Source organism: Aedes albopictus, chromosome 2 (genome assembly GCF_035046485.1).
Source record: "Aedes albopictus strain Foshan chromosome 2, AalbF5, whole genome shotgun sequence".
In the NCBI taxonomy this organism is placed as follows: domain Eukaryota; kingdom Metazoa; phylum Arthropoda; class Insecta; order Diptera; family Culicidae; genus Aedes; species Aedes albopictus.
Window position 1 is genome coordinate 284,858,162 of NC_085137.1, and position 213,853 is coordinate 285,072,014.

Genomic DNA, 213,853 nt, shown 5'->3' on the forward strand with positions numbered 1-213,853 from the left:
TGTTCCGGATTTATGGTCAAGAGCCTTCATAATAGATAGAACTACTACCTATTATATCCCTTCCGAAACTAGCTTGCGATATTCCAAATTCCAAGATTCCCAGACAGTGATCGTATAAGATGTTGCATAAGATGTTAAAGTGCAGGCGATGATCTTATGCAATAGCTTATACGATTACTGGTTGTCTGGGTTTGTAGTGGAACATGTTTCTCGGAATTTTGGATACGTTTGTTACCGTCTTAGGTAACAATGAGCCCGACGCACTTGTATGGACTCAACTAATTGCAAATATAATGTGAGACTTTGCATGAAGTACGTTGAGCGTGTATTTACTAACACTATTTTGGGCCCTTTGGGCCACGATCCTCGGGCAACAGAATAGGCAACTCCATATCCGGGGCGAAAACGAGAAGGAGAGGGAAGGAAAAGAGCGAAAAAGGAGATACTCGAGAAGGGACGAGCTGGTTTGGGAGATGAGTCAGTTAGTAACAGAACGTCGTTAAGGATAGTCGCACACTGTAAACACCACTAACGAATTCCACGTGGTCGTTGCTCAAACCACCCGTCGTTCCCGGGAGCTTCCCGGAAGAAACACCCACGAAACCACCGGGACGAACTCCCTTTCCGGCGCACCCGGCCCCGATTGGATCGTGGTCGCCCATCCAGCCATCCCCCGAAGCTTTGCGGACGAGATCTCGAGAAACCGCCAGGGCGAACTCCTCTGCTGGCGCACCCGGCCTCGATCAACGTGGTTGTGTCGTCCTCTGCATGCCCGAGATCATCCTGGCCGAAACAACGAAAACTGGCAGCCGCCTGTCTGGTTTGTATCCCAAAGTCCGGTCACAGGAACAAGGTATGTCGTCAGGAGCCATGGCTCCTTTTTGTATGTCCACCATGGGCGCCACCGTCAGCGATCAGCGGCAACACATGTATTAACCCTAACCCACTAACCTTAAGTTCATTGGAATGATCAAATAAAAAAAGTATTAAAATGTATCGCATTGCTAATTTCCTTAATTCTGGACAAGTTCCCTCTGCATGTGCGTCTTCCCAATAGTGTTCGTCTATTTCAGCTGCGTTATCGTTCGTGTGGCCTTTGAGCAGGTAGAAAGCCGACCCTGAGATATTGGAGATTGAGGTGAGCTAGTTAGGGACGTGCGGACGTCCACTGTATAGACGTGTTGACGTCACCGGCAGTTACATGTTACCATTTTTTACCAGTTCTGCAACATATCAAACTTCAGGATTTTGCAAAACAAACTATCTAAACTCGTTTCCAGACATTTCCGACTCTGGTTTCTTGTCCGGATGTTCCGGATAGCTGGTGCCAAAGGGAAGCAGCTACTTTAAGAGCCTAGCTTGCGAGATATCAAACTTCATGATTTTTCAAAGTACATAATAGTTTTGAACCGGTCCGAAAACTTGGTGCCCCAGGGAACTGACTAATTTATGAGCAGTTCTGGAACCTAGTTTGCAACATATCGAACTTTATGATTTGCAAAATAAGAAATTTTGAATAAAATGACCGCTTTTCCGGATATTCCGGGTTCCGCTTGGGGAATGGCTACTTTTTGAATGTTTGTGAAACCTAGCTTGCGACACATCAGAATTTTCTTGAAAGTAACCGTAAAAACGTAGTTTGATACGTGCAAACCGTTTTTATCTGATTTTCAAACATCACTGAGAAAAACAATCAAAATCAAAAAACAAAACTCACTCAGGCACCACCCGAGCAGAGGAGAATAGCAAATTAATAACCGTGAAATAACATAACCTGTTTTTATATCTTGTTTTGTTATTATTATATTATCAAGACATTGCTTCTCCATAACATCTTTTGTTGGACAATCTTATTTTGTTATGATCATGGTATTGGTATGCATTCATCGAATAGCATATGAATAATATGATTTGTTGTAAAACAAGTTTAGTTATTATTGAACCATTGAAAGTGTTCGAATAATTGATAATCAATAGCACAACAATAACATGTTTTGATATCAAAACTACATCATTCGAGATTTACATTGTTTGAAGCAATCTGTGATGGGGAGCTTGTGCATATTCTCTCATCAGTTACACTTTCTTTTTTTTTGTGGCATTACACCCTAACTATAACAGAGCCGACTTCTAAGCTTGTTATAAGAACTTTGACAATTATGATCTGTTTTTATTTGTTCCATTTTTGTTTGAATTACGATACAGATACAGAGTAAACATATATCAGCGGAGATAAATCCAAGCGAACTTTTTCCAAAAGAATATAATGCCACGATTCCAATAACGCCAATGAGCCATTTTTGGAGATATTTGATCAATTGGGAGAATTCCAGAAGGAACTTATTAAAAGTTTTCGTGGAAAAAATTCACAAATCGCAGAGTAATCTTCTGAAGGAACTTCAAAAATATTTTGACGCGAATTTTTCAAAAATAGCATCCACGAGCTCTGAAATAAAGCTTTCTGGGAATCGGGTTCTTTAAACCGCATAATCTGGATTTGCACCCAAAAATAAGACGAAATCTTATTTTGTTTTGGGATTATTATCAATAACGTTTTAAGTTCAAAATTTGTTATTAAAATATTTTCCATATTCATTATTATTGACTTGTTATTGAACCAACAAAACATGTTATTGAATTGGTCTTCCAGGAAGATTTTTTTGTTATGATATTTGTTATTTTGTCGCTTATGACAGACAAGTTTATAACATAATATTTTATGGCAATAACATAAAAACAACTGATTATATTATTCAGTTATTTTGCAAAAATAACGCATTTTATTATGCTGTTGTTATTTCCTTCTGCTCGGGCACGGTGAAACATTCAAACGTAACCTATAATACATGCACAAGAAACGTCGACAAATCGGTACATGCGTGCTTGATGGTAATTGACCTACCAGTACAACATGCATATAGTTCAACACCCTCGGTACTGATTTATGACGTCATGAATGTGAATAGAAATAAGTTTGTGCATTTCGCAATTACGATGCCTAGGAAAAGAAACTTCAAGTTCCTATAATAAGAGTCAGTATGGCCGTTCTATGAATAATCCAATTCGTTTATGATTATTGTGAAAGTGCTTTATAGAGTAGTGGGAAAGAAAAATATGCGTAGGGTAACTCGCCAATTGTTGCACACCTTAAAAACTCGCCAATTGTTGCACATCTCATAAGAAAAGCATGGAGTGTGCAACAATTGGCGGTTTACCCTACCTAATACTGAAAAAAGCCAAAGTGAATAATGCGAATGGAAAACTATCAGTTTACTTTATGAGATTTTTTTTATTTGTTATAGGAACAACACTTTTATGTGTTTGTTTATTCAAATATACAGATTTATTATGACTGAATGCAGGATAAATGAAAATTTAAGAGTTCATCGATATTTGATTTGTGCACTATAATGAGGCAGAATTATAATTAACAAGTAATTCATTTATTTCGTTTGTAAATAATCAGCTTCTAATAAGAATCACTGTCGCTGTTTCTACCCTAATAAAATTGTCGTGGTAACTTTATATATCATTCTATGCCATACAAGCTTTCAATATTTAGCTTTTTATATCAAGTGAAAGAATTGTTTAATAATATAAGTTATTTTGCTAAATTTATTTGGGCGCCTGTTTGTAAATGATATTTTGTTTCACACCTGCCTCACTTTGATGGATTTATATATTGGACAGTTATGTAAATTAGAACGGTAGCATCGCTTATAACTTTAAATAAGGTTAATGACTTTCGCTCTAAAAATTAACAATCTAATCAGATTTGATACAAATTAAATCATTAAAAATCTAACTTCAATTTCAGTTTTTGTCTCGTTTGATGGCTGCTGATAGCCAACATGCAAAGATGACGCCCAACAGCTGGAAGGCCGCAATAACGAAGCCCACTGCAATCAGCACTACTGCATTCTTATCGAAATGCTCTTTTAACTTCATCAAGCACCCTTCCTGCGAATGAAAAGAAAACATAATAACGTTATGACCTTGCTCATGCATTTAGACGAACAAATCATCGCTTACCTGATAGTAACGATCCATGAAGAGCGGTGGAGCATTCTTGCAGTCGTTCGTATCGGGGTCAATTAAATCAGGCTTGCAACAACTAGCCGGCATGGTTCTGTTATTATTGTCGTACCAGTCCTTGGGTCCGTCGATTCCGCAGCACATCATCTTCTTGTGGACACTATTCCACGCTACCATGTCTGCTTTGTTGCGCCTGGAAATAGATTTCTCCAGCTGAGACTGCAGGGCATTTTGCAGGTCGGATTTGAAAGCCACTGCTGCGATGGCGACGGCAACTTCTATGAGCAGCACAATCAGAAGGAAAACGGCAAAAGCATTCAGCAGCTTAGGTGACTCTTTTATGGCACCGTAGCACCCGAGAGAGGCCACCAGGAAGACAAAGGTTCCAACCACGATCAATACGACGGGTGGCGCCATCAATTTGTCCTCGACGAAATGTTGGTAGTCATTCACATCGAGCAGCACTATTATACCGGCAATTAGAAGCACCAGCCCCGATACCTGAAACAGAGAAGAGATTTACAACATAAAGTGTTGACGTCAAATAAATCATTCTACACCCGATTCTTGGGGCAGCAGGGACGGATGTCCTGGGGCCTGACGCACCCCCCCGCTTGCGAGTCAGCCGCGTAGTTGCCGGCTAAGAATAGGACTACTAACCCCAATTCAAGGTGTCAAGCGACCCGTGCCGAGGAATGAGTGATCGAGGGGGCGAAAAAGATGCTCGATCTTTAACGGAGCCTGTGGGGCACCTGGGCACCCCCCACAGTAAGCTGTCCCTTACCGCGTTAATGCAGAGCTCTGGCGTGGTGGACATTCTTTCTCGTGCGACTCGTGGGAATCAAATATGAGTAAACAAATTTCGAAATCAAGTGCAACAGGTAGTAGTGGTGCGATCAACCCCTTCGCAAGAAGCGGGTTGATGCGGTCTCCAACAAGGAGAAGCGAGGAGTCAGGTGCTGGAAGCTGCTTACGCAGCTCAAGCGTGGGAGCTCCTGTCCATTCCACGGCAAGCCAGCCGGCGGAGGTTATGGACGGAGCATGGTTGCTGAGGGCCATCAGCCAAGTAGCAGGAAAAGGACGGCCCGCATTGGAGGTAGCTGAGCGGCAGCTTGGCAAAATTATTGACTTCGCGACAACTAAGTCGAATATAAGTAAGGACCTGAAAACGGCCTTGCTTCGGCTTAGAGCGTCAGTTCATGAGGCCAAGCAGGAGCACGCGGTCGCGTTGCTGGCTGCGGCAGCGGCGGAACCCGCAAAGGAGAAAGCGTCTAAGCTTACGCAAACGGAGGCCTTCTCCTTCGCGGGTAGTCCGAAGAGTGTGGAAGCGAATGCTCGTGACAAACGTGACAAGCATTCGCAGAAACGGGCGAGGCAGCCGTCAGGTGAGGAGCTGTCTGGCGGTGCCCGCAAGGCCAGGCGTATAATAACCCCGAAAGCCGGTGGTTATGCCGGAAAGTCGGACCCCAGCCAGGGTTCCCGGAAAGCTGGGAAGGGTGGGCCTGAAAAGGCCGGCCCGTCCCGGTATGATGGGAACAAGGGGTTGCGACCAATGGTGGGCCCTCAGCAGCCACAGAGCAGGGCGATCCAAGGAGAGGACCCTCCTTGGACAAAGGTAGAGCGGAAGAGGAAGAAGAAGGGGAATCCGCAGGCAGAAGTGCAGGTCGCCAAACCAAGGCGTAGGAAGGCAGGTGCCAGGCGCGAAAAAGGTGACGCTATCGTCATCAAGACCGAACAGTCGAAATACTCGGACGTCTTGAAGGCGATGAGGTGCGACGCCAAGCTTGAGGGTCTTGGAGCCGACGTACGCAGTATCAGACGTACTCGTACGGGCGAAATGATCCTGGAGCTTAAGCGCGAGAAGGATCACAAGGGCGCCGCCTACAAGAGGCTGGCAGAAGAGGTCCTTGGTGATGGAGTGGAGGTGAGGGCTCTTACGCATGAGGCGACTCTGAAGGTCAAAGACCTAGACGAGATCACCGAAGCGGAAGAGCTCGTCACGGCACTGCGGCAACAGTGCGATGTTCAGGTGGCCGCCACAGCCGTCAGGCTGCGGAAAGGGCCAGCAGGGACACAGATAGCTCTGGTTCAGCTACCTGTGGCGGACGTTAAAAAGTCCGTTAAAGTAGGGCGGATAAAGGTGGGCTGGTGTGTATGTCACCTGACATTCCACGAGCCACCAGAGGTTTGCTTCAGGTGTCTGGAACCAGGACACAAGTCGTGGGACTGCAAAGGCCCCGACAGGCGCAAACTGTGTAGGCGATGCGGCGCTGAAGGTCATAAGGCCCAAAGCTGCACGAGTCCGCCCATCTGCATGATCTGTACCGGGAAAACCTCGAAAAACAGACATGCGATGGGTGGTCCAGGGTGCCCGGCCTTTAAGAAAGCCGCAGTGAACAACAAATCACAGTGCAGGTAACGCAGCTGAACCTGAACCACTGTGATGCGGCTCAGCAACTGCTTTGTCAGGCAGTTTCTGAGTGGGAGACGGATATCGCCATCATATCGGACCCATACCGAGTACCCGCCGGCAACGGCAACTGGGTCGCGGATGGGACCAGAAAAATGGCGGCGATATGGACGACGGGTAAATACCCCGTTCAGGAGTTGGTGTCTACTACCTATGAGGGCTTCGTGGTCGCCAAAGTAAACGGGGTCTTCTTCTTCTGTAGCTGTTATGCGCCTCCGCGGTGGCCGATCGAGCAGTTCACGCAAATGCTGGACCGCTTAACGACCGTGCTAACAGGGCGAAGGCCGGTGGTAATAGCGGGCGACTTTAATGCCTGGGCCGTGGAATGGGGAAGCCGTTTCACGAACCAGCGGGGTCAGATCCTGCTAGAAACACTGGCCATCTTAGATGTCGACTTGGCTAATGTCGGTACCAAGAGTACCTTTAGTCGAAACGGAGCGGAGTCAATTATTGACGTGACCTTTTGTAGTCCTGGCCTAACAAGTAGTTCGAACTGGAGAGTAGATGATGGCTACACTCACAGCGACCACCTGGCGGTTCGTTACAGTATCGACTACAATAACAGCAGACAGCGGATAGAAGAAGAGGCGGCTAGGCCAAGGCCAAGCCCTCGCAGGTGGAAGACATCATACTTCGACGAAGGGGTATTTAGGGAGGCGCTCCGCCGTGAGCGAAACTTAATCGGTTTAGACGGCGACGAGCTGGTAGCGGTGCTCTCACGTGCGTGTGATGCGACCATGCCTAGGCGAGTCCACCCTAGAAATGGGAGGCCACCGGCTTACTGGTGGACCGACGCGATTGCGGACCTGCGCCACGCCTGCCTACGGGCTAGGCGGCGGATGCAGCGAGCACGATCAGAGGAAGAGCGAAACGAACGGCGGGTGGTGTTCGCCGCTGCAAAAGCCGCGCTTAAGACCGAGATAAGAGCAAGCAAAAAGGCCTGCTTTGAGGGTCTCTGTCAAAGTGCCAATACGAACCCGTGGGGTGACGCCTACAGGATCGTTATGGCCAAGACGAGAGGTGTGATGGCTCCTACAGAGCAATCTCCAGAGATGTTGGAGGGGATCATTGGAGGACTTTTTCCGCGTCATGATCCTAGTCCTTGGCCTCCTTTCGTAGGACAGCCGGGGACTGGGGCTGGCGATGAGGAAAGGGTCACCGATGTGGAACTTGCGGGGATAGCTAAGTCCCTTAGCGTAGGTAAGGCCCCAGGTCCGGACGGAGTTCCGAACCTGGCCTTAAAAGTAGCTATTGCAGAAGCTCCCGAGTTGTTCAGGTCTGCTATGCAGAAATGCCTGGACGAGGGAGTTTTCCCAGAAGCTTGGAAGAGGCAGAGCCTGGTACTATTGCCAAAGGCGGGGAAACCACCCGGAGACCCGTCGGCATATAGACCAATATGCTTGATTGACACGGCGGGGAAGGTGCTCGAAAAGATCATCCTCAATAGAATGTTGCGGTTCACCGAGGGCGAAAATGGTCTTTCGAGTAACCAGTACGGCTTCCGGAAGGGGAGGTCCACCGTAGACGCTATCTTGTCGGTTACAAAAACCGCCGAGAAAGCACTTGAGCCTAAGAGGAGGGGAATTCGCTTTTGCGCGGTAGTGACTCTGGATGTAAGGAATGCGTTTAATAGCGCTAGCTGGTCTGCTATTGCCGATGCGCTCTTGCGTCTGGGGATACCGGAGTACCTGTACAAGATTCTCGGAAGTTACTTTCAGAATCGTGTACTAGTCTACGACACGGAGGTGGGTCGGAAGTGCTTTCACATAACCTCAGGAGTCCCGCAAGGTTCCATCCTGGGTCCGGTGTTATGGAATGTCATGTACGACGAGGTGTTGAGGTTAGAGTATCCAGTGGGAGTGGTGATTGTCGGATTTGCCGACGACATTACGCTCGAAGTCTACGGTGAAACGATCGAGGAGGTAAAGTTGACTACCAACCACTCGATCAAGGTTGTGGAGGCGTGGATGCGGTCCAGGAAACTGGAGCTGGCTCACCACAAGACAGAGGTGACGGTTGTTAACAACCTGAAGTCGGAGCAGCAGACGGAGATCAGTGTAGGAGACTGTACTATCCTGTCAAAGCGCTCCGTCAAACACTTGGGCGTGATGATCGACGATAAGCTTACCTTCGGTAGCCACGTCGATTATGCCTGTAAAAGAGCCTCCACAGCTATTGCGGCACTGTCCCGGATGATGTCCAATAGCTCTGCGGTGTACGCCAGTAAGCGCAAGCTTCTGGCTAGTGTTGCTACATCCATACTTAGGTATGGCGGCCCGGCGTGGGGCACCGCGCTAAGTACTAAATGCTACCGACGGAAGCTGGAAAGTACTTACAGGCTTATGTGCCTGAGGGTTGCGAGCGCGTACCGTACCGTGTCACACGACGCTCTCTGCGTCATTACTGGTATGGTGCCTATCAGCATTCTTATCAGTGAGGACATGGAGTGCTTCGAAATGCGCGGCACAAGAGGCATACGCAGGACTGTCAGGATGGCCTCTATGGTCAAATGGCAGCGCGCGTGGGACAGTTCCACCAAAGGAAGGTGGACCTATAGGTTGATACCGAGGGTAGATAGTTGGATTAATAGGCGCCATGGGGAAGTTACATTCCACCTGACACAGGTCCTTACAGGTCATGGTTGCTTCCGACAGTATCTACACCGTTTCGGGCATGCGGATTCTCCCGAATGCCCAGTGTGCAATGGTTTAGAGGAAACGGCGGAACACGTTTTGTTCGTGTGCCCGCGTTTTCGCACAATGCGTGACCGCATGCTTGCCACATGCGGGGAGGACACAACTCCGGACAACTTGGTCCAGAGGATGTGTAGGGATGAGTTTGGCTGGAACGCCGTTTCAACGGCTATTACCCACATCGTCTGGGAGCTACAGAGGAGGTGGCGCGTGGACTCGGAGAATGGCTAGTCCAGATGCAGTACAAGAGGTGGTCCAGGGGTTCGGAGTCGGCTTCGTAGGTCATACCGGTGCCCTGCGGTCGAGATCGACCCTTACAACGATTAAGTGGCCGCGGAGAGGAAGTCCCGGTAGCGGTGCTGTCGTGGCGTCGGTCTACTGGGTTGGATCCAAGCCCGCGGTTGGAAAGGGGTCCCCGGCAAGGGTCGGGGCAGGTGGAGACCCTGCCGTCAGCAACCTACGGATGCATCTGATAGGGCCTGAAGGGTAGTGATACCCTTCCTTTGCGGGCAGGTCAGATCGGGTTGCATGTGGGCATCAGTTCTTGATGTCCGCTCAGCAGTAGGGCGCGGGCGGGGTTGACTCTGCCCGCCTTCCGAGGACAAAGGGAGTGGCGAGGACCACTCGGGAAACTGGCTAAGCGCCAGCATGCTACCGTGATGGACTCTCCAAAGCGAGTCATCGATGTTCGTTGCTGCAGGCTACGCAGCTAACCTTGTGGGTGCGATGTGCACTAGCCCCTCTCTGAAGCAATACCTTCTTGGTGGTTCCGGAGAGACGTAGGGTTTGGCGACCATAGGAATGGTTTAGTGGGTACGAGGAGAGAGTAGTCCTGGATTTTACTTTTGTTGTAGAAGACGGCCTGTCAGACCTACACTACCCTAACCTTCTGTTAGGGTGTCTGTTGAGCAGATTATCCCCCTATGGTTTAGAAGGAAAAAAAAAAAAAAAAACACCCGATTCTTTTTATTTATTTTTTCTCGATTACTGATCATGTCTTCTTGTGTAAGGTACACCGGGGCAAACAGCGGGTTAACATGATGTTTTCCAATGATGATAAACAGTTCGATCACCGTAACACATAGTTTTTGATACAAACAATCTTGTAGCGAAGGATAAACTTCCAAATTATATTGAAAACTATTTCAAAACTTCGTGTTTCATCTTGCTTCACCCGTTTCAACTTTCCCCGGTGTACCTTACAAATTTTAACGTGAATTTGCTCAAAATCAATCAAGTTATAGCAAAATAAAAATACTCGTACAATAAAAGAATCAAGTGAAATCGCGGAGCGGACCTAGTGTGATGGTTAGAACACTTGACTATCACGCCGAGGACCTGGGATCGAATCCCTTTCCCGACAAACTCACAAAATGTGGGTTCTTCCCAGAGCGTTAATGATTAATCATAAATTTAATCATGATTAATGATTAATGATTAAGATTAATCAAAATCATTAATCATAATCACCAAAAAATCTCATTTAATCATTAATCATTAATCTTAATCACACTGTTTTTGCAATCTAATCATTAATCAGTAATCATAATCATAAGAAAAAACATTAATCAATCATTAATCATTCATCACCAAAAATGATTCATCATATAAAATTTATTATCCAATTTAAATTGGTTCAAATGCTGTTCTAAATAATAGAATTAATGATGACTTTTTTCAAAAAGTCATCATGTTAAACAATAAAAATATTTGAATCATTCCAGTTTTTTGTGATTAATAAATCATGATTAATCATGATTTTTAATCAATGAGCCATTTTTAATCATTAATCATAATCAATAATCACAGATAAAACCAATTTTAATCATTAATCATAATCTTTAATCATCCTGAAAATCAAATTAATCATTAATCATAATCAATAATCACCAAAATTGGAATTTTAATCATCAATGATTAATCATGATTAAAATTTTTGTTAATCATGAACGCTCTGTCTTCTCTTCCTTCGGAAGGGAAGTAAAGCGTGGGTCCCGAGATGAACTAGCCTAGGGCTAAAAATCTCGTTAATATAGATAAAAAAAAAATCAAGTAAAATTGAGTGAGTTTAAAGAATCGAGTAAAAGTAAAGACACACTTCTAAAAAATGTAGCATTTTTTACCGAACGCTCAGAAGTTGAGCTTTCGGTTAAAATTACCGAACGCGACTAGTTGTGCAGAGTTGTTAGAGAAATTTCTAAAGGATTATTGAAAAAATACTTCTGTATTTTTATTTAAATTGAAGTTTATTACTCTTCCTGTTGTTACTGCTAACTAGTTCAGTTGTAAGTAGGGTGTTATAAACGGAAGTTTAAAGTATTTTCGGAATGGATTATTTCTAAAATCTGTTGAACTTAAAGTATGCCTAAAAACTTTTCCAACTAAACATAATGATATGATAAAGTTCCAGGCACAGCAAAAAGGACAAATAGCCAACAACGTCCTGAGCCATCCATTTTTTGTAGGATGTTCTAATGATATAATTGGAGATACTAAGGGATCATATAGACAAAGCTAGCATGTATTAAGCAAGACCATGCTGTAGATGAAGGGTTCGATTCCCCCATTCAGGAAATTTTCGCAAAAGGAAACTTCCTTGACTTCTTTGGGCGTAGATTGTCTTCGTGTATGTCACACGATATACACTTCCAAAATTACCATTGGTAGAGAAAGTTCTAAAACTCATAACTGTAATAGAACACTTAGCTGAGAAGCAGGCTTTATCCCAGTTGGAAAGCTACGCCAAATACCGGAGGACATAAGAGATGAATCATCTGTTGGACTAATCGATGGAAAATCTTACAGTTGTAAACAACCTACAAACGGTTACTGTCCTATTCTACATATCGCTGAAATACACCATCAACTGGTGCCCAATACCAGTAAGCAACTAATGTCCCATCATACAATCATTAGTTTTCTTCTGTGAAGGACATTGCCACCTTTAGAAATAGGAGCACGATGCTTATCTTGACATGTAATTATTGCTCGAACCGTGCGGTGGAGCCGGGTGACCAAAGAAAGGTAATCATACAAATGCGGCAAAAGCCATTGAACTAGTTGTCGTGAAAGTTATCAATAGCTACACGCCAGAAGCTCAGTATACACATAGGTAGCTGCCTGCCGGAGAAAGTGACCGCCGCCGTCATTAGGCCTGTGGATGGGGGTGGTTGTAATAAAGGATTCAAACATTACATGGTTTGTGAATGGTGTCACCCAAGGTGTGCGATTGTTCCTAATGGATGTGAAGTGCGTATGAACTCTGTTGGTCAACAAGCGGATGTAATGCAGGACCAATATATGTCATAGACATGGTTCATTTATAATTGATAGTATCAGTTCAAACATACAAAACTTTGAGCGGCGGCAAACTAGGACATTTATTGATTGCACTCAATTACATACCAAAACAAATGAATCACAATATTATTTTACTATGTATCCAGGGTATACTATGCCGGAATACAAAACAAAGGCCGAGCGTATATTAGGCTGATTGGTATTAAGATGATTTGATATTAGGCAGAATCATTGGGTAAATCGATGTTAGAAAGAACGGGCACTACCTAATAGCTAACCCTAGGGTTAGCGTCAATTCAACCGCAAACTCGAAAGAAAAAACTATTTTTGAAAGAAGACAAAATCTCAAATGAAGTATGCAGTTTGGTCGCTATCCACATTTTAAACTGTGTAATTTGAAAGAACAGGAGGATAACAAAAGGACAAATCCTCTACAGGGTAAACATTTTGATCGTCACATGCTACACGGACAGAAGTTCCGCTAAAAAGATCTACCTTCAATATAAGAAAGAAAACTGTCTGACGAAGCAGATCGAGAGCCAAATAACATTGTGGGTAATTGAGAAGACCAACCTTTTCTAAAAGAGAAAAACATTTCAGAAGCTAGCAGTTGAAGCAACATAACAAGTACAACATTACTTAGTAGGTAATAATTATGGGTTAGTGACCATATTGCCTAATGTCCATTTGGCCTAGTTCTCTTGGTACTAACGACCTTACCCAAATGCACCGTTGATCGCTGTAGAACAAAAACCAGTCACAACTTCTAACTCAAAAGCTTCGCATCAAACAAAATATGAAAATTTCGAAATTTATCCTAAATTTTCGCAAAATATATCCAACACCATCAAAAGCATTTATCTCAGGCTACTAAAATAATACATTCGCAACCATAGCGCGGGAAAAACATGAAATGTTTAAAAATATCGAAGCATTTCAAAGCAGTTTTTTCACAACTTCAAACCAATACAGATGTCCTTCCCACATCTACGAACAAAATCTCCACACCAGCTATTACAGGTCAAGAGATTATTGAAGCAAAGAACACTGAATTAGCTGCGAATGAACAATCCTATACTTTTTCTTGGCTAACGTCATTACTTGGGCAAAGCCTGCTTCTCAGATTAGTGTTTCAGGAGCGAGATTGTAACATAAGGCTGAATTTCAAAAGGCTGAATGTTCAAAAGACTGAATACGAAAGGATGAAATCAAGAAAGTGTAACATAAGGCTGAAAATACAGGAGGCTGAAAATTGAAAAGGCTGAAAATACGAAAATGCATATATTAGTTGTAGCACTTCTTCCTTTTCTTGGAGTAACGCCCAAACTGAGATCGGACTTTGGCATATCGTGTAACATGCACAAAGATACTCAATGCCAAAGGGAGTCAAGAAAAATTTCACAATAAAAAGTTCTTGATCCGAACGCGAATCGTTCGCGTAACCCTCAGCATGGGCCCTAATTTCGAAACTGAGCTTATAGTGAAAAGGCTGATGGTGTATACCAACGAACACAAAAGGGAGCTGATAATATTCATATAGTTAATTTATCTTTCTTTAAACACAAGCTATTCTTTCGAGTCACGTTGTTTTGGGTATTGTTGTAATTACGGCTACTAAAACAATATAATTAGAGATTTTTCCTTTTTGAAATATATGCTATTTTTTTTGAAAACATACTGTCTTAGTAATGTATGCGTTCAAAAATGCATAGCATCATGGTCAGACGCAAAACTTTCCGATTCAGAACATAATTATTGAAGCATGTTCCCCCAAAATGGCTTAGAACTAGGGACGGTAGCACCATAGACTTGCTTCAAGACCTGAAAGTACCGAAGAAAACCATTGAGTTTTGTGTGTCCAAGGGGGTACCGAGGTTCGTTCACAGTCTGTGGACTTGATTGCCGAAAAAATCGCAACCTTGAGGCCGCTGGTAGGACGATCAATCGTCAAGCTCAAGCTAAACTAATGCGAGTACCACGGCCGGGTAATCGACCAACAAGCAATAGCAAAAGCAAATAGATCATAAAATCAATGAATGTATGTTATTATTCCCAATTTGAGTGATCTGTTTGTCTGAGTTGTTAGTGTTGAGGTTGGCTTTTAGGCTGGTGAGTTTGAAAACTAGTCGAATCACTATTTCAGCCTTATGTTATTTCAGCCTTTTGATGCATTCAGCCTTCTGTAATTTCAACCTTTCATGTTTCAGCATTTTGTTTTTACAGCCTTCCGTAATTCAGCCTTTTGTACGTAATCCCAGGAGCACTTCCACAAGTTTCCTCTACCAAGTACCATTTTGCATGAGTGTATCGTGTGGCAGGCATGAAGTTAGACTTTCCTTTCAATTTTCATTATGCAACCTTCTTTTCATTGAAGAGAACACACACCAAGAAAATTTTCTACTCAGTGACTGAGTTGGTCTTACTATTATTATTATTATTATTTATTTTTTAACTAAAAATTTTCGCAGGTTGGTCTTACTCAGAAATCGAAAAATCCTTTGTTTCTTACTCAGTTTCCGTTAAAAGTGGGACAACCCATTGGTAATTGGTTGTCCCACTTTTAGCTGAAACTGAGTAAGAATACAAAGGATTTTTCGATTTCTGAGTGAGACCAACTCAGTCACTGAGTAGAAATTTTTCTCTGTGCATTGAATTAGGCACCGATACTTCAAAAGGGCTCAACTGCATTTCCTTAATTACTACTCCTTCATTGTTTTGTAAGGAAGTGAAATTTCAAATGACAGTCATGCTTTTTTTAAATGTCGGTGCACAATTATTTAGAATTCTTTATCGAATATAATTCTGGAAAACCATAACATAAGTCAAGCTATTTATTGATCACTTATTATATTTTATATACTGAAGCATGCTTACTATGACTGCGTTTCATTTTTTTTTCGTGCCAAACAATATACGCTATATCTTACAAAACAGGTCGCACTCAGAAAACTGCAAAAACAAAAACTCCCAGGACAAAAGAAATCTTGAAGAATTCTTCGTAAAATTCTTTGTTGGATGTTTATAGGATCTTCTGATGTAATCACTTTTGGTAAACTCCCGGAATTACTTTTGAGGACACACCCAGACGCATTTCTATTTAATCCCAGCGATTACGGTTTTTCAGTTACAGTAAACATATCTTACTCTCCATAACAATCACGTTAGATAGTGTATCAACAGTATGTGTTTTGCGTAGAAGAACTGAAATACATGAAGAGCCTTAACAGATACCATCTGTTTATCCATGACGGTCTAACAGTTACTATTCAATATTGTTCCATACAAATAATGTGATTACGTATTATGTAGTCATTTCAGGTCAATTTTATAGAACTGTGAATAAAACACCAGCTTCTGATAACAGCTATAAGAACGCCTTCCAACCAAGTGGGCCACACTAATAGAGGTTTTCAAAGCAAGAAAAAGATCAACAATTAGCCACAATGTTAATTTTTGCTAGAAAAACACAATATTCATACGCCAGTGCGGGAAAAGCAAAACATACCAATGTATTTCATCACCATCACGAAAATAGTACATATTCTTGATAAAATATGAGTCTGTGGTGGTTACTAAGTGAATATTTTATGTGCAAAAAGTTTTACCACAAAAAACGAAATTATAGGAGCAGAAAACTAATGTGTCTCCGAAAATGTGAAGTTAATGAGGAAAATTCAAGCATAAAAAAAAGGAATTGCACACGGGGCTGCTACGCTGATCTGATTTTGTTGCCGCTTATCGTGCACAACCAGAGCTCACCAATACTAATATTCACTCAATAAAGCTGCGGGAGCAAATGAAGAAAAACGCACCTTGTCAAAGACAATTTGTGAAAAGAAGTGGTGTGTGTCTTTTTACAAAGAATTAGTACTCTATAGAAACTTGATTTAAATTCTGACACCCTCAAATTCAAAATTATTAATTTATTCCTATTTTTCATACTCAACAAATTTATGAGATCTGATCTGAAATAAGCGTTTTGACCCGATATCCCTCGTAAAAAGGTAAACATTCCACTTTCACAATTGTGTTGGTGAACATTTTGGCTGGAGTATAAATTTATGCTCCACGTAAGGAGGCACAATCCAACCTGTCAAACTCCATAGAGAAAAAAAAGGATGCCGTCCCCTTGGAATTGCAGATTTCTTCTGCCATTTGCTCAAAAAAAAATCTTCCAAATGTGGGTAGGGTCAAGTGGGGCAAAATGCCATTTTTCAAACTTTCATCGTTTTCAATGATTCATTTCATTTATTTAGTATTACATCAAATTCAAGATAAAACTGAATCAACAATATTTCTCCATAATACACGGTTCGTGGCTGCCGCTCTCCATCCTCGGTCGCGCCCAATGCTCGCCAAGTCGCGTTCCACCTGGTCCGCCCATCGTGCTCTCTGCGCACCACGCCTTCTTGTGCCAACCGGATCAGTTGCAAACACCAGTTTTGCAGGGTTGTTGTCCGGCATTCTTGCAACATGCCCTGCCCACCGTATCCTTCCGGCTTTGGCCACCTTCTGGATGCTGGGTTCGCCGTTAAGTGCAGCGAGCTCGTGGTTCATTCTTCTCCGCCACACACCGTTCTCCTGCACACCGCCGAAGATCGTCCTTAGCACGCGTCGCTCTAAAACTCCGAGTGCTTGCAGGTCCTCCTCGAGCATGGTCCATGTCTCGTGCCCGTAGAGGATTACCGGTCTTATTAGCGTTTTGTACATGGTGCATTTGGTGCGTGGGTGAATCTTTTTCGACCGCAGTTTCTTCTGGAGCCCGTAGTAGGCCCGACTTCCGCTGATGATGCGCCTCCGAATTTCACGGCTCACGTTGTTGTCAGCCGTCAGTAAGGATCCGAGGTAGAATAATTCCTCCACCACCTCGAAAGTATCCCCGTCTATCGTAACATTACTACCCAGACGGATCCGGTCGTTTTCGGTTCCGCCTACCAGCATGTACTTTGTTTTTGAGGCATTCACCACCAGTCCGACCTTTGCTGCTTCGCGTTTCAGGCGGGTGTACAGCTCTGCCACCGTTCCAAATGTTCTTGCAATAATGTCCATGTCGTCCGCAAAGCACACAAATTGACCGGATTTTGTGAAAATCGTTCCTCGGCTGTTGAGCCCGGCTCGTCGCATCACACCTTCCAGAGCGATGTTGAAGAGTAGGCATGAGAGTCCATCACCTTGTCTCAGTCCCCGGCGAGATTCAAATGAACTGGATAGTTCACCCGAAACCCTTACGCAGTTTTGCACACCGTCCATCGTTGCTTTAATCAGTCTAGTCAGCTTCCCAGGAAAGCCGTTTTCGTCCATGATTCTCCTTAGCTCTGCGCGGTCGATACTGTCGTATGCCGCTTTGAAGTCGATGAACAGGTGATGCGTTGGGACCTGGTATTCACGGCATTTCTGGAGGATTTGCCGTACGGTAAAGATCTGGTCCGTTGTCGACCGGCCGTCGATGAAGCCGGCTTGATAACTTCCCACGAACTCATTTGTTTTAGGTGACAGGCGACGGAAGATGATCTGGGATAGCACTTTGTAGGCAGCATTCAAAATAGTGATCGCCCTGAAGTTCTCACATTCCAAATGGTCGCCTTTCTTGTGAATGGGGCAGATTACCCCTTCCTTCCACTCCTCCGGTAGCTGTTCGGTTTCCCAGATCCTGACTATCAGCCGATGCAAACAGGTGGCCAACTTTTCTGGGCCCATCTTGATGAGTTCAGCTGCGATACCATCCTTACCAGCTGCTTTGTTGGTTTTGAGCTGGTGAATGGCATCCTTAACTTCCCTCAGCGTGGGAGTTGGTTCGTTTCCGTCCTCCGCTGTACTGGCGTCGTCGTTTCTTCCGTTGCCGTGGGCTCCCGCGCCTACGTTCTCCACGCCGTTCAGGTGCTGATCGAAGTGCTGCTTCCACCTTTCGATCACCTCACGTCCGTCCGTCAAGAGGCCTCCGTCTTTATCCCTGCAGATTTCGGCTCGCGGCACGAAGCCGTTGCGGGATGCGTTGAGCTTCTGATAGAACTTCCGTGTTTCTTGGGAACGGCACAGCAGTTCCATTTCTTCACACTCCGCTTCTTCCAGGCGGCGCTTTTTCTCCCGAAAGAGGCGGGTCTGCTGTTTCCGCTTTCAATGATAATTAGCCTCATTTGTTAGGCTTCCAAAGTAGTAACAGAAACTAGACAATATTTGCTCGATACTTCAGCAAAAATATTCACAAAACTATTGCATTTTCATCGATTTTCAGCGATTTTAAAAACTGATTCGTAAAACGGAAGTGGCGCAAAACGACCATCTGCCATGGGGTAAGATGCCACTTCATGAAAACATTCAAAAATTACGTCCATCAGTTTCGGGCATTTCCGACTCCTTTTCCCCCCTCTGTCCCGCTTTTTTCGTATACTCAATAAATGGAGTGTTACCCCCCTCCCCGCAAAACGATGATCGTAATATTTGAATAACCCCTAACATGGAAAGCTTAGACATCAACAACCATGCGTCTCCATGTGTGCCTCAATCTCGTTGGAAACACTTGGCTGGTAATAAAATCACCAGAAAACCTTAATTGCAAGCACGAAAAACCGGAAGTTGCCAATTTTCATTGGGAAATCAAAGGATTTTTCGTGGGTTTGGTGGCCTAGCTTCTAGAAGAATGTTTGATGCAAACATATCTTGACACTATTCACCTATAGCAATGATCTAGTCCCATTCAGGAATGATTTTATGAGTTGGGCCATTTTACCCCATCTTGGCATTTTGGGCTTTGTTCCCCTACACGTAAGCTTTCCGTCATGAGCACCAAATTTGCAAGGTATACTTTATTTACTGTCTATGTTCGCATAGTTGACGTAAGCGCCACTGTAGTTTTCAACACACTTTTGAAATTTCAACAATGAACAATGGAAAGTTTAGGATTTTTTCACGTTGACATCTAGCTTGTGGGTCTCCAGTTAGCCAAGTGGTTAAGGCTATGGATCGCCAATCCGGAGACGGCGGGTTTGATTCCCCTTCCGGTCGAGAAAATTTTCTCGACTCCTTGGGCATAGTGTAACTGTGGAAGTGACTAAGTGTGTATATAATATACAAATTCATGCAATGGCAGGCAAAGAAAGCCCTTCAATTAATAACTGTGGAAGTGACTAAGTTGAAGCGAGGCAGACCAAGTCCCAGTGGGGACGTAGAGCCACAAAGAAGAAGAAGAATCTAGTTAGTGGTTAGATTTTGTGCTCCATTGCATAAAACTGGTCACAATTATATGCATGTGATAGATATTAGCTTATGAATGCTACGTCGACTATGCGATCAAGGGCAGTTTTTGTGGAGTTACAAGTCTTCTTTATTACCGCAAAAAGTATTCTTTTCAATGATTATTTCAAAGTAATCAGTATAGGGATGGAAATATTAGACCAATTTTGAAAGTGAATCGCTTTCGTAGCTCATTTTCGGAATTACAGGGGGTTGCCAAAATGTTTGGGATAGGACATTTTTTCTCTCTAACTATGCATCAAAAATTCTCAAATTTTGACTGTTTGTCAACCTAATATATGTGCAATGCATCATTGGTACACATTTGAGCTAGATTGGTTAATCTTTCGCGAAGCTAGAACCGTTCTTGTAAAACACTATTTTTTAGACAACTATTTTTTGAGCTGTCATATCTCGGAGACCAGTGAACCAAATTGAATGAAATTTTGATCAAATGGTTCGAAAACTAAACATTTATTGATATTAATGAGTAGTTTCGTAATTTTGTTGTTATAGTAATACGATGTACGGATTTGTAATAATAACTTTTGCATGTATCTGCCAGTTTGCAGGACATAGTTGCAAGAGCTAGTAATTTATGTATGTATGTAGACTGTTGGAGAAGTTCTTTCATTAAAACAATCAGAATAATAAGGGATGTGCACTAATTACTGACTATAGGTATAAAACTTCGATTAGTTACAGTAATTGTTTTGACTGTAATGTTGTTGATATTGCATTTTTTATTTTTACTTTGGTCGATACACGCAATGAGCTTTGAATGGTTTGTGTTCAAAATTTCATCCATTTATTTTATCGTTTTCAAAAGTTATAGTACTGGCATGCTGTATAAGTTGCTGTACAAAATTCATTTACGCACGTTTAACTGATGAAATTTTGCAAGAAAGAACCTTTGTAGGGTAAGAAATCAAACTTTGAATTAAATAGTCAAATTATAATCTTAATTTGAACCATTTCGAAATTCATTAAAACGACGTACTTTTTAGGCAAATATTGTCCCAAAAAGATGTTAACAGCTTTCCGTAATATAACCTGATAACATGGGCTTTAAAAGCATTGAAAAAAACGTTTTTGTCATGGAAAACAGGCAATTGAAAAATCACTGTGATTTCACCCCATTTCTCCCCAGAGAAAGCACATTTTCGGTGCACTCGTACAGCTCATGCATTGTATCACACGCAATATGTGAACACGTCAAATGAAAGCTTATTTATCGTAGAATTGACCAACCGAATAATATTCCGCATTATTTGTCATAAAATTATCAAATTTAAGGAATTCTTACTTGGAGAATGTTATCTTAAGGACAGACTTGTTAGAATCCCGATATGGCCGCTACAATAGCCGACTTTAGCACCTACTCAAGATTTTGAGGGCACAAATCTCTTTGTAAACAAAACCAGCGCACCTGAGATTCTTATTTTAAGCTTATTACAAGTGAGCAAGAACAGAATAATAAAATGCATTGTTGTTTGAAGCTTGCTTCTTGAGATTTGTGCGTCTGAAGTTTTGATGCACTGTTGAACCGGGATTTAAAGACGTTTGTCCTTAAGTTGAACCATTTGTAATCTTAATTTGAACTAGTAAACGGGGGCGAGCTTCCAGTGTAGGCCGACAGACTGCGCTGGTGGTTGTTTTGTTTACGCTTGGGGGATGAAAAATTCTAAATTTTGTTTCCATGTTCCTGAAGAATTTAGAACGTTCTTAGTTGAAACTCCACTGCCTAATGAAAAATAGTTATGGGAATAAGCAGATCCATGTGTTTTCTATTGTTCAGTACGAGATTGGCTGTTGTGGGAGATGCTCGAGCTGCTGTCGCCAGTAGCCCAGACAGACCGAAAGTGGAGACAGAAAATCCAAACGCTAATTGGCTTCTTTAACGGTGTTGAGATAATTCCATATTATGAATCTGCATGCCAAACTGAGCCGAAATCCAAATTTTCATGAATTTTGGTGCCCGGGAACCTATTTAAAAATCAATTTGAAGTTTGTATGGGAGCGATTTGTCGAATCACCCCTCGTCCCAGTTTGTACTGGGCGAAGCTGTCAAACAGTTGCCCAGCTGTCAAAAGGTGATTTCAAAAATTCTCTTTGAAATTGATTTTAGGTACCAAAATAAAGTCCTAAAAATCTGAAAAAAATTAAAGTGGCTCAGAAAAAGGTGTTCTTTCGTATAAAATAAAAAAATCTATACATTTTTCAAAATTAAAAAACCCAATTGGGTTCGGATATGGAAGAACGTTTTCATCCGTGACCTACCTTCGTCCCATCGGAGCACACTGTACATGTGGATAAACCAAAAAACTCCACATCGCCGACTGCTGTTCAGGATGAGACGTTCAGATGGAGAAGATTGTACGCATTGTGGAACACACGTAGAAACAACGCAGCATAAATTTTTTGCATGTCGACGAGTGAACAATGCGTTCGAACTACTACAGCGAAAACTGATGCAGACCTGTGGGCGGAGGATCGAAGCGATCGAAGCTGATGAGCTACTGCGACCATCGTTAGAACGAATTGGAACAAGAACGAGAACCAAGTTATTGAAGATTTTAGTGAATTATATTTCCTTCATTAATGATTGTAATGGACGGATAGATATCGATGAACTAAATATTACTATTTATGTCGACGTTTAAGTAATTATGTGAATAACTAGAACAAGTCCTGCTTTTCAGCTTGGTGTTCAATTGACTGGGAGTTACCAATTGGGTTCTTTAGGGGTATCCGGATTATTTCATAATCGGATTATCCGCCCAAATATTAGTCGAAATCAAAAATTTAATAATTTTTGAAGTCCGGGAACTATTTTTAAAATGCATTTAAAGTTTGTATGGGGATTTTTTTTTTGATCGGGTCGAACTGTCACTTTATCGATTGAACTATCATTCTATCCACGAAAATTAAAACTGTTTAGTTAATTAAATCATCAAAACAAAGGTATTGGAATCCAATGAAATCACGTTATGCTCAGAAAAATGAGCTCTTTCGATTAGGCTATATAAAATAGCAATATTTTATTCACTAAACAACCTAATTGGGCATTTTTGCATTTGTGTAGCTTGTAGCAAACACAAATATACTCTTGGGCATAGCAAATCAGGGATTTTTTCACTAAAAGCTTCCAGCCTGTTCAGTAACTCAAACTTTCACCATGGCCTTGCTGAAAATCTGCGTGTTTACCGTTCAGCTATATGGGCTACTATTCTTTTACTTACCGAACATTCCAAACTGGCATATTCAATTCAAATATAAGCTTTAGAATTTACATAGGCATCAGTTTAGCATACAGTTAATTGCATTCTTACACAGTCAAGGTTTTAAATTTCTTTTAATTTTAATACAATATCATGATGACATGCAAAGGCCAATGAATAACTGTTCCGATTTAAATTCAAGTGTACATTCTCACGCATTGTGCTCTTACCGCAAATATAAGATTGAAGACAAACAACAAATATTTGATCGTCGTTGTTCCGCAAGAGCCCATCCTGGCTCTGATGTTATCCAAAAATTTTGATTTCATTTTTCAGCTGGATTCAGCACTTGATTCTGAACAGAACTATCCTCAGCTAGCAATCACTTTCACTGATATTTCACAAATCTTTTCTTCCACAGAAATCACTTTTCTTCTCGGGGACCACTTTTCGACAAATCCTTTCAGCTGCCCGGAGCGGACTGAATCAATGTTGGCTGGCGTGCGGTCATTTGAATACACCACCTTTCCATTATATACATATCAGAGGGTTTTCCAGTACATTTATGCTGCCCAGCCAGCACCTAGAATGTCCTGAATAGAAAATACCACCCATCCTCCCGCCTTGTTTTCAGCCATCAACGGCGGGTCAAACACGCTGACCGGTCACTTGATGTGCCACTTTTCCATGTGTTTGCGTGGAGGGTACCATGCGCACGATAACTTCGGAAAAGCTAGAAACCACGCAACCATCGCGGTTTGTGCTTTCATCGAGGAAACTTCCATGGTCCGATAGGGCGCGTTTTGTTTGGGAGCATGCTTGTGGTTGAAACGCTATTTACTTTTGATCTACATTTACGGCCACTTTGGGAGTCCTGCAGCGTAGTGGTAGCTAGTCTAGCTGATGACGAAAGCTTTGTGGTGGATACTTTTACTGAAGTGACTCAAAATGTAGAAATCAGAGGATATTTGTGTACATAAAGAGGCGACAAAACTCACATTATTCAAAAGGTCTAGCTTTGCGACACATAAATCTGGCGGATGAACTTTTTATTTGAACTTGTTAGAAATGGTGGAACGCTGTTTAGCTTAGCCCTTATTACGCAGTATGTGAAGAGGAGGTAATGGTTAAAAAATGTCATAATAAAATGAAAAAAAAAATCTTCAAAAACGGTGTATACAAATCTCGTTATTCATTTTGACCAGCTTTTCTGTAATTTAGAATTTTATCGGTGTTGGTAGGCCTAGATTTGAAGTTCATTTAATGAGGTTGACTATCGTACCATAGATAAACAGAGCAACACAGGCAATATCTCCACCGATCATGCTTTTAACGATCATTTAAATCTTCTGAATTCTATCTGAAACACCAGGTGGTGATAGTGTAAACTGGGCGATAAATTTTTATGAAAATTGTTCCAAGTGTTACGTCTGTTTGTCTGTGGTCCCTCGTCCACGGGTTTTGATGTAAGTCATTTGGTTTTGTTGTTTTGTCTTCTGTCTTTTTTTCGTTTTCCATCTGTTTGTCCTTTCCTTAACGTTGACTTCAGATAATGTCCTTTATGTAACAGCTCACAACCAATTTAGTTCAGTATTGGTATGTGACAAGTCTATAATAGACACTAACCACACTCAAAAATCAGTTGGGTTGGATGCAAAATAGCTGAGATATTGGGGTGACGTAAAGTGGGTGTTAAGGACAGACGTGTTAGAATCCCAAAATGGCCGCCACAATGGTCGACTTTGGCACCTACTCACGATTTCGAGCGCACAAATCTCTTCGTAAACAAAACCAGCGCACCTGATCTTCTTATTTGAAGCTTATTACAAGTGAGCAACAACAGAATAACAAAACGCACTGTTGTTTGAAGCTTGATTCTTGAGATTTATGCGTCTGAAGTTCTAAGGCACTGTTGAAGCGGGATTTGAAGACGTTTGTCCTTAATGTTTTAATGTTTTATAGATCTCAACTCGCTTTCTAGATGAGGGTGTATGGGAGGGGTCTATATTTTATGATGGGATTTCTTTTTTCTCTAGAAAATAAAAACAAGCGTTTGCATGTATGTGTGTTTTTAACAAGTGAAACTGGATAAGGGGCTGTCCATTAACCACGTGGTCATGAGGGGGGGGGGGGGGGGGTGGTTCGGCCAATGACCATTTTGTATGGACGAAAAAAAAAATTGTATGGTCTAATGACCACGCGGGGGGGAGGGGGGGATGGGGGGTTGAGAAGTACCAAAAAAATGACCACGTTGTTTATGGACAGCCCCTAACATGTTTTATTTAAATGGTTAATTATTTCAGTTTAGGCTGCACTATATCTTACCAAGTTCTGAACCTTAAAGCAACTGCTGTCCTTGAAATTTGATCACGGAAAGCATTTACCCAGCGTCATTTGAAGTCCTTACTTAATTTACATTTTCATTCGACTTAGCAGGATGTGAATCTTCTTATAATAATATATTGCTTTCAGACGAGACGACTGCTATTAAGATTACAAACTTACCACGCTATGTGATTCAGAAGTGGGAAAGAAAGAGAACGTTCTTTATAAATTAAATTAAATATCTACATTGGAAATAAATAAGGCCACGAGCATCAGGTATAATGAAATATATAAACATAAGTATCACGCCACAGTAAACAAAGGAATGCTTTCTTCACGCGAAAAACCACTTATAATGCTTTCATTTCATCGACCGAATTTGTGTCCTAAGGCGAATGTTGTATCCAACCGGCTCTGCTAAGATGCGTTCCTCGGTGGGTGGTAACTTTTTCGGAAATTATACAGTTCAACGAACCACCTGTCATTCTGCTTAATGGTTGCAAAAGCAGCTGGACAGTGTCAATGTGACGGAAGATTGATTGGACATTTTCCAGTAATAAACATTAGTATCCAAGGGCGCGAACAACTAAAGTGCTCATCATCAGTCCTAGCACAATTTGAAGTGGCCTCATGGAGTGGCCACTGCTGCAAGGCTGTTCGGGTTCATCGAATGGTGAGCTAAAATTGAATAAGTAAAAAAAAGTTATTAGTTTGCTTATTTTGGAAAGGATTACATATTTTTGTATAAATTGTAGGTATTGTTCTAAACTTCCTGAACTACGACACCAGCAGCATTTTTCGTTGTAGGAAAAAATCTCATCTTCCGCGATATCTCTCAGTTCTCGTGCTTAGTATTTATCATACGGGCGTATCTACAATGATGGATTTCTCTTCATCGATTTTCTCTTCGGATTATTCCGGGAAATATGAGCAGTATACAGATGATTTCTCGGTGTAGTCCTGTGGAGGGCGACTAGTGCTAGCATATAGAACAATGAAAACAACCAAATTCGATTCCGGCCAAGTTATTAATGGAAAAGATAGTCGATGAAGAGAAATCGATCATTTTAGATACGCCCGTATAATACTAAACGCGAGAATTTCTAAATTGAACGCAGACCGTGTTGTCGAATCTTGAATTTGTTAGACCGTCTTTGATTGAAATGTTCATTTTTTGGTTACTAGTGTTTTTAACATTTCATACAAAAGAGCCCATATTTTTAGCAACGTGGATATGTTTATTAGATTTTCAAATTTTATTTTGTCACAAAGCTAAAATCAATTTCTTATCAGCACCGCTCAGTACAAAACTCCAATTTACGTTCACTCAAACTTTAAAAAAATGTTAAAATTAGTTGCTGGACATCAATAATAAGGAAAATTTGAATTTTTACCCAGTTTGGCATGACGAGTTTGAATATGCAACTGCCTTGGTACCGCTATGGTAATCCTAATAAAATAACATAACCATTGTCTCAATTTCAAACAAGTTTTAAACATTTTGAATGTTTCTAAAAATGATACTGGGAAACTGTTGTAGGGAAGTAGGACCATCTCGGCAGGGGTCCTATTTTGGGCACTTTTCTGCTATAACTCAGCCAATTCTGAACCAATTGACACAATTTTTGGAACGCAATTAGATACGTATAGTATCTAGCCGTGTACAAAACTTCAAGTCAATTGGTTGGAATTGACTGAGTTATAACGATGAGTGCCAAAAATACCGGCCGCTGCCCAAGTGGTTCGCTACCCTACTTAACTTCTGGAAACAATGGAATGAACCGCTTTTTCTATATATCCTTATTTTTATTTAAATTCAATCCGGTAACGTAACTATTTGTTTTCAAATATAATGAAAAGTGCACGGAGAAGGCTGGACCTTATAGACTCCATCTAGATCATTAGCCTCATCACAGAAACTTTTATATCTACCCAGGGAAGGAGGATGGGATTATTTCTTCAAACCTGTGCGTCGGATCCCCACCCCAGGTTAGAGATGACTGATCAACGAAGTCGACGGTTCCAATGAGGAGTACAAAGCGATTTTGGAAGAGAAAAACGCAGTGTGGGCTGTAATGCTGTAGCACGGAGCCCGGAAGAACGTGGAACGATATAAACAGAAGCGGGAACAGCAAACCTGCCTCTTTTGGGGAAAAACCCCGCCGGGAAGAAGCGGAAAGCGAGGAAACAAAACTGCTATGCCGTTGTCAAGAAACACAGAAGTTCAGAGACAAAGATGATATAGTCTCCTGATAGATAGATGGGAGATGATTGGAAGGTGGAAGCTGCACTTTGATGCGCACCTGAGTGGTTTGAAGAATGTAGACACGGGAAATCTACCTCAGTACAACAGTGGATGGAAATGAACCAACTCCCACGCTCAGGCAACTTAAAAATGCCATTCACCGGCTTCAAACCAACCAAGCAGCTAATAAGGATGCTATCAAAGAATAAAAATAGAAAGAATGCCCTCTCTTGTCTTTTTCTATGTAAACGTCAAGCGACAAGACAAGTGGCGCTCTCTAAGCGGATGAGTGACAAGCCCCATTTGCAAGAAAGGCGACCAATTCGATTGTGGGAAGTTTAGAGCGATCACTATTTAGAATTCCATCTTCAAAGTGTTATCTCAGAAAAAATCATGGACGAAAACGGCTTTCATGGGAAGCTGATCAGACTGATCAAAGCAACGATTGATGGATGGATGCACAGCTGTGTAACGGTTTTGAATGAACTATCCAGTTCATTCGTATCTCGTCAGACAACAACAAGCTCACAAAACTCTCATGCTTCTCAGGAAGGTGAAATCCAACGAGACGGATTCAACAGCATAATACGATGTTCACGAAATTCGGTCAATTTGTGAAATTTACTGCCAAGATGGACATTATCGCCAGAACATATGGAACGGTGACAGAGCTGTATAACCAAATGAAGTGTGAAGCAGAAATCTGGTGGTTTATGCGTAAAAAGTAAAATATATGCTGGTACGTGGAACCGAACACGACATAATTTATCTAGGAAGTAGTGTTATAATCATCAGCGGAGCCAGCATTTTCTTTTTTCTTACTCACTCTCCTAAACATACACGAGAAAGAAACAGATGGAAGAGGGGGCAGCTTGCCTCCTCTTTTATCTCGCTCATTTTCCTGCATGTTTAGGAGAGTGAGTAAGAAAAATGAAAATACTGGCTCCGCTAATGGTTATAATAGGCGGAGAGACCTTCAGGAGATGGAGGAATTCATTTATCTTGGATCCTTACTGACGGCTGACAACAATGTGAATCATGAAATACGAAGATGCATATCAATGGAAGTCGAACCTACTAAAGGTTCCACAACAAAAAAACTGCGTCCAAAAAAGATTCATTATGCACCAAATGTACCATGTACAAAACCTTTATACGACCAGTTGTCTTCTACGGAAAGAGACCGGGACCATGTTTGAGGAGGACCTGTCAGCACTCGGAGTTTCCGAGCGATGCGTGCTAAGGGGCTGTCCATAAACCACGTGGTCATTTTTTTGGGACTTCTCAACCCCCCCCCCCTCCCCCGCGTGGTCATTAGTCCACACAATTTTTTTTTCTTCCATACAAAATGGTCATTGGCCGAACCCCCCCTCATGACCACGTGGTTTATGGACAGCCCCTAAGGATGATCTTCGGCGGAGGAGTCCATGCGAACGGTGTGTGGTGGATAACAATAAACCGCGAGCTCGCTGCACGCAATCCACAATATGGCCAAAGTCGGAAGGATACGGTGAGTAGGGTATGTTGCAGAAATGTCGGACAACAACCTTGCAGTGTTGGTGGTTGTGGTAGGCTACAAGTTATGTATCCTTGAATAAACGTCACTTGTAATTTGTACACCACTGAAAACACACCTGTTTTGGAGTCTCTACATTGGCGACATTGGATGGGATCACTTTGAAGAGAATTGTTACTGCTGTTAGCTGAAAATCGTTGGACACACAAATGCAGAACCTTTAGTGACCGGAGGAGTTTTTCTCTGCAAATAAACCACTGGCGATATTGGATTCAACGCTGAAGGAAGGACCGAGGGAAGGATTGAGTGCTGAATGAAGGAATATGCAAGTTAACTGGCAAATAGAACACAGAGGTCATCAAGTGATAGATCGATATGGTCTCTTCAGTGGTCGCCATTAGTCCGATTAGAACGAAAAGGCATAGAACGCAGAGATAATGAGAGACGGACAAGCAGGAGCGTGGCGCCGTGAGTATTGGGCGTTAGTGAGGATAGAGAGTGGGAGCCACAAACCGAGAAATTATGGGGGCCCTGGACCCCCATATTTCAGGGGCCCCCACAAAATCTCACTTCATGAATAAAAATGCGAACTAGTGATATAAGAAAGAAGAAGTAGCGCAAGACACATCTCTTGAATTTGTTTTGAAATCATAAGAACATGATGACTGTAATTTGGCAAGGAATATATGATATGTATGTTATTATTCATATTGGAAATACTTCTGATATTTTTTCAGTCAGGTTGACTTATTACATTGAAAAAATATCCCTAAAACTTATTTTGAAATTGCTTTAGAGATTTCATGATGAATCCTGTAGAAAATTGCTGCATAATTTTTGAGAAACTCCATAAATCTGAAGAATGAAGTATCAAAAAAAATTGCTGCTGAATAAATCTGTGAATTCTTTAAGATATTAAAAAAAATCCATGATGTTCTTAAAAAAATATATCCAAAAAAAGCCTCAATTTTTTCAAGATATTGATAAGAATTTTCCACAGGGCTTTCGGAAGAATAGCACGAATTTCTTTTAGTATTCAGGAGATTTTTGAGAATTCCAGGGTTTAATTTTTCAAAACAACATACGCGCCAACTTGTGATGTCGTTAGGAGGCAATTGGGGCATTTAAAAATCGATGACATTGGAATAAAATCGATGGAGTTCGTCCAAACCAGACACATTTACTTAAAAAACTCACCCACTCGCTACGTCACAAATTGGCACATATGCTTAGCAAACAAACTTTGTAAATCAAACTTCAGAATTGCTGAAACAATATTTAAACTTGAATTGTTTCGGTCCGATTTATTTGGAGAAGAAAGTTCTTAGTAATTTTTTTTCTGAATGAAGGGTGTAAATTATGGCGAGCTCCTGACAATATTCCATTGATTAGATTCCTTGAGAAAATTGTAAATTAAGCTTTCACATTTTTTTTTTGTAAAATTCGAAAACGATCTCCATCAAAAAATTTCTGCAAATATGACAGGAAAGGTATTAGAAGTGAAGTCATAAATTATACCAGGAATCTTTAAATATTTCCAAAAAGAAAAACTTCAATAGTTTGTGTTAAAGTTTTCACTGCTCAATAAAGTGTTGGCAGATGAATGTTATCGAAAATTGTTTTGGAAGTCAGCAGGAATTCCATTAACAGTCGCGTTAGAATTAGTAATGCTCCGAACTCCAACGAAAAAGGCATGGTAGTCTACCAGCAACTTCTTCGCCATCTGCTCCAAGGATTTCACTAGAAATTTTCTTTGGAGCTTGCACTACAATTTATTAAATAAATTTCCGCTTGAAAGTTAACTGAAGACTCCCGACTAAATTGATAAAGTATCCCGACTAAATTGATATTGATGTCACGAGCACACTCACGAAAAGTACGTTTTATATTTTTTTTTAAATTTCGAAAACGATGTGCAGTGGAAATTCAAAACTAAATCTTTTTTATAAATGAAATGAAGTGGGCACCCAAACGAATTCTAGTTATGCTAATTGTCCGAGATTCAAATTCTTCTTCAACGAATTTTGTACTTTTTAGTAAGAACTATTAATACTTTTTCTCGATTTGTGAGCAAACATTTTAGATTAATTTGTTATTAGGACCCCCACTTGTTAATCCGGTCCTGGATATCGACCACTCTTTAAGATAGTTTAAAATTCACGTAGTTGAAAATATAACTATCAGAGGTACGTGCAACAACACGGCTGTTTATCTGTGGTTTTAAATTTAACATTCAATAGGCAGTCATCATATTGCATTTCGGGACGCCGATTACTCCCAGGTCCACCGTAATTTATGACAGCATTCATCTTGTTTTTCCTTAACCCTAGTCATGCATTGGGGTCATTATGACTCCAAAACGCGCCCAACGGCAGGTAAATTAACGACTCATGCAAAATATTTCATTTTACCAAACCAAATTTGATAGTTCTAAGCGATTTATATTTCCCTTACAAGTCACCCCCCAAAAGCTGAAGTTTACTTACTAACATAAAATGCTTAAATCTATCAAATTTGATTTAGTAAACCGAAATATTTTGCATGAATCGTTAATTTAGATGTGAATTTGTAGGCTTCAGCGGCGTCAGTCGTTTAAGCGTTTCGTAAGCCTCGGAGTGTGGGTTCGATTCCCGCTCCAGTCGGGGAAAACTTTTCGACAAACGGAAAATTCTCCATTTGGCCACTGGGTGTTATGTGTGCTGTCCGTTGTCTCGTGTTAGTAATGTTCAGTCTGTGCAGCCTCTGGCTGAAGACGGTGTAGTGTCTTTTTTTAAATTGACCAATTTACCATTTGATTGTTTAAAAAAATATTTCCTAGCCTAATGGCTTACCATCAAAAAGGCCGAAAATCGCATATTTTGCCCAATAAATTAAGGTATAGCTCAAAATTGTGACGTGCTGGTGCAAATCTGAGCCTGGATTCGGATTCAGCAGCGCAAAATCTGTCAGAGACACATAAGTTTGCTCTTGAGACAAAAAAAATGTAGCGCTGTAATAATAATCAAAAATCAATGAAATACTATCAAAATCGATGCAGTTTCTCCAAATTAGGCATATTCCCGTGGAAACTAGCGCATTCAGTCGAAAAAAGTTGCATTTTGTTCAATTTTGAATACCTTTGAAATTAACTAAAATTTCATAAAAACTTCATAAAAATGGTTTCTTTTAATACGACTTGTTGCGTATGTTGTTCCTTACATAATTATCCGATGTAATCGACGGAGCATATCGCACAAATGTCGGTAATAACTTTGACAAATCAACGTTTTATAAAAACATGTGTTCAACATATCTACTGTGAATTGTGATATATCCCGAGCCTTTTATAATTCAATTTTCATCAATGTGTGTTGTTCCAATTAATGTAAGCAATATCACAATCAATTTATCATAATATTTTTTGGGGTTGATTAATCATGAATGTTAATAACAGAAATGAAAAAAAAAAAATCAACCATTTATCATTCTGATAGTTAATCGCTACTCACAATGATTAACCTTCCTAAGATGTTACGCTAGTCGCACCACGATTTTGTAGCCTATCTAGGTCACATTGACCCCAACATCCTAGTAGGGTTGATATAAAAAATCAACATCTTAATCAATTATTCATGTTGGTTTTCTTGTTTGCTAATAACTAACGCTCAAAAGCAGACAATTTGTAAAAAAAAATCCGTAATGCTGCACATACATTACGGACTGTATATTAATTTGTAAACTTTTAAGCACAATTGATTGATATGTTTGTGTAATGGAACTCAAAACTTGAAATAATGCGTATGTTTCGCTTTTAGATACCTGTTTTGCTACATAAGAATGATACGGAATGTCATTAATTATACAACTTTTCAGAATTTGTTCATATTAGCACAGTACATTAACACTAGACAATGACAATCGGAATTATCTGTTGCGACGCAATATTATTCTCATTATTCAATATTCACAGCGTGCCGATCGTTTTTATTTTTTTCTGAAGTGCACCACTATCGAGATCGCAACCTTGAAAGCGGCGTTGAAAGCGAAAGAAAAAAAAAAACGATCGGTCGGTTAATACAAAACAATAATAAAAGAACAGCGACAACCACCTACAAAAGCAACACACAGCTTTACCACAGACGATAGCGAATGACAGTGATGATAGCTTAGTAGAACGATGATGAATTGTACGCCACAAAAGCCGGTTCTACGGGTGATGTGATGAAGTAATCAAAGATAATTATTGAAGAATTAAAAGGCACGATTTTAATGTTACGTTTTGAAAAACAATCACTTGCTACACAAAGCGTTAAACAAGAAAATACTGAGCATCATCATGGAACGAACGAAAACAGTCAATAAACAATCAACTAATATTTACAGGATTCCGATGATTCCGCATGCGAGTCGTCCTCCGGCATTTCCAGTCTTGAGCGAGTCTGGGTGGTTGGTCTTTCCGAAATCATCAACTCCGGCATGGACGACGATGGCACGACCAAGAACGCTATAGGATCCGAACAGTGAAACGACTGTGTCCGAGAATGAGGTCTTTACCACTCCATTTTCATCAGCAACAACGTTTCCTAGATCGCCAACGTGACGAACTTGATCAGCAGGACCACCGTGCGTGACCTAAAATGTAAAATCGTTAAGCACTTGACCGATCATTTTTGCTCATTAGCGGAAAGTCAACCTTATCCGGATTGTAGTGGCCTCCGGTGCTGGTACATCCATCGCTCAAATCTCCCTTCTCGTGAATGTGGAATCCATGCTTACCGGGACTCAGCCCGATGATGTTCACCTCAATGAAAACTGGCTCGGTACATGATGGCTGCGATAGTGTCACGTTACCGGATACATTGGAAGTACCTTGCAGGAAAACGACTGCTTTCTTGGATTGTTCCTGAGGGCAAGAGAATACAATTCATTTAGCTACAGGGTTAATTGGCAGTAAATATTACTAACATGCGTTTGATGTTTTTGCTTCAATCCCCATTGGAATTATAAAACGCGTTTTAAAAATATTTTGCAATAGATCTGTACTGAATACTTTTCCCGATATGATTAGTTCAAAAAAGGAAAGGATCACTCTTTACATCAATAACCTGTTTTGAACAATCCTGAGAACCGCTGCAAGTCCGTTATAGTGTAGGCCAGTAGGTTTTGGTCAACAGCTGTGTTTTTTTAGATAAAACTAGAATAATTTCTGTATGAGAAGATCCAATCAATGTAACATTGTTATGTATACCATTCAAAACTATCCCATACATTTCTAGGAGGGTGGTTTGGGTAAAATACTGATTTTATTTTATTTACACAACATAATGCCGTCACGTTTGTGATTGTTAATTGTTCTATATATGTTTGAGTTTGTAATATTTATATTTTTATCGAAACCCATTGATCAAATATGCCTGTTTTAAGGTTGGTGCAAAATTACCACACGCACCCTGTAGAAATATATAAACTTTTTGTAATCCCGGTAACTCGTTTTTGGAAGCCCGGGTAAAATGGCTGATAAAATTGGAGGTAAAATTGGCTGATCAACGAACGAACCTTTGTTCATTGTGGAGTAAGGTTGGATAAAACAAAATTCTCGAGATTTCGCCAATCCAGTTACCTAGTTCTAACACTAAGGGGACGATAAAATAAGCGGTGATTGAATTGAATTTACTCCAGAAATTTATTTCTTTCATTGTTAAGACATATAACAATCATCATTTTCTATTGTAAAAGTGTCATTTGCAATAAATATTGTGGTGAAAAATCATACGGCCTGTTGTTGCTTCATCGTTTTCACCATTTGAATAAAGCTACCATTAATTTAAACGTATTGTTACAATACATATCATTGTATTTAAAGACCTTTTTTATCAGGGTATGCATGTATATCTGATGACTTATGCTCAAGAAAGATACTAGTGAGCCCAAGGCTTCTCTCTTCATCTCTCATTCATAAATAGTTCACTGGAGTAAGGTACGGTTTAAGTAACAAAAATTACCTTAATGCAAAAGGAGGGTTACGGGTAGCGAGTAGAGTTGCCTTTCCGTAAACTAAACTTATCCCTTATATCAACCTTCACGACCCGAACCCCGACAACTCATTTTCAAAATGCTAGCATATCCTCAATTTTCATCTGATTTTTTTGAAGTCGCCCTTAATCGGCCATAAACTGGTGCAAGTTTATTACACTCAAGTGGACATGTGATATCCAAAGCCATTCCGGAGATAATCCGGATTGTACTGGGGTCAGGAGGTGAGGGAGGGGTGTGTTTTGCCAAATGACTTAAAGTAATTATTTCGTGTGTTATTGTGTTTGAAAGGCCCCTGTAGAACCTGATCCAGGTGTAACGGAGTGGCCACATCAGTTGATACATACTTCAGCCAATTTTTCCTGTCCCATTCTTTAGAAGTCATGATAATTGATACGTCGCACGGCATGTTTTGGTTGCAAACCAGAAATGTCCCCGATGATACCCCCGTGGAACCTATGCTAGATATTCCGGGGTGGCCATATTAGTTGATAAAGATTTAAATCTATCATTTCTGACTCAGCCATTCGAAATCATGAAGATTGATATGTCGCACAGCATGTTTAGGTTGAAAACCAGAAGTGTCCCCAATGAGGCCCCGCGGAACCTGTCACGGGAATCCGGATGGGTCAACTTATTCAAATCTGGTAATCTCAGTTGTGTTTCACTGTTCGCTACAAAAAAATTACTAAAAATCCATGGTTCAAACAGAAAAACAAACGAAATGATCACTTTTAGCCATTTTGGCTACACCCTGACCCCAGCACAATCCGGAATATCTCCGGAATGGTTCTGGATAGTGCATACTACTTGAGTATAATAAACTTGCACCAATTTATGATCGATTGAGGGCGACTTCAAAAAAATCGGATGAAAATTTACGAAATGCCAGCATTTTGAAAATGAGTTGTCGGGGGTCGGGTACATGAAGGTTAAGTACTCCAACTGTCCTGTACACAATCATATTCTGTTTAGGTAATGTTCCTTAATGGAGGTACACAATAGATTTTGCCTAAGAATCAATTACCTAAATGTGTATCGAAACTCACGAACTGAACGTTTCAGCTATTTTAAGCAAAGTTTGTCGGACTTTGGCCCGCTATTGACTGTGAGACAATCGGAAAGTTCAGCTTTTGGCGCTTACCAGCCGAAGAATGGAAACGGCATACGATTCATACATACATTTTACTGCCTCCAAGAACATTGTCATTCGTAGCACTTTATTCCAACACAGCCTCCCTTATCCCTTATTACATTTGTAGATGACCACAACAGACCTACAAAATGAAACGATAAGAGAAGCTGTAACTATTCAAATCGATGACGTTATCGACATCAGGACCTATCGTGGCGCTGACCTATCGACTCTGACCACTATACACCAAAACCTCCGCTTAGGTAACGAGTCGGGACTGCCTAAATAGAATTTTTACCTTAATGAATTCAGTTCATTACCAAAATGGATTTGAAGATTGCAAAGAAGTTTTTTTTTTCCATAAGTTTATTTGAGGCTCATTCGTTTAATCAAAAACTTTACGGAGCCGATTCCCATATGAATAATTTGATAAGTATTCTAGAACTTCAATTAATTATCTAATAAAACATTTTTCGCGCGCACTTTTTCCTCGGACGAGAATTTGATCCGGAACTGGATTGCGAAGCCGCAAACTGAGCTCGTCTCTGGTCAGCCGTCGAGTTTCCAATCACGTCCTTGATTACTTGAACCGCCCGTTCAACTTTGTCTGCCGTAAGCGTCCAAGTCGTGCTTCCTTCACTACCACCTTGTTTTGGTCCTGGTTGTTCCTGTTCCGGCTCTGTTTCGTTCGTATCCTGATCATCGATTTCCTCCTCAATAACTTCAATAATGTCGTCCTCAATTAGGTCCGAGGGTATCTGCATAGCGGGTGCAATGGGTTTTCCTGCCACAATATTTGCATAAGAACGTTCTCCGGGTTTTTCCTGCTGTACCTTCTTCTTGCTCCTCTTTGCTTGACGCTGAGGACAAGAATCCTTTCGGTGGCCTTCCGCATAACACCAAAAACATGTGTCCTTGAGCCCGTCATAGAACACTCTACCTCTCAGGCCAGCAACGTCAATTGCCGGCGGAATACTTCTTTTAACCTCCATATACACACCGCGTATACCATTGTGCAAATGGTCGAGGCCTAGGTCCGCTGGGAATTTCTCACGGATCACACGGTCGATCTTCCCATATTCTCCAAGCACCAGTGAGAGCTGGTCATCCCCCAGCTCTGGTGGCAGGTCGAAAACTCGAACATACTGCATATTTGCACCAGCGATCGACATGCGTACGTTTACTAGTTTCCCACTGTTATAAACAAACTTTCTTTGTTCCATGTTTTTCTGCAGGGATTCCTTCATGGCATCACTGGACACAAATTTAATATACAGCGATCGATCCTGCGCCGTTTTATACGATGATTCCATCGTTAATAAATCCGTGTCCAATTCCTTCAGAAATCTTGCGATTTCTTCCCATGTGGGATTTGGACTGCCCGCCGGGAAACGGAATTGCACCGTGTTAATAAACATCCCATCCATGATGTGGTAATTGAATGAGATTCAGCACCAACAAGCGAACGTAAACGACCGGTGAACAAAGCCGCGCGCGACAAAGCAAATCGATAGCAAAAAAAAAACTACCTGCAGATCGAACACATTTGTTCGTCTATACTCGACGGCTTCTGCGACAGAACTCTGCAAAGAAGTTTAAGAAGGTTGAGTGAACAGAAGATTTAAAGGGGGCCATGCGGGGGCTTCAGAGGGATTTCATGGGAGTTTCATGGGGGGGGGGGGGTTGTTGTCAGAGGCGTTGCACCGGAAGAGGGGGGTGGTCTTCAGGGGTATTTTCGGGGAGTTTCGAAGGGTCTTAGTTGTATGGGATCCGATAGGGTTTTAAGGTGATTTCGAGTGCATTTCAGAAAGCTTCAGAGGATTTTTTATCAGTTTCAGAGGCGTTATGAAGGCGTTTTGGGGGGTTTCTAAGGGTCTCAGGTGCGTTACATGGGGTCCGAGGGGGCTTTAGGGTGATTTCGAAGGCATTTCAGACAGCTTCAGATGATTTTTGGCGAGTTTCAGAGGCGTTACTCAGGCGCTATGTAGACGTTTTTGGGGGTTTCAAGGGGAACCCCCCGTGCGTAACATGGTGTCCGGGGGGTTTTAGGGGGATTTCGAAGGCGGTTCAGGAAGCTTTTTGACGTGTATAAGAAGCGTTACGTAGGCGTTTTCGGGGGTTTTGGAGGGTCTCTGGGGAGTTACAGGGGATTTTGAGGGGGTTGAGAGGGCCTCCAGTTTCTAAAAATACATTTTGGATCACAGCTCTTAAGTAAGATTCAGAGAGATTTCAGCGGTTCTTCAAAGTGTTTCTCAAACGTTTCAGGTGGTTTCAGAAGAGATTCGAAACGTTCTAGACAGTTTACGATTGTACATCCGATGGCCTATACCCAAGGGAGCTCTTAGAGATTCTTAAACAAACATTGAACTTATCACTTGTCACTCAGCACAGAGTTGCATGAGGCTGTGTAAGCATGACGTTTATTCAATAATTTAGGCACACAAGTTATGCATGTACATTGTACATAGGTTCGATGACTTATGCTCAAGAATGTTATTAGGAAACCGTTAACAGTCTCAAACCAACCCCATCTCCCCTAATTGCTCCCCCTGAGAACGCCCTGAACTCCCCTTAACTCCACTTGCAACTTAATTCCCTTGAACCATTATTATCTCTAATCTAAAACACTCCAATTGCTCTGAAAAGGTAACGTTACCTAAATGGATTCGACCTAAATGGAGGTTTGAGTGTACGATATTGCCCAAAAATTTACGCGGCCTTTCCTCGAGGAAAGGAACAGCCGGGTTATTTGCATCCCGTTTACTTCATTCTTATGGGAGATAACATTGCGGCGTTTCCTCAAGTGCGGCCGTTCCTTTCCAGAAGGATTTGCCGCGTGGACTTTCGTGCAAATGCGCGTTTGGAAACATTTCAAAGGCCGCGCGGTGTATCATTTTCAGCGCACCACTCAATACCTGATCATGGTCAAACTGTGCCCAAAACTCTCCATAAACAACTATCTTTGGTACCAATGGCCGCCTCGGTACTTCCAAGACCTACTGAAGCAACCATATGTCTTCTCTATTGACAAGCTTTGTACTGCCTATTGATTTTTTAAAGATATTCTCCACAAAATGTTAAATATATTTTTGCGTTTATCTTACTTTCCTGTCGATATTCTCAATTATTATTCCACACGAAGACGTATGAGTCCCGGACCAGTGAAACAGCCCAGGAAACAGTGGCAAAGTGAATAAAGGCGAATACGTTGATCCATGCCAAATTCCAATCGCGATTACGAACATCTTACGTAAGAATACCGATATGTATACCAATTCAAGACATTCTAAAAAACAGAGCATGTCTTTTTTGATATTTACTGATTTAAACTATCTTATCAACACCTAAAATAAGATACATCGAGGCAAATTGAAACGGGTGGGATGAGATGAACCAGTGAGTTAACGTAATGTTATCCATGGTTAGAACAATTTGATTACCATAACACATACACGGCATACAATAAGACAAGGTAGGCTATTATTGGTAAACATCAGTTTTGGACATAAACAAGTGACGTCATTTTTATCGTCCTATATGTTGATCAAAATGATAGGGACTACTAGAACGTTTTATTCATGTCTTTGAACGATTAGAACAACATCATTGAACAATAAAATCAGCATGTTTTGCGGAATGTATCCTTCTAAATGGTATAGAAAATGTGCCGTGCGTTTGATTGTGTATTATGCTCGTATAAACCATTGCCAGTACATAACCGTTAAAAATGCCATGGCCTACTGAGGCATCTCAAAATGGTACCTAATGATAAAGTTTCTCGCTAGTAGGTCCCTTTCTGTATCAAAGAAAATGGATTTGTCAACGGAAACGAAAATTCAATAAATGATGCCACCATAATTCCTAAACACAATCAAAACAAAAACTTGTTGAGCATACGTGATTTTTTACTTTGTATGTGTTTTTGGGCAGTTCTTTTGTGATTTTTTTTAGAAAAATACCTCAAAATCCCAATTTCACTAAATAGTAAATCGTGAATAACTCTGAAACGGATAGAAAAAACGCAATGCTATCTTCGGCAAAGTTTTTCCTCATAAAATTTGCGATCTTTTTATGGAAATTGTTTAAAATTAGCCATTAAGTTCAGATACGTTTTATGATGGGTAAAAGGCACAGTATATCAAACATTGACAAACTTTAGTAAATTCAAAAATTCAGTATGAAAAAGTTACCCGCAAAACATGTCGTTAATTATTTTTCTCAAGTAGTTTGGATCCATATCAAGCTGCAAAAAATATAAAAATAGTGGGTATTGCCAATTTTTGTACGGTAAAAAATATTTGTATAAAATTTATTATGAAAAATGGCCATTTTTCGAAAATCTCGCCGGGGCGACCTCTAAACGTCATTTCTGAAAGTTGCCGTCATACAAAAGTTTGTTTCTAACACCCTTAGCTATCATTTGCAGGGTGAGCCCCCAAGCATTTTGACCATGTGCAATTTTTGGGACAACCTAATGAGGTGTGTGAAGTGAGCGACGTTGCTTAATAATAGAACAAAAATCGATTTCAAATCATCAACCTTGTATGGAAAGTCGAAAAATTTTCCGCTCTACTGTATTTTTTTTCCTTCGCGTTTTCGAACTCAGGGCATGATTCTACACCAAAAATGATCATCAGCTTACCGAGTTCAAAAATGCTGTAAACTAGTGTATTTGAAGCAGTACTCTATCCACCAATTAAGATGAAGTGGACCTAAGCAAAAGGTGTCTTTGTTTTAAATGTGAAATAATCAGAAAATCGAAAAAATATAGTCCGGACAAAAGAAAAGATATTTTTTTTTGTCTGTACTGTACTGTTTTTCTTCAAGTTCCTCGGATTTGCTTTTATTCCACATAATAATACTTATTTAAGAATTACAATAAAAGCTAGATTCGTAATATTTCTCACATTTTAATTCACTTTTTTACTAGTCTTCCTGCTTTAATGGTTTCATTTACCTGGGTATTGAATTCTGTTTTTTATTTGTTTTAGAGTAGAGAAAATATATGAAAATTATATTATGGAAATTCTTTATCAATGATAAAAAATAATAAAACGTGTTATTATTTTGTTATTCTCATCTGGTAGTAACTTTTCATTACCAGGATGAGGTTATTGTACATATTAAGTCTTCAAAAAGCTTTATTGTATATTACAGGGTGCGGCAGGAAAAAAATGCGAAAAGTTCAAGGCACTATTACACGCCAAATATGCGATACATATGACTATTTTTTCACGACAGTGTATCAGTTAATATCTATGTTCTAGCACTGCAAAATAAAAATGAACATATTTGATGTTTAACATGTAATAATGTAAGCCCAATAACCCGAGCAAAGTACAATAACTGACCAGTAACAAAGTGATAACTAGGGTTCGCTCCATAACTTATCTTAATTTTTTTTGTTATCAATTTAATAAATCGCGTTACTACACCTGTCAAGCTGGAGGCATCATTGTCGACGACAATAATGGAAGTTAGTTATCCATGACCGTTGCAAATATCTTTTTGGTAACAAAATGAGCTTTCATCTGTATGAAATGGATTGATTTACAGAAATTGTTATCAGGGTGCCTTTGATGACAACATAATGAGATATTTGAATGATATCCCACGTATACTTGGTTGTTATCATGTTTGTTATGTTGCCTGCTTATTCAGCCAAAATGAGAACAAATTTAGTTAATTATTCTTGATATCAGATAACTCAGTATATTATCCAGTTAACTTTGCTCGGGAAGCGGGTACTGCGCGCCCAATGGTCATTAAATAAAATGACTATAACAGTAAACAAAGAGCTTTTATTCGATGAGCAGCCAGAGCACACTGATCCAGAGCCATGTAGTTTCACATACTAGATGAAATACGTCAATATATTTGATGATATTGTAGAGAAAATTAAAAATATGTTTTATCAGATACGAAATTTAGCGCCATGTGTACTTTTCTGCGGTTTGAAAATTCTTATTGTCTTCAGCTTCAGGCGCCACCCTGTAAAATGGGAAAATTTTTAATTAACTTTTAAGAAAACTAGCCTACAGTATGACCCATAAAAAATGCGACATTCTATTTTTTTGCGGTATTTGATGGTTTTTATTGAAATAATCCTAATGAATTAAACTTTTTTGGATTAGGATACAATAAAAAGGTCATTGTCATACAGGATCTTTAAAATTTTTGTCAAAATATTCATTGGTTACGTTTATGGGATACCTTACAATTGTTAACAATTTCTAAATAAAATCAAGTTGTGGAGCGGATCTGGTTGGATGGTTAGAACACTTGACTATCACGCCGAGGACCTGGGATCGAATCCCACTCCCGACAAACTCACAAAATGTGAGTTCTTCCTTCGGAAGGGAAGTAAAGCGTGGGTCCCGAGATGAACTAGCCCAGGGCTAAAAATCTCGTTAATACAGATAAAAAAAAAAAAAAATCAAGTTTTCCTCTAATTTTCAGCGCAAAATGAACTAAGATAAAAACTTTAAAACACATGGAAACCATGAAGAAATAAGTACTCTTTAATACGCCCATGTTTCAAAAATATTTTAAAAATAATTTAAAATGTTTAGGAAACAAATACTAAAAAAGGTGCAACATATTAAAAACCGTATTTAAGATAAATTAATAAAAAAGCTATAAAACGATCCGAGTGTCTGTTCACCAAGGAGGTGCGGCTCAAACAGCGTCTGTTCTGGCATCCAGCGGCTGAGTAAGAAACGCTGCACCACGCCCAGCTAGATCCAAGGTGGTAGCCCCATCAGCGTGGTCGTCCCAGTGTTGGTTGGGACGTTAAACAGAACTGGCACGATGGCCCTCCGGCGAGACAGGAGTGTTGGCGTAGGCCCAATAAGCCACCCGTAAAAATCCCCATTGCGAATAACATAGGAGAAAATACGACTCGATACAATCGGCAAAGACCCACGCGACGAAATAAGGACTACGATTGGAAACTTGGAACATGGAATTGCAAGTCACTAGGTTTCGCAGGATGTGACAGGATAATCTACGACGAACTACATCCCCGCAACTTTGACATCGTGGCGTTGCAGGAACTTTGTTGGACTGGACAGAAAGTGTGGAAAAGCGGGCATCGAGCGGCTACCTTCTACCAAAGCTGTGGCACCACCAATGAACTGGGAACAGGATTTATAGTGTTGGGCAAGATGCGACAACGTGTGATCGGGTGGCAGCCGATCAACGCAAGGATGTGCATGTTAAGAGTTAAGGGCCGTTTCTTCAACTACAGCATCATCAACGTCCACTGCCCACACGAAGGGAGACCCGATGACGAGAAAGAAGCGTTCTACGCGCAGTTAGAGCAAACATACGATGGTTGCTCGCCGCGTGACGTGAAAATCGTTGTCGGCGACATGAACGCGCAGGTAGGAAGGGAGGAAATGTACAGACCGGTAATCGGGCGAAACAGCCTGCACGCCGTATCGAATGATAACGGCCAGCGATGCGTAAACTTTGCAGCCTCCCGTGGTATGGTAGTCCGAAGCACCTTCTTCCCCCGCAAAGATATCCACAAAGCCACCTGGAGATCACCCGACCATCAAACAGAAAACCAAATCGACCACGTTCTAATCGACGGTAAATTCTTCTCAGATATAACCAACGTCCGCACATACCGCAGTGCGAATATAGATTCGGATCACTACTTAGTCGCTGTATGCATGCGCTCAAAACTTTCGACAGTTATCACCACGCGTCGAAGTCGAACGCCGCGGCTCAACATCGAGCAACTTCGTAACGTAGAAGTGGCTCAAGACTACGCGCAGCAGTTAGCAGTGGCCCTACCAACGGAAGAGCAGCTTGGCGCAGCTACACTTGAAGATGGCTGGAGGGACATCCGATCCGCCATAGGTAGTACCTCGGCTACAGCACTAGGCTTCGCGACTCCGAATCACAGAAACGACTGGTACGACGGCGAATGTGAACAGTTGAAAAACGAGAAGAATGCAGCATGGGCGAGAATGCTGCAACACCGTACGAGAGCGAATGAGGCACGTTACAAACAGGCGCGGAACAGGCAGAACTCAGTCTTCCGGATGAAGAAGCGCCAGCAGGAAGAACGAGATCGCGAAGCGATGGAAGAGCTGTACCGCGCTAAGGACACACGAAAGTTCTACGAGAAGCTGAACCGCTCGCGCAGAGGCTTTGTGCCACAAGCCGACATGTGCCGAGATAATCACGGGAATATTCTCACGAGCGAGCGTGAGGTGGTCGAGAGGTGGCGGCAGCATTACGATGAGCACCTCAATGGCGACGTTGCAAGTACCGAAGGTGGCGTGGTAACCGATCTAGGAGTATGTGCACAGGACGAAAGACTTCCAGCCCCTGACCTTCAAGAGATTGAGGAGGAGGTTGGCCGGTTGAAAAACAACAAAGCCGCTGGAGCAGATCAACTACCAAGCGAGCTTCTAAAATACGGTGGAGAAGCACTGGTGAGAGCACTACACTGGGTCATTACCAAGATTTGGGAGGAGGAAGTATTACCGGAGGAATGGATGGAAGGTATCGTGTGTCCCATCTACAAAAAGGGCGACAAGTTGGATTGCGGGAACTACCGCGCGATCACACTACTGAGCGCTGCCTACAAGATACTCTCTCAAATTTTATGCCGCCGTCTATCACCGATTGCAAGAGAGTTCGTGGGGCAATATCAGGCTGGATTTATGGGTGAACGCGCTACAACGGACCAGATGTTCGCCATCCGCCAGGTGTTGCAGAAATGCCGCGAATAGGGTAGGTAATCAAAATTTGAACCAAATTGCGGTTTTCTGAAGCAGTGTAAATTTTAAGTGATTTTTTCTCCCACATGGAAATAATTTACTACGGCAAAATCGTATGTACATGAAAGCCACGGGTATAAGCTATCTGTTAAATGGTAAAAAGTTGGTATTTGCACCGAATTTCATTGAAATATTTGGTTTTTCATCAACAATGATTTTAATCTTAATTTGAACCATCGTAATCATAATTTGAACCAATTTTAATCTTAATTTGAACTACTGGCGGCAGCAGCTCGAGCAACTCACAAAACAGCCAATTCCATGCTAAACAATGAAAAATCACATGAATCTGCTAATTCTCATATCTATTTTTCATTAGGCAGTGGAATCTCAACTCAGAATGTTCGAAATTCTTTAGGAATTTGGAAACAAAATTTGGATTTTTTCATCCCCCAAGAGTAAACAAAGCAACCACTAGCGCAATCTACAGGCCAACACTAGAAGCTCACCCCCGTTTACTAGTTCAAATTTAGATTACAAATGGTTCAACTTAAGATAACATTCTCCAAGTAAGAATCACTTAAATTTGATAATTTAATGACAAATAATGCGGAATATTATTCGGTTGGTCGATTCTACGATAAATAGGCTTTCATTTGACGTGTTCACATATTGCGTGTGATACAATGCATGAGCTGTACGAGTGCACCGAAAATGTGCTTTCTCTTGGGGGAAATGGGTGAAATCACAGTGATTTTTCAATTGCCTGTTTTCCATGACAAAAACGCTTTTTTCAATGCTTTTAAAGTCCATGTTATCATGTTATATTACGGAAAGCTGTTTAACATCTTTTTCGGGACAATATTTGCCTGAAAAGTACGCCGTTTTAATGAATTTTGAAATGGTTCAAATTAAGATTACAATTTGACTAGTTCAAAGTTTGATTTCTTACCCTACAACGTGCCCACACATCACTTGTTCATCGATTTCAAATCGGCGTATGATACAATCGATCGAGAACAGCTATGGCAGATTATGCACGAATACGGATTCCCGGATAAACTGATACGGTTGATCATGGCGACGATGGATCGAGTGATGTGCGTAGTTCGAGTATCAGGGACACTCTCGAGTCCCTTCGAATCTCGCAGAGGGTTACGGCAAGGTGATGGTCTTTCGTGCTTGCTGTTCAACATTGCTTTGGAGGGTGTAATAAGAAGAGCGGGGATAAACACGAGTGGGACGATTTTCACGAAGTCCGTTCAGCTGCTTGGTTTCGCCGATGATATTGATATTATTGCTCGTAAATTTGAGACGATGGCGGAAACGTACATCCGACTAAAGAGTGAAGCCAGGCGAATCGGATTAGTCATTAATGTGTCGAAGACAAAGTACATGATGGCAAAGAACTCTAGGGAGGAATCACCGCGCCCGCCACCCCGAATTCATATCGACGGTGATGAAATCGAGGCGGTTGAAGAATTCGTGTACTTGGGCTCACTGGTGACCGCCGACAACGACACCAGCAGAGAAATTCAGAGGCGCATTGTGGCAGGAAATCGTTCGTACTTTGGACTCCGCAGAACTCTACGATCGAATAAAGTTCGCCGTAACACGAAGTTAACCATCTACAAAACGCTGATTAGACCGGTCGTCCTCTATGGGCACGAAACATGGACCCTACGTGCAGAGGACCAACGCGCCCTTGGAGTTTTCGAACGGAAGGTGTTGCGTACCATCTACGGCGGAGTGCAGATGGAAGACGGGACTTGGAGAAGGCGAATGAACCACGAGCTGCATCAGCTGCTGAGAGAACCAACCATCGTCCATACCGCGAAAATCGGGAGGCTACGGTGGGCGGGTCACGTCATCAGGATGTCGGATAGCAACCCGACTAAAATGGTTCTCGAGAGTCATCCGACCGGTACAAGAAGACGTGGAGCGCAGCGAGCTAGGTGGATCGACCAAGTGGAGGACGATCTGCGGACCCTACGCAGAGTGCGGAACTGGCGACAAACAGCCATGGACCGAGTGGAGTGGAGGCGGCTACTATGTACAGCAGAGGCCACCCCGGCCTTAGCCTGACCGGTAAGTAAGTAATAAAAAAGCTTAACACTGTTTTTCAAAACAATTTTTTGTCGATGAAGGCATATAAACCTACCTTTATGATAGGTACAAATACTAAGTACTTTAAAACAAATTCATGCTTAAAACATAATATTTTCTAAAAATTATCATTTGTCAAATAATAAAATTTTCAGAAAATGTCTCTTAATTTATAAGGTAATATTTTTTTCGTTCTTGTCCGACGAACCAACGAACAAAAATTTACGCGGCCTTTCCTCGAGGAAAGGAACAGCCGGGTTATTTGCATCCCGTTTACTTCATTCTTATGGGAGATAACATTGCGGCGTTTCCTCAAGTGCGGCCGTTCCTTTCCAGAAGGATTTGCCGCGTGGACTTTCGTGCAAATGCGCGTTTGGAAACATTTCAAAGGCCGCGCGGTGTATCATTTTCAGCGCACCACTCAATACCTGATCATGGTCAAACTGTGCCCAAAACTCTCCATAAACAACTATCTTTGGTACCAATGGCCGCCTCGGTACTTCCAAGACCTACTGAAGCAACCATATGTCTTCTCTATTGACAAGCTTTGTACTGCCTATTGATTTTTTAAAGATATTCTCCACAAAATGTTAAATATATTTTTGCGTTTATCTTACTTTCCTGTCGATATTCTCAATTATTATTCCACACGAAGACGTATGAGTCCCGGACCAGTGAAACAGCCCAGGAAACAGTGGCAAAGTGAATAAAGGCGAATACGTTGATCCATGCCAAATTCCAATCGCGATTACGAACATCTTACGTAAGAATACCGATATGTATACCAATTCAAGACATTCTAAAAAACAGAGCATGTCTTTTTTGATATTTACTGATTTAAACTATCTTATCAACACCTAAAATAAGATACATCGAGGCAAATTGAAACGGGTGGGATGAGATGAACCAGTGAGTTAACGTAATGTTATCCATGGTTAGAACAATTTGATTACCATAACACATACACGGCATACAATAAGACAAGGTAGGCTATTATTGGTAAACATCAGTTTTGGACATAAACAAGTGACGTCATTTTTATCGTCCTATATGTTGATCAAAATGATAGGGACTACTAGAACGTTTTATTCATGTCTTTGAACGATTAGAACAACATCATTGAACAATAAAATCAGCATGTTTTGCGGAATGTATCCTTCTAAATGGTATAGAAAATGTGCCGTGCGTTTGATTGTGTATTATGCTCGTATAAACCATTGCCAGTACATAACCGTTAAAAATGCCATGGCCTACTGAGGCATCTCAAAATGGTACCTAATGATAAAGTTTCTCGCTAGTAGGTCCCTTTCTGTATCAAAGAAAATGGATTTGTCAACGGAAACGAAAATTCAATAAATGATGCCACCATAATTCCTAAACACAATCAAAACAAAAACTTGTTGAGCATACGTGATTTTTTACTTTGTATGTGTTTTTGGGCAGTTCTTTTGTGATTTTTTTTAGAAAAATACCTCAAAATCCCAATTTCACTAAATAGTAAATCGTGAATAACTCTGAAACGGATAGAAAAAACGCAATGCTATCTTCGGCAAAGTTTTTCCTCATAAAATTTGCGATCTTTTTATGGAAATTGTTTAAAATTAGCCATTAAGTTCAGATACGTTTTATGATGGGTAAAAGGCACAGTATATCAAACATTGACAAACTTTAGTAAATTCAAAAATTCAGTATGAAAAAGTTACCCGCAAAACATGTCGTTAATTATTTTTCTCAAGTAGTTTGGATCCATATCAAGCTGCAAAAAATATAAAAATAGTGGGTATTGCCAATTTTTGTACGGTAAAAAATATTTGTATAAAATTTATTATGAAAAATGGCCATTTTTCGAAAATCTCGCCGGGGCGACCTCTAAACGTCATTTCTGAAAGTTGCCGTCATACAAAAGTTTGTTTCTAACACCCTTAGCTATCATTTGCAGGGTGAGCCCCCAAGCATTTTGACCATGTGCAATTTTTGGGACAACCTAATGAGGTGTGTGAAGTGAGCGACGTTGCTTAATAATAGAACAAAAATCGATTTCAAATCATCAACCTTGTATGGAAAGTCGAAAAATTTTCCGCTCTACTGTATTTTTTTTCCTTCGCGTTTTCGAACTCAGGGCATGATTCTACACCAAAAATGATCATCAGCTTACCGAGTTCAAAAATGCTGTAAACTAGTGTATTTGAAGCAGTACTCTATCCACCAATTAAGATGAAGTGGACCTAAGCAAAAGGTGTCTTTGTTTTAAATGTGAAATAATCAGAAAATCGAAAAAATATAGTCCGGACAAAAGAAAAGATATTTTTTTTTGTCTGTACTGTACTGTTTTTCTTCAAGTTCCTCGGATTTGCTTTTATTCCACATAATAATACTTATTTAAGAATTACAATAAAAGCTAGATTCGTAATATTTCTCACATTTTAATTCACTTTTTTACTAGTCTTCCTGCTTTAATGGTTTCATTTACCTGGGTATTGAATTCTGTTTTTTATTTGTTTTAGAGTAGAGAAAATATATGAAAATTATATTATGGAAATTCTTTATCAATGATAAAAAATAATAAAACGTGTTATTATTTTGTTATTCTCATCTGGTAGTAACTTTTCATTACCAGGATGAGGTTATTGTACATATTAAGTCTTCAAAAAGCTTTATTGTATATTACAGGGTGCGGCAGGAAAAAAATGCGAAAAGTTCAAGGCACTATTACACGCCAAATATGCGATACATATGACTATTTTTTCACGACAGTGTATCAGTTAATATCTATGTTCTAGCACTGCAAAATAAAAATGAACATATTTGATGTTTAACATGTAATAATGTAAGCCCAATAACCCGAGCAAAGTACAATAACTGACCAGTAACAAAGTGATAACTAGGGTTCGCTCCATAACTTATCTTAATTTTTTTTGTTATCAATTTAATAAATCGCGTTACTACACCTGTCAAGCTGGAGGCATCATTGTCGACGACAATAATGGAAGTTAGTTATCCATGACCGTTGCAAATATCTTTTTGGTAACAAAATGAGCTTTCATCTGTATGAAATGGATTGATTTACAGAAATTGTTATCAGGGTGCCTTTGATGACAACATAATGAGATATTTGAATGATATCCCACGTATACTTGGTTGTTATCATGTTTGTTATGTTGCCTGCTTATTCAGCCAAAATGAGAACAAATTTAGTTAATTATTCTTGATATCAGATAACTCAGTATATTATCCAGTTAACTTTGCTCGGGAAGCGGGTACTGCGCGCCCAATGGTCATTAAATAAAATGACTATAACAGTAAACAAAGAGCTTTTATTCGATGAGCAGCCAGAGCACACTGATCCAGAGCCATGTAGTTTCACATACTAGATGAAATACGTCAATATATTTGATGATATTGTAGAGAAAATTAAAAATATGTTTTATCAGATACGAAATTTAGCGCCATGTGTACTTTTCTGCGGTTTGAAAATTCTTATTGTCTTCAGCTTCAGGCGCCACCCTGTAAAATGGGAAAATTTTTAATTAACTTTTAAGAAAACTAGCCTACAGTATGACCCATAAAAAATGCGACATTCTATTTTTTTGCGGTATTTGATGGTTTTTATTGAAATAATCCTAATGAATTAAACTTTTTTGGATTAGGATACAATAAAAAGGTCATTGTCATACAGGATCTTTAAAATTTTTGTCAAAATATTCATTGGTTACGTTTATGGGATACCTTACAATTGTTAACAATTTCTAAATAAAATCAAGTTGTGGAGCGGATCTGGTTGGATGGTTAGAACACTTGACTATCACGCCGAGGACCTGGGATCGAATCCCACTCCCGACAAACTCACAAAATGTGAGTTCTTCCTTCGGAAGGGAAGTAAAGCGTGGGTCCCGAGATGAACTAGCCCAGGGCTAAAAATCTCGTTAATACAGATAAAAAAAAAAAAAAATCAAGTTTTCCTCTAATTTTCAGCGCAAAATGAACTAAGATAAAAACTTTAAAACACATGGAAACCATGAAGAAATAAGTACTCTTTAATACGCCCATGTTTCAAAAATATTTTAAAAATAATTTAAAATGTTTAGGAAACAAATACTAAAAAAGGTGCAACATATTAAAAACCGTATTTAAGATAAATTAATAAAAAAGCTATAAAACGATCCGAGTGTCTGTTCACCAAGGAGGTGCGGCTCAAACAGCGTCTGTTCTGGCATCCAGCGGCTGAGTAAGAAACGCTGCACCACGCCCAGCTAGATCCAAGGTGGTAGCCCCATCAGCGTGGTCGTCCCAGTGTTGGTTGGGACGTTAAACAGAACTGGCACGATGGCCCTCCGGCGAGACAGGAGTGTTGGCGTAGGCCCAATAAGCCACCCGTAAAAATCCCCATTGCGAATAACATAGGAGAAAATACGACTCGATACAATCGGCAAAGACCCACGCGACGAAATAAGGACTACGATTGGAAACTTGGAACATGGAATTGCAAGTCACTAGGTTTCGCAGGATGTGACAGGATAATCTACGACGAACTACATCCCCGCAACTTTGACATCGTGGCGTTGCAGGAACTTTGTTGGACTGGACAGAAAGTGTGGAAAAGCGGGCATCGAGCGGCTACCTTCTACCAAAGCTGTGGCACCACCAATGAACTGGGAACAGGATTTATAGTGTTGGGCAAGATGCGACAACGTGTGATCGGGTGGCAGCCGATCAACGCAAGGATGTGCATGTTAAGAGTTAAGGGCCGTTTCTTCAACTACAGCATCATCAACGTCCACTGCCCACACGAAGGGAGACCCGATGACGAGAAAGAAGCGTTCTACGCGCAGTTAGAGCAAACATACGATGGTTGCTCGCCGCGTGACGTGAAAATCGTTGTCGGCGACATGAACGCGCAGGTAGGAAGGGAGGAAATGTACAGACCGGTAATCGGGCGAAACAGCCTGCACGCCGTATCGAATGATAACGGCCAGCGATGCGTAAACTTTGCAGCCTCCCGTGGTATGGTAGTCCGAAGCACCTTCTTCCCCCGCAAAGATATCCACAAAGCCACCTGGAGATCACCCGACCATCAAACAGAAAACCAAATCGACCACGTTCTAATCGACGGTAAATTCTTCTCAGATATAACCAACGTCCGCACATACCGCAGTGCGAATATAGATTCGGATCACTACTTAGTCGCTGTATGCATGCGCTCAAAACTTTCGACAGTTATCACCACGCGTCGAAGTCGAACGCCGCGGCTCAACATCGAGCAACTTCGTAACGTAGAAGTGGCTCAAGACTACGCGCAGCAGTTAGCAGTGGCCCTACCAACGGAAGAGCAGCTTGGCGCAGCTACACTTGAAGATGGCTGGAGGGACATCCGATCCGCCATAGGTAGTACCTCGGCTACAGCACTAGGCTTCGCGACTCCGAATCACAGAAACGACTGGTACGACGGCGAATGTGAACAGTTGAAAAACGAGAAGAATGCAGCATGGGCGAGAATGCTGCAACACCGTACGAGAGCGAATGAGGCACGTTACAAACAGGCGCGGAACAGGCAGAACTCAGTCTTCCGGATGAAGAAGCGCCAGCAGGAAGAACGAGATCGCGAAGCGATGGAAGAGCTGTACCGCGCTAAGGACACACGAAAGTTCTACGAGAAGCTGAACCGCTCGCGCAGAGGCTTTGTGCCACAAGCCGACATGTGCCGAGATAATCACGGGAATATTCTCACGAGCGAGCGTGAGGTGGTCGAGAGGTGGCGGCAGCATTACGATGAGCACCTCAATGGCGACGTTGCAAGTACCGAAGGTGGCGTGGTAACCGATCTAGGAGTATGTGCACAGGACGAAAGACTTCCAGCCCCTGACCTTCAAGAGATTGAGGAGGAGGTTGGCCGGTTGAAAAACAACAAAGCCGCTGGAGCAGATCAACTACCAAGCGAGCTTCTAAAATACGGTGGAGAAGCACTGGTGAGAGCACTACACTGGGTCATTACCAAGATTTGGGAGGAGGAAGTATTACCGGAGGAATGGATGGAAGGTATCGTGTGTCCCATCTACAAAAAGGGCGACAAGTTGGATTGCGGGAACTACCGCGCGATCACACTACTGAGCGCTGCCTACAAGATACTCTCTCAAATTTTATGCCGCCGTCTATCACCGATTGCAAGAGAGTTCGTGGGGCAATATCAGGCTGGATTTATGGGTGAACGCGCTACAACGGACCAGATGTTCGCCATCCGCCAGGTGTTGCAGAAATGCCGCGAATAGGGTAGGTAATCAAAATTTGAACCAAATTGCGGTTTTCTGAAGCAGTGTAAATTTTAAGTGATTTTTTCTCCCACATGGAAATAATTTACTACGGCAAAATCGTATGTACATGAAAGCCACGGGTATAAGCTATCTGTTAAATGGTAAAAAGTTGGTATTTGCACCGAATTTCATTGAAATATTTGGTTTTTCATCAACAATGATTTTAATCTTAATTTGAACCATCGTAATCATAATTTGAACCAATTTTAATCTTAATTTGAACTACTGGCGGCAGCAGCTCGAGCAACTCACAAAACAGCCAATTCCATGCTAAACAATGAAAAATCACATGAATCTGCTAATTCTCATATCTATTTTTCATTAGGCAGTGGAATCTCAACTCAGAATGTTCGAAATTCTTTAGGAATTTGGAAACAAAATTTGGATTTTTTCATCCCCCAAGAGTAAACAAAGCAACCACTAGCGCAATCTACAGGCCAACACTAGAAGCTCACCCTCGTTTACTAGTTCAAATTTAGATTACAAATGGTTCAACTTAAGATAACATTCTCCAAGTAAGAATCACTTAAATTTGATAATTTAATGACAAATAATGCGGAATATTATTCGGTTGGTCGATTCTACGATAAATAGGCTTTCATTTGACGTGTTCACATATTGCGTGTGATACAATGCATGAGCTGTACGAGTGCACCGAAAATGTGCTTTCTCTTGGGGGAAATGGGTGAAATCACAGTGATTTTTCAATTGCCTGTTTTCCATGACAAAAACGCTTTTTTCAATGCTTTTAAAGTCCATGTTATCATGTTATATTACGGAAAGCTGTTTAACATCTTTTTCGGGACAATATTTGCCTGAAAAGTACGCCGTTTTAATGAATTTTGAAATGGTTCAAATTAAGATTACAATTTGACTAGTTCAAAGTTTGATTTCTTACCCTACAACGTGCCCACACATCACTTGTTCATCGATTTCAAATCGGCGTATGATACAATCGATCGAGAACAGCTATGGCAGATTATGCACGAATACGGATTCCCGGATAAACTGATACGGTTGATCATGGCGACGATGGATCGAGTGATGTGCGTAGTTCGAGTATCAGGGACACTCTCGAGTCCCTTCGAATCTCGCAGAGGGTTACGGCAAGGTGATGGTCTTTCGTGCTTGCTGTTCAACATTGCTTTGGAGGGTGTAATAAGAAGAGCGGGGATAAACACGAGTGGGACGATTTTCACGAAGTCCGTTCAGCTGCTTGGTTTCGCCGATGATATTGATATTATTGCTCGTAAATTTGAGACGATGGCGGAAACGTACATCCGACTAAAGAGTGAAGCCAGGCGAATCGGATTAGTCATTAATGTGTCGAAGACAAAGTACATGATGGCAAAGAACTCTAGGGAGGAATCACCGCGCCCGCCACCCCGAATTCATATCGACGGTGATGAAATCGAGGCGGTTGAAGAATTCGTGTACTTGGGCTCACTGGTGACCGCCGACAACGACACCAGCAGAGAAATTCAGAGGCGCATTGTGGCAGGAAATCGTTCGTACTTTGGACTCCGCAGAACTCTACGATCGAATAAAGTTCGCCGTAACACGAAGTTAACCATCTACAAAACGCTGATTAGACCGGTCGTCCTCTATGGGCACGAAACATGGACCCTACGTGCAGAGGACCAACGCGCCCTTGGAGTTTTCGAACGGAAGGTGTTGCGTACCATCTACGGCGGAGTGCAGATGGAAGACGGGACTTGGAGAAGGCGAATGAACCACGAGCTGCATCAGCTGCTGAGAGAACCAACCATCGTCCATACCGCGAAAATCGGGAGGCTACGGTGGGCGGGTCACGTCATCAGGATGTCGGATAGCAACCCGACTAAAATGGTTCTCGAGAGTCATCCGACCGGTACAAGAAGACGTGGAGCGCAGCGAGCTAGGTGGATCGACCAAGTGGAGGACGATCTGCGGACCCTACGCAGAGTGCGGAACTGGCGACAAACAGCCATGGACCGAGTGGAGTGGAGGCGGCTACTATGTACAGCAGAGGCCACCCCGGCCTTAGCCTGACCGGTAAGTAAGTAATAAAAAAGCTTAACACTGTTTTTCAAAACAATTTTTTGTCGATGAAGGCATATAAACCTACCTTTATGATAGGTACAAATACTAAGTACTTTAAAACAAATTCATGCTTAAAACATAATATTTTCTAAAAATTATCATTTGTCAAATAATAAAATTTTCAGAAAATGTCTCTTAATTTATAAGGTAATATTTTTTTCGTTCTTGTCCGACGAACCAACGAACTCCTGAAGACCTTATCCAGCCATAAAAGTACTATTTTGAAAATAAAATTTAATTGAGTGTGATTGAAAGCAATTGAAAGAAAATAATATACCTAAAAAACGGCCTCTGGCGCGTGGACGATTTCGACATCCATATGTTCAACGTTATATTTCCAAAGGTATGTGCATGAACTCAGTCTATGTTCCTTTGCCATTATCGGATTAGTGGCTCTACTATACTATCCAATAGATATATGCAAGGTTAATCAGTTCAAAGTAGGGGAACGATGACTTTGAAAACTGTCGCATTTTTTTATGGGTCATACTGTATTAGAGATCATGGAACGTTGAAACATAGATTGGTTAACGTCAAATGGACGAAAATGAGGTTTGAAGTTGAAAAACACTCGCATTTTTCCCTGCCGCATACTGTACTTATACAACAATCAAATGTTAACGAAGAAAACACCACTAATAGAAATAGATTATGTGTTGAAGGTTTCAGGTATCAGTAGGTCAGCTCCAGAGGCACGTTCTTCTCCATTTGGGAAATTTGTACCATGTGTTGAAGGTTTAGTACAAAAACTTATCTTCAACGCACTGCATACAATAAATGTGGTAAAGCGGCTTCCGACCACGATGTGCGTGATCCGCGTATTATCTATAGAAAAGCAAATTAATAGCCCGTGCCATCGCTAGAAATCCATTGTCAGTGATAATGGCACGAGCTATTTGAAATTCACGTACGCAAAATCGGCATCAAATCTAAATTGATGCAAAATGAGGTTTTTTTTTGTTGGTGCCCGGTGATAGGTGCTTCTGTATTTTGTGTTTTTTACATAATTCAATAATAAATCGGTGAGAATATGTGATACAATTTGATAGAGAAGACGTCACCAGGAAGTGCATTATTAATGGCTTAAAGAAAGAATTCGTCATTACTCAAACTCTTCAATATTTGTAAGTTTTAATACAAAAACTGCTTGAATGGCAGAATCAGACTGTTCATCATCATCAAAAACCACCGAAATTTGGTTGGCTAATGTGGCCCAATCGTTGAATGAGCAATATTTTTAAAATTGCCGCTTGATGTTAAACGTTAACGAACGTCTATCGAACAATTGCTTTGCTATACCGCTGTTCCATGCATGAGTACCCCAAGGTGTACGAGAATGCTTTGCATAGTATTATAAACCCTAAAAAAATACAGTGTACTAGTGAGGAGGATAATATTCTGTTCGAACGATTGATTCACGAGTTATTAAGGAACATACACAATTTGATGGTCAACAATTAACGAAGTTTCATATTGATTGTTTTCCTCTTCAGTAGAGCTATTCATTTGAATTGTGAAGTTATCATAATAAAAATAGTGTCCAATGTTCAATAAACATGCGTTAACGTATAACTGTAGGCGTGCCCACTACTGATGATAACGAGACCTGCACTGTATACTCGTTTAAACAATATTGGTTCAAATGATACTAATACTGCATTTAGCACAATACATAAGATAAAATTGATATCAAGATACCTTCTTCTGTTGGCGTTTTTATGCCAAAAATACTTTTTATGGTCAACAATAAACTTCGAAACTTTTCATGGCGTTCAACCAATCATGCATAATGCAATTCTGCTACATGCAAATCTGATTTGTCTGGATACAATTACTTGCAAATTTTATTTGCTTCGCACATATGTATTGGCTATATTGACCGTATGAAGCAACACGCCCATCCCACTACAATAAAAATTGGAGCTGCCGTCGGAAGTCACACTTTGATTTTGGAACAACACCGCTTTGTTTACAGGGCTCCAATTGAAGTAAATTGACCTGATAATGCTCTCGCTCTTGCACCGCAGCGTTATCACTTCGCTTTAGATATACACTTTTTTATCAGCTTGCACCACACAGTTAGATGACCTCAGGCGCCCTTGTGCAACATGGAAACTATTCAATTATATTTTCACTTGTCTAGAACTCACAGCATGTACTGAAGCCATACAGCCAACAACCGCCAAAACGATTAGCACCTTCATGTTTCTTGTTTGAACACTTTGACTATCAACTAAAAAAAAACTACACAGTAGAATTGAAGTACACAACTGAACACGGTAGAGTCTGAAACGCGAATGATTCAAACTTCCGATCTCGCGGATGGGGACAGACTCAATTTAAGCCGCTCCGAACGATCTCGTGATCGCGCGCTCTTTGCCGCTGTTGATACGAACCGATCCGGTATGACAAACTACCTGGGATTACGACGACGGACGGACGCCGAGAGAGTCGGTTATCCCGCCACACCGCGCTTCGCCGGGCAGGACTCAACGAGATACGATTTCGTAATTTAATCACCAATGCGTTTGAGATACGAGGTGCTCTTCAAGAGTCGAGTCTGGACTGGTTTTATAACCCTTTATGGGTGTAGTGGAAGAATGGCCTGCGGTGCTCACGCGGTTCTAGTCACACTACTGACTGGTGCTCTCGGTATCACATTGAAATGCATCTAGCTAGATAGTATCGAGACTGTCTCAGGAAATAGTTGTCGCCGCCAGCCAGTTACCTCTACAGGTGTGGAAAATGAATACTGAAAAGGTTGTTTGCGCTATCTTTAGACTGCTGTCGACTGGCTGCAGCTATCGCGTGGGTATAATTCTCTGGAGCAGAATACTTGCATCCTTCCGGTGCGTCATGTTGGGCCACGTGATATGTGTTTTACAAGGTCAAGGGCAACATGTCCATCAACTGGAATATCATTAAAACAACTCATAAATTTGTCTATATTAAATGAATATTATGATTCGTCGTGCGATCGTATATATTTTTTTCTCTCTTTTTACTAGTCGTGCTGATATGTTTAATTGTTCTACATGCATTTATTATGTTGATTCCGGGAAATTCCTGAATACGAGAGACTACTCTGAATTAAGATCGGAAAGAACCATAAATCGTGGGATCCCCCAATGAAACTCGTCTGATAAGACTTTGTAGCATTTTGAACTAAATACACTGAATGCTATAGATGCAGCACATAAGAGGAAGCAGAAACTACTGTTTGTTAATGGAATAAAGGAGTGAGCAGGATCACCCACATAGGCCCTTCGTATTTTTGTGCATTGTCGTTCGTCCCATCCAGCTGATTTTAACAAGGATTTTAAGCATTCGATGCACTGATGCTACATATACATCCAGCCAAATAAACTTAAGATTTTCGTAAGGCATAACTTATGAAATGTTTAATAATTAACACTCAGAAAAAAAAATCACATTGTTAAGGTTCAAGAATTCGTCATTGATATCACTATCATCATTGGCATTTCGAAAGCAGTGTTTTTTTTTTATCAAAACACAAATTTTTATTATGAAAATGTATTCATTGTATTCCAGATGAAGAATGGAATACCGTGAATACATTTTCATTGTAAACATTTATGCCTTAGAAGAGAAAACTGCTTTCAAAATTTCAATTGTGTATGACGATCAATGACGAATCCTTCAACCTTAACATGGATTGTATTCATGCGCGTTTCCATTAAATGATACTGAACATCACATACATTTTGTGAAATTAAAAAAAAGGTAATTCCTACTGTCTTCAGCCACAGGCTGCACAGACTGAACACATTACTTACACTAGACAACGGACAACACACAGAAACCCCCAGTGGCCTAGTGATGGATTTTTCGTTTGACGACCGACTGGAGCGGGAATCGAACCCACACTCCGAGGTTTACGATACGCCTAGACGACTGCCGCCGCTAACCGCACGGCCACGAAGCCCACAAAGTTATGTGATTTTCCAAAAGAAGCTATCTGATTTCCTTATGATTTTCATATACCGCTTCATGTGATTTTTTTGCAAAAAATCTATGGAAATTTATGGAAATTTTCCACTGCATATGAGGGGATTAAAAGCAAAGGGATGTAAGTGACTAAAACACACTTTCAAGTAAATGAGGTTTAAAGTTTTTCACCAATTTTTCATCCCATACAAAATGTATGGAGTTTCAAAATCGACCCAATTTTCTACGATTTATTGTAGTTTTTCTAATCATCGTAAAAATAATCTTAAAAAAGTTCTTGGAATCTGAATAATGTTTTGATATGCTCAGCTCAAAATCGACAAAATGGTCACTTACACCCTTCATATGTGATTCATTATGTAGAGTACATGCTCAATAGTATCTCATCTTGCATACACTCCCGTTCAAAAGTTTGGGGTCACCCCCTCAAAAACATGTCATTTTTTTAGGCCCATATCTCCGCCAATTTGCGTCCGATTTCAAAACCCCAGGTTTCATTCAAAAGATAATAAGTCAAAGAAACTTTGAACATGATTTAAAAGAAACTTTTTCAAAAAATGTTGTATGTAAACTTAATCCAAGGTTGCCAAATTTTCTAAAAAATGAATATAAACTTACGGCAGTGTCGCTGGAAATTGGGTCGACCAAATTTTAAGATGAGAGCGGTCATACATGTATGACCCATTTTCTATTAGCTTTCAACTGCTTTTTACAGAACTTAGCTAAAAAATCTAGAAAAAAAGTTATTAAGTAAATTAATCCTTGATGTCATCGACCAAAAGTTTGGGGTCACCCCTCAATATGATGTATCGGCCAAAAGTTTGGGGTCACTATCGTAAAACATGGAAAAGTGATTTGTTGATAACTTTGTCATCTTTCATTCAATTTTAATTCTTCTTGGCTTATTTGAAACAAAATGAATGATACTTACTGCATAGACATTGAACCACACATATTTGTTGAAATTTACATACTAAAACTTAACGTAAAGTTGCCTCATTTTTTGAAGCGTGGTAAAATGTGCTAACTTTACATAACATTTTTATATACAAAAATCGTTAAATACGTTAAGTTGAAGACATCACACGTAAATTTAGTTAATTATCTTTGAAATGAGCCAAAAATAATGAAAATTGAACTATAGATGACGAAGATATCACCAAATTACTTTTCCATGTTTTACGAAAGTGACCCCAAACTTTTGGCCGATACATCATATTGAGGGGTGACCCCAAACTTTTGGTCGATGACATCAAGGATTAATTTACTTAATAACTTTTTTTTCTAGATTTTTTAGCTAAGTTCTGTAAAAAGCAGTTGAAATCTAATAGAAAATGGGTCATATTACCGCTCTCATCTTAAAATTTGGTCGACCCAATTTCCAGCGACACTGCCTTAAGTTTATATTCATTTTTTAGAAAATTTGGCAAATTTGGGTTAAGTTTACATGCAAAATTTTTTGAAAAAGTTTCTTTTAAATCATGTTCAAAGTTTCTTTGACTTATTATCTTTTGAATGAAACCTAGGGTTTTGAAATCGGACGCAAATTGGCGGAGATATGGGCCTAAAAAAATGACATGTTTTTGAGGGGGTGACCCCAAACTTTTGAACGGGAGTGTATATCTGACACATTCAATGGGATATTTTTTATGCATACCTTTTTATTTTATATAAGTTTGATTTATAAATCTATTTAATGTAAAGTAACATGCACGAAACTTTTGGGTACATCTATAATGAACTTTTTGATTTTCCGATATGAATTCATTGAACACCATGTTACATTTTATTTTACCTTTGAAAGTATTTAGCAATTACAGGCTCGTTTTCGGTCATCGGGTTACTTATAAAACAACGGTTTTAATTATAGCCGACGTTTCGAGTATTTGGTTTTACTAAGTGGCAATCAGAACAAATTTCTGCTCTCCAATCCAATAAGCAATCAAACAAACAAAAAAAAAACAGTATGTTTGAGCAACCACTTAATAATTTTGATTGATAAGATTTTTCTATTGTTAGTTGTCATGTTAGTTGTTATTGTTGTCAGGGTGGGTAAGTCCGTCACCTCAATGATTTTACCAGAAAACAGTTATTTATTAGCTTTTTGGCCGCACACCTCATTCGGTTTTACAATTTTTACTATTTTGATACACATGATCCAGCAATTCTAGTAGGGATGACTGATGGAATTTTCCCAAAAAGAAATCAACAAGGAATCTTCCTGGGATTCTTCTCCAAGGATTCCTCTTGAAATGCCAGTAAACAGCAGGGATTCTTTCAAAAACTCGTAAATTTTTTTCGGGAATTTTTCCTGAGATTTCAAAGCTTTTTCAGCATGAATATCTACAATGATTTCTTTTTAGAGTCCTGCAGAACTTCCTGGAGGATCCCTACCTTGAATGTCTAGAGAAACGCCAATAGCAGTCCTGGAGCAATTCTAGCAGTAGCTCCTAAAATAATCCCGTCAGGATTTTCAGTAGGAATATCTAATCTTGAGTAGTAAAAATCCTTGAATAACTTACAACAAGAAGTTCTTAGAAGTACACACTAAAAAAATCTCAATTTTAATAGTGACACAATTGATCGAACTGCCTGAAAAAGTTTTGACATAAACATAAATGTGCCACATTTTTACACTTTTTGTGACGTACGTATTAAGTTTATATTGTTTGAATTCTTCCAGCTATAATTTTAAATCACAGAACTGATAATTTAGTTCTCTATGCTATAAATTTACGCGATATATTACAAAAACATAATGATTACTGATGTTGAACTGTCAAAAAGCACCTAACAAAATCAGATGAAGACTGCAGTCGATTGGAAATTTGTTTATTACGAAGGTGAAACAGCATGAAAACCGCTCATAAATTTAACACCGAGTTGAGCCACAAACCTGGAAATGACAATCCGTTGCCATCAGCCGATGCAGTGGTAAACAAAAACAGCCATGCTCAGTCAATCAGAAGGCGGCTTTGTCTGCTTGGCTGCGATGACAGCTGCCTCAATAGGGTGCCTGTACCAGTTATCGCACTACCTAAGAAAAACTATTTCTAGAAAAATAAGAAGAAGACCGTCGAATGTCATCGATATGTCAAATGATTGATTAGTTTTCATACTTTACAGGAAAAATATAGAAACGGAGCCAAAACTACTTTTAGTATTTATTACGGCGTGTGCCAATGATAGGAACCCTGTACCAGTTATGGACACATTTGTTAATTTGTGTTCCACTTCGCACTATTTACATGCATTCTTTACGGGGTTTGCCATAACTGGTACACTATGGCGAAATAGGGTGCAAGGAAGTCGAAAAATTAAGGAAAATGATTTATTTCTATCATTATTAGAGCAAATTGTGAAGTTTTAATGATTGCAACCATCTTTTGTGAACGTGATCTGTTGTTTACTATTTTTTTCTTACTGATTTGCATCATTAAAAGATGAAAATCGACTATGGCGAATTTGAGGTACTATAGCCATAACTGGTACACTGAGCCTACATACATACACGCCAGCAGTGACGACGCGACAGCCGAACTGGCAAGTTCGTTTATTGTAGAAGTTGTTCATCTTCGACTGCCATTTCTTCAACGTGGTGCGTCAGCCGAGAGAACAAGATCGAAAGCTGACACTCTGAGGATCGAAGTTCGATTCCCGAATGGAACTTTTTGTATTTTTTTTGTTTCAATATGCGGTGCTATAAATAGCACAGTTCTCAATCATGTATACAAGCAGCCGACGCGCTGAGCTGTTGCGGTAAAATTACATGAGTCAAACATTTTCCGTTTCCTGTAAAAATAAGATCGCACACAATTTTGCGTCAAATGTGTTGCTTTTATATGTCGGACTTATATGACACAAAATTACAAGATTTTTTCGAAGTGTGTAATGTCAGAAGATTTCTTGGATCCGCACAGACTTTATGGAGAAATATCTGAAAGAACCATAGGACGAATTTCTGGAAGAGAAATGGCTTTAGATGTCTCGATAAGAATATTTGGAGAAATCCCAGCAGACATTCTTAGAGGATTTTTGAGAGCAAATTTGGATGTATCTTTGGAGAAATCACTGGAGATGTTTAGAAAAGTCCCTTGAGGAATCCATGAAGGAGTTATTGGTGCAATACCTGGCATGGATTCCCTGTATGAATCCTAAGAGACATTTCTGAAGGTAATTCTTCAGCAATTCTTCCTTCTTCCCGAGATGAACTAGCCTAGGGCTAAAAATCTCGTTAATACAGATAAAAAAAATCTTCAGCAATCCCAGCAGGAATCTCTTAGAGAAACCCATCAGGTATTCCTGGAGGAATTTCTTTAAAAAAATAAAAAATAATACATACAGGGGATGTCCAAAATGTTTGGGATAGGCAACATTTTTTTCTCTCACAAAAAAGTTCAACATGCTATAACTTTTCATAGAGTGCATCAAAAAATCTCAAATTTTGACTGTTTATCAACCTGTTATATGTGCATCATTGGTACAAATTTGGGCTCGTTTGAATAGTTTTTCGCGAAGTTAGAACCGTTCGGATAAAACACTATTTTTTAGACAACTCATTTTTGAGCTGTCATATTTTGGAAACCAGTGAACCGAATTAAATGATTTTTTTTAACGTTTATCAACAATATATTGATTCTTGATACAACGTTATGAAATGTAATATTTTCTCACGGCGAATTAAGTTATACCGGGTTGAAATTTTTACCCATGTAGAGGAAAATAAGCCAAATTTACAATATCGCACAAACATTTCTAAATGTGTTCTTCCTTTAACCTTCGCGTACCCAACGTCTATTTCGGATGATTTTCGAATCTTGAATCAGCTATGAAAAAGGCATTTTCGAACCGATTTTTTTGAAGTCAATTGCATTCGCTCCAGGTTTGTCCAAATTGTCAAGGACTACCATACGGAACCGGTTCACCCATCCGTTCCGGAGTTATTCCAGATTCCGTTGGGGTCATGACCGGCCGGAAAATGACACATTAATGCATTTTACTCTGAATCTATAGTTATTTTGAAAATTTGCATATATTATACGCCAGGAATGCAGAAACTATATAACTGCAAGGAACCATTGACTTGAAATGACACAATCAAGCAGTCTAATGAACCGAATATGTCCCGGGTGCCCCCAGGGATGTGGCCAAAGTGGCCATTCTAGCAACATTGTCAGAACCATTCATGCGGCACCTCAAACTTCATGATTTGTCGTAACATGAAGGAAAATAGTCCTTCCATGCTCCTAAGACCCCTCGGGAATGGCCTGGCCATACCCGGAATGTTCCGGGTGCCCCCTGGGATGTGACAAAAGTGGCCATTTGCACAATGTTATCAAAATCAACCGTACGACACCTCTAACTTCATGATTTGTTGAAACCTAAAGGAAAATAGCCCTTCTAGGCCCTTATGGCCACTTGGGACCGGTCTGGCCATACCCGGAATGTTCCGGATGCCCTCAGGTCATTTCTCAAACATAGTCAAAATCAGCCGTGTGACACCTCAAACTTCATGATTTGTTGAAACATAAAGGAAAACAATCCTTCTAGGCCCTTTATGGTCCCTTGGGACCGGTCTGGCCATACCCGGAATGTTCCGGATGCCCTCAGGAAAGTGGTCATTTCTCAAACATAAACAAAATCAGCCGTGTGACACCTCAAACTTCATGATTTGTCGAAACATGAAGGATAATAGTCTTTTTAGGCTCCCATGACCCCTTAGAGTGGTTCTGGCCACACCCGAAATATTCTAGATGTCCCCAGGAGAGTGGCCAAATTGGCCATTTCCGCAACGTTGGTCAAATCATTCGTGCGACACCTCACACTTCATGATTTGTCAAAACGTGAAGGAAAATAGTCCTTCTAAGCTCTTATGACCCCTCGGGAACGACCTGGCCATACCCGGAATGTTCCGGGTGCCCCAGGGATGTGACAAAAGTGGCAATTTCTACATTGTTATCAAAATCAGCCGTGCGACACCTCTAACTTCATGATTTGTTGAAACATAAAGGAAAATAATCCTTCTAGGCCCTTATGGTCCCTTAGGACCGGTCTGGCCAAACCCGGAATGTTCCGGATGCTCTCAGGAAAGTGGTCATTTCTCAAACATTGTCAAAATCAGTCTTGTGACACCTCAAACTTCATGATTTTTCGAAACATAAAGGATAACAGTCCTTTTAGGTTCCCATGACCCCTTAGAGTGGTTTTGGCCAGACTCGAAATATTCCAGATGCCCCATGGAAAGTGGTCAAAATGGCCATTTCCACAACGTTGATCAAAACAACCGTGCCACACCTCAAACTTAATGATTTGTCGAAACATGAAGGAAAATAGCTATTCTAGGCTCCCAAGGTCCCTTGAAAACAACCTCGCCACACCGGATATGACCCAGATGTCCCCCGGAAGGTTGTGGAAACTAATAGTGTGATACCTCGAACTTCACGATTTGTCAAAACATAAAAGAACATAGTGAGTATTGATCCCTTGATTGTTTGAAATGTTCTGTATGTCCCATGAGGAAATGGTCGAGGATAACATTACCTTATTAGGTATTAGGGCCTGTCCATAAACTACATAGACTTGGAGGGGGGACGTGGGGGGTCTGGTAAAAGTCTACGGTCCATACAAATTTCGAAAATTTTGTATGGACGAAAGTCTACGATGGGGATGGGGGATCTGAGATTGCCAAAATTGAGTCTACGTTGTTTATGGACAGCGCCTCACCACAACGTGTCGAAATCAATCTTGCGACATCTCAAACTGCATGATGCTATGGGAATAATCATCCTGAAGACCTTAGACTTTTTGGCGCTTAGACTATCGACGCCAAAGCCGAATGTGGTTCTGGTTTGTAATAAGTTGAAAGGTGGTGTCGCATGTAATTGCAGAATCGAATGCATATTTTCTGTTCACAGAAACCAACCCTAATTACTACCGCAACGATAAAACCAGAAAACGTAAATTTCTGGACTGGCTTTTAAAGGAGTTGGCCCTTGAACACGCAAAACAACAATAAAAACCTTTCGGTTTGTCAAGCAATGTAATCGATAAAATTTCCGCTTATCTGAAAATTTTTGAGGAAATGTATGGTAACTATCTTCCGTTGACAAAGACATTTTTATGTGTTCGAGTAACGATAATTTGTCCACAGATAACAGACGTTTATGCTTATATTGGCAATGTGTGTAAAAATGCTCAACAGCCATTTTGTATGTAACGAGCAGCTGAAACTCATGTGGCAATCATTTAGAGATGGCGCAGTGATCGATAGTCAGCGATCGCTTTCAAGATTGCATGCACTACGCAATTTTACATTCAAGATTGTATTCGGTCTTGAATGAAGCTGGAACTTTGAACTATTCTTACATTCAAGTTAGATGTAATGTCGCAATAAGTTGAGTAGATGGTGGTAGTGAGCCAACGTATATCGTTTTGAACATTTACACAGGGTTCTGCGAAAAATTTGTACGAGCATAAACATCTGTTTTCTGTGAGCACTGTAAAGATGGCATCTCGAACATTTCGGGTTAAGTTTCAAATACTTGAAGTTCTCCAGAATGACATCATCTCTTCATAGAATTATGAAGTTAGAAATCACACGGTTGATTTTGATAACATTGTTGAAATGGCGGAGCATGGGAGCCTGGAAGTACTAATTTCCTTCACATTTAGGAAAATTCTGAAGTTTGAGGTGTAGTATGATTGATTTGACCAAAGTTGAGGGAGTGAGGGAGGACATCCGAAACATTTAGGGTGTATCCAGGACGTCATGGGAACCTAGAAGGACTGTTTTCTTTCATGTTTCGACATATCAAGAAATTTGAGGTGTCGTACGGCTGATTTTGACAATATTTCAGAAATGACCACTTCCCTTCGGCCTTCCGGAATAGTTCGGATGAGGCCAGACCGATCTCAAAGGGCCATAAGGGCCTAGAATGACTTTTTTATGCTTAAACATCATGCAGTTGGAGGTGTGGCATGGTTGATTTTGACAATGTTGTGGAAATTGCCACTTTTGTCACATTCCTGGGGGCACCCGGAATTCTGGGTATAGTAAGGTCGTTCCCGAGGGGTCACAAGAGCCTAGAAGGAACCTCCATGTTTGGACAAATCATGAAGTTTGAGGTGTCGCACGATTGATTTCACCAACTGTGGAAATGGCCATTTTGAACACTTTCCTGGAGGCACCCGGAACATTTCTGGTGTGGCCAGAACCACTCTAAGGAGTCATGGGAACCTAAATGGACTATTATCCTTCATGTTTCGAAAAATCATGAAGTTTGAGGTGTCACACGGCTGATTTTGACAATGTTTGAGAAATGACCACTTTCCTGAGGGAATCCGGAACATTCCGGGTATGGCCAGACCGGTCCCAAGAGACCATAAAGGGCCTAGAAGGATTGTTTTCCTTTATGTTTCAACAAATCATGAAGTTTGAGGTGTCACACGGCTGATTTTGACTATGTTTGAGAAATGACCTGAGGGCATCCGGAACATTCCGGGTATGGCCAGACCGGTCCCAAGTGGCCATAAGGGCCTAGAAGGGCTATTTTCCTTTAGGTTTCAACAAATCATGAAGTTAGAGGTGTCGCACGGTTGATTTTGATAACATTGTGCAAATGGCCACTTTTGTCACATCCCAGGGGGCACCCGGAACATTCCGGGTATGGCCAGGCCATTCCCGAGGGGTCTTAGGAGCATGGAAGGACTATTTTCCTTCATGTTACGACAAATCATGAAGTTTGAGGTGCCGCATGAATGGTTCTGACAATGTTGCTAGAATGGCCACTTTGGCCACATCCCTGGGGGCACCCGGGACATATTCGGTTCATTAGACTGCTTGATTGTGTCATTTCAAGTCAATGGTTCCTTGCAGTTATATAGTTTCTGCATTCCTGGCGTATAATATGTGCAAATTTTCAAAATAACTATAGATTCAGAGTAAAATGCATTAATGTGTCATTTTCCGGCCGGTCATGACCCCAACGGAATCTGGAATAACTCCGGAACGGATGGGTGAACCGGTTCCGTATGGTAGTCCTTGACAATTTGGACAAACCTGGAGTGAATGCAATTGACTTCAAAAAAATCGGTTCGGAAATGCCTTTTTCATAGCTGATTCAAGATTCGAAAATCATCCGAAATAGACGTTGGGTACGCGAAGGTTAATCTAAATTGGCTCTAATATATCTGATTAAAGATAACTTAAAGATCTTTGGACATCAACACTAAAATTTATTGACATTGACGTAAAAAAATTACATTTCTTCGAGAAAAATCCAAAAAGTGTCAATCCATGATAACTTTTTTCAACATTCAAAAAGTATCTATGTTTTAATAGTTTGAGAAGCATTTGTATATTGTTAGTGTATGTTCAAAATTTCATTCAATTCGGTTCACTGGTTTCCGAGATATGACAGCTCAAAAATGAGTTGACTGAAAAATAGTGTTTTACCCGAACGGTTCTAACTTTGCTAAAAATTAATCAATCGAGCCTAAATTTGTACCAATGATGCACAAATAATAAGTTGACAAACAGTCAAAATATGAGATTTTTTGATGCACTCTATGAAAAGTTATAGCATGTTGAACTTTTTTGTAAGAATAAAAAAAGTTGCCTATCCCAAACATTTTGGCCATCCCCTGTAACTTATTCCTTCTGTGATACCTTCAAAGATTCTTCCGGAGATCGCCTTAAGGTATTCTGTAGAAATTCCTCTTACAATTTATTAATAGATTTCTTCAAGGACTCTTTTAGAAATTTTTCATAGAGTACCAGCAGAAATTCCTACTAGAATTTCTCCAGGAATGCTTGCTGAGATTTTTCAAATATTTCCAGCTAGGATTGTTCTAGTGATTCTTGTTGTGAGCTCTTCTAGAATTCCTGGAGCATTCCCAGCAGAAATTTCCTGACAAATCTCAGCATAATTTCTTGGTTGATTTTACCAGAAATTTCTGAATGTTTCCCTGTATCATTTCTGGAACAATCGCATCAAGAATTCCTAAAGGAATTTTAAGTTGAGAAATTTCTGAAATAATCCTCGAATAAGTCTCCAAAGAAATCAAAGCACTATTCCGGCACGAAGAAAAAATTAGAAGGAGGTGAATTGCATCATTTAAAAAAAAAACTACGCTGTAGAACACTCGAAAATTCTCAAACTTCCCTGGAAAAAGATATATCGAAAAACCTATTTTAAGTGGTCGTCCAAAAAACAAAATGACACATAACTTTAAAATATTGGGAATGTTATGAAATTTTTTAAACATTTCTATAATGAGCAGGTAAAAGTTAAAAATACATTTCAAGATCTAGAGTTTAATGTTTATACTCTGTTGAACTATTTTCCCACAATTTCTTCAGGAGTTTCATCTGAAAAGATGTAAAAAGGATTTCAAATATTGAGCTTGCAAAGAACCGATCAAATAAATCCATTCAAACCTGTTTCAGTAGTAGACTTACATGTTTTGATTTCGCTCTCCCTCTCATTTCACCGTAGTTCATTCAGTAACTTGTGTTGTGGAACAGCACCTACATAAAGGTCAATCATCGACCTTGAAGCTCCAGTCAGCATCACTTCAAAGAGTTAAAGCTCTTTGACACAAAAAGTCAGCTATTTCGTTGACATACATCGGATGTAGAGAGTTTAATGACTCGCTGTCGGAATGATTGCCGAAAGCGATTATATGTAGCTGAATGACCGTTTCATCTTTTGTTTACGATAGAATGCCTAGAATTTTTTCCCATCGAGTCAAGCCGTCTACATTTTCTTCGGTCGTAACTTGATGCTTTTCACTGATAACGCAATTTCGTGCCTCCGCTAGCCTACGGAGCATTGAATGTTGTATAATTAGATCCCGGCATTGATTGGCACCGCACACTCCCCCTCGCAGAAGTAAAGCGCTATATATTTTTTGCTCAGGATTGCCTGACGCTCAGTATGGGGTCGATACGGAAATGGTAATGACCTCAACTTGTAGAAGTGATGCAAAAAGGTGATTCTATCTATTAAAGGTCATCAACTAGATATGTATAACACGAATGAAAGGAACGCGACAACCCGTTCGGATTTCTATCACACAGGTTATGAATGTGACGTGAGTAAGCAGAAACATTTTTTTGTGCCAGCAAGAAAATTGAACCGTTCAACCTGAGCCGAGTGGTTGCTGGCCGTTGGAGAGCATTCGAGAGCAAAGTCCGTTGCAAGGCCTACCAGTTTGTCACGTGGTCTAATGTTTATGTTTCCTGTGATTCAGGGGTTTTCAGACTTTTCGGCTCACGGTGCACTTTTTGGAAATAAATCACTCCGCGGTGCACATGTTCATTATTTAAAAAAAATACAAATTCGTCAAAAAAGCTGTCGAATTTTTCATAGCAATTCCAAGGTGCATACACTCGTCATTAGTTTTCCTCCACCAATTATGACATGATACTGTCTTACGTTCTTTTCATCACTTATCGGAGCATAGTTGAGTGTCACTGTTATTCGACTTAGAATATTTCTTGCTCAGAATGTTTCTGGAAACTTTCAGACAAGATCTTTATAAACACTGAATGAACTTGAGCCGAATTAGTGGTGTTTTTTTAAGAACTTCGGTGAAGTCCTTCCAAGACTACTGAATTATTTCTAGAAGTAGCGTCTCGCAACATCTCTTTTTCCCTCTTCAACGACTCTAAACCTGGGATTTGCGGAGAATTCAGGGTCTGAATCAAATTGAAAATGGACAGAAAAGACAATTCTCGTTATTTTCTACAAACTACGAGATAATTTGATGACAAAATTTAAGAATTTACGTTCGTTGGACAGGTAGGTTTGAGGTTAGGAAATCGCCACCAGAAAATTTGTAATAGACGTTTTTCCAAGACTTTTACTGGATTTTTGAAAAATTTCTAGCAAGACACTTGGCAGCTTTATTTTCAGAACTTTGGCATATACTGACAATATTTTTGATAAATTCCTACCAGGCACTCTTGTCAATTCGGAAGGAGTTGTGTGTTCACCTGATTTCGAGATCAGTGATAGATTCCTTCTCGGATATTAAGCAAAGCCACAGAAATATTAGTAAGATTTTTTCTGAGTTTTTTTTAGCGCATTCATTGAAGATACATTGAAGATGCCTTTAAAAGGGTAAGTACTTGTGAACATCCATTACGAGTTCTTGGAAAAAATATTATATTTATTAGGAAAGTTTTGGCAGACTTGTTCATTATTCTTCGCGAATATCTGAGACGGTTTTTGCTGGATTCAAGGTTAACTCGCCGGCTGGAATAATGGAAATATTACTCTCAATCCCGTGGAGTACCTTACAATAGTTCAGTTGTTCTAATTAAATCGAATTATATTTCATGAAATAGGTAATGAAATTTAAACTTAAACATGCACTTTTCTGAAGTGTTGCGGTGCACTTGTCATGGCTTCGTGGTGCACCAAGTGCACCGCGGTGCACGATCTGAAAACCGCTGCTGTGATTGAAGACAATATTGAGATGAAGACTGCTTGAAATCTTAGAAGAATAAAGCTACAAATATGATTGATCAACTATTTAGCACGTATAATCGGCATTAGCATCCCATTGTGTGTTTTTGTTGTCATCTGCGAGAGAACTTGCAACATTATTGTCATGCATTCTATCACATGACTTCGATCAGGATCAATATTCTCGTACGTATTCAAATATGAATCATCATTTGCAGTTTTGCAGTTGCAGTTCCATTGCATATGCAAACGCAGTCACAGATAGTGTCGGCTCAACAACATCACGTCGAAGAATGTAACCGTGTCCGCTGAAGAATCCAGTGCGTAACCTACATGATAGAGCACCGGATGCAGGGTATTGGTGGCATAGGTTAACTTATTAAGCATGTGGTTCCCATTTTCGGGCCCATATAGCCGAGGCGGTAAACGCACGGGTATTCAGCATGACCATGCTGAGGGTAACGGGTTCGATTCCCGGTCGGTCCAGGATCTTTTCGTAAAGGAAATTTCCTTGACTTCCTTGGGCATAGAGTATCTTCGTGCCTGCCACACGATATACACATGCAAAATGGTCATTGGCAGAGGAAACTCTCAGTTAATAACTGTGGAAGTGCTCATAGAACACTAAGCTGAGAAGCAGGCTTTGTCCCAGTGAGAACGTTACGCCAAGAAGAGGAGAAGAGGAAGAGAGGAGGTTCCCATTTTCATCCTAAGAAAAACAAAAGGTTGAAGCTCTGCGCTGTTTGTTTTGTTTCTTATTTCTTATAGGGTATCGGGATGCTTCGTTGGCATAGTCCCCTCGTTCGGCCTATCTTAACGTTAACCAAAAACTCAAACAAACACGCCGAACTGGATATCGGAAAAGCTTTGCGCCAAACACCTGTAACATTTCGTTTCAATTTTAGCCCTTTGGAGTATTAAAATTGTATGAAAATGTCAGTTTGTTTAGCTTTTGTAGACGCCTTGATTCTTCGGCTTAGTGGGTAGTCTATACACATGATCATAAATGGCATGATTCTGGAATATTTCGAATTGCCTTTTCAATAACCGAACATTTGATGCGACGGTCAAAGATGCTATTTTGAATTTGTATGTTTCTTTTTAACGAATAATAACTATTTTACAAATTACATGTGGGCCGAATATTGAGGACATTTTTTTCACTATGTAGGGTCTGGGACCATTTGGGCAGGAGCACCTATTTTGGGCACTTGCTGCTATAACTCAGTCAATTGCAAACCGATTGACTTCAATTTTTGAACAGAGCTAGATACTGCGCCTTGCTAATCGTTTTTCAAAAATCAAGTCAATCGGTTCAAAATTTACTGAGTTATAGCAGCAAGTGCCCAAAATAGGTGCTCCTGCCCAAATGGTCCCAGACCCTACCCAAATCTTGGCCCATCAGTAAAGTGACGTCAAAAACACCGATAAAGTGACGCCAACAACATTGCTTGCGTAAGAACCAGAAAGAACGAACAGAAAGATAGATTTTGTGTGCGGTGACTGTAAAAATATAACACAATAATCGGGTTGCATTGTATTCGTTACTAAAAAAGAAAGAACTTTAGTTTAAGTGATTTATTTATAGTTTTTTGAAAATTTGACTCCGAAAATGTAATTTGAAAGCATGATTGGTGAACAAACAGAGATAATACCTCAGCAGAAATATTGAAAAAATGAGATAATAAGTGGTTCTAGTGCATGGAAAGCAATAGGCCAACGTTGTATCTACTAATAGGCCAATTTATGTACCATAGACCAACGTTGCATACCATCACATCCAATCTTTTCAACTTAGTTAAGTAAATTCTTGAATATTTACGTTCGTTTACTTTTAATTGGTGAAACATGCATTGCCTTGAGTGCGTAATAGGGTCAACATATTATTTCTAGTGCTATTAATTCATGAGTTATGGTCACAATTGTCAAGGCGGTTTGCAAATTAGGCCAAGGAATGATCCATATACCCTATATAAATATTTGTCAGAAGTGAGCACGCGTGAATACAAAATAAAAACGAAATCAATCGGTGCCGTAATCGCTTGTTTTCGAAAAGGATGAATTTGGGAGCGTAAGATTACTTATGGCAGTCATACCCTATTTTTGATTAGCAGTTTTGCGCAAGCCAATGTTGCGGAAAAATAGAAAAAATCCAATGGGGTAGCAGTGGTTAAAACGCCTGAGTTGATGAATGCAGTTTAATCTATAAAATCACGTATTCCAGCCACCTACATATAAGCCACCTCTAGTGTGTTTGCGGATGGAAATTTTCACTGAAAGTGATAGAACTCAGATTAAGACACCACTTTCGGATGAAATGTGCAATAATAAATAAATAAATAAATAAAACTGGAAAATGTTTGTAAATACCCAATAACTCATAGAAGGAATCACCCAACGGGGAACCTTGAAACTCTTACCCGCTTGCGACTCCACCGTTGGAACTGATGTTTGCTCCGGCCGAGTGTTTCCACCGAACTGGCGCCAACCACTGAGTTGTGTTGCAAACATAATCAACTTGTCTGTCTGGCCTGACAGGTAGCAAGGATAAGGCGGGTATGCACCATATAATAAAGGACAAGCTTGGTATACACCTCACATTCTCCTTCTTCTCTAAAAAAAAAGCATTCTACACTAAAATGTGGTTTTCTCGGTAAATCTTTACTCAGTTTTCCAGCTTTGTTAAAAACACCATCAAAAATAACGATACATGACGCCGTTGTCAAAGTAAACAACGCTATAAAATCTGATGTTCTGAAGATATTTCTTCGAATAGGCTCCTAAAGTCCTATCTGGATTCTTGTTTTAAACCACAATATATGGTACAAGAGTACATATTTACTTATTTTTTGACGTTTTTATTAACCGTAGTTGAAAATATATAATTTTCATTTTTTTAGTCTTTTGTCTCGTCCCTAGCTCACAACACATACTTTGAGTGATTTTTTTTCACCGTGTATGTCAGATAGAACATTTTTGAATTCCCAGTGCGAAAAATGTCGAGCTCCGTCACACAAGGTTGACCTCAAGTGTCAAAGTAGAACTATTTACCATTTTACTTATTTCAAATTTTCTCATTATTCCTTTGTTTTTCAAGTTCGAGTAAAGTACAAATCCGATTAGAATACCATGCTTGATCGCATTATTCAATATAAGCGAGATTTCGTCTTTAATTTTAGGACCCTATTGCGATACACAGAATTGTTCTAAGTTATTTATGATTGTTCTAAACATCTCAATGTGTTGTACTGGATTCAGAAAACGCATTTTATTGTTCCATTATTCTGCAAATACAGATAATACTTTTTCAATATCTTTCAAATAGCATCGTCTTTGCTCTTTGCAGCATCGATTATCCTTTCCATCAACCTTCTTACTCATCCATCTAATAAAACAGTTGCATCCAAGGTTGCATCCTATTTCCCCTAACTTACTTCAAATCCGAAACATTCAAACCATGGTTGCAACTATCTTTTTTTATGTATAGGAAGCATATCGAGTGGAAGCAAAAAAAAACATTTTCAGTGTTATATTAACGTAGGCACTTTCATCTGGAACAAGTTGTGATCTTTTCGTCTCTATGCAAAAATGTACGAATTCAAATCGACAGCCTTGTATGGAAATCAAAAAAAATCCACTCTACTGTATTTTTTTTCCTTCACGTTTTCCAACTCAGAGCATGATTCAACATTAAAAATTATCATCTACTGACCGAGTTCAAAAAATGCTGTTACCTAGTGTAATCTTTACGAGCATTCATTACTCGATCGATTAACAGAGACTAGAGTAAGGTTTCGCCTCAACCACCAAAACCACATGCTCACTCTCGCAGATTTTGATGCGCTTGCACCGCTTGCACTTACGGATTTCCTGGCAGCATAAAACCGTGATCGTCGGCACGACGCGATGTCGGGCTTCTTCTTATTTCTGGCCTGCCGACACCGATTGGCAGCAGTTGTAGTTTAACGTCCTATTTCTAGCACTAACCCTAAACACGGACGGTCAGGGAGACATCTACATACACCTGGCACCCTACATCTCGAACCCATCAACACATGGGCCAGGACCTACGGCTTTTTTCCTAACCGAACGAAGGCGTTATCCGATATATTTGTCTCGGAAATACCAATGGTGTCGACTAAGATTGAATCTAGACCAACTAGGGTGAGATGCTTACACTACTTACTAATACACGTTTACCACCACCCGCCGCTAAATTAGATCCCAGCAGAAATCTACACAGAGACATCGGGCATAAAAAGAAGACATCTGGGATACATGTCGGGTCGGATGAGGAATGACATTCAGATCGCTGAAAATTTCGCTTCGCCAGTCCATCTGGCGAACTCCGATTTGATGGAGGCGACGTCAATAACAGTGCATGAATATTGTACGACTTCTACCGAGTTGCACTTTGGGCAACTTTCTTGAATGAATATTGTGCCTTGCAAGGTAAATCTGTGAAACGCGTTTGTCTTCTTCTTTCTCATGAAGTTTCCAAAATATGACCGCACCACTATGAGCACCAGATGGCCAAAAATTCTGCATGCGGCGCTGATATCAAATCCTATTAATATTTGAACCATAGACTAATTTCAAGACCTCGATGTACCAAAGAAAACCATTAAATTTTCTGTGTCCAGTCCGGTACCCAATAAATATTCATTACCGTGTATTTTTTCCCGTGAAAACTGCCTTTTGTGTAAATTATATTAAGCGTGTTACACCGATCTGACAGCTCAGATAGGGACAGGGACTAAACATAAATTACGTGAGTACCGAGGATTGTTCACAATCTGCGAACTTGAATGCGGAAAAAAAATCGCGACCATGACGCCGCTGTTTGAACTATCAAATATACTGTTTAACCTTTTTCTGACAGCTCTGGATGTTACATATAGGTCTTCACATCTATAGGCTTATCAAGCTATCACATACAGTTCAATATCATGCACAAATGTATGTTTAGAGTTTCATACTCATCGGACACCCTCGTTTATTCAATAAATTTTCAGAAGTCATGCCGTCAGCTCAGATCTACAGTAATCATTAAAGCTCATATAATAACAATTTTAAGCATCATCTGTTTTTTTTTGTGATCATCATCATCATCTGTTTGTCTGTGATCACCATCACATTATCTGTTTGTCTGTGATCTCATCATCATCTGTTTGTCTGTGATCAACATCACATTATCTGATTGCCTGTGATCAACATCACATCATCTGTTTGTCTGTGATTTACATCACACATCTGTTTGTCTGTGGTCATCATCACTTCGATCACTGTGATCATCATCATTTCGAATATCAGTCACTGCTCCTACGATTACCGGCCTCTACCGGCACAAATGCAGCTGCTATCTTGCCATTCAGGATGGTTTTCATTACCTGCCCTGTGTTTACGTTCTACCGACCGAGCTTTCACAACGGGCTCCAGCAGTTTCCGTTACTGCTCAGTTATTTTGAAAGCTTAATTTTCAATTGAGATGGTTTTCCTTACTCATCTCTGAAGTGGTCTTCTTTACACACTTCATGGAGTAGTTTTCTTTACTACTCTGAGACGGTTTTCATTACACGTCTCTGGAAAGCGGTTGTCATACACACTTCCCGCAAGCAGTCTTCATTACATACTTGCTAACTGGTGGTTTTCATTACGCACCTCACCAAAAAAAAAACTTTTTGTTGTGATTTCCCACGGTGAGTGATTCCTCCTATTTCTTCTGATTTGTTTATGACCAGCAGCTGGTCAAAAATGCTCCTGGCAGGATCGCCAATGTAAATACCCAATAACTCATAGAAGGAATCACCCAACGGGGAACCTTGAAACTCTTACCCGCTTGCGACTCCACCGTTGGAACTGATGTTTGCTCCGGCCGAGTGTTTCCACCGAACTGGCGCCAACCACTGAGTTGTGTTGCAAACATAATCAACTTGTCTGTCTGGCCTGACAGGTAGCAAGGATAAGGCGGGTATGCACCATATAATAAAGGACAAGCTTGGTATACACCTCACAATGTTAAGAAAGCCATGGAAAGCACAAAAAAAACAATAAATCACATTCCCAGCACTCATATTTCTTGTTTAACAGATAAATTATTTACAAGCAAATACCATTTGGCCCAAAGAATACTCCTGTAAGTAAGCATCCAGCACATAATTTGTCAATTCATTTCATAAGATAGCCAAAATAAATGAACTGCAACAAACCTGTAAGGGTAACTGGGGGTAAGACGCCCACGTTGCGGAAGTGTCCAATTTTAACCACGAAACACTTCATAATATAAGCTTTTTTGACACAAATATGATGTACCAACATGTTTTCTTCCAAACGGAAGAATGTTTTACTACTCACAAATTCATATTTGAATAGTTTGATTTTCAGCATTTTAGTTTTAATGCAGGGTGAAACGCGCCATTAGCTACAGCTAACGCCAGGATGCCAAATTGAGCACATAGGGTGACAATGGGTATTATCGGCAGGTTTGTTCTCTTCGTCATGGGGGGTTTTTGTTAGCCAAATTGCCTGAAACTTGGCCAAATAATTCAGCTTAGTTGGGAAGGATTTGAGACCAACTCTTAGTTCAATTGGTTTCAAAAAAAAAACCCCTAAGACGAAGAGAACAAAACGGTCGAGAATAGGTAATTTCCCCTATATTTGCGTGCGCGGTGAGTATTGTGTTGTTCTTTGCAGAGAAGAACATTAATCAAGACAATTAGATGATCGGCATTGAACCACAAAAACCACACAACAATTGGTGAGATCTTTCCAATATTATTTATTTATAAATAATTCTACTTCAGTATATATAACTGCATATAAGTTGAAAATTCGCTATTTTCAGCTTCCTTTCATCTATTGAAAGCTGCTTCAGTTCTGGGCTCTTTCTAAGTTGATGAAGGGATTTATAAATGCTTGCAAGGACTTGGCCAGGTGTGTTGAGCTGAGTGAATCTATGACATTGTGGATAGTAGCGACATCAGCAATGTCAATGGATATATTCAACTTTGCAACTCCATCCAAGATTTGTGCAAGTATTCATGCTATGCTATGCTATGCTATATACTTGAGTGCGCGGTTTATTGTCAAGTTTAATTTCTCGTGAATGGTATACAGTCACTACATTATGTACCACCTGTAATTATGGATCAATTCTATTTAAATTGAATAGTGAGCTGATTTATCAATACTTACGACCAAATGACCCAAGGATATGTGATGAGTGAACTTATTTACAATTTGGTTCCAATTTGTGTTCTACATGATTTATGCCAAAATTTGGATTCAAATTGCTATTTTAATGTAATCAACTAGAGGTGGGCGTGACGTTTTACCCCACACATGCCGCATAAGTTTGGACCCATGTAAACAATTTATAAGGGTCAAATTCGATACTTTTTTCCCCTGGAACACAAATAATGGAAGTGTGCAAAACAATTTGTGAGGACAGCGAGAAGAAATTTCATTTAAAATCTGTAAAAAAGTGCAAATATTTGACAGCCCAAAATTATATCAAAAGTTACAAAAAGCATTTTTTGGAGTTTTTGTACAATTTTTCTGGTAAAAGTATGTAAACTCAAATGTCAAGAAGAGTTTTTATTCTTGTTTTAACGATTCCAGTTGAAAAAAAAGTGTAAAAAAGTGGTTTCAATAAAACATGGGTGGTGCATCTTGCCCCCTAAGGAGCGTCCATAATTGACGTGGCATTTTAGGGGCGAGGAGGAAGTCTGGGATTGTGTGACGAGTCATGTATTAGGTATGGGGAAATATGCGACGTGGGGGTAGAATGGAATGAAAACACAGCTAAAAATGTTACGTAATTTATGAACGTTCCCCTATGGGCGTTATGGCCGCAGTTCATCTAGCCTCTTAGGGTGGAGAAAAATTCCAGACAAAGCCTATGGTCCAAACAAATTTTCGAAAATTTGTATGAACAAAAGTCTACGAGAGGCTGGAGGGGCTGACAAAGTCAACAACCAGTCTGCGTAGTTTGTGAACAGCGCCTTTCTAAATTAATGATAGAACTTCGGCTGCTTCATGCATCTTGGCGATTGACGATTGGCTTTGATTTATCGGTGAATTTGAAAATTATTTCAAAATTAAACTTCCCATTAAGTTCCCATTCACTTTATTTTCCTTTTCAAATTCCTTATTTAAACTCTACTTTGGATAACTTACAAAACATCTCGTTTGGTGATAAGGATTTAAAATTATATACAGTTATTTTATGGTTCCAACTTGTATTTTGCATAAAATATGCCAACATTCGAACCTAAACGCCATGCTAAACGCTTATTTTGCAATTATGTAAGGTTGGGCATTTTACCCCACACTTGCTGCAGAAATTTGAACCCAGGTAGAAGCTTTGTGGGATCAAAGTTTATACCTTTCCCGCATGAACCACAAATAATGTAAGTAAACTATACGATTTATGGTGATAGCGAGGAAATGTTGATTTTTTAAAATGTTAAACAATACAAAAGTTTGTCAAACCAAACCAGAATTTCATTAAAAGTAACCAAAATCAATTTTTAGTGATGCCTAGGTAAAAATATGAAAATTTAAATGTTAGGTAGCATTTTGATGCTTATGTTATATATTGCAGTTGCAAAAAGTGTTCCAAGTTGCGTGGTTTATCTAATACAAGGGTGACGCCTCTCACCCCCTATGGGCGTATTGGCCGCAGTTCCTCTAACGTGAGAAACAGAAACTGATTCCCCTTCAATCAAGCCATTGCAACGATGTATTAAGCAAAAGCCTTTTCATTGAATGCTGAATTCAGCTACAACAGCTAAGTCTCAAACCAATGCAGTTCCTGCCTTGACCACCAGGGCTGTCGGTTTAAGCAAAAAAAAAAACACACCAGGTGGTGCTAGAGTTCTACACTGAGTGAAATCAGCTCCTAAATTTCAAAGATAATCTTCTATGATTCGATCAACGTCACTAAATTTAAATCCGAGATTATCACTATCATTGTGATTTCAGTTGACAGTAAATAATGAGCCTTTCAGTTACCTAACATAGGCAAAACTACTGGGGGTGCCAGGCACCCCCTAGAATTTGAATACATTGTTGTAAGATATGGGGCGATGAATGATGGATGGATGAACTAATGAATATTTATTCGTAGTGCACCCCCTGGCAAGAATCCGTAGTTTAGCCCATGTTACCTAGTGGGAAAAATGTAATGAATAATACATATATGTATTTTACTCAGCAACAAAGACGGTAACAGTAACGAATGAATGTTACGATGCAATATCGACATAGCGTTCAGTATTGTTATAATCTTAAAAGTATTAACACTGTTATTTGGAACTTATTACACAATTTGTAGCTCGTTTCACACAATCAGAACGAAAACCATTTCAGTCTTATCCATTTTCGTGTCATTTTCATTAAAGGAATATATTTGGCAAACAATTTTACTTGGTTTTCTTTAGAATACGTTTTATCGCGAATATTGAGCCAATAGCCTGTACTGTAAATCTGGTTGATCAGCGGGAGGAAGTTGGAGTCCACGTCCTTCAACCGCTGAGGACGCTACAATTCTGTTTCAATGGAAGAACTTTTGACATAAATCGATTGTATGAATATTTTCGAAGAATTGTGAAGGTTCTTATGCCAATTGTGACAGATTTTTCATAAACATATCGATTTTATTGAATGTGTATTAAAACTCGGTGAAAAAAATGTTTTTCAAAAAATCGCGTCCCATTCACACATTGTACTTCAGGTAATCACTAATTTTTATTTATTCATTTTGGGTTTATTAGACATAGCTCTTAGGGGTTTAATGTGGCTCATTCTGTAACATTATTTTATTTGTAACATACAAATTAAACCAGTTGTAAGAATTAAAAAAAGTTATGTATGTAGATTCGGCTTCATCAAATTCAGTTTTTTCATTCATTTTCCAATCTTAAAATGTAAAATCATTGGTTGATTAACTTCACCCCAGATATAAAGTTTTCATATTTGGCCATTTCAATATTTTTTACAAAATATAGCAGTATCTTGTAAGAAATTCGTTGTATCTTTAAATTCCGTGTTGTATCTTTAAATTCCACACTTTAATACTTTATCTTTGCCAGATAACTTTATTTCGACTAACCCTTGTAGTTTTTCTCAATGGGTATCTGACACTGAGGAAGATTACGAGTGGTATAGTCTAAATACGCGTATCTGTCAAAAGATAAGCACTAGACGGCGGAAAAAAGGTTTCAACACTGATTGCATTCATTCGAATTAAGTTAGTACTTATTAACAAAACTGATTGTACAGTATCGTAAGCCGAGATCAAGTTGATCTCCAGGCCGGAATTTATCAGTCGACTTTTCTTTAGATTATGTATTTTTCAAATAGTTTACTTACAAGTACCGTGCTGCTGGGATCAGATACTAAACGACATTTTCAATGGATCTATTCAAAGTAGGCCCTATCTAAAGGAACGCTTCTATTTAATATTGACCCGATGATCAATTTGACCCCGGTTTACCATAGAAACCCATTTTAAATTGTGTAAAAACAAAAAAAAATATGTACGTTCTCGGAAAAAAAAAATTTGAGATTAAGGGTAAATTAAAAAAATGTAGAAAAAAGACTCAACGTAGACAATCGCTCATTAGCTGTAGAGTGTAGAAATTTGTTTTGTCCCAGAGAGCGAGGAAAGGTGCTCAAGCACACTAGCGTGCGCAGATTTTGTTTTCTTCTCCCTCATTCTAGATAAGCAGGAGAAGGAACACGATGAAAGATGGCGCAATTGTCCCTTTTCCATCATTCTTTTTCTCGTATATGTTAGGAGAGTAAGAAAAAGGAAAAAGCTGTGCACGATTACATAGACAAATGGGCCATGATATACGAGGAAAATCCTGGAACCTGAGAACCAGGAGTGACATTATTTTATTCATACACGTCACTTACATCGATAATGTTTAAAATGTATAAGTCTTGTTCCACCCATTCTACTAAAGATTCAATGTATAATCCAGATAATCATGAATTCCTGCAGGATTTATTAGAACGCTGACATGGCTGCTTTAACGATTACATGGAGTTTAGAATTAGTATAAGTTAAAATACATAGAAATAAAAATAAAAATAAAAACATTACATATGTGTTACAGGCCGGCATTGATAACGGCAAGGAAAATATAGAAGTACCGAGCTAATTGTAACATGCTCTAAATTACTGTGTATGTATAGATAAGACTTGACTAGTATGAAACTGTATAAAATAAAGAATTGATTAGTGTTGTAGCGCAGGCTCAATAATCTGTGGAGTTCGGATTGATGATCAATACACAATATCGATGATGCTATTCCTTGTATTTTAAATATTATCAAAATATACATTATCGAAAAGCTTTCTAGCGTGCTAACAAACACACCCTAAGAAAATTGCTTTCAGTACGTAAGTTGTAAATTTCGATGGCAAACATTTCAAATATACTTTTGTCGACCAAGGGAAGCGGTTTGAAGAGGAACACTGTTCTCGATATACTGTGAGGATACATCTGAGCTCTTTCCACTGCGATGAGACCGTTTCATACCGCGTTTTTTGTCACCATTAGGGTCAATCATGATCCCTTCCACGGTTTGGAGGCTTTGTGCTCGCTGCAGAGACAGCCGAAGAGGTTTCTTTGGTGGGGCTGGTCTCATTATTCTCATTGGACCAGATGGTTCGGAGGCGTATTGTTCATTGTTGTCGCTCTCAAAATCGAGACTTTTGACGCTTCTCATTTCTCGCCGTGAGCTGGACTCGCTAGGAAGAGTTAATTTTCGCCTGTCAGATGCTCCTCCGTTGAGATATTCAACGCTTCGTGCATGAGATCTATGGTAATGAAGATGTCGTCGATCCGGATCACCATCCAAATCGTTCACACTCCTTTGTAATTTGGATCCATATTGTTGCATATACCTTTCACGCTCTAACCGCCGTGCTTCGCGTTCTCGTTTGTCACGCTCTTTCTTTTGATAATATTGTATTGTGCTGTTGCTCATATCGCTGTTGATCGAAATTTTCGAAGAAGACATGGAATTCCTGAGGTTGTGTTTAAGCACATTTCCACTTGTTAGTTCTCCATTGATTTTATCACATTCTTTTATAATAGTTGTCGTAGTTACATGACCGTGATGTGTCTTTGGACTTTCGCTGTTTGGAGGAGTTTTTGAGGGTTTTCCGTCTATGATTGTTGTAACAAACGAACCTCTTTGGTAGATTTGTGGCTTGTTATCGGGGGGCGTTGAAGGTGGTGAGGTGATGCTAATCGATGTAACATGTGCTCCTCCATTCCCGTTAATGATACTGGCTTGAGAGCTTCCACTATCGGTGTTATTGTCTCTTGATGCAAGTAACTCTTTGACCTGATCTTCTAAGTACGATATTCGATGTTTCAGTCGAACATTATCAGCTTGTGATTGCTGCAATTGCTGTTGCGAAAACGGTAAAGATTTTTTCCTCAAAATAACCATCTCACATTTTCCAGACGTGCTCATCAGTTTCTGCAACTCTTCTCGTGTCCTACCGGGGACAATCTTACCATTCACTTCAATGATTCGATCGCCACGGTTGAGGCCTTCCCCTTCTAAAGCCCAATCGATCCAGAAACCGGGAAAGTCTGTTTTCATACTGGCATTCCACCGGCCTGGCGTAGCTTTCACGGCATGCAGCGTTAAATTAATCCCCGATTGAAGCATTCCGTAGAGAGAATTCGATTCTGGTTTCGATTTATCTAACCTAGCCTGAAGTGCTCTAGCTTCTTCTACTAGTGACAGTAGCTGTAGTTCTTCTCGCCCCAAAGCGTATTCCAACTCAGCCTGGCGGATTCGAATGTCGATGTTGCTGAAAATATATGAATGAAGTAGAAATTAGTATTTTTTTAAGTAAACTAGATTTATTTCTTAACAGATATAAATATTTAGACTGGGTCAACAAAGTCCATTTTTCGGAACAAATATTTTTCGATTCCTTTTAGCGTCCAAAACAACTGTGCAAAATTTCGGAGCGGTTGGTTGCTTCCCCGTATTCCGCATTGCGATTGAAATTTGTATGGAATTTAGTATGGGAATACGTGCTTTTTTGCATTTTTCTCATAATTAATTTTTTTTTTCGTCTAAAACGATGTAACTAATGACGTTGAAGTATAGCCTAGAATATGCCGAAAAACTTTGCCGAAGAACGCAAAGTGATCCGACACTTGTGAAAAAAGTTATAACGTACAGATTGCCCGGTGGTGCTTAATATTTAACATGTAAAGGAATAACATCAACAATAAAATCTCAATTTTTAGTCCTAGTTACCAGACGAATAACTTTTTTCACAAGCGTCGGATCACTTTGTGGTCCTCGGCAAAGTTCTTCGTCATATCCTAGGCTATACTTTAACTTCATTAGTTACATGGTATTAGTTTAAAGAATTCAACTTATGAGTAAAATGCAAAAAAAGTACGTTTTCCCATACTAATTTCCATACAAATTTCAATCGCAATGCGGAATACGGGGACGCAACCAATCGCTCTCAAATTTTGCACAGTTGTTTTGGGCGCTAATATAGATTGAGAAAGCTTTGTTCCGGGTTGATACAATCAAATTTAAAGTTTCTCCATACAACGTTGACCCACTCTAATAAATATGCTTCCAAGACATAGATGTTTCGACAAAAATAGTTAGATTAAGAGAACTTATGAAGATTAAAGGAAACAATTACTACTGACAGACTTAACAGTGGTTTTGATAACATTATTGCTAATCCGATTTTTGTGATCTCATGAATTAATGTAACAAATTGTATTATAACAATAAAATACCAATTTCCACAGGAAAGAAAATGAGACGCTGAACTACTTATTAATATTATAATTATAATTAAATTATAAAATAAAATATAAATTGAAATTGCATTTGTCTAGTATGAACTTTTGTATTTTTTATGTTCAAAGCATGATAAACAAATAAAGCGTTCATTGCAATAATAGAACAGGACATGACATGCAGGTGAAGACAAAACGTTTGGGACAGGCAAAATTTGCAGTATTGATAAACATGTTCAACTAGCTGTAACTTTTTATACAGTACGGCATACCTCTCAGAAAGTTGAATGTAAAAACGATTATATTCTTTCCAATATTACCAAAGAATAAGCCAAAAGTGCAAATAAGTTATAAAATTAAATTTATTTTTTGTTTATTTGCATTACCGAAACATCACCTAATTCCAGTCACTTTATTTTGCTTCCTAATTCCGTTACCCCCTTTTTGTTTTGCATGGTAGGAACGGAATTAAGATCTAAAAAAAGTGATTAGAGTTTGGTAATTTCGCGGTACCTTCTGGTGACTTAAATATGTCCTGAATATAAAGAATCAACCAAATTCTTGAAACTAATTGTAAAATGCATGAAATGAAATGAACAAAATAAAGGATACTTAAATTTTCAAACTTTACTTACTCAGTGATATCCAACTTTTCCAACGCACTTTTCAGGTTCCGTATCGCCACCTTCTTGTTCTCAGCGTCCGATCGCAGTTTGGAAAGCTTCTGCTCTGCGGCTGGTCGTTCCTCGTCGTCGAATGCTGGTCCTGTTGGTCGAGGTAGTTTACCCAACCCGAGTTGCAATCGCAAGCTACAAAACAATTGATAAGATTATTCGGCAATATCTGCCATATAGAGATCTTCATCAGCATAAAGATGCATACTTTTGTATAACTGCTTCACGGTCCTGTAGAGCAGACCGCATTTCCCTGCCGGGGCGGAGTCTGGCCGCGGTGACGACCGAGCCGAAAGGGAGCCTCCGCCGAGTGATGAACCTTTTCTCCTTCGTGGCGTCGCACTACTCAGCGAGACTTCTATGCTTGCCATCTGAAAATAGGAAGGCAGGAAAGTACAATGTAAATGGCACAGAAACGCTCTAATGAATATCGCCAGAATAATTTCAAGCGAAGTTTATTGTGGTTGCTGAACTGGAGTAACCTTTCGTTGTCTTATTCGTGTGTGACCAGCAAGCATGACATGACGTACCTTTGCTTCCAGTGTTTCCAGCTGAGCCACCCTCGGTGGCTGATGCGGGTGTAGTTGCTGTAATTGTTGGTGGTTTGCTTTTCCTTGGGGTGACAGAACGGTCTGAAAAATAAAAAAATAATATTGGTTGTTTAAGATGTTTTTGTAAGTATGACGCGAAAAAGAATACTGAAGTGTTCATGTCACATGTGAAGATGTGATTTTTAAACATAAAAAGTCACATCTTCACATCTTCACACAACGTTGGCATATTTTTGCCTGACAGAAATTATTTTTTTCTTGAATGTGTGAAAATAAATACATAGTGTAAATGTCCATTTATTTATTATTATTTATTTATTATTAAGTGTACATGTACATTCATCGGAATAATTGTCCTAGTGAATATTTCTAAAACTATATGTAACCCCGAGCAGAAGGGCATACCTTACAAATACTATGCAAAGAGCAACATGTGCTCTAATACCTAAAATTGTTATTGCTGAGTTATTCTACAAAATGTTATGAGAACATCACAATAACAGATGGAGGTATTTGAGCAGAGTTTGGTATTGATGAAGTATTTGTTAGTTTAGCAGTGAAAATAACCGAAGAACAGGATTTGCTATTACATAATGAAGTCATCGAACAAATGAAACATTTAATAACAAGAAATGTTATTAGTTTGCTACTCAATATTTTTGGGATAACAAATACAGCACTTGAAGTTTTAGGTATGCATTCATTATTGAAATAAGAAGACTTGTTATTTTCTAGGTGTTATTTATACAATATTATGGTATTCGTTTTTGTTATTTTGCCTCTTATTCCCACCTAATGAAGGGCATATCATGGTATGGTAGTATTTAAGATAAATACTTTAATATGTTATTCTCTTGTTATTTTCTTCTGCTCGGGACATGAGGACAAAAAATGACTAACGTGTATGTAATGCCATTATCTTGTTCTTAAAACTAGTCGTCGAAGCGTTATAATTGAAGAACTGCTGAACACGACAGAGCTCGGTAATCATAGCTGGAATAGGAGCATTAATTCCGTAATTTGTTCTATGAAGGCCGAAACGCAGAAGTGTTTGATTGCGTAAACTTCTCAAAGGAAGGTGTGGAAAGGTACTTGAGAAAGTAGAGAAGGAGAATCGATTTCGCCTTTTAAAAGCTTCGCAACGAATACACCCGTCTTCAGTGTTCAAGTGTGTCCATGTTCAGCAGTCGGCGGCGATCCTGATATGCGGTAGATTTTCAGGATCTCTCCATGCTAAGTTTGCAAGCGCAAAGCGAAGAAATCGTTTCTGTACTCGTTCGATTCTTTCGATCCATGTGGTCTGGTCCCGAGCAGAGGAGAATATCAAATGAATAACTACCCAAGTAACACACTTGTCACCGAAGAGTCACGGCGGCACAGGTTTTTGTTGCGCAGAAGTCACTGTGACTTACTTCTAGCAAGTAAGTGTTTATTTGTTAGAAGTCAGTCACAGTGACTTCTGCGCAACAAAAACCTGTGCCGCCGTGACTCTTCGGTGACAAGTGTGTTACTTGGGTACGAAATCACATAACCTGTTTTTATACCTTGTTTTGTTATTATTTAATTATCAAGGCATAGCTATTCCATAACAAGTTTTGTTGGACAATCTCATTTTATTATAATCAAGTTATTGATACACATTCACTCAATTACATTTCATTAACATGTTTTGTTGAAGTATTAGTTTTGTCATTGTTGTTCTATTGATCAATTTACCTACAATAGCAAGTAGCGTAGCCAGAAATTGTCTCTGGGAGGGGTGTTCAACGGTCAATAATACCTTTTTATTTTTATTTGACACATACATTTTGTAAACAATTATGAGCAATTGTATTCGTAGTTTTTTTATCTGTATTAACGAGATTTTTAGCCGTAGTCTAGTTCATCTCGGGACCAGGGATGAGAAATGTACTGGAAAAAACGGTTACCGGCTGTACATTTGACATTTTTCCACACGAACATCACAGGCCCAGCCAAACTCAAACTGTTCGAAAAATAAATGTCATAACATTTTTTTTCCTGCAGCCTTTTTCCTCGAAACGGTTTCCAAGTGCGAGAGCGCCAGTACTCGAGCACAACGACGACAGAAATTTCTGTCTCTCCCATTTTCGCATTTTTCTGCGTTTCAAACCGCTTCTAGACAAACTTCTTTACATGCATCGCAAAGCTAGGAGTGTGCTCTAGCTGTTTGTGCAAATCGAATTAAGTTATTTAGTAAAACAAGTGAGTTATTAGCAGTTGAAAATATTTGACATTTTTCGCAATCACCCGCCTCAGCATGACTGCTCATAAAAAATTTCGTGGGGAAGCGAAAACCGTCAAGCGTCTGCTCGACTGCCGTCGGCGCGACATCTGATGGTATTGGTGCTGCCGTTGTGTTGTTTTTATTTTACTGCCAGTATCGATGAACGGTAAACAGAAAAAAGTCTCATTTCCATGCCTGCTCGGGACCCACACAGTACTACCCTTCCGAAGGAAGAACTCACATTTTGCGAGTTTGTCGGGAGTGAGATTTGATCCCAGGTCCTCGGCGTGATAGGTATTCGTAGTTAGAAAATGGCGGCGCAGCCGAAAAAAAAATTTCATCGCAAAGCGCGTTATACTGAAAATTTGTTTCACAAATTTTGGTTCAAAGGGGAGGGTGGGGGGGTTGGGTAAACCCTAAATACTCCCCCCCCCCGTGGCTACGCAAAATTTTGAAATCAAAGCAACAATTAAGTGCAAAAAGAGATCTTCGGCTTCGTAAAGCGTTATACGCGATTGAGCCTCAAATAAATAAATGAACTAGATAAATCAAAGCAACAATTCGATAATAATGACCTGTCCTTTTGTTTTGTTCCATTTTTGTATTCAGTTAGGATGGAAATTTCTGAACGAATCCTGTGAAAATTCCTTAAATAATAATCGGAAAAACACTTGGAAGTTCTGGATGAACCCCTCGATACCCTGGAGAAGTCATCAAAAGAACTCCTGACGTAATCTTCTTAGACATTCGAAAAGTAATTCTTCTGATCAATTATTGGAACTCTTAGCAAAATCTTTTAAAAAACTCCTGGAGAATTCTTCGAAAAAAAATGATACACTCGAAAACTGGTGTAAAATTCAAACAGTATTTAATTTTTCTGCAAATTCACTTTTAACCCTTTATAAGGCAGTGGCAACTATATTGCCACCTTATACACATATTTTTTTCAGTTCGTTTAGAAAATTTGTACAACTTCTGTTTTAAGTGATGGACACATTAGGCCTTTGTGAACACCCATGGTTTTTTTTTAGCCATAACAAATATGAATGGGCTTTTTAGAACAAAATATCTCTCAAAAAACTGCCATTTTTGAGTGCATAAAGGTATAAGCTCGAATTTCTGCTGTGGTGAGCGAATTGAAAATCAAATGATGAGGAATGAAAGGCTTATGTTCCTTTTACTTGTCGACAACATTTCAACTTGATTGTTTCATTACTTTTAGAAACTCAGCCTTTATGGAGCGGACCTGGTTAGAACACTTGACTATCACGCCGAGGACCTGGGATCGAATCCCACTCCCGACAAACTCAAAAAATGTGGGTTCTTCCTTCGGAAGGGAAGTAAAGTGTGGGTCCTGAGATGAACTAGCCTAGGGCTAAAAATCTCGTTAATGCAGATAAAAAAAAATAAAAAAAAAATAAAAATTAAAAAAAAACTCAGTTTTTTGAAAAAATGTACTATAATAAATGGGCATGTACTAAAATTGCCATATCGTCGAAAATAATTGACCAATCGAGTTCAAATTCACACATGTAACTCATGAATATTAGGGCAATAACCTGTCAAAAAATCAGCATGATTGATAAACGCATCACAAAATAACAACATTTTAAACTTTGTTGATAAAAATTTAAAATTTAGACCATTTTTTTTTCATACAAAATCGACCATCGAATTTTTTGAAAATAAAAACGTTTTTGTTCATTACACCACATGTACTTTATATTCCAATGAAGAACGAGTGGATTCCGTGCCTGGTTCCCACGGTTAAAGGGTTAATAACACAACAAAGTATTAAACTTATAAAGTATTTAGTTCAACTAGAATCATTTCCCTTTGTTTTGAATTTCGGCTCGCAGACGCTTCTCGATCGAAACCAGCTATCCCGATGAGCTGATGAAGCACGGTAAATTTTGCTTGCATAACTGCTCAACAACCACTGTCTTATGCGTCGGTACTAAGTCCTGCGGGAAACAAAAACTTTCTTTTCCAAACAGTTTCTTGGCACTGGGGAATAGGTGATCTTTGATGACGCACGGTGTCAAAATTTCGATTATTATCGAACATGCATGTACCTCGGATTTTTCTTCGAAAATAATTAGCATTTGGGCTACATATTCATAATTGGGAAACTAGAAAATATTTCATCGGCGAAAATTTATCCATACATTTTGTATGGGACGTTTTTTGGACTAAAATAGTAATTATTGATTTTTAGTATGGAAAATAGCTAAAAACTCATCTAACTCAAATTTTTTACGATAGAATATTTTCAAATTTTGCATTTTTAAATTATAGCCGAAATTCTAACATTCTATGAAGAAAAATCCGAGGTACATGAAAGTTCGATAATAATCGATATTTTGACACCGTGTGACGTGTTGTAAAAAGTATTCTTGGTTGATTTTTATGCCCCTGTCGATGAACAACAATGGTGATTGAACTTTTGTTGATATGGCGCCCCAAACCATCACCGCTGCAGCACATTGATGTCGTTGAACCTCTCGTTTGCCGGCAGAAATTCCACGAAGACTTGCTTTATACAAACGATCATTTTGTTTATTCAAAGACGCTACCAAAGTAAAAAAAAATCGTCCCGAAAAAAAAAATGTTGTGAGCAGCGTGCAGAGTGAGCATAACGCGAGATCTGGCAACCCTGTCGGAAATATTCTCCAGAGTCAATCCGTGAATCCTTTGTTTCTTAAAAGCCCCATATCTAAGATCCCGTTTCCCCAAGCACACTTGTTTTCAATGCAATAGCATGAATGGCAACATATGGCTCCCAAACTAGTGTATCACTTTCACGTTGCCACTCTGTAAATGTCCATTTATTTCTTATTATTTATTTATTATAAAGTGTACATTCATCGGACTAATTGTCCTAGTGAATATTTCTAAAACTATATGTAACATGAGGACAAAAAAGGACTAAAGTGTACTGCCGTTCTACGCATAGTTGTCCCATGTTTTATGGGATTCCCATATAACATGGGACAATTATGCGTAGGACGGCAATGTATGTAAGGCCTTGTTCTTAAAACTAGTCGTCGAAGCGTTAAAATTAAAGAACTGCTGAACACGACAGAACTCGGTAATCATAGCTGGAAAAGGAGCATTAATACCGTAGTTTGTTCTATGAAGGCCGACACGCAGAAGTGTTTGATTGCGTAAAATTCTCAAAGGAATGTAGAAAGGTAGTTGAGAAAGTAGAGAAGGAGAGTCGATTTCGCCTTTTAAAAGCTTCGCAACGATTACAGACTTATTCACCCGTTTTCGGTGTTCAAGTGTGTCTATGTTCAGCAGTCGGCAGCGATTCCTGATATGGCGGTAGATTTTCGGGATTCCTCCATGCTAAGTTTGCAAGCGCAAAGCGAAGAAATCGTTTCTGAACTCGTTCGATTCTTTCGATCCATGTGGTCTGGTATGGTGCCCACACAACATCCGCTGATTTAGCACCGAGCGTACGAGAGAGCAGTATGGGGCTGTCCATAAACCACGTCGTCATTTTTTTGAGACTTCTCAACCCCCCCTCGCGTGGTCATTTGTCCATACAAAATTTTTTTTCTTCCATACAAAATGGTCATTGGCTGAAGCCACACCCCCCCCCCCCCCCCCTCATGACCACGTGGTTTATGGACAGCCCCTATAATGCTTTTAAGCAATACGGGTCGGTGAACTCACGCGAAATCTTGGTTATAAAGCCGAGTTGGCGGTTGGCCTTATCGATAACGGAGCTAGTATGTTCGTTAAACGTAAGGCTGCTATCCAATATAACGCCCAAATTTTTTACGACGGATACTCTTTCAAGTGATGTTCCATTGATGTTGTAGTCAAAAATGATAGGCGTCGATTTTCTGTTGAATGAAATCACACAACACTTTGAGATGCTCAAGATCATCTAATTCCGTGAACACCAGTCTGAAAAATCATTGATTGCGGATTGTAACAGCATGCAATCTTCCTCATCCCGAACGATGAAATGGATTCTGAGGTCGTCTGCGTATAATAATCTGCAACCCTTAGGAAGGATGTTGGTGACATCGTTAAAGAAAATAGATAACAACAAAGGCCCAAGGTTGCTCCCTTGGGGAACGCCAGACTTGCATTAAAACACGCGAGAATATTTTGCTCCAATTTTGACTAGTAATTTCCGACCCGTGAAATAGCTTCTCAACCAGTTAACCAAACGATCAGACACAGACAAACAGACGTAACACTTGTGAAATTTCCATCGACTACGCTTTTAACGATCATTTTAAATTTTCATAGTTGTGGCTTTCACAATCAGAGGCGCGCGCATCGTTTTTCTATGCGTTTGACGTTTCACACTAGCGCCTTCTGTTGACGATATTGCATAATACAGTGATTCGTGCAACTTTTCCACCAGGTGATGGTAGTGTGAACTGGGAGATGGATTTCCATGAAAATCGCTCAAGGTGTTACGTCTGTTTGTCTGTGGATCAGATGTCCCAATTTTCTTGATTTTTTCCACTGGAATGTTGTTACTGATACGGTCGAAGGCCGCGGTCAGGTCAGTATAAATAATATCAACCTGCAAACCTTTTTCGATGCTCGAGAGACATGTCGCGATGAAGTCAACTAAGTTAGTAGTCACTGATCTACCGGGAAAGAAACCATGTTGATCGGCTGACATATATTTCTTCGTATGAAAGAGCAGGAAGTCGCTCGCGATGATCTCGAAGAGTTTTGATCCAGCACTGAGAGATGTTATCCCACGATAATTTGCAATGTCACGTTTCGATCTTTTTTGAACACTGGAGACATTACAGAGTTCTTCCAGACCTCAGGAAATATTTGTTGACTCAGTGAAAAGTTGAATACAGTGTGTAGTGGAGCAAGGAGCGAGTTTATACACTTTTTGTAAACAACAGCAGGAATGCCGTCAGGACCAGGTTTGAACGAGGTTTCCAGCTTATTTGCAGCACGTAGGATCATGTAGTCAGAAACTTCAAAAATGTCGACGTCAACAGCATCGGCAGCAATATCGGAGACTTCTCACGTCAGTATCAGAACAGGCATCGTTATCGAATACGCTTGAGAAACGGTCGGCAAATGGCGAACATTCATTTGAAGAAGAAACACAGTGTTTGTCGCCAAAAACATGTTTACAGGGAGTCCGTTGTCCTTTCGCTTGCTGTTAACAAATGACCAAAAGGATTTCGGGTTACGACGAAGATTACTCTGCATGCGACGAACGTAATTATGGTAGCAGGACGAGTTTATCGTAGTATACGCACTACTGGACCGTTGGAACTCTATTTTAAAAGTTGGACCGCTGTTCCTACGCATTTTGAACAGGGACGCATTCTTTTTGCTCATGAGTGTACGAAGTTACTGAGTTTCTCAAGGTAGATATCGTGGTTTGCACTTTTCAGGAACATGACTCGCCAACCAAGCATTTATCACACCGATGAGATGACAGACTGATGAATCCATGTCCGAACAATTATTCAAGAGCGATCAATCCATAAGATCGAGATATGCATTTAGTGCAACGAAGTTTGTCTTTTTGAAGTCAAGTTGTCGATCATTGTCATCAATGTTTATTTCTACGTCCAATCTAGGAATCATATCAATCCATATCATCTATCGAAGGTCTTGCAAATCTCAAGTTACTGAGAAGTGTTTAAAAAGCATCTCGAATAGCGAGAGACAAACCACTCCCAGTCTCTATAATAAAGGCAGAAAAAATATCGAATATGCTTCTTATTTTGGATCTTGCTCAATAGGTATGCGGGACCATTCATTATATTTTGGTAAAATTATCTGATAGAACCAAATGCAAATAAAAACAAGTTTAGTTTCTGTCTTTAGTAGGGTGTAGGATACACTAGCAAAAGTTCTAAGGAAAATGTAAGCTCTCTCAGGATATAGCTCTAGAAAATAAATGGTAGTAAGTAACTCAAGTAACAATTCCACAGCGTTTTGGCTATTCAAAAATTTTATAAAACTTTTATTGTGGTAATGAACATGCTCCCGTAATTTAAAGAGGCATTTACCAAAGCAAAGCAGTCATCTTTCATTGTTTTATTTTAGGCTGTTTTAAAAACTTTCTGTAACCGAATAACCGAAGCAAAAATTTCAGGGTGTTAATATATAATTTATTGATGTTTCCGAAGCTTCTACTAAAGTGTTTACAAAGCTAAGCTTTATGTATTTATTAGAGTCATTTTAAAAGGTGTCTGCAGAGTGTTTATAAAAAGCCATTTTAAATCATACGTTTACCTCTGGTTCGCGGACTACATAAAATTCATGTTAAAACAATTTGGTATTTCAACTACTCAGCTTTTCAAACCTATTTATAGCGACTTATCTGTTATCACTGAACTATAAATTTCTTTCATGCGTCATTTACTAGTATGCAAATAGATTTATGGCGTTGGGCTTACTGATTAACATGATTTTCACTACTTTTGAGTTGTTGACACACCACCATAAAAAGTGAAAAATTACTTTTCGGCTTTCGATGAGCATTCGAGAATGCAATTCAGCAAGCATATCAAATCCGAACGCTTAATCCCACTCCCGACAAACTCACAAAATTCGAGTTCTTCTTTCGGAAGGGAAGTAAAGCGTGGGTCCCGAGATGAACTAGCCTAGGGCTAAAAATCTCGTTAATACAGATAAAAAAAACCGAACGCTATGCTTTTTGTTGGTTAACAAAACTATCTAATTGCACATTTTTCTGCTCTTCGAACTTTCCTGATACAACATTGGTCGGTTAAACAATATTTATGTGCAAATAGTACGAGAATATATAAAAACACGCACATTTACCGAATGGGTTTCATATTTGTTGCTGGAGTTACCGGTGGAGCCTTTTGTTTCATGAGAATGGTTTATGAGGATCCCCTTAATACTTCACCCTGTTTCACCAACTTCACTTAACTAGTATTGTTTTGAATTTAAAGCTTTGATATTATACTCATATCACGTAATTTCAGAACAAATTTACATCTTGTACCGACTTTTCGAACCCTCTAAGCAGAATACCCTCTGCGTGAATGAGTGTAATCAGTTTCGTACCTTTTAATTCCGCCCTATTTGCTTATCCTGGATAACTGACACTGAAGAAGATTACAAGTGGTAGTCGAAATACGCGTATCTGTCAAAGGATAAGCAATTAGGACGGGATTAAAAGGTTCGAAACTGATTATACTCATTCGAACAAATTTACAGTTCAAAAAACGATGAAGTATTCTGATATTCATTGTTTACCATGAAATTCTCACTTCAAAACAATACCCAGCTGTCAGATTTTTCTTGTTGCCACTTTGTCATCATATAAAGTGAAAAATAACAATGTGGTCTACAATCAGCATTTATAAAAAACAGCTCAGCAAGCATAAATGCTAAATCCTAACGTTTTGCTCTTATAGACGATTTTATGAAAGCATTTCATCACAAAAATTGTCAATCATGGCTGCGACGTGTGTTTTGTAGTCAATGTGATGAATTCATATCACATTTTGATCTCCATTTCCAAGATATTTTCTTACACTTATTTTTTTCCTGTTCGGGGCATAACCACTGCGATCGATATTTGATCTATTGTGGTATACCCCGTGCCCTTTGTGTAGTGCATGTCGTGTTACTTCATCACTATTGAGTAGTAATAAAGTATTCGGTTTTGTTACAGAAGTCACTTTCAACTTAATCGCGGAAGGAAGAATTCTGATTGATAGGTTCCGCTTTAACATGCTCTTTTTTCAGTCAAAATCGGATCCCTTAACGAAAAGTCAAGAAATGATCAGGGATTGCCGGCATGCACCGTGCGGTGCGAAAAAAGCGTGTGCTTCACACAATCGCAAGTGCTTGTCTCCCGTTTTGCCGAGAGACAAGAGACGTATGAGTGAGAGCTTTCGTAAATGTACGAGAGACAAACCGCAGCACTAGCTCTACGGCGCAGGGAGTAGTGCACGGTGCTTGGGACTGTGCTTGTCACCAAACAGAAACAATCACTTAATAAATTATTTGAAGAGTTTGTGTTTTCGGCAAAATTGTTAAGCTTGTCAAGGGTTGACAAGTGATAGGTCGTTTGCTTCGAAATTTTCCCAATCATGCGTAGTATCAAGCCAAGTGCAGAGCACGGAGACAAGCACCGAGAGAGTGCAAACGACAAAGCGTGAGAGACAGGAGAGCTCCAGCGCGCGGCAAAGTAAGCGAGCAACACACAACCGATTGCTACTCGTCTCCTTCTGGTTTGTTGTGCTGTCTCGTGGCAGCGTGTGCGGCACGCAAAGAGTTTTGAGTCGCACCCTATCCCTGGAAATGATACCGATATTGACCATGCACCCAAGTCCATACCAGTGAACACAGAAAAAAAGATTAGGAATACTAATCCTGTTTTCCATGTTCTAAGACCCATCTCGACCAGAGGCAAACCGAGACCTTTCACTTTGAACAAGGTATGTAATAAGGACCAAAGTTTTTCCTTTAATTACTGAAATATGCTGCTCCATAGTTGGAAGCAGAAAGAACCCTAAATTGGTAGATCTATCACCATAACGCAACACAAAAGGTGATCTACCTACGCTACAGGCTCCGTTAAACATCGAGCATCTTTTAAACCCCCTCAACCATTCATCCATCAGCACGGGTCGCCTGACACCTTGAATTGGGGTTCCCTGTTTGGTGGACTTTTACCCCCGGAACAGAGGGTCCGTCGTGCTATTCTTCGACTGGGGGTTCGTCAAGCCCCTGGACTACTGTCCTCGCTGCCCCTTTCTTTTGATTGTCTCAAATTATACAATGTTATCATTCAGAACACACAAAATGATACTAAATAAACCCAGGGTGGCCACACAAAATCAAAATTGAAATTCCCGCATTTTTCCCGACTTTTTCCCGCATTGATTTTGAAATTTCCCCACTTTTCACTATATACCTGTGGAGCATGTAAAACATCCAAGAATCAAAGCTTCTAAGTGGATCTGTAAAACTTACAGAAATATTTACAATGTCATTGTGATGTGTGACAGGATTATAATATTTTGAAGCTGTTAGCATCGAAAGAAATTTACATGTAACATATGCTTGAAATTTGCTTCTAATTCTGGATGTCTTGTAACGTAAACCTATACTTGAAAATGTTTGTGTCGGAATTACCAAAAGATTTTTGTAAACTCTGTAATAAATCCTTGATGAAGTTCCAATAAAAAATCTAGTTGGCTAGCTGAAATACTCTTTGGTGCATTCTTCAAGGGAGTTTTCTACGCTATCCCAGGAATTGTGAAGGTATGAAAGACGGCATTATTGACGTAACTCTGTTTTGATTCCTATAGCCAGAATTATGGGAGTGTTTTCTGGTGAAATTCTTCGATGAATTTGCTAACAAATTTCCTGGAAGAAGTTTATTGCAAAAATACTGAATAAATGCCTGTGATATTTTCTCACATACTCTGCTGGTGGCAAATCAGGAAATCATTTCAATAATTGAGTCAACAAAAATTATTAAGAAAATTAAATTCCGTTATATTAACAGGTTCATATACAAACCGCCAGATTCAAAATTATCCGAAATCCATTAGATTGCACATAATTTAATACTCGCATATATAAAGGGTTTTTGCAAGGACTCGCTTTATGTAAAAACTCTTGGAAGAAATTGGCTTCTGAAGATACATTTGGATAAAAAAGCAGAACTCAGATTAATTCCTGTGAAAAATTCCTGTTTAGTGGGAATTGGAAATTTTCAAAAAAGAAAAAAAGGTATTAGTTTTGCTATGAGAGCACTAGCGATGAATTCCTTAGCGGTTTTTTTCTCAAATTTTGAAAATACCTGGGAATTGCCAGGTTTTCTTTTCATAAACAATTTCTAGCTGGATTTAGAAATTCTCAAAACCTAAAAAACAAAACTTTGACATTTCTGACTTAATTTGTAAGACTCTTTTTAGATATTTCAAGAATAATTCGATATTCTGGGCTTAATTTCTAATCTCCTTTATAAAGAACTCACTTGGAAACTCGTGAATATTTTTTTATGGAAACTGTTGCGTAGAGTATACACCTTTGAAAAAAAATAATTTGTCCAATTTTAGTCGAATTCATCTACGATAGGAAAATTAATCTAGGATTTAAAATGAGATCTAGTACCGGTTTTGAGTAGCATTCAGATCATTGGATTGACCCAGGGCTTAAAATTATTTCAGTATAAGATGTTTCTTCTTTCTTTTGACATTCAAGCTTTCAGTACAATGTTTCGTCAGCAAACCCTGAAGAACTCCAAGAAGCACATAAAGCAATTCTTCAGATTTGCATCAGAAATTATTGTTAAAAACTCTTCTACAATGTTTATATGTCTATCGTAAGGAATTCGTGCAAAAATCTTTTCATGTTTTCCATTGGTAACATCAAGAATTCCTTCAGTAGGCAGGCCATGCATTAAAAGATTTCATAAAAAAATCTAGAGAATCATGACTTCTGGTTATCAACTTGCAATTTTGCTTCTGTTTTAATGTCATGAATTCTAGATATTTATTTATAAATTAATCCACTCGTTACGTAGAAAACACTTTGAGAGTTCCTCCCAGAATTTCGTTATCAATTCATAATTCCATATAAAATCCACCAGAAATTCTTCCGCGATGACTGAATTTTCAATGTTTTTAGTATTTTTTCAAAAAAATAAAATAAAATGCCACTATACGAAATTGCAGGGATCTTTTTTATGAACTCATTCTGAAATTTCTATAAATACTGTTAAATACTACTGCGAAGTAATAATTTCAGGAAGTCCTGCACTAGCAAATTAAGAAATAATTTTAAAGTTTCAATGAAAACATAGTTGAAAACAAGTTAAAATTTGTCCCAAAGCTCAGTCAGATATTTCGGCAAAAAATCTAACTATTACAAGGAACTACTAAAGAAAAAATCTGGATAGAATCTCTAAAATTATGTCAATAATTTCTCCATGGTCTCAATCAGAAAATCAGTTCGTAAACATACAAAATCCCATCGACAAGATTTCTCCAACCCAACAGAATTCCAGGGGTTTGAGCCAAAATAAATTTGCTTAGTTATTCCTGGCAGTAGACAGTCGAAACTCTGCAAACTACGTGATTCCTCGATTATACTCACTGTTTTTCTCGACAAATAGCTTTGTGAAATATTCTGTAGAAAATCATTGAAAGAATTTCATACTCTTCTAGTTAAAATAATAGTTTTTTTTTTGTGCATGATTTTGATGATTTCTGGTTAACGTCATTATTGTATTAAGCTATGATTAATCATGTATCGGTAGGTCTGCTTCAGAGGCACGTTCTCCTCCATTTAGGAAGATTGTACCAAGTAACAGGCTAAAAACTTTATAAGAAAATGTTGGAGAAGTATTATTTTGTTATTATGTTATCTCAACGAATGTTGGAGAAATATTTATGGCAATTTTGATAAAATTTATCAAAATTTGGCTAACACAACTATTTTTTGCGATACTTTTTTTACGTTTTGTAGATTAGGTTTTTTAGTCGTTCAAAACTTTATTTTTTAAAATTGTGATTTAAAATATGTTTTGTATAAATTTAAGGTCTAATCGTTGCTTCAAGCATCCGGACAATCAAAATATGTCACCCGGATAATATCTATCAAACAAAAAATCACTTGTAATTCTGAGTCCAATGCTCATCTGCATCATTTGGTTTTTGAGATTGAGATGCGTGAAACTGAGTAAGAATCTGGATTTAAAGTAAGTCAAGTGCTAAATCTAGGTTTGAGTTTACATTCTGGAGGCGGTACACATCATTTTGAAAATTCCCGATCATAAACAAAATTCCCGACTTTTTCCCGCATATTTCCCGATGGATTTCAATTCCCGACTTTTTCCCGCATTTCCCGAATTTCCCGAGTCTGTGGCCACCCTGTAAACCGTACCTGATATAAATTATTTTTCGCGCATAAACTCATTTAATACGGTGGATTTTCGACTGGATATCACCTAGGGGCGGTTTTTGTATTGGCTCGTCAGTCTTTTTTTGATCATTAAGCGAACTACCATTTCCTCGCTTTGACGTTTCGGTCCTGGTTTGGGACCTTCATGTTTATCCCTGAAGAAGGTCCCAAACCAGGACCGAAACGTCGGAGCGAGGAAATTGTAGTTCGCTTAATGATCAAATAAGACTGCCGAGCCAATACATAAACTCATTTAGTATTGTTATCTTTAATTAACAAAAACAAATATCACAATACAATGATTTTCGAAGGGGCACTTCAAATTTCACACTTTTTCTCACACATTCCACAGTAAATTCCATCTGGTAATTAGGATGTCGGCACCATAGGATAAGTTTTTCACTTTAATTGAAATATGTTATTCGCTTTGTTTTGTCAGATTTGTATTGTATCTGTACATTTTTTGATGAACTAAATTTTGCCAAGACTGAACAAATTTCATAAATTCAATAATGTAATTATAAAAACATTTTCTAGTTAGGATTGCATTTAAGAAGTAGATGCAGCCGGGAAACAGTTACCATTAATGCTAAACAGCATTCTTTTTTAGTTCTCATATAGTATTAGAATGGTTTGCAAGCCTTTGGAAATGTGACCGTTTCATATTTATTGTGTCGCGTTAAATTTGATGACCTTCTCCAGAGTGGGCCAACTAGACATATTCCAATCTACACAAGGTTTTGGTATCCAAATCCAAATTTTCATGATTTTTAATGCCTGGAAACCTGTATTTAATCAATTTGAAGTTTGTATGGGAGCTTTTACTTAAATTACCCCTCGCCGAATTTTGTACTGGGCGGAGCTGTCAAGCAGTTGTCCAGCTGTCAAAAGGCAATTGCAAAAAATCTCTTTGAAGCTGATTTTTGCTATCAAAATTAAGTTCTATAAATCTGAAAAAATCATAGTGGCGCTGAAGAAGGTGCTTTTTCGTGTTAAATTAAAAAAAAATAAATAATTTTTCAAAATTTAAAAACCCAATTCACACCACCATAAATACGCAATATCCATTACTGCAAAATTTCGCGAAACTTTTACGAAAATTTAGTTTTGAAAAATACCGAGTGAGTTTATATTTCGTATCGATCCTACGAAACATTTTTCAATTTCGTTTCGTTTTGTACTGCATCGCACCAGATATTTTATATTTCGTTTCGTTTCGCCTCGAAAAAATCTCAAACCGCATACCCTTAGTTAAAAGACCATTTTTAAACCTAGTTTGGCCGGCAGGGTACCCGTGTACCTTTTTCGATTTCAATTCAATTTTACAGCAGTCTAATCATAAACTAGTCCTCTATTAATGGTGAAAATTTCATCGATTTTCTGGCAACGAATGAAAAGTTATTTCAGATTGAAGACAAGAGAAGGAGAAAAATCTAGCACAATCACGTTGAAAATTTGGCGTGGTCAGGTGCGACAGTCGCGAAAAATGTTAATATCTCCAAAACCATTATAGGGTATGTGTGCCATCAGTAATCTCACGCTCCCATATTCATCCTATTCGAAAACAAGAGATTACGGCACCGATTGATTCCGTTCTTTTTGTTTTCATGCGTGCTCACTTCTAACAAAAAATACAAAAATAAGAAACAAAACAAACAGCGCTTCAATCTTTTGTTTTTCGTAGAATGAAAATGGGAGCCACATGCTTAAGAAGGGAACAAATACCCTATGTGATGTGCTCAGATGTTGTTAACCATGCCATGAGGAAGTGTCCTCGGAAGATAGAAGTTTGTGTTCATGGATAAATCTGCATCAAATTCCAAGATTTGGCAGAAAGTTTGAGCTCTGAGCATCGTCTCCAAAAATCACGATAATGCCACCAAATGTGTACAAGGATGATAGTCTCAAGAATCGCGTGCTGCTTTTCAAAAATGCACACGAGGGATCTGTAGAGGTTTGAGATACTTTGGCGAGCTGTCACGACAGCCGGATAAGTTCAGAGGTATCATCACGGATGGATAGTGTGTATAAGCGAAAAAACACTCAAATTTCGCCTCTTTCGAATTCACTGAATTGCCCTTAATTTCGCAAGAAGACAAATGTTGGCAAAGTTCATTTGCAATCCTAATCAGACTGGTAGAAGATCTCAGAATACTACAGAGATGACCTGATTGTAAGACAAATACGCCGAAGGAGTTGTTGCTAAAATTTACTACCATTGTGCAGAACTTTAAGGAAGCTGTCATTGAAAAAATGAGAAAAGGTATGAAAAGTTAAATTAAATAATTTCATTGATTTTTTTCTATGAAACTACAATAAATTAACTTTGTTTTGAGGGCTCAACCTTTTCTGTTTGTTATTCCACCTCTGAGATATGAGTGATTGTCTGCGTCCAGATTCTAAGTGGACAATGCCTTATTGCCAGCTATTGTCCCATGGGAATCCTGTTTCTAAGTGAAAGTTTCAGAGTAAACACCTTTTGTAATCCGAGACTGGTCCGATACTTTCTACTGGGGCTGGTTTAGGATGATTGATGCCCACATTGCTGCTGGCTCACCAAATCCGGATTTTCCGGCACCCACGGTCATCGGACCGGTTCAACCGAATACTCTCCTGATAGATTATGAGTTTCTGAGTTTTTTTTTATTCTTCAATCACTTAACCTAATTTACAGCTCTTTTGTCCACTAGGGCACTGCTTGAGCGATTCCTGGTGTGATGATTAGAACACTTGACTATCACGCTGAGGACCTGGGATCGAATCCCACTCCCGACAAACTCACAAAATGTGAGTTCTTCCTTCGGAAGGGAAGTAAAGCGTGGGTCCCGAGATGAACTAGCCAAGGGCTAAAAATCTCGTTAATACAGATAAAAAAAAAGAATTCCAATTGGAAGCTGTACTTAAAGTTTGTACAGCGCCTAAATGTATTCTATTCTTATTCTACTAATCGAACTAGTTGCCGTTGCGCTGCTTTCACTTTCTACCCTATCATGGTAGAATGATGAGCACGAGAATGTTGATGTGTATGGCAGTTGGTTGTTCCTTTTCCAATCCGATTGGGGGTCCATTATGAGTTGTCGTTCGCCGATGTCTAAGTATCCGGGTTCGTTTGAGCCATGGGCTCAAAAGAGGGTCAGTGTCAGCTGCTCTCAGGGAGAAAGAGGAACAGACGAAAGTGCCGGGGCTGGGATCGAACCCATGACCATCTGCTTATGAAGCAAACGTGTGAACAATTGCGCCACGGGCCCCGACAAGTTTCTGAGATGAATGAGCCAAAAAAATAAAATCGATGGATAATTGACGGAGATATTATCATTTCAATTTCGTGGGTACCCGATCATTCTACGGGTGTTATTTTTGCTGGCCACAGTATGGTTAATCGATTATGTGAGGGTGCTGTGAATCAATGGTCAAGTTAGCGTGAAATTTGTTATAAAATATCATGGAGTCCATTAAAAAAACTTAAGATTGAGACAAACTGGAGACCCCATTAATTGAATTAAATGTAGTATATCCGACATCTTTTACGTGAACCCGTAATTTAGCACCGAAACATAATTTCAACAGTGGTATCCTTTTAAATTTTACAACTATCAGCTACGTTCAGTTTTATCCAAAATCAGGATTTCGATATTTCTTTAAAACATAATAGTTTTACCGTTGCATAATCGGCCGCACAAATATAAAACGAAATTCTTTACTCGAATATAGAAATCGACCAACACCTGGCCTATATAATTGTAGCACCCATCCATCAAAGTCGAATTTAGTGCTAGAATGGGAAGGCTTGTGCATGGGCACATGAGATAATTTCAATTTAATTACAGGCCATTGACTGGATGCATAAACCATGGCCTTACCCAGCAGCAGCGCAATTCCACGTGACGTACCAGAAAGGGGTAGTGGCTGAGTGAGACCACAAGTCATCATTATTGTTACTTCGCCGCTGCACAGAACAAAAACACAATCCACCGTCCCTCGCATTTGCCACATTATCCACGCCTAGGAAATTGACGACCTTGTTCAGTCCAAGCCTAAACGAGTGCCGCCGCCACCGCTGCCTAACGTGCCACATTTTACGACGACCCGCCAAAATAGATTCAACGAATCGACAAAGCGCGCCCAGGCTTATTACTCAGCTTTTGAATCAAATATTCAAATCTCAAAACCTATTTCGGTTGTTTCACACCCAATAAAGTGCTTAGAAGTCATAGGAACTACCTCATTATGAACGTTGATTTGAGTGCATTGTGCAGCTTCTAAGGTCTTCTGGGTCGGTGTTCTTACCATTGATGCGGATCTCTCAGTCGGAAATCCTCTCGTGCCAGGTGGAGGTTCACTGACAATGCTTTCCGTTTCCATCACGATTGTGTCATCGTGCCGTGGTGTTTATTGTTGAGAAAATCTAGAAGAAGAAGAAGAGGGGTTTACAATTAATTCACTTAGTAATATATAGTAAAATATTTCGGAAAATATGTGAGAAATATGATATGATTGTATACACACAGATGAGTTTTAAGATGTTCCGCAGTCTATTACTAACTACGCTCATAGGGGGCGTCCATAAACCACGTGGTCACTGGTGGCGGGGTTGGTTATGGCAAAGACCATGGTCCAAACAAATTTTATTCATATGCACTAATAATCACGCGGGGAAGGGGGTGTTGGTTTTGAAAATTCAGAGAAAAATGACCTCGTGGTTTATGGACAGCCCCTAGCCTGAGAGAAAAACAAAGTATGAAATGCTTCTCCACTGGAAGCTATAGCTGAGGTTTCAGCCAAACCACGGAGGAGAGGGGCCTAGGGCCAACACAATTTTGTCTCCGAAATAAAATAAAAAACGTTACAGAAACCGAAAATAAGTCATTACAAGCTGATTAAATGGCGACGACTTACAGTGCAAAACAACGGACAAGAATTTGAACTTGGAATGTACTAACCCTATCCCAGCACCATAATCTGGCACAACTAGCCAATGAGGCATGCCGTATGAAGAAGCTTTGCAATAGTTTGGGTGCGCACCCAGAGAAAGCAGTGGGTCACAGATGACACATGGAGGAGAATGATGAAATGAAGGAACGCCAAAAAATAAAACTATAGAGCGATCAAAAACGAGTGGAGCCAAAGCCATAGCCTGTCAGAGTTATTCTGGTATAGAGAAGCATGGGAAACGCATTTGAAGATGGTACACAAGAGCGTGGGTGGACTCCCTAGTCAATGAAGGCAAAAAACCACAAATATCGGTGGCACTCTTCTACTCTACGATATCAAACGTCGCCTTAGTGGGACTAAGATGAATGCTACGATGACCATGTAAAACACACTTCTGGGCAGCTATTGACCGACCCGGCTGACTGCAGTTGAAACGCTGGTTCGAGCACTTTCGACATATTTTTCAAGTGTCGGCCACGCCATCAATATCTCAGCATGATCCGGTAAGAGTTCGACCCGTGTCAACACCGAAGCTCCATCATTGCAGGAGGTAGAAACAACTATCCGTAGTATGACATCGAACAGAGCCCGAGGTCGATCGCAAGTCAGCCGGGATTCTCAAAAGCTGTCTCCGTAGTATCGGCACAACGGATGCATCAATTATTCTGCAACATATGAGAAACCACGACATTTCCGGCCGACTGGATGCAATGTGGCTTAGTAAAGGTACCCATAAAGGATAAACTTACTGTATCGTTCTCAAAGTTTTCTGCAAAATGATCCTTAACCGCATACAGGAGAAAATCGACGCAACTCCCCGAGGCGGATTCCACGCCGGCCGATCATATGTAGACCATATTGTCGTGCTCCGTATCATATTGCAGCAAATCAACGAATTTCAAGAGCCTGTCTACCTGGTATTGATTAATTACGGAAAAGCTTTCGATCACGAAAATATGTGGAAAGCTCTCTGGCGCAAGAGTATCCTCGAGAAAATCGTCGGCCTTATTTAAGCACATCACGAGGCATTTTCGTGCAGAGTACTACACTACAGTGTTTTGTTCGATCCCATCAGGGTCGTCGCTGGAGTGAGGCAAGGATGCATTCTATCACCACTACTGTTGCTTATCGGAATAGACGAGATCCTGGTAGGTGCGATTGATCGTGAACCAAAGCGTGGGTTGCTGTGGCAGCCCATAATTTTGGAGCACCTGGATGACTTCGAACTGGCTGACGACGCTGCTCTCTTAGCTCAATGGCGCTCTGATATGCAGGGTAAGCTCGATGATCTTGCCGATCGCTCTTCGACAGCAGGTCTTACCATCAACGCCAACAAGACCAAATCGCTGGATGTGAACACGGTCAACCCTTCCAATTTGACGGTAGCTGAGCAAGAAGTGGAGAATGTTGAAAGCTTCCAACATCTTGGTAGCCAAATGGCGGTCGAGGGCGCCACCAAGATCGACATAGGTGCACGAATCAAGAAGGCAAGGGCTGCTTTTTTTTGCCTGTACTAACAAGATTTTTAATCCAAGGCTAGTTCATCTCGGGACTCACGTTTTACTTCCCTTCCGAAGGAACAACCCACATTTTGTGAGTATGTCGGGAGTGGGATTCGATCCCAGGTCCTCGGCGTGATAGTCAAGTGTGCTAACCACCACACCAGGTCCACTCCACTGGCTGCTATTTTTTTATGGCGGGGCCCGTGGCGTAGTGGCTACACGTTTGCTTCATAAGCAGATGGTCATGGGTTCGATCCCAGCCCCGGTACTTTCGTCAGTTGCTCTTTCCCCCTGAGAGCAGCTGACACTGACCCTCTTCTGAGCCAATGGCTCAAATGAACCCGGATACTTGGACATCGGCAAACGGCAACTCATAATGGACCCCCAATCGGACTGGAAACAGGAACAACCAAACCAAACACTTAGAACAAATCATATTAAAAATAATCGTCACGAAATCATAATCGCCGAATGCTAATCATGCCGTGCTTGGACAAGCCACCACTAGATGGCAGTAGTGAGCAAGCGTCAAACAGGAGCAAAAACGATACTAGCGCCGCAACTGGTCAATTGACCATCCACCGAATTGTTGAATCAACCGTTACAAAGGTAATCTATGGGAAGCGAGTAGTGTGTGACGTCTGTTTCTCTGTGTCGAAAGCTTGGGATCTATCACAACACGCAAAGCTTTCAGAATGCGCAGTTATTATTTACTACATCTACATATTATATTATATAATATTAAAAATCCTTCTCATTTCTGCAGGTACCGCAACCACTCTTTTGAGATGATGGCACGGGCTCCAACACATCGATGAGTTATTTGCACGTCTTAAGTAGCGTAATTTGTCTTTTACTAAGTCTTTGCTTTGTTTCAGTTCGTGCGAATTCGACGACAAAAAAGCAACAACTTTATTAATCCGTCTCGCTGAGGCGACGACGATTAGAATTAGCTGCACTAAACTTATACTCTGGCGAATCACTTGCTTTGCACAGCTTGAGCAATGAAGCTTGATTGTTCGCATGTTTTGGATTTTTCCGAACAAAGCGCAATTTGAAAGCTTGTTCAAAGTACTCATTTTTTTTTGTAAATTGCTTTATTATTTGTTAGATCGGAACAGTGAAAAAAGAAGAAAAACAAACAAGGTACAAGTTTCATTTTGATGTAATCCTAGTATCATAAAGTAAATCCACAGTTGCTCTCATAGTTCCATATTGACCGACCCAAGACACTCTGGGGGAATGGGGAAACACTTTAATTATATTGCAATGTAAGTAGCGATGTTTCGTTCGTGTTTTTTGCATACCATTTTGCTACCGCGCTTCGAGGCGAACTCGCTTTTCGCAGTAATTCGTTGAGCTTTCAATGTTTTCAGCTGATCGTGGAAATTGTGGAAGTTTGCCATACGACGGCAATGGAAGGCATTTAACTCACGCAAATGAAATCGAAATGATGATGCTGAATGACGAAGCAGCATAGGAACAAAAAATGAAGATCGTCGAGAAGAAAATCATCTGAAGTTTCCGAAATAATTAGCAGAACAGAAGCAGACACGCTAGAGTTGGCCTAGGTTCGTAATGACAAAGCAAAACTGTAGAAAACCGCCAACAGTTTGCTGCTTGTAATTTAATTGTTAACCTTTGTTACACTATGAAAACTATTCTGAATTGAATGGGACATCGTCTGGAAATAAAAAAAAAACAATATTTCGTGTTCATACTATCTATGCGTTTATCCACTAAGTAGTAGGAAAGTTTACAGACGTCAGCAGAGAAGCAATAAAATGCAGGATAGTCTGTACTTATCTAAATATCCTCTTTCAAATCCTCTTCGTCATGTTCTATTAAATTTTGACGATATCTGCCTTTGCTGCTATCCCATCCATTTGCCAACAGTTGGTTCACGCAGCTTTTGAATCTTCTCTATCAGCCGGTGAGTTGTGGAATGCGACCGAACGTTTCGTCGCCTATGGCAACAGATGGATTATCAACTTAACCTTTTTTTTGGCCAGGTTGCCTTTTATGGTAACACTACTTCTGCTTGGTATAGGACATTTGTACCCAAATGTTGTGCTGCTGTCTTATTTGGCAAACACTCCACCAGTCAAAACAACATTTAGAGTTACAGTTGTTCTTGAGATCGTGTCAAGACAAATGTTATGCTTTGCATTTGTTGAAACGGGAGATTGTCACTCTTATTTATGTTTTTTTTCTTGACCTGTGTTTTCTAAAAATAAAATTCCCTAGTTCGTAGAGTAACGGTAATTCGACAAGATACATGATGTGTGAAATTTAATGATTCTTATCATCATTCCGTCAGTCTTCTGCACTCAGCAAACATTATGCGAGTGAACTATCTCCATCTGTTAGTTGGGTGATATTTCCCAGCAGGCCGGCAAAATGCTTTTGGTAAATCAACTTGATATATAATTCAAATTGCCTCTAGCCGCACAATGGCTCTAGTTGTCTTTGCTTACCGATGCGTATCGCCGCCTTTGAGCAGCCGTTGTGTTCTTTCTTTACTTGGTTCACTGATGGTCTGTTCAGCTGAATTCCAAACAAGCAGAATTTCTGCTCATTTCGTTATTTTGAATAACATTTCATCTACACACTTTATTTTGGATACGCGGAAGCAGATATTTCGAATACATAAATGCGAAAATAGTTCTTTTATACAATCTCTGTCATTTATTGTTTCGCTTTTCATATATGTTTTCCATGTTTTGATGAGCACCTGTAAGGCGATAATGTAATCACGGGGAGCAAGGCAGCGAAGAAAATGACTAAGTTGGTTCAGCAGAGAACGGACACGAACCAACTCCCACGTTCAAGGAAGTTAAAGGATGCCATTTATCAACTTACGTAGATTATGGACATGCCCTTAGGACTGTAACCAAAACGGTCGTGATAGCTCCAAAAGCAGCAAATGGGAATCTCCCATTGCGCGGTCGTCACCATGGACCTTAAGAATGCGGCCACCATCGAGTGCGCCTAGGAGTCCCGGTTAACTTATGCCGTATACTGGAGAGCTACTTCCACTATAGGGTGCTGATATATGAAACCGAGGAAGACGAAAGGAGCTACAACATTACCGCGGGGGAATTCAGGGATACATCCTGGACCCGGTACTATGGAACGCGGCGTATTGACGCTAAAATTTCCACCGGGCGTCAAGCTGGCTTTGCCGATGATGTTACACTTGTGGTAACGGGGAGTCGTTAGAGGAAATGCAACTGACAGCAACGCACGCAATTGGCGTGTAGTGGAGAACTGGATGAGGTTGAGACAGTTGGCACTCGCGCACCACGAAACAGAGGTGGTGGTGATGAACAATCGCAAGCCTGAATCACATGCGGCCGATGCACGATCACAGGTCGGTGCACAATCAACTCCAAGCGCTCACTGAAGCAACTCGGAGTCATGATCGATGACAAGCTGAACCTGGTCAGCCACGTGGAATATGGTTTCAATAGAGCAAGCAAAGCAATGGCACTATCGAAGATAATGTCAAATAGCTCGGCAATAGTCTCGAGTAAGTGTAGACTTCTCGTGACAGTAGCGATCTCCTTAGGGAGCGTCCATAAATTACGTAGCATTTTATGGGGGGGAGGGATCTGGGATTGTGTGACGAGCAGTGGTTGGAAGGGGGTCCCCGGTAAGGGCCGGGGCAGGTGGAGACCCTACTGTCAGAAACCTTCTGGTGTAGCTGATAGAGCGTGAAGAGTAGTGATACCCTTGCCTTCAGCAGGTTAGATCTGGTTGTACGTAGGCATCCGTTTTTGATGCCTGCAAAACAGTTGGGCGCGGGCGTGGGGTTGACCCTGCCCGCCTTCCGAGGACAAAGGGAGTGGTGAGGACCACTCGGGAAACTAGCTAAGCGCTAGCATGTTATCGTGATGAACTCTCCAAAGTGAGTCATCGATGTTCGTTGCTGCAGGATACTGTCGATGTGCACTAGCCCCTCTCTGGTTAATTCCTCACACAAATAGAAGCGGTTTAGTTGTGAACCCAAAACATTTTGAATGAGACGAAAAATGAACGAATACGGTGAGCAAGGCATGTTGTGAGAATGCCGGACAGCAATGCAGGCAGTATTATAATGAATTTTGTGTTGAACTGAATACATGAAATGAATGATCAAGTCCAAATCTGATATATATTACAGTCAGGTGTTTTTTTACGCGGTTTTCGTTTACGCGGCCATATAAAAAAAATCATCGTCTTATTTTTGCATTATTCGTCGAGAAATAGTGAGACTTTTTTATGCGGTTTTTCGAATTTTGAACTGAATTTTTTTTTACGCGGTACGTGTCCCCCGCGTAAAAAAAACTGCCTGTAACAATGAATGTCGTTAGAGTTGATTTAAGTGAGCGTTACATACGAACGAAGTTTCGGTGCTATTCTCAAGATACAGTGGTTTTGCATAAATATCTCGCTTATAAAGCAACTGTTTCGAACTTGGTGCAAGTTTATTCACGCTACAAAGATTCATCATTAACCCTCGAGCAGTCGCGTCTTTTGCTACCCGCAGCAACACCACGCTTACGCTGTGTGTCAAAAGCGTGTTTGTTTCATGGCGAGTGTTCTCAGTACGCGACGCGAGTGCTCCCGGTTTATGATATGAGTGTGAGTATACTAGCACTGGCTAGAGAACTTCGCATTTCGAAAATGTGACCATAATATAATGTTGATGTCTGTGCTAGAGATGTACGCATGTATTCCTCCTATGAATTAAAGGGGTGTTTTGAATACTTATGACATGGTCTGGGGTGTTACAACTTTTCAATAGTAAATCTATCAAAATAATCTCTTACCTCTATACTCTAGTTGTAGCTTAGAAAGGTCTCTGTATAATTTGTACTAAAGAATGTATCAAAAATTAACTATAAATGTTCAAAATGCTCTATCTCAAAGCTTAGTTTGTTTTTTTATTCTGGTTCTTCTACCAAATCTTCACAATATAGTTCATTAAAGTTTAATCCTTGCCTCATCAATCATTGAAGGCAACTTTTCGGCTACTAACCGCATCAAAATAAAAGCACCACGTTATAAGGACTGTAACACAGTGACAGCAGTTGAGTTACGTCAAACACGCAAGTCTACGGTGCACAGGGGTTCCATTTGATCAGGGAAGCGGTCATAAATCATTTTCTTCGTTTTTTGAAGGGCAGAATCATGTTTATAAACCACGTAGACCGAAATTTGGCCATATCAGAGCCCCCCCCCCTCCGCTCTCGTAGACTTTTGTCCATACAAAAATTTTGAAATTTGTATGGAACGTAGACTGTGGTCAGAACCCCCCCCCCCCCCTCCCCCAAAAAGTCTACGTGGTTTATGAACGGCTCCTTATGTGTTATAAAATTTATGGGCCTGCATTTTGCACAATAAAAAATATTCAAATATCTGTCCAGTCGTACTTGTTTCTTACAATTGCATTGGAACTGCTATCCAGTAATGTATTACGTGGAATTTTAATCAAATATAACTCTAACCCAATAAAAGAAATATATACAAATACCCCTTCTCACTGCATATTATTCGGCGCCTGCAATAGTATCAAAGAAATCAATTTGTATACTAAGATTTAACGTTAATAAATTTAACAAATATTCCGATTTGGGAAGGAATATGAAGAGTTATGTCCAGTAAATATTACTGGACTGGAGCGTATTTACTCCTTCTTCTTCCAGAACTACAGTTTTAGGTACTATTCTAAGCCGGCAGCAGGGATGGATGTCCTGGGGCCTGACGCAACCCCCCCCCCCCCCGCACCCCCCCCCCGCTTGCGAGGCGAGTCAGCCACGTAGTTGCCGGCTAAGAATAGGACTAAATACTAACCCCAATTCAAGGTGTCAAGCGACCCGTGCCGAGGAATGAGTGACCGAGGGGGTGAAAAAGATGCTCGATCTTTAACGGAGCCTGTGGGGCACCTGGGCACCCCCCACAGTAAGCTGTCCCTTACCGCGTTAATGCAGAGCTCTGGCGTGGTGGACATTTTTTCTCGTACGACTCGTGGGAATCAAATATGAGTAATAATAAACAAATTCAAAAACCAGGTGTAGCAGGTAGTAGTGGTGCGATCAACCCCTTCGCAAGAAGCGGGTTGATGCGGTCTCCAACAAGGAGAAGCGAGGAGTCAGGTGCTGGAAGCTGCTTGCGCAGCTCAAGCGTGGGAGCTCCTGTCCACTCCACGGCAAGCCAGCCGGCGGAGGTTATGGACGAAGCATGGTTGCTGAGGGCCATCAGCCAAGTAGCAGGAAAAGGACGGCCCGCATTAGAGGTAGCTGAGCAGCAGCTTGGCAAAATTATCGACTTCGCGACAACTAAGTCGAATATAAGCAAGGACCTGAAAACGGCCTTGCTTCGGCTTAGAGCGACTGTCGATGAGGCCAAGCAGGAGCACGCGGTCGCGTTGCTGGCTGCAGCAGCGGCGGAACCCGCAAAGGAGAAAGCGTCTAAGTTTACACAAACGGAGGCCTTCTCCTTCGCGGGTAGTCCGAAGAGTGTGGAAGCGAATGCTCGTGACAAACGTGACAAGCATTCGAAGAAGCGGGCGAAGCAGCCGTCAGGTGAGGAGCTGTCTGGCGGCGCCCGCAAGGCCAGGCGCATAAAAACCCCGAAAGCCGGTGGTAATGCCGGAAAGTCGGACCCCAGCCAGGGTTCCCGGAAAGCTGGGAAGGGTGGGCCTGAAAAGGCCGGCCCGTCCCGGAATGATGGGAACAAGGGGTTGCGACCAATGGTGGGCCCTCAGCAGCCACAGAGCAGGGCGATCCAAGGAGAGGACCCTCCTTGGACAAAGGTAGAGCGGAAGAGGAAGAAGAAGGTGAATCCGCAGGCAGAAGTGCAGGACGCCAAGCCAAGGCGTAGGAAAGCAGGTGCCAGGCGTGAGAAAGGCGACGCTATCGTCATCAAGACCGAACAGTCTAAGTACTCGGACGTCTTGAAGACGATGCGAAGCGACGCCAAGCTTGAGGGTCTTGGAGCCGACGTACGCAGTATTAGACGTACTCGTACGGGCGAGATGATCCTGGAGCTGAAGCGCCAGAAGGAGCACAAGGGCGCCGCCTATAAGAGGCTGGCAGAAGAGGTCCTTGGTGAGGGTGTGCAGGTGAGGGCTCTGACACATGAGGCGACTCTGAAGGTCAAAGACATTGACGAGATCACCGAAGTGGAAGAGCTCGTCACGGCACTGCGGCAACAGTGCGATGTGCAGGTGGCCGCCGCAGCCGTTAAGCTACGGAGAGGGTCAGCAGGGACACAGATAGCCTTGGTTCAGCTACCTGTGGCGGATGTTAAAAAGTCCGTTAAAGTAGGAAGTATAAAGGTGGGCTGGTGTGTATGTCACCTGACATTCCACGAGCCACCATAGGTTTGCTTCAGGTGTCTGGAACCAGGGCACAAGTCGTGGGACTGCAAAGGCCCCGACAGGCGCAAACTGTGTAGGCGATGCGGCGCTGAAGGTCATAAGGCCCAAAGCTGCACGAGTCCGCCCATCTGCATGATCTGTACCGGGAAAACCTCGAAAAACAGACATACGATGGGTGGTCCAGGGTGCCCGGCCTTTAAGAAAGCCGCAGTGAACAACAAATCACAGTGCAGGTAACGCAGCTGAACCTGAACCACTGTGATGCGGCTCAGCAACTGCTTTGTCAGGCGGTTTCTGAGTGGGAGACGGATATCGCCATCATTTCGGACCCATACCGAGTACCCGCCGGCAACGGCAACTGGGCTTCGGATGGGACCAGGAAAATGGCGGCGATATGGACGACGGGTAAATACCCCGTGCAGGAGTTCGTGTCTACTACCTATGAGGGCTTCGTGGTCGCCAAAGTAAACGGGGTCTTCTTCTGTAGCTGTTATGCGCCTCCGCGGTGGCCGATCGAGCGGTTCACGCAAATGCTGGACCGCTTAACGACCGTGCTAACAGGGCGAAGGCCGGTGGTAATAGCGGGTGACTTTAATGCCTGGGCTGTGGAATGGGGAAGCCGTTTCACGAACCAGCGGGGTCAGATCCTGCTAGAAACACTGGCCATCTTAGATGTCGACTTGGCTAACGTCGGTACCAAGAGTACCTATAGTCGAAATGGAGCGGAGTCAATTATTGACGTGACCTTTTGTAGTCCTGGCCTAACAAGTAGTCCGAACTGGAGAGTAGATGATGGCTACACTCACAACGACCACCTGGCGGTTCGCTACAGTATCGACTACAACAACAGCAGACAGCGGATAAAAGAAGAGGCGGCTAGGCCAAGGCCAAGCCCTCGTAGGTGGAAGACATCATACTTCGACGAAGAGGTATTTAGGGAAGCGCTCCGCCGTGAGCGAAACTTAATCGGTTTAGACGGCGACGAGCTGGTAGTGGTGCTCACACGTGCGTGTGATGCGACCATGCCTAGGCGAGTCCACCCTAGAAATGGGAGGCCACCGGCTTACTGGTGGACCGACGCGATTGCGGACCTGCGCCGCGCCTGCCTACGGGCTAGGCGGCGGATGCAGCGAGCACGATCAGAGGAAGAGCGAAACGAACGGCGGGTGGTGTTCGCCGCTGCAAAAGCCGCACTCAAGACCGAGATAAGAGCAAGCAAAAAGGCCTGCTTTGAGGGTCTCTGTCAGAGTGCCAATACGAACCCGTGGGGTGATGCCTACAGGATCGTTATGGCCAAGACGAGAGGTGTGATGGCTCCTACAGAGCAATCTCCAGAGATGTTGGAGGGGATCATTGGAGGACTTTTTCCGCGTCATGATCCTAGTCCTTGGCCTCCTTTCGTAGGACAGCCGGGGACTGGGGCTGGCGATGAGGAAAGGGTCACCGATGTGGAACTTGCGGGGATAGCTAAGTCCCTTAGCGTAGGTAAGGCCCCAGGTCCGGACGGAGTTCCGAACCTGGCCTTAAAAGTAGCTATTGCAGAAGCTCCCGAGATGTTCAGGTCTGCTATGCAGAAATGCCTGGACGAGGGAGTTTTCCCAGAAGCTTGGAAGAGGCAGAGCCTGGTACTATTGCCAAAGCCGGGGAAACCACCCGGAGACCCGTCGGCATATAGACCAATATGCTTGATTGACACGGCGGGGAAGGTGCTCGAAAAGATCATCCTCAATAGAATGTTGAAGTTCACTGAGGGCGTAAATGGTCTCTCGAGCAACCAGTATGGGCGTGTTCACAAATGTCATAACGCTGGAGGGGGTGGGTGGGTGTACTTCATGGTGTTACAGCTCGAACAAAAAAACTTTCTTCCCATATAAACAATGTTACGAAGGGGTGGGTGGGTGTCAAAAAAGGCCAATTTTGGCGTTATGACATTTGTGAATGAACCCTATGGCTTCCGGAAGGGGAGGTCCACCGTAGACGCTATCTTGTCGGTTACAAAAACCGCCGAGAAAGCACTCGAGCCTAAGAGGAGGGGAATTCGCTTCTGCGGGGTAGTGACTCTGGATGTAAGGAATGCATTTAATAGTGCCAGTTGGGATGCTATTGCCGATGCGCTCCTGCGTCTGGGGATACCGGAGCACTTGTACAAGATTCTCGGAAGCTACTTCCAGAATCGCGTACTAGTTTACGACACGGAGGTGGGTAGGAAGTGCTTTCACATAACCTCAGGAGTCCCGCAAGGTTCCATCCTGGGTCCGGTGTTATGGAATGTCATGTACGACGAGGTGTTGAGGTTAGAGTACCCAGTGGGAGTGGTGATTGTTGGATTTGCCGACGATATTACGCTCGAAGTCTACGGTGAAACGATCGAGGAGGTGAAGTTGACTACCGACCACTCGATCAAGGTTGTGGAGGCGTGGTCCAGAAAACTGGAGCTGGCTCACCACAAGACAGAGGTGACGGTTGTTAACAACATGCAGTCGGCGCAGCAGACGGAGATCAGTGTAGGAGAGTGCACTATCCTGTCGAAGCGCTCTGTCAAGCACTTGGGCGTGATGATCGACGACAAGCTTACCTTCGGTAGCCACGTCGATTATGCCTGTAAAAGAGCCTCCACAGCTATTGCGGCACTGTCCCGGATGATGTCCAATAGCTCAGCGGTGTACGCCAGTAAGCGCAAGCTTCTGGCTAGTGTTGCTACGTCCATACTTAGGTATGGCGGCCCGGCGTGGGGTACCGCGCTAAGTACTGAATGCTACCGACGGAAGCTGGAAAGTACTTACAGGCTTATGTGTCTGAGGGTTGCAAGCGCGTACCGTACCGTGTCACACGACGCTCTCTGTGTCATTACTGGTATGCTGCCCATCAGCATTCTTATCAGTGAGGACATGGAGTGCTTCGAAATGCGCGGCACAAGAGGCATACGCAAGACTGTCAGGATGGCCTCTATGGTCAAATGGCAGCGCGCGCGTGATAGGACCTGAAGGGTAGTAATACCCTTCCTTTGCGGGCAGGTCAGATCGGGTTGCATGTGGGCATCAGTTCTTGATGTCCGCTCAGCAGTAGGGCGCGGGCGGGGTTGACCCTGCCCGCCTTCCGAGGACAAAGGGAGTGGCGAGGACCACTCGGGAAACTGGCTAAGCGTCAGCAGGCTACCGTGATGGACTCTCCAGAGCGAGTCATCGATGTTCGTTGCTGCTTGGCTACGGCAGCTAACCTTGAGGGTGCGATATGCACTAGCCCCTCTCTGAAGCAATACCTTCTTGGTGGTTCCGGAGAGACGTAGGGTTTGGCGACCATAGGAATGTGTTTTAGTGGGTCGAGGAGAGAGTAGTCCTGGCTTCTACCGGCATTGTAGAAGACGGCCTCAACCCCACACTACCCTAACCTTCCTGTTAGGGTGTCTGATGAGCAGATTTATCCCCCTATGGTTTAGAAGAAAAAAAAAAAGCCGGCAGCTACACGGGCATATGTTCCTATTACTCACATCGCCATTGGTCCAAAAACATCCAGATCCGCTTTTTGGCGCTACGAATTGGAAGATAAACATCTATTCTGATACTCTGCGTTGCAAACCAATTGAAAATCTACTTGATTTTGTTATACGAAGACGCGGAGTAAAACTCAAAAGTAATGCGATTTTTCGACAAATTTTGAGAATGTAAAATTGCATAACAGTACACACTCTCTCAAGCAAAATATGCAACTAGAACTTACATAAAAATGGATTTTCTGCATTCTTGGGAACATAATTGATTTATAAAAATTATACAAACTCATGAATTAGACAATCAATTTTTCGATTTTTGGCCTATGGCGGTACCACTGTGCGGTGGTGCTATCTATTCTTTGCATAGCGGCCGTTTTAGATATTTTAGTGATCTACTGAAAAAAAAAATGCGAATGTTCAACTTTATGTATTTTTTATTTACGTAATCGTTCTTTGGAGACGCATAAAAAAGGGTTCCTCAAAAAATGACCTTTTTTCATTTTTAAGAATTGCGGTAAAATGTGGATGATTTTTTTCTGAAAAACAATATTTTTTATATACTTATCATGAGCATTCTGAAAAAAAAAACTGTATTTGCGCAAAAGTAAGAAAAAAAAATGAATATTTTCCCACAATTTTCGCAATTTTAAACTTTTAGGAGGTGTCCAAAATTTAAAAAAAAAAAACATGTGTAGAAAATCAGAAGTGCCATTCTTTTTTTTTCAAAAATTTATATAGTATCTCCAAAAATAAAGTTATGTTTATTTCGAATAGATTGTTCTGACGTTATACCAAGAAGAGATGTGGAGGAGGAAGAAGTATCGTTTTGTTTCTTCGGCACATGTCTTAAGCTTACTCCATCTGTTTCATATGTTTCACAATAATTCAGAAAGCAGCGAGCAACTGTTATGGCTTATTTATACATAAGTTTATAAACCCAACATAAAAGCTTGGTTATAAGAATCATCGTTAAAAATTTCAACATCGACCACGCTAGCAACAAAGAGGTGGCGATAGTTGGCCTCAATTTCGATTCATATTAGTAATGCTCAGAGACACCGCAAGCGCAAGCACACTCTAATTTCATCATTCTTCTCCTATGTAATTATTTCCATTATCGCGTTTCTCGCGCTTCCATTTGGATTCTAACCCTCGCGCAGATGCATCGGGTGGGTACAAAAAATGCATCGATTCTCCGACGATGTTATGAGCCAATTACAAATGGTAATGCAACTTAACCATAAACTTGACCATCACGAGTAGTGCCTCTAGGATCGCCAAGCTGATCGGTCGAATGAAACAAAGGGGAAAAATATTTCATCCGATCGTACCGCCGTCCATCCTCTACAACAGTGGGTATAATTTTCAAATCCCTTCAACGATGATAAATGGTAATTATTCGATGAGGCAGTCGATGATTTAGGCAATTAAACATGTCCCCCTTGAAATCTTTCTGAGTATAACGGTGACCATTGTATGTGCCCAATCGAGCAACGTATAATCGCTACAAATTGTGGTCGGACCAGGTGCAACATCAATGACCGGCCGGGCATCCGCCAAAAGTCAATCATGCGTTTCCGTTTCAGCAGGCAGCGCAGCGACCTAAGGTGCATTTGACCAAACACATTTTGTGTGGAATCGTACCGTACTGTACCGTGTCCCAAAACCCATGTTTCTTCTTCGTGTTTCCAGTACAATGGTTCAAAAGAGGCGCAGACCTCCGGGGTTTCACGTATGAATGCACCGGTGCACCAAAGTGCATGCAGCGCAAACAATGCAATAGAGCTTACCCTCACTCATCCCTTTGATTGCAATCCTAGTGCGCCGTCGACCGCGAGGGGTGGTGATTTATGGTGCCCGAGGCTCTCTAGACTTGTGGAGTGTAGGTCTTCCGTACGCATAGCAGTAGTGTACCTCACATTCTCTATAGTAATGCTGAGGGCGATTTCTATCTGTATCGCGTGTGAATTTCTTATGTCAGCCACGGGAGGGTGTGCGAAGCGAAAGAAGTTTGTTTTCCTTCTGCCCTCGTATCTTGGATGAACTCAATTATTTTATTGCATGTCTGAAAAACGGATCCATTATGCCATCTTAGGGTGTGTTGGATCCATGGTTTTCTTCTTATGCCTATGAATTGAATGTGGCAAATGGCTGCAGTGTACTATTAATGTAGCTACGCAAAAGAGTTTGCGACAAGCTAGCAAGATTGACACCAATAAACTGACTCATTTTTTAAATGCAGAAACTTATACTTGATTCAATACTGCTTTGGACCATCCTGCAATCAGTTTTCTACATCTAATTATCTTACTCAAGATGCAAAGTTTCGAAATGGTCATCTGTATGCTCAGTATAACTCAAGTATAACTCAAGTATAACTCAAAAGAACAGCCTATGATTCGAAGAAGTAAAAATCGTTGATAAAATATTGGCAGTTTCAACGGCAACTAATCCCTGAAAGTCAAAACTAGAAAGAATAGCCTATGATTAAAAGAAGGAAATATTTCTGATGATCACATTGGTAGTTAGGATGTCAACAACTTCCTCTGGATGCTTTGATCATAATTCGGCCAAACGGCATTCGGCCAAACGACCCATTCGGCCAAATGGCATTCGGCCAAATGGCGTTCGGCCAAACGACATTCGGCCAAACGGCATTCGGCTAAACGACATTCGGCCAAACGGCATTCGGCCAAATGGCCGGACACCACTGTGGAAGTGCTATTATGTTATTGCTCGTAAATTTGAGATGATGGCGGAAACGCACATCCGACTAAAGAGTGAAGCCAGGCGAATCGGATTAGTCATTAATGTGTCGAAGACAAAGTACATGATGGCAAAGGGCTTCAGGGAGGAATCACCGCACCCGCCACCACGAATTTATATCGACGGTGATAAAATCGAGGCGGTTGAAGAATTCGTGTACTTGGGCTCACTGGTGACCGCCGACAACGACAACAGTAGAGAAATTCAGAGGCGCATTGTGGCAGGAAATCGTGGCTACTTTGGACTCCGCAAAACTCTACGATCGAATAAAGTTCGCCGTAACACGAAGTTAACTTTTCCTAGAGAATTTCGGCTTGCAGTCTGATAAATTGCGTTGATTAATTGTTTAACATCGCCGACGTTTCGGTCCGGCTAATGGACCATCTTCAGGGCCTAAATATTTTATTAAAATTGGCACAAATTAACATTAAACACATAAAACTACATTACACAAACTCACTCGACACGCTAATCAACAAGTTACACAATTTTGTTCAAATTTAAAACTGTCGGGTTGAAATTGGGCACGCCGTCTGGTACACGTTTGGGCCATTCGTTCCGATCGGATTTGGGAAATCCCTAACTGGCGCACGGGTACTACCTGCCGGTGCAGATGGTCGCCTCTACTGATCAGCTGTTTATCCGTGTGTACTGGTATTAGCCGACGGTGTCATCTTGTGTTGTGTGTCTCGCATCATTGTATTGGTTTCTCGATCCATCTGTGCATCTGTTTTCTCTCCGGAGAACGCAATTTATCAGATTGCAAGCCGAAATTCTCTAGGAAAAATCAACAGTCATCCAGTCGAATCCTATAATCACAAAGTTAACTATCTACAAAACGCTGATTAGACCGGTCGTCCTCTATGGGCACGACACATGGACCCTACGTGCAGAGGACCAAGGCGCCCTTGGAGTTTTCGAACGGAAGGTGCTGCGTATCATCTACAGCGGAGTGCAGATGGAAGACGGAAATTGGAGATGGCTAATGAGCCACGAACTGCATCCGCTACTGAGAGAACCAACCATCGTCCACATCGCGTAAATCGGGAGGCCACGGTGGGCAGGTCACGTCATCAGGATGTCGGTCGAGAGTCATCCAACCGGTCCAAGAAGACGTAATTATTCTTATCGTATTCAATAAAGGCAATCAGTAAATGTTGTATGAAATCTGTGGTGCACTACTGGTAATGATGGTGGAGTTCCACGAGCTTTCTTCAATCAGTTTTTCTAAATTGCATCACGTATACTTTTCCAATGTATCACAACTTGTGGTTTTCCGATTTCTGTTCAATCCTTTGCTCTGCCCTGTTGGAAAATCACGGAATCGTGCCGTTGTTCACATGTTCACACACCCGTACAGCACCGAACATGGCCAAGATTTGTTGTGCGTTTGCTTGAACAAGTACATTTCCGCTCTGATCACTTCAACACAACTTGTACAGCTTTATTACACCGCGTGGCATTAGGGTCACATGGCCGGAGCTCAGAGCAGGTAGGTACACATGAAACTGTATACCGCATGTTTGCTACAGTCAACATCTTCAATTATTAGCTTTCTTTGCACTTCTTCCGTTTTTTGTTTAGGTGTTGCGTGTTTCTTTTCACCCCAACCGACGAAAGCTGACTTGTTCGATCAAATTTCGTGTTATTGATTTACCTACATGTCCGATCAGCATGGATCCATCCCTCGCGGAAAGTGATGTGTTTTTATACTGCCTGTTTAAGCGCGTTTTTTATTAAAATACGCTTGGAACGTTAAAAAAAGTCTTTGATATTGCGTTTTTCTTTTGCTATTCGTCATTCGCAGGCATGATCCATCGCCTGTCGTCTACTAATCCATTGATAGAAAGAAACGATTATACGATCATAGATAATAAGAGGTCTACTTAGTGCTGGACTGGTTTGTCTTTCAGCAATTAATACATCGATTGAGCGATCATCGAGAAAGTCTATTAGTGTGCCATTGACGAAGCCTGTCATCGTTGAGAATGCATAAAAGATGCATCGTTGTAAACTGCGGTGAAAATATGTCTCTGACTACTGGCCAGGGGACAGCTACCATTATAATAAATTATCCAGAAATTTATTTTAATAGCAGATGCATAAATCCATAGTGGCGTATGCAGAGCATGTCAAAGTAGAGATCTCACATTACATGAAACTATTAATGCGAATTCTGATTTATTTTAATAAATATATGAACACACCCACGTCTGTAGGCAGGAAAAAAAACAGTGAAAAATTATAAGTTCCTAATCGAGTTTTGAAAAGGACTAAACCAATTGCATTCTCCTGATCACTAATGGTTGCATACATTTCTAGATATGTATGTTGACGCTACGTGAGTTTGTGATTTTTTATTGAACAAAAATAGACTCCGTTCGAAAATACCTATAACCTTTCCCATCCCTTGATAACCAAGCTACGCTTATTATTCCCAAGCTGATCTGGTTTATATCCATCTAATAAAATGCCTTCGGCTGTGGCAATTTGCGGCAGGATGCGTTGATTTATATAATTTCAATAATAATTAATTTGCCATCTTGGTGCTTCTGCCATGGTTCAATGCATGAGGCGGAAGCAAGCCAAGTCAGGCACCATCACGTCTAATGGATCAAGCGTGATGGAAAGGAGTTCGTTCCACTGGCTGACCGAAAATCAAATGTAGACATTTCAAACACCAAACATCATCATCATCTCTAACCACGCGACCATTTGATCAAGGGGCACTCACTCACTGCATACGGGAGGAACACCGGAGACCAACATGTGATATTCACGCTTTTGTATGGCAGAGCTGAAGAAGTAGGTGAAAATTAAGCGTCCAATGATATATTTTTCTCACCACCATTGCAGAAAAAAAAACTCGTATGCAAACAGAAGACTACGCTGAAGTGTGTTTTGAATATCGCTACATAACAATAGCAAATGATAGTAATTTATCTAATTTGGATTAATGGAAAATCTGCTTGTTCGGACTGGGCCTATGATCAATTAAACTATAGCTTGTTCAAGGGAAACAATCAGCAACTTATGTAACAGCTCGGAATTTCGAATGGTATAGAGATGAAATTATGCAATTTGGGCTACCACATTTGGGATCAACAACCTGGAAGGAGCGTCCAACATAACTCTGGCTTTCACAAAAATTTCAACCTCATGCTTGCTTGGGTCAGTTGATGACAAAGACCGACAGCTAAAAGTAGAGTGCTTAACTGTTGATGCAGCGTGGACACTGTTGTCATTCTAACTGCAGTGAGGTTATGCTTAGGTGGGAGCCAAGGATTATTTCCTAAGCGTACCAAGATAGAGTGGAGAAGACGTGGCATGGGCTCAAGAAGTTGGACCTATAACAACCGGAAAGGCCTGGCAGACGATCCAGATTTCTAAGGACTCAAGACGTGGGAGTTTCCCAGGTAACAATTTGATACTAAACGTTTCTCCAACTATTTCAAATCAGCTGAGCACAAGAGTTACAATCCTTTATTCAGCTCCTAAACATCTAACTTTGGGTGATTTTATTCAACTTTTAGCTGATATGAGGTTCATTGGAAGGCAGATTTAAGGCCTAATATGCACTCAATCAGTAATCAATTAAATTAATTAATTGCGTAAAAGTAAAATAAACACACTTTCGTGAGCCTATTTTTTACCATTAGCTGCGCCTATTTCCAGAGAGATGTTAAGGAATGTTTAAATTAATCTGTGGGAAAACTGGGAATTGAACTCGGACCTCCTGATTTATAGTCACTCACCTTAGCACCTACACCACACCCAATCGTATACATATTCTCAAACAAGAGCATTACTTGTTGTGTCTGAATACATAGTCAAGAACACAAGTTAAACTAAGTGTGTATTGGGGCTGAAGAAGCGATGTGGACTTCACGAAAACATGCTTGGGTCAGCTGTAAAAAATTGTTTGATTAAAGGTTGAATAACTGATGATAATTTTTTTTTAATAGAATGAGAAAATCTGCAACAGATACCCAAGAGGTGGTTCCTCGGGTGATGTGGGGATCGACCCACTAAAAACTCATTCTCTCTTCCTTACCTTCGCGGTACGCCCGTTAGGGATGACTTCGAGAAGGGAGGGAAGCGTACATAAGTACACTCTAATCGTAAGCGTTCCACCAGCTACCGCCTTAAGTTGTTCACTCTCCCCTGGAGGCTCGGGTCCTGGCTAATACTTAGCCTACCCATTGAACTCAAGCTCCTGGATGGGGAAGGGGGGCCAACTCAACTAGCTGTTGTTCGGCTCGCCATTTACTCTGTAGTTCAAGTATGATTCGAGAAACCGTAGAAGTAACGGAGTCCCACTTGTCCGTCCCCATACACATCCTTTCAACACTGTTGTCAGGCGTAATATCTCTACCGCATCCTCCTGCATACTCGACCTTTGCTCCACGAAACGTGGACATTCGAAGAGCACATACTCCGCGGTCTCGTCGCAGTCTGCACACTCCGGACATGCGGAGGAGCCTGCATGTCCGAATCTGCGCAGATACCACCTAAAGCACCCATGACCCAACAGAAATTGAGTCAAGTGAATATTCACCTCGCCATGGGGCCTGCTCGTCCACTTGGACATGCTCGGTATGAGCCAGTGTGTCCATCTACCCTTGCTGAAGCAATCCCATTCCCTCTGCCACTTCAGCATAGACGAGGTTCTGGCGATATGCCTCGCGCCTCTTATGCCGCGTCGCTCGAAACATTCTTCGTCCTCTGCCACCACTAAAGCTATGGGCATCATGCCCGCTAGCACACATACCACGTCCTTTGAGACCGTGCGGTATGCGCTCACCACCCTAAGGCACATCAGCCTGTGGGTACTCTCAAGTCGCTTCACGATTCGGTTAACCACTAGCGCCTTCGACCATGCAGCGGCGCCATACCGTAGTATGGAGACCGCTACTGCCGCCAGCAGCTTACGCTTACTCGAGACTATTGCCGAGCTATTTCACATTATCTTTGACAATGCCATTATCGCCATGCTTGCCTTTTTGCAGGCATATTCTACGTTGTCATAGATTAGCACCCTATTCTGGCAGTAGCTCTCCAATATCCGGCATAGGCTAACCGGGACTCCTAAGTGGTGTATTGCGCACTCAATGGTGGCCCAGCTGACGTCGTTGAACGCATTTTTAACGTCCAGCGTGACGACCGCGCAATAGCGGATTCCTGTTCACTTCTTTTGGAGCGCTATCTCGGCCGTTTTGGTTACCGCCCTAATAGCGTCCACCGTCGATCGACCCTTCCGGAAGCCGAACTGGTTATCCGAGAGATCGGAGTCATCGGGTTTCTCGGTATAGACCATCAGCCTCGACAAAATGATCAACAGTTTTCCAGCGGTGTCCAGCAGACAGATAGGTCTGTATGCCGACGGGTCGGCAGGTGGATTCCCGGGTTTGGGCAGTAGAACCAATCTTTGCCTTTTCCACCTCCCCGAAAATTAGCCTCTGTCTAGGCACATCTGCATAGCCATTCTGAACATGTCAGCTTTAGCCTCGATGGCCGTCTTGATGGCTAATGTCGGGATACCGTCCGAAACCGGAGCCTTGTTCAACTTAACCCTTTGGAGCCGGAGGGGTCATATATGACCCCGGCGATGAAACCGAGCATAACAAACGTGTTCGACACAAGCGAGGTTGCGTCGACAGCGGTGAGAAAAATCGGCTCCAAAAGGTTAAGCGACTTCGCTATTGCAATGAGTACGTTGTTCGTCACCGGGGCTACCTCGCTATGGCCGGTTTGGCTATAGGAAACGGGGGCCCATGGTCTTGTATCGTGACGCAGGAACAGCGTTTCCACGATCATCTGCAGCATCTCTGGGGAGCGTTCTGGGGGTGCTGACGCGCCCTTCGTTCTGGCCATGACTACTCTGTAGGAATCACCCCATGGGGTCGTGGTGGCTGCCTGGCAGAGATTTTCGTAGCACGCCCGCTTACGTGTCTTAATCTCTTTATTCAGTGCCAGTTTAGCCGCCCTGTAGGCCTCGCTTCGTTCAATTCTATACTCATCGGTACGACTCCTACCATCCTGACTAAGAGCCAATAGAGTAGGATGCAAAAAAAAACCCGTACCTATGAGGGTATAACAGAGCAAAGTAATGCTCACAAGGCGACTAAACTGGCACTGAACAAGAATATTAGGGCGCGTAAATGAACTGGACATGTTTCGATAATCCCTGCCAATCATCCAACACGAATCCCTGGATTGACGCCTACACGCCTACACGGTAGCCATGGGTAAGGCGGGAAGGCACCCCCGGAGGGTTCCTTCGAAATGCTGGAAATGCCAATTATAGTGTCCAACCCGAAAAACAACCTACAATAGGACATTTTTTTTCAATATCTCGAAAACCAGTAGAGACATCTCAATTTGGATGTCAAATTTGGCTCTCCTGGATTCTACAATCACCAATTTAGTCTAGAAAAGTTATGTTTGAAAATTTGGTTTGATTTGGTTTTTGAGTGTAAGTTTTAGCATAAATTCCACTTAAACCCTTTGCGCCACCTCTAAATATCAACCAAAATCGCTCATTTTTGCACAGCTCATTTATTTCGACCAGTACGTCACTTTCCACTTAGGAAATCATACCCCGGAGAAATTTCGCAAAATAAGGCCCATTCTAATACCAGGATGTTGCAAATCTTCTGACTGCATATTCGAAATTCAACTCAACCTCACGTAGATATTTTTAATCAAATTCTTCGTTCAAATTTCTAACTCGAATGCTGTTTCGCAAATACTTAGCATATTAGTCCAGAAGAGTTTTTGAAAGCCATGATAAAGTCAAAACTATTTTAAACTGGTTGTTCTGCAATTCTAATGGACTCTGGGACACTTAAAAGTGTCACTTGAGGTATATTGCCGGAATCACTTAAAAATGTTTAAGTCATATATTTATTTGATGTCGGAAGAAGTGAGATAAGTTCAGTCCCGCAGGTTACTCACGGTCAAACTGAACAGCGGCGATCATCCAATTCTTACACATCCGTAACGGTCATTGCTTCTCAGTAAGTATGGGAATTCCGACCAATATCGCTACGCAGCTAGCCGGTGACAGAGAGGCAATAAAATAAAAATCATCGAAAATTATGGGAAAATAACACGTCGAACTCTTGGCGGCGGAAGCAAATCTTTGAGCGGAAAAACAATCGGAGCTTTCTTTCGGCGAAAACACTTTGCTCAATTTTGGGTGCAATTTAGAGAGCAAACACACGCGCGATCCGCGGGGCATTTTCATATTTGTACGACGCTCGAATAAGTGTGAATTTCACTTTGCCCAATATTTAATCCGCAGGTCGTATCTAGGAAGCAGCCGCAAACGAGACAAGGTAGTGATCTCTGAGATCATTATTTTATGCAATTGCCGCGATGAGTCTGCTGCTCGTTGGTAACTGGAATATTGTGTCATTTTCCTCTTCGTCCAAACAGACGGCCAAAATTCGGGTGTTTGTTTCTTGGAGACCGTGGGTTCAGCCAATTTTCGACTTGCCACACACTTTCGGTATCTGCGCTGCTGTTGCTCTGGCTTGGCTTCTTCCACTGCATTATTGGACGTTGATCTGGCGAGCGAGGGGCAGTCGGCGGCTTCTCATAATTGGAGTGGCTGATGATGATTGCCAAATGCGCAACCCGATGTCGTTGTATCCGAAATCTTAGATGCGCTATTTCAGTTTCGATTTCTAATAGAGGTGTGGCGTATTTTCGGGGTGTGTGAGCGAACGAATGGCAGCATGAGGGGTTTATTCCACAGCGTGAGTTGACGTCGTAGGTTGAACTCGGCAACTAATTTCCATTCATAGCTGATGCGAACTTGTTCTGGCATGCTAATAAATGCAACAGCTGCATTGATAGACTGTTTATTGTGTAGGCGTTCTCTTCAGAATAAAAATCAAATAAATCTTCAAGGTTTGAAAGAATGTTTCATTCCATCAACCTCTGGATGAGGATACACCCAAACACTGAAAAGTGCTGCTTTGTTGCTCCATGTAACCCACAGTTGTGATATAAGGTTGAATAACAAAATTAACATTGTATCAGAGGATGATTAATCATGTTGCCTAGAGAACTAGCCAAACCCTAAATTTTTAAACCTTTAAATTTCATTAGCATGTGAGCAGAAGCATAACTCGCTTCTTGGCATAACGTCTTAGCAGGGACAAAGCTTCCTTCAAAAAGCGAATAGATCACTGAAAGCATTGTACGTATCCTTGTCTTAAAAAGTCTGCTTCTCAGCTTTGTGTTCTATTGGCACTAAGGGGTGATTTCATCACCCTGGCTTAAGCGTGAAACCAGATTTAACTATATGGGTAACTCTGGCTTACTTGTTAAACCGAGGCACACTGTTGCGGATGGCCCAAAAACGTGATCGAAATTGTTTTGACCATGAAAACATGATTTTTGACCTTTGGTGTCTTCGGCAAAGTTTTTCTATAAAATAAGCCCTAATTTATGGAAACATCACTTTTGTGATTAATCCCTCTAAAAGTGAGATTCGATTTCTTTCTTTTTTGTTTGTAAACTAAAAAAAATATGTTTGTTCAGAGAAGTTGTAGACAATTTCACTAGAAATAACTTTGCCGAACATACAAAATTTCTATCTTTTGATTTTTATGTACATTTGAGGCGTTTTTTATGAAGCACCCCCAAAAATCAGTTTTTTTGCTTATAACTTTTTCTATGAATTTTTCACAATTACCAAATGTTCCAGCAAATGTTTTGCCTTATTTAAACTCGTAACTTTCTCGAAGAAAGTATATATCTGTCTCTCATATTTATCATGTTATTGAAAATTTTACTTTAACAAATGCTTATGTTTGATATGCCTATTTGCTAACTTTCGCACGTTTTCGCAGACCAGGATTTCCACATTTGAAAATATGGAACGGGTTTTATCTATTGCAAATATAGCCAGTTTTAGCCTGATTTCGCCTGTATATTAAAATTCACATACTATGACTATCATTATAATATGTATCATTGTAAAATGATCAACATATCAAAAAACGCACTCAGTGCTTTTCTTACTTGATTTTCCCACATGAACACGCAAAACCGTTTTTACAGATTCATTTGGAACTGCATCAGATGACTTTCCAATAAAATTTAAGTTTTTTTTTCTGATAAACAGTGGTTCTCAAATTAGTACGATAAGCAATACATTTAATGATGACAGTAATCAATGAAATGTGTTTATATTAACAGATAATAGTTATTTATGTAACGAGTTGCAAAAAGTTGATTTTTTCAGCACGAGTCGTACATTTATCCAACGAGGCTTGCCGAGTGTGAATCTGTAAAAACGGTTTTGCGTGTTTATGTGGGAAAATCAAGTAAGAAAAGCACTGAGTGCGTTTTTTGATATGTTGATCATTTTACAATGACACCTTTTATAATGATAGTCATTTCTAGTATGTGTATTTTAATATACAGGCGAAATCAGGCTAAAACTGACTATATTTGCAATAGATAAAACTCGTTTCATATTTTCAAATGTGGAAATCCTGGTCTGCGAAAACGTGCGAAAGTTAACAAATGGGCATGTCAAACATACGCATTTTTTAAAGTAAAATTTTCAATAAAATGATAAATATGAGAGACAGATATATACTTTCTTTGAAAAAGTTACGAGTTTTAATATGGCAAAACATTTGGTAATTGTGAAAAAATCATAGAAAAAGTTAGAATAGATAGATAGATAGAAAATTTGTATGTTCAGCAAAGTTATTTCTAGTAAAGTTGTCTACAACTTCTCTGAACAAACATATTTTTTTAGTTTACAAACAAAAAAGATAGAAATCGAATCTCACTTTTAGAGGGATTGATCGCAAAAGTGATGTTTCCATAAATTAGGGCTTATTTTATAGAAAAACTTTGCCGAAGACACCAACGATCAAAAATCATGTTTTCATGGTGAAAACAATTTCGATCACGTTTTTGGGCCATCCGCAACAGTGTGCGAGGTGAAGAAATCGACCCTAAGAGCTTCCTTTACCATTGACTCTTTTGCAAGTGTACATAATGTGATGACAGGCACGAACATATTCTATGATTTAACAGGAACTGAGGGAAATTACCATTACCAGAGGTTTCTGAACCGACCGGAAATCGAATTTAACACTCTCAGCATGACCGTGCTGATATCCCGCGCGTTTACCACTAAGATTATTTGGACCCTACTGTCGCTGTATTAGTATCAATCATGATACCTAAAATGATATTCAAGCGCTTCGAAATATGCATTACCATAGAATAGTCGAATATGAGGAATCAATTCGATCTAGTGTACGACATGTTTTTTTTTTAAATTTCCCGCAATTATATCCGTTCCTTAAACTTGGTAATCTCACCGAAGAGTAAATACACCCAGTTTTGAAATGGTGGTTCAGAAAATTACCATGCAAATAAAATAACAGTTTTCGGATTCGGTTTATATTGCACAGGTCGTTTATGCAAAGTAAAAAAAGTAGCCCCAAATGACTTTCTTGAGAAACTTCGGACGGAATAAGTAGATGATTTAATTTATACCATTTATCCATTTGTGTTCAAAATGGATCTACAGCGTGCCATTAAATATTGGCAACACACATGGTTACAGAACAGTCCCGGCAGCGCATGTAAGGGTTGTTGCACAGAAGTCACTGTGACTTACTGCGCAACCCCTACTTATGCTGCAGTGACTGTTTTGTGACCACACTCTTAGCAAAATTCGTTTAAATTTAAGTTCTCTTGGATGCACATAAAAGGAGCGGCACGTTTCACACAAATTTACGTTTTCTATCACAAACAAATAAAGTTGAGCAAGCCATCGAACTCGAACTTACATGATGGATGTAAAACTGAGTCAAATTCGCATTTCGGTCATGAAATATTTACGTACGGTGATGGTTTACGTCACGTGTAAATTCCTAATTTTTTAAGAGTGTAGGAGATCTAAACTCTTAGGTAGGCCAGGAGGAGGAATTCAGACCGACGATTGGAAAATTCAGCGGCCACCAGCAGGCGAACCAAAACGGCCTATGACTAATTGATTTCGCCGCCTCTAAGAACATGGCCATACGTACACAGCAAATAATTTTGTAATATCCAGGCGCGTAATTTCTGGCGATGTATCTATTTTCGAACGTAATCTCACTCGGATACATCGTTTTCCAATAATTATCACACATACCATGTACACCTTGCTTGGCACTGGAATGTGTCAACAAACCCATTGCAGCAGATACTTAGAAGCAGTATCATATTTATCACCTTCCTTGTAACTCGGGTAAATAGCCGAGAGGCAAGGGATATGCTTCACAATCAGCGGATCAGTGTACGAATCCATGCCAATATTTTACTTATATATGAATCATCAATCGTTCCGGTTCTAGAGATTGCTAGACTCACTTTCAAGCTACGGCGGCTAATTTTCTGTGTGGAAAGGATGTAACTTGTACATCATTTTTACGACGCGAGTGATGTGCAGCGGAAGTGATGTGATATCACAAGGATTTTTTGCCGTGTAGCACCTATTTCCAGCACAGCCTCCCTTATTGTTACATCCGGTCTGAATATCACCACAGCAGACGAAATCCCAAATTGACTACGTCCTGATTAACGGACAGCACCTTTCCGACATTATCGACGTGGTGCTAACATCGACTCTGATCGCTACCTGGCGATGGTAAAAATGCGCCAAAAACTCTCTGTGATCATTAACGTACGGTACCGACGGCCGCCTCGGTTTAATCAGGAGCGACTGAAGCAACCGCATACGCACAGAATCTCGAGGCACGAGGACGAGCTCAACGAAGCCCCTCTCGAGGACTGCTGTAGTACGATAAAAGCAGCCAGCAATGAGCGATATAAAAGAACGCGGAAACAGCAGACCCGTCTCTTTCGAGAGAAAAGTGCCGTCTGGAAGAAGCGGAATGTGAATAAATGGAACTGGTTTGCCGTTCACAAGAAACACGGAAGTTCTACCAGAAGCTCAACGCATCTCGCAAAGGCTTCGTGCCGTGCGCCGAAATGTGCAGGGATAAGGACGGGAGCATCTTGACTGGCGGACGTGACGTGATCGAAAGGTGGAAGCAGCACTACGACGAACATCTAAATGAGAACGTAGACAGGGTGGATCAAGGCAGCGGGATAAATGACTACGTCTGTACAGCAGGGAGCAACAATGAGCCAACACCCACTTTGAGGGAAGTTAAGGAAGCTATCCAGCAGCTCAAGAACAATAAGTCAACTGGTAAGGATGGTATCGCAGCGGAACTCATCAAGATGGGTCCGCAAAAGTTGGCCACCTGCCTGCAGCTGCTAATACTCCAGATCTGGGAGACCGAACAGTTACCAGAGGAGTGGAAGGTAGGGGTCATTTGCCCCATCTACAAGGAAGGTGACAAGTTGGAGTGTGAGAACTTCCGAGCGATCACAATTCTGAATGCCGCCTACAAATTGATATCCCAGACTATCAGGTATCAGGTATCAGGTATCAGAAGGCCGGCTCCAGAGGCACGTTATCCTCCATTTGGGACATTTGTGCCATCGCCATACATATAAGCCTATTTCATCATTTACCTGAGGGAGAAGGGGACAAGGGATGGAATGGGATTAGGAAAGGGAAAGGTGATGAAATAGGAAGGGGTACCCTAGAAGAGGGAATGAACGCATAAGCGCAATGAGAGCTCATAGCCCATACCACAATGGGTTTATTAAGTGCCCTGAAAAGGACACTGTAAAACGCATAAGCGTAAAAAGAGGTAGCTTGTGACATCATGCGACTTTCAATATGACATTGAAAGGCACGTCATCGAAAGCATCCTCAATATTCAAGAAATTACCGCCAAACCTGCGTTTGAGCGAGTACTTTCTTGAAAACATATACAACTTTGTGTAAAAGAGTCACTGTGGACATCCCAAATTGGGAGGCATGTGAGTTCACATGAGTAGGCATGTCAGCCAGACGAACATCACAGAAGTGAGAATCGACAATGCGTTTCATGCATTTCAGAAAGAACGAGGTTACCAGATAAATCTGAAACTCATTCCATTTTTGTACACCGCACGCACCCTTTCGGGGTAAAACTACAAAGTAAATTCACGCCATGAAAATACCCCATAGAAAACTACAAGAGTTCAACACATGTTTGAAATACTCAAATTCCTCTGCAGAAAAATAGGACAAACCTCCATTTCCTCCTGAAGATTTGAATTAAGCAGAGCTTTTTAGGGCCCACTAAGTCGATTATACAGCTATAATTCTCAAGTGGAAGCTAGAGATTCGTAACTATACAAAAGAATGGTTTATTCGAAGATATTTTGAACTTGAACAGATCAGAGTTCCATTCAGGAATACCTCTTGCAGTCCGCACAGACCGCAGAGGACAAGCTTCTTTCAAAGTTATGGTATACCACAATGGAGGGCGTTGTAGGTACAAAACCACAATGAAACTCTCTTGGAGTAGCAATGGAAGCGAGTTATTCATAAAATGTGGTCGCAACCAATTAGTACAGGTTTCCTAGTTCGTTGAGCAGGGACGCCTGAATACGCAAATTTTACGAAGGAAGACTCAAAAGTGCAAAGAAGGTCAAATGGAGACTCCTCATCTGACACATTCCAATCAGTCAACTCATGACAAATTCTGCTCATGCAGAGATTGGTTAGGTGCAATTCTATGTTAAGTTATCCATGAACTGTACTACCTAAGTAATCCATCAAACTGAAGCATCTCAAATTAATGTTTGAGCTAATTCAGATGATGTAATCATCGTAGCAATACTGCCGAATATCAACGAAAAATTGCTGAATACAAGAGCTTGCTTGAAGGCATCCATAAGAAAAGGTTGAAACATTCTGTTAACGATATTCTAAAATATAGCATGCTCGAGGCACGACACTTCAAGGTAACCTATACAGAAGTTATCCTACGAAAATGAACTTTTTAAGTAGAGCCACTTGGGCTACGCACCGCTTTTTAAGCTGAAAATTGATCTGAGGTTTCCTAGCCGTAGCCACTACCCAAACTAGACAGGATTACACTCTTCACAATCACAACACAAAAAGGAAACATCAACGACAAACCAAATCGGTGTCAATTGAAAAACGCCAATGGCGAAAACGCATAAGCGAAACCATATAGGTAGTAATGTAAGCTAATTTACAACATTTGGATAATCCCGCCCTTATTTAGCCTCAAATTTGAGACTTAAGAAGTGCAACTGATTATCTCGGAGAAACGCAAGGTCCACTGCACCATTGCTCTGGTTAGAGCAGTAAGGGCATAATACTGTGGAGGACGTCGTAATTCTCCACAGGCTCCGTTTGTTGTTAGGTTTTTATTAGACCCCCTAACCATTCATTCCTTGGCACGGTAAGCATAAAGCCGCATAACACCATGAATTTGGGGTCACCTGTTTAGTGGACTCTTACCACTGGATCAGGCGGTCTGTAGTGTTATTCTTAGTCAAATGAGACAACCGCTACCGACACTACACAACTATCTAGGCTGATCGGGAAAAGTAGTTAACATTGATGGTTAACTTCCAAACGAGCCCAAACAGTCACTCAGTACATATCTGACAGCTCCTATGCATCCTTTATCTCATCCAGGTTTTATTTTAACTGACTAGTCGCTTCAGCATTGAAATAGTCGTTCAAAGTCGTGAGAAGGAAAGGGTTAAGGATAATATTTTTTTTCTAAATTAAAAAAAAAAAAAAACAAACAATTAATGTAAATACATTTTAACTAGTTAAATGTGAGACAATTTAGTGATGACTAGTAGTTCTCTCTTTCATAAATTTGCGTAAATGTCAAAAACATACACCAATTGTAAACTTTTCATTCCTCATACAGGAAGCAAATGCTGAAAACCAAATATACGAATGCTCTCTTTACTTTGACCGTTGCTTTTTCACCCCATAATGAGTTTGACTTGATGGTAGCTACTATACAACATGAGCCATCCAAGTGGACCTTTCTTACATTTGCGTTCTGCTCGATCCGTCTTCATTCCGGGTGGCGCGAGGTTTTAATCGACAGACATGGGTATCGCAGACATACATAAATGTGAGGCGGGATATGACCAAAGAATGAATGAAAAAGTGCAACGAAAGCGGTGCATGCATTTGAGAAACAAGTTGAAAGAGTCAGTTGAGTTGGTCGGAACGATCATCCATGGGCCATGGCTACAAAATACGGGTTAGCGCGCCAAATGAATATTCCCTGCGTGTGTTATAACCCAGTCCAGACTAATGATACCCCCGATCGGACTAAAATACTTCGGAGAAACAGGTTCTTTATCAGAGAGTTATCTCACGCTTGGCTGACTGTAAACATCGTGTTGTTCCCATGCTTCTGTCTGGGTTGCATTATACATATTCCAGACAGCTATATTCTATGAAGACGTTTCGTTGTCTAGTGGAAGCTATGGATGTTAAACTAAGAAACAGAGTGTTATCGAGTGTCCACCAACTTTAAGAGGGAATAAAAACTAGAACGATGGGGTGTGTTTCTCAGCTTTGTTGTAACGCAGGCGGTCACACAATAGGCAACTGAGTTCATCTCCCGGTCTGATCGCAAGTGCTGAAAGTTTTTATACCATCCTTTGGCACTGGGCTACTTATATATAAGCAAAAAATGCGCTAAGAAAGGAATTTTGAGCCTCGCAGCTCTTTCTGAAGACAGACATGTGAAGCAATTTTCTGTCCAAACAATTTTGCTGATTCGAGGCTCAGGACCTATTACTGAGCAAATGACTTGAAGTAGGTTTTTTTTGTAAAAAATAACCGAATTTACTATTCTGGGATAAGTTGGCGCAGAAATTGCCAAAATGTTATCTGAATTGATGATGTATTCGCTCGCCCGCTGCAGACAGACCGTATGTACATTAGATAAATTTTCTATACTCTTCACATATTGGCTACATTAATGTTTTTTTTCAGCAGATAGACGAATAATTGTTTCAATCGCATCCAGTCTCTTCTTCTTATTTTTGTTGACGTACGTCCTCACTAGGACAAAGCTTGCTCCGCATGTTAGTGTTATATAAGCACTTCCCCAATTATTAACCCTGGAGCGGTCGAGTCGTGCACTGAGTAGACGCGCCACGAAAAAAGCACGCTAGTGATTCAAAATCTACATACTCTTATCAAGGAAATTTTCATTACGAAAATTCTGGGCCAATCAGGAATCGAACCCGTCACCCTATATAGGCGAAACCTTACCAAGTTTTACTTATTATACAGTGTACATTTATTATTACGTTACATTTTATTTTTCTAGATATTTTTATTATATAAGATTACAAGGGATGCTTCGTCATGATCCTTATAAATGCAATAAAAACAGCTCAATGAAACAACCTGTTCATCTCAGATAAAGAATACAACCGCTGCTGCATGTAATTAGCTTCAATGTATAATCTGAAATACCTTCTTGCTTAGTTCATCTCCGGCCAACCGCAAATCACATCGGCATCAAATTGCCACACTTGTTTGATGCATCATCCTTAGAATCACTTGTTTTTTCTCGTTTTGTTCGCAGAATAACTCCAAACAGTAACTCTCCAATGCCCCACCGGTCGTGTTCAGCACGTTTCAGGATGATTATTATCAATTTGTGTATGTTATATGAGCCGAACGATTATCAAATCTTTTTTTTTTTATTCAATGCACTTCTTTCTCTTCAGGCACTTCAGTACACCGTTGTTGAGTTGTTTGCGAATTTTCCTCGTTTCACAGCATTCGATGATGTATCCACAGGTAGATCCCAAATTGATAACGATTAAATATCTTCTTCGGTGAATTTTATGCCAAAGGCCCACACTCGACACATGGAAACGTAAACACGCCCGCCACTAGTACAAATATGGGATATTTTCTCACGCCTCAGACCGCGCTCTATGCCATCGACCACAATGCATACAGGTACAAACCGCCCGGAGAAATACTCGGCACGCACAGGATCGCACCACCGCTCGCGTTGAAGTCCACTGACTAACTGAAGCCGACAAACGACGATCCGAACGTTACGCTCGCGTTCATTCAACAATATTTTGTGCTCTTTGGGAGTCGTTGTACCTTCTCACATGCTTGCTTGCGTTGCGTTGTCGTCATTGTGAATGCCGTTTGCGTCGCGTCGTCGTCTGGTCTCTGCACCCCAGCGTTTCCGATGTAACGCCAGCGTTCTTGGCTAGTCAGGGATTGGAAATAAGTTGGAGCTGAGAAAAGCATCTGTTGCTATTCTGATTCAACTTACTGGATCTCGGGTGGTTCGCAAACTGGTTTTTCGGTGACTTATGATGATTCTGACAACACGATGAATTCGTTATTGATTATTCATTAGGGCCTATTTGACGTTATTGGTTACTCTTCACCGATTCTCTCTTTGTGTTATTTATTAGTTTGTTTTCAATGTAATTTGATTCTATTACAATTTAGTTTCATTAAGGACAAGGAAAACCATAGAGTTAATAACTGAAGGAGAATTGAAAATTACTTTATTATTACTTGATATGTATTGAGTTTTCCAATTTTTTTTAGTTAAAATCCGTAGGTTTCGTTAAAGTTAGATTTTATGTTAACCTAATCTTTTTTCATTGATTATCCTTCAGCTTATCATAAGGGCCTGGAAATGTGAGCTAAGCTCAGTTTACTTGCAAATAACACTAGTTTACAAAAAAAAAAACGAAAGTCATAAACTTATTACATTAAGGACCAACATTTCTTATGCATAATAACGTGTTGATTTTTAAAAAGTTTTACAAAATTTTTAATATAGATTTTTTTTATTTAGCTGAGGCTCAAATGCGAGTTTTACATTATTTTTAAACCCTGATTAATACACCTTATGGGGATAGTGCATTGCATGTGAAATATGTACACATAATCTTTCGGTCAACAAAAGTCGGATTGCCCATACATTCTAATAACATAACACTTGATTTGAGAAAGTAAAATATATAGCTCTTATCGAACTAGACTACTGCAGTTACATTCACTGCACCCTATCAGATGCACCAGAAGGTTACAGACAGCAGGGTCTCACCTACCCCGACCCCGACTGTCGGAAGCAATCATGACTTGTATTGACCTGTGTCAGGTGGAATGTAACTTCCCCATGGCGCCTATTAATCCAACTATCTACCCTCGGTATCAACCTATGGGTCCACCTTCCTTTGGTGGAACTGTCCCACGCGCGCTGCCATTTAACCATAGAGGCTATCCTGGCAGTCCTGCGTATGCCTCTTGTGCCGCGCATTTCGAAGCACTTCATGTCCTCACTGATAAGAATGCCGATAGGCACCATACCAGTAATGACGCAGAGCGTCGCTTGCGCTTACTGGTATACACCGCAGAGCTATTGGACATCATCCGGGACAGTGCCGCAATAGCTGTGGAGGCTCTTTTACAGGCATAATCGTCGTGGCTACCGAAGGTAAGCTTATCGTCGATCATCACGCCCAAGTGTTTGACGGAGCGCTTTGACAGGATAGTGCACTCTCCTATACTGATCTCCGTCTGCTGCTCCGACTTCCGATTGTTAACAAACTTCACCTCTGTCTTGTGGTGAGCCAGCTTCAGTTTCCTGGTTCGCATCCACGCATCCACAACCTTTATCGAGTGGTCGGTAGTCAACTTCACCTCCTCGATCGTTTCACCGTAGACTTCGAGCGTAATGTCGTCGGCAAATCCGACAATCTCCACTCCCACTGGGTACTCTAACCTCAACATCTCGTCGTACATGACATTCCATAACACCGGACCCAGGATGGAACCTTGCGGGACTCCTGAGGTTATGTGTAAGCACTTCCGACCCACCTCCGTGTCGTAAACCAGTACGCGATTCTGAAAGTAGCTTTCGAGAATCTTGTACAAGTACTCCGGTATCCCCAGACGCAAGAGCGCATCGGCAATTGCAGACCAGCTGGCGCTATTAAACGCATTCCTTACATCCAGAGTCACTACCGCGCAGAAGCGCATTCCCCTCCTCTTAGGCTCGAGTGCTTTCTCGGCGGTTTTTGTAACCGACAAGATAGCGTCTACGGTGGACCTCCCCTTCCGGAAGCCGTACTGGTTGCTCGAAAGACCATTTTTGCCCTCAGTGAACCTCAACATTCTATTGAGAATGATCTTTTCGAGCACCTTCCCCACCATGTCAATCAAGCATATTGGTCTATATGCCGACGGGTCTCTGGGTGGTTTCCCCGCCTTTGGCAATAGTACCAGGCTCTGCCTCTTCCAAGCTTCTGGGAAAACTCCCTCGTCCAGGCATTTCTGCATAGCAGACCTGAACATCTCGGGAGCCTCTGCAATAGCTACTTTTAAGGCCAGGTTCGGAACTCCGTCCGGACCTGGGGCCTTACCTACGCTAAGGGACTTAGCTATCCCCGCAAGTTCCACATCGGTGACCCTCTCCTCATCGCCAGCCCCAGTCCCCGGCTGCCCTACGAAAGGAGGCCAAGAACTAGGATCATGACGCGGAAAAAGTCCTCCAATGATCCCCTCCAACATCTCTGGAGATTGCTCTGTAGGAGCCATCACACCTCTCGTCTTGGCCATAACGATCCTGTATGCGTCACCCCACGGGTTCGTATTGGCACTCTGACAGAGACCCTCAAAGCAGATTGCTTGCTCTTACCTCGGTCTTAAGCGCGGCTTTTTCAGCGGCGAACATCACCCGCCGTTCGTTTCGCTCTTCCTCTGATCGTGCTTGCTGCATCCGCCGCCTAGCCCGTAGGCCTCCCATTTCTAGGGTGGACTAGCTACCAGCTCGTCACCGTCTAAACCGATTAAGTTTCGCTCACGGCGGAGCGCCTCCTCAAATACCTCTTCGTCGAAGTACGATGTCTTCCACCTGCGTGGGCTTGGCCTTGGCCTAGCCGCCTCTTCTTCTATCCGCTGTCTGCTATTGTTGTAGTCGATACTGTAGCGAACCGCCAGGTGGTCGCTGTGAGTGTAGCCATCATCTACTCTCCAGTGCGAATGGGGATGTGTTTGAAGTTGTTGAAGAGTTTGTTTGTCTTGGAACACTTGTGACATGTGACAATGACGTTTTCCGCAGAGTGAAAAGGCGTATTGCAGCTGCCAATAGGACCCTTTACGGATTGCGTAACAAGCTTGAAGGTCCCGATACTTGAAAACGTGAACGAAATTCGCTCTATATAAGACGCTTCCGGCTGCCCTTTAAGGTCACGAGGCGTGGACGTTACAGGAGGAAGACCGAAAAGCTTTCGGAGTGTTTGAACACAAAGTGCTGTGGACAATTCACGGTGGGAAACAAGAAAGTGGAGTGCGGCGCAGACGCATGAACCACGAGTTGTACCAAGTGTACTAAGATGCGAATATGCGAAACGTATAAAATACGGCAGATTGCAGTGGGCTGGACACGTGAATGTCGGAAGAAGGAATAGCGAAAACAATATTCAACAGAGAACCAGGTAGAGGCCGGCGGCTTCGTGGGCGCCGAGAATGTGCTGGCTGCAGGCGGTTGAAGAAGATCTGCGATCCCTACACGTTCAGGGAAACTGGAAGAACATCGCCCAAGACCGACGAAGATGGTGCTCTACTATACGCTCGGCATTGGAGTAAAGTTACTTTGTAGCCAACAAGGTAAGGTACGTAAACATAGGTTTGGTTCTCTGCTATGTTTGACCACCAGTGAAACAAGGAATTACTTGCTTTCGATGTTTTGTCTCTAAGCCACTCTAAAAGCACTACTGATAATGACAAAGCATTCTACGTTTAGCTCAAACGAGCTAGCCTAACCACGTCAAGATCATCATACCTATAAACTCTGACTTCAGGTAGGCCAGTATGGGAACGTCCATGAATTACGTCACGCTTTTAAGGGGGAGCAGGGGTTAAGTGTGACAACCCTTACAAAAAATGTAGAAGTCTCTTACAAAAAGTGTGACATAGGGGGGCAAAAAGTTGTAACGCCTCTTTAACAACTCTGGTGATGTGATCATTGAATGTTAAGCACTGATCCATTGTCACACCAAGATCCCGAACATTTTCTACGCGCTGCAGGACCGTGTCATTCAAGTTGTAGTTGTTGTTGTCAAGTTCTACTCTCTTCCTCTATTTTCTAGTTCTTTTTCAATTTTTAGCGTAACATTGAAAAAAACAGATTCTTAGTACTACCAACGTACTAGACGTATCGAAAAATGAATATTAAACTACTAATTTATTTAGCGAAAATAATCAGTCTTAGTCCTTAAAAACAAATATTGAAACATTTACCGAAGGTTATAGAAAATTTTAAAACATAGGTAAAAACATACTTTGGTATAATTAAAGTTTACATTGCACCGTGCTCGTGAACCAATATAGGTAGTTGACTTCCTAAAGCAATTGGCCGTTGTGGTTCTCAACTCAAGGGTAAACGGCAATGCTGCAATACCATTGCAATGAAGGGATCGAATTACCAGCCCCGTGTGTACTTTGTGATTGATGAGTTTGCTCTCGTGGTGTGGATTCAAAAGACAAACAATCAACCAGACCGGCAATTTGAGCATAAACGCTTTGCTCGAACTCGAAGAAATCGAAATTCATTTGCTTCATATATGGTTCGTAGGTATAGGCAAAAAACGATTCGACTGCTACCAGAAGGCTCTTGTGTTTACATAATGCATCTATAGAGATGGTCCAAGTTGGAGAGCCACTTACACTTTAGAGAGGTTGATTGAGCTTCAAACTGATCGCTGGCTGATGGTGCTGAACTACGCCACCCGAGCACTTTGCGATGATTTTAATGCACTCCTCGAAGAGCCGACGCTTTCCCAAGGCGAAGAGTGGCAGTTATGTTTATTGTTACAATTTCTCAACAAGCCTTTGTAAGCCCCCGCGTGCAGTTCTCAAGTGGGAATTGTTTCGGTTTTTATTTATAATTTCTACTCTCGCAGTGGGTAACTAGAACGCGATTGAAGAGTGTAAAGAAAGGTGATTAGTTTATGGTTGTGTATTATTAGACGATGTTTGTACAACGTTGTAGGTACAGCAATGGTCCACAACTTTGCAACAAGTTTTGAATAGGAAATCGTTATAATAAAAATAAATGACAGGTAATGTAGGTAACGTTGTAAAATGTGATTTACGAAAAACGTTTTCCCATTTATTCTTAGAATAAAAGTTGTTTTTTTTTATCTTCGTTATAATTTGGGCCAAAGGATCTTAGTTTCATGATAGGTTACCTACAGTCCTGGCTCAAGGATAAATGAAAACTTAAAAAGATGTGTTGATTTACGCCCATTTTTTGGTGTGGAAAAGATTTCGCCCTCTAACAACTATGCTAAAAAAGTAAAAAGGATACCAAAGAACTGAAGAATAATAAGACTACTGAAAAAGCAGAGCTGTCAATACACCTTTCACGCTGTCCATATCAACAGGAGCTCGTCCATGAGAGTTCACTAAAACCTCTTTTTATGCATGTTAATTTTATGCACTTTTAATTTATGCACCTTTTTATGCCCTGCTTAAAAAGAGGAAAGGCTACTCAGAACCAATATTGTGTACAAGAATATTTAATAATGACGGGAACTATTGCAACGGCGGGCAGGGGGTGTTTATAGGGGAGAGCAAAGGAAGGTTACGGGGGCGCTTCAAGGGGTCTCAAGGGGTTTCAGATGGGTACCAGGAGATCTCAAGGGGTTTTCGGGGGTCTGAGGAAGTTTCAGAGCATTTTCGACGGGTTTTGGAGCCGTTATAGGTACGTTTTCAGGGGTTTCCGAGGAGCACAGGTGAGTTACATGGGGGTTTCGGATGCATTTCAGCAAGGCTCAAAGCATTTTAGGTACCTTTCAGAGATATTGAGAAGGCGTTTTGGGGATTTCGGAGGGTCTCAGATTGTCCGATCACGGACACTAGATGATGAGGGCAATCCTCTCGGTTGGAGGATCCCTGCTGGAGCGGCCAATTCCTTTTCGGAATGCCAGGGATGTCGGCCAGTTCCGTTCTCAGGAACGCCTGGAGTGTCGATGCTGTACTGTGTACTGAATAACTCTGTCCTGAGAAGGACAAGTGGATTGGTGGTTCGGCTGGCTTCTAGAAAGAAAACTGCTTTCTGCTACTGGGAACTGAACGGTTTATTTCGATACGTGCCATACAACGGCTAAAAACTGAATGAATTGATTGAGAAATGGGTCTGGTATTTATAATGGGAACAATCTTATTCTTCTTCTTCTTTACTGATTTCATGCTATTGGACTGAGTTTGAAATAGGCGCCAACCAATCAGCGCGAGGCAATTGGCGCGTCGGTCGGCTGGCATGTTGGTGGAGAGCTCAAGCTGGAGGTTTGCTGTAGTAGTGCGTGTGTGGAGGTTTGGAGGTTGGATAGGATATGGGTGTTGTTAGTGTTAATGGCCGAAATACTCGCGGCGACTCGAGGTTAGTTTTGGGTTTGTGGTGAATGGAACTATGCAAATAGGATGAACAGCAGAGAGAGAATGACAACTGTACACACCAGGGTTGAAACGCTGCACACCGTTCGCGTTGTGCGCGAACACAGATGCATAACATGGGGTCCGATTGGGCTTAAGGGGATATTAGGGGTCCGTCTATAAATTACGTAGCATTTTTTGGTCATATTTAAAAACCCCTTCTCCTCGTAGCATATTTTTCCATATCTCATATAAGGCTCGTAGCAATTTCAGGGACTTTACCCTCCCCTCTCCTAAAAAGCGTTGCCATTTATGGACGATCCCTTAAAGGCATTTCAGGAAATTTCAGAGCATTATGGCGGGATTCAGAGGTGTGACGGAAGCGTCACGGAGAAGTTTTCGGGGGCTTCAGACCGTTTCAGGTGCGTTACATGGGGTCCGATGAGGTTTCAGAAGGATCTTGGAGACATTTCAGGAAGTTTCAGAGGATTTTAAGAGTCCCCATTACAATATCTTTTGAAATGCCCCTGAAATACTCTTTGATTTAAAGGTGTTCTTGAAACCCCCTGATACAACCATTCATATGGACATGGTATACCATTTATATGATCTAAAATGCCTCGAAACGCCGCTTAAACCTCCGTAATTCTGTTGAAGCGCCCTTGAAATCATCATAACGTTGAGCGTCATGTTGAAACGCTCTTTAAAGGCTCCTCTGAGGTCCCTTGAATAGCCCTCAGAGTTCCTTGAAATGTCCCTGAAATCCCCTTAATATTATTAAAATGCCCCTGAATTCCTTGTAATCCCATTAAAACGCCAACAAATCTTGACAGAACGCCCGTAAAAGGCTCCTCAGATCCCCTGAAACAGCACCCCAAAATGCCCCTGAAGCCCATGGATCCCCATGTTTTGAGTGTTCTGGTGAACTTTCTGGGAACCCCCTTAGCCCCACCTCGAATTCCCAGAAGCAAGACCTGTTCTCGCGAACTATAAACCCTCATTAGAGCCCAAGCTTAATTTATGCATAGGACAAACTATTCAAACTTTTCGAACGTAGTTGCACGAACGCTTGATAGATCGACGTCAAGCGTTCTGATTGTTATCAAACGGTAATAAATAGTTCATTGTCTTACGGAGTGTGAAACAAAATACACATTTAGTAAAAATAAGGTTTTAACCTGTCGGCAGTCGCTTTGTTGTGTTTTGTACAACACGTTAAAAAACTCGCTTATTGTCTACAGCATCAGCGTGATGCTGGCGGTAGTGGCCAACCGTGCGACTAACGGTGAATTTAGAATAAAGTTTTGATAATTGGGTAGAAACGCATATCTGAGGTGCGGACAATCTTTAATGTTAGCTACGATGCAGGAACAGCACTATGGAACGCGTGGTAATAAACAAGAACATAGGTAGGTCACCCAAAGGTAGATGAGAGTGAATTGTAAATCAACTCTCTGCACCACTTAGTTTTACCGGAAGTGTGAAGTGTGTCATTCAACCGCCTTCAACCGCCTTCAACCGCCTCGACTTCATTACCGTCGATAGAAATTCGGAGCGGCGGGCGCGGTCATTCCTCCCTAGAGCCCTAAGCCAGCATGTCTTCGACACATTATCCGATTTGCCTGGCTTCGTTCTTTAGTCGGATGTACGTTTCCGCCATCGTTTCAAATTTGCGAGCTATAATATTACACTATAATATTACACCCTCTGAAGCAATGTTGAACAGCAAGCACGAACGACCATTACCTTGCCGTAACCCTTTGCGAGATTCTAAGGAACTCGAGAGTATCCCTGACACTCGAACTATGCACATCACTCGATCCATCGTCGCCTTGATCAATCGTATAAATTTATCCGGGAATCCGTATTCGTGCATAGTCTGCCGTAGCTGGTCTATCACATCACTCTTCCTGAAATTATTGGCTTCAAACCCGGAGGCCAGCCAGATCATACACCATGGAGACCCTCTTGCTTCCCCACAACGCAACAAAAAGTCATCTCTGCGGTACCACAAGCTCCCTACGATCGCAAGCCTGTGATATTCGGACGCCCTATGTTCGTTCCGAAGACACTCTCCACTCACACTTCAACCGCTCGGAGACCACTTCGATAGCACGCTCAACACCTCATATATCATCTTCAGGATCTGTCGAAAGCACAATTTAAGGTAAATTTTCCCTGTTGTTGGGCGTAGGTTCTACTCCTACGAAATGCCCTGGGAACCGGGAGATCAAACGATAGGCTTGAGTGTCCACCCCGGAAGTGGCCGTGGCTGTGATCAGCTTGAGGCTTTGGCTAGTCCCCGACCTGGGCAACGAATGCTCCCAGAGTCATAATACGCTATAAGTTGTGTATAAGATTGCGTCACTCATCTTTTGTATCCTTAGTCAGATTGAAGCAAGGTGATGAGCGGAAACATCATCACAAGGTCATGTATGCTTTCAAGTTTTGCGGACGATATCGATATAATCGTAATTGATCGTCGAGCCATAAAAGAGGCATATGTACCCTATCAAAGGGAGGGCAAGAATTGGTCTTACAATTAATACCAGCAGGATGAAGTACAACTGTGTTCATAAAAATAGCAGTGAAAACCAACTTTCATACAAAATAATCAACTTTGACATTATGGATCTTTGTTCTCTTATGGTCTATTCATTTATTTAGTACAATTTAAAACTCATGATAATACTGAATCAACAATTTGCCGCCATAAGACTCGATTTGCAGCTGCAGCTCTCCAACGGGTCACGCCCAACGCTCGCCAGATCACGCTCCACTTGGTCCGCCCATCGTGCTCTCTGCGCTTCACGCCTTCTTGTACCAACCGGATGGTTAGCAAACACCAACTTTGCAGGGTTGTTGTCCAGTATTCTTGCAACATGCCCTGCCCGCCGTATCCATCCAGCTTTAGCCATTTTCAGGATGCTGGGTTTACCGTAGAGAGTGCAGCGAGCTCGTGGTTCATCCTTCTCCGCCACACACCGTTCTCCTGCACGCCGCCGAAGATCGAATCTCGAAAACTCCGAGTGTTTGTAGGTCCTCCTCGAGCATCGTCCATGTCTCGTATCCGTAAAAAACCACCGGAGCCCGTAGTAGGCTCGACTTCCACTGATAATGCGGCTTCGTTCGTTTCATGGCTCACGTTGTTGTCAGCCGTTAACAAGGAACCGAGGTAGACGAATACTTCTACCACCTCGAAAGTATCCCCGTCTATCGTAACATTGCTGTCAAGGCTTGTCCTGTCTCGCTCAGTAGACAGGAAAGTCCATCACCTTGTAGTAGTCCCCGTCGAGATTCAAATGAACTGGATATCCCGAAATCCTTACGGCTGTTCTGCACACCTCTCATCGTTGCTCTTAACAGTCTGGTAAGCTTCCCGGAAAACCGTTCTCCCATTACCTATTGAGTTTATTGACGATTGAGCTAAAATTTGACAGTGAACTTCAAATATGGTCAATTTTGTTAAAATTGGCTTTCATTGCTGTTTATGAACACAGCTGTACATTATCGCTGTTAGATAATGTGGGCCCAATAGTGCTGTTGAGAGCGAAGTTGTGTTAGATGGTGGATATTTTAAAATGGTGGAGGTTTTTGTGAGGTGTTATCCGCGTGGTGTGGCCGCGAGACTTGGATGTTGAAAGAAGTCTAGCGGAGAGCGTTTGGTGCTTTTGAATGTATTGTGCTCTAGGCGCCAGTCCAGTGTAAACTGTGTAAGGTATGTAACGGTCATTTCAAATGGCAGTACCAGTAGTTCCATTATGGTGGCGCTGCTGTCGCAAAGCAGTCAATGGTGAATAAAAAAAACTTAAAAATATACTTTCCGTGTGAAATAACCGGAAAAGAATTGAAACATGGAATGTACTAACCCTAGTCGAGAAGGGTATATTGGCACACATGGCCAATGTGGCATGCCGCATAAAGATTGAAATCCTAGGACGGAGCGAAGTTCGTTGACAGAGCTGGGTAGAACACAGTTTGGCATCGGTCATGTTCAACCTACGAGATGAATACATTCCTCGTCGACGCGTGGAGTTGGTTTGCCGCTGATCGCCCTCACCTACGCTGTGCTCATGGATCTTGTCCGACCCCATCCGAGTCGTCGTTAGATTGCGACAAGGATGTGTACTATCACTGCCGTTGATTCTCATCGTTATCGAGATCCTGGTAGGTGCGATTGATCGTGAATCAAATCGTTTTAACCCTCATTATGGAGTATCTGAACAGATCCGAACTGACTGATAACAAAGCCCTCCTCCTCGGTGCTCTGATATGCAGAGTAAATTTGATAATCTTGCCGGTCACTCCATACCGCCAGCAAGTCCAAGCCGTGGATGTAAACACCATCATCCCTTCCAACTTCACGATAGCTTGGACAGCAGTGGAGAATGTTGAAAGCTCCCAATATCCTGGTAGCCAAATGGCGGCGCCAAAATCGATAAAGGCCCGTGAGCCATACGTAATCTCTTAAGCTCTAAGTTGCACCATTTTTTTTTTTCAAAAGCTTATCAGAGTTAATCCATTAACACTAAAGAACAATGGCATAGTTGTACCATAGATAAACTGAGCTAGCATTAAGAGTACAAGTTGTTTTTAATTTCTTAACTGGTGTACCTGTACACTACAATAAGAAATATTTACTAAAGTTATGTTTGGTTTCCCGTACATACATGTGCGTATGAATTTCAGTTGAAGGAAATAACCTACCCACACTAGTATGGGACAAACATCAAATTCTCGCTCCAGTTGACTTTTTCGATCCCATTTAGGTCCCATATGAACTGTACAAAATTTCAGCGCAATCGGTGAAACTATAATTTAGCGCAAGCGGTTCAAAGTTTACATAGGATTTACTATGGGAAAAGTTACAATTTCAAACAAACAATTCTAGAGGTCGCCCTTTGTCTCCTTAATTCAAATCGATCAACGCATCTTGTAGAAAAATCATTTATGAAACTTTCCTTCGAAGACCGCAAAACAATTGGATGCTTGTGGAAAAAGTTATTGATTTATTACCGATTAGTGATCACACGAACGGCTTTTTGTTTTGTTTTATCAGCAGCACTGTAGCTGCTGCCTTGGCTGCTGCTGTTTCTGGGGGTGGTGATGCCACCCGCCACCCCAAGCAGCAACGGCAGCAGCAGTGCTGCTGATAAAACAAAACAAAAAGCCGTTCGTTGGATCGCTAATCGGTAATAAATCAATAACTTTTTCCACAAGCATCCAATTGTTTTGCGGTCTTCGAAGGAAAGTTTCATAAATGATTTTTCTACATGAAACGTTGATCGATTTGAATTAAGGAGACAAAGGGCGAGCTCTGGGATTTTTTGTTTGAAATTGTAACTTTTCCCATAGTAAATCCTATGTAAACTTTGAACCGCTTGCGCTAAATTATAGTTTCACCAATTGCGTTGAAATTTTGTACAGTTCATATGGGACCTAAATGGGATCTAAAAAGTCGACTGGAGCGAGGATCTATTTTTTCCATACAAGCGTGTCCCATACTAACCCACACACGCTACGCAACGGTTGCAAAGGAATGCCTTCCGTTTGAAACGTTAACCCCTTTTCCTGTTTCGATCGACCCAACTGTTGCAACCGAAAATTTAATAGGGGTTAAAACTCGATCGAGGTAAGTTTTGTCCTTTTCATCTGTTTACATTCAGCCGGTGCTTCCCCAAGCGGCCTTTGTTATTCGATAGCTGGTGGAAATTCGATGCACATACTATAATCACCCGCGGATTAGCACAAAAAGCCCAACCGGTGAAAGGGTGATGTTGGATCATTAGACCATTGTTTCTGTCTGCGTAAATCATGGAAATAATGATAGATCGTAAATTAACCAGGTTGAAAATATATGCGCTCGAGAATGAAGTCATTCTTTTGGAAAGGGTTGCGGATGGCTGCTTTAAAGCACTTCACCATATGGCACACGCGATGACTGAGTGCGACTGACTGGTTTGATTACCGAATGTATACGTTTGCACATTGATCATATATGCGATTGGCTGTTGTAAGTCTAGCACCTGCACGAAGCTGGACATAACCGAAATTAAGCTGAAAACATTCTCTCGTTCAAGATGAGCGGTTTTCACCGACCTTGACTGTCAAATTAAAAACGTAATTAACGTGCTCGTGTTGTGGAAAATTGTTTTTATCACACACTTCCTCCTCAAGTGTTTTGGCCGTTGAAAAACTGATGCCAGATCGTAATACATTTTAAGACAAAATGAGTAAGATTGATATTTATTAGGATGGATCAACAAATTATATCTTGCATACCATGCGACCGAGTTGCAAATATGGTCAACTTGCCTGGTCTTCAAGAATGTTCTCAGCGATTGTTCGTGTAACATCAAACATTACAGAAATCAGTCAGATGCGCAGGCCATCGAATGTTTCTTGATTAATAACCTACTCGCTCATTTTGATTATCAAGCAGGTTCAAAATCCTTCTTTTTGTGACCCTCAGAAGCCGAAAAGGGCGCAATTGGTTACGAATAATCGGTTGTGTATTTGTTGATGAAATTATTTCAAGATCATCGCATGAGGGGGAATAAGGAAGCAAAAACCAACGGAAAACAAACAACCTTCATCACCGTTTCATCCTGAGTGCAGCTTCCGGGAAATCATTCACAACGGACGCATCTTTGCGGGTTGATTTGTTGCTATTCGATAATGTGACCCTCGTAGGCAAAAAGTAAGGGTAGCATATCCCTATATGCAAGTGATTGAGTAGTGCGATTCATTCGCATCCAGGGAATGAGAACGAATAAACAAACACGATTAATTGCATTTTATTGTTATGGAAACTAAAAAACCGGTCAGATTTTTTTGTAAACATTTGTGCACGTGGCTTGTTTACATGTGATGATATTGAATATCAAGTAACGCATCCAGAGCAGGAATGAATAACTGCCACATAACTGGAGCATACCAAAGTCAGGCATCATACCAAGACAAGGTATTGGTCGGTTACCCAGGTATTGAAAATAACTTAACTTGGTATTTTGTAGGTATTGATGAAATACCTCAACGAGTTATTGGTTTGGTCATTGGCGTAGCTAGGGGGGGGGGGGGGGTTTCCAGGGGTGCCTGGCACCCCCTAGAATAAATTTGGCACCCCTTAGAATTTTTCCTTGACAATCACCTAAAATTTAAAAATTCATATGATTATTTCAATGTTTATTAATGGCGTGTTACAACCCCTCAGGTTGTGTCGCTCCTAGTTACTCAACTGACCGTACCCCATGCTCCGATATGGTCGTGTGCCGATGGATGAGTGATGACAGGAGCAGAATAGAAAGCGAGTGAAGAGAACAATAGGGAATAGAAATCCTCTTTATTTACAAAAACAGCAAAGTCATTGAAGACGAATGCAGTGAATTCTTAACGTAGTTTGTTTCCTTATATTACTACTATAAATAATTGCTTAAAACTAGTAGTACGGCCAAAGTAAGATTGTGAAATTGAACTTAAAACTATAAATGCTAAATACTACATGGATTTCTCTAGGTTCATACGACAAACACTACGGACAAATACTTAAACTAAAGCTAACCTAAACATACACGTTAGCCCGAAGGTAAATGAAATAATAATGTGTTAAAAAGACATAAATGCTAACTAAATATACAAATAGACAGACCTCACATTGCTAGTCAGGGACATTCGACTTAGGATGGACAAAAGGACGAAGATTTACTAAACGTAAGTAACGAAAATATGTACTTTCAAACACAACTATGAATTACCTCCATCATACATGCAGGATATTAAAATATCTACGAACTGACGGATATTATAAATCTCGGAAACTACCCTTTCTTCGCCACCGAAACCCAACAACTTTTAATATCGTTTACCGGAGGAGGTGGAAGATGTCCAATCCGGTCGAGCAAAATACCCCTACGACCAGCAGAGGTACTGAAGGTAAGAAGAAGCCCGAAAAGACACGTCCCTCTCGAAAGCAAAAATCAAATAAAGACCCCCCCATCGACCCCCTACGCGACCCTAAAGCTAAGAAAAACACGTCTGTCGGTTCCCGATCGCGCGCGGGTGACAATAAATCACCAATATCTTCCCGGATTCGAACTTCCAAAAAACACTGTGTTATGTGCGCGGGTGTAGAAGATGGTGAGCTAGTTCGGTGTAAAACTTGTGGCTGTCGGTACCATGTCAGCTGTGCAGGAGTTTCCCAGGACGTTGCGGATTGCGACTGGAGTTGCTTGAAATGCGAAACCGCGAAAGTACACCAGGATAAGCAGAAGGCGTCCAAGAAGAAGACCACCAATGCAGAGCAGCCGACGAAGCCGATTAGGAAAAGTTCTAAGAGGATGGATTCTGGTAAACCAAATAAATCGGTGAAGGATTCAACCTCTAAGGATCGCCGACAGAAACCAAAAGCTTCTGCCCCCGAAATATCAGCGAACGTGGATGCTATGTTGGCCGCTGAAATCGACAAGTTGGCGAACGTCTCGACGAAAGCGAAGTCTATAGTGTCCAATTCATCGTGCAAATCGGCACTATCGCTGAAGCTACAGATGCAGAAAGTGTTGGCCGAAGAAACGTTGATGCTTGAGGAGATGAAGCGACGACGGGAGTTCATGAAGAAAAAGTTCGAGCTGATGGAGGAAATTGCTGAGGTACAAAGCTGTCCAGTGCCAGGGGCCCGAACAACAGATCCTTTAACGAAGGTGAAAGGTTGGCTCCAGAAGCAGCGTCAAGCCGAAAATGAATCAGTAGCGGCGGATGACGATGAGCACGATAGCGACGATGACACGGAGGACAACATGGACGACGACGAGGATGACGACGCCGGAGATACCGAATCAAGTTCGGAGTATGCGGCCGACGAAGAAGGTGAGAACTCGTCGGGCGAAATGGAACCGGAAAGCGACGATAGCGAAGACGATTCTAGCTCAGCAGACGAGTCATACCACGAGCGAGGTGATGAACACCATGAGGAAAGATTTTCTCCTAGGGAACGTTCAACTCCGGTACAAGTGAGGGCTTCCAGAACGGCAAATCGGGAGAAGCATTCCCGGTCTAGTGCCACGCTTTCCCGCGACCAGATTGCGGCACGTCAGGTTGTGCCATGTGATCTCCCGAAGTTTGGCGGCAGCCCAGAAGAATGGCCGATGTTCATATCGACATTCGAAAGTACGACGAGAATGTGTGGCTACAAGGACGAGGAGAATATGATCCGCCTTCGAAACTGTTTAAAAGACGAAGCGTTTGCTTCTGTGCGGAGCTTTCTGATGCATCCGTCGATGGTATCGAAAGCGATTAGCGTCCTGAAACTTAGGTTTGGTCAACCGCACATGATCATCAGTACGTTGCGCGAGAAGGTGCTAGCTACGCCACCGATTAGAACTGATTCGATCGGAAAGCTAGTAGACTATGCACTTGCCGTACAGAACTTGTGTTCGACTATCGATGCTTGTGGGCGGAAGGAGTATATGCGTGATGCGACTCTGATGCAAGAACTCGTTTGCAAGCTTCCCTCCGCTATCAAACTGGATTGGGCGAGGCACAGCAAAACACTAGCGAAGGTGACCCTATCAACCTTCTCCGATTGGATTTTCTCGATTGCGGAAGATGCAAGCATCGTAGCAAACCCTCGAAAGTCCCACAGCTACGAGCAGGAGCCACGCAATAAGCGCCAAGGAAAGGTTTTCGTCAACACTCACGTTGAATCTTCTCCACCGGTAGCGGGTGGCCAGAAGGTTACTGGCAATCGGCCGAACGTCGTTTCTAGCGGCAAAACCTCGATGGAAGGACCGACCATATGCCCTACTTGCAAGGGCAGCTGTCGAACTGCAGCGAAGTGTAAGCGTTTCCTCGATCTCTCCTATGAAGCAAAATGGGCAGCCGTTCGCGAGCTCAGAATATGCCGTCGTTGCCTACGACAGCATGGAGGTAACTGCAACAGCAAGCCGTGTGGAGTCAACGGGTGTACATTGAAGCATAATTCGCTTTTGCACAAGAGCCTCGTTGTACCAGGTGTAGTCACAGGCAGCCCGGGTAGCCCTAACCCGGCCAAGGCGAATGAAGAACGCAGTATCAACACACACCGCGTCGAAACAGGCCTAGAACTGTTCCGGTACATCCCTGTAACGTTGTTTGGGCCGACGAAGCAAGTGGAGTGCTACGCCTTTCTTGATGATGGATCCGAGCTGACGTTGTTGGATGAGCAGATCGCCAAGGATTTGGATTTGATCGGTGGTGCGAAGCCGTTATGTTTGAAGTGGACTGGAGGAACTCACCGCTTCGAGGAGAAGTCAAGATGTGTGGACATAGGAATTTCCGGATCGGCGGGAAGAAGGTTTGAGCTAAGCGGAGTGCGGACGGTTGAAGCGCTTGAGCTACCATATCAAAGCTTGAACGTCGAGGTACTTCAGGAGAAGTATAAGCATCTGCGCAGTATCCCAGTGGAGTCGTATAATCGTGTCCAACCAAGGATTCTAATAGGAGTCAAGCATGCCAATGTTTCGTTGGTAAGACGGTGCCGAGAGGGAAAGGAAGGCGAGCCCATCACCGTGAAGACCCATCTGGGGTGGACGATCTTCGGAGGTTGGTCGAAGCAAGAATCGAGCAACGGCGGGAGCCATATCTATCACATTTGTGCGTGCAACCTACAGAACGATGAACAACTGCACCTGGCAGTGAAGCAGTACTTCAGCCTGGATAGCCTGGGAATCATGATGCCAGTTGCGGCCTCAGTATCTAGAGACGACGAGAGGGCCTTGATGTTGCTCAGTTCGCTCACGCAGGTCACCGGCAATAGATACCAAACCGGACTGCTCTGGCGTTCCGATAATATTCGCCTTCCGGACAGCCGGCCAATGGCCTTACAGCGGCTCAAGTGTCTAGAAAGGCGTCTAGCCAAAAATGCCGATCTGAAGCTTGCCTACGATGGGAAACTAGCAGAATACGAAACGAAAGGGTACATTAGGAAGGTAACCCAGAAGGAGATAGAGCAAAACAAAGGTCACTCTTGGTACCTTCCCACGTTTCCGGTTATAAATCCCAACAAGCCAGGAAAGATCCGTATTGTATGGGATGCTGCGGCAACCGCACATGGCGTAAGTCTCAACTCTATGCTGCTTACTGGTCCGGACTTGTTAAGTTCGTTGGTAGCCGTCCTGAACCAATTTCGAGAACACCGCATCGGTATTTGTGGAGACATCCGCGAAATGTTTCTCCAGATCGGAATACGTCCAGAGGACCAGTTTTACCAGTTGTTTCTATGGAACGACAACGTAAACCAGGAAGAACCTAGCACTTTCATTGTTCCTGTAATGATCTTCGGGGCACGGTCTTCGCCAACCACAGCGCAATTTGTTAAAAACCAGAACGCGCAAAGGTTCCGTGATGAGTTCCCCGTTGCAGTAGAAGCCATTGAGAAAAAGCACTATGTGGACGATATGCTTGCCAGCACGGAAACGGAAGATGAAGCCATCGACCTGGCGAAGTCGGTGAAACACGTTCATGCTCAAGGCGGCTTTGATATTAGGAACTGGGTTTCTAACTCCGCCAAAGTTTTGAATGCGTTGGACGAATTACCGACGAGTGAGAAGTCCCTAAACCTAGCAGCCGACATTGCGACGGAGAAAGTCCTGGGAATGTGGTGGAACACCTCAACCGACTGCTTCACATTTAAGATCAGCTGGACCAGGTTTGACGCAGCACTGTTTGACGGAAGCAGAGCGCCTACCAAGCGAGAACTTCTTCGGATCCTGATGAGTATCTTCGATCCATTGGGACTCATTTCGCAATACCTAATGATGGTCAAGGTCGTACTCCAAGAAGTATGGCGTAAGGGACTGACATGGGATGACCAGATCGAAGGCAAGCAATTCGACGATTGGCAGACGTGGACAAAATTGCTACCGAAGCTGGAGGAACTCGAAATACCCCGATGTTACCGTCAGATCACAACAACTAGAGCCCAGATTCAAATGCACACATTCGTGGACGCTGGAGACAAAGGGATGGCTGCAGTCGTGTATCTACGGTTCGAAGAAAATGGAATCATCGAATGTGCTCTAGTCGGGGCGAAAACACGGGTTGCGCCTTTGAAGTACCTGTCAACGCCGCGTTCGGAACTCCAGGCTGCTGTCATCGGAGCGAGATTATCCAACAGCACTATGAAGTCATTGTCTCTTTCAGTGTCGCAGCGCTTCTTGTGGTGCGACTCACGTAACGTACTGTGCTGGTTACGTTCCGATCACCGTCGTTACAGCCAGTATGTTGCGGCAAGAGCAAGTGAAATTCTAGACACTACAGAAGTCAACGAATGGAAGTGGGTCAAATCGGAGTGGAACGTCGCAGATGATGGCACGAAATGGACAGGGCAGGTGCAGATGAAGTCCAACGATCGCTGGTTTCGAGGACCGGCATTTTTGCATAAAGCGGAGCGAGATTGGCCTGTTATCCCCTACAACCAAGAAACAACGAACGAAGAACTTCGCGCCAGCGTACTGGTGCACAGGAAAGTTGAGGATCCAGTGGTTGTGGCTAGTGACTATTCAAGCTGGAAGCGCCTGATAAAGGTTACGGGATATGTGCAGCGATTCGTGTACAATCTACGAGCAAAACGACAGGGATTAGTTTCACGTCAAGGACCATTATCCAGTGAAGAACTGCGACGGGCTCAGCTGTACCATTTTCGACAGGCACAACAAGATGTCTACTACGAAGAGATGTTGGTGCTGAAAGAGGGATCGAAAGATAAAGAGAACGTGCGGAGGCAATGGCAACAATACAGTCGCAGCCAGATCTACAAGATGAGTCCATTCGTGGACGAAGACGGAGTTTTGCGAATGAACAGCCGAGCTGCGAAGTGCTCTTTCCTGTTTCCGGACGAAAAGTTCCCGTTAATACTTCCGGACAACCATCCGGTCACCAAAGTTCTCCTAGTGGATTTCCATGAGAGGTACCATCATCGCAATTACGCGACTGTAGCCAACGAGGTGCGTAGACGGTACTGTATTCCACGACTTCGTCAAACACTTCGCAAGATGCGATATGGTTGTCAATGGTGTCGGAACCGAGATGCAAAACCTGCTGCACCAGAGATGGCCGAACTTCCATCGGCGAGAATGGCTGCCTTCACCAAGCCATTTTCCCATGTAGGCGTAGATTTCTTTGGGCCTATTGAAATCGTAATAGGGCGAAGGGTCGAAAAGCGTTGGGGGGTCTTAATGACGTGTCTAACTGTCCGGGCTCTTCATATTGAGGTTGCTAACTCCCTTAGCACCAGCTCGTGTATGATGGCGTTGAACAATTTCATCGCTCGTCGAGGCACACCAGTGTGTTTTTACTCCGATAGAGGGACGAATTTCGTCGGCGCGTCCAAAGAGCTACGCGACGCTCTGAAGGCGCTAGACAAGCACGAAATGTCGAAGGAGTACACAACACCAACTACGTCCTGGCAGTTCAACCCTCCGTCCAGCCCCCACATGGGCGGTAGCTGGGAGCGGTTGATCCAATCGGTAAAGCGGAACCTGACAGAAGTGCTGAAATGTAGGCGACCAACGGACGAGGAACTACGCAGCGCGTTGACACAGATCGAATCTGTTCTCAACAGTCGCCCACTTACTGATGTTCCCGTGGACGATGAGTCGGAACCGGCTCTTACTCCCAACCATTTTTTATTGGGGTCATCGGATGGCTCGAAACCCCTGACACCATTTGATGACAGCGTTCAAGTTGTGCGACGGGGATGGCAGGTGTCCCAGATGATGGCGAATCTTTTCTGGAAACGATGGCTTAGGAATTATTTACCCGAAATTACTAAACGAACCAAGTGGTTCAAGAAGGTAAAGCCCATAGCCGTGGGGGATGTCGTCATTATTGTGGATCCGGAGTTACCACGGAACTGCTGGCCTAAAGGACGGGTAATCGGTACAGTAGAGAAAGGAGGTCAGGTACGTAGAGCAACTGTTCAAACTAGCAAGGGAGTGTACGAGCGACCAGCGGTCAAGCTGGCGGTCCTTGATATCTGGAGCGAAAATAGGTAGGCCAAATCCTGGAGTTGGCATACCGGGGGGGAGTGTTACAACCCCTCAGGTTGTGTCGCTCCTAGTTACTCAACTGACCGTACCCCATGCTCCGATATGGTCGTGCGCCGATGGATGAGTGATGACAGGAGCAGAATAGAAAGCGAGTGATGAGAACAATAGGGAATAGAAATCCTCTTTATTTACAAAAACAGCAAAGTCATTGAAGACGAATGCAGTGAATTCTTAACGTAGTTTGTTTCCTTATATTACTACTATAAATAATTGCTTAAAACTAGTAGTACGGCCAAAGTAAGATTGTGAAATTGAACTTAAAACTATAAATGCTAAATACTACATGGATTTCTCTAGGTTCATACGACAAACACTACGGACAAATACTTAAACTAAAGCTAACCTAAACATACACGTTAGCCCGAAGGTAAATGAAATAATAATGTGTTAAAAAGACATAAATGCTAACTAAATATACAAATAGACAGACCTCACATTGCTAGTCAGGGACATTCGACTTAGGATGGACAAAAGGACGAAGATTTACTAAACGTAAGTAACGAAAATATGTACTTTCAAACACAACTATGAATTACCTCCATCATACATGCAGGATATTAAAATATCTACGAACTGACGGATATTATAAATCTCGGAAACTACCCTTTCTTCGCCACCGAAACCCAACATGGCGTATTTTAACAAAACATTAAATACGCCTGGAGTTACTTTATAACCTGTTTTATTTTTAGAGATTTGGATTGGTAAGAACAATCGGCAGACTTACTTTCTAGAAATTAAGCACCAAAATAGTGTATATTCAATCCTAGCTGAGTAGTTTGTTTAGAAATCTCTAAAAGGATTTTCCTGAGACATTATATAAACTATGTGTATCTATGCTGGAGGTATTTAGGCTCAAATCGCGGATTTTTTTGTGATTTCTCTGGGCAAGTTCTCACGGTATTGGTTATTTGATTCAATTTTGTTTAGTTGGTGTAATTGGAATGCATTATTGTAAAATCCAGCGAATTCGTTTGAATAAAGCTTATAGTAATAAAATATTAAGTGCGTGACATCTCTAGTAATTTTTTTCGGTCAAACAGACTAGAAGAGCTAAGAACGATGATGTAACTGAAATAGAACGTTTTAGGTTTTATGAGCGGTTTTGAAAGCCACGCTACAAGATTAGTTGGTCTCCAAAATGTTGGTTGGGATGTGGGTTTCTCATGGTTGACTTATTCAATACAAAATATGTAGACACTGCACATATTTTTAAACATGATAAACATATTTTGACATATGACATATTTTTAAACATGATAAATTTCCAAAATAAGCTTCATTTCCATACAAACGAAAGTTGCAAACTTTGGGCTGCGTTTTCTCCGATGTCTAATCCTATTGAATATTACTCTTATGCGATTATGGGCAGTACAGGATGTTAGTATTTTCGGATCGATCACAACGTTCATAGCGACAATCTCTTTTTTATAGCATGCACATGAAAATTATTTGCAAGAACAATTGTGAGAAGTATGAATTACAGGAACTAAAAAAACAACAAAAAATATGTGTAGTACAGACATTTTGTGTTTTCGGTTCGAACTAGACATTATTCGAAAGTCTACTATTAAATTGAGGGGGTTAGAAGCAAAGGGGTGTAAGTGACAAAAACTCACTTTCGAGTAAATGAGGTTTAAAGTTTTGGGCCAATTTTTCATCCCATACAAAATGTATGAAGTTTAAAAATCAACTCTATTTTCTCTGATTTATTGTAATTTTTCCAATCATCGTAGAAACAATCTTAAAAAAGTTCCTGAAAGCTTGAAATCTGAAGAATTTTATGATATGCTCAACTCAAAATCGACAAAATGATCACTTACACCCCTTTGATTCTGGGCCCCTCAAATATTATTGCCCGTAAATAATTACATGAACAATTAAATGATTTTCAAGAGAGATGAAGAACAGTTATTTTAAAAGCTATATAATTGACTGTTATATGATATTTTCCATTTTTTTTTCTATACGATTGAAACTTTCTATTAAACACGATTGTTGCGATTGCAGGAGGGGATTTGAGATCGACTCTTCCAGCAAAATGAGAGACAAGCTGTATAATGACTCTCCTTCTTTGCAACGTCTGTTCGTATGAATATCAGGGTATGTCTACAGGAATGCCTATTTAATATTGCGATACATGTTTAAATTAGAAATCACTATTGTGCGCAACAACGAACCCTCTAATTTTACTGGTACATGAAGAACGTTCAATTGAAAATTTTGTTTTACAAATCGAACTCAGCATTTCTTCGGAAATCTAGTAGGTAATTATTTCAATCATTGTGATTTTCTTTAGAAATTTCTTTGGAAATTCCATCGGTATTTACATCAGAATTACAATCAAAATTTTTGCCAACAAAATTAATGTTTGGAAGTTGATTTGGTAATTCCTGTAAAATTCCTTGATTATTGCTTTATAAATTACTTAAGTAATGCTATTGAAAATAGTTCGTCAATTCCTTTGGGATTTTTTTCGGATATATGATTGGAAATATATTAATAAATTCCATCAATACTTTTCCATTATTTTCTTTGAGAATTTCTGTGGTAATTGCTTTTGAACTTGTTTTGGCAATTTCTTTGAGGATTTCTTCGGCATGTTTGTTTATTTTTTTTTAGAATTTCTGCGGTTGTTCTGTTGGACGCTGATCAGCAATATCTTTGAAATTTTATTCTGAAATTTCAACGGCAATATGTCTGAAATTCCTTTTGCAGTTCCTGTGCAAATTTCTTCGTCAATTCGAGGCCGTGTGGATAGTGTCACCAAGTATTAAGTTGCAATGTGCTGAGGAGCACGGGTTCGATTCCCGCCACAGCTGTCAGAAAAAGTTTTTGGCTGTGCCACTGGGCGTTGCATGCTAGTCCGCTGTCTAGTGTCGTGCTTCCTTCAAAGAGCGAATAGCTCACTGGAAGCATTAAACGTATTTTTTTTGTAATTCTCCATGATTTCATTAACTTTATATTTATTGCATTTGAAAATTGCTTCGGCAATTTGTTTCAAATTTTGTTGGCATATTTTTGAAAATTTATTCCGAAATTTATTTGACAATTCCTTTGGCTATTTCATCGATAATTTTTTCAGCGGTCCTTTTGTGAGTTTCTTCACTATTTAACATTTTCCTAGAGAATTCCTTTGGCAATTTGTTTGGAAAATCCTTCAGTAATTCTTTTTGAAATTTTCATAGGAAGCCTTTTTGGTAATTTTTCTGGAAATTCCTTAGGCCCATAATTTGGAAATTTCTCAAACAATAATTTTAGGGATTTATTTCACATTTTTTTAGGTATGTTCTTTGGGAATTGTTTTGGTATTTCTTTAGGCATTTCTGTGGAAATTCTTAGACTATTCCTTTTGAAATTTAAAAAATTCTCATTTGGACTTACTCAAAGAATTTTCAAGGGGATTGCAATTTTCAATAGAATAGCCGAAGAAATATGAAAATGGAATTATCGGATAAATTGCAAAGGAATTCTCGATGTGATTTTCAGCTACAAGAAATGCCAGTTTAGTTTTCCAAAAGAATTGCCGAATAAATTTCCATTAAAATTATTTAAGAAATTTTTAAAGCAGTTGTTCTAAAATGCCTATAAGAATTTCCTAAGGAATTCCGGAAGAAATTATGAAAGGTTTTCAAAGGAAATTGGCCAAATCCAAATCCAAATAAATTGCCGACATATAGGAGTTACTAAAGAAATTTTCAAAAAAAAATTTGAATGTATTTAAAACGAAATTTTCAAAGGAACTCTCGAAGAAAACGCCGAAGAAGGAATAACCAAATAATTTTCAAAAAAACCATGTCAGAGAAATGTCTAGAAGAGTTATTGGAGCAATTATCAAAAGAATTTCTGAAGGAATTTTAGAAAGAATTCCAAAAGGAATTGCTGAAAGAATTTGCATGCAAATAATGAATTCTGACTGTAAGAGCTCTAAAAAAATTCCGATGTTAAAAAAAATCCAGAAATTACAAAAATTACAAGAAAAGTTCCCAGAGTTATAATCGGAGAGGTCTTCAAAATACTTGCCTAGGCAATTTTCAAACCAATTGCTGATGAAATTCCCATGGAAACTTTTGAAGCAAGTTTCCCCGGAATTGCTGGAGGTATTCCGAAAGAATCTGCTGCAGAATCATTACGGAAAAAAACTCGAAGAAATTGCATAAAGAATTCTCATAAGAATTATAAAAGTAATTCATACAAAAATTTACCAAAGAGCTTTTATTGAAATTACCGAATACCTTCTCGGCATACATATATAAAGAAATTAAAAAAAAAAAAACCGTTAAAATTCACGATAAAAAAAGAATCGTCTGATACATTTCCCAAGAAATTTTTGAGGTTGTTCTCAGAGTCATTATCGAATGATTTATCAGAATTATCATCGAAGAGATTCTTAAAGAAATTCCCGGAAGCGTTATTATAGAAAATACAAAAAAAAATATCAAAATCATTGTTGGCATAATTTAAAAAAAAGCTTCAGAGACTGCCAAAAAATGGCGAAGTAGCTCGCGAAGAAATGCCGAAGGAATTTAACAAAAATGCCAAAAAACTCCTATAGGAATTGCTTATGATGTTTCCAATGTTACTACCGATGAATTATTTAGATAATGTACCGGAAGCTGTTATGTAACAAATTCCTAACATATTACCGAAGAAATTCTCAATAAAATTGCGAAAGCGGAACCAAAGAAAGGGCCGGGGAAATTTGCTGAAACCATGGGAATTATTTAAAGATTTCTAAAAGGATTTTGAATTGACAAACGAATTGCAAAACAGTTTGCAAATAAATTACCGGGAATAATCCCTAAACAATTGTCTAAAGCACAAATTTCCCGTAGTACAGACCGGACTCGATTGGTTGGAGTCGAGTTTCAAAACCTCCCAAAACATGTATCTTGCAAACGGAATTCTGTACGAAGCTGAAATTTTGACTGATTTTGAATCAAAGCTGATTTTACAAGTCAAAATTTCATATAAATTTAATTTGAAACGAAAATAAATCTGGCGTTCGATTTGAATAGGTCGTATGTTTGCTGTAATTCGCATGTTCATACGACCTATTCTAATCGAACGCCAGAAATATCTCGTGTATTATGCAATTTTGTAGTTTAAAGGCTTTAATTTCTCATAATTATGATTGCATAATTATAATTGCTCTGAAAGTATATTCTTGAACACATGATTGTTTTCAATCAACAAAATAGAGGGGTTGTCGCGATGAAAGTTAAGTTCATTAAGCGCGCGAAGGCTAGTTTTTCCCGCAACGCAGTAGTACTGGAAGCCATTGGATCTGGCACCCCCTAGGCACCCCCTAGGTAAAAATCCTAGATACGCCAATGGCGTTTGGTGCTGAGGACTGCTCGTGGTATTGTTCAATTATGGAAAAATAGCTATTTATATGGAAAAATCGCCGATTATTGTTTAGTTATTACCATACCTCAAGTCATTTCACGTGCACAGAATACACACCAGTTATTATTTTAGGTATTTTACCTCTTATGCAGGGCTACTTAATACCTCATTCAGATTGTAGGTATTCGGTTTTCCATACCTGAGTTAGTTATTCTTCAGCTATTTTCTCCTGTTAGGGATGCTTGGTCTCTTTATATTGCATACTTAAAAACATACATTTTATAAGTTGAAACTTTTGATTGTATAAACGAATACTATCACCGAAACTTTATGTTTCAATTATCACGGCGATTTTTGACTTTATCAAAGGTACATAAAACTGAATATAACAGCGTGTATGTAACGAACATCTATAATCAATTAACATTTGCGTCACTTCATGTTGTTTCTCTACTCCCTTCTCATCAATAATTTTGCAGATTGGCGGGCTTTCGGCTGGCAGCAAACATTCGAAAGGGAAGAAAAATGAGACACTTCAACACATTATCGAAAAGTGATGAACTCACGTAAATAGCCTGCCGATTGAGGAGGTCGTTGATTGAGCGTCGTCAGTCACAAATTTGGAAACAGATGTGCGGAACGAATATACACATTAATTCCGATCTGACTGTCTGTTTGTGAATTAAAAGGGCTTACAATATACCAGCGGTTCTCCAACTTTTCGAGTTCGTGACGAAATTTTGATTTCGATGAACTTTGGCATTGGTGACCCACCATCATGTTTTTAAATAATAATTTTATCAAATCACACATTTTGTAAAACAATAATAACATAGGTTTTATGCTAGGGTAACTGATCCGATCATGGAGCACGGTGTCAAAATTTCGATTATTATCGAACATTCATGTACCTCGGATTTTTCTTCGAAAATGATTAGTTTTTGGGCTATATAGTCATAATCGGACAACTAGAAAATATTTCATCGGCGAAAATTTTTCCATACATTTTGTATGGGACGTTTTTTGGACTAAAATAGTAGTTATTGATTTTTAGTATGGAAAATGGCCAAAAACTCACCTAACTCAAATTTTCCCCGATAAAATATTTTCAAATTTTGCATTTATACATTATAGCCGAAATTCTAACATTCTATGAAGAAAAATCCGAGGTACATGAAAGTTCGATAATAATCAAAATTTTGACACCGTGTGGAGAAGTTAAGCACTGGGTTCATGTTTAAGCCACAATTGTATCGCCCCAAGCAAACTTTTCACATGAATTAAATTGAAAGTTATAAAATCTATCCTTTATCTACGGGAAATTAACGAAATATTGCCACTTTGAGGTTGGTATGAGCATTTTATTCGTTTTTATCGGAAAGAACATTGTGTTCCTAATGGTGCGGTATTTGTTCCTAATGTTGCGGAATTTGTTCCTATTGTTGCGGTATCCCATTGAAATCATATGGGATACCGCAACATTAGGAACACTACCGCAACTATAGGAGCACAGCAGCAAACATATTAAGGAATATATATTTTTTTAAATAGGTTTTCGGGCAAATCTTGAGAAAACAAATGGTGCAATCTCATTATTTAGGCACAATACATCTATTAAAAATACCTTTTGGTATCCTACAAAAAATGTCAAAAAAACAAGTCAAGAAGAACTCCATTGATTATTTTAAGACATTTAGACGGCCAGGGCACTACATCTGAATACCCTAAGTACTCTAAATTAACGTTTTATTTGATTTTACCTCCTGAGGGGGTGGTCAGGGTTACCGAATTATGTTAACCCTAAAAGGGATACCTTCATGGCCTCAGTTTCGTCACCTCGCTGAGTGTGTTCCATCAAAGACGAGCTCTGAAAGGCGCCTGGGGTCCAATGGACCCCAGGTATCCCTTTTAGGGTTAACTACCTCATACATTTAATCTGGTACGGTCAGGGCAGATGCTCAGTGTTCTAAATACTCTAAATTAACGTTTTATAAGATTTTATTCGAAAGGGATTTGTGTAGTTGTTAAACATAATTATCTGGTTTTCAAACCACCGGATTCATTAAACAGTTTAAACAGCTGCGTTAGTCACGATTATCTGCTTATTGAAATATTTCATTGAATTGGGTTTAAAAATCAAAGATCGCCTTGATGGTCGCAATGTTCATGCAGATAATATTTAGTCAGCGGTTTTCGCTGTTTAATGAATCTCCCTATTGTATGACATATTATTCACACTTGTTCTGTCTTTACTGTAATAGCAGAACCATGCGCAGAACCATTTGGCCCCTCAACTTCAATGTCGTGCACGCTTGTTGTGTACTACAGCCAGCGTGCACGACTTCGGAGCTGGGGGGCAAATCGCTGTAGTAGTGCAAAGACCTAAATATTCCCACGCCTTCCGATATTCAAAGTCAATTCAACTGAAACAAAAATGCATTTTCACCCCACATTCCCAACAGCTGCCCGGGGGATTTTAGATTCAATTTTCATCGTAGGGTCTACCTACCTCACGCGCGGCATATTGGAAGCAACGAAAATCGCACCATTCGTTACTGACCTAGTTTTTATAACCCATCATCGTCCGGTGGTGGCCGGGTGCGATCGTGTTGCACCGCGTTAGGTCCGGTCGGTGTGATGCAATTTCAATTACGCTTGGGACAACGATGGGTAATAAACCCGAAAGAATGATATAGAACCGCGACATCATATTGATCGCGCTGGAACAAAGATTGTTTATTTTTGTTTCGAAATCAAGGCGCCGAATTGGCCGGGTAAGGTTCTGAACTCAGGTGAACCTTAGCTGGAATGTTCTGAAATTGAGACACCGTATTGGCGGCATACGGCGCTGGACTTGTTTTGCACTCGATTTGTTTTGACTTCGAGTAAACTGAAAGAAAAGAATGTGGGGGTATAATTTCAACCAACATCCGCGGCCGGGGGCCGGCTAGGGTTCACTGTGCCCAAGTAAGGTACACTTCAATAACAAAGCGGGTGCTTTGTTTTGGAGAATTTGGTGCCAAATTCCAAAGACGATGAGGATGATGATGGTGACGATGATGATGATGGGGAGAATGATAATGACGTCGATGGTTGGTTCAATTCTTTCACACACCCAAGCCTTGTATACGCTCAAGTGAGGCGGGGCTAGAAGATGTAGGCCTTGGTGTAAAGATTCTCAGTAGGTTTTGTGCGAACACGCCCAAGTCAGGCGTGGTTAGGAGATTTAAGTTTTTCGTTGGTATTAATATTCTTGGTAGGGCTTGGGATACGCCCAAGATAGAAGAGTCGTGATGTTTTCAAGAAGAGAAGGATTTTAATCACGATGAGGACAAGTAGGATAGGTAGAGGTCTAGGTTTTGGACTTATTAGTATTTTCATTTAGTAGGGTTTTGGATACGCCCAAGTTGGTTCGGGCATTGTTAGGAATTATCATGACATCTTCGGCAAGACGAGAATGATCGTAGGAATTTTAGACACGCCCAAGCTGGTTCGGGTATTGCTAGGAAATTAAGGCTATAAATACGGAGGCTTTGGCTTCAGTCGGGGCAGTCAGTGAAGACAGTTCGTAGAGAACAGCCAGTAGTCGGAGAGTTCGGTGACAACGTTAACGCAGGCAGCACATCGGATAAGTCTTGAGCTCCCATGTGGGACACCTCTAGATACTGTCCAAATAAAGGCTGTAGGTAGGACGTAGGAAGGGCCCATATAGCCGAGGCGGTAAACGCACGGGTATTCAGCATGACCATGCTGAGGGTGACGGGTTCGATTCCCGGTCGGTCCAGGATCTTTTCGTAAAGGAAATTTCCTTGACTTCCTTGGGCATAGAGTATCTTCGTGCCTGCCACACGATTTACGCATGCAAAATGGTCATTGGCAGAGGAAGCTCTCAGTTAATAACTGTGGAAGTGCTCATAGAACACTAAGCTGAGAAGCAGGCTTTGTCCCAATGAGGACGTTACGCCAAGAAGAGAGAGAGAGAGAGAGGTAGGACGTAGTAGTCGGGTCAAGAAGAAGCTGGAAGTGTCTCTAGTAGTTCGGTGCAGAAATACTGAAAATGTTAAGGTAATATAAGAACAAGGGAATCGTTGTAATATAAGTGATGGTTTGTGATACTTCAATATAGTTTATTAAAACTGTGTCGGACTGTAATGAAATGAAAGATATCACATTCCGTGTAGTGTTTAATGCTGCCCCTGGACGGTACAGGGCGCTTCATATGGTGACAGCGAAAAACTGTTCGGCAATTAGAACAGCGGGACGCCAATTTTCTGACTGGAAGAAGAAATCAGTGTCAAAATCAGTGCAAACCATGAACATTGAACAGTTTTGAACAATTGAGAAGAAAACAATGTTACAGACTGGATGGAAAAGATGAAATTCGTGGCAGCGCAAGTGATAGTGGAATACAACGTAGCACCGAATTGGAAATGGCAACGCAACAACCTGTGTATGGAACCGAGTGCCTGGACCAATGGACATCATTCAGCCTGCATTATTTGATGGTATCGTGAGTATTAACCTTTTAAATGATTAAGTGTTTTGAGATGGTTTAAATTTTTTGTGAGTTGGTTTGAAATGATGAAAAATTTTTACGATATGAACAAAAACATTTTAATTGAAATACTGTTGTGGGAAAAATAAAGAAGTTATTCAAAAATTTATAAAAAAAGGAAATCATAGTGATTTTTAATAAATAATGGAAAAATATAACAAGAATAATGATTTCAAGAAGAACAAGTGGATGAAAAATACGAACAAACACAAAAATACAAACAAACACTAGTTAACAAAATCAAAGGAAAGTCGCGGACTTCTGTTAACGATTAAAATTATTGATGCATAATTACGTGCTGATTTTGAGACCGTGCTTAAAATAAGAAAACTAAGAAGTACAGTTTTTTTTTTATTATACGAGACAATCGCAACCAAGTTTTTTTTAGAATTTACTAAAATTCGAAAATCTCAAGTTACAATTCACTAAATTTAAATATCTTTTTTGCAATAATAGGAAGCTGAATGTAATATGTTTTGAATATCTGATTATGTTTTTTTTTTCTCATCAGATTAGATATTGATGAGTGTTGGGAACAATCTCCTTAAATTTTAGCAAAATATTCAATAAATAAAACAAGATTTGTATTTTTCTTTAAAAAAAAAAAATCTTCATCAGTTGTAGCAATGTTGATTCAAAATCGCCAGCTTTGTACGGGATATCGCAAATATTTTCAGCTCTACTGTATTTTTTTTCCTTATGCTTTCAAACTTAGGGCATAATTTTACACTAAACATGATTTTCAGCTGTAAACTAGCATTACAATGGAATGGAATCAATTAAAAGTTGAAAAAAAAAATAATAATTTTGTAACTATGCAGCAGACCGGCGACAATTAGGTCATGTTAATTTGAAAAAAAAAAAACAGAATTAGTTAAAATATCAACATAAAAACGACCACGAATACAATGGATGAAATAGGCAACAATAGTGGAGCGAACAACGCTAGATTTGAATTTCCAATAAATTTTGCTATACAGTGTATTCCAGAATTTCATGGTAGTGCGTGTGAATTAGATGCTTTCATATATCAAATAAATTGTTTTTTGAAACCCATGAAACGGATAACTGATGCTAGTGAAAGGAAAAATGCAGAAACCGTACTCATTCAAATTGCACTGTCTAAACTAAAAGGCCCAGCAGCGTTAAAATTTAAAAACATTCTTGCAAATACTTGGGATAAAGTGAAAGATAATCTCCAAAAAGAATTCGGAATTAGTTTACAATTGGAAGAACTGTTTAATAAAATAGAGACCCTTGAACAAGGCAAGTGTGAAAGTTTTAAAAACTACAAAGATCGCGTTCTTCAACTTAAGAGGAATATTGATGAATTCGAAAAAGATTATATTAAAGATCCTACAATTGAGTCATACGCTCAAAGACATTTAAGAATACATTTTCTAGCGGGATTGGAAGATATAAATTTGAAAATTTTTGCAAAAACGAAAAAAGAAGACTCATTGGAAGATTTGGTAGATTACCTACAAGAAGAATGCATCGATGTGGAACAACAAGAACGCATCGAGCAGAGATTGAGGGATTCCCACACTGCAGAATTTTACAGGCAACAAAATGAAAAACAGAAATTCAGTAATCCACAATGTATTGATCACAACTTCCATTACGATAAAAGTAGATTCAACCAGAGCGAAATAGGTTATGAAAAAGATTTTAACAATTATAGATATCTAGGACAACAAGAAATTTATCGTGGTGATTACCAGATGCCTTATTGGACCAACAGAAATTTTGATGAACGCAACATGGGAATTCAAAACAATAACATTTGCTATGATGAGCGAAAAAACTAAATAACCGGAGGTTCGTTAATTGCGTCCGATCACTCCGTCAATCAGAAAATAGTTTAGAAAGGCGCTTATATGCTGCAAGTAATAAGAAAATGATGCCCATGAACATAAATAAGAGTTATAACATACCACAAAAACAAATGGTTCAATTTGATAAATGCATTCCAGCACAAGAAAAAGTATTTATACATTGGACGGGCAATAATCAATTTATGTTAAATATACCCACTGTAGAAAGACCATACACAAAAATCAATTACATGATAGACACAGGCTCACAACTAAACATATTAAGATGGGATGCAGCCCCTAGAATCGGAGCAACAGACATAGATTATTCTGAATCTGAAAAGTTTTTGATTTCGGGATTCAATGGAAGTCAAACAAGAACGCTCGGATCTACTGAAGTTAGTTTAATAATTGGGAAGTCTAAGTATAAGATAAAATTTTATTTAGTTCACCACTTAAATGTACATGGTATCATAGGAGCAGAATTTTTGAAACAGCATACATTATATATTAGCCAGAACTTTGATTACATAGCCCTACGCAAGCCAGATAGTGTAGAATATAATATTAACAATATTACAACAACAAAGTACGTAATGGTATCAGATAAATCTTGTCAGACTGATCTACAAGATAACAGTAATTGTATACAATATGATAACAATGACAAAAGCTGTCAAGTAAATTTTGATATTGATGAAGTCATACATGATGAAATAGTTACACAGCCAATCGTACCGAAAAAAGATTATTCATGCAATATGTGCCTTTATGAGAAGTATTATGAAGACGAGGAATGCATAAATCAACATTTTGATGAAGAATATTATAATAATGGATGTTACAATAAGAATGTAGAGGTCGGGAATCAATATACGCCGGAGGATTTAGATTCAAACCAAGATCTAAGTTTGATAGATAATTTGAATTATGAACAAATACAAGGTAAAAATCGTATCGAAAAATTGCTAGATACAATTGATTTGAAGCATTTGAAAAGCGCTAATTACGACGCAATGGAAAATATAATGGCAAGATATTGTGATGTATTTTATTTGAAAGGGGATCACCTGACAGTAACAGATGCAGCAGTACATGAAATTGAAACAACGACTAATGTGCCAATAAATAAAAGGCAGTATAGGTTCCCTGAATCAACAAAGAAACAAATTAATGAGGAAATTGAAGAAATGCGTCGGCAAGGGATTATTAGGCCCAGTAAAAGTCCTTGGAATGCACCTGTTTTATGCATACCAAAGAAAGATTTAGACGAAGAAGGAAACAAAAAGCATAGAATTGTGGTAGATTTTAGGGCATTGAATTTGATAACTAAACCATTTGTGTATCCGATTCCACAAATAAATGAAATATTGGATAGCCTAGGTGATAGCAAATACTTTTCAACAATCGATCTAAAATCGGGATTTTATCAAGTTCCTATAGACCCAAGAGATGCTGCAAAAACTGCATTTTCTACACCCAAAGGTCATTTTGAATGCACGAGAATGCCTATGGGGCTTAGAAACAGTCCCTCGACTTTTCAAAGACTGATGAACACAGTTTTATTTGAAATTGAAGATGTTAAAGCAATCGTTTATTTGGATGATATCATTGTTTTTGGAAGAACAATTCAAGAGCATAACGAGAATCTGATTAAAGTTTTGAAAGCTCTTCGTAAACATAATTTAAAAATTGAACCAACAAAATGCCAAATTTTGAAAACCGAATTGAAATTTTTAGGACATACAGTTGATAAAAATGGTATTCGTCCGCTTGATGGTAATATTAAGGCTATACGAGAAATGCCAATACCAAAAACTGTAAAAGGAGTGCGATCATTCCTAGGAACAGTTAACTTTTATGGTAAGTTTATACCAGGAATTGCAGAAAAACGAAAACCTCTGAATGATCTATTGAAGAAAAATGTAAAATTTAACTGGACCTCAGAGTGCCAGAAAGCATTTGAAGAATTGAAAAACTTTTTAACGTCTGACTCTTTGCTAGTGAGACCAAACTACAAGGACACATTTGTTTTAACGACAGATGCCAGTGAATACGCTATTGGGGCAGTTTTATCGAATGAGAAATCAATTGACAGACCCATAGCTTACGCTAGTAGGGGACTTATTGGAGCAGAACGAAAATATCATACAATTGAGAAAGAATTACTGGCCATAGTATGGGCAGTGAATTATTTCCGTCATTATATTTACAATCAGAGATTTATTGTTTACACAGATCATAGACCATTGATCTCAATATGGCATCTAAAAGAAACTTCATCAGTCCTCACACGTTTGCGTTTGAAATTGCAAGGATTGGAATGCGATATTCGATACAAACAAGGAAAGGATAACGTTGTAGCGGATTTTCTCTGTAGGTTAAATACAGACAGTGAATCAGAAGAGCAGAGTAATCCAGCCGATGAAATTAAAACCGCAAGGTCGAAATTAATTGCTGTGGTCACCCGACAGCAAACGAAAAGAGCAGAACAAGAAAACGTATCCAACCAAAAACACCGCGACCGCGATCAAGCGAACAAACAGCTGATGAAAAACTACACCGTTTCTGGCGACAATAACGGGGGCGCGATCGCTGACCGGGACCATGAAAGCGAGGGAACCAAAACAAAAACGCAAAAGATGACCTATATGAATGATAGCGTAAATAATAATTGCACGGGTTCCGACCTACGAGGCATAAACAAGGTGTCAAATATACCTCCAGCAAGTACGAGTGCGATATCGGACGAGGCTGAAGTTGAGGAATCCATTATGGCCGACGTTTTCGATTTATGCAATAACACACATACTAATGACACATTTGCGGCAAGCGCATATGATGAATTTTTAGAGATGTCCAAGAATAATCCAACTGATGTAAATCGATTGAAAATTTCTAGGAATTTGAAAAGTGCAGATGCTGATTGTAACATTGTAATTTTGAATAGCAGATCAGCATTTAATGAAATTTCAAAAATTATTGATTTACCCCATGGACTGAAAGATTTTTGCGAAGATGGAGTTGTTTCTATTCCAGATAGTAATTTATTCGGAATTATTGTGGAAGGCAAAAGTAATTCAATGATTAATACCAAAACATTCTTTTACAAACTTAGCAACTGCTTCAATCAAAATAAAGCGCCGATAACAGCGTCCAAAAATATTCATTTGATTTCGTTCAGAAAGATTAAACAATTTGAAGTACTTGAGATGATTCAATTTTTAGCTTTGAAAAAATCAAATTACGTTAAGCCTTTATAACGCAGATTCGGAACGCACTGAAGTACGTAATGAAGATATCGAAACAATTCTTCGAGAGTTCCATGATGCTCCTTTAGGCGGACATGTTGGAGCAAGGCGAATGCGGAAACGCATTGGTCTTATTTTTAATTGGAAAAACATGAGAAGAGACATCGAGAATTACGTAAAACAATGTGATTCATGCCAGAAAAATAAAATTTGTAAATCCAACAGAATTCCGTTAAAAGTAACTACAACGTCATCCGAGCCATTTGAAAAATTATATATGGACATTGTTGTTCTCCCAGAATCCGAATGGGGCAACAAATACGCGCTGGTCATGCAGGACGACCTTACAAGATTTTTGGTAGTAGCTCCAATGGACAATCAAGAAGCGGAGACTGTATCCAAAACTTTTGTCGAAAAATTCATTTGTAAATTCGGTACTCCGTTGGAACTGGTGACAGACCAAGGAGCAAATTTCATGAGCAAATTTTTTAAACACGCATGCAAAATTTTGAAAATCAAAAAAATCAATACAAGTGCTTATCACCCACAAGCAAATCTAGTAGAACGATCAAACAGAGAATTGAAAACATATTTGCGACAATTTGTCGGAGAAAACCCGCAACAATGGGACCAACATCTTGATTATTTTACCTTTGAATACAATACTACAAATAATAGCTCAACAAGCTACAGTCCGTTCGAACTTTTATATGGAAGAAAGGCAAGGATTCCTACCTCTATATACACTCCAACAGATTCAGATCTAACATATAATGACTATTTTTGCGAAATGAAACAAATTCTTAAAAATTTGCATGAAAACGCCAAAAGAAATTTGATTATTTCGAAAGAGAAACGTAAAATTATTTATGATAAGAAAACCGAAGAATGGCAACCTATGTGGGGCGAGTTGGTTTTAGTACAAGCAATCCCAACAGGAACAGGTCAAAAACTTCAAAGTAAATGGAGAGGCCCATACGCAGTAGTTGACCTACCCGGCGAACAAACCACAATCATTAAAAATGGGAACAAATTTGAAAAAGTCCACAATAATAGGTTAAAAAAGTATAATGATTGATTAGCTATGCGTAGTCGTCAATGTATAAATTGATGTAAATATTGAAAAACCAATTATTTCCTTATTACGAATGATTTTTTGTAAATATTAGTTACTAAATATGTTGTTAAAAAAAAAATACCATAGGAATAATATGTTAGGATAGAGGCTTGCGTAGGATAGCTAGGAATATTAATTGAATTATTATATTAAATAAACAATTATCACATATAACTGTAGTAAGGTTCACAACAAAACGGTTAACGATTGGAGAGCATACGAATTACCTTAATTGAAATTATATCGTAACAACTCAAAAGGAATTGATAAAAAAAAAATGAAATAAAAAAATAATGATAATAGCAATAAATAAATAAATAAATTTTATGAGAATATGAAGAGACATAAAGAAATGATAATGATGAATGAATCAGGATAATGAAAATAAGTTTTCGGGAAATTTTGTACAGCTGAATTATAACAAAAATGCGTCCATCAATTCGGCATGAGTTTAAATGCAAGAACGATTTGAATGTACCGAAGAGCTGAAAAGGGGTAATTTGGGAGGAGTAAACATAACTAAGCAAAATGATTAATTGAAAAGGGTATATAGAAATTGGGAATGAAGAATTGATATATTGGGAATAATATGATGGGAAATAAAAAGTAATCTTGAAAGGGGAAATATCATTGGGGTATATCGGGTAACAATAGCGGGGAATGTATAAGAAGAAAAATAATAACTTGAGAGATTCTTGAATAAAGAAGCAGCTCTATTTAACGTTAATACATATGGAATACATAATAAATGAGGTTTGAGCAAACAAACAAAAGACATAAATTGTTGATTGAGAGTATTAATAATAAAAAGAATCAATGACAACAAACGAACGATTATTCTCTGAAACGATAAAGCAAAACGGATTAAACAAAAAAAAAAAACAATTTAGAAACAATTTAGACCCTAATGAAACTACGGAGGACGCTCCTATATAATATGGTCATGTCACATAACAATTTTGAAAGTATATACGAGATCGGATGAAAATTGAATGATGAGGACAAGGGAGGGCCCCCCAGGATGCTTGTGAATGTTGAGTGTGAATGGTGAATGAATAACTAATTTGAAAAAAAAAGAAAAATAATAATATGTGAATGAAAAATGAAGTAATATTTATAGATTCGGAATCATTAGGTTGCGTCAAGAAGCAAAAACTAGAAATAAACATAAATATATTTATATTTTATCAAATCATGAATTAAACACAAGATCTAAGTCTCGTTACAGGTATCCATCCAAAAACCTTATTCGGTAAGGGGGAGAAGTCGTAGCAATGAGGCGATCAAGCCGAGCGTGCGAAAGGAAACGGAGCAAACAGGAATTGAAAAAAAAACACACTGGAGAGAATTCTGTAGTGAGATTTTTTGGAATTGGTAATACAGATGTTTATAGTGACCCTACAGAAGCTTTCCATTGCTACAACTCACATTTTAATATTTTACGGGGTTTTTGAGTAAAAAAAAAAATAACAGTTTATGACTATTAAGAAAAGTAACGGTAACAGAGCATGATTAATGTAATGGTGCAGTTTTTTAAATACTATTGTAAAGGTTATATTTTGCACATACAAGAAACACAAATAATAATAACATGAAGACTAAAAGTTCAGTTTGGCATGGTAGATCAATATTTTATAAATCGATGGTTTCGATAGAATTTAAATACAACTTCCTCGAGAGATGACGCGGGAGGACAAGACGAGAAGGCAACACCTGGCGAGAGCAATCAGAGGAGCAGTTCAACGGTACCTCTATGAAAACGTACCACAGCCAATTGGTACGATGACGAGGAATAACAGATCGGATGGAAAGTTGAAGGTCAAAGGTGCTGGTATGGCGGAGGAGAGAATTCAGCGAACATAATTTTTCACCGGAGACGATTCAAGGTCAACTCGGGTGGCACATCGAGACAAATATTATTGTACATCTGCGAATCTGCTAATATGAACCAACACAATGCAGAGCATCGGGAAAAACTACAACAACAACGACAACAACAACAAAACAACAACAACAAAAACAACAACAACAATTCATACAGACATATGATGAGAGAAGGACGTCTTCAAAGTTTCCCAAATTAACCGACATAATGTAATGTTCACCAACCGCATTACATTCACCATTGAAAAAGCACTTACTCTGTGCTTCATACAACAACAATTAACAGTAACCATAATCAGGAATGCAACATTTCGACATCATCGAAAGCTTTAGAATTTAAGTCAACTAATTACAAACTCTTTAAAGAGTGTCCAACAGTTCCACATTTTGCACCAGGTCAAAGACAACAATATTCGCATCACTACTGAGATTGATCCAATACCAACAAAATTCAGAAGGCGGGCGATAAGTAATCAACCACAACACCGTAAACGACAATGATAAACAATCCAGTTCGGAAGGCAACTTATGACACTTTTTCGAGAAACAACAGAAAGCAACAGTAAAACTAGTTCTTCTGTATGCAAACGACAGCGCGGGAATTACCAGCAGGGAAATACGATTCAACCGAGGTAATATCCGGATACCAAAGCTTCATGGTCACGTTCCCACAGGAGACGACATCAACTGAATCAACTACATCATCTTCAAGACAAACCAGTACAACAGAGAAGCAACGATACCACTCATCTGAGACCTGATACTAACCAATTGATCTGGGCATTGAACAAGAAGAGGCACATATCAAAGGCAGACGAACAACACCTACGACGAATCAAGAGGAGCAGCAGCGAGTACCAATGAAGTCAATCTCTTGAGGAAGAATGTAAGAGGGTTAATACAAAATTTAATGTTTATTTGGGAGATTTAGATCAGCTAACTGTATTGGAAAACATTTTGAGACACTTTACAGGAAAAATGGAGAATAGTATAGCAGTTTCAGTTTATATATTAACAATCATCGTTAGCATCATCATTTAAATGCTGAGTTTTTTTTTCGGGGGATACATTTTACCCACATACTTACATTTGAACGTGATTTTATACACGTTCAAACTCCGCTAAGTGGGAGGGCATGCAAAGACCTAAATATTCCCACGCCTTCCGATATTCAAAGTCAATTCAACTGAAACAAAAATGCATTTTCACCCCACATTCCCAACAGCTGCCCGGGGGATTTTAGATTCAATTTTCATCGTAGGGTCTACCTACCTCACGCGCGGCATATTGGAAGCAACGAAAATCGCACCATTCGTTACTGACCTAGTTTTTATAACCCATCATCGTCCGGTGGTGGCCGGGTGCGATCGTGTTGCACCGCGTTAGGTCCGGTCGGTGTGATGCAATTTCAATTACGCTTGGGACAACGATGGGTAATAAACCCGAAAGAATGATATAGAACCGCGACATCATATTGATCGCGCTGGAACAAAGATTGTTTATTTTTGTTTCGAAATCAAGGCGCCGAATTGGCCGGGTAAGGTTCTGAACTCAGGTGAACCTTAGCTGGAATGTTCTGAAATTGAGACACCGTATTGGCGGCATACGGCGCTGGACTTGTTTTGCACTCGATTTGTTTTGACTTCGAGTAAACTGAAAGAAAAGAATGTGGGGGTATAATTTCAACCAACATCCGCGGCCGGGGGCCGGCTAGGGTTCACTGTGCCCAAGTAAGGTACACTTCAATAACAAAGCGGGTGCTTTGTTTTGGAGAATTTGGTGCCAAATTCCAAAGACGATGAGGATGATGATGGTGACGATGATGATGATGGGGAGAATGATAATGACGTCGATGGTTGGTTCAATTCTTTCACACACCCAAGCCTTGTATACGCTCAAGTGAGGCGGGGCTAGAAGATGTAGGCCTTGGTGTAAAGATTCTCAGTAGGTTTTGTGCGAACACGCCCAAGTCAGGCGTGGTTAGGAGATTTAAGTTTTTCGTTGGTATTAATATTCTTGGTAGGGCTTGGGATACGCCCAAGATAGAAGAGTCGTGATGTTTTCAAGAAGAGAAGGATTTTAATCACGATGAGGACAAGTAGGATAGGTAGAGGTCTAGGTTTTGGACTTATTAGTATTTTCATTTAGTAGGGTTTTGGATACGCCCAAGTTGGTTCGGGCATTGTTAGGAATTATCATGACATCTTCGGCAAGACGAGAATGATCGTAGGAATTTTAGACACGCCCAAGCTGGTTCGGGTATTGCTAGGAAATTAAGGCTATAAATACGGAGGCTTTGGCTTCAGTCGGGGCAGTCAGTGAAGACAGTTCGTAGAGAACAGCCAGTAGTCGGAGAGTTCGGTGACAACGTTAACGCAGGCAGCACATCGGATAAGTCTTGAGCTCCCATGTGGGACACCTCTAGATACTGTCCAAATAAAGGCTGTAGGTAGGACGTAGTAGTCGGGTCAAGAAGAAGCTGGAAGTGTCTCTAGTAGTTCGGTGCAGAAATACTGAAAATGTTAAGGTAATATAAGAACAAGGGAATCGTTGTAATATAAGTGATGGTTTGTGATACTTCAATATAGTTTATTAAAACTGTGTCGGACTGTAATGAAATGAAAGATATCACATTCCGTGTAGTGTTTAATGCTGCCCCTGGACGGTACAGGGCGCTTCAGTAGCACATATGACCAGAACTAGTTTTGTTATAATTTTATAATGTTTTGTTATCAGATTGTGATGGGGCATTATTTTATAAATAACTAACAAAGTTATGGATATGCTATCAACACTTGTTTTGTTTTTTATATGATGGTATAACTTACTTTGGTATGATTTTGTTATTATCACTCATTTTGTTTGCAGCTTGTTATCAATAACTTTATTATTTAAATTTTGTTATTATTTTTTTTTACAAATTCGCAATTATTAAGTTCATATTGAAACTAACAAAACTTGTTACTTAACTGATTTTCAGGAGCATTTTTTCCTTGTTATGATTTTGTTATTTGGCCGCTTATGACAGACAAGTTTATAACATGATATATTATGTTAAAACATGAAAATAACTCTTTCCGTTGCTCAGTTAAGTGCCCCACACAATGCATACGTTTGCGTGTGCGTGGCAGTAGTTTGACACATTTCCCATGGGAAAACTGTTAAAAAAAACGCAAACCTCGACGGAACGGACGCTATGTGTTCCAGGCTTTATTTTGCCAAAAAATCAATTATGGAGAAACATAAAGCGGTTGGGACTGAAGCAAAACAACACGACTGCAGGCGGTGGCGATATATGTGCCGATTCACTGAATTCATTTTTCGTTTCACACAATGATCCCATTTCTGTTAATCCAAATGAAGTTTCTTCAGACTGCATCCAATTTTTCATTCTGGTGTGTAACTTCTGATGAAGTACCTACAGAATTCACTTCCACTTCATGTGATGCAATTGGTAATCACAATATTCCATTCAACATTCTGAAGGCGTCCTTGTGTGTCATTCTTTCTCATATTACAGATATATTCAACTGCTGCATCACCACTTCTAAGTTCCCCACTGACTGGAAAATTACTAAAGTCATTGCCATTGGAAAGATCGAGATTATCGTCCCATTAGTGTTCTTAGCGCACTCTCAAAATATTTGAATCAATTCTCTCAAATCAACTCAACGAGTATTTAATCCAGAAAAAACATCTATGTCCTTTACAGTCTGGTTATAGTACGGAAAGCATGCAACACTGCCACTGCTTTGATAAAGATTGAAAATGATATTAGGGAAGCTCTCGATAAACCAGCTCAAAATTAACAAAGCAACTAGTAAGGAGGGTATCGCAGCTGAACTCATCAAGGTGGGTCCAGACAAGTTGGCCACCTGTCTGCACCGGTTGAAAGTCAGGATCTGAGAATCCGAACAGCTATCACAAGGAAGGCGACCATTTGGAATGTAAGAACTTCAGAGCGATCACCATTTTGAATGCTACCTACAAAGTGCACACGGAAAATTCTCCAGAAATGTCGTGAAAACCAGCTCCTAACGAATCACCTGGTTATCGATTTGAAAGCGACATATGATAGTTTCGACCATACAATCGACAATATCGACGAGCTATGGAAAATCATAAACGAAAACGGCTTTCCTGGCTGACTAGACTGTGGGAGTGTGCAAAACTGTGATGGGTTTCGGGTAGTTCACTTCGAATTTTATTCGATTCTCACCAGAGACTGGGAGATCAATATCGGAGATCAATATTTTCTGAACGTTTCTAGATGGGCCTATCTTGGATAAATACATTCATGAGAAGCCGACACCAACTGAGACACCGGCCCTCTGCTGAACAAGCAAGGATAAACGAAACCCGAAAAATGGACGACTGACCAGTGCCGATAGCCGATAATAATCGAATACTGCCGTGTGCAGCATAGTTGTTCCATGTTCTATGCGAATCTCTATTAACATAGGACAATTATGCTGCACATGGCAGAGAACACATGAACGATATTGTTCTTCAATTGCAAAATTATCAAAATTATCGCTAGGAACTCGCCTTCATAGACATTTGATCAAAATACAATAATCGTTAATGGCATGAACTATGTATCTCGATTTCGGACTAGGTTCTTTTTTTTTTACAAAAAATATCGACTCTATGAAAGCGGCATCTAGACCTGTTGAATTAGTTGACATTCCATCATTACTAGGAGTTTCTAGATCTCACTTCATCCAAATCAGCTACCAATGTTTTTTCGAACGTAGTCTCATGAATATTTTTTTAATTCCCGAGGAACCTGTTATTCTTAGGCCTTTTCATGTTTTCGTCATTTCACTAACATAGGTATTCAGAGCCAGGTTTTAGTTGTTACACGGTCAAATTTCGTATATCGAATCGTCATTATATTTCTACTTTCAGGTTTTTATATTTACATAATATACTGATCACAAAGGTCTAATAAATACTTATTTGAAAAGTGTTCAAACAACCTTGCTGTTTAGTTATCACCAAATAAACTTCGTGGCTCCTTTCAAAGGACATTGGCATCTGAACGTAGTGGCTGGTACGATGGTCCACCATCCGAATACAGTTTACGGTTGGGATAGATTGCGTATAGCAATAGTTGAATGGAAGACAAAATGCAGCCCAAAAGATTTGGTATCTAAAAAAAAAAATATTTAGGATTTTTTATTATTCCAATATTTTTTTGGAAGTTCTCTCACCTGGATGAAGCTGTCTTCAATCAACATTCCATACACAAACCACTGAAGGGATACGAAAAATGACGAAACAATTATGGGGAATGGCAGACTCTCTGTGTTTTTAGTTCGTATCACTTGGGCTAACACGGTCAGTGGTGATGCAAAGAATAATACTCCAACACCGCAACAGATAAGTCCTGGAAATAGCAGAACGATTAACATTCAAATTTCATAACTTGTTTGATATTCTCATACCTATAACTCTTAGAGCTACTTCGGAATCAGACTCATATTTTGTGTAAACGCTGCACGCCAATATAAAGCAACAAACTGCCAAGAATTGTCGAACTACCGTTCGTTTGTTCACGGAAAATGTAAAGTAAATTATTACATATGCGAAGAACAAGGCTGATCCTATGGTGTTGACGAATATTATTGTATGCTCTTCCGACAACAATCCGTATTTCAACCATAGAGAACATCTGAAAGTATGTATCTAAAGTCAATCATGGCTTTTACGTGGAATGTAGTAGATAAGGTAAATGATGTTTTTTTGACATACTGAGGGAAACGCTAGTAAATTATCGACTTACTTCCTCAGAAATCAATCGATTATTTTTCTAAGTTACGCTTGGTCCAAAATATATGTTTTACCCTAGTACTTACGACAGGAATCCCGACACAAATGGAAAAGCAGACGTCTCTCCGGTTGACTTTTTCCTAATATATCGGTGGCATATCACACTGAAATTTGGAGATAAGAGCTCAAAAATGTTTCCTTACTACTGATAACATAAAACATCTTACGATCCAGTTAAAAACTGCAATACTGTTGATATGGTTGCGGACGAAGCCAGCATATCTTTCATCGAGAGATAATCAAACGGTGCCATGTTACTTGATACTGCACGATCACGAATAACTAAAGATCCGATTGAATTCTAGCGGAATTATCTCTAATTTGCAACCAACAATCAGTTGAAACTAAAATTGCCATCCAAGTAGGCCTTGTACGTTGGCACTTTTTTATAATCGCATTTGATATGTTGTTATCCAAGCCGACTACGGTGCGATCGGTGTACGAGCTGTGTTTACAATAACAGCTGCTCGCTGTTGGTGTCGGTGAGAACTGCGAAGAGATGGGGCAGTCTAACAAATACCGACTTGTTATGAAGCTTGCGCACTGTGTATGGGTAATATTTAATACAGAATTTGATTGCTGTTGGAACAGTTGTTAAATCACTGCTATGTTTCAAAGTATCATATGATTTTGAACCTGAAGTCTATTTAATTTTCAAAAACAAAATTTCATGAATGTAACATTTTTCCAATTAGTTAAGCGTTGCTTGTTTATTCTTTCTGTATCGAAGTAAAAGATAGACATGAACATGTCAACTTCTACCATTCAAACTCATTTTTGATTACCTGAAACATGTAACACCGCCATCTGTGTGTCAACTCGTCACAATAAGTGTAAATACAGCTGAATGTTTTATTAAATATCTAATCACGTTTATGAATTTCGCGACTTTTCAATAAGTCTAAATTCATAGTTGCAATACGAACAATAAAAAAGTATCCAAATCGGTCAATTAGTACTTAAGATATTACATCACCACAACGGCACTTATTATAAACACAATTGAGAGAAAATCGCGTTTAAAGTTTCGCACTATGCCTTGTCCTTATTGAGAGTGCGCGCTACAATAGGCAGCAACTTTCGTTTTAGTGTTCTAATCTATATCAAAATTGAAATGTGCATTATCAGACCACGCATGTACCTATGAAACCCATTGAGGAGTCAAAAATGTGGACATATTCCAATTCAGTCCACCAAACAAATTCCTAGTTTTAAAAATCTGTGGGTTTTTAACTTTTGATTTTTTACAAAACTTTTTCTGAGATTGATTTTGTGATTTTTTCCGGATTTTTTCATTGATCTTTCTCGGGCTTCCTATTGGAATTTCTTCTGTGATTCCTTCACGGATTCAGACTACGATTTTTTTTTAAATTCCACGTAAGGAAGTTCTCCTGGGATTCTTACATTAATTTCTCCCAGAATTCTATCAGGGATTTCTTCCAGGCAGGGATGTTTTCGATCACCTGGCAATCACTTGACTCATTTGTCTATAATTCAGTTCAGAAGCCTAACATTGAAATGTTGTGTTCGGCAAAGTTATAGATTAGTGTTTTCCCTATAATTATCACTAAGGAAGCCATATTCTAGCTCGCATATATACGGCACTAGAGCGCTAGTACTACCTACTCATACAAAACTATCAAAAAATCCGATCGTTTAGAAGGAGTAGGTGGTATTAACACTTTAACGCCGTAAATATTAGAGTTAGAATATGGCGTCCTTGATGATAATTATGGTAAAAACACCAATCTACAACTTTGCCTAACATAACATTTCAATATTAGGCTTCTGAACTGAATTATGGACAAATGAGTCAAACGGTTGCCAGGTGATAGAAAACATCCTTGCTCCCAGGATTCCTTTAGAGATATTTTTGATAGTATTCATTGAATACTCTCCGGATCCCTTCATATTTTTCCCGGGATTCCTTTTGGAACTGCTTCCGGGATGAATTCCGACCATTCCGGCATTCATTCAGGTTTTATTACAGAGATTGATTTACTTGAAAAAACTGGATAGTTAGAAGACACGTAATATTTATTAATTGGCAAATTTTGAGATAGAATAGTAAAAATGCGTTCTGGTGGGATTCGAATCCATGAATCCGTATTCCCTAGACCGGCTCTTAAACCAATCGAACAAAAGAACAGGCAACGAAATTGCGGACTGAAAACCAAATTGATTCCGAACTAACTTAAACCATTTCACAATGTTATCTCTCTTTCCATTTTCTGAAATCTGCAGAAACCATTTTTTTTTGCAAAATTTCACTTAAAAATGGTTTCTACTAAAACAAAAAACGTTTTTCACCCCTAAAAAAATCAAAAGATATTCTACATGTATGTATACGAAAACAGTTTTTAAAAATACTAATCTAATCCAAAAAATGAGGAAATGCGTCTAGTTTCGCCTTAAATGCCAATATTTCAGCACGCACGCACGGTTCTGGAGAAGTAAGAATTACTTCAGGGTTTCTATCAAATAAATCTTTGCTGGATTCCAACATACATACCCCGCAGGATTTCGTCATTGATTTTCCGGAGATGTTTCAATATATTTCTTCCAGCATTCTTTTTTTCTCGAGGATCCTTCAGCGATTTCCCACGTCATTCATTTCATGGTGTTTGTATTTCAAGATTCTTTCATGGATCCCTCCTGCTATAATAATTTCTCATGGGATTCCATCGGAAATTCGTCCTGAAATCTGTCTAGGATTTTTCCCGGAATTACTGTAAGGATTCCTGCAAGGTAGGGTATGTGTTCCATCATTAATCTCACGCTCCCATATTCATCCTATTCGAAAACAAGCGATTACAGCACCGATTGATTCCGTTCTTTTTGTTTTCATGGGTGCTCACTTCTACCAAAAAATACAAAAATAAGAAACAAAACAAACAGCGCTTCAATCCTTTGTTTTTCGTAGGATGAAAATGGGAGCCACATGCTTAAGAAGGGAACCATTACCCTATACATATTGAGAGATGAGTTAGTGAAAAAATCGTGCTTTTTTTACAAGTTCACAACACCATGTCTCGTATCCTTAGAGGACCACCGGTCTTATTAGCGTTTTGTACATGCACAGATAGAAATAATGAGGTTTACACGTCATGTAAACTTCATTTCAGTCATGTACACTTAGTGTTATGATGGTTTACATGATATATCATGTAAATTTGTGTTATATGTCATGTAAACAACTTCATGACATATAATGGAAGTTAACATGATATTTCATTATTTTTACACGATATTTCATGTAAACTTCTGTGATATCCCGCGCTCCAATTATGTGCATCATATGTCACAGAATTTTACATTCTTTTTTCGATCTGTGTGGTGAATTTGGTGCGTGGGTGAATCTTTTTAGACCGCAGCTTCTTCAAGAGGCCGTAGAAGGCCCGATTTCCACTGACTCTTCAGGGACATCTTCCGCGGTTCTTTAGGGCTTATTTCAGGAATTTTTCCAGAGAATTCTCCCGGGATTCATCTTAAAACCCCTTCAATGATTCTTTTAGGTTTTTTTTTCTCCTGGGGTTTCTTCAGATTACTTCAAGATCTTTTAGCGATTTCTTCAGGGATTTCTTCCGGCCGGTATCAGGTTGTTAGACTGAAGTGCGTTAGACCGAAGTACGCCAGGCCGTTTTTTTTTAAATAAATGGTAGGTACAATATTTGCCATACAAGTCAGCCTCCAGAACTTGCATGCAAGTTCAGTACCCAACTTTACATGCTTAAAACTATGAACTATGTTAATTGACCAATTAATACTTTGATTATTTTGAAAAATAATTTCCATGCTTAATGACTTGTTGTCAAAAAAGCCCAAACTCACACATTTTTCCCTATAAATTGAGGTATAGCCCAAAATTGTGACGTGCTGGAGCAAATCTGAGCCCGGATTCAGATTCAGCTACCCAAAATCTGTCAGAGATACATAAATTTGCTCTTGAGACAGACCAAAAGTTAAATTTTGTTTGTGTAATTATTTAATTATACACCTAAACACTGTTGACTATTAGTTATTTATGTAATGAGTTGCAAAAAGTTGATTTTTTTTCAGCACGCGTCGTACATTTATCCAACGAGACTTGCCGTGCTGAAAAAATCGAGCTTTGCAACGATTTCCATACAAAAATTTATGCAATGATTTTTTCATAATATAACCCATTCGAGTTGCATAATTTTCATAATGCAACTCAAATGAGTTGCATTATGAACATTATACAACTATTTTCCATTATGCAACTTATTTCCGTTGCATAATGAGCCAGTTCGAAAAAAATGGCCATTATGATACCAAAAGGCGTTATCTAAAATGTAAATTATGGAACTGAATTGCATAAAAAATTTTCTCGGCATGATCCAGCCCTGTCATACCACGAACAAAATGCCAAGCTCGTATGAATGTATACGAGATGGGCCATAAAATAGTGTGCAGAAGAAATCTAAATGTTGGTATCTACCCCTGTACCGATGCGGACTGCCGATATGTTGATCCACCACACGTAGCGCAGCGGTACCAGACCAGCTATAGCATTCTGCTAAGGATGGAAGATTCGGCTGTCTGTCTGTCAGTCGTGAAAGTGGCATGTTTTGTTGAGGCCCAGTTAGCCACAGCTATTTTTTTCCTTTAACTCCGTCCTCTGATCATTTTTTATTATCAACAATGTACATTTGATAAAGTACGGATTAGATGTTATCAATACAGTGCAGTTCACTTAAAAATACCTCAACACTCGAGAGATATTCTCTTGACATCCCGTAAATTAGCACGGTTTCTTCCCTGCAATTACCAGTGTTATGCAAAGATCAAAGCTATCATTACATTACGTGGGATTTTTATTTTCGTTAATGAGTGCGGCGATGAAAGTGATATGAAGAATTGACGAGCAGTACCAAATCGGAGAAGAAAACTGCGGAACTGGTGTGCAGCCACGTTTGAAGAATTCTAGACACGCAGTTTGGACACGTTTGGGCTTTGCGAAATGGACACCAACGATCAGTCAGAGTCGATAATACTCTATGCACCGGAAGCAAGTGCAAAAATCGTCAGCGCACAACGACAAAGAACGGTAAGCAGTGAATGCTAATTTTCGGGAAGCGATTCTACATACAAGTACTATAAGTGGCTGCCCTTCAAACGCATGAAAGCAGAGAGAAAATGTGTCTAAGGTTCTAACGTAAATAGAAATAGTATAGCTACTTACCTGCATACATAGGTTATGAACGAATTCATAACACAAAACAAATGCAACCAGTGAAACTCGTTTGTATCCTGATACGATAGAACATTATTTACTTGTTTGTAAACTGGCATTGAGAGCTGGTTAGAAAAGGTGGATAGATCTATTAATCACTGCAAATAGACCAGCCCATTTACAGTAGGTCGATACAAAACAAATTTTAAAATCAAGTTTACACGGTAGTTAGCATTCTGTTGTCGTATTACTGAGCAATTCAGGAATGCATATCAATTCACATGCAAACTATAAAATGCTGATCGGGCGAACACTAAATGTGAAGAAACCCGTAGAATAATTAAAGTATACGTAGAGTGTCAGAATTTCGGTGCCATTTTCCTATCGTTGGAATCGAATAAGTTTGACCCAATTGAAACATGAATGCAAAATGTTTTCGGATTCAGTATGCATTTTATTCGATTAACGTTGAAAAAAAAAATGCAACATAAAATTACAGGCTGTTCATTTTTGCAGTTTTTATAATGTTATGTTAAATGTGAATGATATAATAATGTTTAATATGAATGTATAAGATGTAATTGTCGTTCATGAACGTTTCGCTGTTGAAATGGTAATATAGGCATCGACAACAAACAAACAAAATTTAAATAACACGAAGATGAGCAGCTTCAGTGGCATTGAAACAACAAATGAAATCAATTTATCAGCAAGACACTTAATTATTGTCACTGAGGTGATAACACTACCGCCATACCGTTGTCCAAAGATGCTAATTCAATACTTCTCTGGACCAAAAAGCTATTTTTCGTGCCATCCCAAATTCGATAACCAACTGACACGATAAGAACATCGTTGACCCTTGATCACTACCACTAATTATGCACACTTTCAGCTCAGTGTTATTGGTCGCGCACAGTGGGAATAGCTAAAGAAATTGTTTCTTAATTGCTCACCGGACCGACCGGACCCCTATCTCGTCGTCGAAACTTGGACTGATATGGCAAAGCTCACACACGGTGAAGTTCGATTGGCTCCAACGGCTTCAGTAATTGCCAGTAATCGGGCTTGAACGGGTGCTTAGTGAGTGCGCGGAGTATGGAGTTGGCTTAAATCGACCACTTCAGAAGCTGTTAATTCGTGACGCGTATCAAGGGCGAAATTGCTGTGCATGATTTTCTAAACAATGGGAAAAGGTGATTCAAAGGAAGTATGTACCGCGTGTGATGTTTTCATGGCTAATAAACAATTGCATTGAACTATCAGTCCAGACAATTTGTTTGCAAAGGAAGATTATATCAAATTTTTGGCCAGAGTGTTTGTTAATTCGTTGATATCAGCAGATTTGATAATTGTCGCGTGTTTGAAAGGGAATGTTTGATAGAGCAATTCGAAGATAAGTCAAATTGTTGTTCAATTATGTGCATTCGCATACTGAGAAGTGGCAAACTCGTATTGAACGGAGTGGTTGAATTTTATGGAAATTAGCAGTATTTTGTCGATATTTCAAAACGTTTGGAAGTAACAATTGTTCAGTAATCCTTTATACATAAAAGGACATAGTAAATGTATGAAGCGTCGGTAATGGGGGGGTTTAACACCCAAACCCCCACCCCCCTTCTTGTGCACGGGCTTGACGTGTGTAATCTCAGCTGAGAGTATCTGAGTCCATGTCCGGTTGACCCAGGAATTGGATGGACAATTTCTTGAGTTTTTTTGGACATAGTTGACAAATTTATGATACCTTTGGCATAGAATTTTCAGTAACCAAGATTCATCACCACATTTCATAAACTTTACGCGAAGCTTTTCAACGTGCAGCATGTGTTCAAATGCAAATTTTTGGACCTGAAATGCTTTATTTTCAAGCAAACTTCCATTACTGTATTAACACATCGTATTGGCCAAAGTACTATAGTAGTGGATTTTTATTAGATTAGGAAGGCAGAAATATATGTTCTTCAATGAATTAACTCTCATTATTTTGGCCAAAATGCTTGAAGTTTGGCTTTACCTATAGGAAACATATAGGTAAATGGGAAAAGCAAGCGCTGTTGTAGTCAGTGCTTTTTTCAATGCAAAATACAAAAATTAGCCAAGCAACAACATTTTTCCGATAAATCGAAAGCTCTCAATCCATTTTTTCTTTAATATTTTTAGACTAAAGGGTGTACGTAATCAAATTGCGCCACGGGAAATAGTGTATAACTTTTGATTGCATGCATCAAACTAGCTGATTTTTTCACCAAGAATAGTGCGCAGATGATACTGTAAAATTTTCATCGGAATTGGTAAATTATTGGCGGAGATATCTTCGACACGAGACAGCGAGGCTTTGGAACTCTTGTACACTCATTGTGAAAATGGTTTAGGCTATAACTTTATTGTTACTTTTTCAAAACATCTAAAAATTGGACTATAAACTAACAACATAATAAAAATGAATGGATTTTTTGGATTTTTTTACAAGCCTTCCATATTAAATTATATTGGCATTTTTTTGTTTGCATGTCTCCAGAACACTAGAACTTATCCTAGAGGGCTGCAATCTTCGGCAAAGTGCTTTAGGTTGATAGTTGATACATTTTACCTCTTTGGTTTTGGTATATATGTGCTGTAACTGATCAGTTTTTTCTAGACCAGTTTTTTTTCGATATACCTCTCCAGAGCTCCAGATTGGCATCTTGTTGGAAGGCAGTCTTTGCTAAAATTCTTCGGATTAGTTGGTACTACATTCTTACGTCTTCGATTCTGATCTTGATCTGTCTTAAGTGATCTAGATCAGTTTTATCTTACTCTATTCATCTTGAAGGGTTGCAGTCTCCATAAAAATGCTTTGTAAGTTGATGGGCCGTTCATTTCAAGGTTTTGCCACTAGACGGCGCTAGTGTATACGCAAATTTTACAACTTGTAAATCTCAGGATCCTGATTACTTAGAAAGTTTGTTTCTTCAGTAGAGTTGTTGTTTGGTAGTTTAGGGACTTACCGTTGATGGGTCGTTTGGTGTTCAATTTTTCCACTAGATGGTACTAGTCACATAATTTTAAGAACATTTAAATGATTGAGATTTCTAAAGAAAGTATTTAAAAGGCTTTAACTTTTCTCCTTCCAAACATATTTCAATTGATTCAATTGTTTTTAATAGATCAATATACAAGACATAAATGTACAGTATTTCATTTAATTCGGTTCACTAAATCTTATATAAGAGACAAGACAATTCACACCGCCTTCAGCCAGAGGCTGCACAGACTGAACACATTACTTACACTAGACAACGGACAACACACAGAACACCCAGTGGCCCAGTGATGAATTTTTCGTTTGGCGAAAAGTTTCCACCGACTGGAGCGGGAATCAAACCCACACTCCGAGGCTTACGATACGCCTAGACGACTGCCGCCGCTAACCGCACGGCCACGAAGCCCACAAAGAAAGTGAGAGAAAGTAGTTTAAAAAACGGGAGTCAAATAAGGAATATATAACTAGATGTGCTCTAACTTGGAGTTCAGTTCCCGATCAAACCCAAAATAGAGCGATTCCAAGCAACAGCATCAAAATTAAGGAAATTTTTTAATTCATGATTTTCTATTGAACTGAAACTTTGCACAATTTTTCAGTTCCATCTAAATCGCCATTTTTCGATATCAAATTTTTATTTAGAGCCACGACTAACTTTTCAAAAGGGTGTATGTGAAAATGGTTCAAAAATATTCAAAAATATGCACAGCAAAAACGGATTGTTCGATTGTTATGAATTTTTCAGCAAAGTTAGATAACTAAATGGTGATTTCTAAGAAAATATACACTGTGAAAAAAAATCTTTTTTATCATTGAAAAATATCATTTTTGTCACAAAAACTCAAATATCTCAAAACCCTATCTTTTTACCAACTTGAATTTTTTAGGGAAAACGGTCCATTGTATTAGCAATCTACCATAAAAATTTGGTGATGGTAAACTAAAAAACAAAAAAGTTATAACATTTCAAAAATTTCACAATTTTTACATTTAGTAAAAAAATAAATTTTCTGTGTAAATTATTTCGGCCGGAAATCGCGATTTGATGCTGATTTCATTGTTCAACAAAGTTAGACAACTATATGGTGATTCCTAAGAAAATATACACTGTGAAAAAAAATCTTTTTTAACATTAAAAAATATCATTTTTGTCACAAAAACTCAAATATCTCAAAACCCTACTTTTTTACCAACGTAATTTTTTAGAGAAAACGGTCCATTGTATTAGCAATCTACCATAAAAATTTGGTGATGATAAACTTATTTACAAAAAAGTTATGACAATTCAAACATTTCACAATTTTCACATTTAGTAATAATTTTTTTAGTGTAAATTATTTCGACCGGAAATCGCAGTTTGATGCTGATTTTATTGTTAATGGCCTTGCGTGAGTAAAACAAGTTGTTTTTATTATATATTATATCTATCTATATCTATATATATATAAAAATGCAGTGGCATACGTGGGACCGCGCATAGCTTGCAAACGGAAGGTCCGATTTTGATCGTCTTAGTTTTGTTCTGTTAGTTTTCACCCAAGGAAGGTTTATGAGAGTTTTTGAAAATTGAACATCCATACTTTGTGACCGGGGGGACTTGGTCTTGGATAGAAACTTGAAACGTCAAAAAAACGCAGTAGGCAAGACAAAGTTTGCCGGGTACAGCTAGTATACATATAATATACTATGCACAGTAATGTTCCGATTTTATCACGCTCTCCGCGCATTGGTCGTTTATTCATTAATTTGCTGTTACATTTGAGGACAAGTGTTTTCCCTCTTCTTCAAGATGAATGTTGAAATCATGTTTTGCAACGTTAAAAATATTGAAATGGGTATAGATGTTGAAGAATATTTCAAAGCATTTTTGAAAAGGGGCGTAATTAAATTGTTTAAACAGATGTCGCTGATGGTACGGTGGCATGACTCTCTGCACGTAGCACTTCTGGCAATTTCTCAGTTGTTGTCGTTTTTGAACTTCCTGCGCCCTGCTTTACCGATGATATACAGATGGCTCGTTTGTCAAATTCTAGACGGCTGGACGTGCAAATGCGTGGACATTTGGGTTTATCTATGGTGCTTTCGGTGAGATTTCGTAACTCTTTTGAGCATTTTTTTTTCATCAAACGGTCTACAAGAGAGCGTTGAGTTGAAGACCTTTGAGAAAGCGATTGTTCATGTTGTTCGTTAGATTATAATAAACAAAATCACTTATTAGTTTTAACTGACTAGTTTGGTGTTGGTGGGTGGCTGAAGAAAAAATTCACTATACAATTTTTAATATCCATAGCGGTAGTATTTTTTTGCTTTTTCGTGAGCATTGTCATGGTATGTATACAGACAAACATACGTAACACTGACGAAATTTTCATTGACCACGCCTTTAACGATCATTTTGAATCTTGGTTGTAGCTTTCATAACCAGAAGAGCGCCCATCGTTTTTCTTTGCGTTTGACGTTTCACACTAGCGCCTTCTGATGACGATATTGCACAACGCAGTGTTTCGTGAAACATTTCCACCAGGTGGTGGTAGTGTGAACTGGGCGATGGATTTTCACTAAAATTGTTCTAGGCGTTTCGTCTGTTTGTCTGTGGTATGTACCTCTCATGCATTTGTTGTTGATGTTACTCGCATTCTTCCGATCATAAAGTCTGTTCTCTAAGAGGTATTTTTTTTTGCAGATAAACTAGACGTTTACGCGTATATAAAACTTTTTTTATACAGCTTTTGTCTTAAAAAAAGTTTAATTCCATTTTTCTTATAATCAACAGTTTTTCAACACTATCAAGGGATTTTTTCACCAGTCACGTACAATAAAAAGTATGACACTCTCAATATTTTTGATCACAACACTGGATCGCGTCTAAGTTTCAAATAGATACTAAAGTAATTATGAATAATCAACTCAAATATCATGAAAACAACTTGTTTAATTCAGGCGGTAGCCTTTACAATAAAATCAGCATCAAAATATAATTCTCGAAATAATTTACACAGAAAAAAATTTTTTTTTGTTACTAAATGTAAAAATTGTGAAATGTTTGAAATGTCATAACTTTTTTATTTATCAGTTTACCATCACCAAAATTTTATGGTAGATAGCTGATATAATGGGCCATTTCCCCTAAAAAAATGACGTTGGTAAAAAGATAGGGTTTTGAGATATTTGAGTTTTTGTGACAAAGATCATATTTTTTTAAAGTAAAAAAAGAATTTTTTTACAGTGTATATTTTCTGAGGAATCATAATTTAGTTATCTAACTTTGCTGAAAAATTCATAACAATCGAACAATCCGTTTTTGCTGTACAGCTTTTAGAATATTTTTGAACCATTTTCGCATACACCCTTTTGAAAAGTTAGTCGTGAGTGAATATGAAGGTTTAATATCGAAAAATGGCGATTTATATGAAATTGAAAAACTGTGCAAAGTTTCAGATATTTTTGAAATGGTCGCTCAGGATCGACTGACATGACTCCGTGGAATTCCTCAATAGTACAAATTACAGCTTTTTAGTAAAGGAACTAGCATTCAAAATTTTAGAATATTTTATAAAAAACAACACGTTGTTGAAAATTTTCTAGCTAATATTTCAATTTGCAAGCTTTTGCAAATTTTTAACTCGTACTTTTGTATGCAGAAAATGCCCACAAATGCAAACCCAGAAGCCCACTTTCGTTCTCGTTAGAAGTCGTAGAGTGTATGGTATTGCTTGTCACGGTTCGCACTGTGGAGCACGTCATCTCTGCACAAGATTGTGAAGATTTATCCTGAAACATTATGGAGATTCCCACAGGTAACTCGTGAAGGCTTCCCTGGGGAATATCTTGGAGATTCCCCTGGAATTTCGTTTTTTATCTGTATTAACAAGATTCTTGGCCCTAGGCTAGTTCATTGCGGGATCCACGCTTTACTTCCCTTCCGATGGAAGAACTCACATTTTGTGAGTTTGTCGGAAGTGAAATTCGATCCCAGGTCCTCGGCGTGATAGTCACGTGCTATGTATAACCATCACACCAGGTCCGCTCCACTTTCGCTTCCAATTTCGTAGGGGGTTCTCCTGTAACCTCGTGGAGATTTCCCTGGAATCTCGTAGAGGTTTTTCATGTAACCTGGTGGATATACCTTACCAGAAATTTCGTGGAGATTCTTCTTGCAATCTTGTGTGGATTCCATCTGTAATCTCATGGAGATTCCCTTCGAAATGTCGTGTAGGTGTCCGTCGGAATCTCGTGGAGAATCGCTCCGGAATCTTGAGGAGATTGCCGCCGGAATATCATGGAGATTTTCTCTGAAATTTCGTGAAGATTCCCCCTGAAAACTCGTGGAAATTCCCCCTGGAATCTTCAGGAATTCCCATCGGAATCTCGTGGAGATTCCCTTCGGATTCTTGTGTAGAATTCCTTCGGAATCTCGTCGAGATTCCCCCTGGAGTCTCGTGGAGATCTTCTTTGGAATATCGTGGAGATCTTCTTTGGAATCTCGTGGAGATTCTTTCTGGAATCTCGCGGAGATATGGTCTGGAATATTATGGAGATTCCCCCTCAAATCTCATTCTCCATGAATATGCAAGCACTTACAAAGATGGATTCGGCAAAGTTTTATTTTTGAAAAGCAAGGGTTTACAAATCTGGACAACTTTGCTGAAGACCCTAACCCTCTAGGATGCTTGGCAAGAGCACTGAAGTGCTTGTTCGTCGAGTGCCACAATTGATCATGGCTAGGGATGTTCAAGATAGTTGCTAATATTTTGTATGTACTACCTCTACACCATGATTAATTAGCATAAATCTCGTTTCAGAGTCATTCTATGTTGTCTCGACTTAAATTTGGCATAAAAACAGATTTTTTTAAATGTTCCTCTCTCACGATGTTTTGGAGGAAAAATGAGCGTCCCTGAAAACATGAATTTTGTATAAAATAAAAGTAGAAAAGTTTGACAAAAGATCTCTGAAAGAAAATTGAAAATCGGTTTACAGGCGGCTGAGGAGAAGCTAAAACTTTTAAGATTTTAAGTAGCAGTTTAGTTAGCACTCCAACTGTTACGATAGAGCTGTACACAGGAGGAATGAAGTTATAATGCTGAAATACTGTTTAGTGAAATGCTTATTGGAAACCTGTTTACATAAAAAGTACTATTACTAGGTTGTGAACTTTGAGTGGCTACGAAGTCTTTATTCTTAAAACGTGTTGAGTATGAGTATGCGATGACCGTACAATTCGTAGTTGCCACTCTGTTACTGAATAGAACAATCAAAATTGCACAGGGAATTCAAAGTGGAGCTTGAGTGTAGGTTTCCATTGTCAATGTGTATTTTCGTGGGTTTAGAACTTTATGTTAACAGTACCGGCGCCGCCCACGTCCTAACGATCATCGGGAAAGAGAAGGAATATTAGTGTGACATCCATTGCTACTAAATAGAGACCATGACTATTCGTACAGAAGTAGGAGATTATTAATAATTGACCACTTTAGTACAAAAAAAGTAACTATCGCTTCTGTGTTAAATTAACTTTTTCACAGTTCTAGAACACTCAAACCGCTTTTTATCCAGGTTATTAGCAACTAGAACTAAGCATGCAGCGACGTCCAAGGTTGTTAACGGGAAAAACCAAGAGTTTTTCTATCTGTATTAACGAGATTCTTAGCCCTGGGCTAGTTCATCTCGGGACCCACACTTGAGCTTTAACCATCACATCAGGTCCGCTCCACTGTACCAAGAGTTTTTTTTAATACCTGTTCAGGTTTGTCACTGCGACCAGTTTTTGAATTTATTGTGACATTACCCATATTCTTAGTGGCATGTCGCATTACTCCATTGCCATTAAAGGGCAATAAAGTATCGATTTTGATACAATTTTTGTTTTGTTTTCTTTGAATTAATAATGACATTCGGAAACCTAGCATCGCCCTTGTTATACTGCTTAATTCTCTCCAGCCGGGAAATTATTACTCGGGTTTTAACATTAGCAGCAATATCATTCCAATAAAGGAACATTTGTTCAGTTATAAGGATTCTAGTATGTTTCTTGCATATCAGAACTTACCAAAATCCAAATTTTATTTCATTTGCATTATGTTTAGATGTTTAGTTTTGTTTAGTTAGAGTTGGTTATCTTAGTTTTATCAGAGATGTAAGTCACCAAGACATATGCAAACACCAAGAAGTCCCCTGTTTTATGGACTTTTACCCCCGGAATAGGGGGTCCATAGTGCGATTCTAAGCCGGTAGCTGCACGGGTACACCAAGAGGTTTCAGAGAGGTACTCAGGAGCGTTTTAAGAGGATTTCATAGTCACAAAAATACGCGATACAGGACGGAACATCAAACTTCTTACTGTTCTCACTAATTAAAAAGGAACTTATAATTCACCTTTTTATGTCGACCGGGTTCGGCCTCGAAAAGAGACGAACCAGCCAAGGGCTGAAAGTCTCTATTATATAGCGAAATCAATTAATCAATCAATCAATCGGATTTGAAGTTGTATATCTACGGGACGATGTTCGTCCAGTTTCACGGTTGTCTCTGGGAATTTCACGGATTTTGGGGCACCTTAGGGAGTCTCAGGGGGATTTCTGGGGGCCTCAGGAGTGCTCCAGAGACGCTGAGGGGCGCTTGAGGGGGTCTCAGGGGACTCTTGGGAAATACCAGAGGCTCTCAGGGGTGTTTCAGGGGCTTTACGGGGTATTTCAAAGGAATTCAGGTAGTACCTTGAGATTTCAGGGGTATTTCAAGGGTGTTCCAAAGGGTTTCAGGGTCTTTGGGGCGTTAAAAGGAACGCACTTGCATTTTACATGATATGAAAAATGTCTGCGATATGAAAACAAGTCAGCGTCACCAGCATGAACATAACCCCAACTCGTTCGTATACGAAAAATGCGCAAACAGATTTGGAAAAAGTACAAAAATCCTTGTCGAAACCGCGGAAATCTATTAGCAAATACGTAATCAGATGACGCGCAACATGCATCCACCCGATCCAATTCTGTTGGTAGATTTAGGATCGCATGGAGTCACCTAAACATTGTAGGCTTGTAAATTATTGTTGGTACCGCATCGAACTTGTAAAAATGGAATTTCAGTTTATGTTTCAAAGCTAATTCCGTCATATTGAGCAGTTTTGTCGCTATCAAAATTGAGATTTTTTGTGTGAATCTCAGGGGACTCCAGGGGGGCTTCAGAGTCGTTTCGTGAGGGCTCAGGGGGGTTCCAATGGCCTCCGGAATGCTTCCATAGGTCAGGAGATCTCAGGGGCGCTTCAACGGCCTCAGGAGCGTTTCAGTGTGTCCCAGAGGGTTCCAGTTTGGTTGCACGAGTTTCCAGGGCTCACATGAATGGTGCTTTAGAGTTTTAGAGGGTCCCATGGGCGTTTCAGGGGCTCTGAGGGGTGCTCCAAGTGCCCCTGAAATGCTATTAAGTACCCCAAAAACCTATCTGCGCGCCCTTGAAATCTTTCTGAAAATCTCTAAAATGTCTGATTATGGGATAACGGGGGTTGAAGCGAGTCATTTATGCGTCTCTGAAACCCACGTAATCCCATTGAAATGCCAACGAAATACCCGTAAAGCTCCTTGGAATTCCCCTGTTTTGGGCGCTTCCTGGGAACTCTCTTGGGAGCATTTCGATAGCAAGACCTGTTCTCGCAAACTTAATTTTCGCATTAAAGCTCCGACTAAATGTAAAGCCTGTATCCATAAAAATCGGGATACAGGAGTACGGCTGAAATACTGAAATGAATCGTTAAAATTGATCAAAAAAATTACTGAAAACTCTTTGGTGTATGTTTATTATTTGTGCCAAATTTTATACAAGTCGATGCAGTACTTTTAACTGTAGCTCCAAAACAAAGAGAGGTGCATTTAAGAATTTTGTACAATCTTGACCCATTTTCATCTGCATGATAGATGATTCTTTCCCGCTACAATCCAAAGTACAGAAAGGATTTTGATGAAATTTGGTAAACAGTTACGATACTTACAAAAACACTTTCTTGCCAAATTTTATTAACTTTGATCCATTGCTTTGAAAGCTACCGGTGTTGATAGGAGTGAGTGTTTGTGAAAATGTTTCGAGTTTTTTACATGCGATGTTTGCATAGTCATAAAATCTAAAATTTTAAATCATTTAAGTCATTTCAACATGTCATAATAAATACTTTTGTTTCAGGAAGCAAAATGGACCTTCTGGCTGTTGACGGCAGGCATTTCCACAACTTTTGGAGCAGCAATTCCGACAGGCTACAATATTGGAGTCATCAATGCACCGGCAAATGTAAGAAACCGACGCTGTTTGATTTCAATACACAATTTATCACAATTAATTATTTGCTATTTCGTTTTTTTGCAGTACATAAAAGAGTGGTGCAATGAAACCATATTTGAAACTTATGGCACAGTTCTAACCGAGGGTGAATTGGATACGTTTTGGGCAGTGGTGGTGTCAATTTTCCTAATTGGTGGGGTCATCGGTTCACTTGGTGGAGCGTGGCTAGCCGACAAACTCGGACGGTATGTGTTTTCATGTGTTTTAATTAGATGCTTTTAATTTAAATTAGTTCTTCTCGTTTTATTTCAGAAAACAATCATACCTCGCATGCGGATTTCTTCTAGTAATAGGCGGGGTTTGTTTTCAGTTCTGTAGAGCGGTTGGGTCCGTGGAATTGCTTCTACTGGGGCGAGTACTTGTTGGGTTGGCAGCCGGTCTCACCACGAGTACAGTCCCAATGTACTTAACAGAGCTAGCACCAATCGAGCTGCGAGGAGCTCTCGGTGTATTCTGTTCCATGGGCGTAACTGGGGGTGTGGTAGTTGGACAAATATTGAGTTTGGAGGAAATCTTCGGAACCGAAGAACTGTGGCAGTTTGCACTTAGCTTCTATGTACTACTAGTTATAACATTTTTCGTCCCATATCATTGGCTTCCGGAAAGTCCAAAGTACCTTTATGTGATTAAACAGAGAAGGGATGAGGCGATAAATGAAATAAAGAGATTAGGCGGAAAGAACGTCAAGGACGAGTACATTAGGCAACAAATAGAATCCATGCGTAGTGAGGACGTCCCCAACAGCGTAAGCGATGACGAGGAGACGCAGCAAACTAAATCGAAACAGAGATCACTGTGGTCAGTCTTAACTGACCCCACATTGGCACTGCCGCTGATACTAGTGTGTGCCTTACAAGGAGGGCAGCAACTGTCCGGAATTAATGCGGTTTGTTTAAAATTAGTTTGGTATATTCTCGTTTGAAATAATCAAGGGTTTCTCCATTTCAGGTGTTTTTCTACTCCGTGTCTATTTTTGAGTCGGTGGGACTGAGTTCAACGGGCGCAAAGTTTGCAAATCTTGGAGCCGGCTGTTTGAATCTATTCGTCGCCTTCTTTACACCGATGTTGATGGAAAAATTCAACCGAAGATTCCTTGCACTTTTGTCCTGTTCCATGTGTGGGGTGTTCCTGTTTGCGTTAACCTTCATTGTTTACTTTATTGTAAGTAATAAATTTTTCGTACTAGCATTATTATTTATATACTTGGCAAGTAGGCCTAAATTTTATGTCTTGATCAACTCTTTTTTTCCACTCGCGACTAAAACTCTTGTTGGTTGATAACATTAGTTTACAGCATTTTTGAACTCGGTAAATTGATGATCATTTTTAGTGTAGAATCATGCTCTTAGTTCGAAAACGTGAAGAAAAAAAAATACAGAAGAGCGGATTTTTTCGACTTTTCATGAAAGGCTGTCGATTTGAAATCGATTTTTGTTCAATTTTTAAGCATAGTTGCTCCCTTCATACATCTACATTAGGCCTGTCCACCTTTCCAAAAATGTTCTCTGATTATCAAGTCCACCCCCATATTTTGATTGACATCCTGAAAGAAGTAACTGGTCAAAATTTCAGCCAAATCCATTGAAATTAAGAGGTGCATCAAATCAATTTTGTGTTTTTCGGCTATTGTTGAACTTTAAAAAATCATAACTGCACTAAAACTTGTCAAAACTTAATTCTTTCAGCAGCTATACTAAGCTATACTTGTTTGCTACAACTTCTCCAAACAACATGTGCCAATAAAATTGAAGGAAACATGTGTAATTATCACATTTGTGATCAGAAAAATCTTAAAAAGTTGATTTTTTGATAGATTTCGTTCGGGAACACCCTAATATACGTAATAAGTTTGATATTTTAAAACGGCATCATATTCTCTCATGTTTTTTGGCTGTTTTCTTCTTTGACACCAATGCTGTAGGAGTTGAGCAAAAATTACTAAAATTCTGGAAAGCCAAATGTGGCCTAAAAACTAGCTTTTTGGAGGCAATCACGCTGTGGCGCGAAATTGTACTTAACGTAGTAGCTTTGCTTCTTTGTAGTTTGCCTTGGCTACCCCCTACAACTGGTGATAACAAACAAGCGTGATGACAGTAGTTGGCTATCATATCAGTGCTGACGCGATGCCACTTTTCGCGCGCCAAAGCGTGATTGCACCCGAAAAGCTAGTTTTTAGGTCACATTTGGCTTTCACGAATTTTAGTAATTTTTGCTCAACTCCTACAGCATTGGTGTCAAAGAAGCAAATAACCAAAAAACATTGGAGAATATGATGCCGTTTTAAAATATCAAACTTATTACGTATATTAGGGTGTTCCCGAACGAAATCTATCAAAAAATCTACTTTTTAAGGTTTTTCTGATCACAAATGTGATAATTACACATGTTTCCTTCAATTTTATTGGCACACGTTGTTCTGAGAAGTTGTAGCAAACAAGTATAGCTTTCAATTTCTGCCGAAAGAATTAAGTTTTGACAAGTTTTAGTGTAGTTATGATTTTTTGAAGTTCAAAAATAGTCGAAAAACACAAAATGCATCAAATCAACCTCTTAATTTCAATGGATTTGGCTGAAATTTTGACCAGTTACTTCTTTTAGGATACCAATCAATATACGGGGGTGGACTTGAGAATCAGAGAACATTTTTGAAAGGGTGGACAGGCCTAATCTACATACATGTACATCTCTATTTCCGTAGCCAATAATCCGATTGAGCTGAAATGTTTACTGTAACTGGCTTACATCTAATGTTTTAAATATACGTTGAGAAGGATTTTTTTGATTGATTTTTTTCGTACTGAAAAAAATACAAAGCTACTTTATTTTTTTTTTTTGTAAATTTAGCTCTAATTTAAGAAGATTGGCCTATATAATCACCAATATCTAAGGCCCTCGTAATCACACTCTCCTGCGCCCCAGTCTGCATAGGACTAACTATGGAAGTTACGCGCCGTTTCCTGCGATGATTAACGAATTCAATAAAGTGCAGCAGCTTTTTAATTTTAACATGTCGTTAGCCAGCTTTAGCGACAAGGTTCTTGCTCTAAATTTACAATGGATATTAGTTTTAATTTTTATAAATGTTTTAATTAGTAATGTTCACTAGGATATAAAATCCGATGAATGTAATTTTAATAACTAAATAAGTATCTCGAATTCCACTAATTTGATGCAAAAATCATGTTCAGGTGATCGAAACATATTATATTCAGCATTCTGTTCTTGCAAAAAAGATTGAAAATTCCATGACTGCAACGCAAAATACTTTAATTTTAGTTAATTCAGTATTTTTGAAAACTGTAGAGCTCGATTTTCAGGAAAAACTCAAAAACTGTTCTACTTAAAAATTTTTGAAGCACGATATCAGAACACAATTATGCATCAATAGTTTTGGTCGTTTATAGAAGTTCATGACTTTTGTTTTTTTTTGTGAACTAGTGTAATTATATGTACGATATATGTTCATATCACACTAGTATGGATGACCGGAATGACCCGCTTAGGCCCTGGTTTTCACGAAAATGCCAGTTTGATGATTTTAAGTTGCAAAACATAGAGACTTCCTTCAATTTGAAAATTTAATCATTTTCTTACTCACTTTGTAATTTTTTTAGTTGTCCTGGTTCTCATTTCGGTTACGATGTTTGATGGAGTGTTGCCACGACCTGTTAGAAATCCAAATTCATCCATTTGGTTGAATATCATTTGGCCGAATGTTATTTGATCGAGCGCCATTTTTCCCAAGTCAATTTGATTGAGTGGGTCGTTTGGCCGAATGCCGTTTAGCCAAATCATATTCAAAATGATTGAGTGATGCTAGCATTGCTAACATTTAAAGAAAATAATTTTTTCTTCCTGCCAGCTGTATTGATAAAAAAACAATTAGATCTTGAATTTCCTTATGGGGGATCTTCATGGCATAAATTATTCTTCGGCCATTGGGCACTGAGCTGCCAATCTAATGAATTTGAATAAAATTGTGGTGACATTTGCAAAAACGTTACTCGTTTTCTCGGTGTCGGAGTCATGATCATTGGCGTAGCTAGGTTTTTTTTTTCCTAGAGGAGGCCTAGGATGGGGGGCTGACTGGAGATGACTTCAAGAATTCCTCCTTCAAGAGGTTCCTCCAGTGATTGATCCAATATGTTTTTTGAGGTTTCCTTCTGGAATTCTCCAGAGATCTTTTAATGTATTTCTGCGAGTATTCCTTCAAAAATTTCTTCAAGGATTACTCCATATATTTCTTCCAGAATTCCGCCAGAAATTGCTCGAATAATTCCACCTGGAATTATTTGCAGTATTTGTGCAGAAATGACTTCCAGAATTTTTCTTTTTCAGAAAATTTTACTAGAGATTATTCAAAAAATAATCCAAAAATTACTTAAATATTTTGTACAAAAACATTTATTGGGAGTCCATCCCAGTTTTCTTTCAATAATTCGTCCAGAAATTACTGCACACATGAATTTCTTCAGATTTTTTTTTTAAATCTAGGGATCGCTATAGATATTCTTCCAGGAATTCTTTCTTCGCTAAGAAAGCTCTCCTGAGATTCCCTAAGGTATTGGTTCCGAGATTCGTAATGGGGTTTCTTCAGAATTCCACCAAGACTTCCTCCAGGGATTCACCCGGGAATTTATTCTGTAATTCTTCCAGGAACGACTTCAGGGGTGTTTCAAAAATAGCTCCAAGAATTCTTCTTAAGATGCCTTCAGGAATTTCTCCAGGAATTCTTTCACAAACTCCTTCAGGAATTAATCCAAAACCTCTGTCAGGGACTATTTAGATATCCACTTAGGAATTCCTCTTGGGATTGCTTCCGAGATCTTTTCTGAAGGGTTCTTCAGGAGCTCCTCCATAGATTCCTTCAGGAACTGCTACTGGAATTCCTTCAAGAATTCCTTTACGACTCTTATTAGAAATCTTTTAGGATATCCTCAGGAATTTCAGCGATTGCTTTGGTATTTCCTCCAGGGATTTCTTCACAAACTCCTATTTGAATTCCTTCAGTAATTGCTCCTTGGATTTCTTCAGGAATTCTTCCTGTGATTCTTTCAGGAATATCTCGAGGAACTCCTCCTGAAATTCCTTCCTTTGGGAACGCCTCTACAAATTCTTACACGGATTCGTCCAGGAGTTCCTAAAGAAATTCATATAGATATTTTTCTATGAATGCCTCCAGAGATTAACCTCAAGGAATTCCTCTAGAAATTCCTCCAGGAATACCTCCAGGGATTACTATCGGCATTCCTCCTGAAAGTGGAATTTCAGTGATTTTCTCTAGGGATTCCTCCAGGAATTCCTCTAGAGATTCCTTCAGGAATTCCGAAATGTCTCCAGAAATTTCGCCAGGGGTTTTTCCAAGCACTCCTTCAGGAATTTCTCTGGGAAATCTTCTATGGATTGTCCTAGGAATTCTTTCAGGTATTCCTTTAGGAATAAATACCTTCAAGCATTCATCCAAGTCTTTGTCCAGGCATTCCTCCAAGAGTTCTTCCAGGGAATTCGATAGGGATTTCTCCAGGAATTCTTCCAGGTACTCACCCTGGATTTCATTCAGGGACTCGTCCAGGAATACTTTCAAGAATTACCCCATGAATTTCTTCAGAAATTCCTACTGGAATTCCTTCAGAAACTCTTCCAGGAATTGATCCAGAAATACTTCCAGGAATTTCTTCTGAAATAACTACGTTAATTTCTCCAGGAAATCCTCCAGCGAAAGTTTCAGAAATTCCTTCCCGAATTTATCCAGGACTTATTTCAGGTATTCCTCCAGGAATTTCTTCAGGAGTTCTCCCTGAAGGTCCTCCAGGTGTTGCTACAGGCATTCTTCCAGGATTTCATCCAAGCATTTCTTCAGGGACTCCTCCAGAAATTCCACCCAGGAATTCCTCCATGAATTTCTCCAGGAAATCCTCCAAGGATTCCTTCATAAATTATTTCATGAATTTCACTAGGAATTTTCCAGGGATTCCTCCGGGAATTCTTCCAGGGTTCCCTCCAGGAATTTGTCTTCCAGGGATTCCTCCAGGAATCCCTTCAGATATTCCTCCAGGGACTCCTCCAGAAATTTCACCAAGAATATATCCAGGAATTACATCAGAGATTCCATTATGGATTCATCCAGAGATTCCTTCAGGAATTTTTCCAATGATTCCTCCAGTAATTTCTTCAGAAATTCTTCTGAGATTTCCTCAAAGAATTTCTCTAGGAATTACTTCTGAAATTTCTCCAGGGGTACCTCTCAGAATTCCTCTAGAGATTTTTCCAGAAATTCATGCAGGGATTCCTCCAGGAATTTCCCTAAGAAATTTATCCAAGAATTCCTCGTGAGAATTTTCCTGGAATTCCTCCCGAAATTCCTCCAAGGATTCCTCCAGAAATTTGTCTGCGAATTCCTTCAGAGATTCTCAAGGGATTTCTTCAAATTTTGCTCCAAGGATTCCTACGATAATTGCTCTATGGAATCATCCAGAGATTTCTCCAGGTATGCTTTCAGAAATTCCTCCAGGGATTCCTACAGTGTTTACTCCAGGCATACCTGCATGAATTTCTCTTGATATTTCTCCTGGAATTCCTCAAAAGATTGCACTGGGAGTTCTTTTTAAGGGATTGTTCCAGGAATTCCTGGATCCGCCCATCATCTTTTTCAGGGATTCACCCAGGACTTTTTCAAGATTACCTGAAGATTTTTTGAATAACTTGAAGGATTCATAAAGGAAATCCTCCAGCGGTTTATATTGGAATTCTTCAAGATAATTTTAGAGGGATACAGGAGCCAGGACGTTCTCTTAGAAGTTAACCAGGAATTCTTTTACAATTATCTTCGAGAAATCTTTAAGGACAGACTTGTTAGAATCCCAAAATGGCCGCTACGATGGCCGACTTTGACACCAACTCACGATTTCGAAGGCACAAATCTCTTCGTAAACAAAACCAGTGCACCTGAGCTTTTTATTTTAAGCTAATTACAAGTGAGCAAGAACAGAATAATGAAATACATTGTTGATTGACGCTTGCTTTTTGAGATTTGTGCGTCTGAAATTTTGATGCAATTTTGAAGCGGGATTTCAAGGCGTTTGTCCTTAAGGAGTTCACAATCCACATCGCTCAGGAATTTCCCCAGTGTTTTCTCTTGAAATTTCTCTAGAAAATACACCACGAATTCCTCTAGGAGTTACTTCGTATATTCCACCAGACATTTGATTTTAAATTCATTCCGGCTATTCGTCCAGGAGGATTTTTCCAAGAATTCCAATAATTGGGAGTTCTTCGGAAATACCTCCAAGAATTTCTCCAGGGATTCCCTTCTGAAATTCTTACAGGGACACCTCGAGGATTTCCTCCAGTGATAGTTTCAAGGTTTTTACGAGAATACGTTCAGAAATTCTTACAAGGATCCTCCAGGAAATACGTCAATTGACATTTCTATAAGATTATGTTTTGAGATGAGTATATGCACTATGGAAGTATATAAAACTGTCTTTAGGGTAATTCCGGCAAGGATTTTCTTGGAACGATGCATCTGAAGGTTTCTGAAGGCTACCAGCACCACGCTGATTTGTGCAAAAAAAGGCGAGCTTTTTATCGTAATATACAAAGTACAACAGGGTGACTGTTGAAGAGTGAAGCACTGCTTTTAGAATATCCCTTCCGTGACGAACCAACACATTTGTGCTGTTGAGCGATAACAGTTTCGCATATTTTATCATCTGTTTTGCCCTTGTTTTATGTCATGTAAACTGTTTCAATAATTCAGCCATTACTTTTATTTGTATGTGTGCAAACCAACTTTTGTTTACGTTACCTCTGGAATTTGCAACAACAAGTTAAACAAAAAGTGGACAAAAACCGTAAAACATGAAAAAATTTTATCTGTCGCATTTTTTTATTTCCGTTTTATCTAGGTAGTCAAAGCTAGAAATCGAAAGACAAAGAGTAGTTCTTTCAAATGAGGAATAATAATTGATGTTTTGTTGGGAAATCTAAGAGTTCTAGAGAGCCAAAGTTGAGCCATTTGTATGGAGATTTTTTTTTTGCGTTCCGTCTCGAAAGGGATATAATGTTATCATATTTTTCACCGTGTTACGGGAAATTATAAAAAAGTAGTTGGTATAAATTTGCTAAGGCTACTCACCCAACTTCTTCCCTCCCCTTAACTGAAAAGCTGGCTTCGTCCTTGTCTTCTTCATATTTTTGGCATAACGTCTCAACTTGTCCATTTCTCGCCCACGTCAGTATTCCTAAAACCTACCTTTTGGAAATGTGATTCTGTTAAAAAACCATTGTTTCTATAAAAATAATATGCTCTCTATTTTAGGATCACGTTAGCTGGTTTTCATATGCAAGCATCATCGCAATACTATTGTATATACTCTTCTACCAAATTGGTCTAGGACCAATACCGTACTTCATCGGATCAGGTACTGCTTGTTGTCCAACCATTTTGAAGTTTCCACTAACGGTTAATCCTTGTTTTAGAACTCTTCGAGGTGGGTCCTCGTCCAGCGGCTATGGCAATGGGCAGCATTGCGTCATGGGGATGCAACTTTTTGGTGGCCATGCTTTTCACCACGCTGCAGAGTGCCTGGGGAGCATTCGTCTTCTTGCCGTTCACCGTTACCTGTGTGCTGTTAACGTTATTACTTAAATACTACTTACCAGAAACCAGAGGGCGACACATTTCGTCCATTGTACCTCTCGTATCGAATGGCTTCCGATCAAAACCGTTGGTGCCTTGGTCGTAGAACGTAGAGATTTTTTTTTTATTTTCATGTCTCGCTTTTGAAGATAAAGTTTAGGATTTTTCTACCGATTTTTGCTCAATTTTAAATCGCTGCTGACTATGCTGCTTCACGCCGAGTGAACAAATACACACAACTCAGAAAACGAATTTACAGAATAAACTAGTGCATCTCACTGCGGAAACATATTCACGTGTTTTATTGCATTCCGGACGCACGATCGTGTAATTCCAGAAGTCGTGGGAGATTTATGACCTCTTAAGCCTCTTTTATCGTACACCATTTGGCACACCTTTGCGGTTGGTTAAGTGGATAGCAGTTTGCAGTTGGCCATTAATTGATGTTTAATCTTTTGAACACATGATTGTAAATTGTCTAGGGTAGATATCATATCACTTGAAAGTGCTGATGCTTCTGTCGGGTTGCATTTGAATACTATTTGTAGTTTGTAACTCGTTAGAAATGGATCTCACGCTTCCGGTAGGTAGAGAAAGTAGTTGTTATTTCAATCCAAAATAACAGCTGAAGAATTATTTTGACAGGATTCTGGATGGACAACGTGCTTGTTCACATTGGCCGTGACAACCACCTTGGGAGTTTCGATACCAGTAGGTATCAATATAGGGGTAATCAATGCTCCTTCGGTATATATAAAATCTTGGATCAATGACACTGTATTTGATCGTTATGAAGTCTCGCTGTCTCCTGGCGGATTGGACATGTTTCTGTCAGTAGTGGTTTCTATTTTTCTTATTGGTGGAGTGATTGGATCATTGAGTGGTGCAGTGATAGCTGATAAATTTGGAAGGTAACCTTGACCTTATGCTTTGATCGCGAGTCTTTTCATATCATATACATTCTAGGAAAACCTCCTACCTTCTATGTGGAATTCTTCACACTATGGGTGGCTTCTGTTTCGTATTCTGTCGGCAGCTGAATTCTGTTGAACTGCTTCTGCTTGGGAGAATACTCGTTGGTCTAGCAGCCGGCTTGACGACTAGTATCCTACCAATGTATCTAGCGGAAGTTTCTCCAACAAAACTGCGAGGAACTATAAGTACACTGTGTGGGTTGGGATTAACGATTGGAGTGGTCGTTGGACAAATTGTTAGTCTTGATCAAGTGCTAGGAACGAATGGTAGCTGGCACTATGCCATAAGTAGCTTTACACTCCTGAACATGTTTTGCTACGTGCCTTATGCTTTGCTTCCGGAGAGCCCCAAATACTTGTTTACCATCAGGGATGATCCAAAGGGGACCCTTCAAGCAATCCGTAGTTTATTTGGGGAAAACTCAGTCAGTGATGATTATGTCATCCTTCAAAGAGAGAACACTGCAACGGCAAGCATATCGAGTGATTCTGAACAGAATTTTAAAATAGCAGATAGCGAACCAGCAACACGATCTATGTGGTCAGTCATCGCAGACCCTATGCTAAGATTACCGCTCATATTAGTCTGCGCTCTTCAAGGTGGTCAACAGCTATCAGGCATCAACGCAGTAAGTTAAAACAAGATAAGTTTATAAAATACATCTAGATTCAATATCATTCGTCGTTCGTAGGTTTTCTATTACTCGGTGTCGATTTTTGAATCAGTTGGATTGAGCTCGACGAGTGCAAAGTTCGCAAACTTAGGAGTAGGATGCTTAAACCTGTTGGTCGGTTCCTTGAGCCCCTACTTGATGGCACAGTACAATCGCCGAACACTTTGCCTGATTTCTTGCTCGTTTTGTGGATTGTTTATGTTTTGCGTAGCCATGATGATCCATTTAATGGTAATTTCTAGCAATTTTTGCTTCCGTATGTTTTAATCAACATAATCTCATTGTAGGACGCTGTTCCATGGTTTAACTACGCTAGCATTGCTGCTATTCTGTTATACATCACATTTTTCCAACTGGGATTAGGACCGATTCCGTTTTTTATTGGATCAGGTAAAGCCCAGTTACAATAAAATAATTATTCTAACACTCTTCATTTTCCAGAGCTGGTCGAACTCAGCGCCCGTCCAGCTGCCATGGCTCTAGGAAGTCTGTCGTCGTGGGGATGCAACTTTTTGATTGGAATGCTCTTCCCGTTGCTTTCAAGTGCCTGGGGTGCCTTCGCCTTCCTGCCTTGTGCAATCACCTGTGTGCTGCTAACTGTTTTGGTACAGCTTTATTTGCCAGAAACACGTGGACGTGACGTATCCGATGTGGCGGTACTAGTTTCGAAGGGATTCAAGTCCAAAGTAATGTAGAGATAACGCTCGTAGCGATTGAAATAAACGTGAATCTCGTTCGAAGACCTTTTTCGCACACTTTACTGTACAAATATATTAAGGTGTTTGCTTGGTTGCTTCTATAGACGAATCCACTCGAGATTCAGTCTATTGAGTAACTGTCTAGTGACCGCCGGTGTTTCTAGCGTTGTCATTTGTAAAATGGACTTCCAACTGCCAGTACGTAAGAATTTAAAGGTTTAAATATTGTTTTACGAAAAACCATAATAAATGTCTTCAGGAAACAGGATGGACACCAAACCTAGTGTTATTTGGTATTATTATTTGTATCGGATCAGCTGTACCACAGGGAATGCACGTTAGCGTAATCAATGCACCAGCTGAGGTGAAGAATATAAAGGATGTGTTAATTTTTTTTTCAACAATGACGGAAATTCTTTTGAATATAGCACATACAAAACTGGTGTCAGGAGATATTGGATATCCGCTTCGGCACACATTTATCAAGAGGTGAAATGGAGGTTCTCTGGGCGGCTGTGGTTACCTCATCGGTTTTCGTGGGAATGATCGGTTGCCTTTCTGGTGGGATCATATCATCAAAATTATTCAGGTAAGTAAAATGAAAACACGAAAATGTTCGTTATTTAGATTTCAGCATTATTAATCGCACAGCAAAAAATATTCATATAAAATTCAGCGATAAATCATGCACATAAAGGGAATGCTAGAGCTAGTGCATATTTACATGAGATATCATGTAAAATTACATTATGATCGTGTAAATTTCCGCTAATAGTCGCGTAACCGGTTGGAGTCCATGATGGTTTACGCGATAGTTAGAGGAAATTTACACGATGGTGATGTAATTTTACATTATATGTCATGTTAAATTGCACTAACTCTAGCATTCCCTTTATGTGCATGATTTCTCGCTGAATTTTAATTACAATTTTTTTTCTGTGCATAGGGTTATTTTAATTTCGTTTTAAGGTTGAAGGATTCGTCATTGACATAACCGTCATCATTGAAAATTCAAAAGCAGTTTTATCGTTCAAAGCTGAAATTGTCGCATTGAAAATGTATTCACTGTATTGCAGATGGAGAATGGAATACATTGAATACATTTTCAACGCAAACATTAAAGTTTTGAGCGAGAAAACTGCTTTCGGATTTTCAATGATGACGATTATGTCAATGACGAATCCTTCAACCTTAATTACTGATTTACCTAAATTGATTGCTTGAGCTGCGTAGATAGTAGTGAATCGTAGTTAGCATCACCAAGCATTCAATCACACCATGCCATGGGATCAGAGTTCGATTCGCATTCTGGGTTGTATAAGCTGGTACAAGAAATGTTTCTTGCCGGTATCTACTGATGTATCCTCTGCGCATCCGTTAGAGTTAAGTTTCGTTCAATATGTATAGCTACTGGCAGAATGTGTTGTCCGTGGCTGCTGGACTGCGTATCAAGCGAGAAAGAGAATCCTCCCAAAATTTGTTCGAACCCCTGTAAGTACACTCTGATGTAGATACGATGTCTAGATATTTATGAACATGATATGCTCATTTACGTTTTGTATTTTCGTTTGCTGTTCGATTAGGCTGTACTGATCTACTGATTACATACTGATTGCGCTAGTCAGAATACTTGGAGATGGATATTCAGTCAACCTTTACACATTCAGACGAAGCATGTACTTACCAGCTTTACCAATTCAGATGTTTCACTTACTTACCTTACCAATCAGGCTAAGGCCGGGGTGGCCTCTGCTGTACATAGTATCCGCCTCCATTTCACTCGGTCCATGGCTGTTTGTCTCCAGTGCCGTACTCTGCGTAGGGTCCGCAGATCGTCCTCCACTTGGTCGACCCACCTAGCTCGCTACGCTCCACGTCTTCTTGTACCGGTCGGATGACTCTCGAGAACCATTTTAGTCGGGTTGCTATCCGACATCCTGATGACGTAACCCGCCCACCGTAGCCTCCCGATTTTCGCGGTATGGACGATGGTTGGTTCTCTCAGCAGCTTATGCAGCTCGTGGTTCATTGGCCTTCTCCAAGTCCCGTCTTCCATCTGCACTCCGCCGTAGATGGTACGCAGCACCTTCCGTTCGAAAACTCCAAGGGCGCGCTAGTCCTCTGCACGTAGGGTCCATGTTTCGTGCCCATAGAGGACGACCGGTCTAATCAGCGTTTTGTAGATGGTTAACTTCGTGTTACGGCGAACTTTATTCGATCGTAGAGTTCTGCGGAGTCCAAAGTAAGAACGATTTCCTGCCACAATGCGCCTCTGAATTTCTCTGCTGGTGTCGTTGTCAGCGGTCACCAGTGAGCCCAAGTACACGAATTCTTCAACCGCCTCGATTTCATCACCGTCGATATGAATTCGGGTTGGCGGGCGCGGTGATTCCTCCCTGGAGCCCTTTTCCATCATGTACTTTGTCTTCGACACATTGATAACTAATCACTCTTTAGTCGGATGTACGTTTCCGCCATCGTCTCAAATTTACGAGCAATAATATCAATATCATCGGCGAAACCAAGCAGCTGAACGGACTTCGTGAAAATCGTTCAACTCGGGTTTATCCCCGCTCTCCTTATTACACCCGCTAAAGCAATGTTGAACAGCAAGCACGAAAGACCATCACCTTGCCGTAACCCTCTGCGAGATTCGAAGGGACTCGAGAGTGTCAGTTTATCCGGGAATCCGGATGTTTCACTTCCTAACCGTATTTGTTAAGTACACTAGAGCCTTAAATATTTTACGGGAGTTGACTCCCAATAATTGGTTTTCATATTCCCCATATGGAAAATAATGCAGCTGAACAGAAAAAAAAAACGCAAAACAAACCTACTCGTGTACAACAGGGGCTCGATAATACTCGCACTTCTTCACTCGCACCTCTATTGCGGCTGACATGTACTCGAGTGTGATTCGCAAAAGGCTAAAATATAAACGACTCATAAGAAAGTGATCATTCGTCATAAATAATTCCAAAAGTCCCAGTGAAGAAACAGGGGTGTAAGCAGTAATAAATAACAAAAGTTCCATAAACAAATAGAAAAGTGCATAAATAAATCAAAAGTTTCCATAAATAATTGATTTTTGAGCAATTAAAAACGCCAAAAATGCAATGAATAATTCAACTGTTGCAATAAAAAAAGCCAATTTTCCCACCAAAAAACTTCGAATTTTCCATAAATAAATCCGATTTTTCCATAATAAATTGGGAAATTCACAATAAAAAAATATCTAAAAAGCAATAAATAATTCAAAAAGTGCAATAACAAAAAAATAAATTATCAATAAATGTCAAAAAAACGAGCAATAAACGTAAATGCATTTTGAGCCAAAAATTACATAGACCAACATAGAGGATTGAGGATCCGATGCACCGCAACTGCATCGATTCGGTTCTAGGCAAACCACAGATTCAAGAATTTGCCCGGTATAATGCAAACATAGATGTTATCCCTTTTTTTAGGTCCGACGAGCGATAGCGAGTTTGGACAGCAAGCAATTGCTTGGTAAATTGCAATCATAGTTACGCAAGCTTTTCAGTCGATTCAATCATATAAGTGCGATTCAGCATTTCACTGTCTCATACTTTTCTGCATTTGTTTTTCATGGGTAATTTCGTCATTTTTTATTGCATTTTTTGAATTTTTTATTGCTTTTTCGATATTTTTTTATTGTGAATTTTCTAATTTATTATGGAAAAATCGGATTTATTTATGGAAAATTCGAAGTTATTTGGTGGGAAAATTGGCTTTTTTTATTGCAACAATTGATTTATTCATTGCATTTTTGACGTTTTTAATTGCTCAAAAATCAATTATTTATGGAAACTTTCGATTTATTTATGCATTTTTCTATTTGTTTATGGAACTTTTGTTATTTATTACTGCTTACACCCCTGTTTCTTCACTGGGACTTTTCGAATTATTTATGGGAAATTTTGTATTTATTATGGAACGTTT

General features: G+C 40.2%; 7 protein-coding genes across 8 annotated transcripts; 3 read left to right on the forward strand and 4 right to left on the reverse strand.

Moving 5' to 3' along the window:
• Positions 1-3,258: 3,258 nt before the first annotated feature.
• Positions 3,259-24,010, reverse strand: LOC109408918 (23 kDa integral membrane protein). Its single transcript, XM_019682304.3, has 3 exons — positions 23,180-24,010; positions 4,033-4,536; positions 3,259-3,960 (listed from the first exon to the last, which is right to left on the reverse strand). The coding sequence occupies exons 1-3, from the start codon at positions 23,276-23,278 to the stop codon at positions 3,814-3,816; spliced, it is 750 nt and encodes a 249-aa protein (XP_019537849.2). The 5' UTR covers positions 23,279-24,010; the 3' UTR covers positions 3,259-3,813.
• A 1,536-nt stretch (positions 24,011-25,546) lies between these two features.
• On the reverse strand, positions 25,547-58,018 carry LOC109408915 (uncharacterized). The gene is made up of 4 exons (XM_019682302.3): positions 57,564-58,018; positions 33,708-33,917; positions 33,396-33,646; positions 25,547-25,952 (listed from the first exon to the last, which is right to left on the reverse strand). Exons 1-4 carry the CDS (start codon positions 57,615-57,617, stop codon positions 25,838-25,840), a joined length of 630 nt encoding a protein of 209 aa, XP_019537847.1. The 5' UTR covers positions 57,618-58,018; the 3' UTR covers positions 25,547-25,837.
• Positions 58,019-83,164: 25,146 nt separating this feature from the next.
• LOC109418463 (uncharacterized) lies at positions 83,165-138,329 on the reverse strand. The gene is given in 7 exon segments (XM_062851982.1): positions 83,165-84,699; positions 86,302-86,475; positions 86,549-86,603; positions 86,606-86,711; positions 86,871-86,972; positions 105,331-105,448; positions 137,523-138,329. Coding segments are annotated over 6 exon segments (1,914 nt in total). The 5' UTR covers positions 105,406-105,448; positions 137,523-138,329; the 3' UTR covers positions 83,165-83,297.
• A 14,255-nt stretch (positions 138,330-152,584) lies between these two features.
• On the forward strand, positions 152,585-158,497 carry LOC134286614 (uncharacterized). The gene has a single exon (XM_062848248.1). The coding sequence runs from the start codon at positions 152,585-152,587 to the stop codon at positions 158,495-158,497; it is 5,913 nt and encodes a 1,970-aa protein (XP_062704232.1).
• A 22,900-nt stretch (positions 158,498-181,397) lies between these two features.
• On the reverse strand, positions 181,398-183,098 carry LOC109408913 (sugar transporter SWEET1). Its single transcript, XM_029872959.2, has 5 exons — positions 182,527-183,098; positions 182,386-182,463; positions 181,975-182,201; positions 181,741-181,916; positions 181,398-181,679 (listed from the first exon to the last, which is right to left on the reverse strand). The coding sequence occupies exons 1-5, from the start codon at positions 182,610-182,612 to the stop codon at positions 181,548-181,550; spliced, it is 699 nt and encodes a 232-aa protein (XP_029728819.1). The 5' UTR covers positions 182,613-183,098; the 3' UTR covers positions 181,398-181,547.
• A 3,772-nt stretch (positions 183,099-186,870) lies between these two features.
• On the forward strand, positions 186,871-207,835 carry LOC109408907 (solute carrier family 2, facilitated glucose transporter member 3). 2 transcript variants are annotated; one of them, XM_019682290.3, is made up of 7 exons: positions 186,871-187,430; positions 198,748-198,852; positions 198,928-199,088; positions 199,156-199,789; positions 199,852-200,064; positions 207,224-207,326; positions 207,385-207,835. In XM_019682290.3, exons 1-7 carry the CDS (start codon positions 187,344-187,346, stop codon positions 207,648-207,650), a joined length of 1,569 nt encoding a protein of 522 aa, XP_019537835.3. In that variant the 5' UTR covers positions 186,871-187,343; the 3' UTR covers positions 207,651-207,835. The 2 variants fall into 2 exon arrangements, with proteins under 2 accessions (XP_019537835.3, XP_019537836.3); XM_019682291.3 differs by lacking the exon at positions 186,871-187,430 and adding an exon at positions 188,520-188,766.
• Positions 207,836-207,956: 121 nt separating this feature from the next.
• LOC109408909 (solute carrier family 2, facilitated glucose transporter member 1) lies at positions 207,957-209,934 on the forward strand. The gene is made up of 6 exons (XM_019682292.3): positions 207,957-208,127; positions 208,190-208,455; positions 208,511-209,147; positions 209,211-209,423; positions 209,480-209,582; positions 209,634-209,934. Exons 1-6 carry the CDS (start codon positions 208,110-208,112, stop codon positions 209,885-209,887), a joined length of 1,491 nt encoding a protein of 496 aa, XP_019537837.3. The 5' UTR covers positions 207,957-208,109; the 3' UTR covers positions 209,888-209,934.
• The last annotated feature ends 3,919 nt before the right edge of the window (positions 209,935-213,853 follow it).

Bases quoted from the DNA above. Each gene is read 5' to 3' on its own strand.
- LOC109408918 (XM_019682304.3), bottom strand. From the start codon at position 23,278: ATGAAATCAAAATTTTTGGATAACATCAGAGCCAGGATGGGCTCTTGC. The intron at 4,537-23,179 runs GTAAGAGCACAA...TCTCTGTTTCAG, and splicing joins TCTTCAATCTTATATTTGCG to GTATCGGGGCTGGTGCTTCT. The intron at 3,961-4,032 runs GTAAGCGATGAT...TTTCATTCGCAG, and splicing joins TCATGGATCGTTACTATCAG to GAAGGGTGCTTGATGAAGTT.
- LOC109408915 (XM_019682302.3), bottom strand. From the start codon at position 57,617: ATGAAGGTGCTAATCGTTTTGGCGGTTGTTGGCTGTATGGCTTCAGTA. The intron at 33,647-33,707 runs GTTGACTTTCCG...TTTACATTTTAG, and splicing joins GCCACTACAATCCGGATAAG to GTCACGCACGGTGGTCCTGC. The intron at 25,953-33,395 runs GTAAATATTAGT...ATTCAATTTTAG, and splicing joins TGCGGAATCATCGGAATCCT to CTCACCATTCGATGAACCCG.
- LOC134286614 (XM_062848248.1), top strand. From the start codon at position 152,585: ATGTGCGCGGGTGTAGAAGATGGTGAGCTAGTTCGGTGTAAAACTTGT.
- LOC109408913 (XM_029872959.2), bottom strand. From the start codon at position 182,612: ATGGCACCGTTTGATTATCTCTCGATGAAAGATATGCTGGCTTCGTCC. The intron at 182,202-182,385 runs GTAAGTACTAGG...ACATACTTTCAG, and splicing joins TTTGTGTCGGGATTCCTGTC to ATGTTCTCTATGGTTGAAAT. The intron at 181,917-181,974 runs GTATGAGAATAT...TGCTATTTCCAG, and splicing joins AGTAGCTCTAAGAGTTATAG to GACTTATCTGTTGCGGTGTT.
- LOC109408907 (XM_019682290.3), top strand. From the start codon at position 187,344: ATGGACACCAACGATCAGTCAGAGTCGATAATACTCTATGCACCGGAA. The intron at 200,065-207,223 runs GTAAGTAATAAA...TCTCTATTTTAG, and splicing joins CCTTCATTGTTTACTTTATT to GATCACGTTAGCTGGTTTTC. The intron at 207,327-207,384 runs GTACTGCTTGTT...TCCTTGTTTTAG, and splicing joins ACCGTACTTCATCGGATCAG to AACTCTTCGAGGTGGGTCCT.
- LOC109408909 (XM_019682292.3), top strand. The intron at 208,456-208,510 runs GTAACCTTGACC...TATACATTCTAG, and splicing joins ATAGCTGATAAATTTGGAAG to GAAAACCTCCTACCTTCTAT. The intron at 209,424-209,479 runs GTAATTTCTAGC...ATCTCATTGTAG, and splicing joins CCATGATGATCCATTTAATG to GACGCTGTTCCATGGTTTAA.